Genomic DNA, 288,358 nt, shown 5'->3' on the forward strand with positions numbered 1-288,358 from the left:
TGTACACCAGTCTTAAAATGAGATCAAACAGCATTCACGGTAATCCCATCTTCCAGGAATGTCAGCTGAACACCAGTGTCCAGTTCCCAGAGAGCAACTCTGCCTCTCAAATTGACTAAGGACTCCATTTGTAGATCCAACTCTTGCTTCTCGCACACCTCCCTCTTGTAGTTTCCATGCTACACAGAGACAGGACTCAGATATGGTAAACAAAAGGCATTTTTTATTCAGGCTGCTGGATGCACACAGTCTGTAGCTCCTAGGCTGTATAGCTCACACAGGGCCTGGTCCAACTCCCATTGAACTCAGTGAAAAGGCTCCCAATTCTTGAGCTAATCTTCCAAGGCAATTCTATACCTAAAAGACAAACACAAAATCAGTAATTGCAAATGCATCTGCACTCTTTCAACAGTAGGCTGTGAAGTCTGTACTTTCCATGTTCTGTCTAGTTTAGGAGATAGATACAGACTTCTGCTTCTACATCTCTAAAGGCTCTAGACTCCATGAATTTCTGGAAGGGTCAGAGAGCTGCACTGAAGGCTCCAAGGAGACCCCTGGCATTAGAACAGATGGATGGATAGTGGGAACTACAGAGAATAACTTCATGAGATAGAACGAATATAGTACTTATTCATTGCACTTGCATAACACTGCTCATCCAAGAACCTCTTGGTGCTTTACAAACACAAATGGATTAAGCCTGACAGCATCCTCACCTGAAGGTGAGTAGCTTGTCCAATATCCTGAAGAAAGCCAGAGATAGTAAGGAATATACCCTAGGTCTCCTGATTTCTGTTCCAGTGCTTTAACCACTTGACCATGGTTTCTATCATGAATCCTAGGACACCTGTGCTAAACAGATCATGGTGAAACTCCACCAAGAGGAGAAAAGAAATCCAGAGAGATCCAAGGAGAGGGAATGGAGTGATAATTGGGAGAGTGAGTGAGGCAGGAACACTGAGCTCCATCCAGAATCCTTAAACAAAGGCCCTGTACGGGGCACTCAGGGCAGAGTCCTCTTCCACAGTCACTCTATTTTGGAGCAGAATGGATTTGTAAAGACAAGGGAATTAATTACACTTATACAGAACACAGCAGCGTCTAATCTACATCATCCTATGCCCTGGCTCCTCTACCCCATCACCACACAACTGCTCTGCAGGTTCCAAGCCCCAGAGGTTCTCACCAGCAGCTGGCACATTGCATTGAGGGAACTGGGCAAGTCTGTCACAAGTCCCTTGTGCAGATGGCTCCAGAGCAGATTGAGCACTGATTTGTAGTGGAGGAAAGGCTCCCCAGGGTGATTCCATATGTCTGAAAGGGAATGAGGAGGGTCACGGGACAGGGCAAGAACTAACATGAAGCCCCCTTTCTCCTGAATCCCTCTCCTTTGTGGGGTAATTTGATGACAGCCTCTTTTCCAGTTGCTGGGATTAAGAATTTGGACAAAGCAATAAAGAAGGGTCAAATACAAACTTGTTTGGATTTACCTATTCTAGAGCCCTCACTGTGGTGATGAATCATTTTTATAGGACTGCCCAAGTGTGATGCATTTCTCAAGACACCAACTCCAGATGCGGTGCTTAGAGCTGAAGTCAGTGGCAGCAACAGGATAATAAAAATGTAAAGAAATCAAACTTCAGAGAACTCCTTGAATTGTTTAGTCAAGAGATTCTCCAAGGGCAGATTTTGCGGGAAGGATCCCAAGATATTGTCAGGAAATATTTAAACCTTAGCGCTTGTGAGATTGTTTTGCCTCTGTTGGAGAAGGGTTATTTTATTTAGCCTAATAAAACTAGATCTGCCTGTGGATGAAGAGCAACATATGACAGCAAGAACACATCTATCTAATGGCTGCTTCAGAGATTGCTGGGGAAACTATCTGTGCCTATAACTCAGTAATAGAACCTTATGATCTCTTATGACAGAAGGCGCACCTTCAGAATATTTAACTAGCACAGAGACAAATTATTTTGTGGTATCAAGAAACAGGAATATTTTTGTATTTCTAGGAGAGAAAAGCCCAGAGAATGTCTAAGACCGAGGTACTAGACCTCAAAGCTTAATTGTCTTCCTTTTTTTTATTTTGTTGGATAAACACTATTGAGGAATGTGTACATATTTGACACTGATCTGTTTGCACCTGTCATTTGAGGCTAGTGTAGCTGCATACAGCTTGAATCTTCATCAGCTTTGGTTGAGACTGACGATCATAATTTGGTGGCTAGCTTTGATAGATTTGAATGTTTCTATTTCATGCTTTTTCTCTTTATAGATGTAAAACATTTGTGAGATTTGTATAGAACCCTTTTGTTGGAATTTATTGATATGGGAGTCCGCCAGACACTAATTTAACCAAAGGCTAAATAGACATGTTTAGGCTGTTGGTATTTTGTGCAGTTGCTCTAAACACCCAACAGTCACTACACCCAACACAGTAACAAAGTGTTCATAAGTAGGGGATCAGATACTTACAAATAGATCAGACCTAGCGAATACCATCCTGGCAGGTTCTGCATGATTAGGTAGAGTCTGACAAAGAATCATCACATTAATGATACCCTCTTTTTCCCTTTTAACAAACAAATGTCATTGCTAATTACTGACTACAGCTAAAACCCAATTTGAGAGGGTTCACCCTTAGTTCCAGTCTTAATCCAGGTAAGATTTACAAGCTCCTTTCTTCCTTTGTACCTGGGTTCACGTAGGCATTACTTTTAAGGTAACACTGGTATGCAGGGAGGGAAGTTTTATTTTGGCTCCTTTTAAGATAGATTCCTGTTGTCTGATTTCAAGCCATCTGCAGTCACCCAATGCATCAGAGAACTTCTTTTTAGATACTTCCACTTATCTCATTAGTTATTCTCTGAACCAGACACCCACCCTACTGTGACAGGGTGCCTCGGATAGACCACACTGAGAGTGCCACAGGGCAGACTGAAGAAATAGGGAAGACAATCCCCCAGATTGGTGTTTTATTCTATAATTTGATTCACTAAGCCAGTAACACAAGAGCTTCTGCAGCACCACACTGGTTAACCAGAAGCTAAACAGTCCTCTTTAGGCATTCCAGCCCTTGGCTCCTATCCAAACAACTAAGTCTCATATAGGGAGGTTATTGGAAAACCCATTTCACCATATGTGAGGTTCCTGCTAATCCCAAACGATCAAACACTTTATCTCCAAGTCAATTTGAATCTCAGACCTTACCCAAATATCATGCTGTTAGCCAATCCTTAGTTAAAGATTTATTAATATATCATATATTAAGGTCTTTGTAATCATGTGTATGTATATCAGGTTTCTAGCAGTGATGGAATAGACTGCTGGTTTGCAAAAGTCTCTCTGGTAATTTCCAAAAGATTGGACGGTCCTCACTCTCTAGTTCAAAATACTCCTTTTTAGTTGTAAATTTTCTGCTCTAATTCTCTGGACTGAAAAGAGGCAAAATGGAGGTGTATCAGGGGTCTTTTATATCCTTTGCCATGTGCATGGAAACTTACTGTCCTACCCAATAGCTCCTGTGTAAGGAAAGTTACTGGCCCATGATGGAGTCCATGGTCACATGACCTTACATGGTTTGCTAAATCACCAGGGTGGCCATTGGCTCCTCACTGTCTGAGACATCCATAGAATCATAGAATGTCAGGGTTGGAAGGGAACTCAGGAGGTCACCTAGTCCAACCCCCTGCTCAAAGCAGGACCAATCCCCAGATAGTGAGATGAGTTTCTTCAGTGCCCCATTGTGAGAGTGGAGTGTCCTTAATAGCTTATCAACACATAGGTGTCTAGCCTGATGTAAATCTATGGGGGGTGTCACCCAGGAATACAGCACATGTTTAAGATACAAGTACATAGCCAGTATTCATAACTAGATATACAGATGATACATGCATATAAACAGGATAATCATACTTAGCAAATCATAAATTTTGCATTTAATGCCTTACATGACATACTTGGAACAAGACTTCTATGGAAATTGTGTCATAGTTAGGGCTCTACCAATTTCACAGCTGTGAAAAATGTCTCAGATCATGAAATAAGCCCTTCCTCATGAAATCTGATCTCCCACTGCTGCTGGAAGCTCCTAGCTGAGAGTCCTTGATGGGCTGGGGAGGGACAAGATTTGTCCTTTCCCTGCATGGCTGCGGGGCAGTGGTGATCAGACCCATCTCTATGTACCTTTTGGGTTGTGACCTGCACAGTTACAAAACCATGAAATTTCAGATGTAAACATCTGAAAACATGGACTTGACCAGTTTTAAAACCCTCTGGCTGTGAAATTGATCAAAATGGACCGTGAATTTGATAAGGTCTTAGTAATAAGTGGTAAGTGATATAAATTGTCACCTTTCTTCTCCACAGCATCACACCTATATCATTCCTTCTGGCCTAGAACTTATTATTTTTAAGGCCATGCTTCTACTTGCTAGTCAGGGCCTTTCTTTACAATGCATTACGTCTCCTTAGCCAAACTTAAACTAACCATTCTTTAATTTCATATTTATCCTACATGTTATTAGCACATTCTATATAGAAGTGATTCCTGGACTTAACATGAATGGCAGACTCTCTGCAGCATGGGGTTAGTGCATCGGATTTGGGTTTACAAGAGGATTGAATGGAAATGATCTACTGAAGTAGGGGTTGGCAACCTTTCGAAAGTGGTGTGCCGAGTCGTCATTTATTTGCTCTAACTTAAGGTTTCACGTGCCGGTAATACATTTTAACATTTTTAGAAGGTCTCTTTATAAAGTCTATAATATATAACTAAACTATTGTTGTATGTAAAGTAAGTAACATTTTAAAAATGTTTAAGACACTTCGTTTAATATTAAATTAAAATGCAGAGCCCCCCAGTTTGGTGGCCAGGACCTGGGCAGTGTGAGTGCCACTGAAAATCAGCTTGTGTGCTGCTTTTGACACATGTGCCATAGGTTACCTACCCGTATTGAAGTAATTGTTTCCTCTTATTTAGCTTTATCACACTTCTTTCCTTGCCCTTTCCACATCTGCAGTCACTGAAGTTTTGTCCTTGAAGAAAAAGAAAGGACCTATTAATAATGATGGGCTTGAACGTCAGCTGTTATAAATCAGCTTAGTGCCTTTGAATTCAGTGCAGCAATGCTGCTTTACACAAGCAGAGGATCTTGCTCTGTGCTTTGTTCCCAAAGCTTTTGGTATTTGATTGCCTGTCAAGGCGAGGTGAAAAGAACAGCTGCATCTATTGGGAGTGAAAGAGGGGAATGATGAGGGGCCTCAGTGGAGTGCTGACCAATAGCAAAACCATTAGTCAGGACTATGGTGTATGGGCAGAGCTGAGGGCAAGAATGGGACTACTCCAGCAGGAGTCTTAGGAGTCTGGTTTGAGGGGCAGTGTCTGAGAGTGGGAAGCTTGTACAATATTTGCCCGTTTGCATTGGCTGGGCCTAGCCAGTGCTAGGATGAGTCCCTCACTTTTGAGAGTGAGCAGGCCTTCTCTTACCATTGCCCCCTCGGGATTGTCATCATGCAGGTGGATGGAAGGTGTCCCAGGCTGCTCTTCACCTGCTTGGAGAACACAAGGCTTCTCAATAAACAGAATGTGGAGAGGTGAGCAGACACTGCCAGGAAAGTGACACTCATGCTGCTGCCCTCCTGCAGAGATGAAGCCCAAAAGGGTTAGCACTGAGAGGCTTTCTTCAGTCCCTGCCCAGAGCAGCTGGACTTAGGACCTCCACCGCTTTGGAAATCCAGCTGTGTTTTCATCTGACTCTGGAATCTGGATCTCCCAGGAAACAGTCTTGCTAAGGCTCTGATTGCACTGGAACTAGATATGTTTTCTGAGGGAGCAAGACCAAGGATTTATCTCCATTCAATATGCTGTCTTTACTGCAAAACATTGTGTGACACCGACATTAAGGTCAAGAGTACTCCAGGCCTCCTTGGAAACCAGTGTCCCAGAGTGCAGGATGCTGCTATCTGCTCATGCAGCTGAGTTCCCTGCCTGGATAGCAGGACACCAATGCTCTGCGGTGTGCATTCGCTCCCATCTCATTCCAAGTGTCACTCCAGGTACTGGCTTTCATCTATTAAGCCCTTTAATCAGTGGATCTCAAGAGCCCAATACACAGCTTGCTCTAGAAGGCACTCTCAGGGGGATCCAGTTCAAGGGTCCATGCCCCCAGCAATGTGTGCCCACATTCCCTGCCTTCCAGAAAGAGGGCTGGGAAGGGGATTTGAGGGGGATCGAAAGGCAGAGATATGCCTGGCCAGTGGCTCTAGACTTGAGGAGGAGCTAAGTTGCTTCCCAGGGAGTGTTAGAGGGGAAGGAAGAGAATGAATTGAGAGGTTTTTATAGCAGACTCTCACAAGCCCCAGATTGTACCATCATCTGCACAACTCCAGCAGGGCCAGGTACAGTCTCGTAGAATCATAAGACTGGTCATCTAGTCCAGTCCCCTGCACTCACGGCAGGACTACATAATCTAGACCATCCCTGACAGGTTTTGTCTAACCTGCTTTCATGTCTGAAGCCAATGTCCTAGAGCATAGGGCTGTAGCTGTTGCCACATACCCACAGCTTACAGGGCAGCTCTTCTCCTTGCTGGAGAAGCTGAGCTGCCTTTTGGATCACAGAGTAACAAGTATTCACAACAGAGCAATCCAGTCCTTGGCGGTCAGGGGGAGCCCTGAGCCTGCTGACCCATTCTCTTATGTTGTTCAAAGAAGCTCCTTGCCTACAGAGCCAGCTGGGTGGCTGTGGCAGTCTGGTAGATGGGGCAGGAGGTTCAACTCCCCTACAATCGCCTCCCAGAGGCAACTCAGATTGTAGGATCACGACAAGACTCTCGGGAAGATGTCCAGGATCCTGTCCGTGGCTTTCTGACCTGTAAACAAGAAATTCAAACTCATTCCGTTAATGTGACCCTCTGGTGGACTTCCCCTGTGAATCACCAGGTTCAGTGTGGTTAACCAACAACCACAGCCCCCTCTTCTCCTCACGCTGCATGAATGTTTCTCCCAGGGGTGGGCCTGACAGAGCTACAGAAGAGCTAATAGACATGTGGCAATTTTCCAAAAAGGACTATATTTTTGGCATTTAATGTACTCACTCTTTATCTTCTTTTTTTGTTTGTTTGTTTAGATGAGGTGTGATGTGGAGCTGTCAAATGATGCTATAAGTGAGGTGAAACCATGGTACCCAAAATGAGTGTCTTTCCCCCGCCTCCCCAGTTCTGGAAACACTGCAACATGACTGTGACTACAGTTAATTTCAACACCTTAGTATGGTGTCTCTTGGTCAAAGCTATCAAATGACAATGTATTAACAGATTATTGTTAGCTTTTCATGGATAAGTCTCTTTTTTTAGTAATTTTTTAGCATATGGCAAATATCTACATTTTGCAATATACTAACATGAAAATCAAAAGAAAGCAAAACTATCAAAAGCCACCAATGCTTGGCAGAAGGTCCCAATTTTCTTCTCACTTATACCAGTATTACACTGTGTCCTCTATTAGCTTCACTGAATTTAATAATGTTTAATATCAGTACAGTATAAGCATGATCAGACTCAAGCCCAAAATGTTTGCACATTTGTCATAAACAGATAGCTAAGGCTTAATGTCTCTTTCACCTGAAAAAAAAGTAAACTGAAGCACCTGACTAGAGGACCAATCAGGAAACCGGATTTTTTCAACTCTGGGTGGAGGGAAGTTTGTGTCTGAGTTCTTTGTCTTCTGCCTGAATCTCTCTCAGCTTTGAGAAGTGATTTCTATTTCCTGCTTTCTAATCTTCTGTTTCCAAGTTGTGAGTACAGAGATCATAAAAACAATAAGGGTTATTGTTTTTCTTTTGTATTTACATGTCTATAGTTGCTGGAGTGCTTTAAATTGTATTCTTTTTGAATAAGGCTGTTTATTCAATATTCTTTTAAGCAATTGACCCTGTATTTGTCACCTTAATACAGAGAGACCATTTTTATGTATTTTTCTTTCTTTTTATATAAAGCTTTCTTTTTAAGACCTGTTGGAGTTTTTCTTTGGTGGGGAACTCCAGGGAATTGAGTCTGTACTCACCAGGGAATTGGTGGGAGGAAGAAGTCAGGGGGGAACCTGAGTGTGTTAGATGTACTAGCCTGACTTTGCATTCCCTCTGGGTGAGGGGGGAAGAGAGATTGACTCTCCGTAATTCTGTTCTCCAGGCTGGGAACGGGGAGGGTGGAATCCCTCTGTTTAGATTCACGGAGTTTGCTTCTGTGTATCTCTCCAGGAAAACCTGGAGGGGGGGGGAAGGGAAAAGGTTTATTTCCCTTTGTTGTGAGACTCAAGGGATTTGGGTCTGGGGGTCCCCAGGGAAGGTTTTTGGGGGGACCAGAGTGCCCCAAAACACTCTAATTTTTTGGGTGGTGGCAGCAGTACCAGGTCCAAGCTGGTAACTAAGCTTGGAGGTTTTCATGCTAACCCCCATATTTTGGACGCTAAGGTCCAAATCTGGGAATAGGTTTTGACATGATTGGTGGGAGGAAGAAGTCAGGGGGGAACCTGGGTGTGTTAGATGTACTAGCCTGACTTTGCATTCCCTCTGGGTGAGGGGGGAAGAGAGATTGACTCTCGGTAATTCTGTTCTCCAGGCTGGGAACGGGGAGGGTGGAATCCCTCTGTTTAGATTCACGGAGTTTGCTTCTGTGTATCTCTCCAGGAACACCTGGAGGGGGGGGAAGGGAAAAGGTTTATTTCCCTTTGTTGTGAGACTCAAGGGATTTGGGTCTGGGGGTCCCCAAGGAAGGTTTTTGGGGGGGACCAGAGTGCCCCAAAACACTCTAATTTTTGGGTGGTGGCAGCAGTACCAGGTCCAAGCTGGTAACTAAGCTTGGAGGTTTTCGTGCTAACCTCCATATTTTAGATGCTAAGGTCCAAATCTGGGAATAGGTTTTGACAACATTATGCCCATTTCTCAGCAAAATCAATTGTCTTGAGTCATGTTGTTGTTTAGGAGCCAATTACTCTGCTAGGATCTCAGGATTAAGTGATGGAATGGATAAGACAGAGTCTGTCTGGGCAAAAATCACATTGGGGAAGAAAGCTACTAGAGCCTCCCTTGAGATAGTGCTTGGGGTGTGCTACAGACCGCCGGGATCTGATTTGGATATGGATAGAGACCTCTTTAATGTTTTTAATGAAGTAAACACTAATGGGAATTGTGTGATCATGGGAGACTTTAACTTCCCAGATATAGACTGGAGGACAAGTGCTAGTAATAATAGTAGGGCTCACATTTTCCTGGATGCGGTAGCTGATTGATTCTTCACCAAGTAGTTGAAGAACCAACAAGAGGGCATGCCATTTTAGATTTGGCTTTGAGTAGTGAGGACCTCATAGAAGAAATGGTTGTAGGGGACAACCTTGGTTCAAGTGATCATGAGCTAATTCAGTTCAAACTAAATGCAAGGATAAACAAAAATACATCTCTGACTAGGATTTTTTATTTCAAAAGGGCAAATTTTAAAAGATTAAGGAAATTAGTTAGGGAAGTGGATTGGACTGAAGAACTTGTAGATCTAAAGGCGGTGGAGGCTTGGAATTCCTTCAAGTCAAAGTTGCAGAAACTATCAGAAGCCTGCATCCCAAGAAAGGGGAAAAAATTCATAGGTAGGAATTGAAGACCAAACTTGATGAGCAAGCATCTCAGAGAGGTGATTAAGAAAAAGCAGAAAGCCTACAAGGAGTGGAAGATGGGAGTGATCAGCAAGTGACCTTATTGAGGTCAGAACATGTAGGGATAAAGTGAGAAAGACCAAAAGCCATGTAGAGTTGGACCTTGCAAAGGGAATTAAAACCAACAGTAAAAGGTTCTATAGCCATATAAATAAGAAGAAAATTAAAAAAAGAAGAAATGGGACCACTAAACACTGAGGATGGAGTGGAGGTTAAGGATAATCTAGGCATGGCCCAATATCTAAGCAATACTTTGCCTCAGTCTTTAATGAGGCTAATGAGGAGCTCAGGGATAATGGAAGGATGACATGGGAATGAGGATATGGAGGTAGATATTACCACAGCCGAGGTAGAAGCCAAACTCTAACACCTTAATGGGACAAAATCAGGGGGCTCAGATAATCTTCATCCAAGAATATTAAAGGAGCTAGCACATGAAATTGCAAGCCCATTAGCAAGAATTTTTTATGAATCTGTAAACTCAGGGGTTGTATAACTGGAGAGTTGCTAACATAGTTCCTATTTTTAAGAAAGGAAAACAAAGTGATCCAGGTTACTACAGGCCTGTTAGTTTGACATCTGTAGTATGCAAGGTCTTGCGAAAAAAATTTGAAGGAGAAATTTTGAAGGACATTGATCTCAATGGTAATTGGGACAAAATACAACATGGTTTTACCAAAGGTAGAACCTGATCTCCTCCTTTGAGAAGGTAACAGATTTTTTAGACAAAGAAAACACAATGGATCTAATTTACTTTGATTTCAGTAAGGCATTTGATATGGTTCCACATGGGAACTTATTAGCTAAATTAGAAAAGATGGGGATCAATATGAAAATTGAAAGGTGGATAAGGTACGGGTTAAAGGGGAGATTACAACTGGTCATACTGAAAGGTGATTTGTCAGGCTGGAGAAAGGTTACTAGTGGAGTTCCTCAGGGATCGGTTTTGGGACCAATCTTATTTAATCTTTTTATTACTGACCTTAGCACAAAAAGTGGGAATGTGCTAATAAAGTTTGCAGATGACACAAAGCTGGGAGGTAGTGCCAATACAGAGAAGGATCGGGATATCATACAGGAAGATCTGGATGACCTTGTCTTGTAAACTGCAGTAATAGTAATAGGATGAAATTTAATAGTGAAAAGTGCTAGGTCATGCATTTAGGAATTAATAACAAGAATTTTTGTTATAAGCTGGGGACACATCAGTTGTAAGTAACAGAGGAGGAGAAAGACCTCGGACTATTGGTTGATCACAGAATGACTATGAGCCGGCTAATGCGATATGGCCGTGAAAAAAACTAACATGGTCTTGGGATGTGTCATAAATGGATAGTTAAGAGTTAATAGAACAGAAGTACTTCATGTCTCTTTTGCCTGTAAAGGGTTAACAAGATCAGTGAGCCAGGCTGTCACCTGACCAGAGGACAAATCAGGGGACAGGATACTTTCAAATCTTGAGGGAGGGAAGTTTTTGTGTGTGTGCTGTTAGAATTTGGTGGTTGTTCTCTCTGGGTTCTGAGAGTGACCAGACGTGCAACCAGGTTTCTCTCCAATCTCCCTGATACAGGTTCTTATAGATTCAAAAGAGTAAGTACTAGGTGAAAAGGCGAGTTAGGCTTATGTTTGTTTTCTTTATTTGCAAATGTGTATTTGGCTGGAAGGAGTTCAAATTTGTATTTTGCTGAAAGGATTTTAATTTGCACTTGTATACTTAGGCTGGGGGGGTATTCCCAGTGTCTGTAGCTGAAAGACCCTGTAACATATTCCACCTTAAATTTACAAAGGTAATTTTTACTGTTTTTCTCTCTTTAATTAAAAACTTTTCTTGTTTAAGAAACTGATTTTTTTTTTATTCTGGTGAGACCCCAGGGGGCTGAGGCTGGATCCACCAGGGAATTGGTGGGGAGAAAAGGTTGATTTTCTCTCTGTGTTAGGATTACTTTCTCTCTCAGGGAGAGTCTGGGAGGGGGAGAGAGAAGGAGGGGGGAAGGTGAATTTTCCTCTCTGTGTTAAGATTCAAGGAGTTTGAATCACAGTGATCTTCCAGGGTAGCCCAGGGAGGGGAAGCCTGGGAGAGGCAACGGTGAGGGAAAGGGTTTACTTTCCTTGTATTAAGATCCAGAGGGACTGGGTCTTAGGGGTCCCTGGGCAAGGTTTTGGGGAGACCAGAGTGTACCAGGCACTGGAATTCCTGGTTGGTGGCAGCGCTACAAGTACTAAGCTGGTAATTGAGCTTAGAGGAATTCATGCTGGTACCCCATCTTCTGGACGCTAAGGTTCAGAGTGGGGAATTATGCCATGATAGGATGCATCAGCTGAGGTATTTCTAGTAGAGATAAGGAGGTGTTAGTATCATTATACAAAGCACTGGTGAGACCTCATCTGGAATACCATGTGCAGTTCTGGTCTCCCATGTTTATGAAGGATGAATTCAAACTGGAACAGGTACAGGGAAGGGCTATTAGGATGATTCAAGGAATGGAAAACCTACCCTATGGAAAGCCTAACCAAAAGAAGGCTGAGGGGAGATATGATTGCTCTTTATAAATATATCAGAGGGATAAATATCAGGGAGGGAGAGGTATTATTTAAGCTTAGTACCAATGTGGACACAAGAACAAATGGCTATAAACTGGATGTTCGGAAGTTTAGATTTGAAATTAGATGAAGGTTTCTAACCATCAGAGGAGTGAAGTTCTGGAACAGCCTTCCAAAGGGAGTAGTGGGGGCAGAAGAAATATCTGGTTTCAAGACTAAGCTTGATAAGTTTATGGAGGATATGATATGATAGGGTAGCCTAATTTTGGCAATTAATTGATCTTTGACTATTAGCGGTAAATATGCCCAGTGGCCTGTGATGGGATGTTACTTAGGGTGGGATCTGAGTTACTACAGAGAATTCTTTCCTGGGTGTCTGGCTGGTGAGTCTTGCCCACATTCTCAGGGTTTAACAGATCACCAAATTTGGGGTCAGGAACAAATTTTCCTCCAGGGCAGATTGGCAGAGGCCCTGGGGGGTTTTTGCCTTCCTCTGCAGGACATGAGTCACTTGCTGGAGGATTCTCTGAACCTTGAAGTCTTTAAACCACGATTTGAGGACTTCTATACTTCAGACATAGGTTAGGGGTTTGATACAGGAGTGGGTGGGTGAGATTCTGTGGCCTGTGTTGTGCAGGAGGTCAGACTAGATGATCATAATGGTCCCTTCTGACCTTAAAGTCTATGATTCTGTGATTTTTCTTGGGAAATAGGCTGCACAATAAGTCAGTGAAAACAGAATAGTAAATCTGCTAAAACAGACCGTTTTATGTTAAGTAAATGCATTTTGAAAGCAATAAATGCTAAACTAAATTGCTGAAATCATTCTGAATAGCATAAAATTGTATGGCTCTTTCTAAAACTGCACAGTTTGAGTAGCAAATGGTTACAAAATGGAGTGGGGTTAAAAGCAATGTTATCTGAGCGATGAACTCCTTCATCAGCTGCACAAATGTCACTTCTAGTGCCTTTGAGAGCTGTCCATGAACATCCAAAAGAAATATTTATGTAGCCCTTAGATGTTGCATACAATGATGCAACAGTGTCTACCATTTGCATATCTGTCTCTTCAAGAGCTTGACCTTGCTGTGTGCCACAACTGGAATCGCTTGCAATTAGGGCAGTCAAGCAATTTTTAAAAATGAATTGCATGATTAATTGTGCTATTGAACAATACTAGAATACATTTATTTAAATATTTTGGATTTTTTTCTATATTTTCAAATATATTGACTTTAATTACAACAAAATACACAGTGTACAATACTCACTTTATAATTATTACAAATTTGCACTGTAAAAAACAAAAGAAATAGTATTTTTCAACTCACCTTAAACAAGTACTATAGTGCAATCTCTTTATCATGAAAGTTTAACTTAAAAATGTAGAATTAGGTATAAAAAACCTGCATTCAAAAACAAAATGTAAAACTTTAGAGCCTACAAGTCCACTCAGTCCTCCTTCAGCCAATCGCTCAGACAAACAAGTTTGTTTACATTTGCAGAAGATAATGCTGCCTGCTTCTTGTTTACAATGTCACCTGAAAGTGAGAACAGGCGTTTGCATGGCACTGTTATAGATGGTGTTGCAAGATATTTACGTGCCAGATGTGCTAAAGATTTGTATGTCCCTTGATGCTTCAACCACCATTCCAGAGGACATGCATCCATGCTGATGATGGGTTCTGTTCAATAATGATCAAAAGCAATGTGGATCAATGCATGTTCATTTTTCATTATCTGAGTCAGTTGCCTCCAGCAGAAGGTTGATTTTCTCTTTTGGTGGTTTAGGTACTGTAGTTTCTGCATCAGAGTGTTGCTCTTTTAAGACTTCTGAAAGCATGTGCCACACCTTGTCCCTCTCAGATTTTGGAAGGCACTTCAACTTCTTAATCCTTGGGTCGAGTGCTGTAGCTATCTTTAGAAATCTCATATGGATATCTTTGCATTTTGTCAAATTTGTAGTGAAAGTGTTCATAAAATGAACAACATGCTGGGTCATCATCCGAGATACCTATAACATGAAATATATGGCAGAACAGAGCAGGAGACATACTATTCTCCCCTAAGGAGTTCAGTCACAAATTGAATTAATACATTCTTTTTTAATGAGCGTTATCGGCATGGAAGCATGTCCTCTGGAATGGTGGCCTTAGCACAAAGGGACATATGAATGTTTAGCATATCTGGCATGTAAATGCCTTTCAACGCTGGCTACAACAGTGCCACACGAATGTCTTTTCTCACTTTCAGGTGACATTGTAAATAAGAAGTGGGCAGCAGTATCTCCCATAAGTGAAACAGGTGTGTTTACATTTAGCTATTGGCTGAACAAGTAGGACTGAGTGAACTTGTAGGTGCTAAAGTGTTACACAGTTTTGTTTGTGAGTGCAGTTATGTAACCAAAAAAATACATTTGTAAGTTGCATTTTCAAGATAAAGAGATTGCACTGCAGTACTTGTATGAGGGGAACTGAAATACAATTTCTTTTGTTTATATTTTTTACAGTGCAAATGTTTGTAATAAAAAATATAAAGTGAGCACTGTACACTTTGTATTCTGGGTTGTAATTGAAATAGATGTTTGAAAATATAGAAAAACATCAAATTTTTAATACATTTCAATTTGTATTGTATAACAGTAATTAATCACGATTAACTCAACTCACACAATTTTTAACTGCAATTAATCAACAGCCCTACTTGCAATTTGTACATCTGAGGGAAGTAGGGCATGTTGGGTCAGACACTGTATTCTTAGCAATCAGGTCTTCCAAGGCTGTTCTGCTCAAGGTCCCCTCTTTGAAGTGCTGCCTCTGCTAGATTGGTTGCTTTCTCACATGTTTCTATTTTATGAAATGTTTTTGTGGGTTTTTCTTTTTTTTCCCCATCAAGCAAACAACTCAACAGAACCAATTGCTGGAGGATGTACTTGCTCTGGTGGCTACAGAAGCAGGTGAACATGTTGATCATTAATCAGATTCAACATCTGTTTGTTTTCTTTTCTGAGGTCAATATCACTCTGACATGTGCTAAATTTGACTGACTTGTGTGTTTCTAAAAGCAACCCCTGTAATAGTGTATTGATGGCACATTATCTAAACTAGAAAACTCCTCCAGTAGCTGCCAATACAATTAATCTTCCCTGGCTGCTGCTGCTGCTGGCATTACTGCTCTAGTCACTTAAAGTGAAGTATTAGAGCATTACCAGGAAGTGGATAAGGGAGATTCTGTGAAAGTAGCCCTTCTATAATTTGGAGAGTTGATAAGATAGATCAGGAGTCGGAATGGAAGGTCTGACAGTCTTGTTCCTGGAATGTGTTTGGATGAACTGTCTGCTTTTCTCACTGTCAATCTGTAAGCCGTTGAAGTGAAGGAAGGTTTGCATTCAGGTTAGAGGGGCTACAAATGATGGCTGGGAGGCAGTTTGTGAATCGGCTTAGAGTATGAGAGGTTAGGCTCTGTGTGCCACAGCTGAAACTAGAGAGACACTTGCATTGGAGCCTTGCTGGTATAAATGAGAGGGGGCTGGTGACAGGGCCTTCCCTGTGAGAGCTCATAACATTGAAACTTGCCCCCATCTTATTCTGACATAGGCCAAATCTGACGACCTTCAGGATATGTAGCTAACCTCATATTTATTCCAAGGCATTTACAAATCCAGGGGAAGGAATTATAAGGGGGCAGTTGTTGAAGATGGAGAGGGATTGGGATTTCTACCTAAACATTTCATATAAAGCCAAATATATAAATACTGGAAATGCAGAGTGGCAGTATGGTAGCATGACAGTATGGTAACTGGATGTGAAGAGATCGCTATTAAAAATCCTATGATGTCAGGGAAAGGTATACTGAGCTTCCAACAGCAACTTTAATTTAGCTGTGTTTGCACAAACTATTATTTGTTGTTCCCTTTTTATGGTTGTATGTTTAATTTGAAGTAGTGTTTATTTCATAAGCTGCATACTATAAAACATAGAAGATAGACAAAATAACTGAAGATGCTACTAAAACTTCAAATTTTGTATACCTTGACTTTATATTATGATTGCAGCCAGCCAGCCATTAAATATTCATCCTAAAGGGAGGAAGTGGCCAGAATAGCTTTATAACCCATATAGTAAATTGCCAGATTGCTATGATCCTAATATTTGCATAAACCTGGACCAGTTGCAGATTGCATTTGAAATAAAAGCTAAGATAATGCAATGTACCAAAAAACAGGTTTTACTGCTCACATTATTAATAATAATCTTTATTATGGTGGTGTCCAGGTGTAACACTGGCACACCCCGATTGTTGATGGGCAGGATTGAACCGGGGGCCTCTAGAGCCTAGTGCATGAGCCTCTACTGCATGAGCTGGAAGCCAACTAGCTGTTAGTGAAGGCTGTAGAGCAGACTCATCTCTCTCTGTCTCAGCACTATGAGCAGGGACTGAACACCACACCCAGAAGGGGTGTGGGTTACACAAGCACCAACCAAGAATGGGGCTGCAGTGTGCTAAGCACTGCACAAACAAACAGTGCACAGTCTCTTCACCGACGAGCTTACACTCTAGATCGGGGTAGGCAACCTATGGCACATGTGAGCTGATTTTCAGTGGCACTCACACTGCCCTGGCCACTGGTCCAGGGGACTCTGCATTTTAAATGAAACTTCTTAAACATTTTTAAAACCTAATTTACTTTACATTCAACAATCGTTTAGTTCTATATTATAGACTTCTAGAAAGAGACCTTCTACAAATGTTAAATTGATGACTGGCACGCCAAATCTTAAATCAGAGTGAATAAATGAAGACTCGACGCACCACTTCTGAAAGGTTGCCAAACTCTGGTCTAGATAGACCAACAGAGGCAGGGTGGGGAAAGAGTTAGAACATGCAAGCAGTGTGAACTATATAATGAAAGTAAATGTCGATTCATTATTTTTTTTTTGGGGGGGGGAGGTTAGTTAGAAGGGGATAAGCTAAACGGAACGGAGGGAAACGCGGAAGGAAAAAGGGGGCAAGAGGTGTAGCAGAGAAGAGGGTAAGAGGCAAGTGTGCAGTGAAGCTGAGATGAAGAGGCTGGGAGGGAGGGAGAGGCCTGGTACAATCAGAGCATCAGAAAAAAATACTGGGAAGGTTTAAAACTAATAGCAAAGAATATAAAAGAGAAAAGAGCATATATTCTCTATGAAACATGCTGTTCCCCATATATTTTAACAAGATCCCAGTGCTTTGGCCTCAAAAGGCATGAAATATTTTTAAACTCCAACGAACTGCTGTTGCCATTCAAATTTAGTTCAATAGAAACAGGTAATGTAAAAAGGAACAAGACAACTGAATTAAGCTTTTACAGCAATTCATATTTTCCTGTTAAGCATTTACTGACAAGTTTACTTCCACAGAAAGTTAAAATTGTTCTTAGAAATGCAGAATAGCTTGTTAATTAAGGCCACTCCTCTCAGAATCCTGTATTCTCCAGTTCTAAAACTTTAACTGCAGATAAAATAGTACTCCGTAGGCCAAATTCATGGCCGGCATTACTCCTCCTTGGAAATCAAAGGATGAACTTAGCTGGCCTTAATTTCTGTTCATCAAGGAAATATTTTGCTTTGGAAGAGAAATATTGAGGGTTTTTTTGCATTCAAACTGAAGTGACTGGTGTTAGCTAGCAACCCATTTTTCATCTTTCAGTACCATTACAAATTTACCCAGATACATGAAAATTTTCTCACAGAGAGTACAGTTAGTGTGACATGCAGAGTTAGATACATCATCAACTCACTATGAAATCGTGAGCAATGAAGTTCACTGAACACTCACGGGTGCAAATTAATGCATATTAAAGTGCTGATTGCTGCCACCAGCATGTTACTTCAAAGTGAATTTAGTCTGAGCTGATTCAGTATAGCAGATCAGGTCAGGCACAGAAGAAAATCAGGACTTTGTCATAAGGGAAGGGAATGTACAAACTCAGGGCCTGAGCCAAACTCCACTGAAGCCAACGGAAAGTCTCACGTTGACTTCAATGCATTTTGAATCCAGCCCCAAATGATTCTGCATCAATAAACTTCAAAGTGAATGTTTTATGCAAAAAGAATTCCCTTTTCAGAAAAAAGCTGCAGTACTCCCAAATAGCTTGTTGTAAAATGAGTCTGTGAGGCCCCAATCCTGAAAACACTTAAGCATATGTGTAACTTTACTCCTATAAGTAGCCCTATTGGAGTGTTTGCAGGATCGGGGCCTAAGAGTGTAAAATAAATAAAAATCCACCTATGTTCATTAGAAAAAGAAGTGGTGGATGGAGCTGCAGTAAAGATAAGAGGAAAGTCTACAGGTCATCAAGATTTAAAAAGCCTTTGAAATCCCTCCAGGGTATGGATATATATATATATATATATATATATATATATATATATATATATATATATATATATATATATATATATATATATATATATATATACACACACGCTTCTTAATGGAGTAAGATTCCTCAAGATTGCTATGGTACAATTCCTTCTACAATCTACAGAAAAGAGAGTACTTTCTAAATGGAAATCAGCTCCAGCTCGTCAGTTAGTGAGATATTGGACTGATCTCAAAGGCTTTTTAAATCTCTGTGACCCATAGAATCTCCTCTCATTGTCTCTGATTCATCAGTTATCAGTAATTCTATTGCCAAAGAGAGAGAAGAGGCTGTGATTTCACTACCATTGCACTGGCTGTCTGCAACATGTGCTGTGCCCACCAGGTTTATTAAGGCTCCTCAATCATTTTAAAACTCTTTCTTACTGCTGTCAGACACAGTGTTAAGGCCATAAGGCACCCTCATATATCTCACCAAACTGCTTAAGTGAGTGATGGAGACAGCATGATTTCCTGCTATTTCCTAGAGATTTCCTGCTATAAAATACCTTCCTGTTTAAATCCTAATGCCAAATGCAGACAGGAGTTTTGCAATGGAGTTTACAGAGGGAGTGAGAGAGGCAGATACATATAACAAACATACTCTAAACTTTGGCCAATTGCATGCTCTGCCCCCCCACCCCAAATCCAGTCAATTACATCACATGACGGCAGAATACTAAGTATTGATACGTAAGTGCTTTTATGCAAACACTAGAAGTCTAAATGTTAACATGGGTAAACTTGAGTGCCTGATATTAAATGAGGATATTGATACAATAGGCATCCCAGAAACTTGGGGAAAGAATGATAATTAATGGGACACAGTAATACCAGAGTACAAAATATATAGGAATGACAGAATAGGTTGTGGGTTGATCACAGAATGACTACAAGCCGCCAATTTAACTTTGAAAAGGGGAATTACACATAAATGAGGAAGCTAGTTAAACAGAAACTAAAAGGAACAATCACAAAACACAAATATTTTTAAAGCACCATAATAAAGGCTCATGCTAAATGTATACCCCAATTAAAAAAACAAAAATAAAAGGACCAAAAAAAGCCACCATGGCTAAACAGAGTAAAAGAGGCAGTTAGAGACAGAAAAGGCATCATTTAAAAAAGTTGAAGTTAAATCCTATAGAGTAAAATAGAAAGGAGCATGAACTATGGAAAGTCAAGTATAAAAGTAGTTAGGCAGGCCAAAAAAGAATTTGAAGAGCAATTAGCAAAAGACACGGAACCTAGAAGCAAAAAAAAAAAAAAAAAAAAAAAAAAATTAAGTACAATTGAAACAGGAACCCTGGCAGAACCTGGATGACTGTGGAGAAGCTCAATGAATTCTTTGTGTCAGTCTTCGCTGCAGAGGATGTGTGGGAGATTCCCGTACCTGAGCCATTATTTTTAAGTGATAATCTGAGGAACTGCCCCAGACTGAGGTGTCAGTAGAGGTGGTTTTGGAACAAGTTAATAAATTAAACAGAAATAAGTCACTGGGACCAGATTGTATTCACTCAAGATTTCTGAAGGAACTCAAATATGAAATTGCAGAACTACTAACTGTGGCATGTAACCTATTGCTTAAGTCAGCCTTCTTTCCAGATGACTGGAGGGTAGCTAACATAATTTAAGATAAGTCAAGCTTCAGTACCAGGCAAATTAGTTGAAACTGTAGTAAAGAACAGAATTATCAGAAACACAGATAAACGCGATATGTTTAGGAAGGGTCAGTATGGCTTTTGTAAAGAGAAATCATGTCTCCCCAATCGATTAGAATTCTTTGAGGTTGTCAACAAGCATGTGGACAAGGGTGGTCCAGTTGATACAATGTACTTGGACTTTCAGAAAGCCTTTGGCAATGTCCCACATAGAATGGCTTTTAAGCAAAGTAAGCAGTCATGGGATAAGAGCAAAGGTCCTCTCAAAGATCAGTAACCGGTTAAAAGATAGGTAACAAAGGGTAGGAATAAATGGTCAGTTTTCACACTGGAGAGAAGTAAAGAGCAAGGTCCCCCAAAGATCTGTACTGGTACCTGTGCTGTTTACTCCTTTTTCCACATCATTTATGAATATGTGAACAGTGAAGTGGGAAAGTTGGCAGATAATACAAAACTACTCAAGATGGTTCAGTCTAAAGCTGACCTGTGAGAGTTACAAAAAAATCCTCAAGACTGTGTGACTGGACAACAAAATGGCAGATGAAATTAGACGTTGATAAATAAAAGTAATGCCATTGGAAAACAAAATCCCAAGTACACAAACAAAATGATGAGGTCTAATTTAGCTGTTACTGCTCAAGAAAGATCTTGGTGTAATTGTGGAAAATTCTTTGAAAATATCCACTCAGTGTGCAGTGGCAGTGAAATAAGCTGACAGAATAATAAGAACCATTAGGAAAGGAATAGAAAACATCATAATGTCACTATATAAAGCCACATGCCCAACCTTTAATACTGTGTTCAGTTCTGCTCACTCCATCTCCAAATATATAATTTTCGAATTTTTAAAAAAATGTTCATGGATATGGAACAATTTCCATATGTGGAGAGATTTAAAAGACTGGGACTGTTCAGCCTAGAAAAGAGACGACTAAGGGGGATATGATAGAGGTCTATAAAATCATGAGTGGTGTCCAGAAGGTGAATAGGGAAGTGTTCTTTACCCCTTCACATAACACAAGAACCAGATGATATTAATAGGCAGCAGGTTAACACTAAGATAAGGAAGTACTTCTTCATACAATGCACAATCAACCTATGGAGCTTGTTGCTGGGGGATGTTGTGAAGGCCAAAATTGACAAGAATTAGACAAGTTCCTGGAGGGATAGGTCCATCAATGGTTATTAGCCAAGATGATCAGGAATGCAACCCCTTGCTCTGGGTGTCCCTAAACCTCTGACTGCCAGAGGTTGGCACTGGAAGATGGGGGATGGATCACTCGATAACTGCCCTGTTTTGTTCATTCCCCTGTGAAGCATCTGGCACTGGCCACTGTTGGAAGACAGGATACTGAACTAGGTAGATCCAGGGCCAGTTTTAGGAAGTGCAGGGCCCAATTTGAACAGTTTCGACGGGGCCCCAGCAGGGATGACTTAAAAACACACACACAGACACGTAAAAAAAGATGTGGGGCTTGTATTCATTGGGCGGTGCTCAGAGTCTTTGGCGGCACTCAAGGACCCGCCACTGAAGTGCCGCTGAAGACCCAGAGCAAGCGAAGGACCCGCCGCTGAAGTGCCGCTGAAGACCTGAAGCGCCGCCAGGTGAGTAAAAATTAAAAAGGAGCCTCTAGCCAGGGAAGGGATTCTCACTGGGTGTGGGGCCCAATTCAGGGGAATTGGTGGAATAGGCTTAAAGCCAACCCTGGCTGGATCATTGTTTTTTCAACCCGTATGACTAGGGCCCTACCAAATTTCACAGCCAGAGGGGTTTTTAATTGGTCATTTTCACATTTTCAGATGTTTACATCTGAAATTTCATGGTGTTATGATCATGGGGGTCCCATCCCAAAAAGTACCCAGAGGTGGGGCTGATCTCCCCTGCCCCCCAAGAGTGGCCATGCAGGGGAAGTAGTAGTCCTGTCCCTCCCCAGCCTGGCAGGGACTCACAGCTAGGAGCCCCTGGCTGGGGCACTTCCACCAGCAAGGGGGAGATTGGACCCGCCTCCACAAGCCCCCTCCAGCTGCAGGAACCTCTAGGGCTGCTGCCCATCCCTAGAGCTTCCTGCAGCAGGGGGAGGCACCCAGAGGTGGGTCTGATCCCCCCTCCCCCCAAGAGCGTCCATGAAGGTGAAGTACAAGTCCTGTCCCTCCCCAGCCTGGCTTATGAGCCCCTGGCTGGGGCACTTCCAGCAGCACAAGGGAGATCAGATTGCATGGGGAAGGGCTTATTTCATGGTTCATGACATGTTTTTCATGGCCATGAAATTGGTAGGCCCTAGTATGTTCTTAATCTCTCAATTTACTGGGAATCTGGACAAATAATCTAAGTCTGGTCTATTATAAATCCTAAGCGTTTTAGTAGACAAACATTAGCGCTCATATGAAAACTTTATACTTTTCCTAAAACTCTAGCAGTTATAGTATCAAGCCAACTGCATTGACAATTTTGACCTCAATGTAAAATTTCCAGACTCTGTAAAGGGGCCCGGTTGAATAACAACATTCGTTGCATATTTTGGCATTTATTCTTTAAATAATTATTAGTGGATACATTTTTCCATTGTTTGACCAACTGAAATTATAAAAACAAACTTGCTTAAAATTAATGTGCATTAGGAGTCAAAAAATGTTTTCCTTGAGTCTGCAGCCCAGACCCTGGAAAAACCTACATGGACTTTCCTCAGATGATTAGTTTTACCGAAATCAGTGAAATTCATTTGGGGTCCTGGCATGGAAAACTTCAGCCCAAATGCTTAAAGGTTGACAAAGTTCTAAGCAACTGAAAATGGGAGCTTGTAGTGAGACTGGTTGGGCACTCTTAAAAATAAGTAGTATATATATATCAGTCCCTGGTATAATTATAATAATGCAAATTTCATTCTAACGTGTCTCATTAATTTTAAAAAAACTGTGAACAAAGACCGGTTTATCAGAGGACAGCTAACAGTCCATAAGAACCTTAGCTAGGATTATTCTAAGAAATTGGTTCTTGACTTCATGATTTCAAAAAAGTGGTCCTGTGATCGACAGGCCTCTGTAGCTGCAAAGGATTATGGGTTTGAGTAATGGGAGAAAAGAGTGGGAGGTTCTGGGGCTTTGTGGTGAGCAGAGCTGAAGGAGGACAGGAAAATATTTATTGCCAATCTCAGAGCAGACTGGGGAACAAGGAGGTCAATCCGGCTGATGTGGAGGCTGGAGCTTGTATGAAGCAAAGTGGGAGGCTGGTGGTGGTGTGAGATGGAAGCTGCTTTGGTGAGTTTCTCTGCTGGGGAGCTGAAGGCAAGGAGAACAGAAAACCAGACATAATGAAGAAGAAAAGGAAGACCATATAAATGAGGGGCCAGATCCTCATCTGGTGATTTCAGTGGTGTTAGGCTGATTCACACCAGCAAAGAATCTGACCCACTAAGGTCTCCAGCTGCCCCTTTCAGATGGGCGTCTTTATGTCCCAAGGTAAATAGATACCATAGCAGAACATAGTTCACTTAAGTTAAATGTCTAGGCATGTCGAAGGTGCTCTTCCATAACTCATTTAGGAATCAGTCTAGCATTTTCCCCACAATCCTTGGCTTTCTGTTCTTCAGAGACAAGTTAACAATACAGTATTTCTTTTTCTAAACAATCCAAACAAGTTATTTTCTCTTTCCCAGTTCAATCCATCAGCCCAGTTTTATTCATCTAGTCCCTCTAATCCATCATACTGCTACTTTGCCTGTAACCTTGGCATCTAAAACAGTCAGGTTTATATTTTATTCTAATATCATACTCCCCATCCCTCATTAAAGCTGACACAACTGATGTACATTATGAACTTGAGATGCACCTTCTGTTTCAAGGACAATTATCAAAGTATGGATGTTTTGCTTTGTAGATATGGTGTAAACCCATGATCCATCAGAGGAATTTAATAATAGTTCTCTCTGCGAGCAGCATGGTTCTCCCTAGCTCTTGGTATTTATGTTAAGTTAGAGCAGTTCTTGACTGGAGTCTGGTCTTGCTTGAATGATACTGAGTGCTAGCATGGAAGAAGACAAATGGCAGCTGTGAAACTGGCAATAAATGGCTGGAGATATATTGGCATGAGTGTTTAAAGTTTTAAGAAGGAACTTTTGAACTTGGGAGGTAGGTTAGTTTCTTAAACGTGAACCACTAAACAACTGATCGGCCCTAAATACTGAACCCATTTCCAAAGCAGTGATAACACTTTAATCCTCTAATGAAAGTAGACTATCATCTTCGATGGACTTTACTATACTGTGTCAACACACAGAATTTGAGATAAAACCTCTCCTGGTTAATTTTCAAAGGTAAAGCAATAATTTCTGTTTGTGCTAATGAAATGTTTTATCCCACTTAACTGATCTGGTAATTAATTCAATGCCAAGCTCTTCTGGGTCTTTAACTATTGGAGATGAACCTCAGAACTTTTGCCAGTGGATCTGAAATTATTCTAAGTAGATATAAAATGAGTTAGATTGTACATTAGTGTGCACCATCTTTCAGAATACAAGAAGTCTAATACAAAAATAATGAAATTGGAAGGCAGCAAATTTAAAACCAAGGAAGTGCTTATTCATGCCAAAATAATCAGTCTGTGAAACTCATTGCCACAGGATATTCTTGAGGCCAAGGAGTTTAGCAGGATTTGGAAATGGATCAGACATTTTTTGGGTCAGAAAATTCCAGATTTACATTGATAAAGATTTTTTTAACCCCTTAAAGAACATTAAAGGATTGTTTTGTTTTGGCTCAAAATTTAGGTTTCATGACAACATTTTAAGTAATATCTAAGGCTAATTCTGATTGATTTATATATTAATATTCCAATGGAAAAAATTCTGTAAAATAAACAAAGCGGTCCCTGCACCAATTGCGATGCAAATATTGTAGAATTTGTTGAGTACATGGAAACCCAAAAGTGACTGACTGGAAACTGATGAAAAATACATTAAACTTTAAAAGCTCTCTCTTTTAGTAACCTGAGGGTTATCTTTCGGACCTGGAAGGCAAGACAGCTTTTTAAAGATGAATGCATGTGCATGTATAGAAGTTATTACTAGTTATCTCACGTTTTCTCTGTAGAAGGGGGAATACCTTGATCTCGTGTACTGTCAACAAGGGAAAAGAAAACTTTTTAACAGCATCAGCTCTGTGTGAATGGGTGTAGTGGTCATTGTTAAAATGTTTTTCTTTTGCTTTTTAACCAGCAGATATGTTATAATTGGTTCTCATGGATTTCGCCATTATAAGTATAGGAAACAACTGATTGACCCAACATCTATTTTACTTTTAAAAAGCTATATGACTGCTTTTTCCACTGCACCCACTTAGACAAACAATATCATTCTATTGGTGTATGACGTGGAAGGATACAAATCTCACTAGGCCTTTCCCTTATGCCTGCAGAAACCCCTCTGTGTGCACATTACATGTTCGAGGACTTCTTGAGGTTGGGGAGAATGGCCATGAGGAAGTGGGTAGTGGGGACAGCCCCTCTATAAATTATCATCTCCTAGCAAGCTTATGGGGAAATTCCTTTGGGATTAAGGTACTAGCCATATCAAATAATTTAGCCCATGCTGAAAGGGGTGGTAGGGAGGCAGTGGTATCCTGGCACTGCAGGGGACTATTACCAAGAGGGAAAGGATCTGGGAATAGTGGGATTCCCTAAAACCAGTACAATTTCCCCACAGATCTCAGCCTAAGCCCCACACTCCACCTGGATGCGGACACATGCTGTTCTCCCACCCCACCCCAATGAGACAATTATTTGAGAACACCATGGACTTCAACTTGGTGAGTTTCTTGCATCATTTTCACCCTTCAATTAACTTTTCCATGATCAGGCACATGACTTTTTTTTTTTTAAGCTACTGTTAGGCTCTTCGTCCAGTAAAGCACTTAAGTGTATGCTGAATTCCTGAACTTTAAGCGCTGGAGTAACCCACTGAAGTCAATAGGCCTACTCCTATGTTTTAAATTAAGCGCATGCTTAAGTGCTTTGCTGGATCAGAGCCTTATCTTCGTTCTGATTCTGTACTTCACACACACTCTGATGCTCTGTCTACAGCTGGAACTAGAGGTGTGATTCCCGGCTCTCATCCAGGTAGTGTGCTAAGAACAGTAGTGTAGGCACATGGGCAGTGGTGAGCAGTGGCCATGCTAGCTGGCTCACATACAAACCCCCCAGGTAAGTACTCAGGACAGCTAGCTCCAGCCACCGCTACCCATTTTACTATGGCGACACTGCTATTTTCAGTGCACTTGCTCACTGACAGCTTGTAGGAGTTTGTCTATGTGAGCTGGGAATCGCACCCCAGCTCCAACAGTCGATGTAGCCTAAAAGTAGAGTTCTCAAATCCTCCTTTTATTGCTGTTTCACGGTGAAGTGAAATATGTTCACCCTATTAGCACTGCCTGCATTACAAATTCTACAAAGTTACTTACCCAGAGGCAGACCCGTGCCCTGTGCACAACACCTACACACTGCATAATACTGGGATTACTGCATGTATCACGCACCTGTAACTGCTTCAGCTGCCCTCTGCCAATCTCTGCTAAGATTCTGTCTAACATTCCAAACCTCTAAGCAGCTTCCAAGAACCACCACTTAAAATCAACAGAGAAGTGTTTCCTTTTTTCCCCCTGAATTATCTTGGTTTGAGGTGCTGACCTGTTGCATCCTGTCTGACGTGCAGATTGTGAGTTGTCTGGGTCTTAGACTGTCTTCCCCTTTGTTTTTGTACAGTGCCTAGGCCCCACTGTGCTATGTCCGTGACCTAGGTACTCCATAGTCTCTCTTGTTGCTGCTAATGCAATACTTTTGGCTTTGGATGGGGTTTCAAGGAAATAAAAATCTCATCAACTGTCACCCTTATGTTATCTTGTTTTGGGATGGTTGAGAAGGTTCTTGTGAGGCAGGTCCGGCTCTGTCTGGACCCAGGTTTTCCTGATCCCTTCCAATGTGGTTTGAGAGGGGACACTAGATCAGGACTCAGGAGATCAGAGCTCTGTTCCCAGCTTCGCTACTCACCTGCTCTGTGACCTTGGGTGAATTGCCTTATTTCTCAGTATTTCTATTTTCATCTTTTTATCTCTCTTGTCTATTTAAAGGAAGATTGTAAGCTCTTCAGGACAGGCATGGGCTCTTACTATGTGTTTGTACAGCCCCTGACTCAATGGGGCCCTGATGTCAGTGTTGGCTTCTACTGGAATACAAATAAATTATATTTATAATAATTCACTATCTTGGACAATTGGTAGCAAATAAGGGTTATCTCTTTAAAAAAAATAGGAGATAGTCGTTCATATTGTCAGGGCTAGAAATGGCAGATTCCCACTGATGAATAAATGACCCAGTGAATTTCTGAATAATTTAAACATAAACTTTTAAAAAACTATGCTTTATTTAAAAAAGTATTTACCCAGCTCCAGTCCTGAAGTATTGGACTGTAGGACAGTGATCTTATTACAGACCTATTTTAAGCAATGCTAAACTATCTTGGGTCATATTTAGAGGTTTCTAAAATGTATTGTTCTCTTCCTTCACCATTTGGTGCAATATGACCATTAAAACTCATGATAAAAATACATGACAGTTCGGCAATTTTTTTTGCCACATATTTTACACGTCATCCAGTATGCTACATACAGTCTTTGCTTACTCATGGGGATTTATATTGCAATAGAAATACATTGAATATTGCAATTCAAATTAAAAACAAAATTAAATACAAGGGTATGAAGGGGGACACTCACCTTTTCAGTGCCTCCTGTCAGCTGGGTATGGTGCTTCAATATTTTGTTCCTACTTCTGGTGCCGCCTGTAGGTTGTCACCCGCACTGCAAAGGTCTTCAGTGGCTCCCGCCAAGACTCACAGTCAAAAATGTATGAACCGCTTCTAGGATGTAATGAGTTCAACACGCTGTCTGCCCTCACCAGGGTCTTCAGCCCTGGCTCTGGCCCTTTAAATTCAGCCGTGCACTTGGGCTTCTAAACAAGTCTTGTCCCCTTCTCAGGGCTTAGGCCCCTTTCCCAGTGGCTGATGGAGAAACCCAGGCCCACCCACTACTCTGGGTCCCAACCCTGGGACACCATAAACAGCAACCACCAGTTCTTTCTGGCAAATTGTTCCCAGGCTCTGAAGGAAGAAATCAATGAAACAGCTGAATCTGTGTAACTGTAGTGTGTAAAATGCTTTCTGTATCAGCACTTCTCAGCTCCTGTCTCATCTTTTCATAATGCTTTTCAAATTATGGCCTGTGCTCTAAATTACTTCAATCATTCCTCTCAGTGTTATATTGCAGGATCATTCTCATTTATTGTTCCTTTCAGTCTGCATGCACTTGGAAACGAAAAGCATTGTGGATCCAATTAGCTGTTTGGCAGTTGCACTAGATAGGCTTATAAGAAAACCATTTTCGTACTAATATATCAATTGGTTCAAGATAGCTTTAGCCATTAGTTGAGGAGAATGAAACCTTCTGATATACCCAGCTGAGCATTACATGAAAGATATTATGTGGATATAAAAACTGATCAGGCATACTTGGAGAATCTGGATTTCCCCCCCCCCCTTACAAATTTTGCAAAAACTTAAAAACTCTCAAATTACACTAAAAACTATTGTGAGATGAGTTGTCTTAATCTGAGTATGGAGAAATTTGGCCCTGATCCAGAAAGCACTTAAGCACATGAATATAAAATGGTTACCTACCTTTTAGTAACTGTTGTTCTTCGAGATGTGTTGTTCATGTCCATTCAAAGTAGGTGTGTGCGTGCCGCGTGCACGCCAGCCGGAAGATTTTCCACAGCAGTATCCGTAGGGTCGGCCCGGGCGCCCCCTGGAGTGGCGCCACCATGGCGCCCTATAAAGGGGCTCGCTGACCCTCCACTCCCTCAGTTCCTTCTTGCCGGCACTCTGACAGAGGGGCAGAAGGGTGGGTGTTGGAATGGACATGAACAACACATCTCAAAGAACAACAGTTACTAAAAGGTGGGTAACCGTTTTTTCTTCTTCGAGTGGTTGTTCATATCCATTCAAAGTAAGTGACTCACAAGCCTAACCTTAGGAGGTGGGGTCGGAGATCACTGCTGACTGGAGTACTGCACGACCAAAGGCTGCATCATCCCTAGCCTGGTGCGTGATGGCATAGTGAGATGAGAACGTGTGGATGGAGGACCACGTGGCCGCTCTACGAATCTCCTGAGTTGGAACCTGAGCCAGGAACGCCACAGAGGAGGCCTGCGCCCTAGTGGAGTGGGCCGTGACCGAAGGGACAGAGGTCTTAGCTATACGGTAGCATTCCCGGATGCAAGTCACGATCCACGAAGAGATTCACTGAGAGGAGACCAGGAGCCCCTTCATCCTTTCTGCCACTGTGATGAAGAGCTGGGTTGAGCATCTGAACGGCTTGGTATGCTCTATGTAAAAGGCCAAGGCCCTGCAGACATCCAGGGAGTGTAGCCTCCGCTCTTCGCTGGTAGAAAGGTGTACTCCACGGGGGGACTCCAACTCTGCATTGCCAATCAACACGCAATAGTAAGCCGATATGGCCACAACACGTGTTCGGCCATGTTGAAGTTTGTGGAGCTCCTTCCCCAGGACTCAAGATCAGAGTTTTCGGCTCTAGTGGAGGAGGGCAAACTGATCTCTTGAGCCTCCCTCCAGGCCGCCTTAGATGCGGCAGACTCAGCCTTGCGCACCCTGGCCACAGGCCTGGTCATGAGGCGGGGAGCCTGGCTCAAGGTCTCGGGCCTGCCCTATGAGGTCCAGCAGACGATTCAAGACCTCCCCTTCAAAGGGCAGATGCCATTTTCGGAGAAAATGGACAAACGTCTCCATAGCTTAAAGGACTCGAGGGCCACGCTTTGCTTGCTGGTCTTCGTGCTCCCTGCTGTACCTGTCATACAAGACCGCCTTCCTGGTGGAGATAACCTCAGCCCGATGGGTGTCGGAGCTTCAAGCATTAACATCTGAGCCCCGGTACACAGTCTTCTACAAGGACAAGGTCCAACATAGACCTCATCCGGCTTTCCTACCCAAGGTCGTTTCACAGTTCCACATGGGCCAAGATATCTGCGAGGGCGGCTGCCATTCTTGCTGCCGCTGCGGGTAATGTTGGTGGCTCACCCCCGACACCGATCTCCTGCTCCGTGACCGGCTGGAGCAATAGGAGTCTGCCTCTGAGTCTGAGGTCTCTGAGTACTAGGACCTGTGGGGAGCAGTGCCCGGTGCCGAAGGACAGTGGTACCAAGGCAGTGGGGAGCCTCTCATCTGGTCCTGTGCCCCTTCACAGCGCGGTGCGGGGAGGGAGGTGACAGCGTGGCCAGCTTGCCTCTAGATTACACTGGTGGACGGGTCACAGTAGGCAACTCCCTGCGATGCGGGGAGGCCGGTGCCAGGAGACCCATTAGGTCTGAGGCCGCCTCAAACGCCTCCAGCGTTGATGGGGGGCATATGTCTCCGCTGAGGTCCGGGGAATTAGGCTGGTCCAGACTCGACTGCCCTCTCTGCGGTGTGAGAGTCGACGGAACCACAGAGGGCTGCAGCCCAGCCTGTCTGCTTACACCTGCGGACGGCGTCAGCCTCGGATCCTGGTGGGATGACCGATCCCTCACCGGCTTCCTTCTCTTGGCAGGCACCGGTGAAGGTGAGTGGTGCCGCACTGAGGCCGACTTCCTATGACCCAACTCCATCCTGTGCCGGGTTTTCAATGACTTGGGCTGGGCCCTAAGTCCTGATGCCGGTGCCGGGGCACTCCGCATCGAGAACGACGTGCTGGGCCCCGCCTCGGCCAGTTCTGGGTCCGAGGGTGGTCATAGGGCCGCCTCCATCAGGAGGACTCTAAGTCTTTGAGCCCTGTCCTTAAGAGTTTGTGGGCAGAAGCCTCTACAGATAGAGCACCAGTCCTTTCGGTGGCTCTCTCGAAGGCACCTCAAACACGCAGAGTGCGGGTCACTCTTGGGCATGAATTTCCCGCAGTTCTCACAGAGTTTGAGCCCGGGGGACCCAGGCACGCCCCAGAGAGCAACGAAGACTCTTATGGGGGGAACCCCCCAACTCCAAAAACTATATACAAAGATCTAACTAACTATAAAATAACTGAATACATGGACTAAACGGTAAGGATAGGACACTGCCAAAATGCTATGCAAGAGAAGTTCCAGCTAGCTGTCACCGGCGGTAAGAAGAAACTGAGGGGGTGGAGGGTTGGCGGGCCCCTTTATAGGGCACCATGGTGGCGCCACTCCAGGGGATGCCCGGGCCGACCCTATAGACGCTGCTAGGGGAAAATCTTCCAGCTGGCATGCATGCGGCGCATGCACACCTACTTTGAATGGACATGAACAACCACTCGAAGAAGAACTTTAAGTTCTTGAGTAGTCTCATTGACTTCAATGGCACAGTTCACATACTTGAAGTTATGCATATGCTCTTTGCTGGATCAGAGCCTTCTGTAGTAGATGCAATACAGGAAAGTTTATGTTTTCACCTCTCTTACACTTTTTAATTATAGAAGTAAAACGTGCAGAAAATTTAATGGCAGATTAATTTTTTTCCCCAGGCATAGAGATCTTGGTATGGGTGAGGGAATAGGCTTTGTTTTAGTCAGGGCCGGCTCCAGGGGTTTGGCCGCCCTAAGCAGCCAAAAAAAAAAGCCGCGATCACGATCTGCAGCAATTCAGCAGGAGGTCCTTCGCTCCAAGCAGGAGGGACCCTCCGCCGAATTGCCGCCGAATACGTGAAGGTGCCGCCCCTCTCCGGAGTCGCCACTCCAAGCACCTGCTTGATAAGCTGGTGCCTGGGGCTGGCCCTGGTTTTACTCTTATATAATAGCCCTTTCTGAAAGGGTGTACTTGGCCCTTCATAGTCCACCACTGGAGGGCCTACTGCCCGCTTTAGGAAGGAGCTGTGAAGGTGGCTCCCCCAGGCCTACCTAGAAAGGATGCATATAAAATTGCCAGTCAGAGCCCAGCAGGCTCAGATAAAAGGAGCTGCAGGGCCTGAGCAGGTCAGTTCCTGGCTGGGACCCAGAGGAGCAGGGAAGGATGCTCCTAACTGGTCACAGGAGCTCAACAGAGAACTAGAAGATGGATTTTAGTGGCATTGTCATACAGTGAAGATCTGAGAACTTCAGTCCTGATTGGGGTGAAGAGACAGGAGCTATGTGGGAAAAGGCTCAAAGAGTAGCAGCAGCTAACTTATAATTCTGAATATAGTTATATTACATCAGGGTCCCATTTCTCCCCCCCACCTTTTTGTTTTGCTTTGCTTCTTTCAACAACTGGATGCCTAGAGACTAAGGCCTTGTCTACACTATGGAGGGGGGGAGATTGATCTCAGTTATGCAACTTCAGCTATGTGAATAACGTAGCTAAAGTTGACATACTTAGATCTACTTACCGCGGGGTCCACACTACATGATGTTGACTGCAGAGGCTCTCCCATCGACTCCCCTTGTGCTTCTTGTTCAGGTGGAGTACAAGAGTCGATGGGAGAGCAATCGGCAGTCGATTTAGCGAGTCTTCACTAGACCCACTAAATCAGGGGTTCTCAAACTGGGGTCGTGACCACTCAAGGGGTCACGAGGTTATTACCTGGGGGGGGGAAGTCACAAGTTGCCAGCCTCCATCCCAAACCCCACTTTGCCTCCAGTATTTATAATGCTGTTAAATATATTAAAAAGTGTTTTTAATTTATAAGGGGGGGTCACACTCAGGGGCTTGCTGTGTAAAAGAGGTCACCAGGACAAAAGTTTGAGAACCACTGCACTAAATCGACCGTCAATGCATCAATCGCTGTGTATTGAACCCCTGGTAACTGTAGACAAGGCCTAACTCAGTTTATTTATACCTAGCTTGGCTTTCCTCAACCTAGTTGAATAATGTATTTAGTCAATGAGGACTTGCTTTAACTTGCCTTAAAATGAACTGAAATTCAAACAGTGATGGTCATGTTTATAGGGAAGACAACCAGTAAAAGGGAATCATCTAAGGGAAATTATCCTCATCTCCTGGAACTTGCTTCTCTGAGAGGAAACCCAGGGTGAGCTTGTGGTTAAAGCACTACGCTGACTTGGGAAACTGGAAGAACTAGGAAATGACCCACAGAATTCCTATGACACCTTGGGCAAGTCCTAAGAAGCTATGTCTATTTAGCACATCAAAGATAAAGTTAAGAAATAACTTGATCCCAGTCTATAAATAAGTGCATGGGGAGAAGATTTTTGATAAGCGAGTTCTTTAGATAAAGGTAGATCAAGGTCCAAAAGCTGAAGCTTGACAAATTCAGACTAGAAATCAAGTGCATATTTTTAACAATGACAGTAATTAACTATTTGCCAAGGGATGTGGTGGACTCCCCCTCACTGGAAGTCTTTAAATCACCATGGGATAGCTTTCTAAAAGTTAACTTCTGGCTGAGCTAGATCATATGTATTTGATGCAGGAATTATTGGATGAAACTCTCTGCTATGCGGCAGGTCAGATTAGATCATCAGAATGGTCCTTTCTGCCTTAAAATCTATAAATATCATTGTACTCGAGTCACCTCCAATTTCTAAGATGTTTCTCTACACCACAGGGATGCTGTGAAGATAGGTTCATGAGTGTCTGTGAGATGCTCAGAGTTCAAAGTGATGGGAACCATCTAAGTACCTAGAGAGATCCTGTACACAAGACTCACTCATTGTCTAAAATGGCTATTGTATCACAGAGCTGCAGGGTGAAGTATTCCACTCTGCATTCTCCAGATCTCCTGCAAGTCAAAGTAGCAAGGAGGGTTATTTTCAGCAGGTTGGGGTGTGTGTGAAGGGGAAAAAAGGGGGAAGAAATGTTGTATTCACCAATGACTGGTTGGTGCTTTTGTCCTGGTTGGTTAGAGTCTTCCCATTTATATTCTGTGTAAAGAAATGTCTGTGGTAATGCTCTACTGTCATGTGGGACACACAGATTTGGTATCTGGTCCAACAGTTTCTTTCTTGGGAGTGAATTTAGCTCTGTCTCATTTCAAGTTATACAGGGTTCCATTTATATGTGATCATACAGTTCAGACATCCTGAAATATTTATATGGCCAAATGGTAACTAAATGAGTGAGAAGGAACCTTAATGAAAGTGTGTTCAAGAGAGCATTAAACATCAAGGCCAGATAGGAATCATTTAGAATTGTCAAAAGTGTTACAAAGTAGGAGTAATAGGATGAAACCAGGAAAACCTCTGAGTGGATGTTTTATACTAAGGAGACTTACTGAACACAGAGTAGAGTCAGAGAGTCTCCTTAGCGAAGTGGTGAGATCCCATTGTGTGGGGTAGTCAAAGTGGACATAAGAACAGCCATACTAGGTCAGACCAAAGATCCATCTAGCCCAGTATCTTGTCCTTTGTGGCCAATGCCAGGTGCCCCAGAGGGAATGAACAGAACAGGTAAATCATCAAGTGATGCATCCCCTGTTGCCCATTCCTAGCCTCTGGCAAACAGAGGCTAGGGACACCATCCCTACCCATCCTGGCTCATAGCCATTGATGGACCTATCCTCCATGAATTTATCTAGTTCTTTTTTGAACCCTGTTATAGTCTTGGCCTTCACAACACCCTCTGGCAAGGAGTTTCAGAGGTTGAGTGTGCATTGTGTGAAAAAATATTTCCTTGTTTGTTTTAAACCTGATGCCTATTAATTTTATTTGGTGACCCCTAGTTCTTGTGTTATGAGGAGTAAATAACACTTCCTTATTTACTTTCTCCATACTAGTTATGATTTTATAGATCTCAATCATATCTCCCCTTAGGCATCTCATTTCCAAGCTGAAAAGTCCCAGTCTTATTAATCTGTCCTTATATGGCAGCCATTCCATACCCCGAAAAATCTGTGTTGCCCTTTTCTGAACCTCCTCTAATTCCACTGTACCTTTTTTGAGACGGGGTGACCACATCTGCACGCAGTATTCAAGATGTGGGTGTATCCTGGATTTATAGAGCAGCAATGTATTTTGTCTTACTTCTCCCTTTCTTAATGATTCCCAACATCCCCAGTGTGCAGGGAAATGGTCAGAAATATTGCTGGAAACAACTGTGCATAAACAGAGTTATAGCAAATGTGGCTGTGCTCTTAGGGCAGCTCAGTCGTAATCTCAACGCTCCCAAGTACACTCTTATTTCCCAAGGCGGCTCACTTTATTGCTTGGCATCCTGTTCATGGCTTTGCTTCAATTATAGCGCCACTCATTCCTTTCTTGGAGGATTCCTTCTACGGGGCATGGAGAGAAGTGAGGGGTTTGTTAGAATGGGAAAGCTGTGACTTCAAGTAAAGCATCCATTTGAAAAAGAGGAAATCTGCCCAGGTGGTTGCTCAGTGCCTCATAAGCACTCATGAATTCTCTCCTCCCAACATCCCCGTGAGATAGGTGAAAGGGATAATACTTTCCTATGGGGAACTGAGGCACAGGGTAGGTTAAGTGACTTGCCCAAAGTCACACATCAGGTCTGTGGCAGAGCCAGGAACACAACCGAGGTCTCTGGAGCCGCAATCCAGTGCTCTATCTACTGGACCAACCTTCCTACCCCAAACGCGTTTGGATTTTCCTACAAAACAAAAACTTCTCTGATGACTGAACACTTCTTTGTTGGTAAATGAACTGCAGTCACCATGTTTGATCACATTCCAGATGAGCTGCATCATGTAGTGGGTGGTGTCAAATACAAATGGACTCAACTTGGACAGAGATTATTGCTTTATTTTCTATGTACAGGGGAAGGGGAAACCAGTCCCAAATGAGCCCCTGAAAGGTGCTAGACTCCTGTCCCATATGTTCAGAGAAAGTTTTATGGGATCCAAAACCCTTAAAGCCCTTAATATTCTCTTGCAGCACTGCAAGCGTGATAGCATCACCAAGAATAATAATAGCAAAACCAGCCAGCAGAATCCCTTCAGACAATCTGGGCTGTGCGATAGTCACAGGTTGATGCAGTTCAGCTGTGCTTAATGAGATGTGACTTTTCTTAAACTCAAGGGCTCACATACAAAGATACCTTTTCCATAGTGGAGTGCAGAAAAAATATCTATTTGCTTTCAGCCAATCACCCTCGAGAAAGCTCTTATCTTGATAAAATAATATTCCTTCAGACGGAGCTTCTTGTCCTTTGACATCCAGACAGCACAGCTAAGGAAGGAGCACCATGCCCCTGCAGGCTGATATTTTTACACAGATGTTTTCTGATAAAGCCTGTCTGTCCCCTAAATTACAGATCGATCCTGCAGGCTGATGAAAAGGGTGTGGAAAGCCAAAGCATTCAGGTCTCAATGTTCACTCTGCATCCCTGCAAAGCGGCTTTGGCACAGTATGGAGAAATGTACATGGTGCTCAGCGACAGGAGCAAACCTATATGTGAGTGAGCTACCTGGAGTTTGGCATTGGAGAGCAGAGGCGGGAAGGAGGGTGGGGCCGAAGATGGCAAGAGAGGATGTAGAGTATCAGAGGGGTAGCCGTGTTAGTCTGGATCTGTAAAAGCAGCAAAGAATCCTGTGGCACCTTGTAGACAACAGACGTTTTGAAGCATGAGCTTTCGTGGGTGAATACCCACTTCATCAGATGCATGTAGTGGAAATTTCCAGGGGCAGGTATATATATGCAAGCAAGCTAGAGATAACGAGGTTAGTTCAATCAGGGAGGATGAGGCCCTGTTCTAGCAGTTGAGGTGTGAAAACCAAGGGAGGAGAAACTGGTTTTGTAGTTGGCAAGCCATTCACAGTCTTTGTTTAATCCTGAGCTGATGGTGACAAATTTGCAGATGAACTGAACTCAGCAGTTTCTCTTTGAAGTCTGGTCCTGAAGTTTTTTTGCTGCAGGATGGCCACGTTAAGATCTGCTATAGTGTGGCCAGGGAGGTTGAAGTGCTCTCCTACAGGTTTTTGTATATTGCCATTCCTAATATCTGTTTTGTGTCCATTTATCCTTTTCCGTAGAGACTGTCCAGTTTGGCCGATGTACATAGCAGAGGGGCATGTAGGTGTTTCACAGCAACCCAGTGAATGGAAATGGTGTGTGCAGGCAAGCTGACATTCTGCCTGCCCTGCCCTGCAGAGTGAGTTCCTCTGATAAAGCTTCTCCCATCCTGCAAGGCAGGGGGGATTTTAAGTCTCCTGAGACCATGCTAGGCAGAGGATTCTTGCCATGTCACCTGCCTGCAATAGCCATGCCCTTCAGTTTAATGGACTGTAACAAAGCATCACGTTCAGCAGCGGAACAAGGGTCTTACCACTGCTTTCAAGTCCTGGAAGATGGAGTCTTAAATTAGCCTATCTGGCATGATCACTCACAGAAATGTAAACCAAGGCCATGGCTACACTGGCGTTTTACAGCGCTGCAACTTTTTCACGCAGGGGTGTGAAAAAAAACACCCCCTGAGCGCTGCAAGATACAGCGCTGTAAAACGCCAGTGTAAACAGTGCCGCAGCGCTGGGAGCACAGCTCCCAGCGCTGCAAGCTAATCCCCATGAGGAGGTGGAGTAGGTGCAGCGCTGAGAGAGCTCTCTCCCAGCGCTGGCGCTGCGATCACACTTGCACTTCAAAGCTCTGCCGCGGCAGCACTTTGAAGTTTCGAGTGTAGCCATACCCCCAGTGTGACTCCACTGAAGTTGCCAGAGTCACACCGGAGTTATCCTGGTGCAAGTGAAATCAGTGCTCTTTGCCTCAGCAGCTGTTCTTCTGCCTAGTTCTGTATTTTCACAGCCTGATTAAGACATGGATTTTTATCAGCACTTGGTGCCTTTACAGTATTGCTAGTTAGTCCAATAAACCCACTTGGTTCTGACACCACACTTCTTCACCTTAATACTCTCTGATCATAGCTTTTCACATGGAACTTACAGCTTTTCTTCTTCTTTTCACTATGATTCAAGGGGCCAATTCATATGAAACCCTGTGATCCTAGAGAAAGGCTACTTAGGAAAATATATGAAATGTGATTTCTTTGGAAAAAACAGGACTTTGCATCCTTGTATTGCTTCACAGCTACCTAAGACTGGACATGCTCTATGTAGCTTTAAAATCCTAAAGTGAAAGGATTCTTCCTAAATTAGCCCTAGATGGTGCCCTGGTACCTTCCTAGGGAACCACTTAAGCTTTAGGGCACTCTGCTTACATAACCAGAAGGGAGCACGTGGTCCAGGGGTTTAGTTTCACGAATTTCTCTCTACTGCTCTTCAAGGGCCAAAAGCTAATACATATCTATTCTATGGAAAACTGTCTGCTGTCTTGCTGGAACTGTGACAATTCGAGAAGATAATGTGTGGTAATGCCTTGAAGTTGCAAGAGACATGTTATGATTTATAATTTTCCAATTAAGAAAGATGACAATTCCCAGCTCTCTCTCAGTTGCAGTCTCCACAATTGGAAAATTACAATTTACCACCCTTGTTATTGCTAATTGCAGGTAATTTATCTTAACAGCTTGAATGCTGGACTTTGATTAATCAGGCTTTTTAACATTCAGGTGAGGTATAATGGCTGTGAATCCTTTTAAAATAAATCCTTGTTTATGCAATTGTAAATTCATTACTCTCTGCAGGATTTCAATTCCAATTTGATGCTTAGTTCAGACTTATTTGCATTGACTTAAAACCATCAGGATCATATTTAAGAAATATCATTCATGGCTAAATACAGTAGCAAATGGCTTTTCCAGGTGATTATATGCCAAAGTGAATAATAAATACATAAATCCAGTGGTTTTAAGACCAAACCATTGCTAGTATACACCTAATACACCAACTAAGAGACATGGCCTCTTGATAGTTGCTTTTTTCTGATTTGGGCTTTTGGTAAGAAAAATCAGAATAAATAATTATAACCCAAATATCCCCCAGCAGAGCTAGTAAAATCAGATGCAGATCAGTTAAGACAGGCTAAAAATATCAGTGTAGATGTTTGGTGTCAGGCTGGCATCTGGGCTCTGAAACCCAGCAAGTGGGGGTGGGTAGGTTTCCAGCCTGAGCCCACACTATTTTCAGCTCTGTAGAACAAGCCCAACTCAGTTGATCCAGGTTCTGAGACATGCTGCAGTGGGTCTTTTTTGGCAGTGCAGCTGTACCCTTAGAGACCACACAGGCTACTGTAAGACTAGGCTCCTCTAACTTGCATAGGGGCTGGTACCTGTTTGCCTATAGAGTCAGGGAGCCACACGCAGCCTCGTTCCCTCCTCTGATGAGCGGATCTTTGGACTGGAGAGGATCTGGCCCGACATCTTTTGTGACTGCCGCTTGTTATCCCCAGGCCTGCTGTCTAGTTCAAGGTGGCCCAGGAGGCTGGCTGTGTTTTTGAATAGATTTAAATAAAATAAGTTCAAATTTGTATTTTACAAGAAGAGAAGGAGCTTGACAAGGAAGTAAATCTGCCTCCACTTTGTGGAGAGGAAGCTTAAGCCAAAAACCAAACCACAGTAAGAGTGGCATGTTAAAGTTTTTATTGCTAGGTGCTCCCCAATACAACAAACAGTATCAGTAGTGTACACTTTAATGAAAGAAAAATTAGCTTTGTAGAAAAGAAAGCAAAAAGGTACAAGGAGTATCTACATCCGTATTGTATATATGTGAAAGAGAGAGAGAGAGAATTTGACTTCTGGGTAATTCCAGGGAAGCAAACCCATATCCTATTGGTCTGTTTGAGGCTCAGGGATTGTCTGTACACAATCTATATAATGCTAATTTCTTTAGACCTTCAAAAGCCTTGCATAAAAGTAGCAGCAATTCTTTAGAGGCATCAAGTCAATACTTCAGTGGATTAGATTACAAACATCATAATGCAAGACAAACATGATCCTATTTTCTTTTGAGGGTTAATTTACCTACATTCTTGTTGACATCAGGGTCTCCTGAAAGAGATTTGCATTCTAACATTATCTCAGCAATCCTGCACAATTACTACACACATTTCTTAGTCTGTTTCCAAAATGTGATCCATGGAGTCCTAATATATTTCATTGTGTTTTTAGTGCTACAGATTCACTGTTTAACAAAACAGTTTGCTCAGACAGGACAAAAATTGCACATCAAACTTTAGTAAACTATTAAAAAACCTAAAGATGTTTGTAATTGACAATGGCTTTTCTTAAAGTTTTTTTTTAAAAAGAAATTAGACCAACAATTCACCTACAGTAGTTTAGTTAGCTTCAATTTCTGTTCTATGCATATGATATAGCATGTACATGTATCTAATTACATCTCTCTTTTATCTTGGCTATTAGTGTAAATATTTCATACATAAAATACTATCAAGAATTCAACTTTTAATAAATATCTTTAGTTCTCAATCCTATATACAAGTACTTTACAGCACGCAGGGAGAGCATGACTGGATGAACTGAGAAAGATGGTTACTGACATAAATTACTAGCAATTATTGCAGTCAAATGCATTGTGGTTGTTGAGATTTCAAGGTGAACCATGCTGAAAAATAACTCTCTCTTGCCTTTAAATCAATGCTTTAATTAGGAAAAACATCCATTTTAAATCTTGCCACAGCTACTACTTATTAGTGCCTACTCTAACTCTGTGATGCTCTTTCAGCTTCAGAAGCTAACAGCTCATCCAGAAAACACAACTCACATTTGTCTTGTGAACAATACAGTACTTATAACACATACACAGTTACTTTTTTCACTTACTACACTAGTCTGTCCCTCTTAGGCAAAAGGAGAATTCAAAGAAGGTACTGCTAGTTCTAGACCTAAGCAATGCCTGCTAAGTAGAGGGTGTTAGCATTGATTTCACTGGCACATTTTGTCAGTTTCTTCTGCCTGTGATTAAAATTGTTATGCTGCTGAACAGGTTTTTTAATTGGTAGTGATGAGTAGCTTTGGACTGGTAAGATGGCACTCTCTTCTTCCCCCCACCCCTCAAAAAACATCACGTTGTTGATATTAAAAATAAAGATCTTCCTAAGGTCAGTAGCTGTAATCTATATTAAAATGGAGCTCTTCTTTTTATTAAAATGCTGCTTTGAAAATCAATTCCCGGAATGTAAGGAAGGCAGTACTCAATGGCAGGCACCTAGTAAATGTCCAGAAATGTAACATAGGTAAACAATTGTTTGACAACACAAAACTCTTAAAAATAATACTGATTTTCTGCAATATACAGTATATACACAACAGCTGAAAATTTGCTCATACAATATTTGTTTATATAGATAAATTAGCAATATAAGTCTTATGGATTCTGTTGTTCCCCGCAAAAATATTTTGTGAAAGTGTAAACTTTTGGTACCGCTTGTGTTGGTGGTGGTGTTTTCCCCCACCCCCTACATGTGATCTTTTAAAAATAAAAACAAACGATTAGCTGATGTGCAAAATAGGCTCTGGCCACTTTTTCTATACTAGAGAATGACCACCACACTCAGCAACTTTCTTTCACTGATGTGAATATTCTTTGGTGCTTTCCTCCTCCCTTGCATTCAAGCTAACCACATAATGAAGTGTAGGACGATGGCAGCAACTAGAAAGTGAACCAGCACTTTGTTTTTTATTTACAACTAAAATGATCTGTAGAGAGTTCTGCTTCTGGAAAGCAGCATGCACCATGGTGTCCTGAACAAAAGATTTCTGTTACTATCCTCCTTTTTGCATTCACTTTTATCTTTCCACCGTGGATGATCTCAAAGCATGTCTCTTTTCAACATGCTTCTCATTTTTCCTTGAGGTTTTAGCTGGAGAAAGAGCACCTGCAGAAGTGTTGTTAACTGCTACCCATGGGAACAATGTCTGCCAAGGCTGATGCATTATGGGGACAGATTGCCAATCTTGGTAGATGACTGATATGGCATTGCAATCAGCCTAGAAGTCTGACTTCCTGCTTGGTAAGCTCTCCTCTGGGGTAACTCAGCACCTTTGGACTTACTATTTGATGTAGAAACAAGTACATCTATGTCATCTTCCATAGGCATCCTGCCTACAGAACTTCTGTTCTCATCAGCGACCTCTGCGTGCTGAGGTACTAAAGATGTCGGCATCGCCAAGGCCCTAGGTAGGTCACTAGGATGGAACATCACTTCCTCTTTGGTTTCAGCAGCTTCAGTAAGGTAAGGTGGCGGGAGGGTGCTGCTGCGCTTGCTACAAGACTCACAGCACAGCTTGTTATAGCCAGGGATGGAGCAATAGCGTGCGAGCACTTCCATTTGACAGAATATTGACTTGTCTCCCAGGCAGGGCTCGTCTGCAAAACAAGCACAATATTGACTGTAAACCTGGGGAAAGCATGCAAGGCAGCATTTCAAAAGTTCAGAGGCCAAAGCCTACATTTTGAAAAGTGACTGATGACCGGGGGCCCAATCTGAGATGCTGGAAGGGGACCCGATTCTCAGAAAGTGTTCAACACCTGCCCTCTGACAATCAGGCCCTTTAAACTAAGGGCTCTAGTTGGGTACCTAACAAACTGAGGTGCCCAAAATCACAGGACATCTTTGAAAGTGTTGGCTCCCTTGCGCAGGAAACAGATCTCTCTGCATATAGAAAAGTATGACCCACGCTTGGGGAAGGCCAGATACAGTACATGCAGAATACACTATTGCCACACCATAGCAGATGCAGTCCTACACATTATCATAATTAGACTTGAAATGATCCCTTCTGGTTTTGCCCTCTGTCAACAAGGCTGGGCCCAGAATGGACTCTCTCTTGAAGGAAAGGAAATCCCAGGTAGTATCTCTGAAAGATTATTTTCATGTGTTCTTTAAAAAAAATGTTGGCAGTTAAATGAACCATGTTTTTGAGTTCTTCAGTGACCTAAACATAACGATGACCCAAGCAATCTTTTACCAAACATACGACTTAAGTTTCCTCTAGTGTTGGTGGATGGGACGTACGTTCCTGGGAGGGCTCAGACAAGATGCCAGTTTTCCTTTGAGCATGCATGAGATATTAACTGAACAGGATTATTTAGCTAAAAGTATAGAGGCTGTAGATACACTGGACAAAAATCGCATGATGGTTTGAAATTAGTGGAGGTCATTTGTTGTTTTGGCTGTTAGAAAGCAATATCAATCTAAGACCCTGATCCTGGAAACTTGCATGCGCTTTTTACTTTGAGTGTGAGTAATCCAACTGAATTCAAAAAATGTTAAGCACGTGCTTCAGCATTTACAGACCTGGGACTAATCCTGAGAGGTACTAAATGTTGCAGTCTGGCATGATCAACCATATCAAGGTACAAGCAGTTCAGTAATTCTGTTAAGCTGAGCCAAAAGATGAACATTAATTAACCTTTTAAAATTTTGTCCTGTCTAGGGGCAGGAGCCAAATTCTTCCTTGGCTTATGCCTCTGGAAAATCTCTGTGAACATAAGAGACAGACAGCAGGGCAGAATTTGGCCCTAGGAATTTGAAATTAATAGTACTCCTTGGGGAGCTCAAAAATCAGGAGATGGGTAATTCCCCCCTCATCCCCCTATATTAGTCTAACGTTGGTAATTTCTACTGTACTGAATTTATATATAACTACTCAGAATTTCATAGGCATTGATCACATTAATATTTAGCTTACATGTAGGTGTGCTGTGAAATTCCAGCCTTTTTACCATGTTGATATTATAAAATGTAGTCCTCTGTAGCCAGAAAAATGATTTGAATTACACACCACTGAACAGGCAGTGAAAGCCACACTCCTGCATTGAGAATTACAGACCCTCAGTGTCCACTGGCTTTAACGGAACACCAGAGAGGCTGGGTGCAGCTCACTGTCATAGCAGGGTCACTGAGTCGGAGCCTGCAGTGTGCTAAGCATCCTCAGTTCCCACTGACTTCACAGTGAGGGCACTCAGCAGGAAGAGTCCAACACCTTGCAGGACTGGGAATTTACAAACTTACTATTGTTCACTCTTATGATATATTTTAATGGGGAGACAAATGAGTTGCTTGGTGCCCTAAACGACGATTCCAATGTTTTGAGAGTTACCGGCACACAGTGTACATTAACAGATTGCTTCTGATGTGCTATAGTTTATTTGAAATGGTAGCGACAGATTTTATTTAAATAGCAGAAGGCATAATTATAAGCTACAGAGGTGACAAAACTAAAAACCAAACTATCAAAAAGGCATGTTTTAGCTTTTGGTCTGACAGTCATAGTTAGTATTTATGTAGTTGGCATTTTAATAAGCAACAGATGGGGTGTACAATCACTACTTAAATTAGCTGGCTGCACTGCGATATTTTTTCATGAGCCTGTGGATGTTACCTCAGGTCAATAGGGTGCTGAACAGCCATTTTTAAATTCAAAATACAAACTGTGGGCCAGATCCTCAGTTGGCTTGTAAATTAATTTAGTTCCATTGACTCCAGTACTGCTCCACCCACACTTGCAACAGCTGAGGAGCCAGCTTATACAAAGTCATGCCATTGACAAATTGTGCCAATATTACCATTTTCATTATTCACTAGGCCCAATCCTGACATCCTTCCTTATAAAGACTTCCTTGCTTCCAGGCAAACCTACTGTTAAATCTGCAATGCTGGCAATGAACAAAAACCCTGTCTGTGAGGCACCATCATGCCTCTGTAAAAATTTTTTGAAGAGGACATCAGCATGGGAAATTAAAGGACCTTCTTCATAATTCAAACTAGAACACTAATGTCAAAACTCAAATCTTTGCATGTACACTAGTGTAGCATACACAGATCAATAATTACTTAACAGCTACTGCTTCCATGTTATTAAAGCACTTGTTTTGGAAAATATAACAAAGTTTGTTAAGAGTACATTTACAATGTACGCACTTATTTACATCTAACTTAAGTGCAAGTTCCACAAATACCCTTGAAGAGGTTGCCAAATACATCAAAAAGTACCAAGCAATTCATTTGTTTTTACCTGTAGACAATGCACTTGATTTGTTCCAATTTCTGACAGCTGATTTCACTGATGTAGGTTTTAGAGGCCTTGGATTTATCAAATGCATTGTATAGTGCAAAGATTTGATTTTGTACTTATCTACTTCCAATGAAATAAGTACAATCTTTGAGCTGTGTACTCACATAGTCCCTTTCTTTTACTTTTTAGGTCAATTCTGCACCACCTAGTCAACCATTTCTTATTCAGTATATAGGCTGTTGTGTCCTTCTGCTGGTTTTCATGGTAAAAATTCTCCTTTTCACATTTTATTTGTTTCATGGTAACTAGGGGAGGAAGACGTCAGAAAGCATATCGGCTCTGTAAGGAATCTTTATCGCTACTATAGGCTACTTTTAGTAGAGCCTAACAATTACCATGGAAGTCTTTGGGAATGCTACAGGTATGCTGCAGATCAGTGAAAAGGTAGCACTGTCACAGTAAATATAATACTCAACGTTTGTACAGTACTTGCAGACAGTGTTCCCACAGGAAAATCTAACTAAATTCTGAAATAGGCTAGAGGGTATTTAATGACCCTGGAAGGAGAAAGTTGATGGCAGATGTCTTTAATTATTAAATACAGAGGAAGAGAAAATAAAAATGTGTTACATATATCACTTAGGTGTATAAACAAAATGGCAAGTTTTTTCTATGTTACACCAAAAAAATCTTGAGGGGAACCCTCTGAAACTGCATGGCAAGAGTTTAATGCTCAGAAAAAAGTGACGACTAAAATTTTAATTATGATGGAATTATCTGATATTTACATAATTAAATATATCAAAATGGCAGGAGTATAAAGAGTTTATCACATTCTATTATAAAATAACTGCAGTGCACAGAAACATAGCTATATAATGATTTGTAAACCATATTTAGAACTGGAGTGGAAAGCAGAGAATCTATTTGAATATTTGACCCAAAGGAATAATGAAAACTACCTACTATAATGGCTGAATGAAAATTGGGCACTCAACTCCATTCTGAACCTTTGAAAATCTTCCCCCTAGTAAAAATTATGGTCCAAATTTTTGAGCTGGGCACACAGGCAGAATACGTTCCTGGGAACTCAGAGAAATGCAGCACATGAAGGGCTGAGGAATAGAATCTATACCAGCTGCTTCACTTTTGCTACAGGAGGGCATGATTTGGCTGCATAGAATTATGTATGCCCTACCACTGTATAATATCTTCTGATAGCTCAGTGCTTAGTGTAGATCTGCTGCTTAAAACTGTGACACTGCCCTATAGCTTTCCTTGCTAGTTAAGTTTTTGTTTAATAAGTGTTTCATCATGTTTTAATATATGTTCTGTCTATTTTACCTGGAGCATCAATCTAGGGATTTGTGAACCTCCCAGTGACTAACCCAGACATGCTTCATATAACTCAGACACCTGATTGATGGGTATATTTTAAACATTTATAAAATAAAAACAGAAAGAACTTTAACTGGGGGTGAATTTCACCCCTGCACAGATGGTCACTACAGGGGCCATTCAAGTCCCACATAAGCCCATTTATGGGGACTTACGTAGCACATAGGCCTTGTGCTGGGGATCTGCACAGAGGTGAAGTCCAGTTTTGGGATTTAATTCTCCCAAGCAGTGTATTGTATACATCAATCAGGATATCACACAGTGGTGGAGGTTCAATAATTTATAATGCTGATAATTAACTGTCTCTCATGGAACAAATTTCATCATGGAGATGAACCGTAACAATGGAAATAAGTAGTAATCATCCTGCAGGAAAATTTTACAGCCTAGAAATGTTGCACCCTCTTATTACTGTTCAGGGGATTTAACTCTGAGAGGTTCCTGGAGGCTTCTATGGCTTCACCTTACATAATATTTTGAGAAGAAATATTCAGATTATACAAATTTCCTGGCCTGACATCTCCTCTGGGATTTTAGAGATTAGGCTAGGGCAGAAATGTAGGTGCTGATCCTCATTCTGTTGCAACTGGTTTCAAATACAACCCAGCATTGTAACCACTGAGAAATACATGGCTGGGATGTTCAAAGGAAGTGAGATGCCCAAATCCCTCTGACACCTAATTAACTTCAGTGCCTTTGAAAATCCCAGCCTACATTATGTAAGTCTATAATCACAAATCCAGGCACTCTCCCAAAATGGTAACATGTCAATGTCAGAATACAAAGCTTTTCCCCTCCACATTTGCATGGCTGACACTTACACTTTAAAAGATCCACTTCAGAAACAGAAATGCGGCCCCCTGCGCTGCAGTTACTCCCATGTTTAAGAAGTTACTGCGACTACTCTTGTGTAAATGGAAGCATATGCATAAGAATTTACAGGATCAAAGCTTCATGCTTTTATTTTGGAAGTCTCAGTCTTTAAAAAAAAAAAGTCACTTCATAAAGAAATACCGTTCTCTCAAGATACAGAAGAATTGTAGTACTGCATCTCTGTAGAGTAGCTAAAGCTCTGCTTCCCCCTAGTGTTTAAAGCAGGATTCTTTCTGCGTTGTTGTTATCAGTGCTAAAGATTCTATAAATGAAATTGAGGTCAACATTTTCAAACTCAATATTTAGGCACCTTCAGAGAGGAGCCTGATTTTCAGCATCACTGCACCTGTAACTCCCTTTGAAGTTAATAGGAGATGAGAGTGCTCAACGGTTTTGAAAATTAGGCCAAACTTGTTGAGGAGGCTAGAAGTGGACTTCAGACACTGGTTATTGACGATCTCAGCCATGTTTTTCCATATGGTCAGTTTCACAGTTTAGCTGTTTTAATGTCACTTATGTACAGGATTAAAAAGTGAGATAGCAGGATCCCTTTCAAATGGAAGAAAATTCTGGTCTAAACCACAGGATATATTTTGTAGCATGAGACAACTGAAAGGTAAAGTGCGCATATCAGTTTGTAGCACTGTATAAGCTAGGTATTCACAACATTATTCATCTATTTACAGTACTTGTACTATACACAGTAGCCCAGAAAACACAACTGCTAAATTAAAGCTCTGTTAGAGCTTCAAAGATCATAATCTTCTTGTTTTGTTCTTTCAGTTAATCCTAAAATAATGAGTTCTGGCCCTGGCATCTGTCTGCATACGCCTACCTCTGCAGTAAGTAGGCATCCTACACTGAAACAGGAATTGTTGCTCTCATTGCCAGTGCAGTTATTCAGGAAGTTTACTTACCATTACAGGGAGCAAGCTTACAAACCCTCACTGACTCAGGTTTTTCTCCATCACACTGGTCACCGGCACGGCATGTGACCTGCCTGGACTCAGTTCCTTCCCCACAGGTCACAGAACACTACAGAACAGATACAAAGTATTTTACTACGTTATGCCTGGCCCCAGTAATATGCAATTATCTTACAGGTATGTCACAAAGGCGACATCGTCTGGAATAGCTTGATATGGGTGACCTTCAGGGGCTGCTGTAAATTCCCTTTTGATAGGAGTTTTTGTAGAGGTTGACATTTGCCTCGGGGGCAGCAGTTGGGCAGAGTGGGGTGTTCCTCCTTTCCTGTAATGTTTAATTGTCACATATTCTGAATTTTGTTCGTAGTTTTTGTCTGTTCTGAAAATCCAAGCATTAAAGGCTGGAGTATGAGGCAGCACAGAGCTGCACTGCCAAAGGAGCAGACCAGGGCCAAATTGTGAATCTCAGAGCAAATCAATTTGATTTTTGGTTTTCCTCTTGCTCTGGAGAAAATAACTTGTACCAGAATTTTACTTAGCACAGCTTTCTTCCCCATCTGTGCTAGCTACCACGCTGGGAGGTGGGGGAGGAGACATAATTTCCCCTTGTTCCTTGCCCCACTCCTCCCAACATACAAGAGAGGGGGAAGCAGCAGCCCCATGGAGGTTGCTATATGTATCTATGGTACTTATTGGCCCCCATTACTGTAGGATCTGAGCATCTCACAACCTGTAATGTAGGGCAGTGCTATTATCCCCACTGTACAGACGGGGCAAAGAGAGGCTAAGTGATTTGCCCGGGGTCAGACAGGAAATCTGTGGCAGAGCAGGGACTTGATTCAAGATCTCCCGAGTTCCTAGCTGGCATCCTTACTACTGGGCCTCCTCCTCATAGTGTGATTCTCAATGGGGGAAGTCCACAAAGAGGCATTCCCTTCCCAGGCATCTATTTCCAGCAGAAATCTAACCTCTGTTTGGTACAAAGTATGAAGGGAACAGTAACACTGTGACACGAGCACAGAAAAGTCAAAGGTCAAGATTATTGCTACAGCTGTTATCAACACGGCTCTGTTTCCTTATAAACTGAAAACTTTACAAAAAACTCCCAGAAAGTCTTGATGCAGGCAAAAAGCAACTAAAAACTTCTGCTATCTCAAAAGCAGTGCTGCAAAGTTGGAGAACGTTTTTTCCCCCATTAAAATTCATATGAAATTTTTCACCTAGGTTTGCAGACTTTGACATCTTGATTTTTTTGTTGTTAATTTCAGGAGGGGTGAGACCCCGTTTGCTTTCTAGGGTTATGGAGACCTCAAAGCCTGTGCGCTTCCAGATCACTATTTGTGTTTAATTTAAGACTCTGAAGTTCACTAAAGTTGCAGCCAGAGGCCCTTAACCCCAAAGACAGTGCAGGTACAAGGTGCTAGCAAAGGTACAGCTGTTGATTTACTGCTAAGGAAACGTCTGTCAGCTCCAAAGCTATAAGGTCCATAGCAGAATACTGCTTGCCCACCTCAGCCCAGGGTCCAGCTTTCCACTGTGCAGGGCATGGCGTTCTGTTACAGGGCCTGCGGCTCTCAGGGCGATCCCCACTACAGTACTTGATATTGACAGAGCGGTTTGCACCGTCGTGAAGAGGTTGAATGCAGCGCACAGTACGGATCTGGTAACCAGAATGCCCACAGGTTTTTGTGCAGTATTCCCATTCATCTGCTATCCAACTGGAGGGTTTAAAACAAAAGTGCTATCATACATTTAATCTATTTATCTACTGCATTGTACAGTAACCAACTAGGGATTGTTTAAATTCTGCTCTGCTTGACTTACATACAAGTCACATTATCTCAGGGGCATACCTTGGAATACTAAGCAGCCCTTATGGAAAAATCCAATAGAATTTAATTGAGAATCTTTATATAGAATTGTTAAAACCAACCTTTGGAATTCTATAGCAGGAGCATAATTCTGTTCTACCTACTGCTGCTTTCTACTGGACATTTCATTTTACATTGCTTTAACCCGTTAAATTCTATGGGACTTTTCCATCAGAGTTAACACACCCATTATTGTATTCTGAGCAACACAGAAATGAGTGCTGCCACGACTAATCTCATTTTTTTCAAGTGCTCATGAAAGAAATGAAACTGGCAGCCAGGAAGCCTGCATGCATCTGTCTAGCACAGAGGATGCAATCTACCCATTGTCAGCCAGTAAGCACAAGACCTCTGTACCACATAAATCCCGCTTTACCCCCAGGCAGTGCCACAGAGGGCTTTGTGCTGTCCCTCTTCACAGAGGGGAATTTCATCCAGAATAAAGAAGGTTTCCAAGGCTTTCCCACTAATTTTCCTTAATCTTGACTTCAAGGGAGCACCTCTAAATGGAAGAAGGTAGTTTAAACTCTGTGCCTATTCATCCTTTAGCCTCTGTACTGAGCACGCCCCATTAGTGACAAGTGTCCACTAACAACTGAAATAAGACGACCATCAAATTCTTAGCAGCAAACCTGCCATGAGATGGAAACAACATTCCGTATCCCAGCAGCAGTCCCCTGAGCCGGGTCTGGGCAAGCTTCTATCTCCATTTTTTTCCAACCCATAGAATCACAGAAATGCAGGTCTGGAAGGGACCTTAATAGGTCATCTAGTCCAATTCCCAGCATTGAGGCAGGACTAAGTATTGTCTAGATCATCCTGACAGGTGTTTGTCTAACCAGTTCTTTAAAATCTCAGTGATGGAGATTCCACAACCTCCTTAGGCAATTTATTCCAATGCTTAACCACCCTGACAGTCAGGAAAATTTTCCTACTGTCTCCTTTGCTGCATGTGAAGACCATTACGTCTTGTCCTGCCATCAGTGGTTACAGAGAACAATTTATCACCCTCCTCTTTATAACAACCTTTTATGTACCTGAAGAGTGTTCTCATGTCCCCCTCGGTCTTCTCTTCTCCAGACTGAAATAAACTGGGTTTGTTTAATCTTTCCCTGGAGGTCATGTTTTTTAAAGCTTTAATAATTTTTGTTGCTTCCCTCTAGACTTTCTTCAATTTGTTCACATCTTTCCCAAAGTGTGGTGCCCAAAACTGGACACAACATTTCATTTGGAGCCTAATCAGTGCTGATAGAGTGGAAGAATTACTTTTCATGTCTTGTTTACAACATTCCCGCCAATATATCCCAGAAAGACATTTGATTTTTTTTTTAAACAAGTCTTACATTCTTGACTAATTTTGTGATCCAGTAAAATGCAAAGATTCTTTTCTGCAGTACTCCTTCCTAGGCAGTCATTTCCCATTTTGTATTTGTCCAACTGATTATTCCTACCTAACTGTACTACTTTTACTGAATTGCTTCCTATTTATTTCAGACCATTTCATATTCTAATCCTAGCCTCCAAAGCACTTGCAACCCCTCCCAGCTTGATGGTATCTGTAAACTTTGTAAGTGTATTCTCTCTTTCAACAACCTGAAATTCAAGAAAATCTCCTTGTTAAGCCAGACTTGTCTCTTACTATACTTCCTATCTATCCTATGTGTTTGGATAGTTTGCTTTTGTGCCCTTAATGATATCTTTAAAAAAAACTGCCAACTCTCCTGAACGCTTTTTCCCTTAAACTTGCGTCCCACAGGATCTTCCCTACCAATTTTCTGCCTTTGCTAAAGTCTGCCTTCTTGAAGTTCATGGTCTTTATTCTTCCTTCTTTTCCCTCTGACCATGTCTTAGAATCATGAACTCTCATCTGAGGCCCACATTTCATCCATCCATACTTACAGTGGCTGTGTGCATTCCTGCAGATTGCACATTCTACGAATAGGCTTGGGTTTTTTGCTGGCTTCACAGAAGCTGCGGTGAACCATTTTGTTATCACTTTTCCTGCGGCACCCATATTTCGTGTACTGGAAACCTTGAAAATATTTCAGAAAGTTAACTTTGTGTGAAAAATAGTAAAAATGTCCTGTCCCTTCTTAAACACTTTTGTTTACACACAATGGTTGTGGACTATTTTATGATTATTTAAATACTATTGCTGTTCGTTACAATGTCAAGCACAAAATGGTTTGGGGATATAAAATTCAATTATCTGGAGTAACTCTACAGTATACTATAGAGATAATGATGTTATTAAAATCATGGTATTTTCACAGATTTTAAGGCCAGAAGGAACCATTACAATCATCAAATTTTGACCACCTGGATCACTCAAACAATAGAATTTTACCCAAGGGAAACCGAGGCATAGAAAGGACTTACCCAAGTTCACACAGCAGGTTAGTGGCTGAGCTGGGAACAGCACCGAGGTTTCTTGAGTCTCAGTCTAGGGATCTATCCACTAGGAAACACTGTAGTAATTCAAGTGTGGCATTTTTGATACTTCCCCCTCAAACTGTCAGGAGTACCACAAGTGCCACAGAAAGTTCATACTGCAGTGAAATAAACAAAGATCTATGTTTCCAAAAGTGATTAGCTGATTTTAGTGCTCAGTTTAGACACCTTCACAGGATGGAGTGAAACACTTTCCAAAAACCAGACATTTAAAGTGTTTCAACTTGGGCAACCCAAAATTGAGGCACCAAAAATTTCTAATCACTTTTGAAAATGTAGTCCCTGTCTTTTACTCATTTTCTTCCTCCTAATTTAACAGTAAGCACTAGAAGCTGCTGCATCTCTGTTTACCTCCAGCACAAGGTTTGGAGCACTGGGACCAGCTCTTCAAAGCCCACTCAAAAGTATCTATTTCATCCTGAAGAACATTGTTACTGTTGATCGTGGGTACTGAATCCTCATGAATGATGTATTTGTAAGTCAGGCTAGATCTTGTGTCGTTCTCTTGAGGAATGACCTATAAAAGATCCAGTACAAATGGAGCACATATTTATTCTTTTCCATGTCAACAAACCAATATCTGGAAATGCAGGTGGTGCTTAGTAGTTGAAAAAATTTTATTGATCTTTACCTTCAAATTCAGTACAAAAATTAGTAAGCTCAACACAGAAAAATATGCCTCTAATGAGTCTAAGCTGGGAGAGTTTACATAAGACCAAATACTTAGACTACTTATCCTTCCTAGCTCTGGATTGCTGAACTACATGGAGCTGGATAGACTCGCTATGCTGCGTGGTCACATTCCTACTCTGCTCAAGGGAGGCGCTGGTCTCAAACACAGTTCTGACTAATATGGGCCTGATCCAATGGCCCTTGATGTCAGCGGGCACTAGGCGTATGGTTAGCTTGTTACTGTTGTATGAATAAATGGCTGCTTGTGATGTAGTAGTGTGGATACTGCACACTGCCTCTGAAAGTGAATGTTAGTAAAACTATACTTAAAACTTGCTTCTCTTATTGCCAGTGTGGGCAGAGCTTCTGCCTATCAGCTCTCTCAAAAACACTTTATAACCATGCGTGTTTTCCAATAGAGATTACATACTTATTTTTATTAAATGTTAAATCATAGTGAGATAAGTAGTTTGGCCACACAAAAACACAACAACAATAATAAAAACCAACTCCTTGACATAACCTACCAATACAACAACAGCATCATGCAAAGGCCCATCAGTATGAAGAGTTTCTATGTCATCTTCTGTGTTGTATTCCCACTCCACACCAAGATCAATGAAGGATCGTGACTTGGCCTCCTCCCCTTTCCCGTTCAGAATATAGTGTCCAGTAGCCTGGTTCTTAATGGCTAAAGGGAATTGAAAACAGTGGCAATTGTGCTTTTTGTCATGTAATCTGCAGTCACTGGGGTTTGCATGAAATGAGACAAGTACTATTCTATAAAGCCCTTTTCAAAAATCTTTTTGCTTATTATTTTAAATGTTGCATGTTGCAGTGCGTCCTTGGGAATTGAGGAGATTTTGCTATTCCTAATCCAAAAATACTAAAGTCCTGTCTTTTCCATTCAACACTCCTGAATCCATCTCTCTCTAGCACGCCTCCTCCTCCAAGCCAAAGAGTGGAGGTTTTGCCAAAAAATCATCATAACTCCATGCTCAGGGAATGGATGATGCTCCTTCCAAGTATCTAAAGCAGATAACCTTTGGCAACTCCATCAGCTCAGGGACTGGAAGCTATACCCAAAGCCGCAATTGCTACATTAAACCCTTACTGCCACCAAACTACAGTCTGAGGAGACAGAGATTGATGATGTATATGCTACCAATATGTGTATCTCCTAATGCACATGGATCAGATGAAGTTAGATAGATGTAGATACACATTTTATTTTACATAAACTTTAGCTTAATTCTAGATTCAAGCCAAACCTTTGAAATGGCCAATCCTGTTAGTTTTCATAGAACGTTTTGGAGGTGGCTTAAACAAGTATTTTGGGTATTGTCGGGCATGTTAGCATAACAGTAACATTGTACGTGTTTGGAGTGTCAAGTTGTGAACTCGAGTTTTGCAGCACAGTGATTAATACTGACTTTCCCTTTCTAGTACTTTTTGAAAGGTTGTTTTGTTTTGTATACTTATATATTCTACCCACACATGCTGACTTTACAAGCACTCTCCATCTGACTCTGGGGTTCAAGGATTAGAAAAAAGGTGCAACAATCAAACCACCATTATAAGGTAAGGGAGAACACCTGATAACAAATAGCTAAGATGTGCATGCACTTTGGGAGATGTGTTACTAGTTGCCTAGAGTGAGACATGAAAGAAACAACCATGATGTGGATGTTACTGTTATCCTGAAAGTGTATCATTTACAAATCATTAGTTGTTTAGAGTTTAAAAAATAATCAGAGAGAAAAAGACAAATCATTTTTCTAACCACACAACAAAACTATGACACAAAATTAGAGAAAAGTCTTGTAAATTATCATGACTACAGTAAATAAAATGTAAAAGCCATGCATCATATTAGTTCTATGGAGCCTATTTACTATAAAGGCAGAGTAGCTCTGTATTGAAAAGATGTATGGTCAGGTCACATCTGATCCAAAATTTAAGGTTTCCATATATAAGCTTTCACAAGCCCGAAAACTAACAGAAATGTTCCTGTTTTTGCTTTATTGCAATGCAATTTTTTTTTTAAACAAACTCTTCCCTGCAATGTTTGCAACCTGAACACTGCAGCACTGTGTTAGGACCCAATCCAGAAACTACTGAAGTCAATGGAAAATTGTCATTAACATAACTGGGCCTCTGGATCAGGTCCCTAATGCATGAGAAAGGGGCAAGTGACTAGACAAAAATGACCTGAAACAAAAGTGAAATTGGTAATCTCATTCATTGTCCAAGAGCATTGTAAACAAACAGCAAAAATATTTATGAGTTAAGAAGATTTCTTAATTTCTTTCCATGTAATGACATAAGGTGTTGCTTACAACCCACTGTAGGTAAGAAATTTCTAAGTGTACTAAATTATATTAATATAGTAATATCCTATATACTTTTTAGCCTGACAGTGTCCCTTTACATTGACTAATAATCAACTTTCAGTGTGAGCAATAGCTCCCTGAAGAGCTGATCAGGATCAGTCTGAGTTTCTAGAAAATTCCGATGAGAAACAAACGTAATTACTAAGTTTGTACAGTAGGATTCAGCCTTGTGAATGCAACTGTCAATACACAAGGAAGCCAGCAAAGCCTTTAGCTTGTTATTGTCGTACAGTGCAAAAAACACAATTAATTTGATGGTTCTCTCATTTCTCAGGTTCTCCAATGTGTGCCCAATTGTTTGACATTAGCTTTCATGCACAAGGGCCAAACGTGAGGCGAGAAACACTTACCAAGAATGTGAGGAGAAGCCTCGTCTTCTTGGATAAACACATGTCTAGCACCCGGGGGAATATCAAACATCTTAAGGTACCCTTTGGCATGTGTAGTAGCCATTGAAGAAAGCAAAGAAGAAAACAAAAAGTAATAGCGATGGTTAGTAAGGCACTATATTATCCAGCTTCGATTTGCAGAGGAGGGTATCCATTAACCTACAAGCAGCTTCAGACAGGTTTGTAACGGATTTGATTAGGCTGTCTTGCACTTTTTTCTCTTTTAGGGGGAAAAAAAAGACTGTTACAAACCTTAGCCACTTACTTTGTTATGTTGTTTTAAGACCATAACAATAAACAAATTCAGGCAAAATTTTGTGTTTCCTATGTTTCTCAGAATTAAAGCAGGCCTTTCTGATTGCTTTTCTTTGTCACCTTTCAGCCTTACGACCTAATGGACTGTGAGGTGTTCAGGTCTCGTGTATTTACTTAACTTCGTGAAACTTTAAAGGGGTTGTCTACCTAGCAGGGCAAAGTGCACCAAAGCGGTATGACTTGTAAATCAGTCTAAAATGTTGTGCTCAAACTGCCCTAGGTAGAGCCCGCTAGCACGCTCTAAAAGGTGCCTAGTTCACATTAATATAGCCCTGTTTCAAATGGGACTGCATCTCAAGATGAGAACCAAAAATGTGTAAGTTAAAGCACGTTAATCCCAGTGTAGACACACTCATACAGAAGTAAAGTGGTCTTCGGTCAATTTTAAAAATCACACCTTAAGTTAAACTGGTGCAACTCCTTCCTTATTGGGATGCTACCTGCTACTTAGAGTTAAAAATTCTTTCCAAAATGATCATTGATGTTCTAAGCTATAATTTCCAATTAACTCTCACCCCAAGTGAACTGTTTAGGACACTGTTTCAGCAGAAAGAATAATATTCTCAGCTTTCCACCAAGGGGGGGAAAAAAAAACAAGAAAAGTTATGGACATTTCTCTCTACCCATGATCAAGAAGTTACGTTGCAACAGGGTTCAAATGAGAACATGTTTATAAGAACTGAATGTGAACAAATTTTATCATGTTTAAATGTCAGCCTGTCAATGTTTTAATACATAGCATTTTCATATTTCTTTGCTTACAATTTGACTGAGAGTTTGAACAACTTTAAATGGTACATTTGTCTTGATGTACGTACATTTAACAAAGAAAATCTTTAGTCTTAACATACAGCATATTCCTAAAATATATCCATGTTTATGAAATATGCCATATAAGTAAATCTCTTGCTCACTCTGATATGCTGAGTTTCCAAATAAAGTATATAAATTCCAGTCCTACTGCAGAATCATTGTAGACAGATGGGGAAAGAGCTGAGTTCTTATTTGCACTGAGCAAATAAAAGCTTAAAAATTCAAGTTTAACAATCGGGACTTTGGACTAAAGTTCCACCTATGCTCTTGGATCATGTGTCTGGAGCATACCACAGATACTTGGAAAACTGGTGAAGAAAATGAAGAGCTATGAATATATAAATTAACACTATAGGCTGATGGATGACTGGTTTTTACTAATCTGCACAAGCAGCATATACCAATCCTTTTACTTATCAGTGATCAAGCATATGAAACATAAAGCTTTGCCTGTTCTTGCAATATGTGTAAGTGACTAGCTGGAAATAAGAACTGTAGCCAGAGTATTGCAGTTGTCATGGATGCCCATCTTTCTTCAACCAGGCGAAACTTACCCAAAATATTTCTAGATTCCCTTGTTTCAGAGAGGGAAATATTGCGAGCTCCTTTGGGTAAAGTGAATGCTCCTCTTGTCTTCCCTTAAATAGAATGTCTTTAATTAGTGTTCTGGGAACTGAGTCTTGTGGTTTCATTGACTATAATGTCAGCCAGGTATATAAATTACATGGTTACAGTACGTGCTGAAGTTCAAAATGCATTTAAAATATTGTTAGAAATATCCAGCAAATTTTAATAGTCAATGAAAGTGAGCCTAAGTTTGAATGAAACAATCAGGTAGGTGATTTTAAGGTGGATACTTGCAGATTTCATTTTCCAGCAACTTGAATTCTCTTTGGCACCTCTTGCTTAAATGTTTCCCTGTTGGAAGAGTTTAATTAGTCTTTTAATGACTATATTGCCACAGTTACTGTAAAGCAAAAGCTGTTATACTAGCACTGAAACATCAGTTTGGAGTTGCATAATTGGCTGCCTTTTCCAAACAGCCTCTTAACATTGATCACCCACAAGACATTTGAGTTTGACACCTGGAAGACTGTTTAGGCTTTCTCACACAATCATACCCATGCCACAGAAAAATAAGTTTTTAAATGAAAAAACTGGAAACATTTTGACCATCTCTATTTCTGATTATTAAGAACGTAACGGTCAGAAACCATGAACTACTGCTGATTCTAGAAATACAGAGGTTTACTTACATGGCTCCAACATGCTGTCTTCCATCCCATTCCAATACATGTGTGTATTCAGATATTGTATGTATATTCCCTATGTCAATACCTTACACATAGATTAATTTCCCACATAATCTGTCTTGGCTTGATTCATCCCAGCCAACAAAAGAGGTGGAGAAAACAATCTCATTTTTAAATAGCCTGTGTTTTGTAAGGTGCTTTATAAACTCATCATTTGTTTAAAAAAAATGTCTTCGCTCTACATTGCTCTGGAGAACAGATAGCAATAAGAATATTCCAAATAGATGGTGATAATTTATAAATATTCTGCAGTGTAATCCTTGTCCCATGTTACTGCCACGTACACTACCTTATTTTCATCTAATTTTAATTGAGCTGTCTAGCCATTGACCAAATTCTGCAATCACTGAAGGTGGTGCAAATCTGAGACAGTTTCACCGGTATCACTTAACATTTACAGCTATGTAAGTTCAGACCCACATACACTACTCCTACCCTTCTTCAGTTTCCTCCCTGCTCCTTCCCAAATCCCTCTGTGCTGCCGAACAGCCAACCCTTGCACAGTGGTGCTCCATGGCATGCTTAGGATACAGATCCCCATGAGGCTTCCCTCTACTCTCTCTGACCAGGAGGAGATGGGCAGGGCTTACCACTTACTTCATTTCACTAATATTCTCTTCATTTCCTCATTACTCATACAACATTTCCTTTTTTTAATCTTTAATTTGGTAACTTTATGGTTGGAGTTTACAATTTCACTCCCATTTTTAACACCTGGTTACAAAAAGAACTGAACCACTTGGAACTGACTTGATGCTTCTATGTACAGCTGAACGTTTGGTAATACTGACTCATTTGTGCAGCAGTCATTACCATTTGCTATGAAACATCCCAGTAAAGTGGCGGTCTCATTTAAATGCACGGAGACACGTCTGTACTTAGATAAGTACAGCTCCCACTGGCTTTTGTACCAGGCATGAGTATTGGAGGACTGAATCTGTCTCTCAACCTTGACATCTTTTCTGTTCAGCTGATTGATCATTACCATACACACAGTGCACTTCATCTCAATCCGCTGCCTTTAAACATATCCCCAAAATTACAAAAAAGATGAAGGTGTCACTGAAAACTACTTGCACATTCCATTCAGAATTACTTCACTTCCCACACAAAAATGGGTATGGGAATTTTGGTTGTGTTCATTTTTTTCCCTTGGCCAAGGCATTGTAATTTGAGAGTTTACAACACAGAGTCAGCTTGACACCAAACACACACGTATTGACAGACCTCTAGATTTGTACACATGCCATTAGAGAAGCTTGTGAAAAAAATATAAGCCTGCCCAGTTTTTTTTAATGGTTTTCTTTAGAAAGGTGAGAGGGAAATGTGTATAATACAGAGTGTTCTGGGGGAAACAAGTGCAAAAGTCACATTGAATAAAATAAATATTCATCATTAAATGGTGTTTTTCATCCCTGAATAAATGTTTAGACTTAACATGCTAAACCACGTGTCACATTAAGGTCCCAATCCTCTACTACTGAAATCATTTGGACCTGATTCTCATATACACTAAGACCACTAAGAGGGTAAAGAGGTGCTAAAGCAGTGATGATTATACCTATACCCACCCTTTATGCTGCCAGAACAGTGTAAAGGGGTGTTAGTGTAACTGAAAAGCAGGCCCAACCGGTGGCAATGATGCAGGATCTGGCTCTAAATCTGCTAATCAGGGACTTGATCTTTTTTCCATGTTTCACTATTAGCCTTACAGGTTATTTTTGTTTAGCAAAGATCATATTTTTACCACTAAATACGCTCTACACAGGGATATTAGATTAGATATTCTAGTTTAGCCAACTTGTCTTAAGAGGGCCTTCAAAAACCAAAAATAATTAATATTTAGTGTTTTTAAAATGTATATATTTTGCTGTCAAAGAACTTACTATTTTTGTATACAGTCTTCCAACTTTGTTTAAGCAGGCAAGGATACATTTTTCTAACCAGTCTATATTAATAAACACTCAAGACAAGATGGAATATGTCTGGGTGCATGAAAGTGCTCAGCTTACCGGGCTTTTTGGGAGTTCGGGTAAAGGTCCCTTTAACCGTTCGGCAATGAGAGTTATCTCCACCGCAGACCCCACATTTATCTTCAACTTTGTTGGAACCGATTTCCTTGTCACAGCCCACTTTCTGCAGAGAGGAGAGTAAGAGGAGCATTGTTTCTTTTTCCATTATAAATATCCTGGTGGAAAGGAAAGCTCACCCAACAACTGATGTAATTAAATATAAAAATACTTGAAAGACTGTGACTGAATAACACAATGACAGCTATGAACTGATTCCTGTATTAAACCCATTACTAAGATTACACATAGCCCTGGTCTACACTGAGGGGGAAGGGGGAAATCGATCTAAGATACGCAACTTCAGCTATGAGAATAGCATAACTGAAGTCGACATATCTTAGATGGACTTACCTCGCGTCCTCACAATGCTCCCCTGTCGACTCCGCTTCCGCCTCTTGGTGGTGGAGTTCTGGAGTCGACAGCAGAGTGATCAGGGATCGACTTATCGCGTCTACGCTAGATGCGATAGATCAATCACTAACCGCTGAACTGGCGAGTAGTGAAGACCTGCCCTTAGGGATTGTAAAAAAAGGAACAGGCAACAGAGAAATTCAGAATTAATTTTCCCTTAGATTCATAGAAAGAGCGCTGGAAGGGACCTCAAGAGGTCATCAAGTCCAGCCCCTACACCATGGTGGGACCAAGTAAACCCTGATAGGTGTTTGTCCAACACGCTCTTAAAAACCTTCAGTGACGGGATTCCATAACCTCCCTTGGAAGACTATTCCAGAGCTTAACTGCCCTGAGACAGTTAGAACGTTTTTCCTAATAGCTAACCTAAATCTCCCTTGCTGCAGATTAAACTCACTACTTCTTGTCCTACCTTCAGTGGACATGGTAATTAATTGGTCCCCGTCCTCTTCATAAGAGTCTTTAACATATTTGAAGAGGACAGTGATCAATCAAGCTGTTATTACACCGAAAAATATATCAAAAAAGCAGTAGAAGCAACTGGCTTAAAAAGAATTACTTAGACAATTACAGTATTTGTAAGAAATAAACCTGTAGTATAACTATGATTTTAATTAAAATTGGGGGACCCGTATCATATGCTGTTTGTTGAATACTACAGTTTTTGGCCAGCTCTAATTATGATTATCCAACAACGCTGTAAAATCAGCAAAACAGCCAGAAGTAAATGTCACTCACCACACACTCTCCACGCACACAAATGCTGTATGGATCTTTATAAGAACAGCGAGTCCCATCATGTGCCAGTTGTTTCATATAAGCAATATCTCCAATTTCTTTGGACTGGCAGTATAAGTGGCATCTTTTGTTGGCTGAATAACAGGGAAATAGTGTTAACTTTGTGTTTTCAACAACTCAAACATGCTTTAGAAAACCCCATAAAGTTTTAAATCAGTAACAGGGATGCTGTATGGTATAAATAAAAAAGGAGGCTTAGACAGCTGTGAAACCTTGTGCCTGAATTCAGATGCTTGGTGCTCAACTCTCCACTTGAGGTACACTGATTGTTATTATTAGCTTTCATATGCGTAATGTTCCCAGTCCTGCGAGAGGCTACGCACCCTCAATTCTCATGGAAATCAACTCCTTTTGAAAGGACTGCACAGAACTGGGCCTGAAACGATTCCAAAAGCAGCTATCCGCTCTGATCCCAACTGAAAGCCAGGGTCAGAAGACGATATTGCTGAGTGGCAGAATAATCAAAGCTAGGATTTTCAAAAGAGCACCTAACTCCCTTACGTTCCTTTGAACCCCCCCAGCCCAAACCATATTTCTATATCATGCCATCTGATTTCATATTAAAAATACTATAAAACCGTATTCTATGAGATAAAACATATAGAACAAAATGACAGCAATTCTGATAGCAACCCAGAGGGTTCTGTAGTACCTTTTGCTGGTCTGACAATCCATTTTTTATATTTGCATCTGCAATCGTTCACTATAGTTAACCAAATGGGTAAAGATTAACTGGTGTTAACAACAGACAAGGTCTGCTAGGCTCCAGTTGAGGGAGTATAGAAAAGTGGGGAAAATACTGAAGAGATGTTAAAGCAATGTCATTAGGACAGCACATTTGTTAATTTTAGCTGCAGTGGACGAGAGCAGCAGCAATGATTAGACAACCTGTCACTGTCCTGTAGATGTGAGGGAGGGAAGCACATCAGTGCTAGGAAGAGCCCTCCAGCATCTGAGCAGAGCCTTGTCACACCCTAACCCTAACAGGGCTTGTGCTGAGTGCAATCAATTCCCACTGGCTCACACAGCAGGAGCTCAGAGCTTTCAGCTCTGGGCAGAATCAAATCCATACCAAGGGGAAAGGTGGGGGTAGGCTAGGGGGGTTACAGCAGTGCTGCTGTGGTTGCTCCTATCATCACTTCATTCTGAACCATCATTTTTCCTCTTTTTATTCTCACCTCCTTGCATTTTAACAGTTCTTATTTCTGGAAGTGGCAGTGTCCTGCCACCACCTTCAACTCCTGATGTGCTGTCCAGCAGAATGTGATTCCTGCAGGCGATGGGGTTTAAACACAAAAGTGTAACTGCACTTACCATCAGGGTGCTCATATGGCAGCCAGTGGTGTTTGCTCTTCTGATATTCGAAATGGGAATTACGCTGCTGACACTGCTGTGCTCGGAAGTCCTCAAAGTGCTTTGGACATTCTTCTGTACTGCAAAGCTGATACTCAAAATTGACACTGGTGCAATCTTGACCACCATTGACTGGCCTAAGGGGGAAAAAAGTTTAAAGAGCTTTTAAAAGCCTTGAACATGAGGAGTGGAGCTTTTCTGATGGAATGCACTAGTGAAAAACAGCTACAGCAAGAGCAGAGGAGCTTCCCACAACAAAGGGTTAATCTTACTTTTCAGGGCCGAACTGTCAAAGGCAGGTGGAACGGGTGAGCTTGTAAAAACACTGAGAGAACAAATAAACTGCAAAACTCTGCATTTGCACTTGAAAGCAACGTGTGTGTGCTGGTCAGGTAAGTAGACATACACACAGCCCACGTGTGTGCCCAAGCGGGAACTTTTTCAGATGCAATGGTGTGCATGCACCGGTAATGGTTGATTTATAATTAGATAATGTCACTGAAACACCGAGAAAATTCTTGCATTAGGTGTCATGTAATAGGTCTTGCAGGCTGTAGATGCCATACTCTACCTTCTCTCCACTCTTTTACATTTCCTAATATCATGTAGATGTTTTCGACAGATTTGTTTCTGGAATGTCTAGAGCCCTCCAAAGATGATCCCAGCCTCCCGCAGAGAGTCCGGCTGCAGGGAGGTTACAGTCAATGGAATAAAAAGTCCACTTCTTTGGATAGGGGATGATGTAGCTTTATAGCCCCTCTGTGGTGCCCGTACGAATCACTGGAATAGCAGAAGCACCCCTGTGCACCCTCTGTACAAAGCTCCAGGTAATCTCAGACCCAGTAGCCACAACCTTGTCACTCCCTATGCCCTCCCCACAACGCTCAATCTACTGTCTTGTGTGCAGAACTGGCATGGAGCCCAGCTCCCCCGAGTTCAGGTGTGTGGCGTCCCTGTGTGCCCAATCTGCAGATGTCCACCACCCCATGTGATGCACATCTGCACTGCAGAACAGTGGCAGCCCCTTTGCCCAGGTGTGAATGTCATTCATGCTGCATCCTACTCCTATAAAAACTCCAGACCAATGGGAATGCCAGTTCATTAGAGACTTCCAGGCTTACATTGGATTGTTGCACTGGCGTGTTCTGAAGCGAACGCCAGTACCACAGGTCCGTGAGCAGGAGCCAAACTTTGTCCAGGATCCCCAGTTGCCATCCTGTTTCAGCTGGTTAGCGTTCTTCCACATACAGTGACCTTTATAGCACCACTGAGGAGAACCAGGCGAGAAATAAAAATGTGGAATTACAGTAACGAACAACGCTCAGGGCTAGATTTTACTGTAACAATCACCCATAGTAAAGGGCGGCTTGTAGATGCACTGCCCTAGGCACAGACTAGGCCTCAGACTCACAATTCTCTGGTGGAGGAACAGGGTTGAGGAGGAGGGGAGTAGCAGACCTGTGGAGGCTGTTTACCCTTTGTGCTGTGACGCACAATACAGGTAGGCAGGCAGGGCAGTGTGCGTGCGCTGTACGCCTGCTTCCTCCAGCACGTAAAGCTGGAGAAAATACAGCCCTTAATTAACTTGATTGGACTCTGTTTCTTTTTGGCTCAATCCCAGCTTGCCTCCATTCAGCAACAGCATTTTAATTTTTGTGTGTGCAAGATACAGTGCCAAAGAGCAGCGCAGGACCTTTTGCTCATACTGTACTCTTTCTAATGTCCATTTACACTCAGATAGAGGGTTAGTCATCCGACAGTGCTCTTTCTGCTGTTGGTTATGGCATATTTGGCTAGCATAAGCAGCTTCTCTGTATTTCAAAGTACACAGAATTTGCTAAACAAACATTTATATGCATGTTAGCTGCTAATTAAAAATGAGAGTTAAAAGCAGGGACCCACCACTGGAGATATTAAAAGAAAAACAGTTAATGCAGGCACATTAGCAGTCCGTCAGCCACAGAATGTCTGGACTGCAAGCACCAAGCGTTTAAGAGTAACTATTTCAATCCTAGAGTAAGGGCAAAGTCTGCTACAGTGGTTTCCCACTGCTACTTTCTGGGCAGTTTTCAGATGAAACGATGCCAAAAACATAACGCAAAGCCCACAAGATGGCACTGATGCAAGGTTAGCTCTAAGGCTGGGCTTTGATCTTCTGGCTTCCAACACCATTTCATAAAGTACACCACACTGACTTGCTCCTAAGATGAGCCGTGAACCGTGCACACTGTATAGTTCCTCCTCCTTCGTGACCTTGGCCTCATTCTTCCCACTGAAGTCAAGAACTTCTGGGATTAAGCCCCCAAACGAGATCTATCCTGACATTTTAAAATAAAAAGATACTGAAAACATAATATACTCACTTTCCCTGGGGCACATTCTGTGCCATCGAGTGGAGGCCCTTTCTTAGTTTTACAGAAGTATGGATTATCTGGATGGCTACACCACAGCTGCTTACATGGGTCAAAGGTTCGAAACTGAAATGCATTAACAAGACCAAGACATTTACAAAATGAAATTAACAATCATGTTATTGATACTGTTCATAGCAGCAATCGGGGCATTAACCATCACCACATTTCACTAAACTATTTCACTGGTTAAAACTAAGTTGACTACAAAACTACCACTATTTAAATACACCACACTGATGTTCCTCCATGAGAATAACTATCAGTTTTGGTAAACTATGCATTATAGGCTCCTATATTTTCAAGAAACCCTGGAGTGGTCCTAAATGAGTCTGGATACACCTTTTACTGACACTTCACACCTTTACGCTGTTTCAATACACTCTGCCTCTTGCATCCCTCAAACAACAAAATTGTGGCTACTGAAAAGTGTTGAAAGCAACTAGATAAAATGATTTTAATCTTTAGCACAACCACTGTGGACATACCGCTGTGCACATTTTGTAACCAACACCAAAATCAAAGCGGCATTGTTCATCCATGGAATAATTGATTCCTGGCAGTTCAGGAAGTTTGGGCCAATCGTGTTCAAAGGGGTCATCAAGGAGACAGTCATAGGAGCTGTGGGAAGAGAAACACAGAAAGCCCATGAGAATACTCAGTGATATTTTCCGACCAACATAGTTATTTCTGTTCTCATCCATTAGAATGTGTGTTCACCACAAAACAGGACTCGAACTGAACAGGGGATAATAATATTGTGATGGTTCTCGGGGTACCCAGGACTGGGAGTCTCCTTGTTACCCTGTTTTCAGCATGAGGGAGTCTTGCTTGGCCTTGGCTGGGAGTTAGCTCCCTAACACTACCAGCCTTTCAAGCATTCTCCTCTGGGCTATGTCTTTGCCTTGCAGGTTAACAAGAGGTGCATCCCAGTCCTCAAGTCCCTTTGCAACAGTCCCCTCTGATATCCAGCCCCTGACACTGTCTACTCACAGAAATCCCAAATCCTTTGCCCTGAAGGAAGCAGTGTATCCCAGTTTACCATACACAACTGCTGCTGTAAAGCCACACAGCACTTGTGAGCACTTACAATAAAACAAAAGCAGGTTTATTTAAGAAAGACTAAAGGTTTAATTAGAAATCAGAGAAAGTGGTGGAAACAAATGGCTACAACAGAAAAAACCATAAAATGCAAACCTGGTCTACACGAATAAACACCTTTCTTACCTCCAAAATAAGGTTTTCCTCCCAGAAATGGTCGGTTCCCCAAGAACCAGGATTAAAACTTTCATGAAAACATCCCTGCTCCAGAATGGGTTTCCTCAGTGAATGGCTATAGCGAGCTTTGCCCACCTCTGTATTATACTAAAATCAGCCTTTAGTTTCTATTCACTGACAGGGCAACCCCAGTCTTGTTGTAAAGTTCCTTTTTTTAATCTCCAAGTGGTTTTGATTGTTTGAAGTGGCCTCCAATGGCTTCTCATAAAAGTCCTAGTAATGTGCAAGGGTAAACAATTGAGCCAGGGACTGGGGTGACAACTCTCTCCTGCCTGAATGGGCCATCACCACAACACATTATCCCCGGTGACTAATTTTTTACTCCCAAGAACAAAGCATATTGCAGTGTAAATACATTGTTCCTTAAATATTACCCGTACCTACATCTCACAACGATTATGAATCTTGACGAGTTACAAGCTTTCTGTAGATACCTTACACGTTACTCTTTATAAATATCTGTAAGATATATTTGGTTTAGTGAGTTTGTCATGTCTCAGGTGAGATGTGTTTGCAAAGAACAGAGCAGTTTGTGAAGCCCTCATCCTGTTCTCTCTCAGGTAACACTCCCATTCAAATCAGCGAATCAGCACTGAATGGAAATTGCAACAGTAGGAGGATAAGGAAAAAATGTCAAAATGGCAATAAAATCACTCTCCATCCTGCTGTGCTTTTATATTTTCTGCTTTCAGGGCTCCATCCTGCCATCATTTCAAATACACAAACTCCCACTGAGTCAAAGGGAGTTTGGTATTTGCTAGAATTTCAGAGTTTGCAAAATCTAGGCGCTTGATCCAAAGTCCACTAAAGTCACTGGAAAGATGCCCACTGATTTCAGTGGATTTGGATCAGGTCCTTTATGAGGAACTGCTGCTGCTGACTTAGCGCCTCTTTATAAAAGTTAAGATGGAAGCGATGTGGCTGCCAGAAGGGAGATTGGGAAAGTGACTTTTTTTGTGAGAGATTTTTTGTACCTTGAAATGGAACTGTTGTTTTGGTTGTTGGTGTTCTGTTAAAGTGCAGCGTATTCATTTGCGGTGGTACATTTTAAGATTGAATTCCTATTTAAACATACAAATCATGAGCATGAATCCATCTCAACTCCACTTACTTATACACAATTGTAGGCCTGTCACTCCTCTCCCCAACACAGAAAGGGTCTAAAGGGCAGAAAAGGCACTGAAGCTCTGGCAAGAGTCAGCAGACGGGATGCAGCACGATCCCTCGACAGCCATGCTGCCATTAGCCATGTGCTCCTAACCCCCACTATGCCATTCAAGGGGGATCAATACCCCACAGGGGGAAGATGGCACTGCAATAAGGATATCAGCCACACAGAGTTGCTCCATCCTTCCAGCAGCCTGACATCTCTCCAAAACCGCAGAAGCCCCAATTCCACTTGTGCTTGTGGAAAGGAGCTTTTGCAGCTCACATGGGTCAGGGGATCGTGTTGCTCCCTGGTGGTCTGTGTGGGATTTCCTTCTTTCTCTCCTCTGCTGAGTACAATGGAAGGAAGCATGTGAGCTGATGGCACAAAGTGCTATTTCATGTATAACTACACTAGACACCAACAGGTCCTTACTGTATGTATCTTTTGAGTTCTTGGCCACTGCACCGGGACCAATGGTAACGATGAAATGCAGCCTGCACCAAAGGAGCCATGACACTCCCCATAGCTGTCTCATCTCCACATCTGTTCCCTTGCCCATCATGTTCCATTCCCAGCCTGAAACAAAGAGCAGCAACAAAATCTGCATTATTCATACCAAAAAAAGGATGGGGGGACAGGGTTTAAACAATTCACACTTTGCATAGTTTTGCTAAAAGGGGATTTAGTTTTCACGTCCTACAAATACTATTAAATGGGACTCAGTACTAATGACAAAATACCCATGGATGGACATTAAAGAGTTCCTGAAAGATTGTTTCTTTAATGCATCTCTTCATTGATGTTATTTTTAATTAACTGAACAGAAACCAAAAGGGTTTATCTACACTTGAAAGTTAATTCAGATTAAGGCAGGCAGTGAATTTAAAGCAAAATAAATATTCCTCAGTAACCCATGTGTGGACACACTTATTCTGGAACAAGAGTACATTATTCCAGTTTAGTTAAGCCACAATGGAATAGCTATTTCCGAACAACTCCATGCGTAGACAAACCTTAAATTTAGGATAATCAAAGCTTATCTTCTTGATATTAAAACAAATAGGCAAATAGAAATAAATCTCCATTTATCACAAATAGAAGACCACTTGTTCACAAATTCATGTGTCCACTTTTGCACACTCATTTACCATGTAAGTGAGGAACCTGGTCTATTAATTTTAAAAATCAGACCCTCAGTGACATTAATTCATCCAGCTGGCCAAAGGAGACATTTTGTTGGATGAACCATTCCAGACTTAATTCCCCAAAACATGCCACATCTGATAAATATACAAGAGCATTTAGTGAAGCAACAGGTAGAAGTCCGTGTCGCTTGACAAACCACTGTCACTGTTGAATGCAATACACCCAGACAGTATTCCAATGCCTTCCATTTTTGACTTGGATATAAAAATCCACCACATGGAATTTTACAAGACAAGATTTTGCCCCGCATTTAATTCTTCATTGATTAAAGCTCCTGTGAATGCCAAAGGAATAAGAAATATAAGGAGATTTGCCATGCACATAGCCCCCATGAGAATAAAACTGTTTTGTGCAAGCAGGAGAATAAGCCCCATGCTTTATGTTGCTCAGGTGGTAATAGTAAGACTTACACATGACCAGTTTCATGGGCAACTACAAAAGCTGAAGAAAACCCATCCTCATGGTTGAGAGTGCAGCTTCGTACAGGGTGACACATGCCAGTGACGGGAGCATATCCTGTTGAGAGCAATACAGTTTGGGTTTGTTTCCTTCATTTTTTTAAATTAGATAACCCGTAAGTTTTACTGTTTTTGCCTATAAAAACCAATCGTGAAGGAGTAGTTAGCAATATGCTTCCCTGCTGCAAGATGAGACTAGGTCAGCTGCAAACGTCCATCTCTATCTGAGTGGGAGAGGAGGTTGATGCGATGGTCTTGGATTCCTTCATAGTTATTGTCTTAACGTCCAATTTCTCCACTCACTTTAAAGCAGCTTTTCTCATTAAAATGACTACCACACAGATTAAAGTGCTGTGACAAACCTAAAAGCCACGCCTGGTTTATTAGCAATCTACATTGTCCTCTAGACACTTACATGTTTACCACCAAAATTCATGAAATGATGTTCCAGTCTAACATGGAGGAAAAGTTTTCAGCAAAAGCTTTTTTTTTGTCATGGTGATATTAGTATTTTCAATTTTAGTCTAGGTCCCTTTTCTTGTTGTCTGTCTTTTTGTCAGCAACATCTGAAGTCTTTCAGAAGGGAGAAAATCTCCACCTTCATCTATTAGGATAGACGTACACACTTACGCCAAATTTTTCAAAAGCACCTATTAGTTTTGGGTCTTCCAGTTTTGGTGGACTTGAGACACCTTAGTCTTGGTTGGGAGAAATGGTAAGCACTCAACTCCAACTAAGAAGGGCAGATGATGGGCTTTATTTTCAAAGGAGGTGAACGTGTCACAAGCTGGGCATTTTTCATGAACAGCTATGGGTACTGGAAGTGTATTTCAACTCATATGGGTTTGTGATAGCCGATAATGTGAATTTTACAAAGGAATGTACAATGAACACCACAGTGGTCAATTACATAAACCACATGAAGTTGTTCTTGCCCCATGACTGGTCAACATATGTAACTAATACCTTGTCTACAAGAGAAAGTTGCACTGTTAACTTGAAGAGTGACTTTAAACAGATTTAGTTGAACTGATGCAAACTCCGCCATGGAAAAATCTTATTTCTATTTAAGTGTGGTTTGTTACCATTTAGCTTACAGTGGCACTGATGTTAAACTGGAATATGAGTGTCTTACAGGGGTTTGCACTGGTTTAACTAAATTAGTTCAAAACCCAATTTAAGTTAAACCAGTGAAATTTCTCACACATGCAAGGCCTAAGCAACAGGGATCATATTTCTCATTGGTATTCAACTGTAAAATTCACAATTCACGCTATTTACAATGCAATGCACAACTTAAAACTTGCTCAGTCAATTACGTGCATCAAGCAACTGGGGAACAGAAAAAACACCAGGTGATTTATCTACAGTAGCTAATTGAAGCAGTGCAAACTGTGTATCTGGTTACAAAATTCACAATATTACCATTTAAACAGTCTGCAAAGCAAGAATGAGAGCTTGCTGGGAATTGGCCAGTGGAACATTTTTCTGCCAGACAATGGCAATCTGGCGAAATGGACACATTCTGTGGAGACGGTTCCATTTCAATGACGTTGCAACAAAACCCAGGCCTGGTTCTGATGTTACCCTGCCTGAAAGTGCCTGATTTCCAGCTAGCTTGTCTGCCTGGCTTCTCAGCAGCCTGCTGAGGCTCCTGGCTCCTTGGGGAGGCAAGAGCCTGGAAACACCAGGGCAGCCTGACCCAGAGCCAAGTCTCCATTCCCTTTTGCGGAGCATTTCAAAAAGGGTGGTTTTCATTCCAAATCCGAATGAAGCCGAATTGCCTGTCTTTTCACAACTCTTTCAAGAGTTATTCACTGCAGAAATTAATAAAATAGATCAAACAAGCAGCCTGCTTGAGAATTTCACGATCTGTCAGCAGACAATTTGTCGAAAGGAAAAGTTTACTGCTAGCTACTTTGTGGCTTCTAAGCAACCTGGCTGCACAGCTGTTGTGAGGAAATGCCCCATGCCAGGAAGAGCACTAGAAATACTGTGCCCTGGCATGCTGTGGATGGCTTCTTTCCTTTACTGGATTACAGCTCCACAGGCCAGTGCTACAGGCAGACCATGCCGACGCCTTTTCTACATCCTTTTTTAGTTTTCAGCTCCCCAGTGGACAGCAGAACACATGCTCCCCAGACCACAGGTAGCACAGGAACTGCTACTGTGAGTGGTCCTTGAACAGCATTCAAGGGGGACAAGGAACTTCTTGCTTTTTCCATGCAGCCACCCCAGGACTACTCATATTCTGGTCTTGAATAAAGTATTCTGCTAAAAACCCTTCACCCAGCTCTAGTGCTGACTACAGTGCAAGAGGTATCAATGAATGCTTGGACTGGACTGAAAGTTTGAGAAAAGATTCTGCATTATCAGTGCACATGGACTGAGGAAAGAAGAGACAAATTCATCACAGTTATACAGAGCGGCACATTTTCAGGTCTTCTCATCAGGGCTTGTAGTTACTAGCAGTCACATGGATTAAATCCTATACTGCTATTTTACTGCCAGTTACCTCGACTGTTAGCTCCTAGAGGAATAATGAAAACAAGCACATGCATTAACCCATTGACAGGTAGTCTATAAAAAGGCTTCGATAGTAAATGACATGACAACAAAAAACAAAGCTAAATGCAAAGTGCGTTAAGATTTCCTGCTTTTTCACATCAAGTAAGTGGATTGCTATTTACTAGAAACTGAAAACTCACTGGAAAGTAACTTTACCATGATCCAGTTTGACAAGGGCTATCGTTCCTCATCTTTCTGGACACAGAATGTTCAGATGAAATCAGGAAGTAATTTCTCCCCATGGTACAGTAGTCCATGCTCAGCAATTTGAGGGTTTTATACCTTCCTCTGAAGAATCTAGCCTTGGCCATTGCTGAAGACTAGATGAACAACTGGCTGGCTCCACAACAGTGTACGCTCACACTTCTGTACATGCTTTTCTGAACAGGGATTTACTTAGGCACATGCTCAAGTTAAACACTTGCTTAAGTGCTTTGCTGAATCATAACTTATGCTCCTTATTTTTTTTTAAAAGATCAATTAAAACAACTTTCAAATCTTTTCCCTTCCTTTCATGCATTATTAAAAAACAAAGAATTCTGCTACAGACTGGTTGCTTTACCTTGCATACCAGCAGGCCCAAAATCTTGCCTGGTTAAAAAAATGGCATGATCATGGTGCTCAGAATGATTGGGATCCGACTTCTGTTGCTGGTAGGCCCAGCGGCAAACATTCTCCAGGCTTCTTGAGGGGTTTCCCCTTTCAATCAAGCTGACAGACTAGAAGAGAGTCATAAATTAGAATCAAGAGCTTAGTGGTGTGTTCCCTGAACTTGGCGTCAGGACACTTAAAACAATTCTTTTCTCATAAGGTTTGCCTACCAGGTTCTGTAGTGTATCAAAGCACTCCTTGGAGCTTTTAGAGCACTATCGCAAGGTCCAGACACCGGGTCAGTATGTGGCAAGCTAGAGTGCTGCAGATTCACAGCCTGGCTTGTCACACCATTTGGACAAGCCCTCAAGAAGCTCCTCTCTGAGCACTGAGCAATCACTCTTTTCACTACTCCCCAGCTCATGCCAGCCTTTTGCCCTATCAAGTTGCTCCACAACTCGTGTACACTATTCCACGTGGGCTTGATTCACCACTGTCTGTGCAGTCATTTGCCCCTGAGCAAAGTGAGTGCAAAAAGCCACCAGATCAGAACAATGGCATTTGACAAGGACTCTGCACAAATGTCAAAGACTACACAAAAGCCCAGGTCCTGGGGAATCAGGGCAGACAGAGAGAATCATTAGTAAGGTGATTCCTCGCAGCTGCTAGCACCCCTGGTTTGGTTGCAGGTAATCAGGCCAGTTTGTTGGCTTGCACGTAAGGGACTTTCCAGAAAACAATATACGTGTTTATATTCTTTATAAAAATAATGGTCTTTTTGTATAAAATGTAAGGTGGAGGGCAAACACATAACACATGATACAGCTACTACAGCAGGGCAATTTTAATCACACAGCTGGGAGCTGCTTACATTTTAAGTGTCTGGAAGAGAATGTGCCATTTGGTCAGGATAAATCAGAGTGCTGTGACATGCTTGGTCTATGGTAATCTACAAAGAAAGGCTGAAATGATAACATACGGGACAGATCTTCAGCTGGGGCAAACCAATGTAGCTTCGGTGGACCTGGGCTGATGTACGCCAGATGAAGATCTGGTCCCTATGTGTCCTGTCTGGCTCCTGCTACACTATATACACAAACTCTGTATATTCAGAGTAATAATATTGAACCATTAAGGAAACACTGAAATGGCCTTTTTACCTACTTAAGTTTAACGTCCCATTGAAATCGAAGGATGTGAACTTTACCAGACTTGGAACAGACCCGGATGCTTCTTTTCAGTCTTTGAATAATGTAATAAGCATTTGTTGCATAGCCCACTAGGTGCTTTTTAAAGGAAAAAATGTAAAATATATTAAGATTACCCAGGGCAGACCATGGAGGAGCTCAGCATGATCCAGGGGAGGGAGAGGGGGAAAAACTGTTCTTGTAAAAAGGAAATAACTTCCTAATTATCGGCATGGCGGGGATATGCTGGCATGCTGCAACTGGCAAAAACGACATCATTTGCTTTGACAGCCATTGGCTTGATTCACTAAGGTCTTCTGCTGGCAGAAACTCAGTGTAATGGCGTGGAACCTACAACTCGCAAGTGCCCCTTCTGGTTGAGTGTGTGTCTTTAAATAGTCCCAGCTCTGGTGCTGGGCCGTACCCTGAGGGCTTCCTCCCTGGAGGCAATGGTTTTCCCCTGCGGGTCTGTTCTGGCCACAGCTCTGCAGCTGGGCCTCTTAAAAGTTCAGTTCCCCTTCTGGGGGTGTATTACTGTCCGATTATAGACCACTTCCCCTGTGGCCTATGAGAGGCGGGGGACCCAGGCCTGCACACTACTCCAGGTCCAAGCTAAGGGACCCTAAGAATAGCTGCCATGCACCACCATGTCCTGTTAACTGAACTGCTTTCAGTTCCCTGGGCCACTTCCCCATAGCCCCAGCCTTCACTGATGCTTCACCCTTGGGTCAGGGCTCTTCTATGTTCAGGCCCAGCAGTCATCCAGGAGCCCTTTCTCGCTCCCCCCAGTCCCTGACAGCACTGAGCTGTCCAAGGTGCTGCAGCTCCCTCTGTCCAGCCAGGAACACCAGAGGCATCCCTCTGGCTCCAGCAAGGGATTGCCTCTGGCTCTGCAGCTCCTTTTTATATAGCCCGCCTGGGTCCTGACTGGTTACTCCCTACAGCCTCTCTGATTGGCTAGTCCTTTGCCGCCGCCTCCTGATTGGCCTTCCCGTCTCTCTAGGCTGCTCCACTGCTCCTTTTCTGGGATGGGTGTGGCAGGTCCCTGAGACTCCAGCAGGGGGCCTCTACTCATAGTCCACCTCATCACACTCAGGCAGCAGACTCTGATGAAACAAAGTCTGCCCAGATGGGGTCTGCAATGGTACAAGGAATCTGCAACCCATTCTGTCAAGTGGGCTCTTGTGCCCATCCCTAAAATAGGTGGCACTGGCAAGGGAATGACATGGACAGAACACATATTAGGAGAATCTCCCATGCAACTGGGCTCCCAAGAAGACTGTTCTCTCCTGGGGGCATATCTCCTCAGCCATAGTTGCCACCCAAGTATTAAGGAGAATGCAGACTAAACCCCACAGCACCATGTAGGCCAAATCAAGCCCAGCATATGTATTGTGAAGCAGAATTTAAACAAAGCGGACTGGTATCACTGGAGAAGGATATACTGCATAAGGAGCATTTCATTGGCTTACATCCTCCCAGCTTGGTAGAGACAAAATTTACCCTCATCTTCCAGCTGTTGGCATTTGGTGAGAAATGAGTCAGGAAGGGACACCCAGGACAGTTGTGTCAGCATCACAACAGGTGCTCTTGTCTGCAGCCTCAGAGAAGAGCATTCACCAGATTTGGGCTAAGGCAAACAGGTGAAGTAGCTCTCAGAAACTGCCCTGCTACTGCCTGCGGTGCAGGACTCTCGTCTCCACTGCTGCCACTCCAGCAGCACCCACCAGCACCAAATTAACTGACAATGAAATATAATTGTGAAGATTAAGATGCAGAACTCACTGAAATGTCTTTTTACCTTTGCATATCCCAGCATTATCATTCGCACCAGCACCACATTTATGTGGACACCAAGGGATTCATCGTGGTAAATTTCATTCACCTAAGAATGAGGGGAAAATAAAAGATAGATAAAACAAACCATATAAAGAGAATATTAAAGTGCTTATATATTCTATAACTCTCACGCTTATAGAGTTATATTTGCTCATAAGGACGTAGAGTTAAAGTCTTAAAATGATTCCATGCACATTACAATTCCAGTTGTAACAAACCTTCTCATAGGGAACTTGATCAAAGCCAACTGATGTCAATAGGACGACTACAGCTGACTTTAATGGACTTTGGATCAGGCCCGTGGTGAAATTGTTCTTTAAAAAAAAATGACTTTACTAAGTTCTGAACCTGCAAACACTTAATCATATGCTTAACTTTACTCATGTGAGTAGTCCCATTGAAGTAAATTATCAGTTAGGTCAAATGCTTTGGACTACTACGTGAGTCGGGAAAAAGCTTGCGTGTTTTTGTTTATTTAAAAAAATGCACTTTATTAAAATTCTACACTCCACGGGCCAAAGCCCACAAACCTCACTCAAGCAAATCCTGTCAATGTCTGCGTGAGGTTTTCCCTCAGCAAATACTTCAGGATTCAGCTTACTATCTGCTTCCTCCTGGAGAAAGACATGAATAACTAGGCAGCAATCCTACACACACTTACGCATGTGCTTAATTTGAAGGGTCTGAGGAGTCCTGCTGACTGCAAACTAAGCTTAAACTCAACGGAAAAAGGACTTCCAAATCCCTAAGTGGCTTTGAAATTCTCAGCTGGAAGTTTTAAAGTCAACAGCATTGCCAAGGGAGAGGCATAAGTACTGCACCACAGCTGGCCTATCACTGATACCCTCAAATAGCCTCCATTTCACTAAGTCAACATGTTCCATTTAAAAATCCTTTAATAGTATGAAAACATACAACATCTAAGCATTTTAGCTGGGGTTGGTTCTGATTTGGGCAGGGGGTTGGATTAGATGTCTCTTCTAACTCTAATCTTCTATGATTCTATGATTTTGGAAGATGAGTTACTATATCAAAACAACTGTCAATCTATGCAAACACCATAGGCACCAACTCTGTGGATGCCCCAGGGACCAGAGCAGCCCCGGAAAAAAACAGTGGGTGCTCTGCACTCACTAGCGACCCGCTGATCAGTTGTTCAGCAGCAAGTGCTTGGGGAAGGAGGTGGAGCAGGGGCAGCAAGAGGCAAAGTGAAGGTGGGGCCTTGGGGGAAGGGGCAGACGGGGGTAGACCCTCAGGGCAGAGTGGGGACGGAGCATCCACCTGGAAAAATGAAAGTCAGCACCTGTGGCAAACACCCATCCAAAAGTGAATCTCATGATACCACAAGACTCCAGTTCCAAAGGGCAGTAGAAATTACTCAGGGAAGTAGTAGTTACATTGCTCTTAAGCACCCTTTGCAAAGCAATTTATGAATCTGCACAAAATGCCAAATTTTGCTCTTGGAGGACTCTAGTGGAAGCTGCACTCAAGGGCGGGATTTTGCCCAAATCGTTTCTTTAGAAGAAATTAACACTCCTGTTCAAGGCTAAAGGTAAAAGAGGACAAAAATTTGGGGATGTGTCATGAAAGGCATCGAGCATTATATTGGGGGTGAAAATCATCTTTTTTCCTGAACCAATGGTATGCCTGGTATGCAGGGGGAGGTGGTCAAAGTAAGTCTTCTCCCACAGGTATAAATTATGGGTTAGAACATCTGCAGATCATAAATAAGTTAGTTACTCATCCTCCTCATATGAAATAAATAATATGTTATGGACCAACTGATGCAAAATAAATAGCAGTACTCAGAAGGAGATTGGTATATTTGTACATAATGAAAGATGTTTTTATAGTCAGGCTAAAAAGAGACATTCCTTGCACAGGGGAAAAGAGTGCCATTCAGCGTTGTCCAGTCTGTGGGATGTGGCTCAAATATACAGTATGTGGTTCTAAAAAGCAAGACCTTTTAGGACCAGCTGAGAATAAATTGTTGGCAATGCATATAACTCACACCACCTGCCTTATGAAGCAGTTATTGAGGAGTTCAGAGATTTATATCTCATATTCTCTCTCCTGACAAGGTGCAATACTGTAACTCCCCAAATGGATTTTTGTAGTGGAACAAAGTAAGAGTCCTAGTTTCACAATCACTGATAAATGCACCAGCTGATGAACACTCAAGGAATCAAGAAACAAAAAGTGACTCATGCCCTTATGCCAGGAGGTAGCAGGCCTTCTCTTGCTGACTCTAGTACTGGTGAAAAGTTCTGGATTGACCTGGAGATGCAAGACCTGTATTTATCTACAATATAGATTTAGCACAGCCTGGAATAGTGCAAGATCTCCTCCCCGTGTCCCTCTCATGTACATTAAACTAACCTGAAGACACACCTGGAAGGCTGAGAGATTAGTCTGAGTGCCTGACCTTTCTGTCAAGTCTGTCAACAAGAATAATAACTAGTGCTAAGCATGGCAGTGGTTTTAGTCATGTAAAACCAGTTCTCTAGGAAGTGGAGTTTTCTTACAGGCCACCAAATACCCATGAGAGACCAATCTCTTTCTAACATTACTGTTGGGGGTGAGAGATAACCTAGACCCCTACAGATCAGAGGCTGCTTTGTCCCATCACTAATTCTTGGATGCATCATCCATCTCCCTAGAGCTTGGGAAACATTAAAGCCTTTAAAATGTATGCAGTGCTGTTGTGGCTGTGTTGGTCCCAGGATATTAGAGAGACAAGGTGGGTGAGGTAATATCTTTTATTGGACCAACTTCTGCTGGTGAGAGAGACAAGCCTTCGAGCTTATCACAGAGCTCTTCCTCAGGTCTGAGAAATGTACTCATTTTAAAATGGAGCACTTTAACCTAAGGAGGATCCTTCCTGCATGTTCCTAAAGAAATGTCATACATAGGTCACTTAGCACGGATTTTCCTGGTTTCCTCTCTCAGTTATTTTCCCTGAAAGTTCGGATTTTGCAAAACGCTGTTGGTTTGTTTTAATACAAAACCTCTTTCCTACAGAGTCCAATACTCTGGGATAAATGCTGAATTTAGATTAATCCCCTTTGTTTATTATACTGTTAGGGCCAAATTCTCTTCCTTTACTCCTGTGGAGCGATATCTTAGTCCACAAGCTGTCTCATTGAAATCACTGGGTAAAGTATTACTCCACATAAGACAGAATGGCAGAATCTGGCCTTTAGAAGCTTGACAAAAAAGACCCAGGTTGAACCTTTAACATGTGCGCTCAGCAAGTGGCAGCAGCTCTCTTCCCAAAAGCAGAGCAAGGAGGGAGCTGTGATTTGCCACGAGTTGCAGATTACTTCCACCTCTGCATTTGTTCAAAATTGTAGTAGCAATACAAAGGGTGCTCCTGAAGCACTACTTGCTGCTTGGTACTGGGCCCAGTACCGGGATGAGAACCAGGCAGTGCCTGGATGTCCCATGCCTCTCCAAAGACAAAGAACAGGAACATCTCATGTATGACTTAGAAACCAGTGGGAGATTCCAAAAAGGCCACTGGACTGGTAGGCCCCAGTGATCCTCGACCACCCACTTGAATGTACTCCCACCAAAAGGTAATAGTGCCTTAGTGGAGAGTAGTGAGAGTGGCCTTACGGCTGGGAAACACAGACCCCAAACTGATTCAGAGTTGGATGACTCTCCATCCACTGACCCAGGAGGGGCTGCTCCCGACAGTTCTCGAGACCGGTGCTGAGTTGCAGAAGGATGCAGCACAGCCAGCATTGCAGGCTCTCTCTTCAACCATACTGATGGACGTGCAGTTTGAGGCAATGGAGGTTGACATGGTACCAAGCGCTGCACTGATGTTGCTGGTGGCCTGTCTGCCGGTACTGAGAGCGTCATCTCCTGCACCGCAGTTGACATTGGCACTGAAAGGCTCAGCAGATCTCTTGCTGCCACAAGCACCTCTGGTGTGCTCAGTACCGAGATGGTCTTGGGACCATATGGTGCCACTGATGTAGAAGATGCTCCCTCAGGCTCTGAACTCACTGACATCTGCCTTGGTGCCGGGGTCAATGGTGTACTTAAGTCTCAGCCACAGGCTACTTTTATCCCCAGGGCTAAATGACTTTGGTGTGACAACCCTCACCCCTGAGTGGTTTGCTTAGCGGTCTTATGCCTCTTAGGCACTGGGGAGGGTGAGCGGTGTCATAACTCAGAAGCAGCTTGGAGATGACATGTTCCACTTGCAGTAGTGACATTAACACAGTGGACATAGAAGGTAAGCAACAGGGAACTGAATACAAGATCCTGTCTTTGATCAGTGCCATCAATTCCTGTTCTAAGCTTGGTACAGCAAATTGGGATAATTGTTAATCTGTTGATTAGATTTTAACATCCAAAAATATTTAATAAATTTCAATTGGTATTCTATTGTTATAAGTGTGATTCACTGCAATTAATTTTTTTGAGTTAAGTGCGATTAATTGACAGCACCTGTATATATTTATCTGGAATCCACTTTGAGATGCCCATTTGCCTCTATATGAGCTGAACTTTGCTAAATTAAAGCTGACTTTTTTCATAGTTATCATGGTACAAACACTCTGAAAGCTTGGAAATATACGACCAGCCCAGTGGTCCCCAAACTTTTTAGGGTCACACCTCCTCTTACCTCTGCCCTTGCCCCAAGAGCCGTGGCTCCTGGGGGAGAGGAATGTGGACAGGGTAAGGGGCCTATGGCTGTAGGCAGGGCTGGATCAGAGCTGGGAGCAGAGCAGGGCTGGATCGTGCTCCCTTCCTCCTCCCTGTGGTGGCCCCTGAACCTTGGGACTAGCCAGGCTTCATGAGAATATTACAGAGAACTTCTGAGGTTGCTTGACATGAATGCATCTTAGTCTGGGCTGTGCCAAGCAAGCACGTTCAATTAAAAAATGGCAGATAAGCACCAAAAATGCCTAGTTTACCACCTCTGTACTCTAAGAATAGTTTATGGTCATAATGTCAAGAACGCAACATATGATTTAGAAGTGCTGCCTTACTAGGATTTTTCCTACCATGTGACTAAGGGGCTCACATTCTCAGGAAAGGCATCTCAATGAGAGAAAGGGTTAAAGTGCTGGACTGTCATGGGAACTTTACACTAGTTGTTGAGGAGGGAAGCAGACTCTTGACAGAGAAATGCTTAACAAAATTAGGGAAATCCAGGTACCAGTGGGACAAGGGCATGGTTTCCACGGCCTTGCGTTTGTGTAGTCATTTAGAGCTGTGTAAAGAGAGAGTAAAATACAGTGTTTTACATGCACTTTGCACAGTTTAATGACAGGTGCAAGGAAGCAGGAAAAATCAGCCCCACTGGATTTTGTTATCAGCTACTACCCTGAATAATGCAGACGACTCCTTAATATAATCCATATAAAGCCCCCGAAACTCTGGAGTTGGAAGAGTGAAGGGTTCAGCAACCTGAGTGTCTCTTGAATGGTCAGCGATGCCTGATCCTTAATATGGATTACAGCAGCATCAGGACTGCCCAAACTCTCGCTGCAATGACCCCCCAGGGACTGTCTGCGAGCTGAGCACAGCGGGAGGAGAGTGAGTTCTGGTTTTGCCCCTTCTTATTCCTGGCAACCCCCCTAAACTGGGGGCTAGGAAGTGGGCCTGAGCAGAGACACTTCAAGAGCTCTACACCACAAGGGAGTTCCCCTTACACCAAGGTCCATGTCCAGTCCCTTTACACTGCTGGAGCAATGAAGGAGCCAGGGTGGCAGAGAGAACCAAGCCCACAGTACATCTCCATCACTGACCACCTCCTTGCTCACTAGCTCTTTTGGCTTACAGGTCCCAGCGTGTACCCCCAGTTTCTCTGGCACTGAATTCACAAGTCTAATCTCCTTACATCTCACCTCAACAGTTTGGACCACCTCCAAATTATCAAAGAGGTGGGTGACATCTCCCACTCCCCGACTTGCACGTTCCTCCCAGGTGAAGCAAGGCTATACTGATAAGACAGGTAAGGCTCCCAAAGAACACAGGCCTATCAGTGGTATCTAACATTGCAATAACCTAACACGCCTCTTCTGTCTTCATTATACCTGTCAGGGGGCGTGTATCTGTCTTTAACCCTCTGTTCCCCAGAACGAAGATGTGGCATAGCACCTAGAATGCTAGACTGGGGCTCAGGACAGCTGGGATCTATTCCTGGCTCTGCCACTGGCCTGCTGGGTGACCTTGAGCAAATCACTTCTTCCCTATGTGCCTCAGTTTCCCCATCTGTAAAAAGGAAGGAATGATACTGGCCTTTGCAAAGTGCTCTAAGATTAACTGATGCAAGGCACTCAGTAAGAGTAAGATTTATTAACTACCAGCCCTTCATCCCTTTCTGCTGTGCACTCAGACTCAGAGTAAGTTGATTATTGGGAAAGTAATAAGGGGTTGCATTCTTGCCCTTTCTGAAGGGGACTGACTATGCGGAAGAAATTTACAAAAGTAACTGTGCTGAAGCATTCTGTGCACTTACAACCAATCCCATTCTGGTTCAACCATCTGTTTCCTTTGGCAGCTTTTGTCTGATGATTGGGAAAACCCAGTGTTAATAACTTTCAGTTCGTGAACTGTAAAGACTATTAGCATTTCCCCCATATCCTCAGATACCTTTCAGATAAGATGCTGACGATCTCACCCAGAAAGGCACGGTTACTAATTAATAGGGTTAACTAGAGGATAGCTGGTGATTCATAAACTGATTGATACCATCATTTAGCCACCTCAGTACAGCTCATGGCATTATGACATTTTTAAGAGGTTTTGACCTAATGTTCCTCTCCTCACCATCCCTACTTGACAGTTATTAATCACTGAATTAATACAAAAGGCCAAAGTTGACCCTCAGTTACACCCACACAACGCCACTGGCTTCCATGAGCATGAGTGGATGAAACTGATAGCAGAAGTGGGCCCACAGATATTTAACCCAAGAGTTTCCACAGTTGTGATAGATCATGCATTGTACATGGATGAAAAGCCAGTGTGAGATGACTCTGGGACTCTCATTCCCTTTACCAGTCTGGTCTAGTATTTGTACAGGACAACATTGTCCATTTTTAAAAAGCTAGTTCTGAACCTGGGAGAGCTGCACAATATAACCAAGTACATTAGCAATAGCAACCCCCGTGCATCATCAGAGGGGATGAAGATATGATTACGATGATCGGGATTAAACTTCTGCTTCTATAAGATATTCCACTTGGTTGTAAGTCTGCCCATGTGTCAAGTTCAGAGTACAATACCCCACAGTGCTGATCAAGATGAGGAACTGTGAAAAGCAAAAGCAGAGATTTTTTTCCCTAAAATATTACACAATATCTATCCATCTCGTGCTCACAAAAAACCTGGCTGAGACACAATACTTCAAGGACTTTTAGTTATCGAACATAAATGCCTTCCTTTTCAAATTACATAGGAGTACTTGTGGCACCTTAGAAACTAACAAATTTATTTGAGCATAAGCTTTCGTGGGCTACAGCCCACTTCATCAGATGCATAGAATGGAACATATAGTAAGGAGATATAGATACACACACACACACACAGAGAACATGAAAAGGTGGGAGTTGTCCTACCAACTCTAAGAGGCTAATTAATTAACAGAAAAAACTTCTGTAGTGATAATCAAGGTGGCCCATTACAGACAGTTTGACAAGAAGGTGTGAGGATACTTACCATGGGGAAATAGATTCAATATGTGTAATGGCTCAGCCATTCCCAGTCTCTATTCAAACCCAAATTGATGGTATCTAGTTTGCATATTAATTCAAGTTCAGCAGTTTCTCCATGGAGTCTGCTTTTGAAGCTTTTCTGTTGCAGAATTGCCACCTATAAGTCTGTTACTGAGGCCTGGTCTACACGAGCGTTTAATCCGAATTTAGCAGCGTTAAAGCGAATTTAATCCTGCACCCATCCACACAACGAGGCCCTTTATATCGATATAAACAGCTCTTTAAACCAATTTCTGTACTCCTCCCCGACGAGAGGAGTAGCGTTGAAATCGGTATTGCCATGTCGGATGAGGGTTAGTGTGGCCGCAAATCGATAGTATTGGCCTCCGGGCGGTACCCCACAGTGCACCATTGTGACTGCTCTGGGAAGCAATCTGAACTCGGATGCACTGGCCAGGTAGACAGAAAAAGTCCCGCAAACTTTTGAATTGCATTTCCTGTTTGCCCAGCGTGGAGCTCTGATCAGCACGGGTGGCGATGCAGTCCCAAATCCAAAAAGAGCTCCAGCATGGACCGTACGGGAGATACTGGATCTGATCGCTCTATGGGGAGACAAATCTGTTCTATCTGAGCTCCGTTACAGAAAACGAAATGACAAAGCATTTGAAAAAATCTCCAGGCTATGGTAGACAGAGTCCACAGCACAGTGCTGTGTGACAAGTGTAATGGAAAGCCAAAGAATCAAATGGACGCTCATGGAGGGAGGGAGGGGGTACTGAGGACTCCAGCTATCTCACAGTCCCCGCAGTCTCCGAAAAGCATTTGCATTCTTGGCTGAGTTCCCAATGCCTGAAAGGTCAAAAACATTTTCCTGGGTGTTTCAGGGCATATGTCATCAATGTACACCCTCCTCCCCCCCCCCGAAAGAAAAGGGAAAAAAAACCTTTTCTCGCTTTTCAGTGTCACCCTATGTCTACTGCATGCTGCTGGTAGATGGGGTGCTGCAGCCCTGAACACCAGCATCCCCTTCCCAGTGGCAGACGGTACAATATGACTGCTATCCATCAGCAGCAGCCCGTGAGTGCTCCTGGCTGGACTCAGTGAGGTCGGCCGGGGGCGCCTGGGTAAAAATGGGAATGAAACCCGGTCATTCCCGGCAGATGGTACAGAACGGCTGGTAACCGTCCTCATCATAGCAAGTGGAGGCTGAGCTCCATCAGCCCCCCCCCGCCCCTCATGTCTAAAGAAAAGATTCTGTACTGCCTGGACTATCTTAGCAGCTGGAGGCTTCCTCCCCTTTATTTTATCTCACTAAAAAGTCAGTGTTTCTTATTCCTGCATTCTTTATTACCTCATCACACAAACGAGGGACACTTTGCCACGGTAGCCCAGGAGGGTGGGGGAGGAGGGAAGCAACGGGTGGGGTTGTTGCAGGGGTATCCCCTAGAATGGCATGCAGCTCATCATTTCTGCGGGATGTCTGGGGCTCTGACCCAGAGCGGCTGTGCTCTCTGGTTCACTAGTACACTTGCCCCATATTCTAGGCAGGACTGACGCTATTTTCAGACAAAACATAAAGAAGGGAATGACCCGGGGAGTCATTCCCATTTTTGTCCATGCGCCCCCGGCCGACCTCAGCGAGGCCAGCCAGGAGCACCCATGACAGCAGCAGATGGTACAGAACGACTGATAACCGTCATCTCATCGCCAGTTTACAATGGCATGGCAGACGGTGCAATAGGGATGGTAACCGTCTCTGCTACCTTGCAAAGGCAAATGAATGCTGCTGTGCAGCACTGCAGTACCGCATTTGTCAGCAGCATCCAGTACACATACGGTGACAGCGACAAAGGGCAAAACGGGTTCCATGGTTGCCATGCTATGGCATCTGCCAGGGCAATCCAGGGAAAAAGGGCACAAAATGATTGTCTGCCATTGCTTTCCCGGAGGAAGGATTGAGTGACGATATTTACCCAGAATCACCTGCGACACTGTTTTTGCATTGGGATCTCAACCCAGAATTCCAATGGGCGGGGGAGACTGCGAGAACTATGGGATAGCTATGGGATAGCTACCCACAGTGCAATTCTCTGGAAAATAGATGCTAGCCTCGGTACATGGATGCACACCGTCGAATTAATGTGCTTAGTGTGGCCGCGTGCACTTGACTTTATACAATCTGTTTTACAAAACCGGTTTATGTAAAATCGGAATAATCCCGTAGTGTAGACATACCCTGAGTGACCAGAGAGGCTGAAGTGTTCTCCTATTGGGTTTTGAATGTTATGATTCCTGATGTCAGATTTGTGGCCATTTATTCTTTTGTGTAGAGACTGCCATATACATTGGCCAAACCGGACAGAGGGGCACTGCTGGCACATGACGGCATATATCACATTGGTAGATGTGCAGGTGAACGAGCCCCTGATGGTGTGGCTGATGTGATTAAGTCCTATGATGACGTCACTTGAATAGATATGTGGACAGAGTTGGCATCGAGCTTTGTTGCAGGGATAGGTTCCTGGGTTAGTGTTTTTGTTCTGTAGTATATGGTTGCTGGTAAGTATTTGCGTCAGGTTGGGGGGCTGTCTGTAAGTGAGAACAGGTCTGTCTCCCAAGTTCTGTGAGTGAGGGATCATCTTTCAGGATAGGTTGTAGATCTCTGATGATGTGCTGGAGAGGTTTTAGTTGGGGGCTGAAGGTGACGGCTAGTGGTGTTCTGTTATTTTCTTTGTTGAGCCTGTCTTGTAGTAGGTGACTTCTGGGTACTCCTCTGGCTCTTTCAATCTGTTTCTTCACTTCAGCAGGTGGGTATTGTCATTTTAAGAACACTTGATAGAGATCTTGCAGGTGTTTGTCTCTGTCTGAGGGGTCGAAGCAAATGCGGTTGTATCTTAGAGCTTGGCTGTAGACAATGAATCGTGTGGTGTGTCCTGGATGGAAGCTGGAGGCGTGTAGATAAGTATAACGGTCAGTAGGTTTCCGGTTTAGGGTGGTATTTATGTGACAATTGCTTATTACCACAGTGGTGTCCAGGAAATGGACCGCTTGTGTGGATTGGTCTAGGCTGAGGTTGATGGTGGGATGGAAGTTGTTGAAATCATGGTGGAATTCCTCAAGGGCTTCTTTTCCATGGGTCCAGATGATGGAGATGTCATCAATGTAGCGCAAGTAGAGTAGGGGAGTTAGGGGACGAGAGCTAAGGAAGTTTTGTTCTAAGTCAGCCATAAAAATATTGGTATACTGTGGGGCAATGTGGGTATCCATAGCAGTGCCACTGACTTCAATGTCAAGTATCAGAGGGGTAGCTGTGTTAGTCTCGATCTGTAAAAGCAGCAAAGAGTCCTGTGGCACCTTATAGACTGACAGACATTTTGGATGCGTCCGACGAACTGAGTATTCACTCACGAAAGCTCATGCTCCAAAATGTCTGTTAGTCTATAAGATGCCACAGAACTCTTTGCTGACTTCAATGTGTTATACTTTTAGGGCTTTAACCAAAGGCTATTGAAGGCCATGAAAAAGCTCCCATTGAGATTTGACTTCAATGAGGTTTGGATCAGGCCAGCATATGGTGATTCTGCAAACGCTTACACATATGTGCTTAACTTTAAGACACAAGTAAATTCCACTGAAATCAATTATGCATGTGCATAAGTGTTTGCAGAAATGAGCTTTAGTTTGGTAAAAATTTTGCAGTCTTAACTAAATTATGAGGGGAAAAAACCCAAGTCTACCTGGGCAATTAAAAATTACAGAAAGCTACACTGGTGTCCTTGTATGCATTATTTTGAACACTAGAGTCTACAGTAAGTGAAGTTTTTATTGCAATTTCCAGTTTCACCAGCAGGTTGATTAAAAGATTCTTGTAACACTATTAAAAGCAGCAAAGAGTCCTGTGACACCTTATAGACTAACAGATATATTGGAGCATGAGCTTTCATGGGTGAATACCCACTTCGTTGGATGCATGTAGTGGAAATTTCCAGGGGCAGGTATATATATGCAAGCAAGAAGCAGGCTAGAGATAACGAGGTTAGTTCAATCAGGGAGGATGAAGCCCTCTTCTAGCAGTTGAGGTGTGAAAACCAAGGGAGAAGAAACTGGTTCTGTAGTTGGCAAGCCATTCACAGTCTTTGTTTAATCCTGAGCTGATGGTGTCAAATTTGAAGATGAACTGAAGCTCAGCAGTTTCTCTTTGAAGTCTGGTCCTGAAGTTTTTTTGCTGCAAGATGGCTACCTTTAGATCTGCTATTGTGTGTCCAGGGAGGTTGAAGTGTTCTCCTGTAGGTTTTTGTATATTGCCATTCCTAATATCTGATTTGCGTCCATTTATCCTCTTCCGTAGGGACTGTCCAGTTTGGCCGATGTACATAGCAGAGGGGCATTGCTGGCCTATGATGGCGTATATTACATTGGTGGACATGCAGTGAATGAACCGGTGATGGTGTGGCTGCTCTGGTTAGGTCCTAACCAGATCAGTCACAAACTGGACAGTCCCTATGGAAAAGGATAAATGGACACAAATCAGATATTAGGAATAGCAATATACAAAAACCTGTAGGAGAATACTTCAACCTCCCTGGACACACAACAGCAGATCTAAAGGACCTAGCAAAATTTTGACTTCAAAGACAAGACTATTTAAAAACTATTTCTATGTTATAATACAGTAGAGAGTCACAATATTTTGTATTATTTACGTAAAACTTTATGCCAATGGTAAACATTTTAGTTTAGATGTATTCTGTATTAAAAAGTATATTACCAGCAGATGGAGCTATCTACATTACAGAAAACATGAAACTTGAAACTGTTTTGGGATATTAAAATCTGTTTACAAAAAGTTAAATATATTTGGTTTAGAACTAAAAGTCAATGTTCTGAAGGCATCTCAAATTAATATTTATTATGGAAAACAACAAAACAAAGATTATTTTCTGGAGTTCATTTCTGCCAACAATGCACTGCTATGATTGTTCCTGTAAACAAAAAGAATAAAATGAAGAGATTCCTTAGAACACTTTATATTTAATAATTAACTTCACAATATCATCTAACTAGCAGCTGAAATTAAGATGCAGAGGAGATGCCAAGGTCTAAAAATGCAACATATCAACATTTCAAGAATCCACATCTGGTAACATAGCCAGAATAAAACTCAATCACCCATCAGGCAAGTTCACATTAAGGGTACCTAAACCACTTGATGGTAAAAATGAACCCAGACAAGTATTGTAGGTTCTGCTAACATAAGGAAACTTTGTTACTCTCAGGAGACCCAAATCCTAATTTGGTCATACATTTGGCAAACTCTTCCTAGTTCTTAAGATGCATTTCTCTGCATCACAAAATACTCACACACGTCAGCATGACTGGGAGTTGCTCCTCAGGAGAAGTTTGGGATTGGAATTTCAAAACGGTTTCAGCTCCAGTACATTGGCAGAGCTGTGAGGGAAAGCTTTGATTGTACCTGCCTGCCTGATGTCTGGCTTTACCCATTCACTACCACTAGACCTGACTTTCACAAGCAGCAAATGTATACAAAATTCCATATAAAGGAATGAGTGCTGAACGGAATACTACCCTTTAACTCGGGAGCAAGTGGGCAAGAGAATATACCAAGGGCACTTGTCCTCCATGCCAGCATGCTGATCCAAAGAGGAAAAGGTAGAACTGAAAGTATTTATTGGGCAGGGGCTGGAAGTATTGGGCAGTAACTAACTAAGGGAGAGGTGCTTTAGGTTGGGGAACCCCCTCCTGCAAGGATATCAAGCACTGAAAGAACACAGGCTACCATCCTGGTTCTGATTTAGTTACATGGGCTCCTGCGACATGTTGCTATTCTGCAGAACACAAGGTAATCCAGGTTTTCCCAACCACTGGTCTGTAGGTACAAACTTAGAAAGACGATTGTCCTATCTTACAAATAAAAGGGCAGAAGAGTTGCGAGCGTACATGACTGTCTCAACACAAAGCAAGTAGATGACAGAAAATTTCAAATACATCTGACAACAGGAATATTATTTATTCTTTAAAACCTATGTATTGAAGTGTGGGAAATTGTCCAATGAGGTGTCAAAAGGATTAATTACCCTTTTTAAGCCTGGTTTTAATTACTTCTATATTATCTGATTTTTTTTTTAAAATACATTAAATTCAGGGTTGTCCCTTTTCCACTGTAATACTACAAGCTGTGGTGAAACCTGACAGTGAAAAAAGGAATCATCAGTAAGGGCAAAATAGACCTTCAAAGAGACTTAAGGTGGGATTTTCAAACACACTCAGTGTTGATCAGTTCACAATGCTTTGGAACAGAGCTGGACCCACACTGACAATCCCAACTCTAGAAATGAGAAAAAGTATTTGTGCAGGAGATACAATTAAACTGAGCACAGAAAAAAGTCCTTGCTAATACATCTATGGAACAGTAACCAAAAGTTATTTAGGAGGAAGGAGATACTCAGAATGTAGCAAAGCTGATAAGGACCCAGAGTTGATAATTACCACCAAAATGGGGAAATTGGCCCAAAAGAAAGCCCATGTGATTTTAGTCAGAGTACACAGAAGGTCACAGCACAGACAAAGGGGTCAGTAGTGGAAAAAAATGTGCAAAATAATATAAATCCTGGCAAGTCAAAATCTACTCAAAGGTTGCTCCCTACAACTTGAAACCCTGCATGTATATCATTCTGATCTGAGTTACTTTAGTACAGTGATACTTATCTTAAGTAACCAAGCACAGAGTAGCAAGTATTGGTTGCCTAATAGAGAAGGCCTCTAATTACATATCAAACAAAATTGTATTGAAAACCTTAAGCTACTTAAAGGGCTTACTTAAGATAATTGCATTTGTTGGTTGGTGGAAGTGATCATTAATGAAGGTTTCCCTGTTCTGTATTTCATTAACTACAAAACAAACTCTCAGTCATTTCAACATCTAAAATGTACCCGATGCCCTAAAGATCTCTTTCCCCTTGTTAACAGGGTTCTCCTATGTGGTGTGGTGGGAGAGATCAGCAATATAAACTGAGCTTCCCCCTTCATAACATTTCTGAGACATACTATAATATCAACGAAGAATTAATTATGAAGCATCTGGAGCACTGACCAAATCACAAAGTCTTGTCAAAAAGCATTAAACAAACTAAAGTTAGTGAAACAGCTAATATGGACCATATTTCTTCTCGTTCAAAAAGCTACTTCCTAGGGTATGTGCAAGATCGTAAGGTCTGTACAGTTAAATCAATTACCAGTGTGCTTGGCAGAATATCTGTTAAAGGCTGTCAAACAATACATCCTTCAGCATAGTGCCTAGTCTTGCTTTCCATGTCAGTCATAGAATCATAGATCATTAGTGCTGGAAGGAACCTCAAGAGATCATCTAGTCCAACTCCCTGCTCAAAGCAGGACCAATCCCCAAATCACCCCTTCAAAGACTGAACTCACAACCGTGGGTTTAGCAGGGCAATGCTCAAACCACTGAGCTATCCCTTCCCCCATATATGGAGATATACCTATCTCATAGAACTGGAAGGGACCCTGAAAGGTCATCAAGTCCAGCCCCCTGCCTTCTCTAGCAGGACCAAGTACTGATTTTGCCTCAGATTTCTAAGTAGCCCCCCTCAAGGATTGAACTCACAACCCTGAGTTTAGCAGACCAATGCTCAAACCACTGAGCTATCCCTCCTTCAGTTTCATGTTTATATGCAGCAATCACCCATTCAGGTGCTGTGCAGTGTCTGGATCTAATGGGCCCTGGATCAGCCCCTAACTGCATGAGTGCCCAAGGAGGGAAGAGCATCCTCTTGCTTTCTCTCACTGCTCCACAAAGCAAGGCCGTACAACACCATCAACTCTCTGAGGGACAGGGAGGGTGGCCAATTCACTCCTGCACCAGACAGCACACTATGGGCCCAGGAAGGTGTGGTCTGAAGGTTAAAAAGTGTGACCCTCATCTCCAGCCAGTAAGTCTGTAAATTGCTGTCTGCAGTGGACAGTGGCTAGGGTGAACAATGCAGCATTTCAAAGGAGCAGGAAGAAACACTTCATCATGTAGCTACGACTGCCCACACTGAGCGTCCAGACCCTATATAATTCTGCTCTACTCACTCCCATATGCGAATTATGGCTCCTACCGTGGGGGGTGGGGGATTTTGCCAGTCAAAGGTAGCAAAGACAATGGTGTGTCCAGTTAACTTTTAAACACTTAATGAGGACCACACATGCAATATGGGCCTGAGTCTTCTCTCATTCTGTTTACATATACTGTATGTAATCCCATTGGCTTCTGCGGATTTGTACCAGTGTAAGAGAGAGGAGAATCTGGCTTAAAGGCCTTCAATACAAATTTTGTACCAAATTTTTTGATGAGTATATCATTATATAAGAAATAAGAATATTAAGAATTATTTACTATGAGAGAATATTAATACATTCAGTGGGAGATTTGGGTGTTCAATGCCTCTAACATCCAGGCTGTATAATACTTGCCACTGCTAACACAGTGAGTCGATGGCAAAGCCTGGATTAGAACCTAGAGACCAAGTTCTCTGCATCAACTTTATATGAGCAGATAATTTGGCCCCAGAGCTTTTGGCTCCCAGGCCTGTGCTCAATGCCACTTTTTTCTGAACGCATCTATTCCTGAGAGATTTCCAATCTAGTTTCTAAGCAAAGAAGTTTGTATAAATGTCTGATAAACATCCATCCTTCTAAAGGTTCCTTTAGCTGAACTGAACCTTCAGACCTTTGGGCATTATTGGTCATGGGGCCCACTGCTGAGAAGTCTGTTGATTCCCCTCCTTCAGAGGGAAGACTCCCAACCATTTTATAAGCAAGCTGTGGTCAGGCCTTACTCAGAAACATTTTTGAACTCTAATCACATCACCAATTCTTTCCTTCACTTGCACTACCCATTTTTCAGGAGGGTCATTGGAAAAGTGGTTAGAGGAGTGGATTTCACTGTTTCTTTGATCTCTTCTCAATTCTATTCACATCTGAGTATTAAAGTGATAGGGTAAGGCAGGTGCAGCTCCACTAAATCAATGAGGTTGTGCTTGTTTATTCCAATAGGGAAGATGCATTTTTCATAGGGCTAGAATGGTTCACGATCATAACCTGCAACCTGTTAAAGAGAACACTCATTTGTTTAACGTTTTACTGGGTTTTCCTTTAAAGATGCATTGCTGGAAAGGACTTGTAGAGACAGGTATAGTCATCATGATCTATGGTAAATAAGCTAAATGAATCCTTACAATATTTATGGTAGTCCTATGAATGCGCTTAATCGTGCTAGTTGTCAAAACCTGGATTCCTCTTTGGAGAGGTCAAAAGGGCACAGGATGGAGGATTTTCATAATTATTAATCTTACTCAATTTTTAAAAATGGTTATTTTCCTCATAGATAAATTGATAGTAAAACCAGAGGGAAGTCCTGAGGTCCTTCGCTAGTGTCAATAACCTAATCCCAGATTTGGACCTTAGCGTCCAAAATATGGGGGTTAGCATGAAAACCTCCAAGCTTAGTTACCAGCTTGGACCTGGTACTGCTGCCACCACCCAAAAAATTAGAGTGTTTTGGGGCACTCTGGTCCCCCCAAAAACCATCTCTGGGGACCCCAAGACCCAAATCCCTTGAGTCTCACAACAAAGGGAAATAAATCTTTTCCCTTCCCCCCCCGCCCTCCAGGTGCTCCTGGAGAGATACACAGAAGCAACCTCCGTGAATCTAAGCAGAGGGAGTCCACCCTCTCTAGTTCCAGTCCTGGAACAAAAAGCACTTCCCTCTTCACCCAGAGGGAATGCAAAGTCAGGCTAGTAAATCTAACACACCCAGATCCCTCTGACTTCTTCCTCCCACCAATTCCCTGGTGAGCTGCAAACTCAATTCCCTGGAGTCCCTCACTAAAGAAAAACTCCAACAGGTTTTGAAAGAAAGCTTTATATAAAAAAGAAAGAAAAATACATACAAATGGTCTCTCTGTATTAAGGTGACAAATACAGGGTCAATTGCTTAAAAGAAATATGAATAAACAGCCTTATTCAAAAAGAATACAATTTAAAGCACTCCAGCCACTATAGACATGTAAATACAAAAGAAAAAACCCACTTTGTACTCACAACTTGGAAACAGAAGATTAGAAAGCAGGAAATAGAAAAATCCTTCTCTAGCTGAGAGAGATTCAGGCAGAAGACCCAAGAACAAAGGACACACACACAACAAACCCTCCACCCAGATTTGAAAAAGTCTTGTTTCCTGATTGGTTCTCTGGTCAGGTGGTTCAGATTACTTCTTTCCAGGTGAAAGAGACGTTAACCCTTAGCTATCTGTTTATGACAGCTAGCTCTTACTCAGACAAAGCTCAACTGAAGTCAGTGGGAACTTTTCCGAGGTTCTGCCTTGGCACAGGCCACTTCCTGCGTGAACTGATTTGTGGAATTAGAGCCTAATTGGTTATTTTGTGCATAGCAGACAGCTGCAAGCAGGATTGATTTTCAGCAAGGGCCAAAGCTCAAAAATTCGTGGAGACTTGGTGAAAGAGGCAAATGTCAGTAGAAAAGTTTGTGATAAAAAAAAGATTAAAAGAAACGTCCACTGAAAAAGGAACCAACTTTTTTTTTTAAAAAAGGCAATAGATTCTGATCATAAGCAAATACAAATGACCCTGTAAAGGTCTATGCAGCACCCTGCACAGTAAACCCCTGGTTCACAACTGGAATTCCTAGGTGCTACATCAATACAAAGAATAAATAAATGAACACTGATAAATATTTTAAGGCTCATATTACATTTCAGAGGAAACAATGAGGACCTGTAATAGATACTCACTATGTTCATAAGGGTGAGGAGGTAGTTTTGAACATGTTCTTTGCCGTGGAATCGGACTACAGAATCATCCACTCCTAGAAGCACTTCAATGTTGTAGTCATTGTCTCCCGCATGCCTGCGTCGTCTCAGCGTTTCATTTAGCTGCTGCTCTATGTTGCTGTACATGGAATCCAGACCATCCAATCCGCTGAGAAGAGACGCTACAGCGAAACAATAAGTTTTTCAGTATCAGGGGGTAGCCGTGTTAGTCTGTATCCACAAAAACAACAAGGAGTCCGCTGGCACCTTAAAGACTAACAGATTTATTTGGGCATAAGCTTTTGTGGGTAAAAACCACTTTTTCAGATGCAACCCACGAAAGCTTATGCTCAAATAAATAAGTTTTTAAAATCTTTGCTTGATAAGCACCCTCCTATAAATGGGGTGTACGCAGATGTCATTCCTCTGGTTCGAATAAGTCCTGAGGAGGATGCAATTTCCAGCTCAGGTAGACGTACTCACGCTAACGTTCATCTAGTTACTGTGATAAAAACAGAGGTGTCACTGCTGCAGCTCGAGCAGCAGGAGGAGCCAGCTGCCCTATGTATGATCCCATCTGATACCCTAGGTATGTACTCGGGGTGACAGCCTGTCCCCACGACCTGTGCTGCCATGGCTACACTGCTATTTTTAGTGCAGTAGCTTAGTCAAAGCTATGGGTAGGTCTACACATGCTGGAAATCACACCTCTAATTGCAATGTATCCTAGGTCCCAGGGGAGATGGATCAGCGGGCTGTGAGTTAGTGAAGTGATTAAAGGTACATGATAAATTCATCTGTCACGTGGCTCTGCAATTCGTCACATGGATCTCCCCTCTTCCCATCACCACGGTATTTGAGTGTGTGGTGTAAGTGAGAGGAAATTCAGGCCAATGTTTTTTTTTAAACTTCCATAACCTGGAATCATTTTTCTGAAACATGAAAGCATCTCAGCACACATGATGGTGCTGGGATGATGTAATGGTTTTGTTGGCACTAGTCCAGGGTGGTTTGTGCAACTCACTTGTGGCTTCCTCACATGCAAGTAATTTGGTCATGCTGAAAAAAAAAATTAATCACTCCATCGTGTATTCCCTTACACACACCTTCCCCCTCCCCCTCGCATGTGAGGCAGAACCTTAACCCTGCACTGGAGCAGCACTGAATATCCCGTCCTGAACTTCAGAACTGTCAAATTAGAAGACAGGGAAAAGAAGGAAGCATTTTTCTGACAGGCTTCTCCCTTTTTAAACAGCAGCTCCTTGAAACTGCCCCAAAGAACAGCACATTGAAAGCGTTTCTGGAAGAGATGGGTTAGTGGGCAGAGATTCAGCTGAAGCAGACAAAAATGCATGAGAGAGTCCGCCATAAGGGCAGAAACATCACAGGTGGTATTACGTGCATGGGCACCCCCACACACAGGAACAGATTTTCAAAGTGCTCAGACTCAGTGGCACCCACAGCACAGAGCTCTTTGGACAATCCGATCCAGCAAGAGTAAAAAAAATGCAAGGGATATGAAGACAGTAAGAGTTCAAGACCTCTACAAACACTGGCCACACAATATAGTATAAAATGACTGATGCCTGGGAGCTTTCTGAAGTTAACAAACATTAAGACTCCTATTCTTTGTAGAGATTGTGTATTTGCCAAAGTTTAATGTTTTTAACTCTATTGTATAACTTGTATGTTAGTCTTCTCAAAAAGAACAAAAGCTTCTACTTGATTTCTGAAGGAGGCATTGGTCTGAGCCAAGGTTTACAGAATCCTGTTGATTGAGGTTTTACAGAAGGCATATTTTATAGTGCATCAGGCTTGCAGGTGCTTCAGCTAATGTCTGAAATCACCATAAAGCTATTTCTGCCCACTCTTTATAGTAAAAAGAAACAACAATCGATTTTAGAAAGTTAAGGGAAGAACATGTCTTGGCTGACAACATAAAATATCAAGTTTCAGCCATATGGCTCCACCAAAATCAACCCCAGCAAATCCCTAAGTAATAAACAGACCTATAGCAACTTAGTTGATATCTCACAATGCAAGTCATGGGCCAAATCTTGCAGTTCTTACTCAGTATTAGATTGTTTCTGGCTCTGCGGCTCTGGCACAGTGTTTCTCCTGCCCCCATCCCTGCTCATATGCACTCCAGACAAGCAGAGTCCCTATGCTCCGGAGATGGCAGGAAAGGACTGCTTTTTCTGAGAGTCCCCAGGGGTGCAACCACCCTAGAGTGGGTGGAGAGAAGGGAAGGGTCATGTCCTCTCAACTCTGGCCTGCACGTACAAGGGGAAGCAGAAGAGAGCAGGCTTCACTGTCCCAAAGGATAGTACAGCTTTATGACCTATCTGTGTGCAAGGGACAGGAGAAGAGATTGTGCTTCTCTCCCCCATTACACAAACAAGCTGGCCTTTCACATACTATTGAGGTAAGCCTTCCAATTAAGTCAGTGGGAGTTTTGCCTGAGTAAGGACTATGGGATTCAGGCCATTATTGCTAAATGTGCTGGACAAGTATACTGCAGTTCATCTTGAGCAGTCATTAGCTGAGAATTCTCTCCCTCCTAAGCATCACAGTGGTTCAAATAACACATAAATAACTCTTCCCACACCAAACAGCAAGGTTTCCCCTGAGCTGTTTTCAGAAGCTGTAAACTATCACTGCGGGTGAGAGACCAGACCTGCAAACAGCTTTACAATTCAACCTCAACCCTTTCATTCTCAAGAATGCAAACACTGTGATAGCACACAAGTGGGAAATTCATACACAAGCTCCAGTTCTAGAAATTGCTTCTGCTGGCAAAGCTGCCAGTGAAATATCCAATGGAAATATACTCATAATGTCATATCATTAAGCCAGCGGCATGAATGGAATAGTCTGAATAATCATTTCAGAAAGAAAGAACTTTCTGCTCAGTACAGCACCTTGGTTTGGCTGCTGCTTCCCTTCTTAAATAGGTGGTTTTGTGGTCAGGAGGAGGAGAATCCCGTTTTTGTGTGTATGTTAGCAAAAGGGCTGCTCCCCTCACCCCCACTTTCTGTACAGTGAATATACAGTATGTGCCATTATTCTCCCCATGGAGAATTTTCTTAGTTATGCAACCTCCTACAAAGCAAGAACAAACATCCCCCAGTCTAGACAGACATCATCTTTGACAAGAATTGCAAAAACGATTGGTGCCTTTGGTTCCCAACTTGAGACACTTAAAGTGCCTGATTCTCACAAAATGCTGAGCCTCCCACCCTTTGAAACAAAACAGTGCACGGATCTGATCAACCACTATGTGACACCAGTGTAACTCCACTGACACAGTGATCAGTCGAGTTCTATGTGCTTAAAAACCCTCAAACCCCCAAACCTTTCTTGTGTGATTAATCTCAGATTCACAAAAATGGAAAATTTTAAATATCTAAATTTACGTTTTACAATGTATGGGTTCAAATCAGCAACTCTTCCACCAACAGCACCATTGATTTCATTGGCATTACTTGCATGAGTATGGAATACCAAAAGGGTTGTAAAATGTAGATTTGTGTTGTTTCTTTGCTTTGTACATTTAACTCAGTAAAATTAAACGGACCAGTGTTGCTTTCTTTTTTGCAGCCAGTTTCAGTTTCTGGTTCTCCAAACATTGCCATATTACTATACATTTACATCATACTTTATATACATCTAGAGGCACGCTCCTTGTCCAGAGACATTACAGTTGCCACAGCTCCTATCATGCCTGCTTCTTCACCTGCAATAAGAGCTCTGTCTCTTTACTCCACTCGGTTGTATATTTTGAGCAGATTCTCTCCTCCACAACTTTGTGCAGCTCAGAGGGTGCAAAGAGGTGGAATTTGGCCTTTAACTAGCCAGCTAAGAATTCATCTGCCATTGAGGAGCTCTCAGGTAGGGTAAAGCAGCATAACCAACTCCAGTGCCAACTATTCTCCACCTTTATCCTGGCATAACGGCATGTGGAGGCAGGAGCATGTGCGTCAGGGTGGGGCAGAGCACACCCGAGCTTCATCTATTTTGAACTGACATACAGTCTCTTGGATTTCATAGCTGGCTGGCACAAGTTAGAGAAGCCCCATGAATGTTCAAACCTAGCAGGGATTGGGGAAGCTTCAGAGAGTCGTAGTAGGCTCTCCTGACCCCTCCCCACTCCCCACTTCCTCCGTGACAACTGGATGTTGGAACAGAAGAGAATCTTCTGTATAGGGTCTGATTTATAGTTTAAAAATGTAAGCAATGGGCTAGCAAATTATGTGGTTTAATTGCAGAAATACTAAGTATTAATTTACTCATTCATATGTGTTTGCACAGGACCTTGCAGATGTAAGAGCCCACGTACTGAGTGCATTACAGACACACAAGCAGGAGTGCTCTATCAGTACTAAGAATGCTTAAGCTCAATACAACAATTATTAGGGAATGTGTGTCCCAGTGATTTCTATGCACCCCATATTTTGGCAGTTTCCTCTGTCATAAACAGATAGTTAAGGGTTAATGTCTCTTTTACCTGTAAAGGGTTAACAAGCTCAGTGAACCTGGCTGACACCTGACCAGAGGACCAATGGGGGACAAGATACTTCAAATCTCGGTGGAGGGAAGTCTTTGTTTGTGTTTTTTGTTTTGTTCGTTGTTCGCTCTTGGGGCTAAGAGGGACCAGACGTACACTCAGGCTTTCCCAATCTTTCTGAATCAGTCTTTCATGTTTCAAAATTGTAAGTAATAGCCAGTCAAGGCGGATTAGTCTTATGTTTGTTTTCTTAACTTGTAAATGTGTCTTTTTGCTGGAAGGATTTTTACCTCTGTTTGCTGTAACTTGGAATTTAAGGCTGGGGTGGGGGTGGTCCCGTTGGTCTATATGAATCTGAGTACCCTGTAAAGCATTTTCCATCCTGATTTTACAGAGATAATTTTTACCTTTTCTTTAATTAAAAGCTTTCTTTTTAAGAACCTGATTGATTTTTCCTTGTTTTAAAATCCAAGGGACTGAGTCTGAACTCACCAGGGATTGGTAGAGGGAAAGGAAGGGGATGGTTAATTCCTCCTTGTTTTAAGATCCAAGGAGTTTGGATCAGTGTGAAGCCTCTCAAGGCAACCCAAGGAGGGGAAAGTCTGGGGGGGGGAAAGGAGGAGGATGGTTAATTTCTCCTTGTTTTAAGACCCAAGGAGTTTGGGTCTGGGTTCCCCCAGGGAAGGTTTTGGGGGAACAGAAAGTGTGCCAGACACTAAATTCTGGCTGGTGGCCACGTACCAGATTTAACCTAGTAATTAAGCTTAAAAGTGTTCATGCAGGTCCCCACGTTTTGTACCCTAAAGTTCGAAGTGGGGGAATAACCTTGGCACCTCCCCAGTCACTTCTCTGATCCTAGCTTACGACAGAGGTGGAGGTTCAGTGATGCAAAGTGACTAGAAGATGGGAGGGGAAAATGGTCCAAAAGGAATTAACCTGCTCTGGCCGCGAAAGGCCAAAATGTTAGTTTGATAAAGGCTCAATTCCCAAAAGCTGATCACCTGAAGTAAAGAAACCTGTCCCCTGCTTCTTCCTCCTCACCCCCCTGCACTTGCAGAATTAGGGTCTAACAACAGTTTTAACATCTAATGCTGGAAATTCTACTAATAGCAGAAGTCACTTAGACCCAAGTAGTATGTCTAGTGCCTAATATTAATGGTAATTCCCTGCTAGGGCAGCACATCATGCTCTCCCCCTTAAGAACTAGTGGAGAAGTTGCCAAGATTCTGGGCTTTTGCGGAAAACACAAAAACCTGTAATTTCTGCAAAATTCTCTCAAATTGCATTTTAAGTAAAGGCCCCAAGTACGAACATGAATAATCTCACTTCACAGCCACAGAGGGCAAGTGAGTATGAACCTAGGCATGAGGGACAGAGGAAGGTAAGGTCAATTTTCTTGTTGCAGAACAGAGGGAGGCTGGAGTTCTGCTGTATGGAAAGTCAGATTACTATGTGCCTGCGTGAAGGAAGATGTGGTTGGAGTGTGACTGAGTGCAGACAGGTATATGATGGAACCTATCCTGACCAGGGAATGTGATGGCTGAGCTGAGCGCTGGCCTGGACTCCAGCACTGAACAGCAATTATGAAAACACCTTGTGTGTTACATATTTGGCATCTTTCCTGCCCAAAGATAATTTCAGGACAGTAGGCACCACAAATTTCAGACTTTCCAGTAGTGGGCCGAACTCGTAGGTCAGTTGTTAACCCAGGGTTTTTTTTTTCTGAGCATCAGATTATTCTCTTAAATTTGTGAATGGATTATAAAGTATTCTTCTGTAACATGAAAAAAAACCTGATTAATCCTCTCTCTGAAAACACAAACTACCTTTTTTGTCATCAGAATTGAAGGCTGTTCCACAGCCATTATTTCATAAGAGTAAGGATAACAGGAATCTCCATTTGGAACATTTATTAACCAGGATTTTAATATATAAAATGTTACAGTGGATGGCATTATTCTGTACAAACTGAGAAATTCCATAACAACAGTTCAAAGAAAAGATCCAGGCCAATTCATGATGTCACTTCTAAAGCTGCACTAAGTAACTGTTGTATTTTTCTACTTGTTACCATTACACAATTCTGAGTTTCCATGATCGCTCTCTGCCCATTCTGGTTCCGTGATACTTCAGATTTTCTTAATTTTCAATAACTATGTTATTGGGGGGGAGGGGCGTGGGATGCATGACATTTCTATTAAAGTTACCCTGTGCTTCTTTGCAGTCTTAATGTTAGAATGTTTAATGCTGGCTTATGACCTATCCAAGGATATTCTTTTTTTGTCAGCAGTCGGAGTGTCTGAGTCTATTCTTTGGGAAAGGCGAAAAAGAGCACTTACTGAAGGCAGAAAATTAAGTTGCAAGCTGGTCCTGCAATCAAACGCTAGGAGGAAGGTAGGGCGGGGGAGGGATGACTCACTTAGGAAAGGTAGATGTCAGTGCCAGTGGTTATGATATCACATCCCGTAGATAATATGTTAACAAGTCTTGCAGACACCAGAATGCCTTGGGCATTCAGCAAGGTACAAGGTCAACGGCCAAGAGCATTCATCACGTTGAACGGTGAAGGTACCTAGAGTAACAGCACATTATTTTTATAAAATATTTTTCTGTGACATACACTAGATACCTACACAATGGGAGCTAGCATGGAAAAAGAACATTTAAAATATACCGTACGGATCAATTCTGCAAGGCAAGACATTGGACTAGAGTACCTAAGAGAGTCTTTTAATCTCTGATTTCTATGATCATCAGTAAATTGGGTTCCTTCTTTTACATAATATCAATTTTCAAATGAGACCCGATTTTCAAAGGTGCTCAGCACCCACTTTTTCCAGCTAACTCCAATGGAAGCTGCAGCGATGAGAGATGCTCATAATCTTTGAATATCAGGTCAAAATGGATATGGCAAAAGGCAGGAATATGATTTACTGATGATTACAGAAATCAGATGGAAAAGTCCCTCCAGAACAGCTAGTCTATGGGGTCAGATCACTTAGCTACAGACCTCCTATCAGTTATCAACCCCACACATTCTATCTACCCCACATAGCACCTATTCCTTGCACTGACCACCACAGAATCGCTGCACTGACTAGAGAAAAAACAGAAACATAAGCAATTGAGGTGATTTTAATAATTAAAAAAAAAAAAGACCCAGGAAAAAGCGAGATACCCAACTATTCCACATTTTATCTGTGCTACACATAGGGTCAGCTTTCCAAAAGTGCTCAGCACCCACACTTTAACCCAGAGTCTCACATTTAGGTACCACAAACTGGCAAGATTTTAGAAGAGCAGAGAGAACAATGAGAGCTGTTGGGAGCTGAGCACCTTTGAAAATGTGGTCCATGACAAAGCTAAGAATTGTAGTGGGTTGTGTAGATATAACAAAAGTCAACATACTTACTGAAATAAATCTGAAAATGCACAGTTTTTTCTTATGAGGCTTATATGGACCCTTGAGTCTTTAAATCATTTGGGCCTTATTCTGATCCCACAGAAGTTAACTCTCCCTTTTAATAAACTTCCTATTGACTTCAGAGAGAGCAAAATTTTGATGTTGGGTCCAACTAGCAGCAATCAAAATTTGCAAAATAATAATCATAAAAAAGCCACCCCCAGCTGGCTATATGGAAGGTGTTACTAGAGGCATGTTCTGTTTTCTTATTAGTGAATTGCAATGGAACCTGTGCTTCTAAACCTCTTAGGCGCTTTCCAAAATCTTCTCCAGGAGTTAAGAGCTCTCTTGTTGTGCCTCCCTGGAGATTTGCATGACTCTGCGCAATACTGTAGAAATACCGTAATGAATTTCAAACAGCATCTCCACTGTTGGCTGCGTAATCAGAATGTGTTACTTTACAGATAACTGTTAAAGTGTTGATAATGCCATGGTTTCTCTCATAGTTCTTAAATTGCTTTCCCCATCCCACTGTTGTTTCCTCTTGGAAACTGAAAGTCAATTCCTTGCTGAATTTTTATTTTCCTAAATGGCATGTGATTACATGTTGGTTGCTGTTCTTCATTACTCAGCTGCTGCCAACAGAGAGCGGAGGTTGGGTTTTGTTGTTTGTTTTATAAACAAAGAAAAAGCTCTCGTTTTGAAGCTAGGTTCGACGGGGACTAGGTTCGATGGGGACAGGTGAGCAAAGCCCACAGGTAAGTGGGGAACAAGACCTGGGAGATGGGTTGGAAACAGGAGGGAGCACGAGCTATACTGGCAGAGAGGAAGGAGGGTCAGGACAAAGCTGGGAGGCAAGATCAAACCAGTATCTTAGATGCCTATATACAAATGCAAGAAGTATGGGTAATAAGCAGGAAGAACTGGAAGTGCTAATAAATAAATACAACTATGACATTACTGGCATTACTGAAACTTGGTGGGATAATACACATGACTGGAATGTTGGTGTGGATGGGTATAATTTGCTCAGGAAGGATAGACAGGGGAAAAAGGGAGGAGGTGTTGCCTTATATATTAAAAATGTACACACTTGGACTGAGGTGGAGATGGACATAGGAGACGGAAGTGTGGAGAGTCTCTGGGTTAGGCTAAAAGGGGTAAAAAACACAGGTGATGTCGTGCTGGGAGTCTACTACAGCACCTAATCAGGTGGAAGAGGTAGATGAGGCTTTTTTCAAACAACTAACAAAATCATCCAAAGCCCAAGATTTGGTGGTGATGGGGGACTTCAACTATCCAGATATATGTTGGGAAAATAACACCGCAGGGCACAGACTATCCAATAAGTTCCTGGACTGCATTGCAGACAACTTTTTATTTCAGAAAGTTAAAAAAGCTACTAGGGGAGAAGCTGTTCTAGACTTGATTTTAACAAATAGGGAGGAACTTGTTGAAAATTTGAAAGTAGAAGGAAGCTTGGGTGAAAATGATCATGAAATCATAGAATTTGCAATTCTAAGGAAGGGTAGAAGGGAGTACAGCAGAATAGAGACAATGGATTTCAGGAAGGCGGATTTTGGTAAGCTCAGAGAGCTGATAGGTAAGGTCCCATGGGAATTAAGACTGAGGGGAAAAACAACTGAGGAAAGTTGGCAGTTTTTCAAAGGGACATTATTAAGGGCCCAAAAGCAAGTTATTCCAATGGTTAGGAAAGATAGAAAATGTGGCAAAAGACCACCTTGGCTTACCCTTGAGATCTTGCGTGACCTACAAAATAAAAAGGTATCATATAAAAAATGGAAACTAGGTCAGATCACGAAGGATGAATATAGGCAAACAACACAGGAATGCAGAGGCAAGATTAGAAAAGCAAAGGCACAAAATGAACTCAAACTAGCTATGGGAATAAAGGGAAACAAGAAGACTTTTTATCAATACATTAGAAGCAAGAGGAAGATTAAGGACAGGGTAGGCCCACTGCTCAATGAGGAGGGGGAAACAGTAACGGGAGACTTGGAAATGGCAGAGATGCTTAATGACTTCTTTGTTTCAGTCTTCACTGAGAAGTCTGAAGGAATGTCTAGTATAGTGAATGCTTACAGGAAGAGGGTAGGTTTAGAAGAGAAAATAAGAAAAGAGCAAGTAAAAAATCACTTAGAAAAGTTAGATGCCTGCAAGTCACCAGGGCCTGATGAAATGCATCCTAGAATACTCAAGGAGTTAATAGAAGAGGTATCTGAGCCTCTAGCTATTATCTTTGGGAAATCATGGGAGACGGGGGAGATTCCAGAAGACTGGAAGGGGGCAAATATAGTGCCCATCTATAAAAAGGGAAATAAAAACAACCCAGGAAACTACAGACCAGTTAGTTTAACTTCTGTGCCAGGGAAGATAATGGAGCAGGTAATCAAAGAAATCATCTGCAAACACTTGGAAGGTGGTAAGGTGATAAGAGAATAGCCAGCATGGATTTGTAAAGAACAAATCGTGTCAAACTAATCTGATAGCGTTCTTTGATAGGATAACGAGCCTTGTGGATAAGGGAGAAGCGGCGGATGTGATATACCTAGACTTTAGTAAGGCATTTGATACGGTCTCACATGATATTCTTATAGATAAACTAGGAAAGTACAATTTAGATGGGGCTACTATAAGGTGGGTGCATAACTGGCTGGATAACCATACTCAGAGAGTAGTTGTTAACGATTCCCAATCCTGCTGGAAAGGTATAACAAGTGGGGTTCCGCAGGGGTCTGTTTTGGGACCGGTTCTGTTCAATATCTTCATCAACGATTTAGATGTTGGCATAGAAAGCACTCTTATTAAGTTTGCGGACGATACCAAACTGGGAGGGATTGCAACTGCTTTGGAGGACAGGGTCAAAATTCAAAATGATCTGGACAAATTGGAGAAATGGTCTGAGGTAAACAGAGTGAAGTTCAATAAACATAAATGCAAAGTGCTCCACGTAGGAAGGAACAATCAGTTTCACACATACAGAATGGGAAGAGACTGTCTAGGAAGGAGTATGGCAGAAAGAGATCTAGGGGTCATAGTAGACCACAAGCTTAATATGAGTCAACAGTGTGATACTATTGCAAAAAAAGCAAACGTGATTCTGGGATGCATTAACAGGTGTGTTGTAAACAAGACACGAGAAGTCATTCTTCCGCTTTACTCTGCGCTGGTTAGGCCTCAACTGGAGTATTGTGTCCAGTTCTGGGCACCGCATTTCAAGAAAGATGTGGAGAAATTGGAGAGGGTCCAGAGAAGAGCAACAAGAATGCTTAAAGGTCTTGAGAACATGACCTATGAAGGAAGGCTGAAGGAATTGGGTTTGTTTAGTTTGGAAAAGAGAAGACTGAGAGGGGACATGATAGCAGTTTTCAGGTATCTAAAAGGTGTCATCAGGAGGAGGGAGGAAACTTGTTCACCTTAGCCTCCAATGATAGAACAAGAAGCAATGGGCTTAAACTGCAGGAAGGGAGATTTAGGTTGGACATTAGGAAAAAGTTCCTAACTGTCAGGGTAGTTAAACACAGGAATAGATTGCATAGGGAAGTTGTGGAATCTCCATCTCTGGAGATATTTAAAAGTAGGTTAGATAAATGTCTATTAGGGATGGTCTAGACAGTATTTGGTCCTGCCATGAGGGCAGGGGACTGGACTCGATGACCTCTCGAGGTCCCTTCCAGTCCTAGAGTCTATAAGTCTATGAGTCCAATCACCAAAGGAAGGGATATCAAAAAAATGAGGTGTGAACACATCATGAGATCTTACTACACCCCTTACAGGCATGAAGGTGCAGGTCCAGAACCAAAGGGGCACCTACAGGGGGTCCCCACATGATATGTAACCATACACAAATCCTACCTATAAAACAGAGATTGCTTAATACTGAAACAAGGGTGGCTGACAGAGAGAAAGCTGCACACTCTCTCCCACCCAATGAGTGACACAGACAGGCTTCGAGAGGACCACTGTAGGCCTGGGGAAAAAACAAGCTGTCAAGAAGGTGCAGGGCATGACTGCACTGTCTGTGCTATTTATAAAGCCTGGTCCAAAGCCCCGTGAAGTCCATGGAAAGGCTGTTACTGACTTTAATGGACTCTGGAGCATGCCAGAGGAGGTGGTATTGTCAAAAGTGCCTCGAAAGCTTTTAGTGGGAGCTGGGCACCCAACTCACCCACCCCAAATAAATGCTTATTTCTTTCCATTATGAAAAATGTTAAAAAATGCTAGAAGCACTAACATCGTGCCAATACAGGAGGCAGCATGGAGGAGGTTTCAGAGTTTCCTACTTTCTAATTTTCTGCTATATCTACCATAGTCACTCTCAGCATCCCATAAACTGTGTGGGTTTGTTGTTGTTTTAAAAAGCCTTTAAAAAAGAGCATTTTTTCCCACCGGAGACTGACTTTTGTCCAAGTGGCAGATACAATATTTCAGAGGCACAGAGTGGCAACAAACAAGCTAATACAAACTGAAAATGCTGTGGGGCCACAACTAAAAAACCAAAAAAACTCAACTCTTGTTGACAACTTTTCCCAGCTAAGTTTTTGCATTCACAAGAGCTCAAGTTTGTGCGTGCAAATTGCATTTTTGCCCATAAACCAGACTGTTAAGAAAAATCAATTGCAGGTTTTGCATGGGCAACTGAAGATTGTGTACAAAAATCTATGTTTCTTCACAGGCACAATCACCTCGAGCAAAACAGTGCACAAAACTATTACTTGCTATCAAAAGACCAGGTGGAAGACCCTTAGAAAATTTAGCCCTGGATGTTTAGCCTTGTAATACCTCCTGTGCTTTCATTCCTTTCCATTACATTAATCACAACATTAAAATCAAACAGCAGGAAATGTCATGCAGTCTTTGCTCAGAAGACTATACTGGGAGACTTGCCTGAGTAAGGAGTGCAGAATTTGGCCCGGTAGTTTTTTGGATAACAGCTGGGATGTGGATAAGAGTTTTAACCAAGGAACCCTAATTTGTTATACAACATGGGCTGAAGCTTTTATGAACTAATTAGAATGCTCCCTTTTCACCACCTTTTATTAAAAGAATTATATAGATAACTGTTGTGCCTATCAACACTGAGAGAATCTCTTGTAGTGGAATATTTTTATATATATTAAAGCTATTTGCCTGTGTCCTTTGAACACACAGTTCAGTATGAGGCAGAGAGCAATTTAAGGTTCAATGATATTTTGTAAACCTCAAAATCAAATATAATCACATCTATTTCATAAAAAATGTAAACTTATTTGTATGCCAAAAGTTAACTGAGCCAAAAAGTAATGTAAGTGTGTTTACAGAAAGGAACCTTCACTCAAGAACAGCCAATCAATCAATCAATAAATAAAGCAGCTTGTCACATAATACAAACATGGAAATCATTCAAAAAATATTTAAAACCTACATAAACATAGGTATCACTTTACCATCTAAATAACACACTGTTTAAAATATTAACTGAAACCATTTTGCAGTTAAAATCATTTGAAAAAAATAAAAACCTGAAATCAATGAAATTCCTAAAAAAAAGATACCAGAACAGTGGACAAAAGAAGAAAAATCAAAGGAAATTTTCCACACAGTAGATGTTCATTTTGACACATACTGTAAAATAGCATGACACAATGTTTTTCATGTATTAGGAAGTCTTACTGAAGACACTTAGAGTGGACTAAGGAGAATATAGCAACTGTGGCTCTGAAATGCTTATTGATGTTGATTCACAACATGAGAGGCTATTATTTTAGCATAACTTTGTGGTGGTTTTCCCTTTAAAAACAAACAAACAGAAAAAACCCATCACATGCCTGCCTGTATGGGACTGGATAAATCACTCACTCTCTGTGCCTCACTTCCTCATCTCTAAAACTGGGATAATAATCCTTCCTTTCTCCTAGTCTTTGCCTACCTTGTCTATTGAGACAAAGCCCTTCAGGGAAAAGTCTTGTAGGATGGCACCTAGAACAATGGAGCTCAAACTCAGACTCTAGAGATAATACACACATAACAGTTCAATTCTGATTCCAGCGCTAATGATATTAAACAATATTCAGCACACATGCTGAAGGAGGAGTCAACAGGAGGATGGAAGGAGACATCATTAATGTGTCTACTATTACAAGAATTGACGGATGGGATGTGGAGTCACTTGGGTCTTGTCACAAGCATGAGGCAAGGAAAAAGTAGTGGGTCTATATGGCAGAGAGCACACAGCTCCATACTCATTCCACTCCTACAGAAGGTGCAATGGGTAATGGGCTTACTGAGATGGTGGAGAAGGGAGAACCACAGACCTAAGTGGTAAGGTTTGAATCCACATTTGTTAGTTTAATCTTTTCAAATTTAGAGACTACAAAGAGGGAATAGAGAGTCTACAGTACAATTTAGTTTTCTTTATCATTTACATAAAGGAATGATTACACATTAGACCAAAGGTGATGGGTCTGATACAGGAACTGTTATAAGATCTGGGACAATACAAAAGGTAAGAAGACAGTGGGGAAAACATGTTGGGTGAATTCTAGAATAAGGGTACATCCACACTAACCGCTGGATCGGCGGGTAGCGATTGATCGATTTATCGCATCTCATCTAGACACGATAAATCGATCCCCGAACGCGCTCATGTCGACTCCGGAACTCCACCAGGACGATCCTGCGCCGTGAGGACAGGAGGTAAGTCGAAATAAGATACGTCGACTTCAGCTACGCTATTCCCGTAGCTGAAGTTGCGCATCTTACATCGATCCCCCCACCCCCAGTGTAGACCAGCCCTAAAGAAGGAACCGAACAGTGGAAGTGAGCCAGCCCCTCCCAATATACAGCAGGAGTACCTGAGTTTGCTAGGTAAGTCTGACTTCATCTAGTCTGAGAAATAAAAATGATGTCTAACAGGCCTGGACACACAACTCCACTTAGGCAGTATAATAAGCATGGATTGGGAATTCAGAGGAAAGAGGAATTTTATTGAAGGTAACTCCAGATAAATTTAGGATCATACTATGTATCTAGGGTTGCCAACTTTCTAACTGCACAAAACCAAACACCCTTGCCCTGCCCCTGCTGAGTCCCCACCCCTTCCCCATTCTCTTTGAGGCCCCTCCACTCACTCCAGCTCCTCTCCCTCTGTCATTCACCCTCACTCACTTTCACTGGGTTGGGGCAGGGGTATGGGTCGGGGTGATGGCTCCAGCTGGGTGTGCGGGCTGGGCGGTTTGGGGTGCAGGAGGGGGCTCTGGGCTAGGACAGGAGGATTGGGGTGCAGGCTCTGACTGGGGTGTGGGCTCTGGGTTGGGGCTAGGGATGAGAAGTTTGAGGTGCAGGAGAGAGCACCAGGATGGGGCAGGGGGTTGAGGTGTGGGGGGGGGGTCAGGGAGGGGGCTCAGGCCTGGTAGGGAGTTGGATGAGGGAGAGGGCTCTAACCTGGGGCAGGGGGTTGGGGTGCGGGTGCTGGGTCTGGGAGGGCGTTAAAGTGTGGGAGGGGGTTCCAACCTGGAGCAGGGGGTCAGGGTGCAGGCTCCAGCCGGGTGATGCTTACCTCAGGTGGCTCCCGGTTGCTGGCACAGCAGGGCTAAGGAAGGCTCCCTGCCTGCCCTGGCTCCACACTGCTCCCGGAAATGGCTGGCATGTCCAGCCCCTAGACCAAGGCGAGGCCAGGCAGCTCTGTACCGTGCATGATACCGGTGCCACCGCAGCACGCGGAGCTTCCCTGAGAGCCACCGTGCCTAGGGCCAGACATGCTGGCTGCTTCCAGGGAGCTGCATAGATCCAGGGCAAGTAGGGAGCCTTCTTTAGCTCTGCCTGGTCAGCGGTGCTGACTGGAACCACCGGGGTCCCTTTTCCACTTGGCATTCTGGTCGTAAACCAGATGCCTGGCAACCCTCTGTGTATCTTTCATCTTATCTGGAGGATTAGTTAGTTAATTATTGCTTAGAACCCTATCTCTGTTAGCCCTGGTCCCGTAGACATGCTGCAATTGTCAGAGTTCAGAATACACTTCTAGGTGTGATTAAAAGAGGGTTTGAAGTGCTGTTTGTAGAAATAAAAGGCCAGTGTGCTAATCCAATGGGCCATCTAAACACAAATATTATGTTACTTTACAACAGTGAGGGTTTGCTCTCAAAAGTGACAACAATATGTGAAAATGGACCCTTCTTCCCTAAGAGATTTGCTCCCTGTGTATGTTCAGAATCATCACTGCAAACTCTAGTGATTAGTAAAAGTTTACTATCTCATACTCCAAAACAGCTCTGGAGAGCCAGTACAGCTCAGAAAAAAACAAGGATACTATTCTTCTGTACCATCAGCAGAATTGTTTGCTCAATTTCATTATATAGCCAGTTGGTTACACCTGTTCAAACCCAATGAATAAAATATTGCTCCAGGTATAACTGAAGGCATAATCTGGCATACTGAACCTTTATTCCCAGTGATGATGGGTGAAAAGGAAAGACCACAGCTTGATTTTCAGGTCTCATGTTGCAGGCCTGATAGTTAGAAAAAAAATAACTTGTGAACTTAATATATTTTATAATGGAATCAATAAGAAACTAACATAGAACCAACCCCTCAAAGCCACTTTCACAGTGCAGCTTTTCAAAACAGAATTGCACTTGCAATTCATCAGAAGCAATTCTGGTAATTTAGGATGGATCTCTTTGGAATCAAGTCTAATTTTCATCAAAAGAAATGTCAGGAATTACTCGAGAAACTAATGTGCTTAAGTTCGCAAATTTATTGAGACCTGTTCTAGGGCCAGGTAGCCACTTGGGCCAAATTATCCAAAGTGGATGGCTAAAGTTATGCCCCATAATCTATATTTATGCACCCAAACAGCTGATATGTATTTTCCCACACATCTCCCACTGGTGAGTTCAGTACCTCTGAAAAATCAATGCAGTCATTATGATACTTACATATAGAACTTAGGGGCTTAACTTTAACCAGCCACGGTTGATCAGTTCAGCCTTGGTGTTCATGGTTAAATTTTGAATGTTCCTTTTCCTTCCAATATGCAGACTGGCAATACAGAAAGCCAAAGAAAAATTTCACCCACACCCAGAAGTCTGCCTATTACAGATATATCATGTGTGAGCACTTTTCCTTTATGTGCAAAGATGCTTGTTAGTTTCTTCTATAGTACTGGTACAGTCAGACAATTCATAATAAAAGCAATTTTAGATTTATCTACAATGTAGCAATGTCCATGTCTATAGTGATTCCCTAGATAGCGCGTGAAAGATTGTTGGAAGTGTGAATGCCATAGAGAACAGCAGTAGATGAATCAATGCTAAAACTGGAAGCTTCATATAAGATTTGTGGGTGGGGAGTATTATAAGGCACAATACCACCGTAAATAAGTGCATATAATAGTCATTAAATAAATCTGCAGCCGTTACCATTCAAACACAGTGTGGGTCTGGTTAATGTAGACCTAGCAGGAGGAGTATGTGTGGGACATACCAGTGTTAAAGACCGGAGTTGTTTTTAGAAAAGAATGAAGCACAGAGTTTGTGCCAAATCGACAACAAAGAATTCCTATGAGATCATTTCTCGAAGGCCTGCTTCCATACCCCTGACATGATATAAACGGGTTTTTTATTTATGCCTGCTGGAAACTCCTTTGTTACATTTCATAGCTTTAAGTAAAAACAGCTGGCACCACTGCCAACCTGCGCGCACACACACACACACACACACACACACACACCTCCCTCTCTCCAGGCGCATTCAGAATTAAAATACCAGTAGTCTCAGATACCTGAGGTTTAGTTAACGGCAGCAAGAAGCATGACAAATGAGCAGTGGGGTTTAACAATCTTGTTTGCTAGTATGTCACCATTCTTTATTCAAAGGGTACAGACCTCTCCTCTGACAGCCAGGTGGAGACTCCAAAATCACAAGAGTAGAGTAAGCAAACTCTCCCGAGCTCAGAGTCCAGAAAAAAATGGAAGATAGACAGCAGAAGTGAAACCATCCATTTCCTGACTGATAGAAATGTGTGTATGATACACATGAAGTGCCTGTGCACCCAAGTTCAAAGCTCCTACTTAAGAGATCATGTCTGCTGATAATGAAAGAATCTCCCTGTCCACAGCAAGATCCTTGCAGCCCCCCATAAAAAAGCAGCTCTCTAATCAGACGCATGCAGGAATTGTTCCACAAAGAACAGCTCTCTTCTTGCTTTCAGGCACCAAGCTCCTCTACCAAAAGGCTGCTTTGCCCACAGAGACATCCATCACAATTGGGCTCTTTGGCTAATTGGCAAGCTCCTCTTGGTCTCATCCACTGGAAGAGAGACCTTCCCCCAAGTCAGGAGGTTGAGCCTCCTTTTGAATTGCTGGAATTAAGATGTAAGTGAAAGATGTATTCACTGCAAAGATGAACATAATTTGCTACTGTTTCCTATTTACAATATAGAAGCTATAAATAAGATAAGGAATACAGTTGCTTTTCATTTATTTTACAAGACGACTCTCTTCTGGAATAGGTAAAAGGACACCAGGATGGAAAGCAGTACACAGCATCACATTGTGACTAACAATAGCACTGACTTTCCTGTGACAGAACAGCACCCACAAGAATCAGGCTATTACTTAGAAGCAGCTTGGAGATGACATGCTCAACTTGCAGTGGTGACATTAACACAGATGCAGAAGGTAAGCAAGAGGGGACTGAATACAAGATCCTGTCTTTGATCAGTGCCATCAATTCCTGTTCCAAGCTTTGTACAGTAAATTGGGATAATTGTTAATCTGTTGATTAGATTTTTTTTAATGACCCTGAATAATAAATGTAATGGCTTTATCAGCTTAATGCAATGAACTGGATTTATTGCCTGTAGTAACTAGTAAATTGGAGCACTCATAATTTATGCAGCAGAGGACCACATTAACAGCTGGCCAGGTCCAAACTGTTACACTTTATGTGCACAAAGTGAACGAGATTACTTACATTTTCTTTGTAGTTTTTCAAGTGATAGAACTATACAATATTCATCACATTGTGTTGTGGAATCTCAGAGGAAATCACACAAATCCAAGCATTGTGTCTGTTACTCGCAGACCTAAAGCACATAATTTTCCGAGGTATTGTCTGCAATGTCTTTGTTCTACAAATCTATACAGTATTCTACATGTCCTACTATTCTCTCCGCAGGTTACACACTAATGTAGTAAAGGTCAGAGTGGCAGTTAGGAACATTGACTCTAGAGGCTTGCATGCTGCGCATTAGATATATATAAAGTTCTGGGTTTTTTTACTTTATGCAACATTAATTTCTAAATGATAAAGTTATAATGAATTACAGTGATGTTACACATTAGCTTATTATTGGAAGTGGAGCTAAGTAGTTGCACGGAACCACTGCACATGCAAAACAAGCTATTGATGGCACAGTCCATCTCTGTGTTTGCAGAGCACCTCGCCCTTAGCTTGGTTGGTAACCCCAGGTGGAACTATAATACAAGTTGAAAAATAATAATAAAACCCCATGTGATGCACACAAATCAGGTGAGTGCATGGCTAAAAGTACATCTACATGCACAATTACCTGATGTGTACAAATATGCACAAAAGCACAAGTCAGTGACTTTTTGTGGGCCTTGATCTGTGCGTAACTTGTAGCAAACTCTGTGCTGGAATGTGTGTGGGATGCACAAATAAGTTCTCAGTACAAAGTGGTGAACTCCTAATACAAAAGTGTTGGACTATTCAAAGCATAGTGTAGAGTGCATGACTTTAGAAGTGAGACACTCTCATTAACGATGACAGCAGTACTCATGGCTTCACGCATCAGTGAAGCCATTTAATCATTTCGTTTTTTGTTTTAAAAGATCATATTTGAACAAAGACATAAGGGTGCTTAGATTTCCATATTTTAATAATACAGGAGGTTTCAAAAAAGGACAGTGCATCTCATAATGTGGACTCCCTTTAACACTGCTACACTTAAGAACATTCAAAAGTGTTCATGATTTTGGGTGCTCTCCATTTTTGCACTCTTATCTTGAGATACCCACCATCAGGGACTCTGGGTTCTCAGGTTGGTCACTCAAAATCTCAGGCACAGAATAGCAGTCTCTACTTCTGAAACTTTGGCTGCATGACAATCATTTTTGTCTTTAACAACGTGCAAATAGTATCACAGCCAGTACAAATCACTGCTTCTTATTTAGAGTTACTCTGAAAAGTAACTCTGTAAAAAAGAGCATTAGAGGGTTCCATATTTATTGTGTCACAGTAATTCCAGATCAAAAAAATTGTAAGTTATGCTTGTTTTTTTCTTACAGTCAGCCTTCCAACCTCAGCCAGGGTTCTGAAAGTTAAGATGAGTTCTCTTCTTCTCCTCATACCCTTCCCTATTAAATGAAAGATTTTGTGGGCCAAATTATGACCTCAGTTACCGTTTCACTGGAACTGAACAGCAAACTGATTTGGCAATGGGGAACAAGTCTTTTGGGGACAGATAAGAATAGATTGACCTTTCTCACAACAAAGGGATTTAGAGTACAGTGGATATGCTGACAGATTGCTATTACTACTGACTGCTGAAATGCTGCTATCATAGGAGCGACCAAGACAACGCAGAGTGGAGTTAGATTCATTCTGTAGCATCATTTTAAAATGGCTTTAAATCACTGTTTGGAGGAGCTACTTTTACGTACCCTGTACAATTTCTGCTAGCTGTTAAAAAAATGCAGATAAACATGACCTCAAACATCTTAAAAGAAAAATGTGTACAACCAATTTGCTAATTACCTTAAATTGGTTGGAAAACCTGCTATTCCTTTCTTGCACTGATCTGTGGCACAAAGAGCCCAACTTATGTAAAGTTTTATAACAAATGAATGCCTCCTGTTATTATCTGGCTCACCATCCTGATATCAGAGTTTCTTTCACGGTCACTAAAGCACGTTTGTTTGTTTTTAAGCACCTGTTTCCTGACAGATGATGGATTTCTCAGCTCAATCCAAGTCAGTCTTTTAGTCAGTATTTTTCATGTATTAAACTTCTACTTGCTAGCTGGTTTGTTTTAAGGAAAGTATTGGCAAGGCATCCCTACAATATACAAGTTGTTTCCACTTCCTCAGAAAGGACACTTCTTTCATTAGCTGTGGGCCACAGACAATTCTCCACACAAATTAATTGTAGCATCTCTGAAGCAGTGACAGTTAGTTTTAAACAAAAGAATGGAAAACAGCCATCTCCAACAAGTCAAAATGTCCTTTGATTATGATGTCATGAGATCTAAACTTCACTGCCTCCACACCCTCCACCTAAATGGATATCCATAGCTGCACATTTTGTGCACCTAGAAAAGACGATGAACACTCAGTTACCGGACATACTCAGAACAAGGTGGTGTGCAGCCATAATGTGGGAAGGACATGAGTCCTCTTTTAGGCTTACTATTAGTTTCAAAGTTTGTGAGCTAGCTGAGTTTCTGGGCCTCAAATGGTTGTACTCTCAGATATGGCAGGAGTGGTGAAGCAATACAAGAAAATTCTCCACCAGACAATAACTGAAATTCTAAGCAGCACAGAGAAGTGGATAATTCTAGGTGGCAAGAGAAGGGGGAAAGCTAAAGTTAGGAATATAAGACTTTGTTAATCTTAAACTACCAAAGTGTTAAAAATATATATATCTTGGCATGGATGTTCCTGATATTTTTTTCTTATGCATCATTTTCTCCCTTTTGTGTGGTTCTTCCACCCTCTCTGTTTTGCTGCACTCTTCAGTTACTCACTTTGCTGAAAGGAGGTGACTGATATGTTTACGTACAGTTGCTTAAAGTGCCGTGAAAGGAGTTTGTTTCTGAACATGTGGAACCTGTTACTATAATATTAAATGTATAACAGTGGTATGTAATGGAGGGATTGTCTTGATCTGTGCTACTAATCACAGTCATTATCTTTAAGGAGAGGCTCATAGTCTACCCTCAACAGCAATTTTTTCCTAATCATCTCCTTATCTGCCCTACGCCTCTAAGATGCTGCAAAGCCAATTAAACTGGCCAGATATAACAGCAAGATAGAATGTAACTACACTGGACTTTTAAATGTTTGGAACAGGGAGATTTACTTGGCCGAAAGCAGAAGAATAGTAAATAAGACAAAAAGTTGTTCAGGTCTTGTTTTGCAAGAACTTGTGGTTTGATAAGTACCTTTCACCACTTCTGTATTCTATAATTTTGATATTTAGCTTTCCCTCTAGAAATAAACATCTTAAAAAGCTCTACTTTGGGCTGGATCCACAAATGGTGTACATTTATTGCAAAGGGACACCACAGAGCTAAAGCAACCCTGGATCTGGCCTTTCATGGTCAAAATCTACCACCATCAGTTCAGGAAAGGTTGGGGACCTTTTAGAGCACAGTTTGTATGACACCCTTCCACATTTGGAGAATTAGAATAAATGTACTTTTGTTGTGGCAGCATCAGCCTGTGCATTTCTGCCATAGATTGAGCCAAAATCCTGCACTTTGCTATCTAGTTGCACAGAGGAGTTGTGGAAAGCTGATAGCATGACTAGGTTTTTCCATTAATGTAATTGTGAATAGTGAAAACACACAAAAAAGAATCCCAAGAGGAAAAAAGAAGTCAAATTGTGAAGAAGTGAAGCAAGGAAAAATATATAGGAAAAATCTACTTTTCTAAGAATTACAAAGCACAAGGACGTTTAACTTGACAACATACTGGAAACTCAGAAAAGTACTTGTATTGTGAGAGGAAACAAATATACTTGAACATACTCGGTAATTTATACAGTTTAAAGTCAACTGCAAATACAACCTGTGCCCAGATATCCTCGGAAAATACAATTAAAGCAAAGCAGAAAATGCCAAGCTTTAAACATGCACATAATTAATACTGATCATTATATATTTCCACATATCTTACAAGGCTTCCTCTGATGACCGTTTTCAAGTATTGTGGTTAAACAAGGAAAGGGCCAGATCTTTCACCAGTGAAATCAATGGGAGCACTCCCACTGACTTCTCCAAGCACAGCTTCAGACCCACATTTTATCCCAGATCCTCAAAGGTATTCAGGCTCCTAATTTCCATTGAAATCAGTAGAGCCTAAACACCTTTGAAGATCTGGGCCTTTCATCTTAATCATATCCTAAACAGAGATGTGTTTTAGAGCCAACCTCACAAGGAGCATAAGGATAAAAGAGGACATTCCACCCAGAGCCCACTTCACACATAATGGTGAGGCTCATGGCTCTAATCGCAGTGAAAAAAACTCAGATGCCTCTTTTGCAAGAGCAGTACGACACACAGGAAGAGTTCTGACAGACCAATGACTGACACAGCTGCCCAGATGGACAGGCTATATGGAGGAATTAAAAACAAGGTACTCAAAGAACTCGAAAGAAACTTTGATGCTCAGTGCTAGTGAGACGTAACTACTGCCGTGCACTGAGAACAAGAAGAAATATTCTCTAGCCCCAGATGTAACAGACATTCGCTAAGGAACATGTTTTGCTGCATAGAGACGCTGTAGTTATCAAATTTTCCCTTTACATGGACACAAGCTTCTAGGAAGCAGCAGAAAAATTAGAGAGATTAAAAATGAAAGAATGTAGCAAGTTATGGCACTCCACCTGCCTTAAATGTAGAAATAACATGCCCAAGACTCTAGTTACTGCTATCCATGATTTTGGCTGAAATGCTTCCTGTCATGCAGTCAGAAAGAGAAAAAAAAATCTCCATCAAGGAGTGAGTGCTAAGAGCTTTGCATACATGGAAGAAAAGAATCTACATTCCTCTCTCTCCAAATAATTTTTGTTGTTCCAGATTTGTGCATTCATCTATCAAACTGGTACAATATGGGCAGTGGCTGGGTACGCTTCCTCACAATGACCTATTAACGCACTTCAGCCCTGTGCTGTGGTTCACTCTCTAGGGATAAGGGAGGAACTTAATCTCCATGACCCTCTTTTCTGACCATGCTGTAACAGGTTACAATTATAACAGGTTTTCTGCCCAGTATCCAGCCATACACAGTTGAAGTTACATGTCATTCCAGTTACATTATTTAATAAAGAGTCTCTGGCTCTGCAAGGAAAGCCTATGTGTGTGCTGAAGACAATTGCCGTGGATCAAATCAGAGGTGCACGTTACCTCTGTATGTTTTATTTCTTATGTACCTTCTGCAGCAATGTTTGTATTATCTTGAATAATATCACTACAGAAAGTTAGTATTTTACAACAGTGAGGTAGCTTCAGTAATTAGCCTTTTTACTGGCAATACATACGGTAGTGACAATTATTCATAATGATGGTCCAGCATATCCTTCCTGACATCTAGCAAGCCGGGCACACCACGAGTTTAATCATATCTAATCCTAACTAGTAGTGAATTTCTGCTTAACCAATATTGTTTCACCAGTAACTGGCTGCATGTAGATTTCACAGTCTAATCTGACCTCTCCCCCTTTTTCCTCCTAAGTATGGGATTTAATGTAACCAGTGCAGCCCCATTTCTTAGGAAAATTCTGTTTCTAAAAACAAAAAACAACAACAAAAACACCACACACAAAACCTTCATCAATAAGAAAAACAAACAAACAAACAAAGGGAAACATTCAACTGAATTGGGTGACTGATAAAAAACGTTTAACAAAGAAAAAGCAAAGTTATCAGAAATCATGATAGGGTGATCAGATGTCCTGATAAAATCGTGACTGTCCCGATATTTAACCCTTTGTCCCATGTCCCAATCAATGTATGATTGGGATGCCATTTGTCCCGCTATTCAGGTAAGGAGGCGAGCGGGAAGGAGGCACTGACTCTGTGAGTACTCCAGGGTTGGAGCACACCAGGGGAAAAATTGCAGCCAAGCTCCCCACTGCTCCTTCTCTCCCCCAAGCGCACCATGTCCCTGCTCCTCCCCCCTTCCAGTGCTTCCCGCTGCCTAACAGCTGTTTGGTGGCAGTTATCACTTTCCAGGAGGGAGTGGGCAGGAGCGGGGATGCGATGTGCTCAGGGGAGGAATGGAGAAGAGGCAGGGCAGGGACTTGGGGGAAGGGGATGGAATGGTGGCGGATGCTTGGATGAGAAGACGCAGGGGGTGGGCAAGCACCCACCTGGCAGAGGGGAAGTCGGTGCCATAGGGGTGAGTGGCGGGCAGGGGGGTGAAGAGGCGAGTGGTGGATGGGGAGGGTGAAGAGTCGAGTGAGCGGTGGATGGGCGGGGTGAGGAGGCAAGCGGTGAGTGGGGGACTGAGGAGGGACACAGCAAGCTAGCAGGGAGCTGGGGGATGAGGAAGGGCACGGTGTGTGTGTGTGTAGGGGGGAGTGGAGCGGGGACAGGGCAGGACCCAGGGCAGAGTGGGGGCAGAGAATGGGGAGGAGTGGGGGTGGACTGTGGGTGGAGCTGACAGTACCCCAGTGTGTCCCGATATTTTAGTGTTGTGATCTGGTCACCCTAAATCATGGTACTGTACTACAATATTGTAGCTTAACAAAGGTTCCCAAAAAGTCATTCTTGAGTCTTTTTTTTTTTTTTAAATGGGAGGACCCTGACCTAATCACTAATACACCTTTGCAAATTTTCAGACTTTCAAAAACTTAGCCACTGCTTCATTCCAACCACTGAGAGTGAACAATAAGATGAACATAAGGAAGTATCTAATTAAGAAAGTTTCTTCTCTGAACAAGATAAAATAAGGATCCATTTGATCATTTCACTTGAAATATTCAATAGCACATTAGTCTAAAAAAAAGAAAAGACAAGGGAAAAAACCTTGTAAGACCCTCCCAAAGTAAGTCATGGAATTATGACATGAAAAGTACATCAAAGGGTTTTATTAAAATTCATCATGTCCAATATTTTTTTAACTTTCTGCTTGTATTTCACTTAATGACATAATTTTTGAGAAAAACTTGGGTGTAAAGTTACTTTTTTGGAAAAGTCCAGGTCATATGTCTGGATTTCATGCCTTGGTGAACTTTACCTCACTGAATCGGATTTACTACTCCATTACCAATCAAAACTCCATCCTAAAGAACACTTTTCCAGAACAGATTTCATGTAAACTGGTATTTTCACTTCATGATTCCAAGCGTGTTTTCCTACCATGGCTACGAGGGTAGCCTATAACCAAGAAAGGTGAATATAATGGGCAGACTCAGCTGTCAGATGGCTTAGGCAGAGATAAACATTTAAAGGAGACAGGAGAAAGGAATTCACAGTATTTGGTTACATAAAAGAAATAACTGAGTGTGTAAAACTAGAAAAAAAAACTGTGGGGAAATATTTATGTCGCCCATATTACCCAAACAAAGAGAACTTCAAACATCCTTCCTATGCTGTCACGACTCACAGATTACTCTGGTGCTCAACAATGGCTCATTTCCTTCCAATGTCCCACTACTGACCTCATCATTAATGTAGTTGAAAGCATAATTGTCCTTAATTGTTCAGTTGTCACTAAGTGGATTCCACCCTTCTAACATTTCAAAGCTCAACAGATGTATTTTGGAGATTGGCCTTTCAATGAGCCCACGCACCTGCAGAGATACTGACCTAGTTCAAGATATGGGTTCCTCAGTTTCTAACAACCAACTGCCAGTCAGCATCAGGAGCCAGTGCTTAGATAAAAGTCTGCATGCATGACAGGCTGTCGAAGGTTACAAAGCTGTTTGCTCGGAACGTGGATCCCAACATATGGCCAACTATAGTATTTTTGGCAACAAAGCTAAAAATTTACTGAAAAGCTGAAAATCAGTTTCTTGACTGTTTAATCTAGGATGTGGCGATTTCTGCTTATCAGTCCCCAGCAAACGAAGGGCTAGATGAACTTTTAGGTCTGTGGCCTTACTCCAAAAATCTACTGAAGTCAGTATAAAGTCACCTGCTGACTTTGGACTTGTCTTCATGTGCAGTGCTGAAGCGGCGCAGCTGCACTGGTGTAGAGCTTTAGTGAAGATGCTGCTGCGCCGACGGGAAAGCTTCCCTCAGCACAGTCAATCCACCCCCTCGAGAGGAGGTAGCTATGTTGATAGGAGAAGCCCTCCTGTCGACATAGTACTGCCTACACAGGGGTTTAGGTCAGTATAATTACATTGCTCAGGGGGGTGGATTTTTCATACCCATGAGCAATACAGTTACACTGATATAAGTCTGCAGTGTAGACCTGGCCTTTGGATCATGATGTATATGGATGTATGTTGTAAGGTATAAATGCCGAGTTCAGGGGTGCTGGAACCATTTTTATAGTGGGGATGCTGAGAGCCAGTTAACCAGACTGTAAACCCTGTATATGATGGAAACCACGTCAAGCCAGCACTCCCAGAACCCTTAGTTCCAACACCTATACGCAATCCAAGAAGCTCTCATTTGCTACTAAATCCTGCATGTTTCACTATTACTTCATTTATAGAAAGAAAGAGAGAGAGAGAGAGAGAGAGAGAGAGAGAGAGAGAGAGAGACCGTGTGCATATATGAAAAAACAAAATCTAGTCTACTCCCCAGCAATGGAGAGCAATGGTAATCTATATACACACACATGCACTCTTTTGGTTCTCCAGATGGTTTACATTTGTCCTCGGGTACATTATGGATTCTAAACCACTTTGTCCTTTAAGTGTCAGTAGCACCAACCAGAAAGTGCATACACAGTCTGACTTCCTTCTACACTATATCCTACTGACATGACAGACAGACAGACAGACAGACAAGAGCTGACTCTAAAAAACTTGCATGGAACCATTTTCTATGGGAGAAACCAGTTCTGCTAAAATTGAAACACTGAAATAGTGTCATTTTTGCTGAAATTTTGTTTCATAGAAAAAAGGGGGAAAGTCCTGTTTTGCTCTTTTTAGAATGAAGTGGGCTTTTTGTTTTTGCTTTTTGCTTTGATCTATCCAAAACAAAACATTTTCTAAAGGTTCTTTTGTTTCACATTTTGTTTTGAATTGAACCAAAAAGAAATTCCACAATCTCAAAATTCTTTTTGAAATGAAATTTCCATCCTCTGCACAGCATTAATATATATAAAAGAGATAATAATTTTTCATATTTATGTTGTTATGGTCACATTATATACACACGGAGAGGCATGTTTATAAAACAAAATAACCAGTTGGGAAACAGAACAAATGCACATAGTAGTCTTGGTTAAAACATTAAAGCACAGGTGTAATGTATTAGCTGACAAGAAACCAGCTCTATAGATAACAGATTCATAGAAAACTTTTTAGAAAGCAGATCTGTAAACAAATTAGTTCTCTATAAGTCTTAGTACTTCCTAGAGTGGGGATAATCCACTAAAGGTCCCAAACCCCATGACTCACAGTGGGTACAAAAGGAATTATTTAAAATATGGGTTCCTTACAAAATGGCATATTTTCTCCTCCATGATAGACTTTTACACAAGAAAAGCACTTTTCTGCCAACTCACCAAATTCCTCCGAGTGGGTCAACCTTGACTGAGCCTTGCACAGATGTGTTATGAATATAAATCACAGTGTTTCACACAGGATATTTTGATCAAAGCAGGCCCCCACTGCCCCTAACAAATGCACATAATTTCTCCCATTTCAATGTCTGTGTTTTCCTGGCCTGAAAGGTGGTATCATTTAGGTTTGCTTGAGAAAACAATACATATGCACAGAGCCTATTTTCTGATATGCCTATATTACACTCTGTGTGTTGTGCCTCTAGAGGAGATACAGAAAGCAGTCTGTCAACTGCAAAGAAATCTGTTAAGAACAATTATTTTAATACTGCATACAAAGATACATCAAATGAATTTCTTCTCCTTTACTCTTTCAATTATTTTCCAATTAATAAGTTAATTTTAAACACACTCAAAATTGCATATTTCTAACTGTTATAATCAACCTAAGAGCGGAAAATCTCACAACAGCATGTGAAATCTGCTGTCACATTGGAATTTTGCTCATTTGTGGCACAACATTTTAAAAACTTCGCTTGCCCTGCATGACACTTAAATAGCGCATGCTCTCTATGAAGCTGTTCCTCGAAGCCAAGGAATTTCCCTATTCGAGGATAACTGGCAACTTTCCCTGTTTGGCCAGGAAGGTCCCATTCTTGAGACTCACTCTTGATTTCCTGAACAGTATTTTATGAGACCTCTAGTCTGGTGGAAAGATGTCAGATTGAAAAAAAGAATATCCTGGGATGGGAGGAGACTTAGGAGGAATTTTCCATGGAACACACAGTGGACACATTTATAAATACAACAGAGAGGTACAGCCCTCGCACCCCGCAACGAAAAAGGAAGATTAAATGCCAGAGGGAAACCACCCATTAAACATACATGGGGGGGTGGGGAAAGCTGGCAAGCATATTATAGAAACATGGGTTTTCAGTTTTTTAATATCAGAGGGGTAGCCGTGTTAGTGTGGATCTGTAAAAGCAGCAAAGAATCCTGTGGCACCTTATAGACTAACAGACGTTTTGGAGCATGAGCTTTCGTGGGTGATGAAGTGGGTATTCACCCACGAAAGCTCATGCTCCAAAACGTCTGTTAGTCTATAAGGTGCCACAGGATTCTTTGCTGCTCTTACAGTTTTTTAATGTACATTTAAAAAAAGTACCTCAAGGACCAAATATACAGTAGCATTTTTTAAGCAAAGGCAGCTGGGTAAGAGAATCCTTTAATGAGTGTAACTGTAAAACTTACAAATATGTTTTTCTAAAAGATATGCTGTAGGAATTATTTTGGAGACGTTCCAAGGTCTCTGTTATACAGGAGGTTAGACTAGATGATCACAATGGTCCCTTCTGGCCTTGAAATCTAGGAAAATGATGTTAAAAATTTACATATCACCTCAAACTCAAAAAACTACAGGTCCAATTTAGGCATCATTTTAGCAAACACCACTTAATCATCTGTTTTTTTGTTACACTGATATACGAAGTATTAGACATATTGAAGAGTGTGTTATATTATTAATTAACAATTAATTGTTGATGAAAGCAGGTGACCATCAATCACCAGTCACCCCACAGCAAAATTATGGAGGGAGAAAATTATTTATTAGTTGGCTTCTATTTATTTATATTACAGTAGCACCTATAAGTCCCAATCGGGGACCAAGGCTTATTTCTGTATTGGGTGCCTTGGGGACCCTGACCCCACAGAACTTACACTCTTGGTTAATGAAAAAGCTGAAACAGGTAGAAGAAACACACAGATGGGAGAGGGAGGATGAGATAACTGTGAAGTGACCAAGATTTGCAAAGCAAACAGTAGCTCGCTACCTGCCTAGCCATATTACAAACTGTAGAGTAAGTCCTGGCACTATGAGGCAGAAAGCAACAACCTGGCTTTCATTTTAGGTGTTTATTTTTTAACATAGTTGCCCACTAGCTTTTTCAAATACAATGCAAGGAAAATCAAGGTACAAATGTAGCCTTGTCTCAGGTGTCTAGAAGCAGTGAAACATTTGCCACATACAGGGTCTGATTTTGGGACCAGGTCTTCCAAACCAGGAGGGGCCTGGGAGTGCTGAGGGTGCAAAGGTGCTTAATCTCTTCGGGGCCCTGTCAAATAGCCTGAAAACTGGCTATGATCATACATTAAGGGTAACAATAAATGGCAATGCATCGACACATCAGATTTAGGGGAGAAGGGATAGTGCAGGAATAAATGTTGGGACTTTTTTAACATCTATATGATCTGTACTTTCTGTGTATCCCTCATGCTTAAGTAAAGAGCAATAATGTGTTAGAATCTTGTGCGAAGTCGGTGTATGTATGTGTGTGCTATGTGCTATACCTACCACGTTCCTCTTGAAGAGGTACTCCAGAATTAGGGGATGGCATGTTTACAGTACTGGGAAGTTGGAGGGGGTTAGCACTGGTTCTAGGAGCTGGGCAGGGGACTGCATGGCATAAGCTCTGAGGAAGGGCTGCTAAACAGGATCTGCACCCTGAGAATATGTCCAGGGACCCTAAGACAAGGACAGTGTCTGTGCTTTGTTCAGACTCTGGAAGCTTAAGAGACATGCAATTCAGTGGCTGGGTCCCCCTGTAGTACTCTGGGGAGCAGGCAGCAAGGGAAGACCGATCAGATCCATGACAAGGGCAAAGAGAATGTTAATAAAATTCAAAGGTAACCCATACATTGGAAGCAGTTGAAAAGACCAGTGAGGACTGAAAAATAAAGAGACATTAGGGAAATTTGAAAAGGAGGCAGAACATAAAAATGAAATTAATGCTAGAAAAATATAGGTTAATACATCTGGCGAAATATATCTGAAGCATTTATACTTGGTGTGAGGTACAGCCCTGGGAAAAGTAATGGTGAAAGAAACCAAGAGGTGATAGTGGAAATGATCTAATTTATTTTTAGTTAGTCCACAACATAATGATCATAATTTTTTTAGAAATTAGAAATCCAATTTCCTTCAAAATTTGTATATGGGTTTTGGACAGTCTCAATGGAACAGCAATTGTATTACTGCTTCTCTAGCTTCATCTCTCATATTTAATGACAGATTGAAACAATCTCCAGTGCATCACCGCTAACCATAAGATATTACATTAAGAAATTTTTCTGATGTGCCCAGAAATAGAACATTTCTCACCTCAGGAATTCATGACACATTTGCAAACTGCGCACAAATTACGGAGTTAGGGGATGCTGAAGAATTCAACTTTGGTGACGTCTTTTAAAATCTTTTAACTCATCACCGAAGCTAGAGAGCTGAGCTGCTGTAGTATGGCCCCTTCCACCCTTTGCCAGTCTTGTCGGTTTAAATGGGAAGGTCTTTTGGACAGATTGTCTTTCATTTTGGGTTGCTACAACCCCCAGGACAACAAGGCCATAAATCCTGATTGAGGCCTGTAGGTGCTACTGCAACACAAATAATAATACTAACTTAAATCAGTTTAGTGTTCCCAGTCTGTTCCTTCAGGTAGCCCACGGACTGCTCCCGCCATCCGCGGCGGCAATGTGGAGCGTTGCTTGGGGGCAAGAACATAACGACTGCCGCCCCTTGCAGACTGCCGCCCCAAGCACCTGCTTGGAATGCTGAGGCCTGGAGCCGGCCCTGGCCCACAGATAAGGGACTAAGATATTTTTAATCCACCATTTCACCCTCTCAATTCTGGGCTGCTCCAGCAGTACTGAACCACCCTACAGCCCTGGGAGGCTGCAGAAGTTATGACAGCTGCGCTGCGCAGAATCCCCGCAGTATGAAGTGACGTAGCTCTTTTCCCTAGCACCTCCACACCAGCCCACAGACCTGGGTTTGCATGGCAGTCCCTGAAGACTGCCTGCATCTGTATTCCTTCCTAGTTGTGCTGCAGTAAATTCTTTCATGGTTGGACCTGGGGATTTCAGAGGCCTTTTACACTGCTGTATCCTGCCATAAAGGGCCACAGTGAGAGTAAAATCTTACTCCTACTTTCTCTGTTGAACCTTTGTCCACATGACAAAAGCACTGCTCGTACTGTCACTTCAAACAACAGGAACACTTTGCTTCAGAGACGTTTAAGTGCTAATTGGGATCCTGTAGATCAGGAGAACATGCACAGACACAGTTGTCTGTTTCACTATTTGGCTTTTGCCAGTTTCATCAGTTTGTCACTTTTTCAAAAGCATTGAGACGTAGCCAATAAAAAGCAAGGGATAGTATTCATGCGTTGCTAGCCAATGGAAGGCAAACTTTTCTGCTATATTACAACAAAAGAAAATTGGCCATATTTTTAACCTCAATTAAAATCTAAATCAGATTAATGAATTGTAAAACATCTCCTTTTTCAATCCATTACAGAACAGCATAGATACAAGCAACAATACTCAAATCATGTAAAAATAAGTAAAGATGGCCCACAATTGGAATTTCAATTCTGTCTCAAAAGTCACCAAAATCCTCTAACTTTTGGAGACTTCTACCATTCAAAGTGATGTAAAAGGTAATGAACTCAGACAATATTGCAATTTTGCTGCTCGGTTGTGTAATACCTCACAAGATTTCAGCACTGTCAACTTCAAATTCAGATCCTAGCCCTGATTCACCTGCAAATTATAAAACACTAGCCTAACCTTAATTTCGTCTGGATTTGAAAATCCACCCAATTTAGTCAGACTCTAAAAGCAAGCTGAAAAAAGTTGAGAAAAAGAATAGTGACAGCCACTGGCCCATTCTGCTAGAAGAAAAGCCTATTTAATTTGACCAAATAATGCAAGAAATCAAAGGAGGCAGAAGTGAAAAATAAAAAAGGTTGCACTACAGCAGAGAATACTTGGTGGGGGTGGGGGAAGCCCACATATTTAAGTGTTAGTCATCATATATAATAAGCCTCCCTCTGTCTCGCTCACACACACCCAATCTAAGCCAATTTTTGTTTTTAAAAATTCCACTGGCATAAATCTAAAGGAAAAGCTCCAACGATGAACTATTACTGAAGGCTGCTGAATTCCGATCTCTGCTTTTTTCCACAACTAAACTGTAAGTTAGCATTCCAAGACCAACAAAAGTCTCCAAACCATGTTATCATCCCAGATAATGGCAAAAATATGTAAAACGCCATTTTTCTCCAACACCAAGTAAGAAGAAAAAGTCATTGTGCACTAACAAAACATGTTCAGTTCAAATAAGGTCTTGGTTTGAACAAATACGGAAACAATAGACTCAGTAAAATGACTAAGCAATAAGTTAATTATACACTTGAACTGAAAAATAAACATCAAGAATCACATTCTGGTCTCATTTCTAACAGTATACACACAAAGTAACTGTTAACTCCAATTAATCACATAGCAAGGTGCCGGTAATTACCTACCAGGTCGTACAAGATATCCTTTTCTTCCTTTTCTCAGCAACAATGTGATAAGCTTTTCACACGTCTCCTCATTTAGTTGCATTTAATGTAATGAAATACTGGCTGGAATCTCCTGCCCACTTAATAGGAGTGTTACATTTTTTCAGAGATGAGCACAAACTTATTCTAGAGTGAAATCCTTCATGGGACAATACTTTTAAACAAACACACTATGTGGATTTATTTTATATCAGCGTTGGAAATATAAATAAGCAAAATCAAATCAAAACGCACACAGCACATTCAGACCCAATATGAAACTATGACGACAAATAATTTTGGAGTGCACAGTGCCTGGGACGTTCTGTGGCATCACAAATTACAGTTATGTCAATAGTAACTTGTAACTGGCTTTTATATTTTTTCTTCAGAGGACAACATATTTTTATTATTATAGGAATTACAGTAACTGCAATCTGGGTCAGGGTGGCACTGAATAAACAAAGTAAAAGATGAGGCTGCACAGGAACAGGTGACCAATGCTTAGTTATACTAAGGCAACTTTAGCCCCGGTATACAAAACTGTAGAATGCTCTCAACGTTTAAGGCATTATCTGAAAACACTTCAGCAAAGGAAAGCAGTTAAAATGGATAGATAGTCAACACTAACAAAGCCCCAGTGGAATCAAAACACATCCTTTAAAAATTCTTGAAATTGGCTCTAGATTTGTCTTTACAGTGTCCATCACAGAGATTCCAAGCACATCAGCAAAGTACCGTTAGCCTACTGCAACAAGGGGAAAATTAGGAGTCCGTAAAACTGCAGTCTAACCACTTTAGAGTATGTTATGAGCACCTATGAGCATGTCTCAGATTTTATGAGCAAGGCAACAAAGAAATCTTCAGAAAGTTGGAGAGGTTATGGGAAACCCTATGGGATATTATGAGACAGCACCCGTGATATACCAGGGGAGGCTGTGGAACCCCTGCCCTGCAAACCCTTACAGTGCCTTGCTGAAGTAGCTCACACCTGGATCACTCACAGTCTTCTACCATGCAAGCCACACCCTGAGTGTCTGTCTGTAACTGCAGCCTGCCAGTCATACTTGGGTTACATTCCGTCTCTCCTTAGCCCTGGTTATACTGCAAGAGGAGGATCCCAACATACCCCCAGAAATGTATGTCCTGTACTGCCCAACCCTCTCTTAGACAGTACAAATATTTTAAGTCTGTTATTTCTTTAAGGGAATAACATGCCAGTTTATTATCTCAAATAGTTGTTCAAATACTTCAATTTAAACACACTGGTTGAGATAAAACAGTAGAAGAAATTTAACTGCAAAGTGAGAGATTTTAAGTGAGTACAAGTAATGAGGCATATAAGTCAGAAATGATTACAAGAAAAATAAAGATAAAACATTTACCAATGCCTAACAAACTATATTGGATTCAAACAAAGTTTCTCACCACATGCTGCCAGCAGGTTACTGACCAAACTCTCAGGTCAAGATCCCTCCCCCAGAGCCCAAGGACTGCTTCCTTTTTTCCTACAGGTGCAACAAAGGTGATAGGCACAGAGAGAGCAGGGTCCCTTGGAGTCTTTGTCCCTCATTTTTACAATTTCAGGCACCCTCTTAAAAAACATTTCCAGCTGGGCACTAGGAGACAAAGAATCTATGTGGAAGGATGTTCCCTGCTGGCTTTTTTCCTCTGTCTGATCTTTCTTTGTTTGTTTCCCTCCCTGCTTGATGACTGTTTATTGCTTAAATGCAAAATTAAGCAGAGCACACATTCCTTTATTTAGTTTCTTCTCTAGGAGGGGCGTGGGGTGTGCTCATGTCCCTGATCATCCTATGGTCCGAGACGACAGTGCATGGGCATCACAACCCCCAGCACATTCTGAACAGGTGATATAAGGGGCATTTCCTGCCACACTCTCCCCAGCATGCAGAGGGTATTATTCCATTACAAGATATAGTGTGAAAATGTCACAAGTGCCATAAAAACCCTTGAAAGTCACATTGAAAGTCAATAAGATTTAAGCTCCTAAGTCACTTAAGTGCTTTTGAAAATTCTACACATACCTCCAGCCACTGCAATCATGCACTTCGTCTGCCTTCCCCTTAAAGCTGAGCCTTGAAAGAAGCTAAATTGACCTTTTCATCATATGGAAGGCCATGTGAATGTCTTTGTAAGGGCTACTGGTTGTCATACCAACTACCAGAAATACCAAAGCAACATACTAGATGATCACTGTGTCACAGGTATTCAGATTTATGGCCAAACCCTGCAGCCCTACTCAAGTGAAACTTTCACTGAAGTCAAAAGGGTTGTGCCTGTGTAGGGACATCAGGAGGTTGCCTGGTTCTACTCTCACCCTAAATTTGACACTGTTGTACTGCATTGCTTTCAACTGAATTATTCCCAATTTACCTCGTGTAACTAAGAGCAGCAACAGGCCCAGTACATCTCTGTTATATGAGTGAACTATACTTGATTTAATTGCATCCCATAACACAAGATTAGATGAATCTCAACATTTCCCCACAAAAGTTCCCGAGTGATTAAAGACCTTTTGTTTAGGACCTTCTTGTCCAACACTACTGTTCCAAGGAAAAGTGCAGAACTGAGTTTCCCTTCCTAGAGAAAGGAAAAAAAAAGTCTGGACGTGGAATAGGCAACAGTTGCTAAGCAGAAAATGATTAATATGTTCTCCTGGAGAGAGCTCTCTACCCATTAGCAAAGAAACTGGCTCTCTGTGTAGGAACTTAGCTTTCCTCCCCAAAGAAAGCCATCAGCTGCCTCAGTGTCCCCTACAGTAGGGCTAGTGGGAAAAAAACCCCTCCACCTTCCACCCAAACAGAGCAGCTTAGAATAGGTCAATGAGCAAAGCAACTCACCCTGTGAGAGACAGAGCTAATCAGGTTTGCGCAACTTACTTCACACGGCAATTTATACAAATTTTGAATGGGCTAATTTGCATAGTTCTGGCAGAGCCTTTGTTCATCCTCTTGGTTATCTTATTTCTAAATGGAGAAGAATAGCAGTTACCTATCTCTGGAGGCAGGGATAACAGGCACTGGTCAAGAATAAGGATTGTGAACTGTAACAAAATGTTAATGCTAGTTAGAGGAGGTGAGGCCAGGCTACATGAGTTCCCATCTCCTAATTCACTGTACCTTTCCCTAGGTTAAAGGGTATTCTGTGAAGGAGGCTCTTCTCTCTCTCTCTCACTTCATCTTGGATAGGGACATACCTCTCAAATGTACCTCTATTTGAGGACCGTCACTCATTCAAATCCCGACGTCACCTATATTCCACAAAAAAAGTTGGTGTCCCTTTGCTTTCATGGTTGAAAATTGACATCAGGAACAGAGAACCAGGGAGTTAGACATTATAAAAAAAATATTTAAATTAACAGAATGAATCTCACAGTTTTTTGATTTTGCTGTATGCCCTGTTCTTGGGGTCTTTATCAGACACAGTGTCTGAGACTTGGGATGAGATGCGGGCAGATGTGACAGGGCTGCCAAATGCAGACTTGTCACAAAAGATGCGATGCTTGTCAGGTGTAGAAATAAAGAAAGATGTAGCCACAATTATCCGCTGGTAAAAAAAAGTGTTGTCTACCTGTAATCACAGATTTTTAATATTTCTCCTGGTGAGTTGGATGGAAATGTTATCATCAGCCAACCAGAGAATCTCATAATCAAACATTTAGAAATCCGAATCAGTGCCATTCAGTGTGGTCAAAGCCAGTGTGGAAGATTCCATTCTTTGGAGCTGAAGCAAAACTGCAGTCAATTATTCAGTCTATGATATGGAGAAACGATTAACAACAAACAGCAAAAAGAAAAAACCATACTAATTGTCATAAAGTAGCTTCCCTTGTCAGGAGAAATGGGGCCAGATCTGCCTGTGCTGTGATTAACTGCATCCCAGCATGACGGGACTGGACTAATTGGGTCAGCTGTTAATACCCGAGTCTCATGATAAAAAGGCGTACGGGAACATATCCAGGGGAAGCTGTGATAGGAACCACAGGGAGCTGCTTAAAATCCTGTGGGAATCCCTAAAATAGGGCCTTTAAGAAACCAGAGATTCCCTGGGAAAAGCTGTTGGAGTTCCTGGAGAGGGAAGCCACAGGAAACCTGCTAGGAGGAAAAGTGTTTCCAGGAAGAAGGCTCCAAAAGCAATGCTCAGTTAAAGAAGCAAAAAAGAACTCTGCAGGCCCACAGAAGCAGGGGCAAAGTGCAGGGAACTTTGGTAAACCATTGGTTGTGAGGAGGACTCCGGGGAATGAAGTTTGAGAGTTAGCTCTCTGTAACAGAGCTGGCTGGATGTAAAAGGTAACCCAGAAGAGGCAAGAGCTGATCCCAGGAGATGGGCTGAAAAATAGTCCAAGAGGGACAGACGCATGGTTTCTCTGGATGTTTTATTTGACGTTTAGTGGGACTTTTGTTATTCCAGAAGGGGACTGAACTTTAAGCGGGTATGTCTACCCAGCCCATGGCAGCAAGTTTGGACAGACTCTCGAGACCAGGGCTCACTCACATCAGTGCTCTAAAAATACCTGCAGAGATAGTGCTTTGAAGTTGCAGCTTGAGCTCTGAAGCCTAGGGAGGAGGTTTAACCAGTGTGCCCTGGCCAGAGGAAGAAGTCTCCCAGAAGAGAACCATTACAGAACCAGACCAGCCAACAAAAGGGACCTCTAGAAAGAATTCCTGCAGCACTGCATTCTGGAACAAGGGCACTCCAGTGATGCGTCGCCCCAGACCACTGTTTGGCAGAGCAGGAAATAAAAATTCTAGTGAAAAGTTCAAAGCCCTTGTTTGGAATAGATTCTTTTTGGGGGGAGAGAGCAGGGACAGAGCTGTTGTGTGATTTAAATTAAAGGTCAAACCCTGCAAGATTTGGCTGATAGCGTGGCTCCCTTGATAGAGAAGGGTGATCCTCCAGTAATAGGAATTAATGCTTAACAGCACTGAAGTAAATACTGAATTAAGAAATATTTAGTATGTTTGGTTTTAAAATAGACTATTGAATTTCTGTGAAAAAATATTAATACTTGAAACAAACAAAAAATCTAAAAACCAAACTTTGTATTTAATTATTTATGGCCCAGTCACTCTTTAAAAAAACACAAACACTATTACATTAACTTCAGTTAGAAATTCAGCAAGAAAGTCGGACTGGACTCTTACCACACAACTCTAAAATTCATCAATATTTCTATTAATCTAGTTACTTTTTTCCATTTCCAATGTAAAATTCCCTGTATTGCATAAGATGTCGAACAAGTCTTAAAAAAAGCTAACGTAAGAGATGCTGTTGTGGAAGACAAACAACAACAGAACCAGGTAAAAGCTAAAATTACAGTAGCAGAGATTTTAAAACTTCAGCCAAATAGTAAGTGATGATCTAAGTCAGTACTGTAAGAAGAAATCTACTTCCACATCGAAGGCTATGTCTACACTACCAACTATCTCAGTAACAGTTGTGTCATTCAGGGGTGTGAATTAAGCCACCCTGCTGAGCAACATAAAACTTATACCGACTCAAGCGCCGGTGTGGACAGCATTATGTTGATGGGAGAGCTTTTGCCGCACCCCACACCCCACCTGGGGCCTTCCCATTTGCTAGTGCCTGTCCAGCTGCAAATCCCAGAAGACCCCCAGCAGATCTCTCTCCAATAAGCCCTCATCAATTTGGGAGCAACAGATAATGTTATGGATGCAGCTAACACTCAGGCTTTACATATTCCCAGCAACACAAGGCCATGCCGGACATGAAAAACTATTAAGGCTCCCCACTATCTTGAAGTCCAGTTCTTGAGGAGACTGTCCCCCTGGAGGTTATTATTCAGGGACACTGAGAAATGATTCACTTTTACATGATCCATTACCTGCATTTTCCCCTGATCCTCAGCATCTCCTGGCTAATTGTTCAAGACCCTTTCATTCAGTGACAGGAAAAGAAGATCATTTTCTCATTGAAATTCTGCTGATGGCATAGCCAGGGACCAGTGACGGTTGCACCCAGACTCTAGACGGATCAGACTCAAGTAGGTTTAGACACCCGCATCAAAATTCTTACTGAGGAGACTATCGAACTGTCCCCACATACTATGACCATGTGGACAGCTTCAAAAAGAAGAATGCAGAGAGCCTCCCCCTATATCAGGACTATGATTGACCCATAGAACTCCAGCCAGTTGAGAAGACACCATTTGGGCGGATCTATGTAATGTCAGAACCTGAACTCTCAGCATTGCAGGAATACCTCCAAGAAAACCTGGCCTGGGGTCCATCCACAGGTCAACCTCACCAGCCGGTGCCCTAGTTCTTTTTTACAAAAAGGGAGATGGCAGCCTCCATCTCTGCATTGGTTACCAACCCCTAAGCTAGGGAACTATCCAGAACCATTATCCACTACCCCTATTCCCCAAGTTTTTGGGCAGCGTGGGGGCCACCTGCATATTCACTACATTGGATGTCCAGGGAGCTCAAAATCTCGTCTGTATCTGAGAGGGGGAGAAGAGGAAAACTGCCTTCTGAACCCACTACAGTCCTTTTGAATATTTAGTCATGCCATTCAGACTGACCAATGCCACAGCAACATTCCAGCACTTCATTAATGACTTACTACAAGGCCTACTAGACCAGTTTGTAGTGGCACACTTGGACGATGTATTGATCATCTCAGTCGATCTGAACCAACACATACCACTCACGTCCACACAGTCCTGGAGAAACAACAACAACATGGTCTCTATGCTAAACTCTAAAGATGGGCATTCAAATCGGACTTTGACTGAGATCTTGGGTTTTCAAATTTTTACGAGAGATTCATCTCACATTTTTTCAAAACAAACTGAGCCACTCACTGCCCTACTCTGGAAGAATGCCCAATTCCACTGGTCACCAGAGGCACAGCACACACTTGAACAGCTAAAGCTTGTCTTCACCCTGCTCCAGTACTGGCCCACTGAGACACGACAAGTTTTCATTGTGGAGGCCGATGCCTCATGGATCCAGGCAAGTACTGCACTCCATTGCCTACTTCTCAAGGAAGCTTATCCCATCTGAGAGAAACTATGAAATTTTGGACTAAGTTCTTGACAATCAAGACCGCCTTTGAAGAACAGTGACACTACTTGGAAGAGGCCCATCATCTGGTCCAAATGTTTACTCATCAAGAATCTTGAGTATCTGCATTGGGCCAAGGCACTAAACCAACGACAGCTTCAGTTGCATCCTGTTCTGCTCCTGGTTCCACTTTACCTTGACCTACCCCCCCTGGAACTAGAAATGGCAAAGCTGACACCTTGTCCCAAAGGTTCGGCCCTGATCCATGGGGCCTCAGTCCAGAATCAGCTCACATTCTCAAGTCCCATATCTTCCTCAGTATGACTCACTGCCAGAACCTGCTCACATTAATCTGCTCTGCCTCTGGGATTCCGCCCAATGAGATGGCCTTTATCAGCCAAGAACCACGTGACACCTGGGAGGGGATCATGTTCATGATGGACTGCATCTATGCTCCCCCCCTGTCCTGTGAGATTGGCAGTTCTTCAACTGTGCCATTAATCCATCCTGGCCAGACACTTGGGGCAACAAAAAACCTGACAATTAACATCCTAGTACTTATGGTGGCCCTGTATGCATCCACAATAAAGACCTTTGTTGCTCTCTGCCCGGTGTGCGCCCACAACAAGCTGTCACCCCAGAAACCCTGCAGCCTCCTTCAACCCCTAGGCATTCCATCTCTGCCCTGGGAGGTGATCTCCTTGAATTTTGTGGTGGAAAATGCTTTCAGTAGTTTCACGGCCATTCTGACATTGGTGGATTGCTTTTCAAAGATGGCCCACTTCATTCCTTGCATGGGTCTATCCTATATAGAGGAAACCACCTGGCTCTGGCTAACCAACGTACTCCATCCTCATGGCCTCCTGGATCACCTCTCTGCTGATCAGGGACCCTAGTTCACTGCCTGCTTCTGGAATGAGGCTCTATGCCTGTCTCTGTGCACCTGCCCTCAGCCTCCAATCCTCAGTCAAATGGCCGAATGGAAAGAATCAATGAAATCCTAGCGCAATAGCTACAATGCTACACCAACCATCACCAGGACAACTGGTCTGCACTATTACCATATGCTGAGTTATTGTGTAGAAATGCAGACCATGCAGCCACAGGTCACAGCCTCTTCCTTGTGAACTATGGATAGAAACCCCGATTTCACCCATGACTACCGGCCTTGGACTAGTACAGCACATCCATCACACTCTAGAAGAGGTGAAGGAACACCTTGAGAAAGCAAGGGAGGACTACACAAGGCAAGCGGAATGCATAGGCAACAAGGCCTGGCATACACCATGGAACAAAAGGAATGGCCTTCTACAGAACAGCGCCACACAGACCGACCCTCTCGGAAACTAGATCACCGGTTCTTTGGCCCATATCAGATTAAAAGACAAATCAACCCAGTCACCTTGAGCTCTCGCTCCTTTGATTCATTAGGTCCACCCTAATGATGGTCCATGGCTCACGCCCAAACCCCTATGCTGAGAACACATTTCCCCCTGAAGCCCAATCTCCAGCCCCACTAGTGCAAGTACAAGGTCAGGGGGAATATCTTGTCCATGAAGTCCTTGATTCTCAGGGCAAACTGTGGAACCTGATTGACTGGGAATGTTACAACCCAGAGAAATGCACTTGGGAGCCAGCAGAAAATGGTCATGCTCCTGCTTTGGTTCAGGCCTTCCATAGGAGCCACCCTGAAAAACCTGCCCCCATGTCACCAAGAGGGTGCCCCTAGGGGAGAGGGTCATGTCATGACCCACATGTCTGTAACCAGGGTCCACAGGAGGAGTCATGCTGCAACCCTCCATTTGGCTGCCTGCTGACAACTGCTTAACCAGGAAGCCCAGTCCTAGTTTGAGGCTCTGCCCTGACATCTATTGGCAGATTCTGAGGATCCAGTTGGACTACTGTCCCTATGTAAGCCAGAAACAGGAACAGAAGGCTACTGAACAACTGGGATCCATCTTGCTCTGGACTGTGTATCTTGTGCTTCCTGCTCCTCTGGCTTGATTTCCCTGGCATCTTGACCTGGCTTGGCTCTGGACCTGTGTTCTCTTGGTATCCTGACCTGGCCTGATATTCTTTATTGACTTGTGGTTCTGATCTCCAGTCTGTCTCCAACTTCTGACCTTCTAGTATCCTGACCCAGTTGACTCCTGACTGTGGAATCCAGCTCTGTCCACTTGGTCTGGTTGCTCACGACCCAGCCCAACATGTGGGGACTGCAAACCAGGAGGTTACTTTTATTGTTATTTTGATTAATATAGAGAAGAAGGACTATGGAACCGATTCTGATTTCACTTTTGCATTGTTGTGAGTGACACTGACCTCAGTGAAATTTACTCCTAATTTACACTTCTGAGAAAGAAGAATCTGGTCCATACTGTTTAAAGTGCAGTTCTGTGCTGAAAAATAAAAATAGCTTTCATGAAGTTCTCTCTCAATGACTTCCAGACGTAGTCTGCATCTTTTTCACTTGTAAAAGTGAGTTTATTCTGACTGCCAGCCCTGCAAACTCAACCTGGATTCTTTCTGGTTCAAGCAGCATTGAACAATAAAGATTCTGAAATTTGAACTAGGCTAACAATTCTGTTGATAATGTGGAAACCAGAATAGAATCCAGATCACTCTCCCATTGCTGTGCTGGCCCTGAAGTGCTGACAGGAGCAAAAAGTAATGAAAACATATTTTAGCCACTAGAATAAGCAGGTAAGATTCTGAATATACACTATAAATGGGTTCACTAAGTTAAGAAGTTTTCATTTGTAGACAATCACTTTTCAAGTTAAAACCACAATTTAAGCTTGCAATGGAACAGTAAATTATCACCTAAAAAAGGAACAGATTTTTTTGTTTCTAGAGGAAAATCCAGTTAACTCAGGGCAGAAGAGAAGCCAAACACTTTAGTAAAGAAAAATATTCATGAGGCTTCTTTTCTGTATTCTGCAAAATTGAGAAGCATTACTTGGAGAAACCTTGTATATACATATTGAGATGAAAAAGCAGTTAAAACATTTATAGAATAAATAAGTCAGTGAAGACTCAGGTGGTTAACTCTTGATGCCATGTAACTAACAGAACAAATACTGAAAACATTTTCTCTTTATTTAAATATAGCATTCAGACTCATAGCCCAAGAATACTTCACTTGATTTAGGACATGATCCGGCAAATCATTACCCATAGGAGAAGTCCCACTGATATCCCATATGGGGCTGTTCATCTGCAGAAGGACTATTTCCCGGTATTTCTGGTACGGAGGCCTCAATCCTGCTCCCACTAGAGTTTATCGGAGTGTGATCACTCAGTTTAATGGGAGAAATATCAGTCTCTTTGTTTGCAAAGTACCATGTAAATACAGGGTGCTAAGAAAGCAATTAATGATAAATACACCAGCTATATTGTTAATTGTGCTGTGCTCTTCTAAAATTAAACTGGCATTTATCAAATATCTTCTTCTTGGTTTCAGTGATCAATTCAGAAGCTTCAACCTGGTCCATTTTTTAATAAGGAGGCTCAGATTCAATGTGTTGTACTTCTGAGATTAGTGATGATTTCTTTAGCTAGTGAGTACCAGACTTCTGCTTCAGCAGTGAAGGAGCTACAGCCTGAGACAGAGAACCAATAATGAGGTTTAGACAGGGCTCCCCATCTGAAGAATAATTATGAACCAACCTGAGAGGCAAAGAGTCAAGCATACAAGTGGTTTGCTTTGTAAGTGCAACATGCTTACTCGGTGAAGTAACAAAAACTCTGGAAAGCTAATTCAGACGAATTAAGATAAAGATGATCCATAACCTGATGAGGAATGATGGCTTCATTTTACTTTTTAATTTTTTTTAAATGAAAAAGTACTCACAAAAGGATAAACTACAGAACATTATAGATATGTGGCTAAAGAGTATGGTCAAAAACAGATATTTGACTTACAACGTATCTAGAATTTCCTTTACCACCACCAATTATAATTTAGCTCCCCTCACCCGGGGTGGGGGGGAGAAAGGGTAGGAGGAAAGAGCATGCCTCCACATTTCAGTACCAGTAAGAGGTTCCTAATAATGATGTAGATGTTTCCAAACAGAAAATTGATTGGAAGCCCAGATGTGTTTTACTGTCATATTTTTCCAAGAAGCTTGATACATTTCAGTTTTTTAAAAACCAATATAAATAATGATTCTGCTATGCCAACAGAAATAAGAAGCATGTCTGACAAAATAGCGAACTGCATATCTACAGAGATAAGAGGTTTTCAAACTTTGTCTAATTAAGCTAGCACATGAGCAATCCTCCAAGAACATGTAATGGCACTATAAGGAGTTCCTTGGGAATTTAACTGTCATTCCACTATATATTAGTCTCCGTTAACTGATTTATTCCATCCCCTGATCCCTATTAAAAAGCAATTGTCACCGAAAAATAAACAAAGATTAGTTCCAATAATTAATGTGTTGGGTACTATCAACTTGGAATCATTGAAGTGCTGGAAGCAGTGCAAGTTTATGTTACCATGATGCTTGTTGTGTAGTTTTGCCAGGGAAAACTTTGCAATATGATTAGGACATGGACAGAGGCTCATAAATGAGTCAAGATGCATCTGAGTGGGAGCAACTGAGGACTAAAGTTAAAAACCAGAGCAAATAGAAATGTAGACACTTGAGGGCGTGTGTGTGTGTGAGCGAGACAGACAGAACTGGATTGAGTTATGTGGGGCACCGCATATAAGGTTTTTTGAGGACAAACTGTCCATCATTATAACTACAAATGAATTCTCATGTCTGAGTAATTTTTTTTGAATGCTCGTGAAACAGTGGCTTGGTAAAGTGAGTTTCAGCCTATATCCTATCTTTTACAAAGAAAACTAGACCTTACAACAAAAACTAGCAGAACCTCAGCTATAGCGTCAGTATAATATATTAACTGAAACATCTGCCATTCATGCTGCATTATCATTTCTCTTATTTATTCAATTACACTGTATTTTTCACACGTTTGTAGGGCGCCTCATGCCTAAGGTTGAACTAAAGCAACAAATATGCCTTAAAAATAGTCTAAGTTGAATGTAGCAATTGGATCTGCTGCAGATGCACTATACTGGCCGTTGGGGAATAAACTAAAGAAGATTTGAAACAAGCACAGGACAGGTAAACAGAGAACAGAAAACACTATGTGGCAGAAAGGAAAAAAATGTAAGCAAAAGCTGCAAATATATTGCACCTGACACTATGTATATCTTGTTCTTTCAACGAAAGATGATTAAACAAGTTTAAAGGAAGGCACCTGACATGTAAGTCAGGCTGCTGAGTTCCTTATCAACTACAAAACCAGGAAGTATAAGAATAATCAAGCCAAAAGTGTGTTTCAATAGTCAAATAGTAGCACAACTTCAATCCTATATATTTTAGGAATATTGAAATAATGAAGTTTAAAAGATTTCAACATAGATTTAGGCAAAGACCTAACTTGATCTAAAATATAACAACATAAAGAACAGCATCTCCATACTTGGGTCCTGCACAAATAGCATAACTACAGTGAGGAAAGAACTAGGACAATTCACCATATTGCAGCCCACATAAATTCAAGAGTAGGCAGTAGTCACGTACTGCGACGTGCTGCACACCTTTATTCACAGAGTGGAGAATGAACATCATAGATGTGACAACTCTGATGATGGCGCTGGGTATGAAGGATCAAAGATCACAAACTCATTATGTAATAGGAAACGTTACCATAACATGAGCTTTTGTAGACTAAGCTTGGCCAATTCCTTCAGTGCTTGAGAAAATCTTAAAGACATTAGGATTAGGACAAGATTACATCTAAGATTAAAATTGTTCTGAAGAGGTAATGCAAATTTCTTGAGCACAGAGAATGATTTGTGTGCTTGTCAGGCTAACATGTAATAAACCCCTGTTTTACTTAAGGAAAGTAAACCCTCAATTGGGAACTAATCTTACAGAAAAAAGTTTCAAACCTAAGTACTCTCTCCCACTCTGGCTCCTTTTGCATCTAAGAAGCAAGGAGCAATCCTTAAAGCACAATATCACAAACAAACAAACAAACCACCCACCCTAGAGTAACCAGAAGAGACTTCTTTTCTAGCTGAACTCAGTGATTCAGAGCTCAAACTGACAGACAAATAATATAAAGGAAGACAAAACATCATCCACATTATTATAAAGATACATTTTGAAACAGTTTGAAAGAGATCTATTCATCACAGAACTCTTGCTGGAGTCATGGGAATCACAATCTAATATAAAGAAATCAAAACAACCACAAAGGCATGATAGCTCGTAAGAATTAATAAAAGGGAATTAAGTGTTACCTTCACAATGCTCCTCTACAAACTAAAAGCACGCTGTCAACCAGCAGCTTTGAACAGCTCCAAAACCCCACTGCAGGACTTAAACTGGCAACTCTTCCATTTACTCTTATACATAAATGCTGTTTCAGTATTCTACAACACATGGGTACATATACAGAGAGCAGTAAATACCTCATTTAAAATAAAAATATACTTAGCTGAATGTGCTTTAATAAATCTACTGACAAAGCACATACGCTCTACTGATTTGCTGCCTCCTGTAACTAAAGATTAACATTTTCTGTTTGAGGAATAATAATTCCATTTGTATATTTAGCTTGTTAATCAGAATCCATAATTCTTAAAATATAACCTATTAAATATTTTATACATATCTTGCTTCTGGTCTGCATGGATCAAATTTCTCAATAATCCTTCATTATAAGTGGCATTCTGAGTTGAGATTTAATCTTCCCTTCAGCTCATGTAGGTCAGCTGTACTCATTTTTATTGCTGTAAACACAAGCTAGAATTGCTAGATTTGTAAAATGTTACAGGCTATTTACATTAAAGAAATAAATCCCACAAAAATGCCAAGGTCTCCATGTTGTTATTGTTTTTGTGTCCTTGTTCTTGGGTCTTTGTCCCACATTTGGGAAGTTGAGACATATGGGACTGATGTCCATTTCCATGGAATATCTGAAAACTGCATTTGATAAAAAAAGACAGTGTCATGGTTACAGGGCTAGCTACACCTCTGACTCTTTTCTGGTCTTTCTGAGTGCATAATCTGAGATATCAGACCTGATATCTTCACCTTTCCTGAGGTGGAATTCCACCTTCCTCTCAAATCCCAGTCTTAGAGCAGGGCTCTACTTACTCAGGTCTGACTAAGTCTGGAGACCTGTGGTTCTTCCCTTTGGGAGTCTGCAGCCAGTGGTATACCATGAACAGACAGCCTTCTTCAACGAACATACTGATTATTTTGCAGTAAGAACAACGCATTAGAGACAAAAGTATTTTAAAACAAACAGCCTACATACACATCTGTCTTACCTAAAGGCTAACACGCCCTAATGGTAATCTGGTCAGGCCTAACTTCTTCAGACACCCTGGGTATCTGTGTCTTAGTCTCGTTCCCCAGAACAACTTCCCCCTCTCTTAAGAGAGGGGCTCATTTTGAACTTCTCAAAGTTCTCTGGAACTCTGTGTGCACAAACCTTTTCTTGTCCTGGAATTGCCCCTTAACAATCCTCAAGTGTTCACTGAGAAGCGGCTTATTTTGAGCCATTCCTTTTCCATTTTGTCCAGCTTTCCTTATAGCTCCCTACTAAACTAAACCAATATATTCACACAGTAAACACCCCAAAGACCAGGTCAACAAACAGGATTTGTAAATTATAGAGCAGCTCCCTTTCAACCACAGAAAGCACAAGGGCATGATCCTGCCTTGAAGAGAATGGGCCCATTCTGGTCACTATCAGTTACTGGCATGAGGAAAGACTGCAGGAAGGAGCACTAAAAAACTTATCTAAGGGAGAGTGTGAACAGCAAACTTTTCCCCAGCCAAAGCCACACTAAAGCCACAATTTCCTCAGGGCAATGGACAGAGGACAGTCATGGCTACCTGAGCTCTCTGCCTTCCAGAGGCCTTTGACACTGCTGATCATGAGGTGCTGCTGAAATTACTATTAGTTGCCAAAATAGTTGGAATCGCCTTAGACTGGTTCTTCTCATGCTGTTGTTACAGTTCCCAGAGAGTGTGATGGGTAACAACTACCCCTCTTCTCCAAAGCCTCCTCAACTATGAGCTCCTCTCACCTCTTCTGCCCCCCTCTCTACATAAAGGTGCGGCGAGAGACTGGGAGTTGAGACAGGCTGAAGAGCCAACAGCATGCTATTGACCCTCAGCCCTGCATCTCCTTGTTATCGGACCCACACACTGCCTTTGCCAGGATTGTCTGGCAGAGATCAGGATTTGGTTGAAAGTTTAAATCGGATAAGATGGAGATGACACAGATCAGCAGGGATAAACCATTTTGAGAGTCCAGCATAATCTACAACTACCCTAACATCTGAAGCTCTAAGCAGCCTATGCAGCTATGCTCTCTTATGCAGATACCAATGGGAACCCATACTAACAAAGCAAGGGGTCAAGCAGTAGCACTAGGGAGGAGCCTGGAGTGCCAGTGAATGCACAAAAGATGTCTAGGATCTGGAGGGCTTTGGCAGTCTTTATCCATGATTCCATAGCCTACATTTGAATTATAAGACCATGCCCACTTCAATATGCTTTATCTCCTAATACAACCAAGGGAAAGAAGCAATATAGTCACCCATCTTTCAAAAGCCCTGGATCTTTTAAAACAGGCTCTCCCATTCATGCACAGCAGGATATGATATTGCCCTAAGAGCTTGGCTATTGGTTCCAAACAAGATTTGCATTGCTAAACAACACGTTAAGTCAGCTGTTGTACACTTGTATCTGTATTTAGTAGCATACAGGTCAATTTTACAAGATACCTGGACGCTGCCATCTGTATTTTTTGGTCTGGCTGAGCCCCAGAGGTTTTTCATGAATTATTAGCTCATCCCCACTAGATCAATTGCAGCAAATGAAAGAGGTGAACTATGAAACTCAAGGAGAACTGACTACACAATAAATTGGTAAACTACTGCTACATTAACCTTCATCTGGCGGGGGGGTGAGGGGAGGCCTCATCATGAAGCCCAAAGGATTAATGAGTGCTGCAGGGTAGGAAACAACCTTAAATCTGCCAGTGCCTATCACACCACTGTTCAAATTTAATAAATAATTAACAGAGTTATTATCATTGCATTAAAATCTGTTTAGAGATTTATTGAAAAACATCTTTCTTCCTCAAGTTACAGCCTTCTCTTTTGCTGGAAAATTTATTCTGCCCCAAGACAGCTGGCAATCAGATTGTACCAGCACTACAAGGGCATATACGTGTTTATTACAGAGGTCACCCTGGTTATATGACCACTACACTTAACATTGCAAAACATTTTTATGGGCTCAGAACTTCCTTAAAACAGTTACCTTTTAGCTAAAGCTTTCCATGCTTGTTGCCTGAGTAGCAGCTATTTTTCAAAAAATCTGATCAAAATCTCTTTATGTATGAGAGGGTAAAAATATATATATATTCCCATTCTAAATAATAACAATGCCTCCTGTTAATGTGATGAGCAAAAGACTGCTAAAGGGACAGAGTCTGGTGCCCTTACTTCGATTTAATACTTTACTTCTCAACTAGTTCCACTAATGTCAGTGGGACTGCTCATGATTTTAGGGTATAAAAAGCTAACCCTATATTTGAAATTTCAAAACGAGGGATTAGAGTCCATCACTTCTACACATGCTGACCATATCTAGCAGCAGGTAAGGTCCCATGGAATTCAGGGAGGCTATTTATGGGGTGCATGCACCAAAATCTGGGTCCTGGCTGGTAAATAGGTTGTAATGAGCTGCATGTTTTCTCCCTCCCACCCCCTTTTTTTTTTTTTTTTCAAGTTTTAAAAGAAAACTCTGAACAGGACTGAGAGGGGTTAGCTTGCGACTTCAGCAGAATCCTGCACCATCCAAGCAGCAGCCCTGAGACACAACCCCTTTCCTTCTGCCCTGTTTCTGGTGGTGATGAGATAATACACTACTGTCCTGAACCAGCATCACATTATACTGCCTGCTCTGGCTCAGATGGGTGAGCACACTTAGGGGAGTATGTGGACAAACAAACCCAATTTGCTTCCATGTGCCTGGATCCAAAATTTAGGTAGCCCAGACAGGAGCATAGGGGAATCTTGCTCTCCCTTGTGCCCTTTTGTGAATATGCAGTCCAAGACACAATCCAGTGCAAAGTGAGAGAGTAACTGCAGAAAACTCTTGCCTACACACTTAAGCCCTTATCCTGCAAGGCCCTGGATAGCGTACGAGGTCGTTGCACCCCAGCACAAGGGAAACCTCAGCTGGCTATTTAATTCAGCTCTGGCCGTGCAAGGGGGATAGAGAAAGAGCAAAGATCTGGCCAGGAACTATCCTTTATTTTCCCACAGGAAACAGCATATTCAAGGGAAGATTTTTGTTTCAGTCACAAAGGCCTCTAGGCTGGGCTGCAGTTTACATAGGAAACATTCACATAAATAAAAGTGTAAAAACCACAAAAGGACAAGAAAGATAAACACAACCAGACACCCTACTCAGAGTCTCTACTCAAAGCCCTGCAAAGACTCTTCCAGGGAGCTGTTTTAAATGCACTGTTGATCATATTACAGACAGGAAAACCAAGTAAAAAAGCCACCTCACAATTGTTTAATTTCTTAGGGGGGAAGGAGGGAAATGAAGTGGTTAATCTTCTGCCAGTCCACCTGAAGGAAATGGGGTAAGAGCCACAAACCTCTCCATAACTCGACAGGGAGCAGCTAGTGCAGGGGTTCTCAAACTGGGGGTCGGAACCCCTCAGGGGGTTGCAAGGTTATTACATGGGGGGTCACGAGCTGTCAGCCTCCACTCCAAACCCGGCTTTGCCTCCAGCATTTTATAATGGTATTAAATATATTCAAAAAAAATTTTAATTTATAATAGCGGGGGAGTGTCACACTCAGAGGCTTCCTATGTGGAAGGGGTCACCGGTACAAAAGTTTGAGAACCACCGAGCTAGTGTCTTCTTGACCACATCAAATCTGACAAAGACAGACACGACGTTATCACATTTTAGCTTTCCTTCTGCAGTCTGAAGTAAACACAATGGCAGTGATGCCCTGGTAGCTGCAGAATCCTGCTTCACAGAGACGACAGACTCAAGTTCTCTAGTCCCACAAAGACGTCAGACTCAAATGCCTTCTGATAACCTTCAGAATACTAGCCATCTTGACGTGATTACCCCACGTTATTAGAATACTTGAAAGAGTTATCCAGTAAGGCATTCTGGCAAAAATCGCTATTTTCATAGCAAACAACAGTTGGGTCATGTTGTTCCGCTGTCATGTCTTACCCTTGCATTTCAGAACGATTTATACACTTCTGTAACCTACAACATGGAGCTGCAGAAACAGCCCACTGGGAGCAAAATAAACTGCAGAGATGATGTTCTCACATTAGTCATTTCCATATGGATTCCTATCGGTTTGCATTGCCCAATACTGTGCTATCCCACATAAGACAAACAAGATACATTTGCTCTTACTTGTTATCAATACATAGCTTATAAAAACAAACTGAAATGTCACAAGAATTCCAGGAGACAGCTTAGTGAAAATATGCTGATCACAGTAAGCAGTACTGTACGAGAATTCTGTGTGGCCTGTCCAGCAATAAAAACTGGTTTAGAGTTTTTTACAAATCTCTTAAAACACCTAAACTGCTTATCTGTCAAGTATGAATAAGTAAATCTTAAGAATCTAGGTATAAAACAACAAAAGACTACGAGGGGAAACGGAACAGAAGTGATTTTTCTAATGACATATGTTAAGCACAGATTTTCAAAAGTACAAATGGAAGTAAGCTGTCCATGGGAACTGGGTGCCTTTATAAAACTCCCTCTTTAATCTGCATTGTCTATTGCACTATAAAATTATGTGGACAATAGCTCTGCAGGAGGAAAAAATAGAAATTGCCACAGAATCACAAGTGTAGGGATAAAACTCCATTATGTTGTTGTAATTTCTCCTAACACATGATGATCTCATGCTACTATATAAACAGCTACATCTTGTATAAATTTTCCATAAAAATGCTGCTCAGATGAAAATACTTGAACTGTAAAATAGAGAGTTCGACACGACAACTGTTTTCTTTGTGTGGTATACATATATACGAGGCATATATGTGTTACTACCTTTTAATATTAATGCATACGATGCCCTGTAAAGATATGAACAGCTAGTCATCACCACAATCTGTTTGAGGCTTATTTTCTTATGTTTTGGACCGCTGGTTCATATGGATCCATTTTGAAAAAGAAGTTGGTTTTTTTTCCTCCTCCTTTTAAATTTTGTTTTTCCAGTAAGGCTCTGCACTGATACATGGTTTTCAGAAAAGCCCTGCTTTTTGCCTTGAAGTGACTGAGGCACATGGGAGGTCAAATGACTGGCCTGAGGTTAAGGAATAAATCATTCCTTCAAGCATGATTGGAAGCCAGGATCCCCCTGACTCCCAGTCCTTTGCTCTCGCTGCTATATCACCCAGCAGACTTCAAAGCATTTTCTACTTATCAAGTTCAGAGAGCAGAGGAAATATTTCTGGCTTTCAAACACGGGCAGTGCTTTTTTGTCCAGAACTATTTAATCTGACAGTTCAACTGCATTAATATCATCCCTCCATGCAAAGCATATTAAAATAAGGAATTACTACTCTGTGTTTGTGTGTGTAGGCGTATGTGTGTGTGTGTGTATGCATATACACAATTGGAATCACACAGTATTGCCAACCAGAATTGTTCAAAAACCACAAGTCAGACACCCCCAAAAATAAAAGATTGGCTTAAAAAGAGTCAGGAGATTTTTAAAATATAAAATAATTATTTGCTTCCCGCCATCTGAACTGTCAGAGTGTGTGCAGGCAACATTTTCAAGCCTCTCTTTACAATCAGAAGGACTAGACAAGTACTTTTTTTTTTTTATTTATAATGAAAGCTGGGGTTCTCATGTAATCACTTGCCTCCAAATACTCCAAGACTTGCAATAAAATGACAGGAAATGGCAAATGTGGGAACAGATTGTGACAGGCTCTTGTGAAGGTGCATGAGAAAGGGAAGGCTGCAGAGAGCCTCGTTTCCTGCAACACCTGTGTAAAAGCCAGTCACAATCACAGAATTTGCTACCACAGTGCAACTAGGGCACACAGCATCCCAAAAGAAGCAGGAATGACTTGGGGCATGGATCTATAGTTCCCTGCACAGAAAAGTGGGGCACTTGGGAAAGGATTCAGCCTCTACCCTTAGCAATCCACCTACCAGGTCTTAAGAATAACCATATGAATATTACATTGGGAATTACTATGCATTAATTCCAACAGAGTACCCTCAGTAATTATCAAATATTTAGAACTGACACAGGTCAAGTGCGTGGTATAATGTGTGGTTTCGGGGGAAAGCGTGAAATCACATTTAAGGTTTTGGAGCATACCACGAGGAAGATTACCTATTGTGTGTACTGTTTCCTTATCAGTTGGGGGAAAAAGGAAGTTGCTTGTGACCACGTGGAATCTGTCACAGTCAGCGAAGACATGCCCTGGGAGCATCAGAGTACAGCTAAGAGGTATCCCATAAATTGGCCTTTCCTTGCTTATTAGGGTTTGTGTTGGAGGATGTCACATTTAAATAAAAATTATTTTTAAAAGGGAGTAAGTTTGGTTTATGGAATATTTTAACCACCCCCAATTCTTCAAATATTTTCTCCTTCTTTCTCATCTACTTTGGGAGTTTGAGGGATTTTATCAGAAACATTAACCCCTGGAATTGCTGTTGCTGCATCTTTGTATTTGGCTGTTCACTTCTCGCCTCATACAGACTTCTCCTTTAAGTTTTTCTACTCTGGCTGTGGGTACCTGGGGCGGGGATCATGTCTTTATCCTTGGTCTTATTCAAGACTAATTTTCCTTTGTTATTGCCAAGAAATAAAGATGACTTAAACAGATGGAGCTCCCTATTTGTATCCTGGGGAGGTAGGATTAACCTATTTGAGATGGAGATGGCATCCCAGTCTCCTTCTAACACCTCGAGTCATATCCACGCAACAGATTTTCTGGGATTTTTTTTTTTTAAGTTTTATTCTGCTATAAAGTCTGGCTTTTCGGAGACTCCCATTGCCTTGAGTGGCAGCAGGCTGACATACAAGAGGGAGGACATCTTATACTTATTAACAGTTTTATTACTGGATAGCCCAGGGGTTGTTTCTTATTAGGGTTCAGTGATGATCTAACCAACGCCTTATTATCACCATAGTCAAACTACAGCCATAACTCTGATGTGTTGCATCTGATTAATCTGATCCTTTTGGAGGAATCTAGTATATAATTTGTACATGCTGTAGTGTCTATAATACAGCTGTATACAGTCAGTGATGTATTCTCTGTACTGAACAAGGCGTTATGGTCTCAAGTTGCAGTGGGGGAGGTTTAGGTTGGATATTAGGAAAACAACTTTTTCACTAGGAGGGTGGTGAAGCACTGGAATAGATTACCAAGGGAGGTGGTGGAATCTTCTTCCTTTAGGCTCGACAAAGCTCTGGCTGGGATGATTTACTTGGGGATTGGTCCTGCTTTGAGCAGGGGGTTGGACTAGATGACCTCCTGAGGTCCCTTCCAACCCTGAGATTCTACGATTCTTTTAACAGGATTTAGTTCCCACCTCTGACACTGACCTCCTAGGTGACCTAGGGCAAGTCACTTACTCTCTGCCTACCAGCAATAGGCGGGCATTTTTCAGCTCTTCTCCCCAGTCATGCATATTTATCCATTCTGTGTGAACGCTGTACAGGATTACTGAATGTCTCTTTAATTTATATTCTTTTTGCCTTCAAAATTATTACATTATTTTAAAAAATGAACATGGTGAGGTCTAGACTGTGTTTAGCCCTGTTTGTGTGTAAAAGATAATGACAAAAGAGGGGAGCAGGTACAAGGTGTTTAGCCACTTTGTGGCTTAGAGAGGGGCTAAACAAAATCCTGAGTCTTGTGCACAAATGGGGAGATATTCACAGCAAGAATGATGCCAGCTTCCCCATATGGGTCGACGAGGGGCAGGCAGGGAAGCATATAAAGAACCCTTTCAAAGTAGGAATAGAGAGGCTAGGAGAGAGAATACCTGACTCAAGGTCTACAGAACCGGGCCTTCAAGCTTTTGTCTGTGTCTCAAACTTAGACTTATAAACATAGGGCTTAGATTTTTTAAAACTTAATTTAAGGAAGGTTTTAAGACATATTTTTGGAGTGTGTTTCTAAAAACATGGTAAATACCATGATACCAGCACTCACCATTAAAATATAGCTTCACTGACCTATGGCAAGTCAAGTCAGCACTAAGCTGTGTTGATTCCTGGCATATTAGTGGGGATAGACTAAGTCTGCCCCTCCAGTAGATCTAATATAGGATGACAGAGAGCACCAGTCTTTCATGGCCTAGCATCATAATCCACACACCTGGGCCTAACAGTTATCTTTATTTCAGGTTTAGTCTTGTCCTGTTTGCTTTTCTAAGTGCTAAAAGCTAACTAAAAACTACACGCCAAGTTCCAATCCAGAGCAAATGTGTAATGCCAAGCAATTAATTCTTAGTGACTAATTATACAAGCCCATAACTGCAACACAGTGGGGAAGAATGCTGTATTCTTGACTTAAGCGTGTTGCTAATTGCAGTCAGCAATATTTTCTACCATACTTAAAGTTACACAAGTCCTTAAGTGCTTTGCTGGACTAGGACCTCACTGCATTTCCTTTTACCCCTATTGCTCTCATCTTCCCTTTTCCCCCACACATTCAGAATATACCTTTTGTCAATACACTTTTTCCTTCTCACTGACTTGAGCTATGCCTATCTGGAAAATCCTCTGTTGCCAATCTTTCCTCTGACAAAGTAAATGCTAAAAAAGCTAAAACACTAGACTAACAACCTCATTGTATCTTGTAATAAATGTTAAACAAGGTTTACTTGTAAGTACCTTTGGAAGAATTAGATTTTGTTATTGGTAAATGTCTATCTCACCATACACAAACAAAACTTATTTCCATCAATAATAATCTAAATTTACAGATAGGTTAAGTTAGAAAAATGCTGCTTGAGAGCTTGTTAGAGCTTTCACTTTTTGAATCTCAATGTCTACTGACAATAATTATTTGCTGAAACCCCCAAAATTTTGCACACATGAAAATTTAAAATCAATAACAGATTTTAAAATGCTTAACAATAAACAGATATTATCCACTAAAATTATATTAAAAAAAGAAAGTGGAATTCTGCCAAGTCTACTTATAAACAACATTCTAGATAATGGGAAAACTAAATAAATTGGATCAATATCCTTTTCAAACAAAATGTTTATAGTTTGTCACAACTATAATCATAAAGAACATGTGAAAAATCATTTCATTGCACACTACACTGCTGAGTCCCTATAAGACTCAATTACATCTTTCCATTTACTGTTACTCACTACTAAGTGGTATGCTGTGCTGTATCCAATATAAGTGTGTTCTGGGAACACAGGCCATGAAAAATTTGGCATAGAAAGAGTTACCACCTACAGGCCCAGCTATTCCTTTAAGGAACATTGGTGTGCCTGAGAAGACAGAGGCTCTCAGAGGTAGGCAATAGTCTTCCCATTCTTCTTACTTGTGATGCATAGTTTCATTCCCCAGCAACCAGGAGCAACTCTCAAATCACTTCTTACTCTTACATGTTTCCCACCTGGACAAAGACATTCAACCCTACTGCCATAGCAACCACAACAACCACACAAGCACTTTTCGTTCTTTAGGGAAAATGAAAATCTTGAAAGGAAGCTGGGAGATAAAAGCTCCCAATTCCTTGTTCCTCACTGCTAGGAAGTAATTACAAAAATTACTTTAATGCAAAGTGCTTTGTGGGTGAATAGGCTGTGCTTTAACAAAAGAGAAAAAAGGCTGTGCAGGTGAGGATAAAAATACGGAAATAACTTTTACAGTGTTAATATGAGTTTCAGACTAAAAGGTCAGAACCACCATATTCTTATTAAAAAGAATCAGCACCCAAAAATGAATGAATCGAAGGAAATACAAATCAAATCCTCTGTGAGCAGCTGAAGGAAAGGATGACCCGAAGCCCATCTCCATAAGGGTTCGAAGCTCACTGAAGTAAATGTGAATCTTACCCACTGAATTCAGCAATCAGGGAGGTAGCCGTGTTAGTCTGTATCCACAAAAACAATGAGGAGTCAGGTGGCACCTTCAAGTCTAAGAGATTTATTTGCATAAGCTTTTGTGGGTAAAAAACCCCCTTCTTTAGATGCATGGAGATGCAGGCATAAATATACTGACACATGAAGAGAAGGGAGTTACTTTATTGGGAGAGGACCACATTGACCCTGACTGAATTGGCCCTGTCAACACTGGTTCTCCATTTGTAAGATAAGCCCACTTCTTCAGATGCATGGAGTGAAAATTACAGTTGCAGGCATAAATATACTGACACATGAAGAGAAGGGAGTTACTTTATTGGGAGAGGACCACATTGACCCTGACTGAATTGGCCCTGTCAGCACTGGTTCTCCATTTGTAAGATAACTCCCTTCTCTTCATATGTCAGTATATTTATGCCTGCAACTGTAATTTTCACTCCATGCATCTGAAGAAGTGGGCTTTTTTACCCACAAAAGCTTATGCCTAAATAAATCTGTTAGTCTTTAAGGTTCCACCGGACTCCTCACTGTTATTGACTTCAGCACGCAGTGGATCAGGTCCCTAATTCCTGAAAGATATGACTTGGATTTTGTTTTGTGAGACTACTAGTTTAGGTTCAGAAGAACTTATAAAAAAGGCTTTTATGGCTAAGCATAATGGATATTTATCCTTCCTGCATGGGTGTGAGACATTCTAAGTCTTTGATTCTTGGTCTCCCTCTGTTGTTTTTGATGTGGAAAACAACTAATACCCAATGAGGCTGAAAGAAAACAAATCTGCATATGATAGAATAGGGTATGAACTTTCATTTAACCCTGAAACATAGACCTGAGAGAGCCAGAAGACACAGTTAAATGCTTCCTGAAGAAAGAGGTGAATAAGTTCATATATCGTAGTCATGTTTGTTTGTGTTTCAATGAAGAAGAGGATATTCCTTTCACCTGATTCTGGCAGAGTGATATTATCATTACTCTTTCACACCTGCCAAAGCTGCCAGGTCTGTAAACATTATTTTCTGCTCTCAACTGAAAAGCTATTTTTCTGTTAAAATATTGAAAATTAATAATTTGAGGTTTAAGATATTTTTTAATGCAGCAGTCTTATAAATTCTTGTCTGCTGCTTCCTTAATCTTTTTGTGCACAGACTAGGAAAATAGCTGATATGCTCTCGATCGCTCTTTCTTCTTAGTTTCATATATTTTATAAATTTGGGATTTAAAAAAAAAGATATTATTTTGGAATAACTTTTATGACATAAAACCAAGGGCCTGACCTTGGGAGGTTCTGAGCATCCACAAACATTGACCCCAAACAAGAGCTGCAAATAGTCGAGTCTCTTTGGATGAAGCCCTAAGTTGTTAAGAAAGTCGAGCATGCCTACACCATGACATCCTTGGAGCCCTGCTATGGAAATGCCTACAGGAGTAAGAAAATCCTTCTGGAAACTCTTCTCATGGACTTTCCAACATATATTATTTCCAAATGGAGAGCAAGTAGCCTGCAAGATCTACCGAGTGTGAGGACCCACACAGTAAACAAAGCCCAGTCACACTGATTCCCGGTCATTCACACTATGCTGAATGTAGGGCCCCTCTTCTTCCCCACCGGCATGCGCTCAGTTCCCCCTGGACCTCTAGCTAACCTGTCCTGGGGGCACAGAAATTTGAGCTGAACACCATCTATTGGGTAATAGCTCATTCTGCAAGAATCTCTCTCAACCGAAGGATACATATCATTCAAATACAGGACGCTTCTCATTTTAAAGTAACACATTTTAACTATGTCATTGTTTTTTTATGTTAAAGCAGAAGTTGTTACACTAATGCATACTATTACACACATTAAAAGCACTAAGTAAAGTTTTCTGTCACAGACACACAACTGTTCCAACAGTATCTTTTATTTTTAAATGCAAATTCTATTTTATGAAAAAATTGATGTTAAGTAAAAATAATGTTTATTCCCCAAAAGGATTTCTTTCCATATCTGGAATGGCTACAGCATTGAAAAGCAAAGCAAAGTGCTCATCCATCAGTGTGTGGAACTATTCTGGAGGCTTCTTGCTTGATTGCTCCCAGCAGACTGACGACTGACTTTTTAGCACTACATTATACAACAGTGTGCTTAGATGAATAAATATAGTATTTTTGGCACTCAGACAATTGCTGAGCTGTTTATTTGATACAAGAGGGGAATCTTTATTGCAGATGTGGATTCTTGAACTACCTTGAATTTAATACTAGGACTAAATGCTGGTTGGTTAGACTTACCAACATGATTATTATCCTACTTTCTCTCTCAGGGATATATTCACATCATGCTGTACAGGGATTTAACAACCTGACTCCCACTGAGAATCAAGGCTCAGTCTACTGTACACATTTCAATCAGGTTGTGGCTGATTCCACAAATGGTTAGTAATGTCCTTAACTCTGTGGCTTTGTGTTTCAATCTTGTTTATGAGGGCTCTAAGACAAAGGTTCTAACTAGGGTATTTTGCTGTGTGTTTCTGACAGCCTAGCCATTTTGGTGTAACAGAGTTAACTATTTTCCAATCCTCAGGAACAACATCCAAAAATGCATCAATCTACCACTCATGGCTTCAGTTGTGGAGGCAGTAGGGGAAAGCTAGCTGCCTAGACTTCCCAGAATGCAATGACATGCAAATGTGGCTGTGCATCACGCTGGGTTTCAATGGACAAGCCCAGCTGACAAGTGGATGAACTGTCCCATCCTGGTTACACTCAATATAGTTCTCTCTGTAATGTAGGTGGGAGCCTGAGGGTATGTCTACATCTACAATTTTGCAGCGCTGGTTGTTACAGCTGTATTAGTACAGCTGTATAGGGCCAGCGCTGCAGAGTGGCCACACTTACAGCAACCAGCACTGCAAGTGGTGTTAGATGTGGCCACACTGCAGCGCTGTCGGGTGGCTTCAAGGGGGGTTCGGGGAACGCGAGAGCAAACCGGGGAAGGAGACCAGCTTCGCCACGGTTTGCTCTCGCGTTCCCCGAACCCCCCTGCAAACCGCAGGGAAGGAGACCTGCTTGCACGGGGGTTCGGGGAACGTGAGAGCAAACCGGGGAAGGAGACCAGCTTCGCCGCGGTTTGCTCTCGCGTTCCCCGAACCCCCCTGCAAACCGCAGGGAAGGAGACCTGCTTGCACGGGGGTTCGGGGAACGCGAGAGCAAACCGGGGAAGGAGACCTGCTTGATTACCAGAGGCTTCCTCAGGTATGCTGGGATACCTGCTTATTCCACGGAGGTCAAGAAAAGCGCTGGTAAGTGTCTACACTTGATTACCAGCGCTGGATCACCAGCGCTGGATCCTCTACACCCGAGACAAAACGGGAGTACGGCCAGCGCTGCAAACAGGGAGTTGCAGCGCTGGTGATGCCCTGCAGATGTGTACACCTCCTAAGTTGCAGCGCTGTAACCCCCTCACCAGCGCTGCAACTTTGTGATGTAGACAAGCCCTGAGGGGCTAGCTTCCCACAGACCGTAGGGAAAGTGCCTCCCTTAGAATCCCTATTCTGAGGCAGGTTAGTCAATAGGAGCCTGTGATGTTCTAAGGAAACTCTGGGTTGGCAGAGAATCACAGAAATCACCATTCACACAGTAAATTCACTTTAACCACAAAACAGACAGACCAAAACGACACATTTCAAATTCAGTCAGTCACTCTCAGCTCATTACTTGAACTGAAACTTTTTATGTACATATTCTATACAGTGCCTGAAACCAAAGCTCCATTAATCTCTCTTCCAGAGAACCTCCGTGACTGTGAAAATCACAAGCTGCCATTTTGCTCTCCAGTCAGATGCTTTATAGCAGAGGTGGGCAAGCTTTTTGGCCTGAGGGCCACATCCAGATACAGAAATTGTATGGTGGGCCATGAATGCTTATGAAATTGGGGGTTGGGCTGAGAGCTTCGGCTGGGGGTGCAGGCTCTGGGGTGGGGCTGGGGGTGCAGGAGGGTGCTCCAGGCTGGGACTACGGGGCTTAGAGGAGGGAGGGGGATCAGGGCTGGGACAGGAGGTTGGGGGGCAGAAGGGGGTCAGGGGTGCAGGCTCAGGCGGCACTTACCTCAAACAGCTCCCAGAAGCAGTGGCACGTCCTCTCTCCAGCTCCTATGTGGAAGATCGGCCAGACAGGGTTACTGACCAATGGGAGCTGCAGGGGCAGTGTGCAGAGCCCCCTGGCTGCCCCTACATGTAGGAGGTGAAGGGGGGAACATGCTGCGGCTTCCAAGAGCCACGTGGAGTGGGGCAAGTCCCTGACCCCACTCCGTAGCTGGAGCTCGAGGGCCAGATTAAAATGCCTGAAGGGCCGGATGTGGCCAATAGTTTGCCTACCTCTGCTATATAGACAGTGAAGAATTCCTCTGAAGTTTTGCACTTTGTGATACATACTCCACTTTTCCTAGAGATAAATTCAGCTAGCTGAAGCCATTTTCCTTCTGGCCATTTCTGTTTGGATCCAGCACTTTTATAAAATGGGACTTCCCAGTTCTTCAGCCTTAGCTATCATCCTGCAGGGAAGGAAATTTCCTTCAGGGGCCCTGTTTCCTTACATGTGGCTAAAGGAGTTTCTCTTGGCTGTCCCCCCTCCACCCACTTATTTCTCTGTTAGAAAGAACTATCCTGATTTCCTGGCTCTGATCTGGCCAGTGTGGAAAGCAGGCAGTGATTCTCTTCCTAACCACCTACTCCCCTGTGGAGCAGCCTAACCCAAAACAATGGAGACAGCAGGCTCTCCTTTTCTTTTTTGGTTAAATTTTAAAATTAATTTGTGCAGAGGGAAACCCTATCTGAGGTTTAACTAGACTAGTGGGGGAAATAGCCCCATTGGTCCAGCAATGGTCAAGGACGTCCATCCCCTGCAGTAAAACAATATGTGGAAGACAGAGAATTGCTGGCCCACTGAAGAACAGAAAACAAAGCCTTGCATAACTAGAAGGATTAGCCATACGGTTTCGAAGACCACACCTGTACCCACAGGTAAAGGCAGCAGGACAGAAAAGCATAGGGAGAAAGAGTTCTGTGGTGATATGGTCATATTGCTTTTCACTTCATCCCTGCGGCACGCTAGGAATTCTGCCTTACGACACCCAAAACATTCCTAGCAAGGATGCTCAAGTCACAGGAACTCCATTCTATGCCTGAACAGAGGCAAAAGCTTGCTGCCTGTATTCTAGGCCACCAATATATACCAGTTTAACTCCCTCTCCAAGAACTAATATCTTCCTTCCATTTTACTTCTACTTAAAATAAAAACAGTTGAAGAGATATTTTGGCCAGAGACACTGAAATATACGTTTGGCCTAAGGCACCACACAAACGTAGAGGGCACTATCCTGGCTCCACTGAATCAATGGCAAAACTCTGACTTCAACGTGGCCAGAATCCCATCCAAAATGTTCACACACGGCAGAAAGGCCCCTGATTTGTAACGTCTCATCCGGCCATCCAGACTCTGAGCGAAATGCTCTGAGCTCAACATCTACCTCTGAAGTACAAAATACTTCAGGCAGATTTTAAACCTGAGGCCCTATGAAGTCTAGATTTTTCAAAATGGATTCTTAGAACACTAAATCCTCTCTCATCCATCCATAGGCAAATAGTTAAGCTGTAGAGTAATGCGAACATCTTAAAATAAAATTAAATACTAATAATCACTCAACACCAATTTTTCCAAATAAAAAATACTTTGCATTTTTATATTTGAGGAGCTCAAAGCACTTTGCAAACAATAATTCTCTCAATACCCACAGGTAATTATTATTCTACCCGTTTTACAAGTGGGTAATGGAAGCACACATAAGTTAAATGATTTACCGAAGGTCACACAGTTCATCAGTGGCAGAGTTGGGGATGGAATCCAAGAGTATCGACTCTGAGTTCCCTACTTTATCCACTGGACATTATTGCCTTACTGCATTCAGAGGTTTTATGTTATACATGTAAATTATTAACTGGAAAACATAAAAATAAAGTATTTAGGATACTGTCTGAAAATGTACAGCAAGGAAGACATTTACCTACTGTAGGAAAATTTGTATTTTTTTTTATTAGACTATCTTTGAAGCGGGTATGCATAGCTTTAGAAAACTGTGTAAAGATCCATCAGTATTTTGCTAGCTCTTCCAAACACTACCTTTGTAAACATAACAAGAATATTGTTCTACAAATAAAACTACTAGTCACAGGTTTAGGGGTAAGAGACTCCATCTGCCTAATATAATCAACTTTCAGATGAGTAAACAGCTTTTCAAAATGCTCAGTACAAAACTCCCACTCATTCCTCCTCAGGTGACTTGACTGCCTTAATTGCAATGACTATTACTGTAACCCAAAGCTGGGCCAATCACTTGGCACTCTACCTAATAAATAAAAATCTGCTTATAATGGATTTACCCTGAAGACATTTCAAATGACTAAGGTAAATGCCAGTACTGAGGAAGCCTATAAATTCCTACCTCTTCACAGACTTGCTAGTTTTCAGTTGCTTCTGTAAGAATACCGTCTCATGCATTTAAAATGAACTGAAACATTCAGAAGCAGCATGAACAACACTAGATTTCAAAACTTTTTTCTCCCAAAACCTAGTTCAACAAAAGAAGAATGGGAATTTTCTTTAAGATTGAAACACTAGTTTTGTAAAGCATTGACCCCTGAATTTGAATTGGAGGGAGGTTCAAGCTTTGAAAGTGAAACCAAAACATGCAATAACCTTAGAATAGGATGAGCTTGAATGATAAACTAGATGATTTAGGACTGATACCAAAAGCCACAGTCTTGTGTTGCAGTGGAGAGCTGTACCACCTCAGGGAGAGCATGGGAGATCTTGTGCACCAGAGAGGCACTCCCAGAGCTTCTCAGTTACACCGAGGGGAAAAATTTCCTACACCTCCTTGAAGAGTGCAGAATAATTCCTTGCACAGCCAAGTCATCTATGCTGGCTGGTACGAAAGGGAGGACAGAGCTAGGACTCCAACTATGCCCCCACCATCCTCTTGTTCAGCCAGTTGGCCCCAATGGGGCAATTGAGAAGTATTCCTGATCACAGAGGTTGCGATTCTGGTTTCCCCTGACAAAGGCCACTCCTTATGCCTTCCTCTCCCACTGTGAGCTTTACCTACGATTTAGGTTAAAAAAAGCCTCTTACACTGCTAAAGTCACACTGGTATGCATCTTACATTGTTTAATCAACATACAATTGCCTGACCTCCAGCTCGCAGGGCTCTCCCTGTGGGTTCTTGGGGAGGTGACTATGACAAGAAAGCCTAGGTCGCCTCCTCTTCAAGGGGAAAGCAAAGGAGTAAAGAATTTAGCAAAGATTTTCAGAAGCAGCTAGTGATTTTAGTTGCCCATTGGGACACCTTAGAGAGGCCTGATTTTCAGAACATGGGTGCTCAGCTCTTTCTGAAAACGAGGTCCCTTCACAGTGTTTCACGGGGGACTCCCAAAAATGAAGGCATCAAAATAACCGGTCATGGTTAAAGTCTTGGACTTTGTTTATTCTCCTTTTCTCCCATTTTCACTCAAGAGAAGACTGGCTGGATAGAGGGAGCACAGTCCATTCTACTAGTTGCCACTTCTCTTCCCTGCTCTCTCTAGCACAGGGATGCAGGAGAGGCACACCTGAGAATTTAAACTCTAAAGCATTCAGCAAATGGTTGAAACAGTAGTATCTTGGGGGGCTGGTATAATGCAAAGGAAAGGGATTTACATGCAGAAAATACGTGATCAAAATCCTGTAATGTAGCGTATCATGGCACCACTCCCCAAAGGGGCTAGGAATAGCCAGGGACAGTGTAAACAGGAACCAGCACAGGATATTGCTTCAGTGCTTCACTAGTGCAAGAGTGCTCACAAACATTATCTATTAGCGTTAGACATCATCAGTTCTCCTGTAGAAACACATTTTGGATCTAAGGCTCCTATCTTTCTAAGACATCTGACGATTACAGCTGAAACCCAGTGTACCTATAGTGACTGTCCAAAAGAATAGAGACACAGATATATTGTGTATTTATGCCTACTAGGATGAGAACACTATATAGTGATACTTGCTAATATCATATACTCTCAGTCTCCTTGTGTACTTTGATTTATATAGCAGGCTATGCATTAAGCACCTTATCATTTGCCTTGTATTTACCTCATTATCAGAATAAAAAATAAAATGTAAAATTCTATATAATATAAATAGAATGCTGTTTGCACTATGTCAAGTCTGGCAATTTATTTTAAGACATTTATGCTTCAATCATGACCCCCTCCCCCGAAATCAATGGGCATTTTGCTGTTGACTTTATTAGGGTCAATGTTTCACCTTCCGTCTCTTGATAGGTTCTAAGGATATACTATTCAAAATGGAAACATTTAAAGCTATTATCATGACAGCTGTTTTATGTTTAATCACTGGCACCTTAGTTAATCACTCTTCATCTTAATGAAAGCATTCACCCATTAGTTGGATAGTCTCTAACACCTGTGGGGGGGAAGGGGTTTTCCATAGGACCTTAAAAAAAATTTAAGTGTTTTCATTCTATTGTTTTTTAAAGCAGATTTGATATTTCTTTTTCTAGATTCTCTTAATCAAAAGGTTTTTATTTTCATTACTTCTCCAAAATGTGAAAGTTTTTCCATTTTGGAATACAGATTTTTTTTTGGGGTGGGGAGGCAGTGGGGGTCAGGTGGAGGTAAAAGGTCTGAGGAGGTTCTAAAATGACAGGTTTTGAGTTGAAAATATCCTTCCATGTGACCAAAGATGGAAGTACAAAATCCAAACCCAGAAAATACCCCATCAATTGACAGTCTTCATTTTTTGCCAGTAGTTTCCATAGAAAACTATCAAAAGTTTTTTTTTAATTTAAAGAGTCTTTAAAATTAGAAAAAAATTGACCAGCCCTACCAGTATTTGTGTTTTTTTAAACTGTAGAATTTCATATTTTAATACATTTATATTGCATGTTTGCTTAGTATCTTTTATTTTGCAATTTTTATATGTTCAGATACGTTGTACCATCTTCTTTAAAACAAAAAAGATTATGGTAATTCATCTGACAAAACCAACTAGTGGGAATGCAAGTATGTTAATGGTTAAATTCTGCCTTCTGATGGATAGATCTGAGAAGCTTTTAAGGAACTCAGTGGGAAATGTGCGTGCATATCTTTGGGCAGATTTTGGCCATTACAGTTTAAATCCAGTTTCTTAGGCCAATTTCAAAGTTGGGGGCCTCAAGTGAGACACTGCTAAAATATTGAGCAGCCTAGTTTTACAACAAACATATTGAGCACCAGAGTTCCAACTGCAGAAAAATCAGGCTACTTTTACTTCAGTGCCTAAGCTTAAGCATTCAACTTTGAAAATGTGTCCACTGCCTCAAACTTAGGAAGTTAGTCACCAATAACGTATGTTCTAGTTTCCTGTGATGAGCCATAAGAAACAATGTCAGTGCAACTCTCAAATGCTGCTAAGTATCCCTGTAAAATCAGATGTCCAGCATGATTAACAGTGCTTTTCATATGGCTGGACCTGGCAGCTTTTATGACAAGAACATCTACATCTTACGTATCAGACAGTATGCTGTTCCTCAAAGGGAACACACTGGTTTATCTTGCTTTATTATATATGGGAGTGAATTTTACACAACATTCTCCCCAGTTTTTATAATAATTTCACTAACAGTGACCTAAATAAATGTATAATTCTAATTTACAATTCTTGCATTGTTTAAACTATACTTGTTTCAGAAATCTCAGGCTCTTGTCTGCTTTGGATAAACATGTAGATAAGTTTCTAATTAGTTAATAGACTACTCCTGAGTTCTTTGATCAGAGTGAATCTTTGATCAAAGAATCTATGGTTGAGGGAAAATTTCTATGCCTCTGTTTGTAATATATTGCTTAATTTCCACTTTATTTGCCTCATAATGTCCTTAATGCAAGTGATTCTCAAACTCTTAAACGTGTGCTAAAAGCTTTGTAGTGTGAAATGAGTTATTTGAATACACTTTCTGCTAACAATGGTATATTCACAATACACTTAGGATGCAATGAGTTAACCTACCAGACGCTCCATGGTGCATTTGATATGCAGTCGATTCCTAGATAGGCTGGAACAAATTCAGACCCATTGTCAGGAGTGCACCTTCACTGGCTTCAACAGAGTTGCAGCAAGCTGAATTTAACTTTAAGGAAGCCTGCTGGCAGGTATGAGCAGCATTAAAGAAAAAACCCAGCTCCAACAGATATCAAGAAAATGATGATAAAACTTTATATTTTTCTATGTATACACTCAGCCAAGGTAAAACCTTACAATAGAAGTGAAGAATTAGAGAGGATAAAACTATAGTAGAATTATTCTTTATTTCATTAAGGGATCTCCTAATTGAAAAGGAACGAAAATCAAAACATGCACAGCATACACCAAAGGACCAAGAAATAGAAATTAGCCAATCTCCAGCAGACTTCTTCTCAAATTTACAAGAGGGATCCCAGTGAGAGGAAAGTTGCTTACATCATATTACTGTGAACAACTGGGCTACTAGACACATCTGGAAATGACAGGCCGCTTGAAGTCCAGTTGTGGGGGAAAACAGTGTTTGGAAATATTTTAAGAGATCTACTCTGGGGAAAGACCAGGAAAGTCAGGTCAATTAAAACAATCAACAAGTCTACAGCAGTCTCGCAATCTTGCAAGCATGAGATACTGTTTCAAGATATTACTGCAAGGCTCAGTAAGTGGGTTGATATTTTCTTCCTGTGCTTTGATTGTTCGAGAGTAGAAGGCCAAGTTTACACTGAAAATGAAAAAATACCTTACTAATTTGTAGGGCAAGAAAGGAAGCAAACCTTACCAAGTATAAGCTTCCTAATGGAGGTAATTAAGGGTAGTTATAAATACAATGTCAAGCTAAGAGGATCTGTTAAAGGGACACTGTCAAGATTGACAGACCTGCAACTAGACTTACTGGCATGTAGGCAATCTGTACCTCAGACAGTCCTTTTGGTGCTGTTTACCAACTCACAAAAAAGAAACTGACTGGCAGAGCCAAGGTAACAGCATGACACACAAATATACAGGCCAAAATAAACCTCACACTCCATTTTAGCTCATCTTGAAGACTAGTTTGGAGGGGATGGTAGTGTTTTCACTATCAAGGGAACTTTATTTTAATAATTGGGATAGGGAATTATATTTCCTGGATACCTTATACTTAAAGAAATGCTTATTATGGGCTGCGACAATAAAAGTGTCCTTTTCCAGATAACATATCTGGGAAATACAAAACTCCACCAATACACCCCAATGTATGGCTGTATGCTCTCTCGAAAATCGCTGCTGGATCATTTTCTAGCAGCACTGAAGAGTTTGCTACTAAAAATGGTTGCAAATTTTAATTAAAAATATTTTCGGTCCTGCCAAATTAAAAATCTGAAATTCAGAAAACGTTCACCAGCTATAGTTGAAACAGTGCAGTATGATACTAAGTGGCAAATAGAGTTGAAGCATTTTAGTGTTATTAAATAATGGATTTAAAATTATGGTACTAAAAGGGGGAAATATTTTGCAGATCATATCATAAGACAAAAAAATTAGGTACAAAAAGGTACTGTATAAATCCTAAAAAAGTAGTCAAGTCAAAGCATGTATTAGAAAGTGCCACACAGGGGGCAGAGAACAAGATCTTCTAAACTGAAAGGTTCTGCACTATCCAAGAGGTGATAAAGACAATGTATATGGCACACCAAGAAGGAATCTCTGCCCGAGTGATCAGTATGTATAGATTCTGAGTACTACCATGAAAGAGGTTTTATTTATTTTAGAATTTTTTTGGTTAGGAAAGGATCAAAACATGGGACCCGGAACCTCCATGGCACACAGATGTTGAGAACTCCATGATCCAGCAAGGCTCCATGGTCGTCTCATTTCCAGAGATAGAACACCTCACTGCACCATCATCAAGGTTAGATTCGGCTGGAACCTCTTCCATGCTGCCTTAGATTCCAGAGCATAAGTTTTCTTTTTAAACAGAACGTCAGACTTGAGCTGTTATGGTGGATGAGAGGGGTTCAAAAACAATGAGCTGAGCGTAACGGGTACAGTGATGTCTGCCTGTGTTTGCAGAACCTGAAACAAACCTTGAGAGGTGTGACCTGCTCCCTTCATCTCCATGGGCACTAACTCAAAATACCCAATGAATCACTTTGGCTTTTAAAGTGTTCTCTGATCATAAAGACGTGTAAGAAAAGGAATGGGAACAACCATTTTATGAAGGGGGGAATCACACTGTGAACAGCTACACAAGCTATTGTAAGGGGTGGCTCATTCTGGCTGCACCTGTCAGTAGGCTTGGGAGAGTACTGCCACTTTTCCCCAGTTCCCAGTCAAGAAGGACTCAAACTGAAGGAACCTAAGAGGGCTCTCTCGCCCCAAAGGGGAACCAAGCTCAAGAAGCTCATTGGAACATGTCAGCCTCACTGACGGGAAGAGAAGCACAAGGAGTTCAGTACAGCCCACATGTGTATTCAGACCCTGCTGAGGAGAAGCAAAGTTCAATCAACACAGATAACACACGTGGTCATGTTTTGAACATCTGTGCAATCAACTGCGAGTAGCATCTCATGTGGGCAGAGCTTATTTTGTGGGCGGCGCTTGGAAGAGCACTTTCCCTCCCCGTCACATCTGACCCCTAGATACTGCTTACACAATTGTTCAACTTTTCCCCTCCACTTCCTATGGGAGCAAGTTTTCATTCCTTCCCAGCTGGGGACTGTGGGCTTCTGAGAAGTTCTGAACATACAAAGTAAGAACTTCAGATCTGGGGGGAAAGGAAGGGATAGTGGTGCTCCCTGTCTGACTGACAGCCAGATAGAGGAATCTTAAATTAGGCAACCCCATCACCACCATCTGGCAGTCAGAAAGGAGACAGGTTGCAGCACACTACCCCCAGGTGTCCCTCACTGCCTCTAAATGAAGCAACCAATTTTCCAGTTTATTTAAAACAGAGGGACCCCAGTCTCTATCCCCATTTCCCCTCCTCTGGCAGCAACTGCATGGAGTGGAGTTTACCGCACTCCTAAGCTTGCAACAACTAGAGCTAGCACCGGACTTGTATGGATCACGCCTAGCATCCTAGGACGGCTGCTTGGGGAATGTAATGCTGAGCTTGTTTCCATAAGCTCACCAGGTCCAGCTGCTCCACATCTTGCTCCTTTATCATCACGTATGCATTGGCTTTGACCCTCTTCAGATTTAGTCAGACTGGTTTGCAAATAGTTTACAATACAATGAGGTGCTGCTGAGCCCATTACTTCTGTGTAAATCAGCCTGTGATGCTTGGTAAGAGGTAAGGTGCTGCTCAACTTGGTAGAAACCAGCTGGGATTAGGTATAAAGCCGCTATCTTTTGGAGAGAAGCTGCCAATCCACAATGAACCATTTAATTCTGTGACAACTTGCTGTGCAGCAGTGTTTTGTTTTCTGCCTGCCAAAGATTTTACCTACCTTGGTTTTTCCCATTTCCATAAACAGTACCTCTCATGGCTTGGTTAATTACAAGCACAGATTTATGCCTTGTTACTGGGGTATGGGTGCATAGACAATTGGGGGAGGATGGAAAACGGAAAGATGATGGGGAGAAAAGTTAGAGCATTGAAAGGGAACAAGTTTTCCCTACCCTTTAATAAGAAAACTGTGGTGTCAAAATGAAAAGAAGACTCTCTTGAAGTTTTCAAGAGGGTCAAATTGAGATAACCACTATTCTCCCATTCTGTCCATGAACATGTATTCCACAGCTAGACATTTCAACAACCGGTGGTTTAGAGCAGTGAGTCTCATCCTTTCCATACTGTACAACCACACAACTTATAACAGGAAAATGTCTGGCTCCCCCACCTTCCTCTAAACCAGGAGTAGGCAACCTATGGCACGATTGCCAAAGGCGGCACGTGAGCTGATTTTCAGTGGCACTCACACTGTCTGGGTCCTGGCCACCTGTCTGGGGGGCTCTGCATTTTAATTTAATTTTAAATGAAGCTTCTTAAACATTTTAAAAACCTTATTTACTTTACATACAACAATAGTTTAGTTATATATTATACACTTATAGAAAGAGACCTTCTAAAAACGTTAAAATGTATTACTGGCACGTGAAACTTTAAATTAGAGTGAATAAACGAAGAATCGGCACACCATCTCTGAAAGGTTGCCGATCCCTGCTCTAAACATTAAGAGAAAGAGTGGAGTCCCAATCCCTTGAAACCTGTTTTCTACCCCCCAGGTTGAGAAGTCCTGGATTAGACAGCTCACTAATATCAAAAAGCTGTTTCTTGATACATTTGAAAACAAAAGCCTTTTTTAAAATCCCTAGCCTGTGCTCCACCTCAATGTTTCCAGCCTTATTTGAAGAAAAAAAAAAAAGTCGCTACTTGCTCCTCTGTGTCTTGGGCACTCAAGCATTTGTAAAAAGGCAAAGAGAAAAAAAGTCTAACAGACAAGACTGCACCATAATTATTTTCAGATGGACTAACGACATTGGCTTGAAAACTGAGGGCAACTCTTGGTTATGTCAAAACATATCCTATCAAACCAATTATTTTGAAATGCATTAATCACATTCAGTAGAGGGTTTAAAAATCACAGTCATTTGTACAACATAGCTATTACAGGGAAAAGAAACAAAACCCCAAAAGTTTAAACAAAAGTTTTATAAGCTGTGTGTGATATTAAATTAATGTGAGTGAGCATTTCTAGTTACATGAAATATCCCACAATATCTTCTCAAATTATGTAGAGCGCATTGCTGCTTCCACTGAAGTCAACAGGAATTTTGCTACTGACTTTAATGAGGGCAGGATCAGGCTTCTAAAGAGCAAAGTATTTTGCAACATTTCTTTCAAAAAAATGCATGGCCAAGTTCTGCTCTCAAATATGCATGAACACCTGTTGTTGTCATCAGGGCACACTGTGTATATGTAACTGAGGACAGATTTCAGTGACACATTATTTTATTTTTCATCTATCTTAGTCAAAATTGCTTTTTTCAAAGGTTAATGGAAGAAGCTATAGCTATCGGGAATAGATTTCTAAGCCTACGTCCACACTACAGCTTTAAATCGATATTAGTAAAATCGATTTTATAAAACAGGTTTTATAAAATCGATTTTACGCGTCCACACTAGGGCACATTACTTTGGTGGTGTGCGTCCATGGTCCCAGGGTACCATCGATTTCCAGAGCGGTGCACTCTGGGTAGCTCAGTAAAAGAATAGGACCAATAACTTCGATATCCGTCCACACTAACCCTAAATCGATTTAGTAATATCGATTTTAGGGTTACTCCTTTCGTTTAGCTGGAGTACAGAAATCGATTTTAAGGGGTCTTAAAATCGATTTTAAGTGCCTTGTAGTGTGGACGGTTACAGCGTTAAATCGATTTAATGCTGTTTAAATCGATTTAACGCTGTAGTGTGGACCTGGCCTAAACAATCATGGACATCTGCTGTACCTTCTGTATGGAAGTCTAGGAGCATGTCGCCGGGATCTTGTGTTACAGCTGATCTCCTGTAGACCATGTGAATTCTTCCTCTCTCTTCTTCCATTTGTTTGCCTCTTTCCAAAGGTTCAATGAAATATTCATCCTTATCAGTTCTTATCATTCCAGCCTGGTGAAGAGGGAGGAGAGGAAGAGCACAAGATATGTGAAAAATCCTTTTTCCTGACTCGATAAATTGATAAGCATCTACTGACATTTTAAAGATGTGTGAAGAGTACAACAGCCAACAACTGAATGTAATACAGACACAGTTAAAACAAAATCATTGTTGGGCTTTTGTCATGGTATAACCCCCCCCCTGAACCTTAGCATCCAAAAGATGGGGTACCAGCATGAATCCCCCTAAGCTTAATTACCAGCTTAGATCTTGTAGTGCTGCACCAACCTGGACTTGCAGTGCCTGGTACATTTTGGTCCCCCCCCAAAACCTTCCCAGGTGACCCCAAGACCCAGACCCCCTGGATCTTACACAAGGAAAGTAAACCCTTTCTCTCACCCTTGCCTCTCCCAGGTTTTCCCTCCCTGGGTTACCTTGGAAGATCACTGTGATTCAAACTCCTTGAATCTTAAAACAAAGGAAAATGCACCTTCCCCCCTCCTCTTTTCCCCTACCTAAGAGGTATTACAGATTCAAGCTCCGTGAATCTAAAACAGACGAATTCCACCTTTCCTCCTCCCTTCTCTCTCCCTGCCCACCAATTCCCTGGTGAGTACAGACTCAATTCCCTTGAGCCTTAACAAGGGGGAAAAAAATCAATCAGGTCTTTAAAAAGAAAAGCTTTTAATAAAAGAAAGAAAAAGTAAAAAGTTGTCTCTGTAATAAGATGGTAAAGGTTACAGGGTCTTTCAGCTTATAAACACTAGAGAGAAGCCTCCCCCCAGCACAAATACAAATTAAAATCCTTCCAGCAAAATACACATTTGCAAATAAAGAAAACAATCAAGAAGACTAAACCGCCTTTGTATTTGTACTTACTATTTGAACAGAAAATTAGAGAGCCTGTAGGTACGTCTGGTTACTCTCAAAACCCAGAGAGAACAACAGACAAAGAAAAAAACACACAGACTTCCCTCCACCGAGATTTGAAAGTATCTTGTCTCCTGATCGGTCCTCTGATCAGGTGTTCCAGGTTCACTGTTTGTAACCCTTTACAGGTAAAAGAGACATTAACCCTTAACTATCTGTTTATGACAGCTTTACACTGGATCGAGAATATTTCTAGCTACTGAGCATTTTGACCTGTACATAGACAAGCTCTCATAGGTATTAATGGAAGTCATACATACGTAAACACACACACCCCACAACAAAATACATGCCTACGGCACAAGTTTTACGGGAATTCTAGTATATGTATGTAAAATATCAGTCTTACTCATTAATTAGGTATTAATACAGATATTTATGACTTGATGAATCCAGTGCCAAGTGTCTTCAATTCGTCAGTGCTCAGCATCCCACAGGAAGTGCTCTACACCTTACAGGATTGGACCTTAATTTTACTGGACTACAATCACCTGGACACTCCCCTTAAACTGCATGCCATTCAACCCCCCAATTATTGATCCCTGTGGGTGAACAGGTCATTCAAACCCCTCCTCTCTGTACCGTTCTCTTGGGAGGGCTGTGAACTGGACTTACATATGTAAGGCTTAACTCTGCTTTCACTGACACTCGTATTAACTGAGACTAAACTCACTGGAATCAGTTACATCAGCATAAAACAGGCAGGTAGGAGTGAAAGAAGAATCAGGTTCATAACATATGGTAAAAAGTCATCTTCTGATCACCTGAATGTAAATCACAGCAACCAATGGTAAGAGAATTAAGCAGTGTAATCACGGGGAAGACAGACAGTCTTTAAAATATCCTCATGGGGGGAAAAAAAAGAAAAAAGCCTTGAGCTTTCAAACTTCCTTTAGCTCAGAGAGCAGCAGCCTGTAGTCTGTTTGGCAGGGTGACTGGGCACAGTGAACATGAGGAAAACACGCATATGAAGACTATTTGGAAAAAATAGTGGGATATTATATTTTGAGCAATCTGCCACCTACTTTCAAAGGCATAATATAAACCATCAACACCTATATAAAAAACGTATGTACCAGGCAAGAAAGTGACTATAAACAATCATTATGCAACCAATCTTTCTTCAGTGTTGTTCCATAATCTCGCCTCTATGGTGTGACTTAGTCACTTTGCACCCAAGTATCACAGAGTTACACAGAGACATCCAAATGTGGGAATACTGGGCAGGCCGTGCACCCCTCCCTCCAAGTGCAGAGTGGTTCTCTGCACCTGGATCACAGTGCTTCCTTGGGGAGTGAGGGGCAGGGGGCAAACCACCCACCTCAGCAGCACCATCTCCCCTCCCAGCTGAACTCAGCATGGTCTTCTCCCCATGTGGGTTGCAGGGGATGGTCTCCAGATTAGGCAGGGTTCAGGTGGCAGGATGAGAGGGTTAGGAAAAGAATACAGGGAATACAGCCCCAAGTACAACCTTTTCTGCACAGCCTGTCCACCATTCCCGGGAGCTGCTGGGGCTGGTATGTGTGTTTGCCTAGCTGCACTTCTGAGAGCTCCCCTCTACAAGTAAAGCCTAATGCTAGGCTTACACAGAAATGTACAGATAAGTACAGAAGCAAACAAGCAGCTGAGCAGAATCTCTTATATTAATTCCCAATCAGTCCAGGTGGTGCAGCCTTCTGGATGAAACGTAGCCCAGTATATAATGTGTAACTTCGCTGTGATCCAACCATAAAGTCATTAAGTTATGCATCGCAGGTGTCACATCAGCGAGCGAGAGCAAAGGCACGGTGGCATTCTTAAAATGGCAGAAAAAAGCTTTGACTGAGGCTAACACCTGAGTATGGCTCCCCCCTAGAAAACGAAATATAGTGTGACAAAGCCTTTCGCCAATAAGACATTTCAAACTCTCATGCGGACCAATATGCATTTATTTCAATGCACTATCCTTAGAGACTGGCATATTGATTATTCTTCTCCTCTTTTCAGAAACCAAAGAAATTCAGTGCAAAGAGCTTTTCGATGTAACATTCTGGCAGAAGATTTAAATGCCTGTAAGCCATGAATTTCAAAGTTATGGCCCTGTCTGTAACCACACTGAACATATACTGTATGGAAAAATATGAGATTTAGGCCCAGACTTTCAAAAGTGCTCAACACCAATAACTGGGTCCAGATACTCAAAAGATCGCGGTGCATTGAATGGGAGCTGCTGGGAGCTGAACTCATAATCTGGGTTGAGAGCCTAACCCCCTGGCCCAAGCTGGGCAAAAGGGCCAGAGGAGCATGAAGAGGCTACCAAAGGCCTAGTTCTCATCAGGGATCTGCTTACAAGGTCTGCTGTGAGAAGTGTGGTGGGACTGGTAGGTGCACTGAAGATTCTGGATCCCAGGAAGTTTTATGTTAGACGGGCCCCAGGGAGTTACATCAGGTGCCTCTTCAGCCGCCAGAGCAGCACAAGATCGGGAAGGCTCAAAGGCAGCCCCTCTCCATCAGTAATTTTGCAGACGTGCACAAGGACAGAGTTCCAACATAAACCAAAGCTTTGCATTTCAATCTTGAATCATAACGACACTATGTGTTTTTGTACGAACTAGAAAAATTATTTCAGCTCAGTCTCAAGCTGTCAGATGTAAATGAACTGTGAAGGTTTAAAACGCAAAAAAGTTACAAATTTGAGAAGTCAAAAAAATTCCCTTGGAGTGTCATGAACATTTTAGCACCTACCACTGCTTTTTTCCTTAGAACTTGAAGAATGGGAGGTGTACTGAAAAGTAGCATTCTTGTATCCATAAGAATGTATAGCACGCTGGATCTCCTACTTGGTTTTCACTGCTGTACCTTGAAATCAGTGGGTTTGCCTTTAAACAGCAATAAGTACAGTCCAGGGTCACCAACTCTCCTGGAGTCTCCAGGAATTAAAGATTAATCTTTAATTAAAGATTATGTCATGTGATGAAACCTCCAGGAATAAGTCCAATCAAACTTGGCAACCCTTGTGTCCTGTAGTATCAGGATTGGACCCTATGTTATAAATTACTGGAGAGAAATGTCTAAAGCAAATGAAAGGTGGTATTAATTGCAATCATCAATGCTCATCAATAAAACTTATCTGAAATATCTGTGTTTTCCAATAGCATTCATACTGAGCAACAAAGTCATTGTGATTTTATTATTCTTCTAGATAGCTTTAGTTTCCAAAATGCTTTACTGCATGAAGAATATTTACTTCAGTGCATAAGAGTCAGGAGCCAAACCACGTATTTTGCCTACATCATTCTTTCAGGGGGGGTTGAAATGGTTTGACTGAATTCACTTATATAATAAAATAATCTGGTACCATCATTTATTCAGTTTTATGAACAACACATTACTTAAATATTATGGAATTTAAGTAACTGTAAATACTACTGTTTCATTTTTTCTTTATTTTTATTATACGAGTGGCAGTAATCATTGTGATTTTTAGGTTGGAATAAGTCAAGTAACATCAAATGGATTTTTCCCTTTCATGTGGATAACCAGCATTATTAGACTGGGAATGAACAAGTCCCTTTGCATGTTAATGGTTTATTTTCTTGCCATTTTTCTCGCCAAAAGTAAGTTTGTGCCTACAGTTGCTATGATACTGGTGCAAGACCTTATTTTGGCATATACATTTTGTTTAAATAACCCATTTTCTACAAAGCTGTTTGCCTACAGTTTGAAAGTAGCTGTGTCCAAAGGCAGTGTGAAATCCAGAAGGTAGCTCTGGCTTCCCTTTCCAGCTTTAATATGTGTTTTTTCTTTTCGGTGTTAAGTCTACAAAAAAGAAAGGCGCCTATAATTATATTATTCATAATGTGTGTGCCTTTTTGTACAAGGAATAGCAGAATAAATTGCAAAAATTAAGTGAAATTTCAACCTTTTTTTATATGTACAGAATATAAACCATGTTTTTAAGATAGACCTACCACAAAAAACTCAACTCATTTACTGTACCTAATAACACTCCACATAACTTAGTCTTCTGCCACCCCAGTAACACTGCTATTTAAAGGGCGGGAAATGTTCATTTAAAAACAATTAATTACTCTAAAGCCAAAAGTACCCAAAGCAAGTGTCCAATTTCACAAAAGTATGCAAAATTTATCTGAGCTGATATTATGAAATGCAAATTTAAATAGTATAAACACAGAGAAGAAAATGGCATAGGTTCAGGATGACTTGCCATGCAAACATACCTGGCAAAGCAGAACAGCAGCTCAATGCAGAAAGCATATTCTACTCTGACTGCATTATCATTAGGCACAAACTGTAGCAAACACCAGATTTGCCATAAAAGATGCACAATACTGTTCTTGCCTAGACATACATCTGGATTGCACACAAATAGTTGATGCAGTGTCCTTGATTTAGAGTTAGTAATGCAATCTTAATCAATGAGAACGTTCCCTTTTTATTAAGAACATTTCCTGGCATTTAATGGCATCCTATGAATGTGTTCCTAATCTAACAGTTAATGTTGAGTTACAAAGTCACTGAACAACTGGAATGGGTGGCAAACACAGAACCTGATAAGCCTTGTATGCATTCCTACCTTAACAGGTTCAGTATCCTGTTTGTATAACTTGATACTGTGTCAGTCCATGATTGTGTCACAGTGTTAGTAATAGGATACAGAGCCTTTCATCTCTGAATCACGGTTTCACATCCATCCTGGGTCAGTAGTGACCGAAAGCCATTACCATTGAATTACCTACAAGAAATGAGGTCACAGGCTCAATCCAGTTCACATCAAAAAACATCTTTGCAACCAGCACCCTTGCTGGCGACCATGGCAGAGAGGCTAAGAACTGAATAGCCAGCCACTCGCCCGGTAAGGGTGATCATTCCAGAGAAGGTTTGAGGTACACTGATGGAGCCCATTGGAGAAGCTTATATAGCGCTGCTGCTGCTGCTTTTATTCTGTGGATGAACAAAGGACTTCATTCTCCAGCATTTTCAAGTGTTTTAAATTCACTTTTTACATTTTTCAAAAGTGGAGGCAGACCCCTCCCATGCCAAAGCACTTCTGGCATTCTCTAGTGTAAGAGATGGCTGGACTGCAAGCCTCTGCCCGGCTTGTTGTAACGCACCTTGTGCCCACACACAAAAGGGCTTGTATCTGTGCGCAAGTGTTCTCCATCGTGCTGTGGCCCAGAGAGCCATTATAATGGCATTTCGGATCACTCGCAGCTTTGGGGGCACAAGCAGACTAGTCACCAATGGCAGCATGGGAAATGTTCCTCCACTGAAATTCTAACAGCTCTAATAGAGCTCCACAATAGAAGTCAGGCTCACTCAGACCTCTCTGTGGTAGAGCCTTTTCTGAGAGAAATTCTACAATTTTACTTCCAACTTCTAACAATTAATCTGAACAATCTGCCTGCTTCATTCCCAGTCATGTTACTGCATTTGCCTTTTAGCGGATTTTACTCCAAGGCACTGCAGAAGCTGCAGCTAGTGCCAAAAAAGCCAAAGGCCTAAGGAAATGTCTGTCTCCTCCTTCCTCCCTAGTACAGTCTCTTGTTGCAGAAATCAGCCTTCTCTGTGGGCAGAACACAGTTTCACCTTCATGGTCCAGTCCAGATGGGGTCACCTCAGCCAACCTTCCCTCAGGAAAGAAGGGAGCCAGGCAGGGCTGGAGAGTCCAGCTCTGGGCTGGCAGAATCCAGGACTGATTGTTTTTGTAATGGGAATTGAAAAATATTAATTAATTTACCAAATTCTCTAAGGGAGATTGTACCAGTCTCTGTGTCTCTACAAATTTCAGGCTATTTTACAAGAAACAGGGACTGAGAGACATGGTATCAAAGAGTACATAGCCTAAAGTCATCTTGCTACCTAGCCACTGTGGGGGAACTTGCAAGGAGGTCATGGGATTGCTTCAAGCAAAAATGAGGTGCTGGTGCTAGGTTGGAGATTAGCAGATTATATGGAAACCAGGATAAAAAGATGTGTTTCAGTATGGTCACCCAAGTTACCTCTCACAAAATCAGGACAGTCAAGGACCAGTGGGTTATCTGGTCACCATATACAAAACCCAAATGCAGACCTGGGAAAACACATTAGGCTCTATTCTGTGGTAATGTAAGAAGCTAGTTATAGGAGGGAATCAAGCATACAAAGACCATTTGCACTACTAACACATCTGTCATAAACAGATAGTTAAGGGTTAATAGAACAGGAGTACTTCCTGTCTCTTTTGCCCTTAAAGGGTTAACAAGTTCAGTGAGCCTGGCTGTCACCTGACCAGAGGACCAATCAGGGGACAGGATACTTTCAAATCTTGAGGGAGGGAAGTTTTTGTGTGTGCTGTTAGTTTTTGGTTGTTGTTCACTCTTGGGGCTCAGAGGGACCAGACGAGCAACCAGGTTTCTCTCCAATTTCTCTGATACAGTCTCTTATATGTCCAGAATAGTAAGTACTAGCTGGTTAAGGCGAGTTAGGCTTATGTTTGTTTTCTTTATTTGCAAATGTGTATTGGGCTGGAAGGTGTTCAAATTTGTATTTTGCTGAAAGGATTTTAATTTGTACTTGTATACTTAGGCTGGGAGGGTATTCCCAGTGTCTATAGCTGAAAGACCCTGTAACATATTCCATCTTAAATTTACAAAGATAATTTTTACTGTTTTTCTTTCTTTAATTAAAAGCTTTTCTTGTTTAAGAACCTGATTGTTTTTTTATTCTGGTGAGACCCCAGGGGACTGGGTCTGGATCCACCAGGGAATTGGTGGGGAGAAAGGAGGGAAGGGGGAAAGAGAGGTTAATTTTCTCTCTGTGTTAGGATTACTTTCTCTCTCAGGGAGAGTCTGGGAAGGGGAGAAAGAAGGAGGGGGGAAGGTGAATTTTCCTCTCTGTTTTAAGATTCAAGGAGTTTGAATCACAGTGCTCTTCCAGGGTAACCCAGGGAGGGGAAGCCTGGGAGAGGCAACGGTGAGGGAAAGGGTTTACTTTCCTTGTGTTAAGATCCAGAGGGTCTGGGTCTTGGCGGCCCCCGGGCAAGGTTTTGGGGGGACCAGAGTGTACCAGGCACTGGAATTCTTAGTTGGTGGCAGTGCTACAAGTACTAAGCTGGTAATTGAGCTTAGAGGAATTCATGCTGGTACCCCATCTTTTGGACGCTAAGGTTCAGAGTGGGGAATTATATCATGACAACATCTAGTGGAGATTCTACTGTGGTGCAAAAGGCATTGAAGTTCAGCTATATCCTGAAAGTGTGCAAGGAGCAGTGCAAAGCGAAAGGGCACATGGCAAAGCCAAAAGGAGGCAAGTTTTAGACAACATGGGTGTACACTTACACATTAGCCATCCATCCCAGGAAAAAATTCAGATGGGTACTGTACGGTAACGTCCTAAGCACTGATCACAACAAGCCCTATTGATTTACCTGTCTAGTCTGATCTTTCTGCCTCTATTGTAGCTCGAAACTGATTTTTTGATTGTGCCTTTTGGGCTACTTGTGTGCTTTGCAGCTGGCCCTGCACTGCCCTTAGTCTCACTTTGTTAACTGCATTACAGTACAGCCAAAGAATCAAAAATCCACAAATCCACTTTCGTCTATTAAGGAACATTAAATTATTAAAATATTGGCAAAGTTCCATGAGAAATTTCAACCTGTGAAACTGCAATGCAAAAGAGGAGGGCTAGAAGCCCTGTTATTCTGATTGTGGTGTACTGCACAGTTTACTGTCTGTACTAATTCCTGATCTTCTCCCCTCTTCATATGCCCTTTTCTAAGGCAGGAGTTCTCAAACTGGGGGTCAGGACCCTTCGGGGGTCACAAGGTTATTACATGGGGGGGATCATGAACTGTCAGCCTCCATCCCAAACTCCACTTTGCCTCCAGCATTTATAACGGTGTTATAAATTAAAAACACTTTTTATATACAGTATTTAAGGAGAGTTGCACTCAGAGGCTTACTGTGTGAAAGGGGTCAACAGTACAAAAGGCTGAGAACTCCTGAACTAAGGCATGCTATGAGCAGTCAGTCCCACAGACAGAATGGATTCCCAATCATGCAAGCAGTACAGTTACAGAACTCCACAAAAACCAGACTCCCCTCCCTGCCAGAACTGCTTGAAGTAGAACGTGGTCCCCATGTTTCCCTCTCCCTGATATGCTGGCTGAAGAAAACAGGAGCTGATGGAATTTTAGCAGCACCTGCCACTTGCATGGACTAGACAATTATGCGTGAACCTGATTATTTCCTTCAAGTCTCATATTGACCTTTGCTTATTCATACAGATCTGGGGCCTGATTCTCCTCTGACTTTGACCAGCTTTATACTAGTGGAAACTCCATAGGACTTCAGTAGAGTTAACCCTGATCTATGCTGGTGTAAGTAAGACTAGAATCAAGCCCTTAATCTTGAATGAATGTAACTAACTGTCATAGAAGAGACTAAGTGATATTCAGTAATGTTATTACATTCAAATAGACATTCCATTAAAGAAAGACACTCTTCTCTCATTGACACTGCTGTAATTCCACTGAAGTCAACGGTGCTACACTTATGAAAGAAATAGACCCAGAGGGCCAGATTTTTTTCAGCTCAGAGCTAGATTTCCAAGTGTTCACTATCTACAATAAGCCAGATTTTCAAAAACAAAAAAGGAGTAATATCTCCTAAGGCACCTAAATAATAGTCCAGATTTTCAAAGCTGCTCAGCATCCAGCAGCTGCCACCATGACACCTATGGTTAGATTTTCAAAATAGCTCAGACCTTTCTTCCATCTTCACATGCAACGAGCAGAACTCTAGCACAGCTAAGGAGCTAGTCCACAATATCTGGTGGAGCTAAATTACCTACGAAGTATTAAGGATGGGTGCCTGGAATTTTTAACATGCATAAAGCTGGGACATTTCAAGCATTTTATTGTCCATGTGCCATAGAAATAAAGGGAGTTTAACAGATGTAGAGTATGAGAGAAAGGGGGAAATTTTGTTTTGGTACTCAACTATTCTTAAATATGAATGGTCTGAGTTGCTTTAGTAAGTGACACTTAAAAACTCACACAATAAAGAGGAAATCAGGGTTGGTGAAGCAGAATGTCCACGGATAAGAACGGAGAATTCACAGCTATAGAAATAATTTGCAGAACCTGTTTATTCAGTACTCTCTCACACTCTCTTTTCTTGATCCTTTTACAACCGGATTTTTTCTTGGATGGGAACTGATCATCCTCACACATTTTCAGATATATCTACATTTTTCTGAATTGTTTCGCTTCTCTCTAATCGAGACCTTATGTTTCAGCCAGTTTTACGTAGACTAACGTGACATAAATCGAGCTCAACTGCAGCACTAAGCTTTACAACAGATCAGTGGTTTGAGCATTGGCCTGCTAAACCCAAGGTTGTGAGGTTAATCCTTGAGGGGGCCACTTAGGGATCTGGGGCAAAATCAATACTTGGTCCTGCTAGTGAAGGCAGGGGGCTGGACTCAATGACCTTTCAAGGTCCCTTCCAGCTCTGTTAGATAGCTATATCTCCATGTATTTATTTATTGTATTTAAATGGCATATACAGCTAAAAAATACCATAAGGGCCGTCCTTAGGATTTATGGTGCCCTAGGCGGGATTATTAAGCTGGTACCCCTGTGCCTTTCTTGCTCTTAGTAACACAAACATAAGCTTACACTACTGGAAAACTTGCCACATGCATGTTATTAAAACCAGTTTAACTTAATTAAGCACACTGTAATGCTGATGGACTAGCACTAAAGAGGTAGCACTATAGAAAAAATTCTGATTTGACAGAATGATGCAAATAATACAATTTTTTTAATTTGTCAACATTTTATTGGAAATTTATATGAAGAGATATTGAAACAAGGATTTGTTTTTAATTAAAAGCAATCTTTCTGGCTTGTTTGGCTGCAAAATCAGTAATAATGTGTGACAAAGTGATGTCTTGTTTCATTGCAAGTATAGCAAGACCAATCAAGTGTTCCTGACTCCTTGTAGATCAGAGATAGTTTTTAATGAGCTTTAATTTGAGAAACTCCGTTCTCCTGATGCTGCTGTTACAGGAATTTTCAGTAGAATATGAGTGGCAATGTACACATTAGGATATGTGTCAACAAGTTTGCTGGTATGAGTAAACTGTACAATGTTCATCATCGATTTTGCATGTGGCACTATTGATGACAGTGTACTCAATTCTTCATACAGTTCAAGTCCATTTAAATCAAAATGATTGCCACGCTTCAGGAGGCTCTCTAGATCAGGGGTCCCCAGCGCGGTGCCTGAGGGTGCCATGGCTCCCGCTGGGGCCTCTCGGTGCACCCGCGTACTGGCCGGTGGACGAGCATCCGCCGAAATGCCACCAAAATTCAGTGGCATTTCAGCAGCAACGCCTCTGGATGACACCGCTTGCTGCCAACAAGCAGCGTCATCCAGAGGCGTCGCCGCTAAAATGCCACTGAATTTTGGCGGCATTTCGGCGGATGCTCGTCCACCCCCACGGTCCTTCATCTGGCGCCTGCCAGACAAAAAAGGTTGGGGACCACTGCTCTAGGTTCTTGCACTTTGTCATTAGTTGCTCTTGTTTTCCTATTTCGTTGAATTTAGTTCTGCTCAGCCCACCTACCAGCTGAATGAATGGAACCCCAGGCTGATAGCGGATTGAGTGGCTCAGCCAGGGTATCAGCCGCCGGCCTGCTTAGCCTGCTGCCAGCCTGGGGTTCCTTGGGTGTCCCCAGGACAGCAGTGGCTGCTGACTGGGGCCGGTGGCTGGGACCCCAGGTGGTAATGGGGCAGCAGCTGGAACCCCCGGAGCAGTGGCGGGCTGAGCCGCTCAGCCCACTGCTGCATGCCACCAAAAATCAGCTCGTGTGCCACCTTTGGCACATGTGCCGTAGGTTGCTGATCCCTGCTCTATACATTAGTACGGAGATGAGCATATTACAGTTATTGGAGTGCTCTATTTAGCAGTAACAGGGCTATAGGAAAGTCAGTCAACATTTTCTTTTTCTCTGATGAAAACTGGCCCACTCCCTTCCCTATACCAAACACAAATAAGTTGTCACACATAATTGTCAACAATTTAACTTTCTGTTTTTGGCTAAGATTAAAGATTGATTTAAAAAAATTGAAATTGAATTCAGCATTGTTAGCAAGCATTTTTGACGAATAAATTTGTGAAATGACAATCTAAATGGCAACACAGTACCGCTTTCACAGTACCCCCCAGCCTGCTGGTCCAACAGCTGCAGTAGAGGAGGAGATAGGTGGAAAACTGCAGGATCCCAAAATCCACCTCTTTGGGTGCAGAGTGACAACAGCAGCAGCAAACCCTCAGGTCTGATCACATGCCAATGGGCACCACTGCCAGCCTAACAGACCATGGTGAAGTTAGCACAGCATCTGATCTCAAGGACGGGGCACCCATGTAGCCACAGCAACTCATCCTGCCCTGTGCAGCTCCCCCCGGATGAGATGGATCGCTGCCAGCCTAGGGGAGAGAAGCGCTCCCTAGCTAGGGTGACCAGATCCAGATATCCTGATTTTATAGGGCCAGTCCTGATATTTGGGGCTTTGTCTCATATAGGTACCAACTACCCCCACCTAGGGTGACCAGACAGCAAGTGTGAAAAATCAGGATTGAGGTGGGGGGAATAGGAACCTATATAAAGAAAAAAACTCAAAAATCAGGACTGTCCCTATAAAATCGGGACATCTGGTCACCCTACAGACGAGTTCCTTTCCCCACCCCTTCCCAGAGACCACAGCAGCCAATCCCCCTCCCTCAGACTGTGCTGCATTCGGTTCTCTTTAGGACCCTGCGGCCCAGCTCCTACATGCTCCACTGCTTCCCATCTGTCTGGGCTTCCAGCAGAGTGGTGCCCCCAGACCTAGTGGTGCCCTAGGCAGCTGCCTATTCTGCCTATGGCTAACGACGGCCCTGTCTCTCTTCTAGTGGAAATCACACACAAATCATCAACCTTGGTGTTTTAGCTACATTTTTCCAGTCTACTGCCAGTGCAAATGGAGAATCCAACTTTTGTCCTGAGGAACCTTTTCCAAAAAAGGATCAATAAAAGGAGCTTGCAATTTTCCAAGCAGATGGAGAGGTAGGAGGTTGGGTTTAATACAGTCCACCCTTACACAGCCATTACATTTTCAGCTGATTGCCACCAAAAACTCTGCATTCCAACACAGAACATTTCACAAACCCCTAGCCAGTGGAGAAAAGCAAGCAGGCACTTACAACACCTTTTATAAAAGACTCGTTTGAAGAAAAAGTGCACGGTGGTGTTTCAGTGAAGTGGTAGGTAGTTGAAAAAGTTCTCCACAAAAGCATATTTATGAGGAAATACAGGAAAGAATGGTCTGAAGCCCTGGACCGTTGTTAATTTTACTGCTTTGCTTATAAATTAAACAACATCTTAACGTGTACAATGGTTCGGCCAAATTAATGCAAATGCTTAGTTTAAAGATTGTGATTCTAGGAAGTTTACCTGCTTATTATTACTATTTTCTATAGTATCTAAAATAGACAAACAAAACCACAATAAAAGTATTAGCGCTAAATGAGGACGCTTTATAACCCATACCAACTTTGTGTGAGTATGGTCTGGAAATAAATATCAGTCTATTACCTGCACTGTTTCATTCTGGACTGAGACTGGAGATCTGGGTTCAATTCTCAGCTTTCCTATATGCTTCCCCTACAACCGTTTCCAAAACAGTTACTCTTGTGTGCCTCATTTCCTCATCTGTAAAATGGAGACAATCATACCCTACATGAAGGGCTGCCACAAGTATAAAACTCATAATGATTGTGAGGCATTCAGATAGTACAGTGATGAATGTCATACAACCCAGGCAGATAATGCAAAACAGATTTATGGACCAACACTTCTCCATGCAGCTCTTCCATCACACCTCAACCCAAACTAAACTGGGCATGCGTAGTCTTGAATCAAGAAGATATAGAAAGTTTTTGTAATATCTAACCTAACTCCAAGGGTAGTTAAGATCTGGAATAGGCTTCCAAGGGGAGGCCGTGGAATCCCCATCCTTAGAGGTTTTCTAAGAACAGATTGAACAAACACCTCTCAGGGACGGTCTAGGTTTACTTCGTCCTACCACAGCACACGAAACTGGTTTAGATGACCTCTTGAGGTCCCTTCTAGTCCTGTATTTCTATGTTTCTATAATTCAGAGGTAATAATGGAATGAAAACTGAAAAGAAAATCCCTATTGACTGAAATGAGAGAAGAACCAGCTCCTGAGTCCAAGTAAAAGGACACTGGGAAAGTGGTTAGTTTTACTCTGGTACATACAGCACACAGAAGGACCTCTCACAGCAGGGCTGGCTTTATGACCCAAGGGGCCTGACTGGAATACTTGGAGGTGGGTCTAGGGCTTCAGCAGCACTTCAGCGGCAGGGGGTCCGCTCCAGGTCTTCCGCGGCACGGAAGGAACTGCCACCGCCGAAATGCCACCGAAGGCCCCCAGAGCGGGGCCCCTTTAGGTGCAGGTGCAGAGCCCTCTTCTGCGTGGGCCCCAATTCCAGGGAACCGGCGTAAAGCCGACCCTGTCTCACAGGCAGGAGCAAATGTACTACTACTACATTGTACGCTGGTAAAATGAAACCCAGAATATTGTGCACTCAAAAAGACATTGAGACAATAAAAAAAACCAACAAGAAAATCCAAAATGATACAAAGACTAGAGAAAATAACCTAACAAGGAAAGTTACACTGAGGAGTTACATTTATTTAGCCAAAATCAACAGTATTTAAGGGAGAACTTGATTTTATATAAATATGCAAAGGATATTAATGTAAGAGAGGAAAGGGTAATCAACCTGGAGCAGTAAAAGAAGGAGATATGGACTGAAGATTAAAAACAGATATGCGTAACTTGAACATTAGGGGAACTTTCTGGGTGGAATTTTCAAAGGCATTTGAGGAATTCTGATGTTCAACTCCCCTTAATTACAAAGACAGCTGGAGCATAATTCTCTTTGAACTTTTACAAAAGCCCACCCTCTGACAGTAAGGACAACCAGGGAGCAGAACAGTTCACGTAGCCAGCTAGAACAGTTATAGTGGCAACCATTATAAAGCCAAGATTTGCCAGTGGTATCTATGATACCTAGTTTTCCCTTGCCTTAGAACAGGAAAAAGCAAGAGTGGAGGGAGCTTGGTCTGAAGTGTGCATAATGTGTCCATTCTATGAGATAAAAGTCGCTTATTTCAGCTTATAGTGTAGAAACTGTTTGTAAGTGTCGAATGTTTAATGGTGAGCACTGTACAGTATATCAAACTCATTCAAAGGTACCCAGGCTCAGATTACAGAAGACAGACATCAGCAATCTTTTTCTTTGGATCGTTGAGTTGGCCCTTCCAGCCTCAACATTGTATGTGTAATAAGCTAAATTCAGAGAAGAATCTTAGGGTTTGGCTACACTGGTGAGTTACAGCGCAATAAAGGAGCCCCTTGCTCACTACCCATCCATACTGGCAAGACACATAAAGCGCTCTGACTCCACCTTGAGGAATAACGTCTTCTGATCCTTGGCTACAACGCCAGGGCGTCGGTGTGAATGAGGTGTTGTGTTACTATGCTCTGATCAGCCTCCGGAAACATCCCATAATCCCCTTAAGTCAAGTGACCACTCTTGTCATTGTTTTGAATTCCTGTAGGAATGCGGCGATGCCCTTTCAAAGCTCCGTTTCTGACAGCTGGCATGCAAGCCGTTACTGTGGAATGCTGTGTGTTAGAGAGGCGGGGGGGAGGAGGGGCCTGCTGCCGTCTGAACTTACAAGACAGCATGCTGACATGCTCTCAGCCCCACAAAACCCCACTCTCTCTCCCCCCACACACATACACAACACACTCCCTGTCACACTCCACCTCACCCCTCCCATTTTAAAAGCACGATGCAGTCACTTGCATGCTGGGATAGCTGCCCATAATGCACCACTCCCAATGCTGCTGCAAGTGCCGCAAATGTGGCCATGCCAGTGCGCTTGCAGCTGTCAGTAAGGACAGACTACAGCACTTTCCCTACTGCGCTCTCTGAAGGCTGGTTCAACTCAAAGCGCTCTACATCTGCAAGTGTAGCCATATCCATAGAGTCCAAATGTGCAATCATTAATTGCATACGTGAGTGTAGTATGCTGAGTGGGACAGGCAAAAGCCAGGACTCAGGAGAGACCAAGTTTGCTGTGATATTGGGGGCTCAGCATTGAAAACTGGTGGCCAGTCTGCTAATGAACAAAAACAGGCCTCTCAGCACGTAACAATGGCCTCCGTGCATGCTCATTAAAGATCTATTTCCTACAAGCCTGCCTGCCTGCCACATCACCTATTTCTAATGAAACAGTGAGCAGTCACATGAGCAGGGCTACCGAAGGCAAGAGGAGGGCTCATGTGAGTAAGAGTGCCTCAAAGTCAGAGCTGCACTATGAGACTGGGTTTCACACAGGCTTTTCCTAACAGAGCATTAATCCTCCTCTTTCTTCATGAACAGCTAACCAACCCTGTGCGCAGGATGGTTACTTCTATAGATGTTGTTTGTAAGAATGCTACTGAGCAGTACTGAGGAAAGGCAGCTAATTCTTAAGATGTGCAAGATATAAACCACAAAGAACTGAGACGCAAGACAGAGAGATGGAGGCTAGAGGAGAATTAGAAATTGTTTTTTGCTTTCTTATCACCCATGAAGGCTGAAGAAAGCCTTGTCTGAAGAAAATCCTGCTTTATTTTTATCATCAGTTCAGCTGAAGACAGTGTTGCTTTGGGGTCTGTTTCTTTTTTGTTTACTGTGGATGAGAAAAGTCTTGTCTCTCTCTATTTGGCTTTAAAGGGACAAGATACTTTTCTATAACATATTATTTATGAATTAAACTGCATCTCACCGCTGCTTGAACTCTATTCCTGCCTGCCTTAGTGGACACTGCACCAAAAAAGGCTATAAGAAGGATTCAGTCTGAGCACTACCTCTATGCGTGTGTAACCCTGCTGCCCCTCTAGTTGGCAGCAACAAGGGCCGGGTTCAGTATCCAGGGGTTCCGTTTCAGTAACACAATGCATAACCGGCTCGAGCCCCCACCCAGTGACCTGGGACACTCACATACCACACCCCCCTGGGCGCCTCTAGGAGGCAATACTTCCCCTCTCGCAAGCACGGAGTCTGAGTGTAGCAAAATCTTTTTTAATAAAGGAAGGAATCAATGCGGCATCCCATTGGAGAAACACCACAAACAGGGTTATAACACAAACCATAAACAAAAACCCACCTCCAAGTACGGTTGCCACTGTCCTTTTTCCGCTTAGGGTTTTAAGTCCAATCACCCCAAAGTCCAACAACCCAAAAGTCTCTGGTCAATGCCACCCCAGAGTTCGAGAGTCTATCTGTAGAGGTCCCCCCACCCCAGCCTGGGTAGAAAGGGGCACCTTACGTGGTCCGGGGCCAACTGCCCTGCCTCTCCGTGGGTTCTGCTTCCACCTTCTCCACAAACTGCTCCGCTTTACCAGCTGCTCCACTCTGCTCCTCCAGCCATCCTCAGGAACTGCTCCGCTCCACCAGCTGCTCTGCTCCATGAGCTGCTCTGCAAAACTGCTCAGCTCTGCTCACTCTGTGGGCCGCGCCACCCGTCCCACAGCTACTCCGCTCTGCTGCCACCAGCTGTCCCGTGATCTGCTCCAGCCGTCTCCACAACTGCTCCACTCCACCAGCTGCTCTGTTCCACAGCATGTCTTCAGGCTCCCCCACTAATTAGCACAATGCTCAGTGCTCTCAGCTCAGTCATTTCAGCTTTTTTGTGATTTCAACTCTTAGTGATCTCAGCTCTTAGTGGGGGAGCCCCAGTGCTAGTGCACCATTAGCCCAAAGGGCGTTCAGCTCAGTAACCTGTATTTAGATTCTTGAGAGAATAAAAAATCAACTCTGACATTCCACAGTGGAGAGAGGAGGGGGTGCAACTGGTGCTTCTGGCTCCACAAGGAGACTGCACCACCAGGCACAGATACCTGTCCCCAGCCTTTCTCAATTCTCTGGGTTTTGGAACCCATGTCCCATGTCTAGCCAGTACCACCCAACTGAGGGTGAGCAATTTGTCACCAAGCAATCCCACAGCTTGGGAGTCTGGGATAGGGTGGGCGTACCTATGCAAATACACTCTCTGAACTTCTCTCCACCAGATGTCAGTGTAGAGCTTATCCTGACTCTGCTTACACGTGGTGCTCATGTGCCACTGAATTCTGTATTGACATTTCCAATGCAAATCAATTTCATGTCACTGTGACAGCAAACTGTCCAGACAACTGGAGTGCTCCAGAATTGTATTTAGGGTGATCAGATGAGAGGAAGAAAATATCGGGACACATGGAGGGGGCCATCAAGTTCTAGGAACTGAGATGTTATTAATTAATAGCCTTCAATACCATTCTCCAAAGTTGGCTCAGAAATAAAAGGAATGTTTATATACCAACCCAGAAATACATTTATACATTACGATATGGCAGGTCCCCAACATATATGGCATGTCTAGGGGTCAGCTGCAAAGACATAAGGTCAGCTCTGCAGCCAAGATAGTGCTACCTCCCGGTCACACAAGGTCTCTTCTTTTTCCTAAATCCCTTCATTGCTTTTCTCTGTAAAACAACGAAAATACGATTTCTTGCCATCAAGGTATTGCATCCAAGACTGTGCTCTCATCACTGCCTAACACCCATCCTGCTCCCTATGCTCCAAAGGATTTGTCAGAAAGAATAGTCTCCTTCCCATGCCAAACTTTGGACCTGTTGCCTACTGCCTTACATGCCTGGAATTGGCAGTTTATGGATGAGTGCCAAACCCCAACACTCTCCTAAAAAAGTGTGTGTACAGACTACACGACACTTCATGCTTGTTATCTGTTTTGCACTATACAATACCAGCTCACACTCTTAGACTACAAACTCTGGGACATTACCACCATTTGGTTGCACACAGATGCCTCTATAAGAGCATAGATCCATTGTGCAAGGGAATATACACTAAATAAGAAGACACAGTCCCGGACATTTCTTCCTACTTCCATGGAATGGAGCACATTTTAAAGATGTCACCATCATCAAGTATGTATTCTACCTTTATATTGACTCTGTGCTGGTGGATGTGAATGAAGAGGATTCGGTTTCAAGGTAAGTTTATAGCATGCCCCCACATCTCTCAAGAGAGCCTCTATTTAATGTATAGAGTTTCTCATAAACAGATCTGCAAAGCAAAGTTGATAGGTCCTCTTCTGGATGCACTGCAAATGAGACACCCTGTAATCCAAAGAGGTAATTTTAAAGCACCAGACACAGTGCTTTTATTATGAAGAACTGAAATACGTAATGATGAACAATTAAAATTCAAATAAAAATGAAGGGTGCTCAGTCCCCAAAAACTAACCATAAAATGGAACAGGTTATTCTGTTTTTATTGATGCACTAAAAACAGATTGACAAAGGAATAATACAAAAAGGGCCTAGAATCAGTCAGGAAAGTTACTTAAATACAGCGCATTATGTATGAGGATGAAGTGCAGGATCAGAAGAGATGGGGTACCTTCTACCAAGAAGCCTTCAGGCAGCTTAAATGTGGAGCCCTAACTTCCCAGGCCCAAATCCTCACAGGATCAAAGTCCTTGGACCTTTCTGACTACAGTTATATGATTGGTCAGTTATCCAAGGAATACTACAGACTGTCATTCACTAGAGACAGGTGGAGAGAAACTGGATAAAACCAATCTCCTGATTCATGCCAGAGGACACCATTTGTAGAAAGTCATTCAGTCAAAATATCAGGCTGTTGGTAAATTTACACGAAAAATCTTTATGCTATAAGATTAACAACTAACTGCCTCTGTGAGATCACACTGATGAACTTAGGACGGCTCCAGTGCCTATCTGTGGAAAGCTGAGTGTATGAGCTACAGCAATCAGAACAGAATGAGACACGACAAGAGGGCTGGTGGTTGGAATCTGTGAAGATGAGGGGGCAGAGAACCACAGTTCCATTAGATTGCAAAACCATCTGTGAGTTGCCTGAGAAACCAGCAATTAGAGACAAGCCAGCATGGCTTGACATTCAAAGTGATGGCAAAGATCTGTGCAGGAGTGCTCCCTCAGCTTGACATCAGGGCTTGGAACACAAAGAAAGAAGCTATGTCCCCTGCAAGGAATGTACTATGACTCAGAACATGCATTAGCCAAATTTTCCCCCTGCTTGTGCAATGACTAGTCCCCAGAGAAAGATTCTCTGACCAAGACAGTGGAGGCAAATGGACCCCAGAGGACTTTGGGGGTTTGGTTGCTGAGTTTTCTGACCTATGTGCTTTTCAGACAGGGAAGAAGAGAAGATGGATACCAGAGCTGGCTGTGTGTAAGTGACAGCATGACCAGGGACAAAGCGTGAAGTGGTATTTAAGTTTGCAATAACCATCATATATGGTTTTAAGAGATTTTTTCCAGAGGGTCCTCCAAGTCCCTCTATTGCTCCCCCCCTCCACTTACAAGTTCTTGCTTTTTTGGCTGAGGGGGTCTGGACTTGCTTCTGCCTGGAAAGAGTCCATAGCACAGTTTTGGTTATAAGGGTAATTAGATGGCAAAGGCAGGCACTCCTAAAGCCCGCACAGCACACTCACTTTCTGCCAGATGAGACGTGAGGAACCAAACCTGACTCCCAACATTCTGATTTCCCTATATGGTAATAAATGTTGATACTATCAGACCACTTCACCTGCCTTACAAATGAAAGCGATGAAGGAGATTACACATATTGCATGTATTTTACAGCATAAGCCTGAGAGTTGGGAAATCTAGTAACCATTCTCACCTCCACAAACCACTTAACTACTCCACGTCCCAACCTGAGTTCCTGTAAACAGGCATGATGATAATAGGAGGTTGAAATTGCATACTGAGGTATACAAAATGCTTTGAGATCTTTGGATGGATGGCTGGAACTAGGTAGCTGCAAAGCTTTGTTTTATAAAAGCCTTCTGAATACAGTTTTTCTTTGTATAACAGATGTATATTTTGGAACAGCACATTTTACATATCTTCATTCCCAACATACAACAAGATAGAACTACAAAACCAGATTGTCTGAACTTAATTAGTTACACCCACTGCAATCATTTATTTCACCTTCTGCAGACACTGGGTGGAGCCAGAATACTGGCACACAGATACCACAATAATGTAGATGGTCCAGCCTTTTAACAGAAATGTTGCTACTCCCCAAAAAGTGCTTCCCTCGACCATCATTTATGAAACTGAAAATGCTCTTGGGACTTTTTCCTCTTATTTCTCCCTTTTCTCTCCATTGGACAATTGCAGGTGGCTGACAGAACTCTACTCTGCCTCTAACTAAATAGAAGCCCCAATGAAAAGCATCAAGAGCTCTGTGTTCCATCAATTTAATATCCCAGCGCCAGCCAAGCAGACACTGCAGTCCTGCCAAGACAAACACATGGGACTTGGCAGAAGGGGAAGGGGTAGTTTTTAGAGACAGCCCTCCAGTCTAAACTTCTTAAGGAGTTGGTATAAATGTGTTTTTATAGAAAAGGTGCTGCCTCGTCTAAAAACACAGATTCAGTTCAAAACACTACCACCTTTCACCCTCTGTTAGTTTAAGGTGTGTTCAGTTCAGTGACTGTGCAGAACCTGCGTCACAGCTACCTGCTGCTCACTTTTTTAATCCAAAGGCGAAAACTTTTTGGAGCCACACCGAACACTGGCTGATTTATTGAAAGAAAAATAAAAGCAAAGAAGGATGCTTTGCCTGCAGCACATTTCCTTCTGCCTGCCCCCACCAAAACAGAGCTCCAGTAAGTGAAAAATTGATTATAGGTTTCCTAAATTTGTACCTCCAGGGATGTACCTTAAATTCACTGTGTGGATATTATTTTTCACCCCACGTGGATATATTTTGTCAAGAGTCAACTGCTTCTGCTAATTTCTTCTTTGAAAACATGGGGAATTTAAGGAAGAGCAAAATATTCGGGAAATATTTTAAGCTGCATAGTTTGTACCCATTAACCCATTAGTAAATAATTAACAAAAAAAAAATATTTAAAGAGGCACTTTCCTGTAATAGGTAATTATAAGATATCTCCTCCAATTAATTTACTCAGGAACACATTTGAAAAAGGAAACAAAATGTGTGATTTCTTTACCAAATAACCTCTAAATATATTTATGATCTTTGGATGATTCCGTCCTCTCTGTTGCGAGGCATGGACAGGATGAAATATCAGCCACAGTGCACATCCTACTAATGTAAACCTTAGTATATTTTATGGCATACATTAACAAGGGGAAAAGCAATTGAAAAGGATATATGGGTCTGATCCAACACCTAATTATGTCAATGTAAAGCCTATTACTGACTTAAATGAACTTTGGATCAGATTCTTCGTGTGCAATGCGACTGAGTTAATATTGCTGAAGCAACTTTATATTTTGTAATCTCCTGTCTTTTGAGTACTCAATGCAGCATTAAGGTTATGAGATCAACTCTAGTCTTTTGCATTTAATTTTGTAGTTATTTAATATTTTATTTTAAGGGGGGGGAAGAGACTTGAAGCAGTACGCATTTGCAGCTCACAAGTACCATTGGCTTGACCAGCAGATCCTATAAGTTCTTTCACTCAGCAAAAGCACACCTATGCCTGGTCTGCATTAGAAATTTAGGTTGACATAAGCCACCTTGCGTTGACCTAGTTGTAAGCATGTCTACACTTCAATTTGTCTCCCACCAATGAAAGAGCCCTGTTATGCCAACACAGCAACACCACACCATTTCCAACAGCTGACAAGAAGGTGTGAGTATCAGCAAAGGAAAAATTACTTTTTGTAATGACTCATCCACTCCCAGTCTTCATTCAGGCCTAATCTGATGCTGTCCAGTTTGCAAATTAATTCCAGTTCTGCAGTTTCTCGCTGAAGTCTGGTTTTGAAGTTTTTTTTTGTTGAAGAATGGCAACTTTTAAGTCTGGTATTGAGTATCCAGGGAGAGTGAAGTGCTCTCCTACTTGTTTTTGAATGTTATGATTCCTGATGTCAGATTTGTGCCCATTTATACTTTTGCATAGAGACTGTCTGGTCTGGCCAATGTACATGGCAGAGGGGCATTGCTGGCACATGATAGCATGTATCACAAACTAGGCCTGAATAAAGACTGAGAGTGGAAGGGTCACTTCAAAAAGTAGTTTTCCCTCTGCTGATACTCACCCCTTCTTGTCAACTGTTGGAAATGGTCGACGTCCACCTTGGGCTCATCAGCACTATAAGAGTAATTTTCCCTCTCTTGATATTCATCCCTTCTTGTCAACTATTGAGAATAGGCCACTTCCACCTTAATTCAATCGGCCTCATTAGCACTGACCCCGCACTTACTAAGACAATTCCTATCTTTTCATGTACTGCTTACTGTATTTTTCACTCCATGCATTTGATGAAGTGGGTTCTAGCCCATGAAAGCTTATGCCCAAATACATTTGTTAGTCTCTAAGGAGCCACAAAGACTCCTTGTGGTTTTTACAAGTGATATACTAACTGTGCTGGCTTCCATCAGGACAAGTCTGTAGCGCAGACACATCCCTAGATACTTCAGGAAACCTTCCACTGTGCATGCTCAGTGTACAATTTGCAATAACTCATGATTCTCCCAGTCCCCCAAAACAAAGTCCAGGCACTGATCCTCAATCCAAATTTAAAGTTTGAAACTTCATCCACTTTTACATTAGCCCTCTTAAAAAAATTAGTTAGAATCTTTACAGTGGGAACAGTGTACTTTCACCAAACTCTTCTATACCCAAAATGGCTGGAGGGTTTTTGCTTAAATTTTCCCCATTAAAAATAATCACACCTGGGCTGAGACCAAACATGGAAAATTTCACCTCAAGAACAAACTTTTTAAAGACCATATTGGAACACAGAGTTATAATGGAAACTGTACTGCTGCATCAGGCAGTTGCAGGTGCCCAATTTCCAAACAAATGTAATTTCGACAGTTGTATATAGGTTAACATTGAATTCACATTACAAATTTAGAATCTGTTGGCCTTGATATTCTCCTCTCTGTCTGTCCATGCTTGCATCCAAGGTAGCTTTCATTCCACAAAATCTCCCCTTCCAAAGCCACCATTAACCTCTTTCTGGCCAGATCTAAGGACATCCTTCCTTAACCTATCCTTTACTTTAGATAGCGTTGATCACACGTTCCTCTTAACCTTCCACCTCCTCCCCGGGTGCTGTGACTTATCCCAGTTCTTCTCCTCCAACCCCAGCTTCATTGCCACCTCCTTCACAGTAGTTCTGAAAAGTGCCAGTTTCTTCTCCCTAGGCAACATCTCCTCTTGTAACTGACCCTGCTTGGGCCATGAGCAGGACTTAAAACCAGGACCTAAAATGCTACACACATGAGGTTGCGCTAAAGGAGTACCTCCTCTCATTAACAGCTGTAGTAGACTATTAATCTCTTATGTGGATTAACCATTATAGATAGGGAGACAAAATACAACACTCTCTTAGTGTGGGTTACGCTCTCCCGGATATCACCACCATTGTGTTGAATACAGAGAGAGCCACCTCTCCACTCTTCAACTCACCCTTGCACATCTGATTCTCTGACATCTCATCCTGGATGTCCCAACTCAAGGTGGACACAACATAAAATAAATCCGTCTAGATACCTATATCACCATAAGGCATGTACCTCCAAGTTTCCAGTCACCTACTTGGGCTTTTCATCAATGAGTATACAAAGATGGCTCTGATATTTGCTTTATTTAAAACAAATGCACTTGTGTGAAATGGAACATGACCAACTGGTGCAGACTGTAGCACAGTAAATGCTGCTCCGTTAGAGCAGCTTGAAGTGTAGACATGCCAAATCTGTTTAGGAAAAGTTTGCTCCTTTATTATTAAATGGAGCAGGAGTAAAGGGAGTGAATAAACTGGCTTTTCAGGGCAGAAGTGCACTTTAATGCTTCTCACAAAAATGGATGAAAGGGAAGTCCCATTAAAAAAAAATCAAACCACCACTGATTCACTCTTGTAAGGTGATGAGCAACCTGCTCCCAATCCAGCCAGGCACATGAGTAAGTGCTCAAACTTAAGCATGTGTTTCAAACGTTTTATTGGATCAGGGACAGGGGCTCAGCACTTTGCAGGATCAAGCATTAAAAAAGAGTTATAACTCAGGAACAACAACGTAGGAGTGACAGTGCAACACTCAGATAAACCACTCACTACAACTAGAGGGAAAAGAAACTCACTTTTAACAAACAAAACCACCACCAGCATCTCAAAGCGATAAAAAAAAAATGCTACTCGTAGCAGGGTGGACCTCTCCTCCTGCCCTGAAGGGGTTAAAAACAGCTCTGGGAAGGGGCTGGGGCTGGAGAAAGCAGCCTTTAGGCTGGGCTAATTGGGGAAGTGGCTGCAGCTGGGGGCCACGCCCCAAACTGAGCAGCGGGTCCTCATAAGAAGGCCAGAGGAGCTAGAAGCAGCCAGTCTCTCTCTGGCTGTAGAGGGAGAGGGGCCTGGCTGCTGGGAGCTAGAGGCAAAGTACCTGAGGGGTGCAGGGCTAAGGAGCGGGGGAGCTCTAGCCTAAAAAGCCCCAGGCTGTGGCCTAGCATTAGGATAAAAGGTACTGGGGGTTGCAGAGGGCAGCCCAGCAGTAGGCAAAGGCAGCAGGTCCAAACCCCTTTGCCTATGATGAGTGGCTGATACTGCAGTCTGCCCCAGTGAAGGGGGTTAGATAGCCATATACTGAGGCAACGTGGGGATAGAGGGAAGGGGAAACCCTCAGAGAAAGGAGTGACTGCTTGGGGGCAGCACTCCATGTAAAAGGGCACTGGGTCCAGGGAGGGACACGGGGCCAGAGGACAGGTGGATCACCGGCCTGCAGAGGGCGCTCCGGGCTGGGACTGAGCTAATTCCCAGAAGTCACCAGCAGGAGGCGCCGCAGGGCTGAGTCCACTCGTCTACACTACTAAAATAGGAAGAACCAAAGAAGAATGCATCTTTCTGTCACAAATGTCAGACAGAAATAGCAGGCAGGTGTGTTGTGCTGTTGGTGGTCTCGTGGATCTATACATTAACATGTGTTGAAGGACATACATGCATAGGTCTATAAAAAAGTATCCATGTTGTGTGTTACTGGATGATCTCGCGGAGATTAAAAGCCCAGAATAGAACATCCAGAAATGTATACATGTAGGATTTGACAGCCCAGCAATATGTATGTTCTTGTTGGATAAAGGACTCTTCTAGATCACTTCAATGGAAACAATTATGTTGCAGAAGAAAACAACTCTTCAAAAACACCTTTCAGATCTGGACAAAAATGAAGGGTCCTGTCCATTCTTTGTGGATCAGCACATGGCAGAGACCCTCCATACACCAACCTCACCACTCCCATATGGAAGGAGGTATCACACTCCTTTATATCATATAACCCCACCTTACACCTCATAATGGGATGTCCACAGGTACAGATGGTGAGACACACACCATTCTCCCAGCAGGGAATACTTCGGAAATTTAGTACAGCCAGAAGCTCTAACTTGCCTGCATGGTCTCTCTTGTGCTACCAGCTCTCTGTTCCAATGTGGGTCCTGAGACACTAACTGCTAATGTGGGGCAGGAGGAACCAGGTTATAAGACTTTACCACAGATGGCTGTGACTCACTGGAGCATCCTCACTGACCTCTGAAATTCCTGAGGACAGATCACCTGCTTCTGACACTGAGGATCAAACCATCTTACTTCCATTCCTGCCCCTAATATAACAACTCAGAGGACGGCATGGAGAGCATACTGCTCTTCCATAAACTGGGGTGTTAACTGTGGTGAACATGGACATGACCTCTGTTTCGCATCACAGATGACCACTGATGTGAAATAATACATTCTATTCATGCCTGATCAAAGTGAATGGACTTGCGGAAATCTGAACTGTGACTACAGTTAAACCCTCCAGTTCATTAAAGCATAGGTTCAAGTCCCACTGAGTTCGGGCCATAAAATCTAATATACATATACATGATTCTATTATCTACTTTCAAAACCACTGCTGCCAAACCAGGGAATGCTGCCCTCCTCTGAGTCATAATGACAGATATTGTAATGCTCACCTAGTTTTTAAACACAGAATGTATTCTTTTCCTTTTGTCATTGCTTAATTTGTTCTAGTTTGTCTAGTTCCTGTTGCGTAATTTATAACTGGTCCACCTGTATTAGTAAAAACAAGTTGAAAAAGGTTACACAGCCAAAATCTGTGATGACATTCCAGACAGGAGAATGCTGAATATTTTTGGGCCGCTTAGAAACAGCAGTACATTGTACAATTAAAGGTATGTTTGTCCATTTGCTGTGTTGGCTCATTGAGAGGATGCTCACATCTACTGGTACAAACTATACAGTCTTGTGTCTTTTGTAATGCACACCAAGAATACAACGTTTGGCTCCGCCAGCTCTGTATTAATTTCACCTATGTTAGACAAATGCAATAAAGTATCAGAGGGTAGCCGTGTTAGTCTGGATCTGTAAAAGCAGCAAAGAATCCTGTGGCACCTTATAGACTAACAGACGTTTTGGAGCATGAGCTTTCGTGGGTGAATACGAGATATTGCATCTGAGGAAGTGGGTATTCACCCACGAAAGCTCATGCTCCAAAACGTCTGTTAGTCTATAAGGTGCCACAGGATTCTTTGCTGCTTTTACAAATGCAATAAAGACATTTTAAAAATAGGAACTATGTAGCAGATATTGTAAAATGATAAAATTTGAAACTAAGGTCATTTACAGCGACAACATGAATTCAGACCACTTCCATAAATGACATTTGTTTGAAAGTGCAAGCAATTAGACATGCAAAACTCTAAATGCAGAAAATGGACATAAACCCTTAATCTCATTAAAAAAAAATACTAGGTGGTATAATTTCCTTTTCTCTTGGAGAGAAGCCACAAATAAAGCAAACATCCAATTTAATAGAGATAACTAGTTATCATATTGTTCTCAGAATTTCAAGTCAGGCAGTATAGTTTATCTTTTATACCCTATCGGGTTAGAGATTAGAAACCTGCAACTGCTACTATGCAATCATTTACATTACGAGCATCATTCTTGCACTCTCTTTGAAAGGGCATAGAGATCATGAGCTCTCTGTAAAAATAATCCCAGGAGGAATTCTACACTCTACATGGAGTTTCAGTAACCAAAACTAACTGAATAAATGTCGGCAAATTAAATGAACAGACAACTCAATGGAAACAGAGCAGGCAAAGTAACTGAAAAGAGAATTAAAAGTATGAAGCACACACAAGGAGCTAGTGACACAAACTAAAGACATACACACACAGATACTGACAAGACTGACCCTGGCTCCATAGGAGCCCTTCCCCTTCCCACAGGCATTGGCTTGTTCAGCTAAAAATATTATGTGTCAAGTTTTCCATGATGCTGATACAATTGTGTTCCCAGTGCATTTTTTCAATGGTTCAAGGTGCACACTGAATTAAAGCAAGTTCACAGCAAAGCAGGATGCAGCCCCAAATCCATTTAGAGACTTGGTGGAGTCTTCCTCCTTATAGCACTCCTAGGGATCTGGGGTTCTTCCATGACTTTGCAGCCAGGAGGTCTAAAATAAGGATTCCAGAAGCCCCAATCAGCTAATGGGTGGGGTCATATGGATATAGCCGGGATGTCCATGGAGGGTACCATTAGTCCCAGGCCTGGTACTGTACACTGTGGAAGTGAGAAGGTGCCCGGAAAACTCCGAAAATTATTGGGACTCATCTTTATGCCTCAGGACCATTAGAGGAACCACTGCTTTATATTCCTCTGACAAGCAGAGGCTTATAAGTCCTCTAATTCCACAAGCACACCTAATGGTACTGCCTGTCTTATGAAGCCATGGCTGGTGAAGGGATTAGTGAACTGATGATGTAGGTGCACCTATGCCACAGCTGGTCGACAGGAGCATCAAACAACATGTTGTTGGTGTAAGAATGTCTCTGGACACTATCAGATCCAATAGTATCAGTAACTCTGAGTAAGTGCAAATCACCAGATCCTCAAAGATGGTATATTCAGGCCTAGCGGAATGGAAAGCACGAGGGGACCCTGCCTCTAGGTGGAGCAGACAATGCAGGTTTGGGTTGGACAGGGAGCACTGGTACTGTTGTGTCAGCCTTCTTGCGGTGCAGTACTGTCACTGCATAAGGAGATTGTTCCCTTCTCTCTCTTGGTGCAGAGCTTGATCATGCCTCTTGTGCAGGCAGTTTCAGAGCACCCTGGGCTCTTGGTACCAACGGTGCAGACCCATGCTCCCCATGAGCTCCAGACAAACCCATACTGGGACAGAGTGTTAGTAGATCCCGAAGGTACAGGAAAGGCAGGACTTAAGAGTTAATTTCTCCTGTTTCTTATGCGGGAGCTTGCCCTTACCCTTATTTGGGGTTTAGACCCCATTGAGTGTTAAAGACAGGAACACTTCTGTAAGCTGCTTTCAGGTTAAGTCTGCAGCTTTGGGGCACATGGTTCAGACCCTGGGTCCATGTTGGAGACTGGTGTGTCTGGCTCAGCAAGACAAGGTGCTGGAGTCCCAAGTTGGCAGGGAAAGCAGGGAAGTAGTCTTGGCACATCAGCTGGCAGTTCCCAAGGGGGTTTCTGTGATCCAACCCATCACACCTAACTTTAAGCATGTTTTTATATCCCATTGATTTAAAAGTAATCACATGCTAAGTGCTTCACTGAATTGGAGTATGATCAGATCAACCAAAAAGTGTCACCATTAGGTCTGCACGAACATGACCCAATATATCCAAGTACCCAGAGGTGTATCAATGCTTACAGAAATTAAATGGAAATGGAAAAATCATTTTATTTGCTTATAAGAGGGGTCACACTTTTAGGATGGGTCACTAGCTTGGAAAGCAGTGACTATGAAAGGGACTTACTGGTCATGACAGGAATTAACTGAACATGTGCTCCAAGTGCTATGTAGTTGCTAACAGAACACATGTCATTCTTGGATGTATAAGCATCAGGATATCAAACAGGGGTAGGGAAGTGGTACTAACTATCTATGTTGCATTAGTGAGACCATCGCCAGAATGTTGTGTCCAGTTCCGGTGTCCCCACTTTAGAAAAGATGCTGACAAATTGGAAAATGTTCAGAAAAGAGCAACAAGAATGATGTGATGTCTGGAAAATCTGCATTATACAGACAGACTAAAGAAAATCTATTTCACTAATTCAAGAGAAGATTAAAGACGTAACTTGATCATGGTCTACAAATCCCTACATGAAGGGAAGATTTCTGACAGTGAACAGTTGTTTAATTTAACAGATTTAGATATAAGATCTAGTGGCTGCAAGCTGAAGCTAGACAAAAGCAACTTAGAAATAAAGTGCATTTTTTTTAAAAGTGAGGTAATTAGCCAATGGAACAATATACCAGCACTTGAATTCTATAAATGAAGACTGGATGTCTTTTTGAAACCTATGCGCTAGTTCAACCAGAATCTGACACAGGAATCACTTTGTGAAATTCTGTGGCCCGTGTCATGTGGGAGGTAAGACTAACATGATCAAAACAGTGCCTTCTGCCCTTAAAAATCTATTAATCTACTTGGAATGTAGGATTTCGAATTTTGGAACATTTGTAATTAGCAAGATTATGCTTGAGATAGATGGGATGCTGTAAATTAGAATCACCCCTTGTTAATTTCTTCTTCCCATCTGAACAGCCTTATGAACCAAAAAAGAAGTTTTCCCATGCTCTTATTTATTTTGTGTATGCGATGGACACTAATTAGATTCATCCTAGTAATAAAAACATTAATAAAAAGAAAAACAGATCCTTATTCTAACACATGGAGTTAACCAGCATGTTGCCACATGTGCATAAGAGAAAAAGAAAACTGCAGTATATTACTGTGTCATCCTACAAGGCTAAAATTAAATTAGGATGACCATCCCACTAATCACCTACTGGGGACATTCATAATCTTTACAACATATACAAATTCTTTGGGCTGAAATTTCTCATAATTGGTTTCATTCCAAAAGAGATTATTTTTTTCTTTTGGAAAGCCCAAGAAAAAAAATTGAGTAATTGTTAAGAGTTATGTGAAAATAAAAAGGAAAGGAACTTTTGGTTTTATGTGGAAAAAAGTCTTATTTTTTGTGCTGAATAACCCAAACAGATTAATATTAAAGCTACAAATATGACACACACATTGTCCCCAAAAGGTGGAATCTGGTTTTAAGATCTCAGAGTTAAGAAAAATTGAAAAGCTATGTACTAAGCGTGCTCACTATGGTCAGTTTTCTTACTGAGCCAAGTATCTATCTTTCTTTCTAGAAGTACACCTGTGTGACAAACACGGCAGCTCTAAGTGACAGATATGGCAATTTCATTCAATATCCTGGACAAATTTTACTGAATTAAACTGAACGGCAGGTCTACACCACAAAGTTGGGTTATGCCTTGTCCAATATAATTAAGTTATCCTAAACCCCATCTGCGCTGCCGTAGCTCTTCTAGTATAGACATACCTTACGTACCTTAGAAGTACATTTCCAAAAAATGCAAATGTTTGTGTTATTGTGGGATTCTATATCACTTCTTTAACTGGGAGACAGGACTAATATAAACCTTGCAAAATGTTATGACCATCAAAGGTTTCTTTAAAACAATGGACCAGACAAGACCAAACTTTTAGGTGAATGGGTTTCTCAAGAAACAGAGAAGAATGCAAGTTACTCACTTGTGGGCACATCCTTTTGAAGCTGTGCCCTGAGGAGAAACCCACTGCTGGTCATCTGTTACACGAGGACAAGATCAGAGGCCCAAACTGGGTAAAAGAGTGGCTCTCAGATACATGGATGTGCTTGTTCTGAGCTAACAGCTCTGATGAACTTGTAACCATAGAAAATCCCCTTGGTGGGGTTTGAAGCACTGTTCACCAGCCAGAGCGTGATCTCTGGTAAGCATATTAGCCTGCACGCGAGTTCTTTTATAGATTTTAAATAGGTTCTCTCTATAATGCTTCTACCTTAAAATAAATGCTTCTGCTTAGAAAGAGATGTATGCTAATTTATAACAGTGTCTGCTTCAGCAGTCTGACTTTGCTGGGGAATTTACAGTGTAGGCAGGGAACTGTGCAGCCTAAAATATTTCGGTCAGGAGGGAGACAGTTGTGTGTCTGCCCAAAAGAGGAAATATACGGGGAGCCAGAGGCCTGAGTGTGGGTGCCCTGGCCTTACCATGGAGGAGGAATACAGGTGCAGTTACCCCAATACACTACATCACTAGATATTTCACAGTAAGATTCTACAGGTCTACACATTTACAAGCAAATGTCATCCCATGCAGAAGGCCACTACAAGGCCTATAGCAGGGGTCCCCAACGCAGTGCATCTAAATGCACCCGCATCCTGGCTAGCGGTGGAGCATCCACCGAAATACCGCCGAATTTCTGCAGCATTTTGGCGGCGACGCCTCTCGATGACATCACTTGCCGCCGACACGCGACGTCATCAAGAGGCGTCACAGCTGAAATGCCGCAGAAATTTGGTGGCATTTCTGCGGGTGCTCCACCGCCGCCACGGTCCTTCGTCTGGCATTAGCCAGACGAAAAGGTTGGGGACCACGGGCCTATAGCATCACCACCCACTTAAATACTACCCTATACATCGACTGTCTGCACACAAGGTTGCCAACTCATGATTTTATCAAGAGTCTCACTGTGTTTGGCATTTTCACAGACTCCGGACTCATGGGACTGTGAGAGAATCATAAGATTGCATTTCAAGTAAAAAAATGTTTATGGCCCTCATGGAAGTATAGAAAATCTTGGAAACATGAACTTGAAAGGTTCCAAAACTAGGAAGGATCAACAAATCCAAAAATATTATTTATTAAAATCTCAAATATTTGGCATAACTTGTAATCACTTGGGGCTAACAGTACCAGATGTGGGCTCTCAGCACAGGGGCGAATTTACTCTCTTGTTCCTTCACACTGGCAACGAATCTGGATGTTCCACCATTTATCTGAACAGGAACATACAGCCTTGCAGCCTTAAAAATTCCTCCTGTCCTGGGGGAACCCAATGGTATTCAATGGTATTAACTCTGTAGGGAAGCAAATCTCAAGAAAGACAGGTAAAAGTGCACGGCTCCAGGGCAATGCTGACATACTGCATTTTTTTTACAACTTATGGCGAGGATTTTCTAAGGAAGTTAGGCACCTCACTTCTTTGGGCTACATTTGAAAATCCAGTGTATACGATTAATACATATTCTTTTCATATACTATATCCATATGAAATTTCCTGGTATCGTTTTCACTGGCTTTGAAGGCGAGCATGCTGCATAGAGATTGCACTCTGGATTTGCCTTCTTCATAACTTTCCATTACTGGGTTTTTTGCCCCTTCCTATTGAACACCTATTACTGGCCACTTTCACCTGATACAGGACTAGACAGATCATTAAGCTGATCAAAGCACAAAAATTAGTATTTGTATTACCGTAACACCTAACAGCCCCAGTCACGGACCAGGACCCAATTGCGCTAGGTGCTGTACAAACACACAACAAGGGGATAGTAGTCCGCACCCCAAAGAGAAATTCTTATTTTAAAAGACAGTGGGGCAGCGGTTAATTTTGCTCAATGGTTTTAACTGATCATTTCACTTGTGTCAGATTACAGTGTTTGTAGCTTCTTCCACGTGAGTTGTCCCTGTAAGTCACCTGGCCTTCCAAGAATATAGGAACTGAAATCCTGGAGGGCTTCAAAATCTTGTCTCCTTTGCCACACAGTACTTAATCTTATCAGTAAGCTACTGACTCAGCTAACAGTCTCAGCCTTTAAATATCAGACTTTCAAAGATACTATATGAGTTCAATCAAAAGTAGGGGTGAAAAAACGTATCCCGTGAAACAGATTTTCTTACCAGATGGAAGAAATAGTAAAACTGAAATATTTTATACTCAATGGAGTAATCCCCGGACTCAAAACAGCCAGAATGCCAGGAGTTGGCAATATTTATGAACCCACTGGTACTGTGTACTTTTCCATCTGCTCTACCTCTGGAAAAAAGGGTTTTCTTTCCCAAAGGGACCAAGAGCAACACACCTACATAGGTTTCTGCACCCTCCAAAAGTAACACAGTTTTGCACTTTACAGATTTCATCAAATAAAATGGATTATCAAGACAAAGGAAAAAAAGGGAGTAAGGCAAATAATTTAAAGAAGTTAGTCCACTGTAAGTTTGTTGTTGTTTTAAATTCACAAAGTCTTTGAAATTTATCAAGTTGTATGCAAAATTCCAATGGCGTGTTCCAAAAATAAATGTTGGATTAAAGCCTACAGTTGAAATTAAATTCTCTCACCCTATCAACAGGAACTTATTGCTTTCTTGTTTCCTCCCCAAATAACCTAGCATTACATTTCCTGCCCATTTCAGACTTGTTCTTGCTCCCTTTATGTACCTCAAACCATGCGGCTCTGAGGTCAAATTCCAGATACAAGCAAGTACAGCACTGAATAAACAAGGAACATCAAAAAAAGGTGTTACTGAATATGGCTTCTGTATCTCTACTCTGCAAAATGCAGTTTCAAATTCAGTACAAACACTACAGTCAATAAGAACTTTGAGAGAGGCTACAAGGATTAAGTTGTGAGAACATTGACTATTTCAGTATCTATTTACTTTCTTTTACTAGGAGACATACTTCACCACATGTGATATGTGAAGGAAGAACGTGAATGAGTGCCCAATTCATGTGTAGTATGTGTGTGCTATCGAAGCGCAATAGAAATTACACAAACTGTTATTTGTTACTGAAACTATTTTAAAAAGTTGTACTTACTAATTTTAATAAGCCTGGCCCATTTTACATACTGCTACCTTTTGAGTTTAGAAAAGGAGAATTTAAGAAGCAGATGCCACCTTTTGTAACAAAATCAAAGATCCCGAAGGGAAATGTCAAACTGCTCTAAAATCAGTGTTCTGAAAATACATCGCCAAGGATAAAAGATGTGATTCAATGATAGCTCCCAAACAAATACCCAGAGAAGCATCCAATCACCATCCACTTATTCCAGTTCATTTTGTTAAAATCACCTGCACCGAAACCAATTCCCCTTCATGAGCTCAGATGTAGTATTACTCTGAGCTCCACTCCAAAAATGGGCTATTCTGTTACATTTCACACAGAATATGGTGTATGCCAAATGCTGTAAATGGCACTAGATTTTTCTCTTTTTTGAGTTTCATGTAGATTTTGCACTTTGATTCATGCATTAAAGTGGGGGGCGGGAAGTAGCACTGCTTCACCATGCCTGGAGTTTGGAGTTTATGGACAAGGGTGACAGTGGGATTAGCAGCCTAATTCTTAGGTTTTGCAGAATACTTTTCTTTGCTTTAATGAACCAATGACTGTTTCTCAACATACTTTAGTCGCTTCAAATATGACATCAGATTACTGCATGAAAAGGTCTCAATGAGAAAGCAAACCACTTAGTCTAACTGGGTAAAATTTTCAACTCACTGTCAGGGAAGGAGGGAGGGAGGGAGATGAAATTCACAAAGGATTCAAACTATTCATAAATCTAAAACTTTTGACATTCAAAACTTGCACAGTTTATTTTTGTGATGGAGGTGGGTATTCTTTAAGTACACCAGATAGTTCATATTGGCTCCAGTTCCAAAGAGCCCATCATATAATGCTGGTAATATTGACCTGAGTAGAAGAACTCCACCTTGTGGATTATCATAACCATGGCAGCCAGAGTTCACCTTTCTGTCTATGCTCCTTGTCCCCATCTATCCTGTAGCAAACTGTGTGCTAAGTCTCTACATTTAGCTGCGATTTCTTCTGTCCAACACTAAATCCAGAAAAGAAATGCAACAAGGGGCTAGTGTAACATTATTGCACATGCCTCTATGCACCCCATTCACCAAAAACACTCCAAATGTCACAGATTTTAGAACATTATTATTAGTTGAAGGGGCATCTAGTGGCCCCAATCCAGATTGCAGCCCCCTTGTGCTAGATTGGGGTCAGCAACCTTTCAGACGTGATGCGCCAAGTCTTCATTTATTCACTCTAATTTAAAGTTTGTAGGTAAAATAAATAACGTTTTTAAAATGTTTAAGAAGCTTCATTTAAAATTAAATTAAAATGCAGAGCCCCCCCAGACCAGTGGCAAGGACCCGGACAGTGTGAGTGCCACTGAAAATCAGTTCACATGCCATAGGTTGCCTACTCCCGTGCTATACACTGTATATATTCAATTAATGAAAATGCAGTTCCTCCCTACTTTGTACCAAGATTTCCCTACTTTGTACCAAGTTCAGAGGAAAGTCTAAATTGCTGCCACTTTCACCTTCTTCCTATCCCTCAGTATGGTGAGTTACACTGACTTAGATTCATTGGACTCAGAACCACTTACTGGCATGCCCCATGAGTGTAAAGGAGGGGAGTCCACGTAACTGACCTGTTCCCTGAAGAGAAGAGAATGGCAGCAACTAACATGAGGCTCTGAGTACGTGATCAACTTCCTTCTTTAATCTGCATTGTCTTCAGACTCCTCAGCACGCAAGCTACAGCAATTTACATTGCCTTATGCCCACGTGCAAAATGTCACTTATGCCACCTTCTGCAGCAAATCTGAATTCAGCCCTGTGCCTCTGGTGAACTATTATTCAGTTAGACAAAAGAAATACCAGTTATTTTAAGAACATGTTATGCACAGATGCTCTTTCTGGAATTTTAACTTTTTATAATTGGATAAATTGTTATGCAAAGTCCATTTATGGCCCATCAGTGTCCTTTTGTGAATTCCACATAGGACATCTGTTTTGCAAGTTTCCAACAAGGTGCTTTTATTGTTCTTATTTATTGTGAAAAATTATTTTTATTATTTTCTTCAAAACACCCCTGCTCAGAAAAGACATACCCTTACAGCTACTGTAAAAGTTACTGTGAAATCCTCGGGGGGGGGGGGAAATCCATAAAATCCAAAAAAATCCATTCTGCCTAAAACAGAATGCAGAAAACAGTTTTGAAACCAGCCATCTTATCTCCTCAATCAAGAGACCAAGACTTGTGCAGAAGGGCTGTCAAAGGGAAGGGATCAGCACTACCGTCATCCTTATTTTTAATTTAATATTCTGCTGCCACCATCCTGAAAGGAGAATAAACAGAGACCATATTTCAAGATAAACCTCTCAGGCAGCATCAAACTTTTCTTGGCAATTCCCTATCTGCATGTACCCATTGTGCCTACCATTCTTGCACTTCCTCCTGCACCAAGAACATTTTCAGGAGTTGCTTCATCCTTGCATTGGCGCTTAGGCTATCAGAGTAGCGGTGTTGATGCCTTTTCATTTAAGGAAGCTACATGCTTTGCCCTGCCTTGATGACTGGCTCACTTAGGCTCCATCAGCTCAGATGGAGGTTTGGGAATTGGTAGAGTTGCTTCCTCACCTGTTTATTATCACCTTGAGAGTCCCCCTCAGAAATGAGTCCAGTTGGCAGCAGTTGTAATCGAGTCCCAGGAAAGGATTGGCAAAGCAGTTTCTTAGCAGCACTGATCATGAAGTCAGATGCTTATCTAGATAAATGGGTCTTCTGGCTTCTGTGTTTTGTGACTTTTACAGTTCTGGTTCATTGGGCCAAGAAACACAATTGGCCTCTGCTTCACTTTCCTCTGGCTCAGAACTGCACGTGGAGATGTATAGGGCAATAGCAGCCTAACTTTGGCTGTCCAGCTCTTCTTAAGATACTGGCAGGACCACTGTGAACATCTCCTGGATCTTAGGGAGAAACCCACCTCTCTGGAACAAACTCCTCTGCCTGCTGCTCCCTCTGGAACTGCCACCACACCCCAGCATGAAATCCACAGCATAGTGGGTATGTGCGTGTGGCAGGTGTGAAAGTTTTGCAGATTCTTCACAGCACTAGTGTGGGGACAACGTACATAGTGCAGCTGTTTTCCTTCCCTCTCCCACAAATCTCTTAGCCCATCAGAAGGCTCAACATGTGATCAGAGTGGGGGACGGTGCCATGGAGGTAGCTGATGTTCCCCATCCCTTTCCATGAAGGCGGGAGGACATCCATGCGTGGAGAGAGATCCTCACAGGATGATATGGGCCAAAGAAAATGAAGAGTGATCAAGGGAGCACTTTCTAGCAGATGCTTATAACTGCAAACACTTGTGAACTTTGAGGTAAAGTTTTGCAGCACCAAAACCCTGTCTACTTCATATAGGCCTTTGGCAAGAATGCATTGTTTCATCCTTCAAATAACTGTATTCAGTTCAGCTTTCCCTAGAGAAAGACTTTTTGTACTTGAAAGCCTTCATGAAGTGGTAGCAATGGATTCAGTTTCAAGTGGGATTACTTCTCCCATGCGTCACAGAAAGTTACTCTTACCAGCAGCACTCTAGACAGATGGTGGGAGTGGAGAAGTAAGTAATTAAAAGATTAGACACTAAGAACAGTTTTAAGAAACAGAGATGCTGGACAGTCTGAAAAAAAATTTTTAAGAGAGGCTGTCAGAAAAAATGTTTTTCAAATACACAGAACTCTTCTCACCCGTGGCATCAACTACCCTGCTTTACAAGCATGACTGATTGTCAGTTTTAAATCGTGGGTTTTTTCTGTAGGCCTCCTTTTAGCTAGTTTTCAAAGTATTGCATGAAATATATTTAAGAAGTCAGTATTCTAATTTCTTTTGACATGTAGATGTTGCTTTTGTAACGAGCATTTTGAAATTGTGGCAGAATGCAAAAAGGTCTTAAATACAACGGGGCCTTGATTCTTGTAGGGACTTATCCTCCCTACTCTGGTCGGGTGCGGCGCTGGACCGGGGTTGTGTCCGGGCTCTTCACGTAGAGCCGCCACCTCCTCGCTGCCTCCTTGCTCCCCCCGGGCCGGTCTCTCTGCTGCCGCCGTCCGGGAGAGGAGGCGAGCGGCTCGGGCCGCGGCCCCCGCTCCTCGCTCCCTCTCATGCGCTCGGACGCCGGGCGCTGCTGGGGCCCCGGCCGGGCAGCGCGGGGAGCCCAGGCGGCTGGGCTCGGCGCCGCTCCTGCTCTGATGTCGGGTAGGTGTGGGTCCCTGCGCAAGGTGCTCCGCGGGCAGAGGTGGGCGGCAGCTGTCACACGTGGGTGTCCGTTGCCTCCTCAGCTGGAGTCCTGTGGCTGTGGCTGGGGGGGCTGGTCCGAGCCGCTTGTTCTCTGTGTTCCACACGGAGCGATTGGTTCAGGAGAGGAAAGGGGAGGAGGCTGTAGATCCTTCTTTGTATGGTCGGGGATTGCGTTGTTGCAGTTGGCCAATCGCGTGATTAGAGGCATGGTAAGCGCGTGATTTTTCTTCTTGTCCAATTAGATTGCTAGCATGTATGATGTTAGCCCACATGATTGGTTCTTATGTAACCAGACTTAACTATATAAGGAGGTGGTGGAAGAGAATAAAGGTGATTCCTGACTTGTTTGCAGCTGTGTTGACTGTGTGAATTTTCTTCGCTCCGCATGAGATACCACAGATTCTTACTTACACTAAGGCCTCTGGCAGCAAAAGGGTGCCTTAAAAGTGGGTATAGATTACTTAACACCTATATCAGGCTCTCTTACCCTGCGAGGATGCTGTAAAGTGGCCTTACTGCAAAATACTTATCAGGTGCAATACATTTAGTTAATGTGCTAAAGCCTGATCTTAGGAGGTTCTGTGCATCTTTGCAGATTTTAATAGGAGGTGGTGCTATTCAGCACCCACTAACGGATGCTTTATCTTTGCCCTCATCTACACTATGAGTTTAGGTCGAACTTAGCAGCATTACATTGATTTAACCCTGCACGTGTCCACACAAAGCCATTTTTTCCCCCCGATTTAAAGGGCTCTTAAAATTGATTTCTGTACTCCTCCCTGACGAGGGATTAGTGCTGAAATTGACCTTGCCGGGTCGAATTTGGGGTAGTGTGGTCGCAATTCGACAATACTGGCCTCCAGGAGCTATCCCAGAGTGCTCCATTGTGACAGCTCTGGACAGCGCTCTCAATATGGATGCATTGGCCAGGCAGACTGGAAAAGACCCGCAAACTTTTGAATCTCATTTCCTGTTTCGCCAGCATGTCAGTCTGCAGGTGAGTGCAGATCTCATCAGCAGAGGTGACCATGATGGAGTCCTAGAATCACAAAAGACCTCCAGCATGGACTGAACGGGAGATATGGGATCTGATCGCTGTATGGGGAGATGAATCCATGCTATCAGAACTCCGCTCCAAAAGATGAAATGCCCAAACATCTGGAAAAAAAAATCTCCAAGAGCATGAAGGACAAAGGCTATAACAGGGACCCGCAGCAGTGCCGCGTGAAACTTAAGGAGCTGAAGCAAGACTAGCAAAAAACCAGAGAGGCAAACAGCCACTCCGGGTCAGAGCCCCAGACATGCCGCTTCTTTGACGAGCTGCATGCCATTCTAGGAGGTGCAGCCACCACTACCCCACCCCTGTGCTTTGACTCCATCAATGGAATAGCACGCAACAGTGATGCGCGTTTCGGAGATCAGCCAGATGAGGAGGAGGTTGAAGATAGCTCACAGCAAGCAAGCAGAGAAACCGTTTTCCCGGACAGCCAGGAACTGTTTCTCACCCTGGACCTGGAGTCAGTACCCCCTAAACCCACCCAAGGCCGCCTCCCGACTCACCAGGCAGAGAAGGGACCTCTGGTGAGTATACCTTTGTAAATATTATACATAGTTTAAAAGCAAGTGTGTTTAATGATTAATTTGCCCTGGCATTCGCGGCCACTACAGCTACTGGAAAAGTCTGTTAACGTGTCTGGGGATGGAGCAGAAATCCTAGAGGGACATCACCATAAAGCTTTCCTGGATGTACTCCCAAAGCCTTTGCAAAAAGGTTTCTGGAGAGGGCAGCCTTATTCTGTCCTCCATGGTAGGACACTTTACCATGCCAGGCCAGTAGCAAGTAATCTGGAATCACTGCATAACATAGCGTATGGTCCCGGTGTTTGCTGGCATTCAAACAACATCAGTTCTTTATCTCTCTGTGTTATCTTCAGGAGAGTGATATCATTCATGGTCACCTGGTTGAAACAGGTTGATTTTATTAAGGGGACATTCGGAGGTGCCCATTTCGCAGCCACTGGGATTCGTCCCAGACATGCGACACTATGTGGTCCCACCAGTCTGTACTTGTTTCCCGGGGCCAGAATTGGCATTCCACAGCATGAACCTGCCCCATTAACACTATGATGTCCATAATGCCAGGCCCTGTACTTTGAGAGAAGTCTGTGTCCATGTCCTCATCGCTCTCGTCACTGTGCTGCTGTTGCCTCCTCGCCTGGTTTTGCTTTTGCAGATTCTGGTTCTGCATATACTGCAGGATAATGCGCGTCGTGTTTACACAGTGCTCATAATTGCCGCGGTGATCTAAGCAGGCTCCATGCTTGCCATGCTATGGTGGCTGCGCTGAAAAAAAGGTGCAAAATGATTGTCTGCCGTTGCTCTGATGGAGGGAGGGGCAACTGATGACATGGCTTACAGGGAATTAAAATCAACAAAGGGGGTGGGTTTGCATCAAGGAGAAGCACACACAACTGTCACACAGAATGGCCCTCTCAAGGACTGAACTCACAACCCTGGGTTTAGCAGGCCAATGCTCAAACCACTGAGCTATCCCTCCGCCCACAATTCACAGAGGGAGGAAGGGGGGAGCAAATGAATACAAAACAAATCTGGTCTCCTTTTTGTTTTGATCCACTCCATCTCTCATATACATCTTAGGTTGTCAACAGACGGTGCAGTATGACTGCTAGCCATTGTCGTCTCCTGGCTGCTCGCCAGAAGACGGTGCAGTACGACTGCAGGCAAGATTGAATTTCCATGAGACGAAACTTAAAGAGAATGACCTGGAGTCACTCCCATTTATGTCCAGGCACCCCTGACAGACCTCACCGAGGTCTGCCAGGAGCACCCATGTCTGCCCAGGCACCCCTGACCAAACTCACCAAGGTCAGCTAAAAGAGCACCTAGGAGACGACGACAGCAGCTACCAGTCGTAATGCACCGTCTGCTGCCAAAAGGCAATGAGTTGCTGCTGTGTAGCAATGCAGTACCACATCTGCCAGCACCCACAAGATGTACGGTGATGGTGAACTGAGCGGGCTCCATGCTTGCTGTGGTTTGGCATCTGCACAGGTATCCCAGTAAAAAAGGCTCGAAACAATTGTCTGCCATTGCTTTCATGGAGGGAGGAAAAGAGGGAGGGGGGGCATGACAACATGTACCCAGAACCACCCGCGACAATGTTTTTGCCCCATCAGGCATTGGGATCTCAACCCAGAATTCCAATGGGCGGCAGAGACTGCGGGAACTGTGGGATAGCTACCCACAGTGCAATGCTCCAGAAGTCGACGCTAGCCTCAGTACTATGCATGCACTCCACCAAGTTAATGGTCTCAAGTGGGGGGGACACACAATCGACTGTATAAAAATCAATTTCTAAAAAATCAACTTCTATAAATTCGACCTAATTTCGTAGTGTAGACATACTCTTAGTTTCTCGAATATATGCTCAGTTAGCAAACAGTGTATCATGGCAAATATCTTTTACATCATTTAAGGATGGGTCTTTTGATACAGTAATGCTTTCATAATCAGGGTTGGAAATGAGGTTTTGTTGGCTATTAATGGGGGAGTTGCATTTTGTGATGAGAATGTGTTTTTTCCAAAGTGTGCATGTGATTAAAAAAATTCCCTACTCTGTCACCTGATTGGTTAGCTTGCTTGTCTGGTTAGCACTGACAGTCTTTAGTAGAGGGAACCGGCCCTCTTTTTACTAAATGGAGAAGTGTTCTTCTGGACAAATGGTGCAATCTTAAAGACAGCCCTCCAGTGTCTATAAAAACTGGGGGCCAGACTCTATCTTCCTCCTCATCCAAAGGGGAAAGAAACGCCAAGGTTTCCTTTGTTGAGTTTCCTGTGCACCTTTCCATCAGGGAATGGAGTTTCACCCATCAGCCTGGGGAAGAAAGTGCAGATCTGGCCCACCAGTCCTGAGGGTGCACTAAGTTAGATTGGCTGGTAATGGACCCACAGAAGTTGTTTCACCATCTGGGCACTGCATCTGCCACCGAGGGTTTCTTGTTGTCCAAGGAATCCCCTACCAAACTATTAAGCTAGCTCTCCTCCTGCTTTGTCGGAGTGGAGAAAACCATGTGGCATTAGCAGGCCTCCGAGCACTATGGAAAGATTTGGACTCCAGAAGGGAATTATTTCCATGTTGGGAGAGAAGTAAGGGACACAGACACAGACTGTTTGCTCTTATGGTAGTCAAACGGGGGCAAATCCTGCCCCTTCCTCCACAGAGTATCCAGGCCACAGCAGCACTAGTATAGGTCCACAGTATCAGTGACGAGCCAGGGAGACTGCACACAACCCCCACTTGCCTACCACACAACCCAGCCTGATAAGGACTGCAAGAGTGGTTGTAGAATTGCTTCCAACCACGGGGGGGGGGGGCAAGGAGAGGACAAAGTTTCTATGCATCCCATCCCCACACCAAGCCTATCAATTTGGGCTTGTAATTAGAGAGAAGAGTTTGTCCTTCAGTGTCCGTCATTGGTTAGGACTAGAATGGATACAAACAGGAAGAACAACAGAAAAAAAAAAAAAAAAAAAAAAAGAGTGCCCAGAAATCCAGCCCTCTCTGTCCTCCAATTCCGAGACATATCTGTGCCTTCAGTCCTCTTCAAACACATTACAATCAATCAATCACTCTGTAGAAACACATCTAGAGTTTTTAAACCAAATCACCCAATCCATCCAGGTGAGAGTCATTCATCCTCAGGTATTTACGTCCATAACTACCTGTTTCATCTCTTTACCACATTTCTACTATGTATTGTTTTCCAGTTGTCATAAACAGATAGTTTAGGGTTAAATGTCTCTTTTACTTGTAAAGGGTTAAGAAGCTCAGTGAACCTGGCTGACATCTGACCAAAAGGACCAATGGGGGGACAAGATACTTTCAAATCTCGGTGGAGGGAAGTCTTCGTTTGTGCTGTTTCTTTTGTTCGTTATTCTCTCTTGGAGCTAAGGGGGGCCAGACGTGCAACCAGATCTTTCTCCAATCTTTCTGAAACAGTCTCTCATGTTCAAAATAGTAAGTACTAGATAGAAGGTGGATTAGTCTTTATGGTTGTTTTCTTTATTTGCAAATGTGTATTTTGCTGGAAGTATATTTTACCTCTGTTTGCTGTAACTTGTAACTTAGGTTAGGGGGATGGAGTCCCTCTAATCTATATAAGCTGAAGACCCTGTAAACATTTTCCATCTTGGTTTTACAGAGATAAAGAAAGAAAAAAGTAAAAATTAATTAAAAGCTTTCTTTTTTAAGACTCTGATTGATTTTTTTCCTTGTGTATGACCCAAGGGAATTGGGTCTGACTCACCAGGGATTGGTGGGGGAAAAGGAGGGTGGGGGGAAGGTTAATTCCTCTCTGTTTTAGGATACAAGGAGTTTGGATCAGTGTATATCTCAGGGTAACCCAGGGAGGGGGAAGGGTTTATTTCTCTCTGTTTTAAGACCCAAGGGATTTGGGTCTTGGGTTCCCCAGGGAAGGTTTTTGGGGGACAGGAAGTGTACCAAAACACTATATTTTTGGTTGGTGGCAGCGCTATCAGATCTAAGCTAGGAATTACGTTTAAAGGAGTACATGCAGGTCCTCACTTTCTGGATGCTAAAGTTCAAAGTGGGAATAATACCTTAACACCAGTGAAACAGCAACAACAGGTGATATGAAAAGGATGACTCAAATCATGTTTCATGCAACTCATAGGAAACCTCTAAACAAGAAAACATGGAATTGGGAATAATACTTGTGCAGTGAAATTTCTAGTGACGCAGTGAATCAGATTAAAGAGTGTGAGATGGAAGTTCCATACCATATGAAACTGATAAATACTATGTAAAAATGTATTTGCTATACAACATAGCAGACTAGACTGGATTATAAAAGTGTCTCCAGCATGCTGGAGTGTGGAACTGGAATTAATAGAGCCTAGAAAAAAAATAACCCATGGTCCTGCCCCAAACTGAATATCAGAATAAGACAGAGGATGAGACTAAGGAAAGAATGATAAATCCAATGTAATTAGTTGGAACTGAGACTATATAGGAGGTGGTCCCTGAGGTTGGACATTCTGGACTGGATAGGAAATTGCTCAATATGTTAGTGCTTCAAGCACAATATTCTCCAATAATGAAATGGAGACAGAACTCTCCCACCAAGGAAAGCCAGTGGGCATACGTATGAAGATGTATGATCAGTTTTAAAATGTAAAATAAAACTAAAACGTACAATCTTCATTGCAGACACAATGATTTTTATAACACGTGGTCAGTACAGTTATCCAAGTTTGAAAAAGACCACTGTACAACTTCATCCTGTATGTTGCTTATGATTAAATCTATACTACCCACTGATTTGGATCCCATTCCACAGATAGAACTGTTTTTGCTGCTAAAATGTATGAGAGAGAGAGTGTGAATGTGTGTGTGTACTATATAAAAACCACACACCTCTCAATTATTAATGTAGACATGTTAATAAAACAGTTTTTCTTCTTCTAATGGGGTATTAAGAACTAAATGAGTCACAACTACAATACAAACAGCCTCTGTTCTTCAGCTCAAACAAGCTAAAGGACCATTCCCCCAAAACAGAAGTCCACTGTAAATAAGTGGTTACAAAACAATCAGAAGAGAATTAAAAAAAAACCAAAACCAGCCCTTATACCACTGACATAAACTAAGATGGAATCTGAAATTCTCAACTAGAACTCCTCATACAGGGAGGCAGTAGATTCTCCATCACCTTGAAGTGTTTTCTAAAAGAACTTTGTGTGAGATACAGCATATATTGGCTTAATATAGGAATTACTAGGTGAAGTTTTATGGTCTGTGTTACGCAGGCAGCCAAAATATATAATCATAATGGTTAAAATCTACCAATAAGGTCCCAATTCAAGAAGGCACTTAAGCACATGCTAAAGTCTATCCCTATTCAGGACAGCAGCTAAGCACATCCTTAAATGCCTGGTCTAGAAGATACCATCAGAGATGCTTAGTTTTGCAGTTCTCAAACTGTAGATTTGTGTCTCCACAGGTAACATGCTTGTTAACAGCAAAAATGTTTTTAAATAAAATAAATAAATAAATATACAGAGGTGAGAAATAACGGACCTCAACTCTATTGTCCCTTTGCAAATTTGTGTACACAGGGTACGTCTACACTACAGGATTATTCCGATTTTACATAAACCGGTTTTATAAAACAGATTGTATAAAGTCGAGTGCACGCGGCCACACTAAGTACATTAATTCGGCGGTGTGCGTCCATGGTCCGAGGCTAGCGTTGATTTCTGGAGTGTTGCACTGTGGGTAGCTATTCCATAGCTATCCCATAGTTCCCGCAGTCTCCCCCGCCCCTTAGAATTCTGGGTTGAGAGCCCAGTGGCTGATGGGGAAAAAATCATTGTCGCGGGTGGCTCTGGGTAAATGTCGTCAGTCATTCCTTCCTCCGGGAAAGCAACGGCAGACAATCATTTCGCGCCCTTTTTCCCTGGATTGCCCTGGCAGATGCCATAGCACGGCAACCATGGAGCCCGTTCAGCTGCCTTTTTTTTTTTTTTAATAGTCACCGTACGTGTACTGGATGCCGCTGACAGAGGCGATACTCCAGCGCTACACAGCAGCATTCATTTGCTTTTGCATGATAGCAGAGACAGTTATCAGTCGTTCTGTACTGTCTGCTGCCAGTGTAAATTGGCAATGAGATGACGGTTATCTGTCCTTCTGTGCTGTTTGCTGCTATCATGGGTGCCCCTGGCCGAGATCGGCCGGGGGGGCAAGGCAAAACTGGGAATGACTCCCCGAGTCAAACCCTCCTTTATGGTTTCTAAAAATAGAGTCAGTTCTGCCTAGAATATGGAGCAAGTGTACAAGAGAACCAGTGTATCAGAGAGCACAGCTGCTCCGTGTCAGATCCTGCAGAAATGATGAGCTACATGCCATTCACGGGGGTGCCTCTGCAACAACCCTACCCATTGCTTTCTTCCTCCCCCAACCTTCCTGGGCTACCGTGGCAGTGACCCCCCCATATGTGTCATAAAGAATGCAGGAATAAGAAACAATGACTTGTTAGTGAGATAAAATGAGGGGGAGACAGCCTCCCGGTGCTATGACAGTCCAGGCAGGACAGACTCTTTTCTTTACACAGGAAAGGGAGGGGGCTGATGGAGCTCAGCTCCCAGTTGCTATGATGAGGACGGATACCAGCCGTTCTGTACCATCTACTGGGAATGACCGAGAATCATTCCTATTTTCACCCAGGCACCCCCGGCCAGCCTCACCTGAAGCCAGCCAGGAGCACTCACGGGTTGATAATAAGGATGGTTACCAGTCCTACTGCACCGTCTGCCACCGGGCAGGGGAGAGGAGCGGATACTTCTCTTCACTGCTGCAGCATGGCGTCTACCACCAGCATTCAGTAGAAATATGGTGACATTGAAAGAAGTCAAGAAATGATTTCTTTCCCTTTTCTTTCACGTGGGGGGGGGAGTAAATTGATGATCTATTCCCTGAACCATGACGGACAATGTTTTTGAACCTACAGGCATTGGTAGCTCAGCCAAGAATACAAATACTTTTCGGAGACTGCTGTGGACTGTGGGATAGCTGGAGTCCTCAGTACCCCCTCCCTCCCTCCCTCCATGACCGTCCATTTGAGTCTCTGGCTTCCCGTTACGCTTGTCACGCAGCACTGTGTAGCCTGTAGATTTTTTTTTCAAACGCTTTGGCATTTCGTCTTCTGTAACAGAGCTTTGATAGAACAGATTTGTTTCCCCATACAGTGATCAGATACAGTATCTCCCGTACGGTCCATGCTGGAGCTCTTTTTGGATTTGGAACTGCATCGCCACCCGTGCTGATCAGAGCTTCACACTGGGCAAACAGGAAATGAAAATCAAAATTTCACGGGACTTTTCCTGTTTACCTGGCCACTGCATCCGAGTTCAGATTGCTGTCCAGAGCAGTCACAGTGGTGCACTGTGGAATATCGCCCGGAGGCCAATACTGTCAATTTGTGGCCACATTAACCCTAATCCGATATGGTAATACCAATTTTAGCGCTACTCCTCTCGTCAGGGAGGAGTACAGAAACCGATTTAAAGAGCCCTTTATAGCGATACAAAGGGCCTCGCAGAGTGGACGGGTACAGTGTTAAATCGGTTTAACGCTGCTAAAATCGGTTTAAACGCGTAGTGTAGACCAAGCCACAGAGTCAATCCTGTACTTCTCTTCAAAAGTGCAAAGTTTCAAAAAGTTCAATAAATAAAAGATTGTTGGGGGCGGAGAAGAAGTCTGGAGATAAATATGAGAAGCGAGGGACATATGCTTTTTAAAAAATGTTTGCTCTTGAAGAAAATCCAGAATACTTAACATTGTTGTTTTAGTTAAATAAAACAATTTAAAATGTCTGTCTGGTGATGTTCTCCTCCTAATATAGCATGGCAAGAAAATCCTCCAAATATAAAATGATTAACCTGTTGAATTGGAGATAGATATTTATGAAGTCACTGGGAGGTGAACTGCTTCAATTACCTCTGGTAAATGAAATAATCAAACCAGGACCGGCTCCAGGCACCAGCTAAGCAAGCAGGTGCTTGGGGTAGCCACTCTGGAGCAGGGAGGCAATTCGGCAGAGGGTCCCTCACTCCCACTCGGAGCAAAGGACCTCCCACTTAATTGCCGCAGATTGCAACAGTGGCTTCGGGGGGGTGGTGCTTGGGACAGCAAAACCCCTGGAGCCAGCCCTGAACGAAACAAACAATCATTCATTTTCTGGTGTAGCTGTAAAACTAATCTGAAAATTTTTCAAAATAAATCACTGTTTAAAAAGGTATACTATGAACCTTCTAAAAAAGAAACCTACATCTATCTCTGGGTTGTGAAGAATATAGATCAACGTTACAGCAAACAACAAGAATAAAGTCTTATGTAGAAAATCACGATTAAATTGAGTCTTCCTAACTAGTGATTTAAATCAATGTGATTTAAATCATATCCACCCTGCTGAAGACTGGAACATTGTGATAGGATAGGTGTCAGCTCTTTCTGGGCTCCTAAAAGCATTTTTCTGCTACCCCATCTATGGTCAAACTTTATTTCAAATGCACACAAAAAACTAAAGAATATTGCATCCTACATTCGTAAATGTTACTGGTAGGCTGGACCACAAATGGACTGTTCGGGATTTCTCAGAATTTATACCAGTGAGGTGCACATGACAGATTTCTTTTTGAAAGCAAATTAGAATTTTCACATAAATAGCAGCATATCTAGGATCAAGGCACTTTGGGGAAGAGGACACACAAACTCCAAAGAGAGAAGACAGCAAAGGAGGGAAATCACCAAAACAAACAAGTTGCTGCTCAGATTGATCAATTCAGCCTCACTTGCCCCATATATTGGATTTAAAACAAGGCACCAGTCACTCTAGACTACTCTCAGCAGTCACACACACCCAGAGACACACCTGGAAACATATTATGGGTATGATCCTCAGCTGGGAAATCAGTACAGCCCTAACCATTTAGGCTGAGGCTCAATTCCCATTTATCTTAATGATTAATCGCTTAGAATCTTAAGGGATTCCAAAATCCCCTAAGAGGCTTTGAAAATCGCAGCCTTTGACACTGCAAATATAGTTTTTAGGCTTTAGAATAACAAAGAGGATAGTTTCCATTTCAAAGTTATGATGGCTTTTATTTCATAAGATTTAAGTAAGGCCCATGTGAGTTTCTATAAGCATATTTTTGCATTACAGTACATCTTGATCTTTCATAATAGTATTGTTAGCAATACCACATTAAAGTACCATGCTAGATCCATGCTGCCAAGATGGGCATTTTCAAATACAACTTTATTATTTCTACTACTACTTTTGCCCCAATGGGCTTGCATAACCATTTTTCTTCCTTGTTAGTCTTCTCTCCATCAAGTTTTATGGTGCTGCTCAAGGCAGTTGCTTTTTGGTCTCCCTTCTTCTCTGGCAAACAAAATTTTTCAATGTCATGAGGAACCTCAAAACACTAAGAACATAACGTAAGAACATAAGAACGGCCATACCGGGTCAGACCAAAGATCCATCTAGCCCAGTATCTGTCTACTGACAGTGGCCAATGCCAGCTTCACTCCGTCTGGGGCACCTAACAGGCTATGATCAAGTGATCTCTCTCCTGCCATCCATCTCCATCCTCTGGTGAACAGAGGCTAGGGACACCATTCTTTATCCTTCCTGGCTAATAGCCATTTATGGACTTAGCCAACATGAATTTATCCAGTTCCCTTTTAAACATTGTTATAGTCCCAGCCTTCACAACCTCCTCAGGTAAGGAGTTCCACAAGTTGACTCTGCACTGTGTGAAGAAGAACTTCCTTTTATTTGTTTAAAACCTGCTACCTATTAATATCATTTGGTGACCCCTAGTTCTTGTATTATGGGAATAAGTAAATAACTTTTCCTTATCCACTTTCTCCACATCACTCATGATTTTATATACCTCTATCATATCCCCCCTTAGTCTCCTCTTTTCCAAGCTGAAGAGGCCTAGCCTCTTTAATCTCTCCTCATATGGGACCCTCTCCAAACCCCTAATCATTTTATTTGCCCTTTTCTGAAACTTTTCTAGTGCTAGAATATCTTTTTTGAGGTGAGGAGACCACATTTGTATACAGTATTCGAGATGTGGGCATACCATGGATTTATATAAGGGTAATAATATATTCTCAGTCTTATTCTCTATCCCCTTTTTAATGATTCCTAACATTCTGTTTGCTTTTTTGACCACCTCTGCACACTGCATGGACATCTTCAGAGAACTATCCACGATGACGCCAAGATCTTTTTCCTGACTCGTTGTAGCTAAATTAGCCCCCATCATATTGTCTGTATAGTTGGGGTTATTTTTTCCAATGTGCATTACTTTACATTTATCCACATTACATTTTATTTGCCAATCACTTAGTTTTGTGAGATCTTTTTGAAGTTCTTCACAATCTGCTCTGGTCTTAACTATCTTGAGCAGTTTAGTATCATCTGCAAACTTTGCCACCTCACTGTTTACCCCTTTCTCCAGATCATTTATGAATAAATTGAATAGAATTGCTCCTAGGACTGACCCTTGGGGAACACCACTAGTTACCCTTCTCTATTCTGAGAATTTACCATTAATTCCTACCCTTTGTTCCCTGTCTTTTAACCAGTTCTCAATCCATGAAAGAACCTTCCCTTTTATCCCATGACAGCTTAATTTACGTAAGAGCCTTTGGTGAGGGTCCTTGTCAAAGGCTTTCTGGAAATCTAAGTACACTATGTCCACTGGATCCCCCTTGTCCACATGTTTGTTGACCCCTTCAAAGAACTCTAACAGATTAGTAAGACACTATTTCCCTTTACAGAAACCATGTTGACTATTGCTCAACAGTTTGTTTTTCTATGTGTCTGACAATTTTATTCTTAACTATTGTTTCGACTGATTTGCCCGGTACCAACGTTAGACTTACATTCATTAATAATTAGGTACAGTTTACTGACTGAGAGGGCCTGCTCCTGCAACACTGAAGTCAACAGAAATTTTGCTCCTGTTTGATGTGTATGGCAAGATCATTGCCCTAGGCTGCAACTCTGACTGGGACCAAAACGGTAGGAACAAATGTGATATTAGAGGAGAAGTTACAATAAATAATCTCGGGATCTGGGCACTGAAAAGGGAGGATAGGGGTCTCAAGGTCAGAGGGAGAGCTGGAATAGTGGAGGACTGGGCTCCAGAACTAGGAGATGGACATTGCAATTGTGAGTTCTATTTCAGACGGCAGGCATCCTTTATGCTCCTTGACAATATTATCCAGATGCATGTAATGAATGCAGGCAACATGCCCATAATGCATTTTACACCACTGCTGCCTCTTGCAGCATTTTCCCAAGCCTCCTGCATAAAGAATGAAGGGAGAGCACATCCTATTTTCTTGATATCTACTTCCCTGGGTTAATGACTAAGGTATAACAAATACCAATTGTCAGAACGGATGCTGAAACCCTGCATAGTCAGGTGAAAAGTAATCTCCATGACCTCACTGTTAATTCCAGGCCATTTAAGTACATGTACATAGCCAGCCCACACGTCCTTCCATGCCCATCTATTTCTTATACCACAGCAGAGGAATACTGCACAGACTGTTCATTGTGAGTTGAACAGAAGAAGGTGGTATATACATAAACACATTTTTAAAAGTCAGAATGGAGTCACATCTATTTTTGTATACGACGGTTAAGACTAATGATATTGTATAAGTACTCCATTATCTTGAAGAGGACTGTTGAAATTAAAGCCAACCTGAGCTAGACTGTAAGCTCCTCCATGCAAAAATCCTGTCTCTGCATGCATTTTGTGAAGCACTGCGCACAATTTTGCATTCTATACTTTGTTTTTGGATTAAGACTAACCTAACATACCTATCATAGTATCGAGGTGGCCATGTTAGTCTGTATCGACAAAAACAACAAGGAGTCCATTGGCACTTTAAAGACTAACAGATTTATTTAGGCATAAGCTTTCGTCAGTAAAAAACCACTTCTTCAGATGTATCATATTGCCTCTGCCTGGTACAGAGAAATGAATCTAAATCTACCTGTTTGGTATTTTTAAAAATATGAATCCTATTTTAGTTAGCAATGCCAGCACCAAAAAAAAAAAAACCAACAACTTATGCTCATTTATAAACAGTAATAGGCCCAATCCTCACCCTTTCAGATGAAAGCTTGAGTAAACAGTAAGTGGGAGTTTCAATGGTGAACTCCCACTGATTTCACAGGAGCAGTTACACAAGCGCTGAATGCTTTTGAAATCTCACCCCTGGGCTTTATCATGCATGATGAAGTTTACAAACCCAGACTCTTTCAGGCTGATAGTGGAAAGGCCAGGGCTCTCCACTGAGTACATCCTTCCCAGGCAAGGCATTCAAGAGCAAGATCAACTATCATAAGGTCAGCATCTGAGAGGGAAAGATGCACTCTTGGCCAGCCATTTTGACCACAAACAATACATCCAATACGACAATGACTGCAAGCAATCTTGACAATTGATAATCTGTGCTTTACAGCGAGACAACAACAACATTCCCTGCCTACAAAAGAATTTCTTTGTCTTAACCACTTGAGTCAGGAATCTCTTTTGTTGTTTGCTCCTGAAAATGTTTATATACTAAATATTCTCAAGTGTGAAAAGAAATGTATTTTTTTAAATTGCACCATCCTAACTATGGTTAGCCCATTATCTTTAGCCCATTACAAAGGGTAAAACTGAAGCAAGCACTGCAAATGCTTCCTCTGAGTCCGTCTGTGCCCCTCCCCCCACTTCCCCAGAAAAGCACACAGAGGAGGACCAAGGGAGAGGAAATCGCCTCTCAGATTTATCCTCAATCACTGTCAGCTTTGTCTGCCTTCCTTGCCCAGGAACAGGCTGCTGGACCAGTTCCCAAACCCAACAGCTATCCAGAGGCTTGCCTGGTCTCCATGGGAGCCATGCACTTAGGGCTTCTGCAGCCACTAGCTGCCTGGGAGGCTCTCCATGACAGGGGCAGTGCAGGAGGAAAATACCATGGTCCAGAGGTGGAGGATGCTCATGATCCCTGGCTGCATCCCTGACGTGCCCACTCCCTACCAGCCCATAGTCTATGCACTCCCCACTCATGAATCATTACATTGCCCCCTCTGGAGGGGGGAGGGATACACAGCACCCAGCCACAGCTGTCCTCTCCCCTGTCCACACAGGAGGGACGGGATCTTTGCAGAACGGGTTCCGTCTGCATGCAGCTCAGAAGATACAGCCCATTGCTATTATGCTCCATTTTAAAACTCCGCAACTTCTTTCCATTTGCAAAAACAATTATCTAAATCGATTGCACATTTCAATGCTCTGAGAGACATCTATGCAGTTCCCTTATACTCTGGCCTGAATTAATTTAGCGTAAGATCACAGCAATACTATTGTATATCAGTTCAGTTTTTCCTATGACCACACAGCTGGAACAAACAGGGGAAGGGAGCATTGCCCCCCTAAGATGATCATTATTTCAGAGGACAAGTTGGCTGGTAAATAACTCTTGAAAACAAGAGGAATACATCTAGGTGGAAACTCTGAACAGCGTTTCTTTTTACTACATAGTCTAGAGGTTTCCCCACATCACAGACAGTAAGGAGATTGCTAAAAATAGGCTTCTGTACCCACCTGCTACAGTAAAAAGTCTCTCCTGCATCCCCTCAGAGAGGGACTTCATTTAAGTTTCGGGGTTTAATTTTATTTCTACCAGGGGCTGGGGAACAATAAGCTACAGGTTTTTTATTATTATCCATATTATAGTGTTATGTATTACTTAGATAGCACTACTGGCATGCACATCACTTTAAAGATGAATACTAGAAAGACAGATCCTTTGCTATGAAGAGTCCATCTCAGCATTCATTTAGGTATGCCCAAAATTCCTAGTCAGTGGAAGTCTGAGTTGCTCAAAGAATGCAGGATCACACCCTAATATAGGGCTAAACACATACAAACTGATTAACAAAAACACAGCAGACAGGGGGCAACATAGCTCCACTAATTCACCTCCGTTGGAGATCTAGCTCAAGCTTCCTGCCCCCTCAAGAGCTTATAGTCCAACAGACATGACTTCAGGTAACCATTCAAGAGACTGGCAGGTGGCAGAGAGGGCTAAGAACAGGACTACAGGATAGCACACCTGGGTTCTTCTCCCAACTCTTTAACTTAACCTTGTGCAAGTTCTCTCCAAAAGGTGTATACTTACTCCCTATGGTACCTACCTCATTGGGGAATAGCAAGTGCACAGTTTGCAAAGCGCTTGGACATCTTCCTCTGAAAGGAGCTATCCATGTGTAGGTTATCATCACACATGTCAATGTGACTGATGAGGATGTTGATGTTGGATGGCTTCACAACAATAATTTTAAAGAGTGCTTTGTAAGCGAGAACCATAGAACTGTAGGATTGGTAGAGACCTCGACAAGTGATTTAGTCCAGTCCGCTGCACTGAGGCAGAATGAAATATTATCTAGATACTGACAGGTGTTTGTCTAACCTGTTCTTAAAAACCTTCAATGCAGATATTCCACAGCATCCACAGGTAATTTGTTCCAGTGCTTAACTACCCTGATAATTAGGAAGTTTTTGCTAATGTCTGACTGAACTGCTCCGTGCTGCAATTTAACCCCACTGCTGCTTGTCCTGTCTTCAGTGGTTAAGGAGAACAACTTCTCACTCTCCTCTGCATAACAACCTTTTGCATACTTGAAGACTATGTCATATCCACACAACATAGTCTTTTCTTCTCCAGACTAAACAAATCATTTTTTTTAAAATCTTCCCTCCTAGATCATGTTTTCTAGACCTTTAATCATTTCTGTTGCTCTGCTCTGGACTTTCTCCAGTTTGTTCACATTGTTCTCAAAAAGTGCAGTGCCCAAAACCAGACAATACTCCAGTTGAGGCCTTATCAGTTCTGAGCAGAGCAGAAGAATTACTTCGTGTCTTGCTTTCAACACCCCTGCTAATGCAAACATCATTCTGGGATATGGTTTTTTGCAACAGTATTACATTATTGACTCATATTTAGTTAATCATCCACTATAACATCACTTGGCATGCAAGTGGTAGGCATCTGTTCCAAGTGTAGGAGGCAGCAGGCCCAAAACACAAAGTGAGAGAAGGACACCAGAAGCCAATAATCCAGGTCCCACTAAAGTCAATGGCAAATCTCTCACTGGCCTCAATGAGATCAGGATCTGGCCCAAAGAGAATAATAAGGAAGCAGCAAATACAAAATCTTAAGAAGAGGGAAGCTGGGGAAAACATACCTTGTGACTACTCTATCCACAAGTTGCAGTTGGCTCTGAATGACAAAAGGAAGAAACCAAAACAAATGCAGGAGCATCTTGTATACGTCCATTCTCCCTCCTCCATCACCAGTACCTGTCACTCCACATACTCCTTCAAAAGCATATTTAGGATAACTTGAAATTATCCATCAACATGGCAGGACAATGGATTTCTTCAAGTATAATGGTTTGCATAAATCTTGGACGGAAGATGCTAAATATTTAGAAAGCTCCTTTGTGCCAGATGTTAACATAATAAAGAAGCCAGCATGGATCTGTGGAGCGTATGTCACAGGCTGGGGAGATATGGGGTGAGGGTAAAAAGCTCCAAACAAGCCAGGATGATGGTAACCCTAGATATCTGATTTAGTCAAAGTTTATTACAAAACAATTAAAAACAACAACTGAAAATCCATTTTTAACAACTAATTATTTAAATCAATCTACCGTGATATTTCTACACTTTAAAGTCTAGTGAATTCCATTACTTAGAAGCTTAAACTCTTAGAAAGCTGTATATAAAAAGCACAGGAGTTATTTATCTATAATTTTTCCACCATGAAGGTTCAAACATTTATTACATCAGGCACAAGTAAATATAAGAAACCTGTCCCCTGCAAATCTGCTTTGAACTGATTAAATTGCACCTCTTTGAAAGTCTTGCAATTATGTTCCAACTCTGTTGCACCATGTTTCTCCATCGGAGAATGATACTCTCTTAGCAAAAGATCTGACGTGGTCAAGTAAGGTTCCATCATTTTTGTAACTGCTTAATTTCTTAAGAGTCAGACCTGTCAAATGTATAAAATGACCAATACAACCTCAAGGGCATATTCCTCTTGTTTTAAAGGAAGTGAACTTGTAACTACCATACTTACTAACATATGTTACAGTCAACACTTTATTTAGCCCAGAGGTGTGCTAAATATGTCCCCACAAGGGTAACCCAGAGGTGAAGGTACAGTGAACACAGTTTGACAGATCAAATCAGGTATGTTTAAATTCAGCATCTCCTGAACACTCATAGGATCTGTTCTCTCTCTTCACAGACCAGAAAAGACAGGATAAACAGAAACAGAGGGGGTTAAGAGTTGCGGTGTCAGTGCTGACCTGCAGAGAGAATAGAGAACACAACAAGAATAAGGGTGTATGAATGTATGATGGGAATTATTTGTACTTGTCCTACTAAATGTAGCTCTGGGAAACATTTCTGGCCTTGTTAACGCTATGCAATAGTGCACCCTTGTTTTAATTCCATTTAAATCATTTAAATTGGTTCACTCTTTAAATTTTTAGTAAAGCAAGTCAACTAAAAGAAAAAGTGAGGCATCATTTCTTCTACAAATGGAGTTAACCTAGACTGCAGTCAGCGCAACTGTAACTTATCTATTGATCAAAGCTAGTTCGGGCTTTTCTGCTTTGTCCTTCTCCGATGACAGAGATTGCAGGTTTTGATTTCTCAAACCCATACAGGTGAGGGATGTTGTTGTGTTCAGCTGATTAATGTCAGCCTGGAAGAAGGATAAACCTCTAGAAAGGATATCAAGTTTTCCCCTAATAGTCTTCCAAGTTTATCCCTTCTTCCCACTGAACCATCAACATTTCTGCTTTAAGGTAACCTAATTTTAAATTTAAGACATCCCTTTTCCACATATTTACCATTAAAGCTTGTCCCTGCAAAGGCAGCCAGTATTAGCTATACATGAGGATCTGCAGGCCAAATTCTGCCTGGACTTCTATCCCCAGATAACCTCACTGAATTCAATAGGGCTGCATGAGGTATGAATCAAGGCAGAATGGGGCTCCACGCTACTGTGCAAAATCTGAAAAGATTTACTTTGAACTGTGAGTAAAACACAGTTATAAGCTTTGTTGTAACTCTGACAACAGTATTTGACAAACTATGAATGCTACAGTTTGCCACAGTGATTGAAGAAACATAGGGAATATATCCTCAAAACTTAAGGAAACTTTGTTTCCAAAAACAAGGCCTCAACCCTGTATTGTGTAGCAAAAACTAGTGTTAGGCAGTATTGTGGATCCATTTTCCCTCCTAAACATCTCATTTCCTTTAAAAAAATCACTCAGAAATTCCATTTTCATATCAACAGACTTTACAAGTTACAGATTCCTCATTAAATGCTCGTGTTTCATAGTACTAGCCAGCCATTCACAAACCAAGAATTATAAAATATAACTTTCAAACATTGTCATAGAAAAAATGTGACAGCTTCTACTATTACTCAGGTGCTTTTTTCCTAAAATTACTGGTTACACATTCATTTTTGGGATCCAAAAAAAAGACTACCTTTAAGAGACATTATACAGATTTGTACATAAGATTTTTCCTTGCAACGTTAAAAACAAACTGTTAATATCTATTTTTTTTTACGTAATCATAGCTAAACAAACAATTCTGTACTGAAAGAATTCTGATAATTTGTCAGGTTTTTTTAAAATGCAAATTCAGATGCAGGAGAAGTCCAGAGGTAAAGTTCTGCTTTCAGTTCACCAGTGTAAATCCAGAGTTCTCTGTACATTGATGTCAATGTAACAGAGCACGATTTGGCCACATTATTTTCTTGACAGCAATACAACCTTACTGCCAACTGTGAAACATGGTAATAAGCCAATATAAAATTCTAGTCATGTATATACAAGTACAATTTAATGAAATACAGAACGTGCCAAACTACCAGAAGGTATCTTACAATTTATACTGAAGTTTTTATTAAAAGCCTCCTTATTTTGGATTACTTACTCACAAAACAAACATTTGCCAGGACTTTCATTGACTGGTAGCAAGCCACGTATTCCACTCTAGTTATTCATGATATCAAACTTGAATAGGGGCAGGGGTTCCGGGGCCAGTCAGGGAGAAGGGGGGGTTGAATGAAGGCAGGGATCCCGGGGGGCGCAGTCAAGAATGAGAGGAGGGGTTGGATGGGGCGATGGGGAGCAGTCAGGTGTGGAGGTTCCAGGGGCAGTCAGGGGACAGGGAGTGGGGTGGAGAGCAGGGGTAGATGGGGCAGTGGTTCCAGGAGCAGTGGCGTCAGGCGGCGAGAAGCAGGAGGGGTGGGGTTGGATAGAGGGCAGAGGCCGGGCCACCCCTGGCTGTTTGGGGAGGCACAGCCTCCCCTAACTGGCCCTCCGTACAATTTCCAAAATCCGATGTGGCCCTCAAGCCAAAAAGTTTGACCGCTCCTGTCCTAATTGATAATTGCTTTCTGGAGACCAGGGACTGGGAGTGGCAAAGCAACTATACTGACCCTAAGATACCTAGAGATACCCCTTACCCAGAGGGAGTCCCTACGTAGCTGGTGAAGCCTGCTTTGTAGAGTAGAGCAAAACAGCTGGTGGGGAGGCCAGGATCTGGTCCCTGAGGGGTTTAATAGACTGCACAAGCAAATGAGGCAAGCCGAGGGGGACAGGAGCCAGTACTGAGAATAAGTTATCAAAATGGGGTGAGTGTCAAAAAAGGGGTAACAACAAGGAAGCAGAGTAGAAATAGCTACTTTCACATACTCTGTGCAGCATGTACCTCACATCAGGGATAAAATTCCCCTGTTCTATATGGAATTCGCATTGCCCTGCATTTTTTATACTATAATTAGATTTTTTTTATTATTATTAGTTATTAGTAATAAGAAAGTCTGAACACACACAGATCTATTTAATGAATTAATCCACACTTCACCACCTGCTTTACTGGAACATCTCAATGTGGCCTTCAAGGCTTCATATTCCAGCTCTATATTAGAAAGCTAAAAACTACTTTCTCAGTCAGATTTCAAACATGGATTGAATACTATAGCTTGTAGGGCCTAATTTTAATCCCATTAAACTCTACAGCAAAACTCCATTGACCTCAATGGAAAAAGGATTTGGCCCTATATTCACAACATGGACCACACAGTGCCCTCTCACATACACATACGTGGGAAAGGTTTCAGAGCAGGCCCAGAAAGGAATTTTGCAGAGTTCACTTGGATTTCCCCACTCCCAAGAGATGAGTTTAGGAAGGAGGACTACAGAAGCATCAGAACATGTGGACTCCCTATCATAGCTTTCCGGGTTCCCAAAGGTAGATACTGAGGGTATCTCTGACCAGCCCCACCTTGGCAGGCTACTCACCCCTCCATAGGATCCCAGGAGGAGAGAGAGAGATGCAGGCATGTGGCCTGAGTTGGTACTGCTCGAAGCAGTGGCACTTTAGGGGCAGTTATCCACTCCCCTCCCTAGGTTACCTAGGGGGCTAAATACCATTCAGAGCATTTCTTCTTGGCCCATTGCCCCAAAACCTCAAAAAAATCACTTGAGGAGGAGCTTCCCTGGAGCCTGTGGGAAATGGCGAAATCATGCCACAAAACCATCAGCCTCCTAATTTTTCATTTAGGACCCCCGGTTACCTGCCTTCCTCTGCTTATGCAAGTGGAGGTTAGCAAGGACAGCAACTACTCCATTTTAATTAACTCAACACTCGGCAAGGGCATCTTTTCAGCAACATGTCTCTTTTTGCCTGTGCGGCCACACACCTAAATTTAACTGTCTAATCCAATTTATTGTCTTGAAGCGTTACTGATAACACATAGCTCCCAGCCCCAGCAGCTCATTTATAATGAGAGCACTACAGTCAATGCTTATATGGAAACAAACTTGGCCCAAAAGTCTGCATGTATTTTTGTAAATTATGCATACTATTACCAAAAACAAATACCAGCAATTGATCATATCAGCTACAAACAAATGTCAATTATGAATATTTCCTTTCTTTAAATTAACGAAAGTTCATTAACCCAGAAAGTGGTTTCCATGAAATAAACTATGCACAACTTCACATTGCCTTCCAGAAACAGAGGAGCATAGCTGGCTATTACCTAAGGCAGAATGGGATCAAATAATTTACACGTCTGGCATCCAAGATGGCAAGCTCTTTCAAAGAAGGGACATCTGTTGTTGTAGGTCCGTTCATACCATTTCTTTCTTGAAGAACAGTATATAAAAGCTCTATATTAATCTTCAAGAAAGTTGCAATTATGTTTATGTTACTGCTTCTACTACTTAAAGAGTACAATATAAGTATTATTAGCTTTCTTTGCCACATGAATTGAGTTAATGAACTGCATATGCAGTCACTACATGCCATCTTTATGTACAGCATCAGTGCAACAACCCAGTCTATCTTTACAGCCAATGCTGCTGAATCTACACTGACATACTTTAGTCTAACATAATAACCAGGCCAAAGTACCTTCCGATCACACCACCTATAAGTATTGTGATCCAACTGATACTTTTAAAGAGTTAGAATAGTATAGAAAAATAGGGGTCTATTTTTTTCCCTAAGAAACATGCCTGATTATTTTTAAACCGTCATTGTTATTTTGGGGGTTCAGTGTGTGAATTTGCTGCATCTCAAAAATATGCATAATATTGGACTTGGATATCTATTTTTTGAAAGCTCATGGACTATAAAACTGCTAATGATAACTTAACATATCACAAAAACCAAAATACAACACTAGCGGGTTTGATTTGTCTCTCTCTTACGGTGATGTCAATAAGAGAAGTCCAGCAATGGAGGTATTTCCGCCTTGAGGCCCAATGACTCCACATAAAACAAGTGTGCAATTTCTAATGGATTTTGGAAAATGAAGTTAACCAAGTATCAGAGGGTAGCCGTGTTAGTCTGGATCTGTAAAAGCAGCAAAGAATCCTGTGGCACCTTATAGACTAACAGATGTTTTGGAGCATGAGCATGAGCATCTGAGGAAGTGGGTATTCACCCACGAAAGCTCATGCTCCAAAACGTCTGTTAGTCTATAAGGTGCCACAGGATTCTTTGCTGAAGTTAACCAAATTATATCATAACTGTTGGATACTTAACAGTGACTAAAGCTTTGTGGAAAAGGGATAAAGATCCAAATATATATGCCATGGAATAAATCTTACCAGACCATCGCAGTTGCTAATAGCAACAGATGCTCCCGGGATATCAGTGATGTCGCCAACATATGCACAATTGGTCCACAGAGGCTCTTTTTTCCATATCTGCTCTTTTGCGCTTCTAGTCTGACCTTTGTTACCAGCCTCAGTTCCATTTCCACTTTCCACAGAGTCTTCATACCATTCCACTACAGCCTCTGGAGCCACCAGATGGGTGTTAGGCCTCAGCCTGAGATGGAATTCCCTTCCAAAAGCTGTGATGTTAAAATACAGTTGTTTGGGGCTTTGGGATACATCTCTTGTTAATCTTCTTTGATGGTTTGCAGAAAGAATATTGGAGATAAAGCTTCCATCCGCACTGGTGCTGATCGGAGTCACTAGCCCATACAGCCTCGGTCTGATTTTTGGTAAATCTGTCCAAAAAACAAAACACACACACAAAACCCAAAATTAGAACGAGAGTATAAGAACAAGTTTGAAAAATGAAGAACAGGTACAGAGCTACAGAACAGGAAGCTACCAAAATAATGATGAGCAAAGAAATTCACTTACAGCTGTGTCATGGACTCATCCATTGTATTTAAGTATTGCAGATTCTTCTGTGATTAGTATTATGCAGTAGACACCAGAAAACCAAGGAGAAATAAGGTGAATAATGCACTTGAGGCCTAAATTCAGAGCTGATGTAAGTTCGAATCATACACACGGACTTAAGATCCCTTAGCACTACTTACATTCACTCCACTGATGTATAAAGGAGTCTATCAGAGGAGCCAGGAGATATAAATTAAAGTAGGGTTGGGGGTATTTTAATGTACATCTGTAAAATGGGTTGTGCTCCCCACACCGGCCCGGAGAGAGAGTTGAATTAGGCCAACTGGGCCCAATCAGCCAATTGAGCTGCAAAGAGAGGGTGATTTAGGCTGTGTGGAAAGCACTACATTAGGGAAGAAGCCGGCACACTCTCTCTTCTTGAGGAAAGGGAAAAGGAAGTGGAATAGGAATCCATTTGGAAGAGTTTACCTAGTAGCCCCAGGAGAAACTGTGCTGACTAGGAAGGCTCACGGAGAAGCTTAAAGCAGCACGGTAGGAAGTAGTCCAAGAAACAGAGCAGTAGGTTTGGTGAAGTCCCAGACTTTAACTGCTCACTGTAGGGCCCTGGACTAGAACCCAGAGTAGTGAGTGGGCCTGGGTTCCCTCCCATCCACAGCAGAGTGGTATTGCTAGGTGCAGTGAATGGGAAGACTGCCCAAGTCACTGGGGAATGACACAGTCAGGGGAGCGGGCATAAGGACTGCCTGATGCGGCTGGTGCAGAAGGACTCTGAAAGATTTCCCCAGAAGGGGAAATCAGAGGGTGACTTGGCCAGAGGGCTGAGCCACGAAGCAGCCATACTGCATAAGGAGGTGTCACCCATTGGTGAGCAGAGAACCCAATGACCAACTGCTTACATTACTGGAGTTATGCCAACCTAGTTTCCCTTTTATAGAGACAGAATGGGTATAAGCAGGCCTAGTTAGTCTAAGGGCATTTAATTTACATGTCATCATTCTGTTTGACCTCAAAGTCAATTCTGAATTTCCTTCCTTTTGTACCACAGTCAGGTCTTTACTGTTATTCTAACAGCAATTTTAACCACAGAATTATTTTCCCCCCCAGCCCTGTACATAAACATGAAGCAATCCAAACAGAAAGAGAAAATGGATTCGATGGAACACTGCTCATCATGTTATGTATTTAGAAGACAATTTCAGCCAAAGCCCAGTCTTACAGATGTCATCAGTTGCAAGATTTCCATTGACTTCAATACAACCAGAAGTTGGCCCTTTAAATGCATCATATTTACTCCTCCTATTACATCACTTCAATTCTAAGCACAGAGATATTATTACAATGATCTGTATAAAAAGCCACAACTGTTTAGTACCTTCATGTGGTAGCAAGGATGTTTAAACTTAAATAAATAAATAAAAATTTGAACATAGGTCCATTTTTCAAAGTTGGGTGAACATACGAAGATATGCCTGGATAGGCATCTTGACTGTAAGGCTCTAGAGCTTAAATTGGGTACGTGCAAATGTATATTTCCAATTGTATGTGGCCCCCATGTAATTTAGGCTTCATACACAGAGACCAAAGGCCTGAATTTTTTCCATTTCAAAGTATTCAGGAGATTCCATGATCTTTATGTGCGAGTGCCTAAATAAGAGAACACCTGTTTGCATTCTCCTTTACAAAACCCCACGTGACTGTTCTACATGTGCATTAAACAAAGCAGTTTGTTTCCTTGCACTGCAACTTTCCAAAGAAAGTGTCACGTTTTGTACTGTAACTCAGCAATCTCAGAAAACTGATTTATAATGTAAAAAAAACCTGAGGGATTCTTAGCTAGAGTCATCCCAGCAGATGCCACTGCAATGATTCATCCTGTCAATGTACTAACACAGCCGAGTAGATGGGAATCCTATGGGCTCTCACTTTTCCCTCTGTGGCTCTCCAATGAATTTCTTTTTTACCCACTGACCTACTCTTTCCCTTCGTCTTCCTGTAACCTGAAGTAGAATATGATCAAAGATACAGGAGAATGGAGAAGGTGATTTAAAACCAACTTTGAGAGATGCTGGGCAAGATCCTTGATCCTGCTCCAGTGACAGAGCAACTGTAAAGCCAGCATATCCAACACCCTGTTAATGCTTCCTCCATGGGAGGGGTCCTCAGGTGGTGTAGGATCGCTTTGGTGGCTCTATGTCATCACTGCTCCCTGCCCTAGGCACAGGGGAGAAAGGAGGCACGATTAGGATGCCGCTATACATTGCTAAAACCCCCTAGCTGTTGAGGCTGTGTAAGTCAGAGTAGTCCTGTGGCAGATCTAACTTAGCCCAGGCACCCACCAGGTAAATATGCCCAGATTGAAGGAAGAGGAAAGGTGGGTTAAAGGCACTTTTGTACACCTGCCTGCTATCTGCCACCACTGGTCAGGACAGAGGATTTGAGGCACAATTCTTACCTGATAAGCAGCAAAAGTAGCTGATCTGTAGGCTTTAAATTGGGGTCTAGATGCACATATTTGCAGGAGTAAATATAATGCTCAAAGGGTGCCAGGATGATAGTCCATGAAATGCAAGTCCTGTATTCACTGTGTAACAGGTACAAGACAAGCAGTAGCAGTACATGCTACCCCATAGTTCCTCACCAGTCTCCTGGAAGAGCCACTTAGTTGGGAGAAGATAACTTTTTTCCTTCATTCCCATTCAGTCCTTCGTCTCCTTTGAGACTGGCAACAAACTTGCTTTTTAGTGGTATATGGATATCTGTCTCGTAGGAAGTTGAACGTTAAATGACAGCTATGACTTATTTCAAATAAACCACCTAATGGCCAACTATCCTAAACTTAAGCCTCAAGTGGACTATGGCTAAGTTACCCAAGGGAAGGTCTTTGCTTCTTTACTTCCCACTATATTTCCTCAACCAGGACATCCTGGGGCCTGCTATTTCTCCACTTTATACTGATTTTACATCAGTGTAACACCAGTTAAGTCAGTGGCATTAACTATCAATTTACAGTGAGAGGAGAATCAGGCTATTAGATGTCCAGGTCCACTCCTGTGATGGTAGAAGGAAGGGCATTCTCTGTGCAAGGGCAATGAATCTGGACCAAACTGCTGCAGAATATGAGTCTGAGCATAAATTTCACCCCCTATGGAGCATGCTGTGCGGCACACCTGGTTCAAGGCAGAATTTCCTCAAATGATCACACAAAAAGACCAGCCAATGCAAAAAGAATTAACCAGTCCCGATTCCTATAAAGTGGGTGGCGGAGGGTGTAGAGGGCAGCGCTACCTTCTTGGTACCACTTGATACATCTTTACTATTGAGTGGCTCAGATACTGAGGTGTGCCACAGAAATGCCTCTAAATAAACATACTTAATTAAATGCATTAAAACCTATCTATTCTCAACCTAAAACAGATTTGAATGAATAACCGAGGTAAAAGGCTCTTGTATCCAATATCAATTCAATGAAGAATCTAGATCTTATTTATGCAAACAGACTCCCCAGTACTGATAATGTAATTGGAAAATTCTCAATTGCTACATTCAACTATTTCTCCTAATTATAGTCTATTTCTTACCCTCCCCAACCCTATCATGGAAAAAAACAATCCTGGCTTCAGATCACAGGCTGATATACACAGTTTCGCATCCTCACCCCTTTCCACCACTCCAAAGATTGAAACAGTGCCCTTCCATGACACCAGGTCTCTGACAGCTTCATGTCTCAGAACACTAACCTATTCCCCACAGTTGGGATTACCTAGTTTTGCCATCAAATTGATTCTGCATTAACATTCTCAATTTCTAACTGATATTACTAACAGTGGAGGCAGTCAGGAAAATAAGGTACAATATTAATTGCTGGTGTTTGGAAATGGAAATTCTTCAAGCCTGTTATGTGGGTATTGCAGTCAAGGTTAGTGAAAAAAGCCTAGTCACTCATACCACTCACTGTGCTGAAAACTACTATGCATACCACAATTAAAATTACCAACTCACTGTGGGATCTTTCCTGAAGGAGGCATTCACTCTCACCCATAATCAATACAGTCACATCAGCATTAAAAATGCTTTTAACCATTATACATACAATTTTAGGGCCTGATCCTGTAATCCTTACTTATGCAGAACTCCCATTTAAAAATCACTGGGAATTTTGTGTAAAGATCAAAAATTGAATCCTGAGAGTTAGAGATGGAACCATATCAACCCCCCAGATTCCACTTTTCCCTGAAAGTAGGTTTGTTTTTTGGAGTAGGTAAGGAATGGGAAGCAAAGAAGTTGAAATCTGAACACTTCCAAGTTTTGTCACTGGATCCTAATATTCCCCAAATTCCAGTGGTGCTAAAAATCCAGGTCCAAATTTCACATCTTAGAATCATTTCTACTTAAAATTCACTTACAGAACAATAAAACACAGGTGATTTCTTACTTCTACCCCCAACAGAATTTGTATATTTTTCACACACAGGCAGATATCCAAAATGCACAAATTACAGCCTGACAATCAAAGTCTGAATTTGCAGCACATCTGAGAAGTTACTTTGTATTTTTTAATGGTAATGTTCCCAGATTTCAGTTTGTGGGGGCAAGCAAGTTGCAGTCATTAATAATGAGAACAGCCAGCTGACCACAAGGAGGTGGGAATAAAGGGTGGGAAGAGACATATTAACGTTTTTGCCATCAGCAAAGGACTTTCCAAAGTCTGTAAAAGTTGAACTGGAAAAGGAAGTCTCCCTGGTTCAAAGGCAATTAAAATTAAATGTGACAAGCTTAAATACTGAAGAGATCCAAACTCCTCTGCCAACATCAATGATCCTTATTTGTAGACTGCAGTTTATGGAAATGCTATTCCATCTGTAGGTGTCCCTTTTTCCTGATTCTCCATTTTCAAAGCTGCATTGTTCTGCTAATTCCAAGTTTTACTAGTAATCAGTGAAAAGCATGAGGAGAAAGAGGTGAATTTTAAGTTCAATTTTTTTTCCTCATTTTTCAACTGACCTCAAAATTTTTGCTACAATTGTACATTGTTTAAGACCAATGTAATCATTTTTAAAAATATCACATTATTTTATTAAATGTTCCAAAACACATAATCAGGTAACGGACGCATCTGTAAGAAAAAGATATCCATATTTTTTTTAAATCTAAACAATATTAAAGCTTTAGCAGGGCTGACCCACACAAGTTGACATCATTTACCTTATTAGAACTAACCATAATTAAGATTCTAATGTCCTACATTTTCTTTGCACAACTGCATTTGAAAGAAGGATTGTATCATTATGGGAGATTTTTTCTTTTAATAGAATGTATTGGCCAAATTTTGGAACCTGGGGCAAGCAAAGCACCAAATACAGAGATAAGTCCACTTATTTAGGTGCCTATTTTCTGAAATGCCAAATGCCTACAAATTCCACTGAAGGCAATGAGTACACCGCTACCTCAATATAACGCGGTAAAGCAGTGCTGGGGGCGGGGGGCTGCGCGCTCCGGTGGATCAAAGCAAGTTCGATGTAACGCGGTTTCACCTATAACGTGGTAAGATTTTTTGGCTCACAAGGACAGCATTATATTAAGGCAGAGGTGTATTTAGCACCTCTGGAAATCAGGACAAGTTATTTAGATGTCTAATTAAAGGTAGCCAGTTTTTAAAGTTTTTGGTTTAATATTTCGGAAGTTTTTATTTGCTAATTACCACCAATAAATAAGTGTTTAAACAAGGGCTTCTATCCTCCAACTTGAATCTGCACTGAGGTTGTAGGACACGTTCTGCCACTTGAGTAGTATTGGACTACTTGAGTCCCTTCACTGATTACTCTGAGCAGTTGTAAGGTGTATTTCGTGCCAGTCAAGGTGGCAGAATCTAGCTCATAGTGATGAATTTATCATAACACAACATTAATAGCTTCGCTGCAGGATGAAACACAATAGCTACCATGTAATATTCAAAGGCAGAAGCTGCAGCTTGGAAACCTGCAGGGATATGGCATGAAGTCTACCAGTGTTACTTTTACCACAAAGATGTGGCTCCTTTGCTTCCACCGTAACTACTGTATGTTTCATACTACCTAAGCTGACAGTATCCAGTCCTGGAGAAGGTAGTTATTTGGTCATTTTATCAGTAAACACACTATACCCACATCATAGGAGAAGAACAGTTATAACAAAACTTGGAGTCGTGTATAATAGGTACCCTCCAAGCTAAAAGCACCAGCGCAGCACATGATCTGCTTGTTGGGCACAAAGGGGCCTGCCACTTTGCATACTGTAATATATCTAGGGTGGGAGCATCCAAAGCCAATTTTTCAAGGGAAAAACTGGGAATGAGTGTTAAGAATTCTTACACTTTCAGAGGATATAAACGGTTAACCCCTAATACAGCTGTCACTTTATCATGACAGAACAGAGACTGTGATAAGCCTTATAAAGGGCAGAGCCAAAGAGGGCTACTCCAGTAGTTTAGCAAAGTATTTCTCAGCACTTAGATCCGAACTAAGGTCTCAATCTTACTCCCCCTTGCCTGTGTTAAGTGTCGAGAGCCCTAAGAACTTAGGAAGCAATTTTGGTTGCTCTCTTCTGATCAATCCAGCCAATTCAGAACCATCACACACAGGCTTCAGAGGGAGCTGTATCTGGCACTTTCTGGCCAGAAGCAAGGTCTGAGTGAGTGAAAGCAGAAGATGGAATAAGAAAGATACCCTCTGGAGTCCCAAATGGGTCGGACATCAGTAGGAGCTGTGGTTGTTCAGCACTTCTAAAAAAAAAAAAAAATCACATTCAAGGTTTCTCAAGCTGGATAAACAAAAACTGAGGCTCTCAAGTTTAGTGGCTAGTGAATTATTGCCCTCAATGCCCCCATTTCATATTAAGTTAGAAATATTATGTGAACTTGACACAGCGCTATTGGCAACTCAAGTATTCCTTTCCTGAGTGGCTATACAGGATTCTTTCTGGTGTTTTCACAGTTCCTGTAGCATAACAGGCACTGTTTACACTGGCGCTTTATAGCGCTGTATCTTGCAGTGCTCAGGAGGGTGTTTTTTTCACACCCCTGAGCGCCAAAGTTGCAGCGCTGTAAAGCGCCAGTGTAGCCATGGCCAGAGTCACAAAAGAGCCTAAAGGGAATGAAATCTATGCAGTTGTCGTATGCAGGAGAGAGTAGGCTGCAGTGAGCTCTCACAAGATGTCAAGCTCTATGCAGCTATGCTCAACAGGAGCTCCAGCCATACCGCTGTGAAAACAGATTTGGGTACAGGAGCAGACTGAGTAGGACCAGAGCCGTCCCCTGCGTATGGCAAATTGAGGCAACTGCTTTGGGCCCCATGCTTTGGGGGCCAGGAAGGCCACTGCTATTGGCCAAAGTGCTTAGTCCCAGAAGTGACGGGTTAGTCCCAGAAGTGACGGATTCATCACTTTCACCCTCCTTCCCCAGGGATGGCCCTGATTAGGACCAGTGAATCCATAATAGATTACTAAGGAAGCAATACAGCAACTGCAAAGGCTCCTATTACAACCTCAGGATTAAAAAAAAAAGAGAGAGAATTCTATCCTAACCTATACCCTATGGAGCACACAGCCAGTTATGCCCAGCTATGCAGAGGGATACTGATTTGCCCCATGTATCCAAGATCATATCCCCAGTCTCTGTGGGTGTCTCAGGAACATTACCAAACTGTGGCAACTGAGCCAAGACAAAAGAGAGAGAGAGAGAGAGATCCGTTTTCCAGGATAAGCATTTTTTTTTCTGAAGTACGATATAATTTCTAAGGGCAGCATTTCCATATAGTTTCCATATAGTTACTGAAATTAAAAAATAATCCAAATTGCATGCAAACAACCAAAAACACAAGGCCAGCACATAGCCGGGGGGGGGGGTAGGGGGGTTGCCAATTAAACATAAACCCACATAAGTGCCTCACTTCCATTACTCATAAGCAGTAGTGGAAATTAAACTTTAACACACTAAAATTCAGTGCCAGAATGGAAATTAAAAGAAAAACCGCCACAATTCAGGAAAGTGCTCAAACTTGCTTTCAGAACACCTGGCACACACTGGAAGGTTAAAACTCCAATTTGGGGAGTTTGCTGGGGTCGTAGCCTAACCCTCCTATATAGCACCTTTCACAGCACTGTACACAAGCATTAAGAAAGCCTCGTAACATTCCAGGGAAGTATTATAAACACCTTTTTTCACAGATGGGTAAACTTTGAAATGCATAAGATTACACTCCCCAGGGCAAATACTAACCCAAGAAGAGAATCCAAGAGACCAGGCACCTATTCCTATATTCTGCTAGCTAGAACACATTCCCTTCCATAAAGATAGAGGAGCAAATTCTGTACTGAAATCAATGGAACTGCTCCCATTTGCACCAGCAGAGTATTTGTTCCAGAATTTCCAGTCTCTTTTTTTCACCACTGTCCCTTGAGAAATGTAGCAGTTCAAAAACAAAAAGCAATTAAAATTTGTAATGAAGATGGCAAGGTTTTAAAGTGACCAATGGATATTGAGGGAGAAACCTTTTCTTCAGGGCTCTTATTCACCACATATTCCACACTGTCAACATAACTAAATATTTCTAACTTAAAAAAACATGTTAAATGCTTACACACAATATCAAGACTGTCCAAAAACATGTCTTGCCCTTTCCAAAACTGAGTAGGTATCCCTTCCTTTATTCAAAAAGTATCCGGACAAAAAGAATTCCACATATCTGATTTATCATGAGATTTGAATGACCAGTTTAAGCATGCTCCAATTTTTAACTTTTCTTGGGTTTGTTCTTTTAAAAGGGAAAGTGTAGATTTTGTTGAAATGTGAGGGTGATAATAAGAGGGCATAAGGACAAATTACATTACTCCAGATCTACACATTTCTGCTGGAAGGAAGAATCTATGGTTCAGGTGTGAAAATGTTGTTAGTCTGCACATGCAGTAATAGTGTCTTCTTTAAGAAAAGAAGTTTAAATAAACTGACTTATTGAACTTATTTAATTTCACTTTCCTTTTTTGGGGGGAAAAAAAAGATGCTTACCTATTTGGATCGTTTCTTCTTTACCAGCCTGCAGAGGGGAAAAAAACAAAAAACACATACACACAAAACTGTTAGTTTAATTATTATGTGATGTATTACTGCAAAATATGTGTTTCTGAAAGCGGAAAATCACTTGGTTTGTATTGCACTGTTGGTAGATTTCTGCTTTTGGTTTTCTGAGGTGGTGTTTTTCCCTAACTGAATAACCAGCTGTTCCCACCAATATACGAATAGACTCCATAATAAGTTTAACATAAATAGAGCAGCTAAGAAGTCCTAATTCTGAATGAACCCTTCTATAAATTGTGACACTGTGCCAAAAAATAATTCCAGTGGCCAAAGAAAGGCCTTAAAATTAATTAAAGCTATGATTCCTGAAGAGTAGGTGTGTGAAGGAATAATCAGGCATGTATGCTGACAGTTTTGATACCAGGGAAACCGAGGAAAGCAAACTACCCTTCCCTTCCTACAGGCAGTTAGGGATCAAGCTGAATAGCTCAGGCAGAGATGGGAGAGCTACATACTCAGGATTCAGACAGAGCAGCCTGCTGCACCCTGCAGGAGTCAATGCCAAAACGCCCAGGTGGCTGCAGGATGGGACTCAAGGTAGCTGCTGCCAGATTAAGGACTCATTCAAGTCTGGGGTTTACCTTGCTGAGGACAGAAGAGAGGATACTGAAGTCTTCAAAAATAAGGGGGAGGAGGGTAGAAGAGACATGCCCAGCAACGGAAACGGGAAAAGCCAGGAAACGCTCCCACCACCTCCCCCGATATGTCAAAGCAAACTTTGCAGCAAAAGGATTGTGCAAGCAATTCCCTTTTGACACGTGCATAATGGATCGCTCTCCCCTAACGCCGAATTATTTCACTCTACAGCCCATGAGTTTCCTCACTAGCATGAAAGAGGCCAGAAGAAAATTACAAGCGCCTTGAAAAGAAAACCTCTTTTTGAATAGATTTCTTAAGGGATCAAAATGAAAGGGGGGAGACGGGAGAGAGAAAAGCGAACAAGCTTCCAGATTCATTCATGATTCCACATGCCCCGGGATAGAGGGACGGTGACAGATAAAACCAACAGAGCAACTCTGCTGATGTTGGTAATATTCTTCTCTCTCTGCTGATATTATTAATGACTGGGGAGACTAGTAACTGTTTAAATTAAAGGGGAGGCGCCTAGCCTTGGCAGCAATCATTCCTCTGAGATCAAGCAACTTAACACGTGCACTCACCGGCAGTCCATTAAAAAAGAAAAACTACATAAAACAACCAGACGTTATCGGGGTGGCGGGGGTGGGTGAAAATAAATGAAGTTACTGCTATTACGCGGTACAGCGATTTAACTGGAGGGAGTTCTTGACAGCAATCTTCCCTCCGGGATCACGCAATTTAACAGTCGGTCCGTGCAAGTAAATGCATAAAAACCAACCGTGCTTCCCCCCCGCTATAAAAGCAGAGGGAGAAAATAACTGCATCAACTTTCTGGGGTGGAAGGGGAGGAGGTATCCACAGCTATGGATCCAGTGTATCCACTTACTTGCTCATCAGCTGAAGTCCTCACCTCTCCCAGAGAGGCTGCTACGAACAGCAGTGACAGGAGAACCATCACGAGTCCCGGTCCCTCCCGAGAACACGCTACAGGGCTCCGCGCAGCGCAGCGACACGCGCGCGCGGAGACCCGGGAGATCTGCACGGAGTCCCGTGGCCGGGGACGCGGGGTTGCTCGGAGCGTGGCTCCCGCGCCGCTGCCTTCCCAGCGCGGGCCGGGCGAGGGGAGGTGAACGCCAGGGGGGTGGCTGCGCGCCAGCCCCGCGCTCCTCCCGCCCGCGGGTCCCTTCCCCGTCTCGGCTCCCTCCGGGCGAGAGCCGGGGCCGCTGGGCTGACGGGAGCCGGGGGAGAGTCACCGCGCAGCCGCCTGTCGCTCGCCGAGCCCTGCCCGCTGCTCGCAACCGGCGGGGCTAATAAAGCTGCCGGCAGCAGCCCCGGGCCGGGCTCCTCCTCCTCCCCCCGCCGCGCGCGCCTCCGACGTCAGGGGCTCCCCTGGCGCGAGCCGGCCGCCTCCCCGGGCTGCTCTGCCCGCAGCGCCCGCGGGCCCCGGCTCTCCGGCAGTCCCTGGGGCGGGCAGGAGCCCGGGCATCCGCCCCCTGGCGGGAGAGGCTGTGGGGCCCGCGCCTGCAGCCGGCACCCTCGACCCCCTGAGGAGCGGAGCTGCTCCTGGGGGGCAGGCCCCGGGTCCTGTTCTGCACCCACCGCTGCCCCACAGCCTGTTCGCTTAGAAGGGGCGATAGAAATCAGAGACCAGTACTCAGAGGGGAGATTTTTCTGAAAAGCTACAGCGCAACCAATAAGCGATATGCACTGAAACAAGAGACCATCTCCCTTACTTTGTATTTAATTAAATTAAACCTGTATAAACAGTTGGTTTATTTAATTGATTTGTCACTTTTATCTCTAGGGGATATTTTTTATTGGTATTGTTCTGCCACTTTCAAAATACTTTCTTTAAAGTAATAAATCTACACAGCAAACAGCTTTGAGCCTGCTTAGCATATGTCCCCCACCTCTTCCATGCTCTGATGCCTTTTTTGTTGTTGGTGGTGCTGCCTTCCCCGGGCCCAGACCCTGCAAAGATCTATACAAGCAGCAAAGAGACGAAGTGGGTATTCACCCAGGAAAGCTCATGCTCCAAAACGTCTGTCAGTCTATAAGGTGCCACAGGACTCCTTGCTGCTTTTACAGATCCAGACTAACACAGCTAGCCCTCTGATACTTAAGATCTATACAGTTGCTTAACTTTATGCATGGTTGGTGGTCTTGTTGAATTCAATGGAATTCTACTGTATTGTGAGTCTTATGGAAGGTGAATTCTATTGAACTCAGTCTGCAAAGTTAGGCATGTGCATCTGTGTTTGCAGGATTAGCGTCTAGCTCCCAGTCTGGGGGGTACAAGGGTTCACCTACACAAGATTGGGGCCTTAGAGTGGTAGACCCTCTCGCAACAATCCCTGTTGTATTCAGTACGCTTGACCTTTATAGTTGCCTGGAAAATGCCACACACTTACCCCTATACAACACCAACACATTGATAATTTATGCAGCCATGTGTATCTCAAAAGCAAAAAGATTTACTCCACAGATGTAATGAGAGACAGGGATAGAAGTCTCCCCTATATCAATAGTCTCAGAGAGGGATGAATTCCACAAGAGTCAGGATTATTCCACCTGCTCACCCACCTTTTGCATTTTAAACATTGTGTGTATAACATGCCACCAAGGTATCTTATCACCATTTCTTGATCCTGCACAGAAGAGGGAAAGACTGACATGTCTTTAGCACTGGTCAAATTTTTTTCTATTTCTATGAAAAGTTTTGATTAAAAATTTAGTTGGGTTTTTTGCAATCAAAGTTTTTCTTGAAAAATGTTTGGGTGTTTGATAAATCCCCCATAACCCAAAAAGTGGTGCTAGGGAGGGAGTGGGATTGCTGAAAAGAAAAACAAAAAAAATTAGTCTGAGAAACACTTTTGGACAAAAAATTTCAGTATGTGGAGCTTTTGATGAAAACCAGATAAAATTGAAAATACAGAAATTTCCATTTTGAGATATGACATCTTTGTTGAAAAAAATATTTTGAATTAAATAATTCAACCAGATCATATACCCCTGCAAGATAGTAAAATTAGCTCAGAGAATAGGCTGGGGTTTTGTTTATCATCTATTTACTTTGGATTCCAGGTAGCCTCCATCATCATACTGTTGTGTTTGATTCTTTGGCATGAATAGTAAACAGGACTTAATAGGATGTTTTAATGATACAAACTATAACTACTTACTACTGGCATTGATTTAGCAATGAGTTCCATGCTGGCAGATCCTCATTCCTGTTTGTAGACCTAATGAAGTCAGCGCATGGAGCTCACGGCTAGATTGCAACCATGTATCTAACAAGTACCATGCAGGTGAACCCCTGCAAGATGGGGCCTAACTCTATTAAACCATCACATTTACTTTAAAAATGAAGTGTTGGTTGCAACTTCAGTTCTACTAAACCAAGCTGCTTTAAACACCAGCAGTTAAGATATTCTATGACTATTTTCTATGCTTAAGCCCCTTCATTTTCAAGTTAAATTGATTTTTTACTGAAAAAATCCTGGGTTATACAAAAGGTGGGGGGGTTAATTTTCACCCTATTTTTGTATCATTCAAATATAATATATATTTTATAATTTTATATTTTATTAGGATAATACATATAGTTCATGCAATATATTGTATTACAATAATATATTAGTCTGTGTGTATATGCAAAGCTTTTGATACAGTCTCCCACAGTATTCTTGCCAGCAAGTTAAAGTAGTATGGGCTGGATGAATGAACTATAAGGTGGATAGAAAGCTGGCTAGATCATCAGGTTCAATGGGTAACGATCAATGGCTCCATGTCTAGTTGGCAGCCAGTATCAAGCAGAGTGCTCCAAGGGTCGGTCCCAGGGCCGGTTTTGTTCAATATCATCATTAATGATCTGGAGGATGGTATAGATTGCACCCTCAGTAAGTTTGCAGTTGACACTAAACTGGGAGGAGTGGTAGATACACTAGATGGTGTAGGGATAGGATACAGAGGGACCTAGACAAATTAGAGAATTGGACCAAAAGAAATCTGATGAGGACAAGGACAAATGCAGAGTCCTGCACTTAGGATGGAAGAATCCCATGCACTGCTACAGGTTAGGGACTGAGTAGCTAAGCAGCAGTTCTGCAGAAAAGGACCTAGGGCAGGGGTCGGCAACCTTTCAGAAGTGATGTGCCGCATCTTCATTTATTCACTCTAATTTAAGGTTTTGCATGCCAGTAATACATTTTAATGTTTTTAGACAGTCTCTTTCTATAAGTCTATAATACATAACTAAACTATTGTTGTATGTAAAGTAAATAAGGTTTTTAAAATGTTTAAGAAGCTTCATTTAAAAATTAAAATGAAATGCAGAGCCCCCCAAATGGTGGCCAGGACCCAGGCAGTGTGACTGCCACTGAAATTCAGCTCACGTGCTGCCTTCAGCACGCATGCCATAGGTTGCCTACCCCTGACCTAGGGGTTACAGTGGATGAGAAGCTGGATATGAGTCAACAGCGTGCCCTTGTTGCCAAGGCGGCTAACTGAATTTTGGGCTGTATAAATATAGGAGCACTGCCAGAAGATCGAGGGACGTGATCATTCCCCTCTATTCGACTTTGGTGAGGCCTCATCTGGAGTATTGTATCCAGTTTTGGGCCTCAAACTACAAGAAGGATGTGGAAAAATTGGAAAGAGTCCAGTAGAAGGAAACAAAAATGATTAGGGGGCTGGAGCACGTGACTTATGAGGAGAGGCTGAGGGAACTGGGATTGTTTAGTCTGCAGAAGAGAAGAATGAGGGGGGATTCGATAGCTGCTTTCAATTATCTGAAAGGGGAGGGGTTCCAAAGAGGATGAATCTAGACTGTTCTCAGTGGTACCAGATGACAGAACAAGAAGCAATGGTCTCAAGTTGCAGTGAGGGAGGTTTAGGTTGGATATTAGGAAAAACTTTTTCACTAGGAAGGTGGTGAAGCATTGGAATGGATCCAGTGCTCCATAGTGAAATCTCCTTCCTTAGAGGTTTTTTTAAGGTCAAGCTTGACAAAGCCCTGGCTGGGATGATTTAGTTGGGGATTGATCCAGCTTTGAGCAGGGGTTGGACTAGATGACCTCCTGAGGTCCCTTCCAACCCTGATATTCTGTGAAAGCTTCCTGTTGACATAAGGCTATGTATTAGTTTAGAAGTTACACACAAACAAACAGGCATGCACACAACCTCTGAAGTGCGTGGGCATCTGAACATATTGATGATTCTCACACCCAACATGTAAACATTTCAAGCTGTAGCAGATAATGGTTTAAAGATCTGACACACTAAAATGGGAAGAAAATGAAAATCTGTATCAGAATATGTTTCAGAACACATGGAAATATTCAAAATAGTTTAAAAAACAAACAGAAGAAAAGGATGAAGTTGAGTGTATGCACTGAAATGGTGTGGCCCAATTATTAAATGTAAATATTTATAGGCTAAGAGTTCTAAGTCTACAACAGTAAACTGTTTATTCAAATGAAAAGTTTTATTTGAGGATTAAAGATATATTGTTTTCTTAAACTCAGAGGTGCCATTGTGTTTTGAGTTTTGTTTTAGTTCTTCAGTAAACCACACTGAATTCCATTAATCAAAGCATTAATCTACTGAATACTTCTCCTGTCCTTCCATTTACCAAAATAAACTCCAATATTTACCCAGAAAAATTAAGTTTTTCCTCCAATTTTCACCATTTTTGTTGTTGTAGTAATAAACACTGATATATTCCCAGAAAAAACAAAAATAAAAACTGAAAATAATGGGCCCTGTTTATGCTGTAACTCTCACATATTGAAGATCACACTTCTGAATCCCTAGCCCTTTACTTTAAGTGACATCTTTGCTTTCTGTAACATACTGTTTCTGCAGAGCAGCCCTGGCAGATTTCTACTTTTTCAAGCAATTATTGACTGAATATTATAAAGCTCTAATAAAATGAAGCACGCCTGCCCCATCATGAATTCAGATGGTAGCTTCCCCACAAAACTGTATTATTTCTTTTCAAAGAAAAAATAAACAATGTGATATCTTTATGGGCCAAATAATAATTTAAGATATAGACTTTATACTGCTGCAATACAATTTATTTCTGCATACTGTCATTCATACAAAACAAACAGCGGCAGCCTATTATAGTCTAGACATACTGATTCAATACAATTATATATACACACAATTATCTCTGCTCTACCACTCATACAGATGTTGGGACAAGTACTGTAGCCAAGTTTTCTGTATATTTTCTCTCTAAATAGGAGTACACCCATGCAACTTTAATTCAGTCTCCTTGTGCATATGCATTATGATACAGTCTTTAATTACAAAATCATATACTTTTTTTCTACAGGACCCCTACCTTACTCAGTGCACCGAAGGGATGGTACTCAGCTAATGAGTAGTTATTCAATATTTTGTTTTCCCCTCATTCTTCAGTTGGTGGCCCCAGGCCTTATTTACTGCATGCTATTCAAACCCTGCTCTGAAGAAAAAATTATTAATTTCTACATAGGCTTTTGTATGGCACACACTACTTTGGTATTCAAGCTTTGGAAACAATTTTCACAACATCTCTTGAGATGAGGGGTATTACCCCCATTTTAAGGTAGGGAACCAACCAACAGAGAGATTATGGTAAAAAATATCCACTAGTTTTGAGTACTCAATAGGCAGCCCTACAACCTGAATTGTCAGAATAATTAGCTTTATTTAGCACTTTAAATATTGGAAGCACAGCTTCCATTGACTTCAGTATCAGCTATGCATGCTCAGCACTTCTTCAAATCAGAACTCTATGATCTCAAATCAGGCACCCAGAAAGTGAGGAGAACACAATTAGTGACCACCCATGAAAAGTTTGGTTTAAGCGACTTGCCCACAATCAGATAAGATTTCTGTGGCACAGGCAGGGATAGAATCCTGTTCCCCAGGCCAGCATTCAGTTACCTTAATCACAAGACTCTTCTTTTCCTGCAGTCTCCTGCCTCATTCATTACACACATTCCAACACTGAACTGTTCTCTGAACATCTATCCACACACACATTCCACTCAATTCACTTCCTCGCCCTCATGTCCTGCCCCCACCCCCCACCAAGTGGTGGGACCTGTTGCCATCTAAAGAGGGCGAGGAACCCCCGTGGATGAGTCTGTACCCTACTCTGGTTCCACAGCCCGCCAGGGATATTAGCTGGTGGTTCCTCCAAAGGGCTGTGAGCACAGACATTCACCTGGCATGGTTCACGAACTCCCAACACTTGTCCCTTTGGTGGCAAGAGGGAGATCCTGGCACATCTATACAGGGTGCATTAGGTTGCAGCCCTTCTTCTGGCTCCACAGAATCTTGTACTGAGATTCTGGCTGCATTTCTCCCCACACCTCTGGACCAATTCACACACCATCTGTGGCTCCACAAAGTCACAGGAATGCCTCATCTATCTCCTGGTGCTGGTTAAGATGGCCATCTATCACTCCAGGAGAAGGATGCTGGACAGAGGGGTGTTCTGTGAGCATACTGTCTATTTCCGTTCCCTTGTCTGTTCACCTCTCCAGTCTGAGTTCCTCTGGGCGGAGTCCACTGATTCCTTGGATGCTTCTGAGGAGCAGTGAGTGCTGTCTGAGCAGATAACTAGTGTCCTCCTCCAGTTCCTTGATTTTCAAACTTTGACTTCACTCCCGTTCCTGTTTTCTCCATTGCTATGTCCTGCAATCAACTGGATCCCAGACATAGTGTTCCCTCCCCTTTCTTGATGGGGAAGGCCTTTAATTTTGGGTGGGAATATACCAGTACTTCAAAAAGTACATGTTCCCGATGCTGACCTGTGACCCTGCTCAGGCACCACACTATTCACTTCCTCACCCTCATGTCCTACTCCAACACCAAGTGGTGCCACTTGCAGAGGGCGAGGATGTCTGGTGCACCTGCCTGTACTCCCACCTAGTCTTGTGGCCCACTAGAGATATCAACTAGTAGCTCCTCCATAGAGCTGTGAGCATGGGCATGCAGTTGGTATGGTTCACAGTGTCTCCCAGGACTTGCCCCTTTTGCAAAAAGAGGGAGATCTTTGGCCTCTTTACTTGAACCCACATTTAATACAGATTTCTTCTACACATTAATATTTTTCAGACAACCACAAAATGAACTGGACTACAGTCCATATGAGTAGATCTGTACTTTAAAGCAACCATGTAGTATTTCTTACCTTGTACCTTTCAGAGGTGACATATGCACGTATTGTTGTTCAATAAAATATTTATTCTTCAGTGACGGTTCCTGTAAAATATTTATTTAGAAATTAGATTTCCCTTTATCATTGATTAGATCTTTGGAGCGCTGCTCTGTTCTTTGACTTTCTGACTCTATTCTTGTTCTGTCAGGATTGGTCAATTTGAAAAGCAAATGATTCCAATGCTCTTAGATGTAGTTATTCTATTAAAACAGGCCATTAGAAACAAGGACAAATATTTAAGACTATAGTTCTCTTGTTGGATGTCAGGTTTGGAAATAGGAGATGCTTCACGATTACAGAAGGTGGTTGGTTTCCCATTGCACAGGAATTGCCATAGCAAATCAAACCAGTATTCTGCAAGACACCCTGCAGACGGGCGGTCATGGAATAATTTTCCCTCAAACAGTGCATTTTTCATTAGTTAGAGGTTGATTTGTGCTCTGAAGCAAGAGGCCCTTCCAAAACTGTGGCTTTTCATTGCTGCTGTTGAATCAGGGCCTCAATGTCTAATTCCCTTCAATCATTTATAAATTAAGGTATTACAATTCCTTTCCCTATGAAGAAGGGCGGACCAAAGGAAAGTTCAGAGTCAAATTCTGCTCTGGTTTACTTACATCCAACGCAAAATGGCATGATCCTTAACTCTGCCCCAGATAGGAGCACAGGCTCCTCAACAACATAAAGCAGAACCTCAGAGTTACAGACTGACCAGCCAATCACACACCTCATTTGGAACAAAAGTACACAGTCCGGCAGCAACAAAAATATAAATTTGTATTAATTAATAAATTTGTATTGTATTAACACACACACACACACACACACACTCACACACAGAATGAACAGTTCTGTGTTAAACTACTAAAAAAATAAAGAGAAAGTTTAAAAAAATATATTTGATACTGTTTCTGTATTTTTCATTTAAGATAGTTAAAAGCAGCATTTTTCATCTGCATAGTGCAGTTTCAAAGCTGTACTGCGTCAATGTGCAGTTGCAAAATTTTTGAAAGAACTATCATGACGTTTCATTTGGAGTTCCAAACATTTTAGATTTCCAAACAACTTCAGTTCCCAAGATGTTCGTAACTCTGAGGTTCTACTGTACTCCGTCATTCCAAGGAACCCACAGACCACCTCTGGTAGCTCCATAGGGCTGGAACTTATCTAGGAGTCATACTGTCATTTCAGGAGCGGGAGAGCCCACAGAAGTGCAGCCTCTAAGGGTATATCCACAAAGCAAAAAACCACGGCAAGGGGGAAGGGTCTCAGAGCCTGGCCTCCAATCCAAGGCTGAATGTCTGTGCAGCTGTTTTTAGCCCTGCAGTGCAAGCCCTATGAGCCTGAGTCAGTTGACCCAGGCTCTGACACTCACTGCCACAGGGTAGGTTTGGTCGGTTGGTTTTTGTGCTGTGTAGACATACCTTAAGTTTTGAGCCTATTCCTTGGAATTCACATGTTTGGGAGCTGGACATGTTTGGTCTCCACAACTCTCTTGGTCCCTCTGTTCTCCATCATGTAGGCTTTACCATAAGAGGGTACTAAAGAGATAGGTGTTGTATTAATACATTTATTGGCTAAGCTCGCTAAACACACTTGGTCAACTTTTCAGTCTGCTGGAAACTTGTTTAATTAACAAAACCAGAAAGATTCCTTTGAATGCAAAAGTCTAGGAGTTATACCTTTAAAGCTGACTTTCCATTAAGATAAAAGTGTCAGCTTATACACCATGCAGTATATAGCCCACGAAGACCAGAGATAAATTTTTTCACATCTAATCACAGACTGGGGCCCTCCTTGTGCTAAGCACTGTAAACACATGAAATGAAAAGATAGATCATAAGCTCTTCGGGGCACCATCTAAGAGCTGGTCTATAGTAGCTATACTGGTGCAAAAACCCTTCATCTGAAGAGCTGCTCACCAAATGAATTGTTTTAAAATAAATGCTGACTCTTACTGTGTTTGTATAGCACGTAGTGTATTGGGGCCTCAGTCTCGGCTGAGGCCTCTACACACTAAAGCAATAATTAATAATAAAGCTATGGATCTGTAATTGCTGCCACTGTTACTGTTAATTTTGGGCTCAAATATCCCACAAAAGTGGCAATAAATTCATTTCAGTGAAGAGATTCAGATGCAAGGCGTTTCTCCACAACTCTTCATTGCAACTCACTACCAAAGACCCCTCTTATTTGAGACCCAGTTGTCCCACACAAACTTCAGGTCCTCTCATTGTAAGTTGTTTATGTCATGAATTGGGTCTCAAAAGTAACACCATAAACTATTATTTGCAACAGGAGTTAATCCCTGGTCATTTAAAAAAAATGTGTATTGTTGTTATATGGCCTGAAACAAATGCTATAGAAGCAATGGAAAAAGGAACTGGAGAGAGAAACCTGGTTTAGGAGGAACTTAATAACCACGGGGTAAAGGATGAAAACTCTAGATGAAAACACTGGCCACTCAACATGTTCAATAAAGGCCTCTTTCCTACATTGCCTTCCTGCTAATTGCTAATGAAACAATGATGGACAGTTGGTATTCTCCACTACTGTTAAAGGTCACAAGAGTTTCCAGTATAGCCTGTTTTAATGTTTCTATCTTTAATTTCAAAATTCATCCTATTTTCAATTTGCACCAGTGTAGAGTGACTAAAGTGCTAGCATATCAGAGTAGTAACACTGTACATTCACTATGCACTAGAGTAAATGACTACACAACATGCAGGACAATGATGAATTTTTCAGCTCACTGTGTCTCTATTACTGGCTACACTTGCAGCTAGGATGCCTCCCTTGTGGCCATGTCTAGAAATTAGCTCCACTTGAGGTCCAACATCCACCTCTGCTCCTCACTGCACACCCTGCACTCACTCTCTCAACTCAGGCTGATTGGTCTTCATGGCTTGTCCCTTTGGCCAGCTCATTGTGTACTTTCCCCTTCCGGGGTACTGAAGTATCTTCCTCCAAGATGGCAGTCTTCCCTTCACTGCCCAAATCATGCTACTTCCCCAGTGGCTGGCAGAAGAATCCGGGTCCGCCCTTTCTTCTAGGTTTCAGCTCAGGGAGCCTCTAATCTGTAGCCAAGGTCTGCACCCTCTTAAATCTTGCCACCTTTTCCTACACTTTCTCCACCTAGTTTCCCTTTTTTCCTGCTCTACTGTCCAAAGAGTGGCTACAGGCCCCCTCACTGCAGCCCCACTCCACTGCCAGCTTCCTGGCTTTATCCTACTGCACTTGTTCTTTCCCAGCTGGGTTCTATCATCATTCAGTGGTTGCTGGGGCCAGCTAATTTCCCTCAGCTGTGACCTATCTGGTTAATTGGCCTCTCCTCAACCTCATTAACCCCTTTTAGGATGGGATGGGGTGAATACTGCATCACAGTCTCTGAGGCAGGATGTCTCCTCATTCTCCTGCTGGGACAGGGCAGTTCCACACCATACCCAGTGTGAGCCAGTGAATAAGTTGTAGTCTGTCCCTAAATGTTTGTTCCCCAACTCTTCCCAAAGTTCTAGGGGCCACGCCAACATTTTAAATCTAAACCACAATGTGTATGTATGTGGCATATTATGCTGTTTAGGCTTTCCAGTAAAAGACATATGAATTAGGAGAGATTTACTTACAAGACCACAAAACATGGAAGCACAAACCTGTTTGAAGTATCTCATGTTTTCATGATTTTTAGTAACACACCTCTACCCTGATATAATGCGTTCCTCTGGAGTCAAAAAATCTTACCATGCTATAGGTGAGAGCACATTATATCAAACTTGCTTTGGCTGCCCCCTGCTCCTTTGTCCCCTGACCACCACCTCCAGAGACCTCCATCCCTAATCACCCCCAGGATCGCACCCCCTAACCAACCCACCTGTCCCCTGACTGCCCTGACCTCTATCCACGCTCCCCCCCCGACAGGCACTCACCAGCAGCAGCAGGAAGTGGAGCAGCCCAACCCCAGCCCGCTCCACTCCATCAGCTCCCAGCCACGGCGCTCCAATTCCGCCGCTGATAGTGAGTGTGGGGAGATTGGGGAAAGGACGCCCTCCGCACTCACCTGCGACTGGAAGCAGAGCGACGCGGCCCCAGCCCACTCCGCTTTCCTTGCCCCAGCCCCAGCCATGTCGCTGGGCTGGGGGCGTTGGGTAAAGATCCCACACTCACCGGCAGTGGGAAGCAGAGCAGGCCGGCCCTAGCTGCTCCACTTCACCAGCTCCCAGCCACGGCGCTCCGCTTCCCACCGCAGGCGAGTACGGGAGGCGTCCTTTCCCCAACCTCCCTACACTCATCGGTGGCAGGAAGCGAAGCACCCCGGCTGGGAGCTGACGCACTGATCCACGAGAGCACTGCTTTACCGTGTTGTATACGAACCAGTGTTATATCGGAGTAGAGGTGTAGTTGATTACTTTGTTTTCAGCATGAATATTGTACGGTATTTTTGGCCAATAGGCAAGCTTATTTAAGCTTAGTATTCGTAACACATTGTAAACTACCAAAATATCCTTTGTTATCATGAAATCATAGGAGTTAGAAATGGGAAGGACTTACCAGCTTATGGCGTCATCTCCCTGCTAATGCACAACTGTTAACTACAGAACATTATTTAGTATCCGCTGTAGTTTTAAATGTCTCTAGTTGGGAAGATGATATCACTTTCTTAGCAAGACTATTTCCAGCCTAGCAGATCGCAGAGTCAGGACATTTTTCTGATATTCAGCCCCTAATTTTCCCTTTTTAATTTCACTCTTTTTTCCTAGTTATTCCTCCAGTTTAAATAATTCCTCATTATATACATTAAATACACACCTCTTATTGTTGCCTCAGACAATCCCTCCAACCTCCAATTGCCAAGAAATGTGGGGGAGAGGGGAATCAATTTGTCAATATTTTTCCTGCTAATGAAGCGCCCAGAACTGAACAAAATATTCCAGGTCTGGTTATTTCAAATCTATAGGACCTTATCTTGCTACCATTAAAATCAATACAGAGGGACAACGACTCTGCTCCTTGACATGGCAATTCTGCTCATGCTTATGCAGTTCAACATTGCAATTGCCTTTTTGTAATATCACATTTAACATTGAAGTCTAATTTGCTTTCCAAGCATCTTTAGGCTTCTTTATTATGATTTCCAAAACTGCATAATGTAGCTTTCCTTCCCTCTGCCCCCACCTCCAAATTACTCTTTTAATATGTTTACTGCAGCAATACAAAAAGGGATTTCAGCTAAAGGGTCAGACAAGGATTACTAAACACTACTAATAGAAGCACATTGTAAATGAAAACACATATATTTTCTCTTTCCCAATACATTAAAAATGAAAATATTACACTGAATGTCCTATGCTTAATTTTTTTTAAAGATACTATTAATCTAACAGATCATTAAATCAAGAAACACAATAGACCTATTATTTTACAACAACAGTACAAGATTTATGGGGTGGAGATTTAATCACAAAACATGAAATTGCATTTCAACACTGGGGAAAATGTGGGACATGAAAATTAAAGTTGTAAAATATTTTACAAGAAATAAAAATTGGGGAAAAGTTAAGGTAATTGAAGAGGCAGTACATGGGATCACTTTGCATAATAGTTGTATTTTATGAAATTGTTCTTATTTTAAGATGGGTTTATTTGGAAACGTGTGCAAAATCAATAGTTCAATTAACACAATCTAATCATTAAAATAAACAAATACAGCACATAAAAGCTTATTCTAAGAATAAGCTGGAACAGAGACCAAGCAAATCAGTGCTAGAGATGCTGATGTATCAAAGCAATGATTATTTTGTGTGGTATACAAATAAGAAAGGACAACAAAATTTACTATTCTCATCCCCAAAAAGAGAGTATATTGTAAAATGATAATTGCCAAATTCAAGAAACAGATTATATACTGGCATAAACTCTATCCTCTAGGTGTAAATGTTATCACTGCAGTCAGTAGAAACTGATGCCCTATCATTTACAGCCCTCCAGGTGTCTAGCAAGGACATGGAATTTCATACTCTTCAGTGGGGATAGACTAGATTACTCTTGCAGTCTCTTTTAACCCTATGATTCTGTGACTGTTTGAATATTATGTATGCAGCACCCTGCATGCCAAACATCACAGATAAAGCATGGTGCAATTATTCTGGTTTCTGAACAAGAGGCTGCAGTGTTAGGGATGACCATAAGGGGGCTGACTTTGTTTACTTCAGAGGGTCGGGGTGTGTGCACAAAACCAGGGTGTGTTTGTAGCATGAAAATCACCCCTTATGCAGAGGTACAGCATGAGGCCTATGCAACGCTTAAGGCCTCAGAATAGGTGTTAAGTAGGGTAATATTCTTTGTAATGACCCTCTTCATAAGGGGAATATCACCTGTATGAGCTGTGCATTAACTCACCTTTTGTTTCCCACATTAAGTGCCTGATTTTGACTAGCGCACAGGAGCCCTGCCTCAATCTGTACAGCAGATCCTGTGTACGGGCTGTGTTCACCTGAGTGAATACGCATGTATTCCTTTGTGATTATTCTAAAACACACAGCTGTAACAACAGGTGTGTGTTATCTATGCCCCTTTCCTAGCATTGTATTTCTGGCCACCAGCCTCGATGTCTAACCCTCTTACTTTTCATCTATATGCTCCTCATTCTACATAAACATAGTGCAACCAAGTGGCAAGGTGTGTAGCCTATGGGAGTCTATTACAGTGAGTATTTGAATACAGAGATGCAAGTGCCTCCACAATTCTTGTTACCCTTGTTCCACAAACATGAGCCAGTCAGCAATTACTGGTTTGCGTTGATCAAACTCCCAGACAGTGGCATTAGTACATGCCTATGATCCTGCATGCTGTGACAGTCTGGTTCAAACTCTGCCTCATTCCATCCATCTGGCATCTCGAAGGATGGACTGTCCTAACATCCTGTGTGTGAAATTGTGCGAAGGGGCACGTGGGAGCTTTGTGGCATTGGTTGGGAGTGTGGATGGATGCTTCGTGTCACATCTGTATGAAGTAGAGTTGGAGATTTCTGGTTTGTGGGAAATTCTGATATTTTGAAGTTTGATTTCATTCTGGAAACCTGTCTGTGATTAGACAAAAAAAAATCTTCTAACCCAAGATGTTTTCATGAGACGTTTCAGGTTCATTACAGAGGTTCATCAGAAAATGCTTTAACTGGAAAATTTCTCACAAGCTCTAGTGAACTGTAGTCTGGGAAAGCTGTACTTTACACTGATCATTAGACTCTGCTCTGGTGGCTAGGAAAAATAATGAACTACCTCTTTCACAACCCGCCCCTTACATGTTCCTTTTATTTAAGTAATGCCCCCCTTTCCTCACCCCTTACAGCACCATAATTAATGGGCAGCAGGTTTAAAACAAATAAAAGGAAGTTCATCACACAGCACACAGTCAACCTGTGGAACTCCTTGCCTGAGGAGGTTGTGAAGGCTAAGACTATAACAGGGTTTAAAAAGAGAACTAGATAAATTCATGGAGGTTAAGTCCATTAATGGCTATTAGCCAGGATGGGTAAGGAATGGCGTCCCTAGCCTCTGTTTGTCAGAGGGTGGAGCTGGATGGCAGGAGAGAGATCACTTGGATCAGCACCTGTTAGGTTCACTCTCTCTGGGGCACATGGCATTGGTCACTGTCGGTAGACAGGATCCTGGGCTGGATGGACCTTTGGTCTGACCCGGTACGGCCATTCTTGTGTTCTTTCCCTGCCCTATCTAACTCCAATTATATCTGATTGTACAGATTTCTTTTCAGGGGCATTTTATACCTCAGTGTCCCATCACAGTTTTGTACCATTATATGTTAACATGACAATTTGCACCTGCAGTTGTAGCAATTCTGAATATGTCTTATTAGTGTTACTCCACTCATTCAAGGGAGTATAACATCTTCCAATAAAAACAAAAACAAAAAAAAACACCCAACCCTTTAGAAAAAGGAAGAAATAGCTGCTCAACTACATTCATGACAAGATGTGATCTAAGTCAACAGAGGGATGTGAAAGCAACAGGGAAGAGCACACTGCAGAATAAGCAATGGAGGAAGGGAGGTTACTATATCTGAGGACAAACAATTAACTTTGGGGATGGAAGAAGGTGGTAAAAAGACACTCCTTTAAGCTGCACCTAGGAAGTAATCAGGCAGTGCAGTTACATTCATGAAAATGGGATCTCAACCAGGCTTGGCTGAAATGCTGCAAAGGACATTTGGGGTGAGATTAAGTTCCTCAGACAGGCTAGCTTGCTAAATTAAGTTTAATCTCTTTAGAAATCATGTTATGATTTTGTTTTATCTATAACCCTTTTGTTTTCATTATCTTTACACACTAGCTTTTGAATCTTGAACCTCATACGTTTATAATGAAAACAAAAATAGGTTTATCTTGGTACTGCAGTATTATACAAGTTTGAATCATTTGAGCTGGAGTGTCCACCTTTCCTTTAGGAACAGAAAACCTGGACAGGGGAAAAAAGACTGGGACTTTTCAGCTTGGAAAAGAGATGACAAGGCGGGGGGAGGGGATATGATAGAGGTCCATAAAACCAGGAATGGTGTAGAGGAAGTGATTAAGGAAGTGTTATTTACTCCTTCACATACACCAAAACAGGTATCATCAAATGAAATTAATAGGCAGATTTAAAAACAAAAAAAAGGAAGTACTTCTTTACACAATGCACAGTCAACCCATGGAACTTGTTGCCAAGGGATGTAGTGAAGGCCAAAACTATTAGGGATTCAAGAAATATTTAGGTAAGTTCATAGAGGATATGTCCATAAGAGGCTTTTAACCAAGATGCTCAGGGATGCAACCTCATGCTCTGGATGTCCTTAGGCTCTGACTGCCAGAAGCGCGGAAGGGATGACAGGGGGTGGATCACTCGATGATTGCCTGTTATTTTCATTCCCTTTAAAGCACCTGGCAACTGTTGGAAGACAGGATACTGGGCTAGATGGACTATTGATCAGACCCAGTACGGCCGTTCTTATGGCACTATTTCAAAAGGGTTCGGCTGCTCGGTTACACCAAGGCCTGGTCTACACTGGGGGTGAGGGAAATCGATCTAAGACAAGGAACTTCAGCTATGAGAATAGCGTAGCTGAAGTCGACGTATCTTAGATCGATTTAGAATCACTTACTTCGCGGGATCGACGGCTGCCACTCCCCTGTCGACTTTGCTTCCACCTCTAACCGAGCTGGAGTTCAGAAGTCAATGGGAGAGCGATTGGGGATCAGTTTATCACATCTACACTACACACGATAAATCGATCCCTAATAGATCTATCGCTACCCGCTGATCCAGCGGATAGTGTAGACATACCCTTAGTGTTAATCTGCAAGGTAAAGTAAAGGTTTGCAGAGCCCAGAGGAGATTGTGTAATTAACCAGCTAGCAGGGTCAGGGAGCTGATACCAGTTACCCATAAGCAAGTTTCCCTCTTGCTAGAGGCCATTAGGGGGAAGAGGGAGCACTCTATGATTTTATGAAAATATGCTAATGAGTATGAATATAATGTAACTGGAATATGCTTCATGCAAAAGGTCTCTTGTAAGCTATGATTACAAAGCTTATAATCTACTGAGTGTGGTCATCCAATTTGTATAAATGTGTCACTCTTGTATCTGAAACTAGAAATATGAAATATAACTCTGAGGTCCTATTGTAGTTATGCAAAGTGTGGGCCATCATGAGGAATCCCCTAGCTACCACCTGACCTAGGACAAAGGCTGCACCAGGGGAAAGGACTGTGCCCAGACTAGGAAGGCATCCAGTCTGTGAAAGAAACTTATTGAAATGTCTGAGGGTGAGATTTTATCTGAATTCAGGTTTATTACTGTACTAGGCTTAGACTTGTGTGTTTTATTTTATTTTGCTGGGTAATTCACTTTGTTCTGTCTGTCACTACTTGGAACCACTTAAATCCTACTTTCTGTATTTAATAAAATCACTTTTTAATGTATTAATTAACCCAGAGTATGTATTAATACCGGAGGGGCAAACATCTGTGCATCTCTATCAGTGTTATAGAGGGCGAACAATTTATGATTTTGCCTTGTATAAGCTTTATACAGGGTAAAAGATTTATTTGGGGTTTGGACCCCATTGGGAGTTGGGCATCTGAGTGTTAATGACAGGAACACTTCTTAGCCGGCTTTCAGTTAAATCTGCAGCTTTGGGGCCTGTAGTTCAGACCCCGGGTCTGTGTTGGAGCAGACTGGCGTGTCTGGCTCAACAAGACAGGGTGCTGGAGTCCCAAGCTGGCAGGGAAAGCAGGGGCAGAAGTAGTCTTGGCACATTAGTTGGCAGCCCCAAAGGGGTTTCTGTGATCAACCCATCACAGGAGGAACAAGGTGATTTACAGTTCTGGGCACAGGGAGAAGCATTACACAAGATAATTGTGTTTCCTACCTATGCAAAAATAATAGGAGTGCTATCATTATTCTGCCTATAAAGTGACTGTTCTTTCTGAACCATTTATTGTAAATTAAGTAGAAGAATGATTGCACATATGTGAATTTCAGGAATTACCACCGTAAGCCAGTCTCTTAGGTCAGCCAACCCGGCTTTGGGACCTTGATTTCAGCAACACAATTCCCAGGACTTCATAAGTGGTGAAGGTCACAGAGTGACGAAAGTATGACAAACGTTGCTAAAAGCTTGGAGCAACCATTAGAGATGAACATTTTTGGTCATTACTAGAACTGACTATTGCCAAATCAAAAAGTCTGAATGTTTCAATAATATAATTTTAAGCCAATTTAAGCAGGAATGTTTGCATAAATAGCATATTTAAAGCAATTATTGAAACAATTAGTGGAAACATTCTGAATATATGTGAGAATTTGCACTGGAAACCTGATTTTAAGAGTAATGCTCATCCATTCAGGGAACAGAAATATACCACATAACCTAACGTCTGTGTGCAGTCAACAACTCACATATTGAATATTCACACCAACTGCTTTTGAACAAGCTGCTGACAAAGAATAAATATGGAAAAGAAGAAAATAAAAATCAAGAAAAAACATGCTTTATCTATTCATGAATTGTTCGAAAGCAAAGAGGCAAACTTTGAATAATTGTTCACCCATCACCAGTCTAGGAAAGACTGACACCTTGATGTAGAAGGGAAACGCTTAATAGTCCATTGCAAGTCCACTTCCTCTTGCCCTCCTCTTTTTTTAAGCACTTAAAACCATGCCACACACTAAAATGAAGTTGAAATATGCCCTAGTCCCATAGAGTATGCAACGTAAATTCAAGTCGACAACTGAGAAGGGTCAACAAAAAAGGAGGGAAGAGGGAGAACAAGGACACCAATAATAATCAAGTCACAAGGTTCCTCAGTAAGGGCCAAGTTCCAATGCCTTTAGTCATGTGAGATAGTACTTTGCTCCATGAGTAATCCCAGGTACATCAAGGAGACTACCAATACTATACTGTGAGTGAGGCTATCAGGATCTGGCTCACTCTAGTAACTATGCTTTTTACCCTTGCCAATAAAGCCAAAACCACCTGCTTAGAGGTAATTAATCACGTTTCTAATGGGGGTGGGGGAGAGCTCTTATATTTTCCAAGAGCCTGATTTCTTTTCTGCCACTGATTCACACAAATAAAAGGCCCAGTAAGGAGATGGTTTACGTGAATCTAAGCAACCATTTACCAGTCATGAATAGAATGATCAACTAGCCAAAAAACCTAAACCCCCTAAGAATAAAAAGCTACATTTTTCATTTCCATTGTGAAGTTTAAAATCAACAGTATCAAGCTAATTGGCTTCCTCTATGTTAGGATGTGTCTTTCAGGACAATAAAATGGAACTTCCCAATGACTAGTTCAGCTGCAATTTGAACTTCCCTATTCCCCAGGGTTAGGATTTTATCTAAAAACACTAGCTCAAATGATACACTGGACGTAGCCACATCAGTCTTTTTTGTTGATCCTATTTCCTTGATTTTATTACCAAAGGTCATGTCATAAGTATAAAAATAACCTAAGGCTGCATGCCAGTGCTCTTATGTTGTAAGCATTTTAATATTGACCACAGCAGGAGACAGAACTATTCCTGTAAACTACTAATGGCTCAAAGAGCATTTTAAACAGAGAAGAATGCAAATCTGCAAACTATGCTCTATATTCAGAAGTCTTGCATGATATGATGAGTGCGCATTTGTTCAAAAGAGATTCAATCATTTTAGAAAGTTATTTTTGCACTTAACACACTGTGCATTCTGGCTCCAAACAAGCCAAGCATTTACTCACATACTCAACTTTGAGCACCTGAGTACCGCCATTGAAGTCAATGGAAATGTCAGCCACTTAATTGTAAGCAGAGTCAGGATAAGCTCTACACTGACATCTGGTGGAAAGAAGTTCAGAGAGTGTATTTGCATAGGTACGCCCACCCTATCCCAGACTCCCAAGCTGTGGGATTGCTTGGTGACAAATTGCTCACCCTCAGTTGGGTGGTACTGGCTAGACATGGGACATGGGTTCCAAAACCCAGAGAATTGAGAGAGGCTGGGGACAGATATTTGTGCCTGGTGGTGCAGTCTCCTTGTGGAGCCAAAAGCACCAGTTTCACCCCCTCCTCTCTCCACTGTGGAATGTCAGAGTTGTTTTTTTTTTATTCCCTTAAGAATTTAAATACAGGTTACTGAGCTGAAATCACTTTGGGCTAATGGTGCACTTGCACTGGGGCTCCCCCCCTAAGAGCTGAAATAACTGAGCTGAGAGTACTGTGCTAACTAGTGGGGGAGCCTGAAGATATGCTGTGGAACAGAGCGGCTGGCGGAGTGGAGCAGTTGTGAGGACGGCTGGTGGCGGAGTAGCTGTGGGACGGGTGGAGTGGCCCACAGAGCGAGCGAAGCCGAGCAGTTTGCAGAGAGAGCTGGAGCAGCTCATGGAGCAGAGCAGCTGGTGGAGCAGAGCAGTTTCTGAGATCGGCTGGAGGAGCAGCGTGGAGCGGCTGGTAAAGCGGAGCACTTCGTGGAGAAGGCGGAAGCAGAACCCACGGAGAGGCAGGGCAGTTGGCCCCGGACCATGTAAGGTGCCCCTCTCTATCCAGGCTGCGGGGGAGGGACCTCTACAGATAAACTCTCGAACTCTGGGGTGGCATTGACCAGAGACTTTTGGGGTGATGGGACTTAAAACCCTAAGGGGAAAAAGGACAGTGCCAAACGTACTTGGAGGTGGGTTTTTGTTTATGGTTTGTGTTATAACCCTGTTTGTGGTGTTTCTCCAATGGGATGCCGCATTAATTCCTTCCTTTATTAAAAAGATTTTGCTACACTCAGACTCCGTGCTTGCGAGAGAGGAAGTATTGCCTCCTAGAGGCGCCCAGGGGGGTGTGGTATGTGAGTGTCCCAGGTCACTGGGTGGGGGCTCGAGCCGGTTATACATTGTGTTACTGAAACGGAACCCCTGGATACTGAACCCGGCCCTTGTTGCTGCCAACTCAGAGGGGCAGAAGGGTTACATTCAAACTATGCTCTATATTCAGAAGTCTTGCATGATATGATGAGTACGCATTTGTTCAAAAGAGATTCAATCATTTTAGAAAGTTATTTTTGCACTTAACACACTGTGCATTCTGGCTCCAATCAAGCCAAGCATTTACTCACATACTCAACTTTGAGCACCTGAGTACCGCCATTGAAGTCAATGGAAATGTCAGCCACTTAATAAAAAACAAAAACACAAAACTGGAGAATAAATTTAAAATCAGTTGTTGATAACATTTCATGCTGAACCAAATCAACTCCAGTTACCACCTATTATTTCACCTCACTGTTAGAGAAGAAAGCACAAGACGTGACATTAGCTGCAGTTTAAGGAAACAAGAAGAACCTCAGAACATTAATGAGGACTCTGCCCTATTTACAAATTCTCAGCTTTGACCTGATTACCTACTGTAAATCTCTCGCCCAGTATTGGCAACAAAGCTGGACATAAGACAGCCAGTCAGGGCCACTGTGACTCTGGATGTTTATTACTTTCAGTGTTACGTGAGATTCAGCCACACATCTTTCACTGACTTCAGGGGGTATTGCACAGCTAAAACCTGTGTAACCCTTCACAGTGTGAAACTCTATATGACTCCATAGCTGGAGTGAAACTAGCTTTACTTTCAGTTGCTTAAAATGCTACCAGATAGTCCCTGTTAAAAAGCTGATTTCTACCAAAAGTGCAATATGGCTGAGCTGTGTTTCTGCAATTGCAAATGTTAGTTTTCATGACACATTCATTTTGAAACCATGCTTATTTGTCAGGCATATTTGAAGTGGGATTCTCCATAGCAAATGACTGAAATAAAAGTAATCAAGGACTAAGATTTTAATCAGTCAAATATTGCAGTGAAGGTGTACATTTAAGCCAATAGGCATTAGTCAGCATCAAGCATATACATCTGAATTGGGTAAATAAGACAATGTCATCCTGGGACTAGTGGGAAGGACAGGCTCAGTACTAGCATTACTGAATAACCCTGATTTCAAATGACAGTAGAAAAACTATTCTCTAACACAGAACACATCGCACATTGAAGAGAGCTTTGGATCTTAGTCTAATAAACAATCGTACAAAGGAATCTTGTGTAGCATCATGCAGTCCCACTACTCTCCCCCACCCCCAAACAAAATGGGGGCTTGTCTACATCAGAAAGTTGCAGCGCTGGTGAGGGAGTTACAGCGCTGCAACTTAGGAGGTGTACACATCTGCAGGGCACCACCAGCGCTGCAACTCCCTGTTTGCAGCGCTGGCCGTACTCCCGTTTTGTCTCGGGTGTAGAGGATCCAGCGCTGGTGATCCAGTGCTGGTAATCCAATGTAGACACTTACCAGCGCTTTTCTTGACCTCCGTGGAAGGAGGAAGCCTCTGGTAATCAAGCTGGTCTCCTTTCCCGGTTTGCTCTCTCGTTCCCGGAACCCCGAGCAAGCAGGTCTCCTTCCCTGCGGTTTGCAGGGTGGCTCCGGGAACGAGAGAGCAAACCGCGGCGAAGCTGGTCTCCTTCCCCGGTTTGCTCTCGCGTTCCCGGAACCGCCCTTGAAGCCGCCCAGCAGCGCTGCAGTGTGGCCACATCTAACACCACTTGCAGCGCTGGTTGCTGTAAGTGTGGCCACTCTGCAGCGCTGGCCCTATACAGCTGTACTAATACAGCTGTAACAACCAGCGCTGCAAAATTTTAGATGTAGACATGGCCTGGGAAGGAAGACTGGGTTTCATACTAGAGGACAAAGACTGCGGTGGAATTTGCATAAGGAGAAATGAAAGTTTCCGAAGTTGTTCAACTCAAGTTGTTTATCTCCAACAATCAGCAATATTTTGCTGATAAAAATCTTAGTCCTTAATTATTTATTTCAAATCATTTTCCATGGATAATCACATTTCAAAACATGCCTAATATATACATATGGTTTTAAAATGAACAGGATATGAAAATTGACATTTGCAAAAGTGGTAGCATAGTTTGGCATATTGCACACTGAGCAGAAATCATACCCTTTTAACATAGCAGACAAACAAACATAGTAAGGCTATAAGAAAATGCTGGTGACATAGAAGAACATTAAATCCATACTAAATAATATTGCTTTAGGATTCAGTAGAGATGCGCCACGTGTGTGTATATATATAGAGAGAGGGAGAGAGAGATGTTATCACTCTTCTTTTTACTCTTTGATGATTGATATAAAAAGTTAATATAAACCAAATTTAAAATATTGCAGATGTCACTAACTAAGCTGGAACAAGATACTATGTTTGTTTATTTAGAGTGACGAGATATAAAGGCTTCAGTATTATTGGGAGTCCCCAGATGTGGTTAGTACAGACTGTCTTACAAGTTCTGGTTCACTAAATGGATAGTCACATAGAGCGTGGAGGAATGCTAGTTGTGGTGCAGTTTTAGAAGATGAGCATTTCATCAGTAAAGGATGTTCATGACCCTTGCTATGTACTCATGCTGGGGAGCCAGGGAGCACAAGTCCTCTTGTTCCACTGCACTTGCCACCTGAATTGTGGGTCATACCATCAGGAGGAGAGCAGCCTCCACTGGCTCATTACTCCTCCTCACAGAAGGAGGGGGCAGAGCCTTGGCTCCAACCCTCTCATCATGCCAGCTAGTGCAGCTAAACCAGCATGAAGGGAGAAGTAATTAGTACCAGGAAAAAGGATTGGCACAGCTTACTTCTATCTTGGAGCAAAAGGGAAGCAGACTGAATTGTCTGAATCACCATTCATCTCCTGTTCTGCTCCTACGACCTGTCCAGAGTACAGGGCCGGGTGTAAGATCACAATCTAACCTATCAGATTGTATCTTATAGTAACTGCTGTATCGTACCTAAAATGAAACACAGTTGAAATACAAAAGCTTCCAAACTATTCTGCACACAGCCTGCTGTCTTTTCATGACTTGTCCACCAGACTGTACTACAAACTGCACTACCAGAGGAGAGGAGGACTAGCAAGCCAAAAAGCCACAGGCTGGGGTTCCCAAAGAAGCCTAATGGAGTTAAGGTGCCCATCTCCCATTGTCCTAAGTGGCACTTAAATGGTGCCTGGGCCAATGGGAATTGGGTGCCTAAATCCACTTAAAATACTTCGAAAATCCCAGCCAAAGGCTCCATTTAATCTCACTGTACAGACCAAGGAATCAAGTCCATGACGCTTAACAGAGGGTAGGTGAAGCGACACTTCTGTTTCCAGGAGGAATTACCGTAAGTGCTTTGTCCTCGCAAAGCTGCTTAAACTAAAATCCTGACACTGCTTCGGGCCCTTGCATGGCGAGCAATGACAGTTAACTGTTTAAGTCACGAAAACAATAAGGTGAGATGAAGGAGCAACAGTGTTGAGCAAATAAACCCTTGGTCTCATTTCTGGCCTTCTCTTCTCAACTCTCTATCCAATAAACACCCATTCACTTTAAAAGATCAACAAATCTGAGTAGGCCATAGGCCAATTCAGAACAGGGGTTAAAGACCACAAGCTTAAATGAAAATGAGAACTAAGTTTCTGACCCCGCGGAGGGTAACCTTACCAGGTGAAGGCTGAGGTTATTTCAAGGGCAGCAAGCAGAAGCTTTCACTGCAGTCGCTTGTACCGTAATTGACTGGGAGATTAATACATGCCTTCAGGTTTCCTATTCTTGCTGGCATTTATACTTCAGGAGAATGCACGAAGGAATTCTTCTGAAACATTAAAAAAGAGAGAGAAAGGCAATTAACCCTGTGAGCCTTAGACAACCAAGTAGAGAGTTTAATTCAACAATAAAAAGAACAGGAGTACTTGTGGCGCCTTAGAGAGTAACACATTTATTTGAGCATAAGCTTTTGTGGGCTACAGTCCACTTCATCGGATGCATGCAGTGGAAAATACAGTAGGAAGATTATATATTTTTGTAGTGGTACCACTACAAAAAGGTTCCCCCCCCTCCCCTGCTGGTAATAGCTCACCTTAACTGATCATTCTCATTATAGTATGTATGGTAACACCCATTGTTTCATGTTCTCTGTGTGTGTGTGTTATCTCTCTCTCTCTCTCTGTCTATATATATATCTTCCTACTGTATTTTCCACTGTATGCATCTGATGAAGTGCGTTTTAGCCCACGAAAACTTATGCTCAAATAAATTTGTTCGTCTCTAAAGTGCCACAGATACTCCTGTTCTTTTTGCGGATACAGACTAACACGGCTGCTGCTCTGAAACAATTCAACAATATTACTCATTGATCCTGGGGAGGAAGCGACTTCAAGGGGCTTTGCAAGAGAAGACAATAACCAACATCATCGGTCAGAGGGGATTGTTACATTATTAATCGGCAACCTATATGGAGAGGGTAGTGAGAAGAATACATCAAATCCAATGTGAGCTAATTAGTAATATTTGAGTGTTGCATTGTAAGCCATGCAACTGTATTGATCATAGAGTATCAGGGTTGGAAGGAACCTCAGGAAATCATCTAGTCCAACCCCCTGCTCAAAGCAGGACGAATCACATAAGAATGGCCATAGTGGGTCAGACCAAAGGTCCATCTAGCCCAGCATCCTGTCTACTGACAGTGACCAATGCCAGGTGCCCCAGAGGGAGTGAACCTAACAGGCAATGATCAAGCGATCTCTCTCCTGCCATCCATCTCCACCCTCTGACAAACAGAGGCTGGGGACACCCTTCCTTACCCATCCTGGCTAATATCCATTAATGGACTTAACCCCCATGAATGTATCCAGTTCTTTTTTAAACGCTGTTATAGTCCTAACCTTCACAATCTCCTCAGGTAAGGAGTTCCACAAGTTGACTGTGCGCTCTGTGAAGAACTTCCTTTTATTTGTTTTAAACCTGCTGCCCATTAATTTAATTGTGGCCCCTACTTCTTGTATTATGGGAATAAGTAAATAACTTTTCCTGAGCCAGATTTTTGCCCCTGATCTCTAAATGGCCCCTCAAAGGCTGAACTCACAACCCTGGGTTTAGCAGGCCAATGCTCAAACCACTGAGCTATAGCTGAGCAAGGAATGCATCCCAAATCTAGACTATGCAGATACAGAGTGAGAGGCATTCACGCTGCTGTTGGAGAACAAAAGCTAGAGCTCTTCCCACACTTCATTTAGTCTCCTAACGTTCGTGATTGGTATGAGATTGAGATGAAAGACTACATTCATTACCAGACCCAGGGCAGGCTTGGCCCTACAATACACTTTGTAGTGAGATACCGAAGGCAATCAATAAAACAGGAAGAACAAACTCTGCAAGACTGAAAGGAAGAAGGGGTAGCTCTGTTGCACACTTTCCCCCTTTCTAGGAGTCCGCAGAAGCTCCTCCTTCGGAACTCCACATCTTCTGAGTGAGCGGGGTAGTCAAGCAAAGGCTGGGGCCAGCGAGCAGTCACTGTATGCCGTACGTTCCTCTGCCTACACAGCAGTATTCCACTGAATTTTCAGACAGGTGTTAATGAGGTTAGAAGCAGTGTTAGCTTCCAGCATACGGCAGTGGGGAGTGGGACACAAGCATAGCAGTGATAGCGGAGGCCACAATCCTGCAAACAATGATGCACGTGCTTAATTTTAAACATGTAATTAGTCCGACTGATGTCAACAGGGCTACTCAACATGCTACAATGCTCTTCTGCATATGCTGAGGTTGAAGCATCAGGTCACAAGTGAGCAAGCTCCTTCAGGATCTATATGACTGGGGGAGGGGTTCCAGAGAACAAAGTGGGTCATGCCCTCTTTATGGCTTCCCTGAGATCTATCTGGCTGGGAATATGGTTTCTCACTAATCCACTGGTTTAAAAGAATTACACTCTTGGCCTCTCCATGTGAAAGTAATCCCACCCCATGGAAGAGAATGTATGAGGTGAACCTCAGAGAATCTCCAGAAGCTTTTTTCGCCCCACTGCAGGACAGCAAATATGGACCTACATCCTTATCTATAATTTTCAAAAAAGTTACAAAATGTGGTCATTAATCTTAAAAGTATTGTACTTTTATTTTAGAATAGCTCTGGATTTATTTCCTTTAAATATAGTTTACTGTCCATTAAATATAATGGTTTCTGTGCAAAATTAAACTTATAAAGTTAATGGTGTGTGTGTGTGTGTGTGTGTGTGTGTGTGTGTGTGTGTGTGTGTGTAGCTATATACACATGCACACACACACAATTTCATGCAAAAGTACACTCTTCCTCATTGCTTATTTCTTCTGTCCCTTCTGTCCCTTAACACAGTATGTGCATATTTATAGACCAAATTCTGCCTCACACACACACACACACACACACACACACACACACACACACACACACACACACACACACACACACACACACGATTGTAAAGGGACAAGAAAGAAGGAATAAACAGGGTTAGTATTTCAGGTTAGTTAAAGATCAGGAGACAAATAGTGTTTTTCAAATCCAATATTTGAATGTACTGTTGCTGACTATGTCAGGAAAGTGAGGATTTTCATTCAAGAGAACAGAAGTTGTGCTGTCTAAATTAAAACTTATTTTCAAAAACACAGAATGGACCTGATTTTCCATTGCCCTGCATTCTATATAGGCATTTACACAGTGCAAAGCTAAAGTAAAGCAAGTTAATTGCTTCCCTTCTGCACTACTTTGCACCAGCATAAATGATTACACAACACCACAGAAAAATCAGACTCCAAGTTACCATCTATGTTTAGATATCAATGACAGGGAGCCTATTAAAAATATCAGCTTAGGTTTTCAACGGGGTCTGAATTTCAATGGCAGTTTGGCTCTTAACTCCCTTAAATGCCTTTGAAATTGCCAGACATCATATACTTTAGCTCAGGGGTCCCCAACGTGGTGCCTATGGGTGCCATGGCGACTGTGGGGGCATCTAAATGCGCTCGCGTCCTGGCTGGCAATCGAGCATCTGCCGAAATGATGCCGAATTTCCCCAGCATTTCGGCAGTGACGCCTCTCGATGACGCCGCTTGCCACCAACAAGCGACATCATCAAGAGGCGTCGCCATCGAAATGACGCTGAAATTTGGCAGCATTTCGGCGGATGCTCGACCACCGCCACGGTCCTTCCTCTGGCACCTGCCAGACGAAAAGGTTGGGGACCACTGCTTTAGCTTACCCTAGATGACATAGGAGGAGTTCCTTTCAAATTAGGTCGGCACCATACACAGGTCAGTTTGAGTAATGTGGCCTTACTTCTGTCTTTTCTGGAACTTTTCAAGAACACCACATTCATTTTCACAAAGATAAATAACTGAAAACAAAAAAAATTAAGTGTTCTCACTCACAAGTAATTTTCTTTTCATGCTGTTACCAAACACAGAATACCATCATAAAATGTGTGCAATACTTAATTTATTAACATATTAGTCACAGGCAACATTCTACCATGGAAGCAAAATACAGCACATCATTTTAGAATCAGTAAGAATACTGAAGAGTATGTATATAGGGGGTGAGAACTTCAGGTTTGCCTCTAGCCAACATTCTTTTAAGTAGTACAGCATATGTCTGGGTCAACACAGGTTAGGAATATCAATCTGTCTTCTATCTGCTTCATATTTCATCGACAGTAGTCAGACAACAGGAAACTTATTAAAGAGTCTGGGATAGCAAATGTACACCCGCTATAAACTGTGCATTCTGTGATATAGTCACTGGCTGCAGAACAGTTTTCACAAAACCTTTAACTCCAGCTCACAAAATCCTGCACAGGTTTGCAAGACTCCCAAACTAAACTCCTAAAGTAAACTAGTTGCAAAATATTTGGTCTTTATGCTTCAAACAAGGAGGCCCCTTTTTTACCATATGCCAAAGATCTATATACTAAACCTACAAAGTAATGGTTGTGTGTGTGTGTGTGTGCGCGTGCGCACATCCTGCATAACATTTTAAAAACTAATCCACCAATGACCTTTTCACTACAAGTTTGATTTGTCCTTAGTTCTGAAATGTGAGGCTATTCTAATATGTAGGGACAAGGGAATTCATTTTCTCCAATTTTGAATCCACTTCTGTGCTCGAAAATTTGACTCAGACCTTTCCTACTTGCAGGCTTGGTCCTGCTTTGAGCAGGGGGTTGGACCAGATGACCTTCTGAGGTCCCTTCCAACCCTAATCTTCTATGATGCTACTTCACTTAGGAACCCTGTGAGAATAGCAGCAAAGAATGGAAAAAGAGGGGGAAAAAACCCCAATGAAAGATAGGGTGAAAACAGATTAGAGGATGGGCAGAGTAAAAAGCTCTAAGTCATTCACCCTTCTCTTCACCTCCTACAAAGTGTTCAGGATGGGGGGCAGATGTTACATGGATGCAGAAGTGTGTTTTTTCACTCCTCAATGATTCTATCTAAGATGCTGGAGATGGGGCAGTAGCTGGAGAGGTTCTCAGCTGACTTTCTCAGGATTGGGTAGAGAATTGACTTTTCAGTTAGGCTGGTGAGTTTACTTCTTTGAAAGTGTCATTGATCATCTACATTAGCAATGGGCACAATTGCTCTTTGTGGGCTTTCACCAGCTAAGATGGGCTCTCCAGGTGGTAGCTTAAATATTTCTCAGGACTTCTTGAGTTTCATTCTATATGATAGGGGCAAACCTGGGTCAGGTGTTGCATGGTGGAAAATGCCAAGGTAGACAACTCTGACCCTGACAAGATGGCAAGTTTTTCCTGCACTCAGTGGGTCTTTCTTCAAAGCTGGATGAGAACTCTTTGTAGTAATATACTTGGGACCCACGTTTGGATTATGCAGCAGTATATATAGCACCCACTTATGGCAGCTTAGTTTTGAGAGTGTTGTTCTAGCTACTATGGCAAAACGCAGCTTGTTATTTTAATGCCACGCATAGCTCTTAGAAATCTTGAATGTAGCTGGTCTAATGAGTGCTCCTCTCAGTCGTACTCTGCAGATCTTCAAGAATGAGATTGCATAGCATAAGTTCCCTTCCAGCTACAAAAGCAAGTTTAAGTGAATCACATGGGGCGGATGGGGAGAAACATGGTTTTAAATGACAGGAAAACATAAGTGTAAGGTGAAGCATCACTGTGCTCCCAAAGTGAAGTGTGTAGGAGGGACTCTTGTAATGAAACACACAAGTCCAGAATAAAAGGAAGATTCTTTATTGTAAGCATAGAGCTCCCTTTGCTAACAGTCGCTTAGTAAGAGAAGAGCCTTTCTTTGATGCAGAATATTCCTACTGGAAGGGAGATTTGAGGAAAGTGTCTAGAAGAAAGAGACAGAACAAATCAAGATGTAAGAAGTTTTGGCTCCCAGTGGGACTACTCGTGTGCACAAGTGCTATAAGGATCAGGTGCTCAGACTGTAATCTCTTTGAAACAAGGACGGTGCGTACAGTGGCCAATGCAGTTGGGCCTTGATTGGTGCTTCTGGGCACTACTCAGGGCCGGCTCCAGGCCACAGCACGCCAAGTGCGTGCTTGGGGCGGCATGCCGCGGGGGGCACTCTGCCGGTTGCCAGGAGGACAGCAGGTGGCTCCGGTGGACCTCCTGCAGGCATGACTGCGGAGGGTCCGCTGCTCCCGCAGCTCCGGTGGAGCATCCACAGGCACGCCTGCAGGAGGTCCACTGGAGCTGCGGGACCACTGGACCCCCTGCAGGGAAGCCTGCGGGAGGTCCACCGAAGCCATGGGACTGGTGAGCGGCAGAGCGCCCCTTGCGGTGCGCCGCCGTGCTTGGGGCGGCGAAATTGCTAGAGCCAGCTTTGACACTACTACAGAACAAATGTATAAAATAATGAAGTCAAAATCTCAGTTTATGCAGCTGCCAAGAAAAACTAACTACTAAAGATAACCTAAGGAAACTAAGGGGGTCTGTTATGACTGGCTCAATATGCTTCCCCTCTACAAGCAGATCAGGAAACTTTTGCTGAACATACGGGGATTTTTTCATAACATATGAAAGCATCAAAAAAATCCCGCTACACGTGCAACACTGGGGGGGTAGAAGAGTGGTCCAGCTATATGAATACAATTATTATTGTATTACAATAGTGCTTAGAGGCCCCAACCAAGGTCCCAGTTTGCAGAGAGTCTAGCAAACATACAGTGAGAGACAGGCCCTTCCCTGAAGAGCTTACAGCAGTGGGTCTCAAACTTTTCACATCACAAGCCTGAGTGCAACCCCCCCTAATAAATTAAACACCCTTTTAAATATATTTAAACACCATTATAAATTCTGAAGGCAAGCAGGAATTGGGTTGGAAGTTAACAGCTCACAACACCCCCCCATGTATTGACCTCGTGACCCCCGAGGGGTCCTGACCCCCAGTTTTAGAACCCCTGGCTTAGAGGCTGAATACACCAGACAAAATAGGGGGTATGACACTGCACGCCATATTCTTCATGGATATTATATGAATATGACAATCATAATGTATCTTACGCAAGCTAGGTCATGTGAGATATCATTGGAAAGGTTTGATTTACTAAACATGATTATATGGTTTGTATAAAGTATCATTTTTGTATCTGAAAATTAGGAATATTGACTATATCTATTACAAAAGTGTTTACACCTGGGGAACACTCACTAGGCAAAAGGCAGTCAGCCTAGATGGCTGGCTGGGAAGGACCCATTCAGGTTAAAGGGCCATTAGGAGAAAACAACAGGCTTTAGAAGCAGCTAATCTCCCACCAGGAAGCCTTCCTGAGGACACTGTAAACAGTCTCAGACTCATGGCGGCTATGACACTACCAGGTCATCTGGTACTGGACTCACCTTGAAATACCAGCATTTTTCCACTAACATGAGACACACTACTTATTCTTTGGAATAGGGGAAGGATAAAATCATCATTTGCCTTTTCAGAGAAGGATGTGGCCATTCAGAGACTTTGGCTGGAATAGTCAAAGGAGCCTAAGGGAGTTAGGAACCCAAAATCCCATTGAATTTCAGTGGCAGTGAGGCTAAAAGAGGAATATACAAAACACCAGTGTTTTCATTCATCTATAACCCAACAGCTACCAGAAAGGTGAAATAGATCATTGTCCAGGCTTTCCCTGGACATGCGAGTAACCTCATCCGTATTAATGTTGGGAGTTTAATTACTAGCCAAAGCCTCATCCTTGTTATACTCTATGTTGGCCATCCTCTGAAAGCTTGCTCAATATTTCATGAAATCATCGACACTGCTGATGGAAAAGACCTATCAGACCATCTGTGAATGCATCCCATTAAAGCAGAATTCTATCCTGCAGAACATTTTTCTAACTGATTGTCCAGTCTATTCTTAAAAGCCCCAAATGCTAAGGATTTCCCTGGGCAACTATTCCACAGCTCACTAAATCCTGTTGTCAGGAATTTGATGCAGCGATGGGCTGTATAGATCCCACACTGAGGAGGGAGTTGCCCGAGAGGCTGCGGGAGCCGGGCTAGCCCCACCCCTCCAGTCTTGTTAATCATGTAGGATAGGGAGGAGGCCTTTAAAAGGCAGTAAACTGCAGTCAGCTGGGAGGAGCAACACTACCCTAAACAGGAGGCTGTTGGCATGACTTTTGGATCCACAGGAGGAACTCCCATCCAGGAGATCTTCACCCTGACCCTGCGGGAGTGCAGCGGCCTCCTAGGAAGAGACTTATGAATGCCTGTAAGGAGTAGTGCCCCCCCCATGTAAGAAATAAGGGTGCTGGAGCCACCCAACACTAGTAACTGGGCATGGACAGATTCTCCCACCACCATCTGGGAGACAAATCTCAGGGATTCCTTTGCATTGTCATTAATTTCTTCCCATTACTCCTAGTGATTCCTCTGTGCTCCAAACTAAGTGATTTCTCTCCCTTCTTGGTGTTTACATCCTTCAAATAGATGTATTCTGATATCAGGTCTCCACTTTATCACCTCTTAGTCAATCTTCATCCATTTAGCTCTTGTAATCCTTCCTCATAAATCAGTCCCTCCTGCCCATCATTTCTGTTGTTCCCATAAATTTTCCTTATTAAAAGGATCAGACACAGGGCACCTTTTCTTCCCAGCTCAGCCTGCCCTTCAGTTTTGTGGCCAAAAGTTTGCTCACATTCCCAGGCAAATCAAAATATCCAGAGAAGCAGGGCATTCATTTGTGAGCTACACTGCCCACCTCTGCAAACACTAACTCACACACCATGCCTTCAATTACTTTAATAAACCTTGAGGGCCATGACTTAGGTCCCATTTCAGACGAACACTTAAGCACATCTGAACTTAAAGGACATGCTTCAGTCCTATGGGACTAAAGTTAAATGCAATCTTAAGCACTGGGCTGAATTGGCACCTACACTATGATTTTATATCAGGGTTAGGTCCTAGTGTTCCGATAATGTAAATCCTACATGGATCTTCTCTCTCAGGTGGCTAAAGCTGTAGGGGTACATTAACTTCAATAGGATAAGGCACAGGAGTTAAGACCTGCATTCATGAGTTAACAAGGGCCAGCCGCAACCTGGCAAGAATGTCATCTAGGGATAGTCAATATGAAAATCTAATAAAATGTAAATAGCTGGTTATGTGAAACGGATTCATTCAATCCCTTCATCACTAAACCATGCCTTCCTTTGTCTGTTATAGTGTCCTTTCAGATCTGTGTTCAGATCCTTTCTATGTGTTGCAATCATACATAGCCTTGCTGTTTACTGGATCAGAAGATTGACAATCTGTAAGTGTCTAAATACATGGAATTGTTGAAAACCTGGGTTTCCCATTGCAAAATGATTCTGAGTCCAAATACAAAAATGATATGATTTGCAGTAAATAGTCCTGATGGAAGAGGATGAGATCAACCAATAAATACCCAACACACAGGATCCTCAAAGAAAAGAGAGTCTCCTAACTTTTCTTCCTGAGAAACAAACTATATGACATCTAGCTTGAATCATACAGGAGAATTCAAATGCTTTGTTTTTCCCATTCCAAATATATACCACCCTCCTTCATAGATCTCGTTCTTTGGGAATCTACATTGACATCAGAAGTGTGATTGCAGCACCTGTAGACATATCTGAGTCAGCTATAACCTAGCAGCATGAGTACCAATAGCACTGAAACCACAGCGGCATGTACTTCAGCTGGGGTTAGCTAAAACCATTTAAATTGTGCACATGGAAAAGTGCAAGCTTAATATGCTCTTTTCCTCCTGTTTTCTTCTTTCATGTGTTTCAATATTTCTCCAAACAAAAGGGAAGACATTTGGAGTTTTATTTTTGGCTAAGAAGATTGGGAATTGTACTGGGTTCCAGAAAATGGCCCAGGGAGGTTCATATGAATCTGAAACTAACAGCAAATTCTGGGAAGTAGCTTCAAACCTGCCAGGAAAAAAAAAAGTCATGAAATCCAGACCACCTCCTCACAGAAGGTTTCAAAAATACATACACAAGCAGCAACACACCCCTGGTTTCACTTTCATTGTGGGTTTCATACACCTCAGCTTTTCGCTTATGGCTGATGTTGGTAAACAGCCCATTTTATAGTTTTCATGACTCACCTAGGTGCTCACTGCTGTCAGCTTTTGCTTTTCAAAGACCTGCCTTTCATTAAAAGCCAACCAGCCAAACAAAAACCAGGATACTCCACGTTTGATGCCAGAGCTCAACTCTTCTTTTTTGGCTCATGGTGGTATGATACAGAATGTGCCCTATAATATGCATTAAACAAATCTGTGTCTTTTTCCACTTTATTTTTCAGTGCCTGCCTGTAGAGGTCTCTGAATGATTAAAATCAGATGCCTATTTCTTTATAAACCCAATTAATTGAGGGTGATGCCCTATGAAAACTGGAGGGAACACTGAGATAGATATTGCAATCACATACAATATGTTCCCCCAAAGATATTGCATTAAATCTATGAATGGTTTATTTAGGATTGTGTTCTGTTCCATGGGGAGGGTTACCCCAGCTCATACAGGAAATAAAAACAGTGGGAGGTGATTAAGGTGAGTCACTGAGACCAGACTATTCTAGAGAAGTAATACTCCGTAGAGTGGTTTGCCTATACTGGTTAAAGATGGGTTTACTGGAGACTAAGCAACAAAGAACGGGCTTTTGCTATAAAAGAATGAGCTTGAACTGAGAACCTTCTTTCTGATCCAGCAAATGAACAGGACATTCTGTCCAAGGGAGGGGGAAGACAACCCTCACAGCAGGGTTGGAAAGACTTTAATGCACCAGGGCTAAGACTCATAGATGACCTCTGATAAGCTTTCAGCATGCAACATACGACCATTTATTGTTTTTAATATGTTTCCTCTCTAAACAAGCACTATTAAGGTAAAATCATTACAAAGAACTGTGTGGTAACTTGTAATGGCAGGCAATATACTTGTCATAACCCTCAGAGAGAAAGCCGAGTACATGTGCTTGCAATTAGGCAGACTGGGTTGTTGGCGATATCACAGTGTACAGCAGGGAGCTGTGCAGCCTTAAAATCCTGGGTCAGGAGGGAAAGATGGGTGGGTCTCCATCTAAGACAGATAACAGCTGGGAGCCAGGCAGACACTATTTGGACCTTTAAATTACATACCCATTCAGCATGAAGACCAATCCCTTCAAATAACAATAATTATTAACAATAATTTCTTTAGAAAGAAATAATTCTGACCCTATGAAGAGCAAGCATCTTAAATTTTGCTGAGAGCATTGCAAACCTTGAGAGAAAGGTGAAAGATTCACCTATCAGGAAATTTCTAGACATGGAAGGAACTTTTATTGTAAGTATAAAGAATAATAGGTTGCTAACTAATACCTTATGCCTTACAGTTCATGTTTTTACTTTGTAAGGGATCACGGGCATGCCTAAAGTTTCACTTAAGTTTCAGGATCCATGGAATCTGAAAATATAATGAAAACTGCAGAATTTCAGCTTATTTTGCATTGAAACCATGCAAAACCACAGATTTTATCTTATTTAAATTAATCAGACCAAGGTCACTTGAAAGATTCAGAAATCTTAGCACACCTTTTGATGAACCAGGTCTGAATTTTGAGTTTGTAATGTGATCTAAAATAAGGGCACATGGTTTTTAGTTTCACTGTGAATATTTTGCACATTTCTAGTTGCTAACAACTAGTCACACAGTGTAATCTTTCATTTTATAGAAACAAACTCAAATTCAAAGAGCCAAATGTTCCAAGTGTTTCTTTTTTTTTAAATGTAGGCAAACCAGCAGTTGCTTGCATAAACTTCTCAGCCAATATTTACAATGAAAATTGAATCAGTGAGCTTTTGTGATTTATGTGCACAAATACAACTTTTACATGTGTAAATAAGGAGGCGTACATGCCAATTTTGCATACACACAAAAAAGGTGGTGTTTTATTAATTTGGTCAGAAAAGTCTAATGAAAACATAAAAGGACAAAAAATTACAAAAATGTAATTCCTTCCATATACTAGAAAAAAAAATAGAATTTGGGCCAAATGTTGAAAGAAAGAGTCCAAAGTCAGCTCGCAAAGATACATGCACAACTGCATGTTTACATTTGAGAATGCAAATAGGGTGGTGTTCATGAGTTAGTTGCATGACCAGCCCATCTCCTTTATACACATGGTTGTGGTAAAACGCAAGGCTAAAATTAAAAAAAACAAAAAAAACCCCAAACCCCTCCGAGAAACACAGGAAAAATGCAGATGAAAGTTTGGGGAAATTCTGCCCTCAATCCCCAACCCCATTTCACCCTTTTTTTTAAAAAAAAAAAAAAAGCTAGAGAGATTTGACATTTTTAAAAAATATGAAAATTGTTTTCCTTTTTACCTGAGTATTTTTTCCATTAGCTCATCCGGCTTACCAAGTATCAGTGACACCTGAGATGGACGTTTCCCCACTATCATTACCTAATTGATCGTTAAGTTCCCCACAAGCTCTGCAAATTCATAGTGCTTCTGTATTAGACATTTTACATCTTCATTATACCGTATATACTCGATCATAAGCCGGTTAGTTTATAAAGTGACCGCCCTCCTCCCCCCCAAGATGGATAAGTAAAAATGGAAAAATTTTATAACTTATTCATAAACCAACCCTATAATTCATGGGTCGGCAAACTTTGGCTACCAGGTCATCAGGATAAGCCGCTGGTGGGCCGAGATGGTTTGTTTACCTCGAGCGTCCACAGGCATGGAGGTAAACCTAAGTAAACAAAGTGTCCCCACCAGTTGCTGTCCCAGCCCATCAGGGTAAGCAGCTTGCACACCAGGACATTTTTTTTTGAGGGGGAAGAAGCTGGAAGTCAGGGAATAAATCCCTGTGATGACCCCCCACATGACCCCACCCCTAGCCCAGGACCCCCACACTCTCCCCATCCCATCCCTTCCCACGTCATCTGGGGAGGATGTCTCTGACCTGGCTGGGGGTTGGGGGCAGTGTGGTCAGAAGTGGAGAGAGACTGGCCCCACCTCTTCCCTTCTGGCTCTGCTGCCTCTCCTTGCTCCCTCCATTGGGGGAAGAGGCTGTGTCCCACCTCTCCCCCTCTGTATACCGGTTCATTAGCCTACCTCCTTCTCTGGTGTTTGCCTTTTTTACTAAAAAAAATTCGGCTTATGAACAAGTATATACAGTACTTCCAGATTGCAGTGCACATACCTTGCAAATCCAGTGATTCACCTCTCTAAACAGTTAGCAGATGGAGCAATTTTGAGAGATTGAACAGTTTGTACCTTAGTAGGTATTATATGGATTTGGACACCAGTATCTAGTTTAAAACTTAACTTCCAGTTAGCCTCCAGTTGATAGAGAGCTGGTACAGTAATTCAATCCCACAATCAGGGTGCAGCTCAGAAGAGGTGGAAGTACAATGCTATCAGATTTCCTCACCTTGCTGCCCTGGCTTTGTCTTTTCTTGTCATTCTACCCAGCAGGTAACCCACCCAGAGGCTCTGGGGCTACGTGGAGGTGCTGATATTCAGTGACTAATGCTGGCTCTTGCAGAGAAGCAAAAAGGCTGGTCTTCAGAGCTGGTTGGAAAAGAGGTCAACATTTCAGGAAAGTTTTCTAAAAAATGTCCATTTTTCATCAAAATTCCAAATGATTTTTTCCCCCCAGATTTTAATTCTTTGGACCAGATTATAGCTACCTAAAAATAAAGATTAATTTAGACTCTTTTTTCGTGAATACTTATTTTTCTCTTCTCAATTATGGTGAGTTTTTGAAAAATGTCATTGAAATTTGTAATTTCAAAGTATTGTGACCAGCTCTATTTGTCTTTACAAGTACACTTTCCCTTATGTGATTTTATATTACATTGGTCACTACTTGTAATGATCATAGAAAGATTTGTTTCACCTTACTAAACCACTTTAAGGGATCAGAGAGTATTAAACGTGTTCAATTTTGAAATACTTCCACAATGAAGATTTCAACTAACATATTAAAACTATGACATCCTCACAGCTATGCTTTGCAGAAAATATAGCCTTTTAGTACTTTTTCCAATTAAAATGTCACTATTTTATACAAATTGCATGAGGCTTTTTTATTTAAATTTGGACTAGGTATCTGTCAAAAAAAAGTTATTGCAATATTTAAGTATCTGACAACTACAGAAAAAATGGATGCAGAACATTTAAGTAACAACATTTAGGAAATTAGTTACTGCTACTGCATGTCCAAGTATGTAGCTGATTTACCAAGGTATATGCCAATGCAGATTGTGTACTGGAGAATACTCATGAAGAAAATGAATTGTGCAACTTTAACTGGAACTTGTAACAACAAAACAAGTTGAGTTAAACTCAGACCTGGTGTAACCTGATTTCAGTGGAGTTGCAGCTGCTTAGTCCAAGGCTGAAATTTGTCTAATGTCTTGTCTTGCTACCATTTTAATGTGTGTGTGTGAGAGATCCCTCTTACAGTAACAAGGCTGATGACGCTCCATGTTTTACTATCCAATACTTTGTGTATGTACTAATTTTGAGGATATTGTGGCTTCCACATGTTGCCTACTAATTCACTGCTCTATATTTAACACATTACTGCATAAAGCAATTAGGGAATGCCTCAAGTATGGAAGTTTCCATATAAAAATTAAATTCTAGCGTATGTCTTTGTGAACGTGTGGGACCGGGGCTCGACCCTCTCTGAGGGACGGAGGGGAGCCACACCGGCTCGCTACACGTTCTCTGGCCAGGCAGGCCCCCTGGCTCCAGTCCTGGGGCGACAACCGCAAAGTCACAAGGCTCAGGTCCCCGGGTTCGGGGCAGAGCACACGACAGAGTCAAAGGGGGCTCAGGCCCTCTGCTTCAGGGCTGAGCAGCAATACAGTCTAAAGGGGCCCAGTCCTAAGTTCGGGCGGGGCACCAAACGCAGAGTCAGAAAGCTCGGGCCCTTTTGGCTCAGGGTTGAGCAAAGCACTCAGTCTGTAGGCCGAGCACCGGGGAGAGGGGGAGACTGCCACCCGTAAGTGAGGTGGCAGGGGGGACGCAGGCCCACGCACTCCACTGCATCCCAGCCCGGGGCCCTAACAGCAGCAGACGGCCCGCTGCTGTGTCAGTGGGGATCCTGCCCACAACACACCGACATAGGCTTGGATATGGCTGCAGCCTGACCGGAGTCGGCTGCCCCCGGGCTGCTTCCGACCTCCCCCTCAGGGCCTTCCTGGTCCGTAGGGTCGCCCCCCCGGGAAGTCCAGCAGCATGGACTCCTCGCGGCCAGGGCTGGGTGGCAGGCCCAGTAGTTCCTCAGGGAAGTCTGGGCTGGCTTGCTCCGGTGGTTCCTCCGGGTAACAGCAGACATGGGGAGGCTCCGGTGGTTCCTCCAGGTAGCGGGCGCGGGGAAGCTCCCGCCAGTCAGGGCAGCTGCCCTGGGCCCTAGAGGGTTCCCAGTCTCGAGCTCCCAGCGGCAGATCTGCTCCCGGTGGCGGCTGGGCTCCAATTGAGCTCTGACAGCCGGCTTTTGTACTTTCGGGTCATCGCTTGACCCTCTGAGGGGCAGGCTCACCGCTCCTTAGCCCCACCCACTCAGGCTTCTGGCTGGGTGCTCCCTCTCCCGGGCAGGAGGGGAGCCACACCGACTCGCTACAGTCTTCCTGGAAATAAATCTCCTCATCCTATTCTTAGAGGCCTAATTTTCCCCTCCACCTAAATATTCCAGTAAGAAAACAAAATATATTTTAATGGATCAGGAGGGAGTCCTGTGGTTCCATCCCTTGCACTGAGGACTTGACTGTGCCATTTGTTTGGACATGTGATGTCTCTACCTGCAGTTCACACTGCAGTGCTGCCAGTCAAAACCTTAGAGAAATGAAGTTATGGTTTGGCATCACGGTAAGTGGTATAAAAAAAAAGTTAGTCTATAGAAGCACTAGCTTTCAACTAGCAACAGTGAAAAGGACCAACACTGAAAATATGCTGGACACTAACAATTACATTTGTCCAATAAAATATTTGTTCTCATGCTCAAAATAGTTTCTAAGATATCTGAGGAATAAGAAATTGCCTGAAAATACAAAAGCCCCATTTATGGCTGTCAATGGAAACTAAATTGTGTACCACACTATGGGCTTTGAATTAATCCCTGTCACCATATTCAGATACTGACCGTACAATAAATGTTTTACTCTCATTTTTATTTGTTCTACTTATCACAGACCTTTTCTTGTCCTGATCCAGCATCCTCTCACTCATTTATGTAAGTATTCCCTGATCTCATCCACCCACACTTCAGTTCTCTTCCAATTGGCACAGAAGTACTTTACAGACTTAAGGTCTACCCCAGAGTCAGCAATTCCTTGCTTGCATACAATTTGATCCACATAGCTGTATTAATCCTGGGAAATTTTAATTAAACAAAGCTACAATATAAAAAACAAAAACATTACCAAATTATACTATATTAGAGGGTGAGATCCTGAACTGATGTCATTTGGCAGAACTCCACTGAAACCAGCTGGCCTACTGAAACTGACAAGATGTGACTTCTTACACTGAGGGAATTATAAGACTTCAAGTCAAGCACAAACCCCTGATTAGTCAAACAAAGCTAGGATTCCTTCAAGGTAAAGTAAAAAGTAAAATGAGGTGGTGGGAGAGGGTAGAAAGAGAGGGAAAGAACAGTACCCTAATTTAACAGGCCCACACCCTCTAAAGGCCTTGAAAGATAAAGCAGTCTGGGCCCAATCTAAAACCCATTGAATTTAATAGGAATTATTCCACTGATTTCAATAGGTAGTGGATCAGACCATCATGGAAGGATGCTGTCTTCTCAGTACTGAAATGACTGCACATCTCTTCAGCACCTTTTATTATTTCAGAGCTATTTTCTTGACAGTAAGAATCTTCCTAAGCAGTTATAACACAGTAGCATATTGTTTTCAAGATATTATGGGAGAGATTATACCTTTTCCATTTTGACACTTCACCTTTTTGCCATTAATTAATACCCAGACTATTTGTAGAATACATTTAATCTAGGAACAAATTTTCTAAGTATAATATTGGGAAAATGTTTTCCCAGTATCTCCGAGTGCCCAAAAACTCTGAAGCCTATGTTCTGAACTCCCAGAACTGGGACTGTATCTTTAAACGTTTGTCTGAGTTAATGATTTTTGCCTTCAGCATCTTGTAAGGGGAAAAGTAACTTCTGTTCATGATTTTGAACTGGAGAGGTCTCTGTCTCACATTAAGAATGGCTGTTATTACATTCCTATTAACTTCTTTCCATACGCCATTGCCAGTATTAGTTTTTCATTCCTTTTCCCAGCCTTCTCTTCCCCTATATTTAACATTCATGTGGGTTCTCAGTTGGGCATAAAACTTGGATAAAATGTGGACTTGCAAAATAGTTTTCTGGTTTTTTTTTAAAAACGTAATATCAGTTATTGAAAGCTTCAGGCTGGCTTGTGAAAGTCCAGTCAGTCAGTCCCCCGCAAGGGGGGGGGGGGGTCCCAGGCCCTGGGCTCCAGCCTGATTGTCAGAGGTGAAAGTAAGCCAATACGGCATACCAGCAAGAGCCAGTATGGCGTGCCGGACTGGACTGGCTTCCTTGGTGGTGATTTAAAGGGCCCAGGCTGCTGCGGGGAGCCCTGGGCCCTTCAACGCACCACGAGACCTCCAGCAGCCAGGTTCCCGTGGTGATTTAAAGGGCCAGAGCTCCACAGCGTCCAGAGCCCTGGGCCCTTTAAATAGCCCCTGAGCTCCCAGCCACCTCTGCAGCTGGTAGCTCTGAGGTGATTCAAAGGCCCTGGGGCTCCGATCCACAGCTAGAGCCCCAGGGCCTTTAAATCTTGAAAGGCCCCGCCTCTTCCAGTTGAGGCCATGCCCCCCCGCTCAGGACACCAGCATACCGGTAAGTCCTTTAAGTTACTTTCACCCCTGCTGATTGTCTGCACAACAATTAAACAGCCCTTTAGCCCAAGACCCAGGAGCCAGAGTCAGCTGACATGGACCAGGTTTTTTTGTGTTTGTTTTTAAACTGTGATGTAGACGTATCCTTACTGCTCTGTCCTAGGCATCATGACATGACCTGACAGTGTTTCCAATGAAGCAGTGCAATGTGCTTCAGGGAGGAAATTGCCTCTTGGAGCTCTTAGGGGTGCAGAGGGAGAATGCCTGCTGTGTTGTCACTAAGGCAGGCATGGTGTGTGATCCCCAGTGCAGATGAACTTTCTGCTGGCCAGTGCAGTAAGGAGAGGAGTGCATAGCCCACCTGATCCCTGCCCCTTTCCACTGCTTTTGGATGGCTCTGTCAAGTTTAAGAAAAAAAGAAAAGAAAACCACACTTCACATTAAGAACATATATAACAGAGTGGTTTTCCTCTTAAGGACTGGAGCCAGCCAATCCCGATTTCTGAAGGAATAACTCCAGCCCACCTGTGCCACCTTAACAGGCTAGTTGGAGGTCAGCAAGAAGCTGCAGAGATGGGGAAGCTGAGGAACCTGTGGCAGATAATGTGAAAAGGCTCCTGCAGGGAAGATCCTAAGACCAGGTGAGTTGAGAAGTCACAGCCAAAAGGTTGAACTCCAGCTAGGTATAACAACTAGGGAGGAACTCGTTGAGAATTTGAAAGTGGAAGGCAGCTTGGGTGAAAGTGATCATGAAATCATAGAGTTTGCAATTCTAAGGAAGGGTAGAAGGGAATACAGCAAAATAGAGACAATGGATTTCAGGAAGGCGGATTTTGGTAATCTCAGAGAGTTTATAGGTAAGGTGCCATGGGAAATCAAGACTGAGGGGGAAAACAACTGAGGAGAGTTGGCAGTTTTTCAAAGGAACACTATTAAGGGTGCAAAAGCAAGCTATTCCACTGGGTAGGAAAGATAGAAAATGTGGCAAAAGACCACCTTGCCTTAATCACGAGATCTTGCATGATCTAAAAAAATAAAAAGGAGCCATATAAAAAAATGTAAACTAGGAAAGATTACAAAGAATGAATATAGGCAAACAAACAACACAGGAATGCAAGGGCAATATTAGAAAGGCAAAGGCACAAAATGAGCTCAAACTTGCTACAGGAATAAAGGGAAACCAAGACGACATTTTATCAATACATTAGAAGCAAGAGGAAGATCAAGGACAGAATAGGCCCACTGCTCAGTGAGGATGGAGAAACAGTAACAGGAAACTTGGAAATGGCAGAGATGCTTAATGACTTCTTTGTTTCGGTCTTCACCGAGAAGTCTGAAGGAATGCCTAACAGTGAATGCTAATGGGAAGGGGGCAGGTTTAGAAGAGAAAATTAAAAAAGAACAAGTTAAAAATCTCTTAGAAAAGTTAGATGCCTGCAAGTCATAGATTATTAGGGTTGGAAGGGACCTCAGGAGATCATTTAGTCCAACCCCCTGCTCAAAACAGGACCAATCCCCAAATGGCCCCCTCAAGGATTGAGCTTACAACCCTGGGTTTAGCAGGCCAATGCTCAAACCACTGAGCTATCCCTCTCCCTAGGGGCTGATGAAATGCATCCTAGAATACTCAAGGAGCTAACAGAGGAGGTCTCTGAGCCTCTAGCTATTATCTTTGGAAAATCATGGGAGACAGGAGAGATTCCAGAAGACTGGAAAAGTGCAAATATAGTGCCCATCTATAAAAAGGAAAATAAAAACAACCCAGGAAACTACAGACCAGTTAGTTTAACTTCTGTGCTAGAGAAGATAATGGAGCAAGTAATTAAGGAAATCATCTGCAAACACTTGGAAGGTGGTAAGGTGATAGGGAATAGCCAGCATGGATTTGTAAAGAACAAATCGTGTCAAACCAATCTGATAGCTTTCTTTGATAGGATAACGAGTCTTGTGGATAAGGGAGAAGCGGTGGACGTGGTATACCTAGACTTTAGTAAGGTATTTGATATGGTCTTGCATGATATTCTTATCAATAAACTAGGCAAATACAATTTAGATGGGGCTACTATAAGGTGGGAGCATAACTGGCTGGATAATCGTACTCAGAGAGTAGTTATTAATGGTTCTTAATCCTGCTGGAAGGGTATAACAAGTGGGGTTCCGCAGGGGTCTGTTTTGGGACCAGCTCTGTTCAATATCTTCATCAACGACTTAGATGTTGGCATAGAAAGTACGCTGATTAAGTTTGCCGATGATACCAAACTGGGAGGGATTGCAACTGCTTTGGAGGACAGGGTCCTAATTCAAAATGATCTGGACAAATTGGAGAAATGGTCTGAGGTAAAAAGGATGAAGTTTAATAAAGACAAATGCAAAGTGCTCCACTTAGGAAGGAACAATCAGTTCACAAAATAAGAAGAGACTGTCTAGGAAGGAGTACGGCAGAAAGGGATCTAGGGGTTATAGTGGACCACAAGCTAAATATGAATCAACAGTGTAATGCTGTTGCAAAAAAAACAAAACAAAACCGCAAACGTGATTCTGGTATGCATTAACAGGTGTGCTGTGAACAAGACATGAGAAGTCATTCTTCCGCTCTACTCTGCGCTGGTTAGGCCTCAACTGGAGTATTGTGTCCAGTTCTGGGCACCACATTTCAAGAAAGATGTGGAGAAATTGGAGAGGGTCCAGAGAAGAGCAACAAGAATGCTTAAAGGTCTTGAGAACATGACCTATGAAGGAAGAATGAAAGAATTGGGTTTGTTTAGTTTGGAAAAGAGAAGACTGAGAGGGGACATGATAGCAGTTTTCAGGTATCTAAAAGGGTGTCATAAGGAGGAGGGAGAAAACTTGTTCACTTTAGCCGCTAAGGATAGAACAAGAAGCAATGGGCTTAAACTGCAGCAAGGGAGATTTAGGTTGGACATTAGGAAAAAGTTCCTAACTGTCAGAGTGGTTAAACACTGGAATAAATTGCCTAGGGAGGTTGTGGAATCTCCATCTCTGGGATTGTCAGTCAATCCCAGGCTATTCATAGATTCTAGGACTGGAAAGGACCTCGAGAGGTCATAGAGTCCAGTCCCCTGCCCTCATGGCAGGACCAAATACTGTCTAGACCATCCCCTTAGACATTTATCTAACCTACTCTTAAATATCTCCAGAGATGGAGATTCCACAAACTCCCTTGGCAATTTATTTCAGTGTTTAACCACCCTGACAGTTAGGAACTTTTTCGTAATGTCCAACCTAAACCTCCTGTGCTGCAGTGTTGTCTGGCCACGAGGGGGTGCTGAAGAGTTGGACAACCTTTGTTACAACAGGGTTAAGTACTATGCTCAACTGAGACTCTCTTCCCCATTGCGTGGTATAATGATTATACATGTACTACACACTCACTCTCTCCAGAAACTTTGTTAAATTCTGTTTTGAGCAATTGAATATCCTTCTCTCAGGAAAAGAAATATCTGAACTAAAGAAGGGCCTCACAGCTGCAGAATTTGGATGTAGATCCAGAATTTGGAAACCTCCCAAAGGGATTTGGAAGTGGAGGGACTTGGGGTTCTGGTTCAGGCCCATCACTAATTTAAAGTACAACGTCAATGAATCTTTACAAATTAGATTCCCGCTACCACCATCCCATGCACTAATTATTCAACATATAATGAACACTGGATTTCAAACAGTTCAAAGATCATGTTAGCAATCCCAAATGGATCCATTCTATCTAGAAGCATAAAATAATTTGGATTCTGTTTGTTCTGGGTACAGACTGTGCAGGAACTAGTTAAATTCACTGTCCTTATAAATCTAACACCTGGTCTTTGGCTTTGAAAAATATGGGGAGAGGGAGATGACTAAATTGCCATTGACTGTTCATAAAAATATATATCAGGTATTTACTGTAGCTGACCCAGATTCAGGAAAGCATTTGACACCATTGAGATGTAAGCACATACTTAAAGTTAAGTATGTTCGTAAGTACTTTCCTGAATACTGATGACTTCAGACCATGCTTTCACTGCTCTGTTGAATCATGGCCTCCGTGTGGTGAGAAAATAGTTAATAAGAGTAGTTGATTCAACCTTACCTATTGTAGTTACTGTATGTAGCATGAATTTGATGTCCCAGATTATGTCCTATGCAAAACAGGGCATTGAGATTACACTCAAAGAAGTGTGTTTCCCTCTTGGTTAGATTTGGAACCCTGCTCCTTCAATCAGATTGACAACACTCAGGACTGAGCAGGAGGTAGAACAACCTCTGTTGCCTAGCATGTGGAGGATCCATCTGCAGATCTCCTAGACAGCTAGATTTCATCCATATAACTAAATATGAACAACAAAAGGGACAGTCTGATTCAACACATCACTTCCATGGAAAAAGGCTAAGTGGGAATGACATACAAACCTGTCTTCCATATATGGCTCCACAAAATACTCATTCATTTCTATTCCTCAACATCTCTTCTGCAATCACATCACACTATTTGCTAATACCACTCAAGCCTTCAGGTTAGGACAATGACAGCTGTTTTACAGCTATAGAGATATACAGAATCAAGGAGGCCACCTAACAAAGAGAAGGCCTCTCCTCCACTGGTTTCTAAGCACGACTTGTGCATCAGATTCTGTTTATAAGCATCAGAAACCATATTTTCTTGGGCCATCTGCAACTAGTTGTTTGCATTTCCACATCACAGACAACGAGGCAAAAGATTTATTTATTTGTTTTTAAAGAGACAGCTACCAGAGGGCTGAATAATAAGGGATTAAAAAGTGGTGCCTAGAGGCTCAGTCAAATAGGGTTCCCATGCACAGAGCTCTCTCTTATTTGCCTTGATGCCTCTTTCCTAAAAGATTAATGCTTTAGCAGTGGTCACATTGGTGTGGGCTGCAGCTTTAGTGGGAATTTAGCTGAGATCACTATGTGACTTGAAATATTGCAATAATATTTGATTATGAATATTTTTTCCTATGTCTTGGGGCCTTGATTTGTACTACAGCTCATTCAGATAAACTAACAAGCCCTATTCTATTTATTCTTTCTCTGATGTAGCCAAGTTCTTACTTTTTCCTTGGAGAAATCTGCACAGGTGCTGATTTTTTTTTAAAAGAATCATTCTAGTCTCCATGT

At 42.2% G+C, this 288,358-nt stretch overlaps 1 protein-coding gene across 1 annotated transcript; it reads right to left on the reverse strand.

Moving 5' to 3' along the window:
* Positions 1-39,763: 39,763 nt before the first annotated feature.
* Positions 39,764-241,276, reverse strand: ADAMTS3 (ADAM metallopeptidase with thrombospondin type 1 motif 3). The gene is made up of 22 exons (XM_030565196.1): positions 241,139-241,276; positions 239,605-239,632; positions 230,019-230,425; positions 167,906-168,062; positions 94,409-94,608; positions 75,861-75,944; positions 72,844-73,000; positions 69,666-69,771; positions 68,482-68,625; positions 66,110-66,242; positions 65,574-65,687; positions 64,332-64,477; positions 63,172-63,347; positions 61,798-61,931; positions 60,589-60,712; positions 56,097-56,177; positions 53,881-54,044; positions 53,033-53,198; positions 52,130-52,262; positions 49,870-50,077; positions 48,351-48,468; positions 39,764-42,511 (listed from the first exon to the last, which is right to left on the reverse strand). The coding sequence occupies exons 1-22, from the start codon at positions 241,205-241,207 to the stop codon at positions 42,078-42,080; spliced, it is 3,483 nt and encodes a 1,160-aa protein (XP_030421056.1). The 5' UTR covers positions 241,208-241,276; the 3' UTR covers positions 39,764-42,077.
* Positions 241,277-288,358: the final 47,082 nt, after the last annotated feature.

Source organism: Gopherus evgoodei, chromosome 5 (assembly GCF_007399415.2).
Source record: "Gopherus evgoodei ecotype Sinaloan lineage chromosome 5, rGopEvg1_v1.p, whole genome shotgun sequence".
Classification (NCBI taxonomy): Eukaryota; Metazoa; Chordata; order Testudines; family Testudinidae; genus Gopherus; species Gopherus evgoodei.

Bases quoted from the DNA above. Each gene is read 5' to 3' on its own strand.
- ADAMTS3 (XM_030565196.1), bottom strand. From the start codon at position 241,207: ATGGTTCTCCTGTCACTGCTGTTCGTAGCAGCCTCTCTGGGAGAGGTG. The intron at 230,426-239,604 runs GTAAGCATCTTT...TTTTTTGGACAG, and splicing joins AGAAGAAACGATCCAAATAG to ATTTACCAAAAATCAGACCG. The intron at 60,713-61,797 runs GTGAGTGACATT...TCCTCTCTGCAG, and splicing joins GTGTGCGTGGAGAGTGTGTG to AAAGTGGGCTGTGACAAGGA.